At 43.2% G+C, this 288,358-nt stretch overlaps 2 protein-coding genes across 29 annotated transcripts; both read left to right on the top strand.

Annotated features, from left to right (window-relative positions):
• The first annotated feature begins 70,166 nt into the window (after nt 1–70,166).
• On the top strand, nt 70,167–146,616 carry IL1R1 (interleukin 1 receptor type 1). 16 transcript variants are annotated; one of them, XM_014730873.3, is made up of 12 exons: nt 70,167–70,624; nt 116,949–117,151; nt 122,409–122,475; nt 131,334–131,568; nt 131,676–131,865; nt 132,703–132,871; nt 135,248–135,313; nt 139,178–139,295; nt 140,053–140,204; nt 142,287–142,430; nt 143,211–143,378; nt 143,940–146,616. In XM_014730873.3, exons 3-12 carry the CDS (start codon nt 122,415–122,417, stop codon nt 144,356–144,358), a joined length of 1,722 nt encoding a protein of 573 aa, XP_014586359.3. In that variant the 5' UTR covers nt 70,167–70,624; nt 116,949–117,151; nt 122,409–122,414; the 3' UTR covers nt 144,359–146,616. The 16 variants fall into 16 exon arrangements, with proteins under 16 accessions (XP_014586359.3, XP_014586357.3, XP_014586355.3 ...); XM_014730871.3 differs by having other exon boundaries at nt 70,274–70,624; nt 116,953–117,101; XM_014730869.3 differs by having other exon boundaries at nt 70,274–70,624; nt 116,949–117,101.
• A 9,152-nt stretch (nt 146,617–155,768) lies between these two features.
• On the top strand, nt 155,769–206,398 carry IL1RL2 (interleukin 1 receptor like 2). 13 transcript variants are annotated; one of them, XR_011426272.1, is made up of 13 exons: nt 155,894–156,605; nt 157,444–157,513; nt 158,355–158,589; nt 160,778–160,973; nt 173,522–173,681; nt 177,473–177,547; nt 188,336–188,465; nt 189,388–189,524; nt 193,777–193,920; nt 200,700–200,861; nt 202,862–205,551; nt 205,650–206,173; nt 206,220–206,398. XR_011426272.1 is itself a non-coding variant. In XM_005599786.4 (11 exons), exons 2-11 carry the CDS (start codon nt 157,456–157,458, stop codon nt 203,278–203,280), a joined length of 1,716 nt encoding a protein of 571 aa, XP_005599843.1. In that variant the 5' UTR covers nt 155,894–156,605; nt 157,444–157,455; the 3' UTR covers nt 203,281–206,194. The 13 variants fall into 13 exon arrangements, 5 of the variants coding, with proteins under 5 accessions (XP_023474276.1, XP_023474275.1, XP_005599843.1 ...); XR_011426274.1 differs by having other exon boundaries at nt 156,206–156,605; nt 177,476–177,547; XR_011426271.1 differs by having other exon boundaries at nt 202,862–206,173.
• Nucleotides 206,399–288,358: the final 81,960 nt, after the last annotated feature.

Raw genomic sequence — 288,358 nt, 5'->3', positions numbered from 1 at the left:
ACCTGAGTCCCAGTGAAACAGAAAAAGAAACAAGGTGGTCTCTTTCCTTAATGTGGCTGATCTCATCTATTTTATGTTGATTCTATTGGTCTGATGTTCCAAAGGTGAATTTTTTCACCTTCTCCTATAAAATTGGGAGGGACAGGATAGTAAACAGCATCAGCCTCACTCCTACGGCACTGCTTATAGGAAGACAAGCCCTGTGGAATCAAATATCACCTCCCGCAAGAACTAACTATGAGGGACAGCGGACACCAGGAACAGACACCAACAATACCTTATACACTAAGAAATAAATGTGATGTCTCAAGTACTTCGTATGCTGTGGGACCACATCGGGGCTTTTCAGAGAGGCTAGGACTGTGTGCCTCCTGTCAGAACTTCGGGGGCAGGAGCCATCTTGCTCGTGGATGCATCCCTAGCACCTGGCTGGGGGCCCTGCTCCTAGTAGGCACTAAAACAGTGTCTGCGGAGTGGATAGATAAATTGTGTATTACTCGGGTTTTCCCAGGACTTGCCAGCCCGTGAGAACAAATGGTCCCATCAACGGGACTCTTCCACGTTTCCCTGCTCCTGTCCCTACTCCCAGCCTCGCACGGGTTATTTCTGTGACTCCTGCCAATAGCTCACAAAATGGGCCTCATGTTTTTATGGTTGTTTTCCGGTTCTTGTCTTCCCCACTGATTGGCATCTGCCACCCATGCCATCTCTTCAGGACTCCTCATTACTCTCCCTGGCCTCCAAGAGAGCACTGTCACCCCCCAGAGGGCAGTGTCCTTGGGTGTCCTGAGGACAAGCCTCTGTCAGCCGCCGTGGCAGGAGACCCCGTGCACTCCCAGAAACTCCCCTTCCCGGGCTCTCAGTGGTGAGCCAGACACCGTGGTGGTGGTGCTGGGCCAGCAGCCTCGCCCCCGCAGGGTGCAGCCACGAGCGCCCCCGCCCCCTCCCTCCAGTGCCTGCGGAAACCACTTCCTCGTTCTTCTTCAGACAAGCACAGCAAAGCAAGACCTCCTGCAGAGAAACTCCCGGAGGTCCTGCCCACGGTTTCTTCAGAAACGGCCCAGTGGACAGTAACCAGGCCCCTGAGGGTAGGTCTGGGAGTCAGGCTTCGTGGGCCGGGACCTACTCAGCCAGCTGCAAGGACCAGGGGAGAGAAAGCTGTAGACGTGGGAGGAAAACAGCAAGGATGAAGAAGAGGAAAGCAACATCTAAGCATCTATCATGTGCAAGTTTTTATATGTTTAACCCAATTGAATCCTCAAGAAAAACCCTACGAGGAGAATATTGTAACCCACATTTTAGAGATGAGGAAACTGAGGCTCCCTTAGTTCAAACATTACATCATAGAGAGTGTGGCTAAGATATGCAGCAACAAAGGGCTTCCTAATACTGAATTCCAGAACTCAACACAGCTGGAGAACAGCTGGCCGCAAGCTGGGGCGAGTCCTCTGCAAGAATACAGGAGCAGAGCAAATATTTGCTTTCTTGTGGTTTTCTTTCTTTTTTGTTTTCCTGGCGACCGAGAAGAGCTGGGCTACATACGTCCAGTTCCTTTCCAAACTCACCAAAAATACATCTGGAATCCCTGAGGGGACACGACTGACTCTAGTGGGGGGTCCCTCCACAGGGAAGGAAGCACCGGAAATGAGACCCACGTGTTCCTCTCCTCTACAGTACGTCCCAGGTTTTTGTTGCTCGGCCTGTCGCGCTCCAACTAGCCTGTGGTCGACTAGGGCGCTGCTGTGCCCCACGGGGACGGAGACGAGCAGCCCATCCACACAGTCCTACTCGACCTTTCTGAGGATGCTCGCCCCGTAAATACAGGCGCACTATCTTGGATCTTTTTGAGCCTGAAGGTGGGCAATGTAGACTGAAACTCCAGAAAGCTCAGAAATGATTCAGGACAGTATGTGAATTAAATTGGCTACAAAACTCAAGGCTGAAAACTCACCCTCTTGTATGTCCTATCCCAAATTACTGTTTTAAAATGTGAGTTTTATGATTACTGAGGTATAGTGAAGCCAACAGATGAAGAGATGATTGTTGCTGGAAAGATGGTTTGTTACTCACAGATCCCAAAAGAAGGGCCATGCCATGCCACCCAGGGCCTCATGGGGAAGCAACAGGTGGATCAGGAGGCAGAGGGGGTGAGGGGAAAACATGGGCCTTTATTGTGGTTTCTATCGAAGGAACGGGCAAGGTAGGGGAAGCAGGCTTCGGATTGGCTATTTCAGCGTAGTATATTCAGCATATTTCAGTATGTTCAGAATAATTTCTGGGGGCATGGGGGCTGTCCCTAGTTGTCTGGAGCCTGGCTTAGGGCAGGTGGGTAGTGGCCCAGAGTGTGAGAACCTGGGAAAGGAGGAGGTTGGGGTGTGGGCTCTGGATTGGTTCGTTGGTTTGCATTTGAAAAGCGTGTCCTAGAAAGTGGCTAGCCCTGGGAGGGGAAGTCCCTTCAGGGTCAGCCAGGCCTGGATGTCAAAGCATCAGATACATGTGGCTAATAGAGTTGTGCCCAGCCTTGTCTGGCATGGCTCATCAGAAGTTCTGCAAGGAAATTAAATGGCCAAACGTGAAGAGTGAACAAAATAGATATGCTCCCAGTTTTATTTTTTTCGCGAGGAGAATATCAAATGTCCTTTATTCAGCACAGTCAGGCCAGTAAAGCAGTTACCATGAAGCTAGCGAGCACTAGCAGGAAAAGGCTAGTGGTGCGTGGAAATGCAGCCTTGTATCCGCAGTCTTTGCAAGACCCTAAGGGGATCTAAAATAATATTCTGCATGATTTTAAACCCTTTCCAATTCTCAGGTTCCTAAGGAGATATTAAAGTTCAAAGATTAAATTATTTTGCCCTCGTAAGTTCAAGTATAAAGAAACCAAACCTCAAAAATGTTGAAATAAAGTCTGGGTTTCCTCTGTCACAGTCCGTTCCTGCTCAGCCCCTGCCAGGAGGCTTCTCCTTCTGGGAGGGGCTCTGCAGTCTGGGCAGCCCTCTGTCCTCTGCAGAGCAGGGTGTGGCACCCTAGGCCTTGGACATCGAATTGGCCTCTCATATGGCCCCTTTTAAAACGTCTGAGGTGTTAAGACAAGATTATCACAGCGCCGACACTGCTCACACAGATTTTTATAATAGGCCATTCCCTGGGCTCTGGAGCACATTTCCCAGGCAAACGTTGCTCCCAGAACCCAGTGCTGAGTGTCAGCAGTGAGCACTGCAGAGCCTCAAGGGTACCTGAGGGAAGAAGGGGAGACAGGTGCCCTTGGAGGCTGCTGGTTCTCAGAGTGCAGACCCCAGACCAGTAGCCCTGGCTTTCCTGGGAACTCACTGGACATGACAGAGCGGCTGACGAGACACTCAGGGCGGGCCCAGTGCCAGTGGCTTAACAAGCCCTCCAGGTGATTCTGATGGGTGCTCCAAGTTTGAGCTCCCTGTGTTTGTCTAGAATCTACCACCTAGGAAGGTAAACTCTACTGGGCCATTCCTCCAACAGGCATTAGTGACAGCGCCATGTTGATTACATCTGGGAAATTCCACCTGTGCATTTGGACCCTGCATGCTCTCCTGAGTAATGTGTGCATCTCCAGGAGGATCCCCCACTGTCTCCTAGGCTCTGGGTCTCTTTTGGTGTCTTTGTTCCTCACCCAGCATATTTGGAACTTCTTTCTGAGTCTTTTCCCTGGAGTCCTATGTTTCGGGCCCTGTCTGGTGACAGAACTTCCCCAGTGTGTTGTGATAATTCCTGTTTGGGGAATTCCTCCCGAGTTATACAGTGACTTGGGAATTCGTTTCACCTGACCAGTAATTAAAACTATCCATGACATTTGGCCAATAATGTAGTGATTTCACTGTGCTTATCATCCCCAGTCTGTGGGACTGGAGGAAAGAACTAATGGCACCATCCACACTCAATTGGCGAAAATTTCAGAAGCTTTTAATCTCTCATGGGCAAATGCTCTTCTGCCAGTGCTCCTCAATCTTAGACCTGCGCCTGTGGGTAAACATTGGCTGTCTCCTTTTGAAATGATAAGATGGCCTATGCAGTTAGATGAGGGGCTATCTGAACCAACTTTTCATTATTGTCAGGGTCTCATTGAGGCACTTAAAAGAAGTGAAAGGTTGGGCTGGCCCCGTGGCCGAGTGGTTAAGTTCACGCGCTCCGCTGCAGGCGGCCCAGTGTTTCGTTGGTTCGAATCCTGGGCGCGGACATGGCACTGCTCATCAAACCACACTGAGGCAGCATCCCACATGCCACAACTAGAAGGACCCACAACTAAGGATATACAACTATGTACTGGGGGGCTTTGGAGAGAAAAAAGGAAAAAATAAAATCTTTAAAAAAAAAAAAAAGAAATGAAAGGTTGGTAGCTGATTCTTTTCACAGTGAGCTCCTGGGAGATGAAGACCTTAAGGATCATAGACTGCAACCTAGAGATTTTGTTTGTTGGAAGAGGCATCAGATAAAAGACATTTGCAGCCCCTTTGGAAAGGACCATATCAGGGAATTTTAACCAATCCATGCACTGCAAAATTAAAGAGCATAGACTCATGGATTCACATTTCTCATTTAAAAAATGTCTGCTCCACCTGAGTGAATCTGAACTCCTGTTTCTGACGCCCAACCTTGACTGACCAAGACAAATACCTGCAAACCAAAGGGAGAAGAAGACGGCATCTGTTGTAGACAGATGTCCCAAGACTCGGGACAAGGCCTGTATTTCCAAACTTACATCTCCTCATTTAAACTCTTTGTCATAAAACTGGCACACAGGCTAGAGTGATGATTGCTCAATGACTTGAGTGGCCAATTGGTCTTATAACTCTGGATAAATTTCTTTCCCTGATAAAGACTATACCTAAAATTCATTCTTCTAAACTAATCCTTTCAAGTATTAAATTTATTACCATTGTTACTATATCTGTTATATAATTGTTATAAAAAATGTAATCATAAGAAGTCATGTAAAAGCACACGTACAATGTTTGTGTGATAAGCTAAAAATAATTGACAAATTACATAACTTATGAAATTCTTCCCCTGTTAATATATACCTTTATGTTTTTCCACTATATCTATTTCCCTCCAACGTGGATAACTGGGCAAATCAATGACAGAAAAGCCTAGCACTGAGGAACATGATGGACCCAGGGCAGGCAGCAACTACTCTGGCACCGAGGGACAATATCTTGATCATCAGTGCTTTCTATTGAAAGATTATTAATCAAAAGGGGAAAATGACAAGAAATTTTCACATATTGAGGTAGATGGGGTAGCTATTCTGACTTAAAACTAACTCAGCTTGAACTAAAGAAGGCTGATTTATGGCTTATCAAACACACAAAGAAAATTTGCTTTAACCATTAAAGAAGTCATTAAACATTATCTCAGACTAAAAGAATGCGCTCTTTGAAGATAAGAATGCACACTTCTCCTCCAGTATCAGTAACGCCTGTATCAGTACTCCTGAAGACAAGTTCCCTTTCCCAGACTTCAGCGTTATGTTGACCCGCTAATTTGCAGCTGAATACCTCTTTGAAGCTTTGATGAATATGTATGCCGGGCATGTTTGATGTATGTTTTTTGTTCTAAAAAGGTATAAAATTGTGCTGAAACCATGCTTCCCTGGAATGCTTGCTTTCTTTATGGAGACTGCTTTCCCAGATTTCAGTCCTCAGCCTGGTTCAAATAAAGGTCACTTTATCTCTCTTATCTATAGATTGGTTATTGATTTTTTGCGTGAACATTTCTTCAACAAACAATACTTGCAAGCTCATCTAACAAGAACCATGTCCCACTGAAACTTAGCTAGCAACTCTTTGACCATTTTAAGATTCTTAGATTATGGACAAGCCACATGAATTTAAGATGCTTCCTTCCACAGCATTCTCCTTGGCCCAAACGGAGATGGAAGCTGGGACACGTGATCTGGCTCTGCCAACTCAGGCCCCAGACTGACAATGCAGAGTCAGAGCCTCTCAGAGCCTCTCGGTGCCCTGTGGCAGCACAGGAACTCAGCAGCCTTGCAGTTTAACTGCAGCACCACCCCTGCTAAAAAGGTTTAATCCAGTTTCATTCAGCTTTGCCTGGAATCACACATGCCCACCTGCAGCTAATGTAGTTCAAGGTCAGGCTGCAACAGTAGGCTTCCAGAGGCCCATGTCCTTGCTTTGGTCATCCCGCCACCTGCCTCCCTGTTCAAGCCCTAGCTGGCTTCAAACAGCCCCAATATAAAACCATATGCTAACAAGCCAACCAACCAACCCACCAAACAATCAACCATGAGCCGCAGTGGCGGCCAAGGGAAGATTCCGTGGGACACGATACAGACTGGAAGTGGCCCACCGCCCAGGGTAAAACAACCTGTGCAGCCACATGGCCCCATGTGGGCTGCCACAAGCCACCAAGGAAAGGGTCAGCAGGACCACTATGGCATAAAGCCATCCTCTGAGCCATGTCAGATCTTTTCATCACTTTGTGTGTATATCGCCCACAAATTCCCCTCCTTATCACCCCTGTTTTCCTCAGGCGAGTTCTGAACCAATTCAGACAAAGGACAGAAGAGCAGGCAGAAGTGAAGCCTGAATATTACCCATCTAACTGACAGAGCTGGCGCTGGAGGAGTGTGGCAAAGGAGCTTCCTGACTCTGAATGCCTGAGCTGGACAGGCTTCGGCGCCTGGTCCCAGGAAGTGTGGGGCCCTGTAGGTCTCCCTGAGTGGGGCCCAGCCCTGGAGAATTCAGGACATGGAGGAACCCAGTGGAAGCTTGCTTTCTGTCCACAGCCTGGCCCGTAAAAAGGAGGAACAGGAGCTCGTGCCCGAACAACACACAGCCGGCTCCTCTCTGAAACTCACAGTAGGGTCCCTCGTGCCTCTTCCCCGGGGTGAACTAGCGAGGGGACAAGGGTCTGGGAGTGTCCACATGGAAGAGAACATCAGGGGACTAAGTATTACTTCCTAAAAATAAGCAATTTTTGGTTCTTTCTAGCAACTGTACTGCAACTTTTGTTGTTGCTCTTCCCTGGAAAGAGAACAGGTGGGGTAGTTGGCCTGTGGTCAAAAACTTTGAGTACCACAGGGCTATGTCCATGGAGGCCAGGCCCAGACAGCAGGACCCCAAGGCCATTGTCCAAGCCCTCATTTCATGTGCAATGTGGCCTCACCTTATGTCTGCCATGGACATTTGTACCAAAGCATAATAGCCCAGCAACTGTTCAAAAGACATTCAGCAAAGAGGAGCTTCCTTCAGCCTGATACACAGTTGGTGATCAATTCATGCTCGTTGAATGAATGAATAAATGAATGAATGAATGGCATATGCAGTAAAAGGATGGGGCAAGAGGAAGGGCTTACCCATTTACCACTGGCTTTCCTGTAGCTGGCTTTGCTCAAATTTTTTCTTCCTCTGCAAACCCTGCTCCCACTTTTGGGCTCTGTTCAAATGCCGCCTTCTCCAGACACGGGGATAATCTCTTCCAGTCCAGAGTTCTATAGGAGCCTTTAGAACAGTATTTATTGCTGTCAACTCTCTATGCGTTTTTCTCTTTTCTCTCCTATGAGGCTGTGAGTAATGTGAGAGCTGGTGCAGGGTCTGACTTTGTCTCTCCAAGGCATCCTGCCAAGTGTCATAGAGCAGAAAGCAAGTGGCAGACGTGTGCAAAGGCTCTGAGGAAGAAAGCTCATGACTGAGCGGGCCCTGAAATGCCACATAAGAGCAGCATGGTACAGCAGAGACCAGCTGGACTAACCAGATTCTCTCCTGGGGTCGGAACACGCCACCGAGAGAGTCAGCCACTAGGGGGCGCCAAAGTGGAGGGTGTTTAAAAACCAGCGAGCGCTGGGTAAGAGGCCCTTGGCAGGGCTGCCGCAGGTGCAGCTCCGACATGGGCCACGGTCTCACTGCTTCCTTAGGCCGCAGCTCCACCCAGGTTATATTTAGCCCAGCCTCACAGCCTAGGACGTGATCGCATCCTCACCGGTCCCCTGCCTCCAGGCTGGCCTCCCCCTGTGGGCCCACCTCCCACGGGGCAGCCAGAGTAACCTTTCTGAAGCCCAAACCTGAGTGTGTCCCCCCTCTCTTCAAACTTCTTAATAGCTGCCTATTGCCCGCATGCTAAACTCCAAACTAGGGGCCTTTTCCAGTCTGCTTATATCTCCTTTATGTTGTCTACTTCTGTCTCCTTTTCCTAAAATGTAAGCTCCAAGAGGAAGAGGTTTGTGTCTGTTTTGTTCACTGCTATGTTTGCAGCTTTAGAAGAGTGCCGGGGACATCGCAGAGCCCAGGAGTTATTTATTGAGTGAAAGGACAAATGCTTGGTCCTCTGGCTTCATCTCCTTCCAAGCCCTCCTCCCTCTCAATGCCTGGTGTTGCCATACTGAGCCACTCGCATTTCTGCCCAGGTCTCTGTTCTCTCTGGGGTCGGGCCCTGGCGTGTGCTGTTTCCTGGGTCTAGAAAACTCCTTTCCATCTTATTCAGTTGCCTGACTCCTCTTTCCTGTTCAGGTCTTCCCTGGGAAGCCTGACCCCCACACACCTGGGAAAGATACCTCTCTTATTTGCCCCCGGAGCACCAGGCGGCAATGACAATTGGAATAGTTGTCATTTATTGAGCTGACAGGCCAGGCTCTTTTTAAATAATTTCTCAGACATTATTCATTCTTCCAAACCTATGAGATAGTTACTAACAATACCCCCAACTTACATATGGGGAAGCTGAACAGCTTGAGTAACTTGCCTCAGCTACAATGGCAGTAAGGGGTAGAGGCAGGATTTGAATCCTGTTATCTAGCTCCAGATGCCACATCCAGAACTTGTTCTTCTGAGGGCGTTGAGATTGTCTGTGTTCTTGTCTGTCTTTCCTAATGGACTGTAAGCTCCCTGAAGGCAAGATCTTCACCTCATATACTTGGACTTTGTCCTGGCGACTTATGCTTGGCACACGTTGACTGACTTAGCACACATTAAGTACTCAATAGATACTTGGTGAATGAATGAGTGAATGAGTGAGCAAAGGACAGTGTTAAGGTTCTGGGAACACAAAGTCCCTGTCCCCACCTCTACGTCCATCCAGGAAGCTCACACCTATTCTTGGAGTACCCATATTGACTTTTCCCCTAAGGGCCCATTTATCTGACCATGTGTGTGCCTGGATGCCTCAAACCAATTCATCCTTATGATGTTATTTGGAAACCAGAGGTCTACAGATTGCCCAACGTCAAAGACATCAAATGAGTCAATCAACTAACTATGCTTGGTATTCACGGGAGGTGCGATGTTCCGGGGCTAACAAGGAAGTTTCTCTGGGTAATCAAAGGGGAAGACTGAAGCCTTATTCCAGGAATCCCTCGCCCCGCCCTCAAGATCAGAGTGTCCTCCTCCTTGAAAATCCGATGCCGTGAGGCTCAGGCAGCTGCATCTTCCGCCTTGAGCTCCTTTGTCTCACTGTGAGAAGAACGCTCCAATGCCCCCTTTAGTTTGGATTTAACATATCTTCCAATAAATCAGGAGACACGGGGAGCTGCGTGTGAGCAGGGAGGGTCACTTTACGAGTTCCTGGCAGGGTCCTGAATGTTTTCTGTTCTGCAGACTTAGAGTTTCCTGTTTAAAAGTCTGAGAGACTATCACTGTTGGGCACAGGGTACTTGCTGAGCTCTGACTAATAGAAGCCTATGATTAAATTATTTCAGACTCTAATAAAAACATTTTTAGGGTAAGGTCCTTTGGGAATTATGTCAAGTGCTGAGTATACTTTTCTCGGTAAACATTTAAACCTGGTCTGTCTCTTTGAGTCAGCTTTTACTCAGCAGTGTCCATCCTGAGGAAACTCAGGAGACTTATCTTCAAAGTCAAAAGTCTGGGTTGATTTCAGAAACCTCCTGGAGATCCAGAATCCCGGCGAGCTATCTCATGGTGGTGCTTTTTGTTTGAGCACCATTTTTTCCCTCTCTTGAAAGAAAAAATTCCTGTAACACATTTGAAATCACAGTCTTCTGGGGGAGAATGTTTGTGAAGAGGAGGCTCTCAGTCTCCCTTCTCCATTCCACCATCCCCTAAGCACAGAGCATCTGCTGATAGAGTGGGGGGAAGTTGGGCGGTGTTGAGGGACCACAATCCTCTTGACCTCCCTGTGCTTGCTGACAACGTTGACTCCAATATTTCTTAAATTATCATTTTTCTCCAATAGCCCAAAGCAGATTCTCTATTTCTTCTTGCTTATTTAAAAAAAATCTATCTATTAAATACCTAAACGAGTGAACTGCTGTGCTTGGTGAGGGTTTGGGAAGAGACACATCAGTGGATTATACAGCACTTCCTTGCTCTCCAGAGCTTGGGGAGCAAGCGTGGGTATGACATTTTCATAGGTCGGACATGCTTCTCCAGGCCACACCAGCTTGTGGAAGCCACTGATGCGTGGGGCCACAAGAATGTCAGCCTGGAGTCTTCTGTAGCTCTAGATCTGTATCAATTAGGGGTGCATTTGGCTGCAAGTAACGGAAAAACCAATAGGGTTTAAACAAAAATTCGTGTTTGAGGCTGGCCTGGTGGCGCAGCAGTTAAGTGCGCACATTTCCCTTCGGCGGCGTGGGGTTCGCTAGTTTAGGTCCCTGGTGTGACATGGCACCTCTTGGCAAGCTGTGCTGTGGTAGGCGTCCCACATATAAAGTAGAGGAAGACGGGCGCAGATGTCAGCTCAGGGCCAGTCTTCCTCCAAAAAAAATTGGTGTTTATTTTTTCTCATGTTGGTAGAAGTCTAGAGGCTTGGCAGCTCAATGACATCAGGGTCAGTGATCTTTCCTCATGGTCACAAGATAACTGTGGACATGCTGGACATAATTCAAGGCAGGGAGAGGGGAAAGGGAAACCTTGGTCCTATCTCCACTTTTATCTGGAAATGCTTTCCAGAGCTCCCTGCAGGCTTCTGCTATGTCTCACTGATCAGAACTGCCCCATGGGCTTCCCTGCCCCCAAGGGAGTCTGGGAAGGCCAAATCCCAGCCACAAGCACTCAATTTCTTACTGTGCAGTAGTGCAGCCCTGTCTGCAGGCTTTCTTTTTTCACCTGTTACAGCCCCGGTTTCCTAGGAAGCTCCAAAATGTTTCTCTGGCTGGGTTGGAAGAAGGCCGGAGTGGCAATGCAGCATGTGCCTTCAGGTCTGTCCCTATGCTCGCAGCCTTCAACAGCATCCTGGACCTGGATCCCGTGCCCAACCTCTCTTGCTTTGGGACAACTCCTTTCCCCAGTGGGAACATTATTTTGGAGGGGCAGCCAGTGTCCCTGATTTGGGAGGGAGTGGATCTGGGGTAAGGTCAAATGGTAGCCTCTCCATGCAGGGCAGTGAGCCCATGGAGCCCACGGAGCCCATGTGGCTCACAGGCAGTGCCTGGCTGGACGGACACAGACATGCCCAAGGTGCTGGTGAGCATGTTGTTTAGGCCTTTATGCCGGGACTCTCACGAAAGGAACATGCTATGGGAACAGAGAAGGGGAGAAAGGACTTCTGGAGTGGTGATGTGTGTTGGTTGGTGGGAGGCTAGTAGGAAGGAAGATGAGGCTAGTACATGTGTCACAGAAGAAAGAACATCTAGTTCACTGGTTTGTTTATTCATTCATTCAACAAACATTAATTTTTCCTTCCTTAGCTAGCAAAACAGACATGTCCCTTGCCCCTGGGAGCTTCAGTCTCATGGAGAAGATAGACAAAGATGCCAGAATGAGTCCCGTAAAATGTAAATTTGTGGAAAGTGTGAGGAAGGAGAGAGCTGTGGTGCTAGGAGGGGTGTAATCAGGGGATGTCACCTGCTCAGGCAGGTCAGAGAAGGATGCATAAGGGTGAATGAGATTTCAGCAAGCGGAGGCGGGGAAGGCATCCATTCGAGGAAGCAGACTGAGCAGGGAGGGGGCTGGACAGGGCTGGCGGGTTTGGGGAAAGTTGAGAGGTCTGGGCATCCGAGAAACTATGAGCAGGCGTTGGGACAACTAGGTACCAGGCTCTGTACCAGACGCTTTTCACGTTCTGAACTTAAGTTATGCTTGGAACAATCCTGTAAGGTGAGGATTCCCTTAGTTTTGGTTCCTCTGGAACTGAACTCTGAGACTTGCGTGTAGGTAGTTCCAGGGGAGGTGATTCTAGGAGTAGGATTGAGGGAGCCCAGAGAGGGAGGTAGGAATGGAGGAGACACCAGGCGAAGGCTGATTTATGGAGGTCACCTGCTGTGGCCGGTGGGGCTCTTGTCCACCAGGACCCCCTGAAAGGCATCTAGAAGGTCTTTCACAATGTTTTTCTTGAAGGAATGGACACAGATCCGGGGGGAGGGGTCCTGAGACACCTGCCACAGGTGTTATGTTCATTTTAAAGACGAGGGTCACAAAATGTTAGCCTCTTGCCCGAGTTTCCACTGCTGGTAAATGACAGAGCAGCGATTTGAACCAAGGTAGGTTGTGACTACAAACGCATGCTCTCACCACCTTACTCTGCTGTCCTCGTCACTAGATATTACACCACACAATTGTCAAGAATCTGAGGAGTGGAAATGGATGTTAATGTCAGTGCTGGTGCGATATTTTTCTGACAGTCAATAACTCCTCCAGGTCTAAAAGGGATGCTAAATCTCTGCTTCTGCCAGGGCACCTACCTGAGAGGAATCACCTCCCTGGTGGGGGTGAAGGCCGACATTGCGGGAGCCACAGAGCAGACTAACTGGCCGGGGAGGATTTAACCCAAACACAACATAGTGAAAGGGACTTCAATAGGGTCTGTGGTGAATTGACAGTGGTTGCAGGTTCTTTGCTGTTTCTTCCACCAAGATTTAAATCTCTTCCCCCTAAAACCCAGTCTGGTCTTAGTGACTTGCTTGCCCATTAGGATGAGGCAGAAGTGGCTTTGTGGGACTCCCAAGTTTGTACACAGGAATCTCTGTAGCCTGCAGCTGAGCGGCTGGAACGGAGCACGGGCTCCCGGAGCCCCGAGCTGCCATATCATGTCTGACTGCTCTGAGGCTGCCACGTGGGGAGGCCAGGTCAGCCTTCCACTGGAGATGATCAGCTGAGCGAGCCTTCTGACTGTCCTGCCACGGTGCCAGACATAGTGGAGGCTCTCCACACCAGGTCATCTTCCAGCCAAGTGCCACCAAGGACCCTCTGCTGATGCCCTACGGAACAGACGAATCACCCAGCTGCCTGTATTCCTGACCTACAAAACTGTGCCACAAAGTAGCATACTTGTCATTTTAAGTTTCTACGTTTTGGAGTAATTTGTTCCTCAGCACCAGATAACTGGAGCACCCCCACGACTTTCTATTTCCTGTTGTCACCGCACTCTACCCTTCTTAGAAGGACGTGTGCCGGCTTCACATTTAGGCCAAAACGTTAGGTTACTGTCAGAGGCGTGGACTGAGTTCTAATATGCACACATTTAGAAATCACTGGGAAGTTTGGACCTGTCTTTCTTTCTGTGATTCATGGCTGGAACTTTGAGTCAGCATCTGAGGAGACTGCCCCTCAGAGGTGAAAACACTCCATTCTCAGCGTTGAAGTTTAAGCGGTGGATGTGAGTCTTGAGAGTCGATCTATGAACACAGGCACACAAAGCAGTAGAAACTACACATGCTGCGAGGAGGGTTCCCTGAGGGGGTGTAAGTAAAGCAACGACTATGGATGTGCTTTCTGAGAGGAGGTAAAGCAGAAAGTAGAACAAAGACTCGGCGGGCAATGCCGACAGTCAAAGAGACCAGGAGTCAGAGGAGACCCAGCTGGGTGCTCCGAGGTGAGCAGATGGTGTGCAGAGTCCACGTCAAGGCTAGCGGATGGATTCGAGCAGGAGCCAGAGAGACGTGCAGACGCTGGCAGCTCGGGTAAAGCTACCAGCTTCCTCGCCTTGCTGGTGGCCTCGTCACAGTTACTTGTGACCTCAGTCACAAAGACATTGTTGGAAAAAAGGCACCTCCTTTCACTAATTGTGTAGCTAATTTAGTGAGGCGCCTCACCTCTTGGGGGGCAAGGATGTGACATGGTTTTATTTATTTTTTCAATAACCGCAGCCGGCTGTGCCCTGCCGAGCCCCTTTTGGCTGGCTGGGGATCCTCTCAATGACTCTGCAGTCCATTTCCCTAATTTTTCAATAATGCTGGGTTATTGGAACAGTCTAGTTGTGATTTTTCAGACTTAGTCTTGTTCATTTTAAAATTTTAGTCTCACAATCTGTTTCTTTCTTTTACCTACTGTTGTGAGTATGTGTGTGTTGTGTGCTTGTGTGTATGGCGGCGTCTGTCATCTCACACACTCTTCGTTTCCCCTGAAGTCACACCCTGGGTTGGTTGGGCTGGTAGGAGGAAGAGGAAAGCCCTCGACGGCTCCGTGCGTGGCTGCCTCTGGCCAGGCTACTGTCCTTTTCTGCGGGCCGCCACTGCTTTTCCATCTTGCCCTGAACTGGCCTGGTCCTTTTGATGCTTTCCGCCGAATGCTGGCTCTCTGGAGGTGGGAGAGGGCACTGGTCGGTTTCTCAAGGGTCCTGGGGAGGATGGTCTCATTGTGCACACTCCCCTGGTTTTTGTGATAGTGTTAATGGCCCCATTATTTCTGGGTGAAGAACCTCAACATGGCGGACTACCTTCCCATAGCAGGCCTCCCATATAAAGGAAAATAAGGCTTTTTCCGAGCCCTTGGTAAGTTCCAGCCATCTTGAAAAGCCCTTTCACGAATGTTACCTGACGAAGTCCTCTGGCCTCGGGAGGGAACAGAGGCTGAGAAGGGGAGACTTTCCCGGCCACACCCGTGGTCAGAGGCCTCGCTGGGATTTTCACCCCTGTCCTCTGTCCTGTCTGGTGTTTATTCCCCACACCATATCCACATGTCCACAATTGATCATTTGTGCTTCCGAGAACTTCCTTGAGCCTCATTCTGTCTTTTTAAAGATGTGGCAACCCAAAGTTCACGCAATTTTCCAAATACGGCTGAAACTCGGTCCTGTGTAAACACAGGATGACAGTTGTTTTGACAGCAGTGACTTTGTTGCCCTTCGGCTCAGGGGGACAATGGGTGAAGGCTGCCAGAAATGGTCACAGTGAGTGGACACATTTCTTCTCAGGGTTATAATGAACAGATCGGGTGTCTTTATCTTATAACAACAGTATAGGTGACTTTTCTGAGGTCATTTTAAGGAAAAGCATAATCATGAAATTCTCCCAGAGAGGTACATCTACAGTTTCCTGCTGACTACTCATTACTTTGTCAGATCTTCTTGAAGTTTATCAGCTTGCCATTTTATTATCTGGAAAAGTTGAGAGTCATCACAAAGTTGCAGATTTCTCTGTGTACTCCCTCATTTTAGACCACGCGGAAGCATTCGTTTATCTTGAAAGTTGGTTTTGGTCCCCAGGTTTCCTGTCTAGACTTGCTAAATGCCTGCTCTTCTGCTGGCTGTATTTTCAAGTCATCAGATTAGAACTGGGGCAGGTCTGCAGAAGGACCAGAATCCAGGGGAGATGATGACTTCCAGACGAGGCGGATTATCAAAATCTGGGATTTCACCCAGGCAAGTCAAGAATGGGCACAATAAGCATGCACAATCATGAGGAATTTAAGTCAGATTTACTGAACATGCTAGAACATTCTAGAGGGTGCCACTTCAGGTTTGACAGGGGATGTGCGTTTCAAGGGCTTTAAGTAAAATTTCCTCAGAGAAGTGCTACATATTTACTTTCCCACCAGCAGCAATGCAGGTGCCCAGTTCTCCATATTCTTGTCATTGTGTGGTAGACATTTTTCTTCTAGAGAAATTCAAAGTCAGTGAGCAACTAAGCCCAGGAAATGGAATTCTCTCAGGAAGTGCTCTTTGGAATGCCCACCTGGGCAGAGAAGTGGATAACATCCTTGTTTCTCCCCAGTTTATGGTGTTTGCTTTCTCACAGCAAACACGTCGAAGGAATATGTCCAATGTTTGGAATCGGCTGTTTAATGGCTGTGGCTATGAGGCCATTTGGTGCTGCCGAGCCCTGGGGAACCCTCAGCCTGTGAGTTTAGAACGGGGCTCCTCTTGACTGAGGGGGGCCTTGCAACATGGCTCTGAGGGGATGCTGCCCCAGGGGTCTGTGAGCCTTGACTGTCCAGGATGGCTAGCGTTCAGGCAGACAGGTCGTTCCTGATGCAACTTTTCAGGTTCTTAACAACAAAGGGGCAGCTAAGCCATGTGTTCTCACCTGACCAAGGACCTCCCTCAAACCCTGGAAAAACCCGAGTTCACATTATTGATTTTAATTGAAATATTAATTTAAAAAGTATTCTTGGAAGCAATTTCCATACCAAACATTTTCCAAGAGTGGTTGACCAGAGTGTCTGCGAGAAGACGTGTTAAAGATATTAAAGATGAAAGATTTTATTCACGTCTCCACAACACCTTTTGCTCTGGGATCTGTTTTCCCTGCTCGTAAGAGCACTTTCTCCTCCTTTAATTCATTTTATATTTTAAAAAATCTGGCAACAATTTTAGTTTCAAAATTGTCCTTTACCTCCAGCTGTCCCGTCTCCTTCTGGCACCTCTCTAGAATGCGTCAGATCAGGGAGAGGATGCAGTAATGTGATGGCTAATTAAGTACCAGCCTAACCTGGGTTCGAATCCCAGCTCAGCCGCTCGCTCACTGTGTGTCAACAGACAGCTTCCTTAAAATCTCTGTAAACTAGGAGATAAGGCCTATCTCATAAGGTTGCTTTGAGGATTAAATTAAGTGAGGTAATGAGTGGCAAGTGTCTGTCACAGAATAAATGCTCCTTAAAGTATAGTTATTATTAGATGAATGATATCGACAATTTCCAACTCTAGGTTGAGTTGCTTCCGGGAGTTTTCGGATTACAGTGATTTCTCGGTTTGCTGGTTGATTTCCCAGCTTTCTGGGGAGTTATCCTTCCCCTTCAACCTGTTATCTCCCCCGCATCCTGCCCAGCCTGAATTCCCCTTTTAGACACAGTACCCCTCACAGCAGACGCTGATATGTACTTCCCAGACCCAAGCCTTGCTTGCGATCTGAAAGGATGCATAAAGAATGTTGAGTGTGGGGGCTGGCCCTGTGGCTGAGTGGTTAAGTTCGTGCGCTCCGCTGCAGGCGGCCCAGTGTTTCGTTGGTTCGAATCCTGGGCGCGGACATGGCACTGCTCATCAAACCACGCTGAGGCGGCGTCCCACATGCCACAACTAGAAGGACCCACAACGAAGAATATACAACTATGTACCGGGGGGCTTTGGGGAGAAAAAGGAAAAAAATAAAATCTTAAAAAAAAAAAAAAAAAAGAATGTTGAGTGTGGCTGTCTCTGGGGAGGAGGATGGCATTCTGGGATGGGAATGATGCTACTTTTCAAAGCATTGTTTTACCAAATGCCCATATTCTTCTTCCATTTAGTTCACCATACTGATTTTCTCTAGCTATATTAGGGATAACTGTGTGATCTTAGCCACATATCAGTGAATGTTGCTGAATTTTGGGTTTCCTATTTGCAAAACAAACGATTTGAGTTGGAGACCTTTAACATCTTTTGTAATTCCTCCTAAGGACTCATTTTAAGACTAAAGCATTTTAGGAAGCCGGTTGCACGTAAAAGCAATTTCCCATCTAAGATATTTAAGTTGGCCACGACACCGGCACAGTGTTCTGTATCCCAGTAATCCATGTCTTACGGAGAGCCAAGACAGCGGGGATGTCTCAGGTCAGGCACGCGTGCAGCCTGTCTCCTCTTGTAGCCTGAAAGGGACAGTGTGCATCACTTCTGGCAGACCCAATAGATGCAGCAGGTCCTCCTGTTTGTGTGGGTGACTTCAATCCTTTTAAGTCAAGCCAAAAACTGGGATTCAGGTCAACAGCGGAAGGAAGCCAGTAGCCTACTTGATCAGCATGTGTGAAGTCTTCTGGGATCTCCCATCAAATGGCCTTGTTTTCAGAAGCTCTCCTCCTACTGGCCAGTGATACCACCCAGTGCTTTGAAAGCCACTGTTGAGCAATGGCTGGCTGGCATTCTTCAGAAAACACTTCCGGAATAGAAATATTTACGCTTTACCAAAGCCAAGGAGCTTAAATAAATTGATTGTCATTTCTTCCCTCCGTGGAGACTTTAACAGGCTGGAGGTTATTGTTAACATGCCTTTGAAGCAAACTGACAAAACAGGGCCATTTATGGGAGAGCAGCAAATGTGCTCACTGAGGCAAAGCTTGGTCTTCCCAGGATTGTGGTTTCAAGAGCCCCAGGGCGAGTGAGTCAGTACATGCTGGAGGGCCTGGCTGGTGGCTCAGGAAACACTTCACTGAGGGCCATTGATTGCCCTTGTGTGGGTGAAGCCACTGGAGTCTACAGGGAGGCTCACGCCGAGGCCAGCAACTCCATTTTGTTGATGCCCAGAGATGTTCAGACTCCCAGGGATAGGCTCTAACCAAACTTAAGAGGCTGCTGAATTCCAGAAGGTCAATTTGTTAAGTATAGTCTTGCCTTCCCGGTGCCTTATGGAGGTAAATGGGGGCTGAATTTGGGGTCTGAAGGCAGCTTGGGAAGCATGACATCAATGCCACTGGGAATGCAAAGGCCTAATGGAATTTTCAGATGGTACAGTGCAGCCATTAAGAGCTGGTTCCCGGGCCCAGACTGCCCAGGACTGAGTCCCAGCCCCTATTATATTGGTGACATTGGAGAAGTTTCGTTAAGCTTTCTTCCTCTGTCTCTGTTTCCTTATCTGTGAAATTGGTATAATTTCACCAGATAATTTCAAAGTTTGGTGTGAGGGTTAAATGAGATATTACATGTTAAGCATGGACAATGCATGGCACAGAGCGAGCGCCAGAAGCACTAGCTACCACCCTCATCATCTAGTGCAAAGGTCAGCAGTCTTTTTCTGTAAGGGTCAGATAGCAAATATTTCAGGCTTTTCTGACCACACGGTCTCTATTGCAACTACTCAATTCTGCCATTACAGCACAAAAGCAGCCAGAGACAATATGTAAGCAAGTGGATATATGTGTTCCAGTAAAACTTTATTTATAAAAACAGATAGTGGGCAGGATTGTGTCCTTGGAGTGTGGTCTGCTGACCCTTCATCTCTAGAGTCCCTGTGAAACTGGAACCCCAGGTGGAATTACCAAGCAAGGCCCAGGGGCTAACACGAGGAATGGTTAGTCTTTCTCTTTAACATAACAACTCTCCCACCCTTTGGGAGGATGGAGTGGGCAGATAGGGAGACTGAGGCACTCATTGTCAGTGTGAAGTTGGCAGAATTTGATTCTCTTGACCCTTATTTTGGTGCCTTTTCCCCAACCCTGGGCAGCTCAGTGCTCACACGGGTGGAAAGGATCCAGTATGCTCATTTGCAGAGGATTGAGAGACATAAATTCCTAGTCAGCTGCCAGTAGGGATATCAAGGGATCAGGAAGGGTGGAGTCTCCATTAGAAGGGGTCTTGGTGGTCAACTGTCAGATGCTTCCGTCCCCTCAGCTGCATCCTGTCCAAGGAGAAGTGCGGTGAATCCACAGCCAGCCTTGACCGAGAGCATCCTCCAGGCACGGCATCCATGATGGCTGGAGTCAGATCTGTAATAAGGCCTCTGCCCCGGGCCCCACACTTTAGAGAAATAAGCAACAAAACCTAATGACTTCTTTTTAAATTTAATTTCAGTCTCATAAGAAAGGTTTTTGAAAGATAGGCCAACAATTGAGCAAAAAGGAATTATGGAAGAAAGTTGCTTAAACCAAACTGGACCCCTCCAAGCCAGAGGATGCTGGATGGAGAGCACCGAGTTTGTGTGGGGAGAGGAGAAAAGTCACATGCCTGCTCTCAGGATCCAGAGAAAGCTGCTGCTTTTGTATAAAGCTGACTGCCCAAATCACTCAAAATGGTATCTAGGCAGGAGCTGGGGTCCTGAATGACTGGACTTTCTCCCTCCCCTTTGCTGGGAGGGTGTGGTTTTGGAACTGCCTAAAAATCCTGAGTCAGAAAAGCGAGGTGTAGGGGTGGGTGAATCCCTCTAGTTTCAGGGTCAGAGAATCAGGCCTGGATGCTGGCCCTAGGCCCTGAACTCAAACAGGTAGGAATTCAGACTTAGCGATCCTAGGTGTATATTAAATACCTTAGAAATATCCACACACATGGTATGTGGGCTTCTGTTTGTAGTCTAATTTCAAGTCTCAGAAATGTTAGGAGTGAGCCTGGCTGAGCTCGTGGACAACTTGTGTTTCTGGACAACTTGATTTTCCTGGTTCATCTTCTGAACATGTCCCTTCTAGATATGTAATCAACACCCACTTGGCTTTCGTCAAAGCTGTGCTGGCTGGGGTACAGCTTTCCCTTACAAATGACCTTTCATGCATCAAATTTTACCAATTTTGTGTAGGTCAAAGTAAACCCAAAATTCCCAGAGTTCGTTACTGTTATAATCATTGTGTGTGTGTATGTGTGTGTATGCATTTGTGTTATGTATATGTATGTGTATACATATGTGTGTGTGTATACATGTGTACACACACATATATATTATTTGATTTTTTGGTTTTGTTCTCCAAAATTGTCCCCTGTATTTTCTAAATATGAACAGGGCTGGGGGAATGGGTGCATGGGCCATTTATTTGCCACCCTCAACTATTCAGAATAGAGTTAAGAGTCTAGAATGGAGTAAAAAAATACCCTCTAAATGGCTAAAATAGTGCTGTATTTGTTATCTGTTGCTGTTTGACAAATTTGCAGAAAATGGTGTTGCTTGAACAATGATAATCATTTATCAGCTCACAGTTTCTGAGGGCCAGCAGTTCGGGGGTGGCTTGGCTGTGCTCTGGCTCAGCTCTTTCATGAAGTTGCAGTCAAGATGTCGGCCAGGGTGCTGTCATCTGAAGGCTTGACTGGGGCTGGAGGACTGGCTTCCCAGATGACTCATGGTTGGCAAACTGTGACAGGGGACCTCAGCTGCCGCATACCCCCCCCACAGAATAGCTCGTCTTCATGACTTGGCAGCTGACCTCCTCCAGAGAGTGTGATCCCAAAGGCCACAGTGGAAGCTGCAACGCCCATTATGCCCAGCCTTAGGAGTCACCTACCTACTGTCATTTCTGCAGGTCAGTCCTGAGTTAATAGTTCCGATACAAGAGCATGAGTCCTGGAAGGTGAGGATCATTCAGGAGGGAGGGTCATCTTGGAGGCTGACTCCTGCCGGTGTTATAATATTTCTGTGTGAGATGTGGTACCCGCAGACTTGAATCAGCCCTGTTCAGGCCCCCTTTCTGAGGACACCACCTTCTTGGACTGCCCTCTATGTGCTCTGGACCTACAGATGTTGCCACCACCTGGTTCAGCTACACCTCCTCATGAGTACGTAAGGAATTCCTTGGACCCAGGACTTAAAAATAACCACAAAAAGATTATTTGAGAACCAAATCCAGATGGTCAAAAGTACACATGAACATGTGTATATCCAATTAGTACTAATGTACAAGTGTATGCACAGTATCATCTTGACATTGCTCCTGATACTTCCTTGTTGGAGAACTGGTGACATTTGTTGCCCTAGGGAGCTATGGCAGTGTGTCTGTCCTACCCCAGCCCTCTTCTTTGGTTGACCTTTGACGGCTTCTGCATCCCACGTGATCCATTCTATTTCACACTTTTAACTCGCACTTTTTAACAATAGTTAAAAAGAGTCCCCCTTTCTCTGTGTTGCTCAAAGATCATCTTTAAAGGACTAAGTCTTATCTGCAGAATCCCATAAGCTCCATTAACTGTATTGGAGTTAATACAGTGCTCTAGATACTTGCATTCTCATTCGTTCACTCACTTACTCTCTCATTCATTCAGCTGTGACCGTGTACCCACTACGTGCAGGGTATGGGCTGGGCATGGAGCCCTTTGCTCTCCTGTTGCTTGCTGCACGATGTGTCAAACACTGCAGGGCATGGAGCCCTTTGCTCTCCTGTTGCTTGCTGCACGATGTGTCAAACACTGCAGGGCTTGAGCTGAGTTCTCCTCCATTAGAATAGGCTATTCTAATGGCTTCTGCAAAACATCCTTCTACAAAGTGCCCATGAAAGCTGCCTGTAGTACAGGGGGACAAGTCTCGTTGTAGGTGGAGAACAATGCTTTCTGGGCTGATGATACTGAGTGGCCCCTGCAAAGGTCTTTTTTACTGTTGTGTAGCTCTCTTCTCTATTGTTTCCTATGTTCCAACATGCCCCAGATGCAGATGCTCAAAGGGCGTGAGCCCTTTGGTCCTCTCCAAGAGTGTATTCATCCTCTGACACTTGTATATCTGGCCTCCTGATAGAGATAGGATTCAAATCAGCTCTTCTAAAAGGTGGAGTGACTGCTTGAAGCAGGTGGCAGTAATGTCAAGAGTCCATTGAAAGAGACTGAGGAAATAGCAAAACTACACAAAGCAGAAATCAATACTCAGAGAGTCCCTCTGGGGACATTCAGAGGTAGGCTGCCCACACGGCTCGGTTTAGGGATGCAAGACAGCACACACATTCCCTGGAATGTTCATCACCCTGCATTTGAGGCTGGGCACAAAAAGTCTGGGCTACCAGGGAGGGGCCTCACACTCATAAAGTTCTGCACACGGTCTGGGGATAGGGACTATGCGACTATGTTACAATGGATGCTGTCTGCTCAAGAGAGTGACCTAGATGGAGATGGGAGGCCTCCAGAACTCAGGGGTGACAGCAGCTTTTCTTCTGTTGCGCTAGCTCCGACCTGTGAAGTCGGCTCTCAGCCGAGCTAGTAGCATGAGGAGGAAATGAGCCTCCACAGCCGTCCCGATTCGCTGTCCACCAATGCCGTCATCTCTTGGGTGGTTATTAGGGTCTGCTTTGATGTGGACTCTGGGAAGTCACCGTGAATTGATAGGTCTATAGTCTTCTCGTGGAAGGGATGGTTTGGTGAGTGTGGGTGTGCATGTCTGGGCAGTGGTGACCTGCATGTCTAGAACCAAGAGCTCCCTCCCCAGTTTGAAACTTGTGAACATGTGAGAACGTCTGAGCACTGACCTTGCTCCTCCCCCTGCCAATGGAAGGAGCATTTTCTAGGCTTTCCCCACCTAGCACCCAAGGCTATCTTTATGCCAAGCACCAGAACAATTTTTAAATATGCTAATTACCCGAGGGGAGCTCTTTCAAGGGGAAAACAAATAAAGTCTTCAATGAATACGTCTAATTCTATGTTTGCGATGCGTCCAAAAGCATTATGAGCACAAGCCACAGGTCCCACTGTTGACTGCAGGCTCAGGTGTGTTAGGTCTTGGACAGCACACCGCTCCCCGTGTCCCTCTCAGTTCAGCCGTGCAGGCTTTCAAATCAGAGAAGCTGGGGTGAACCTAAAAGACAGTTGGTTACCCAGCCACTAACTTGTGGACTTTATGATGGGGGCAAGGAAACCTACAGTTTTTGGCTGGCTACTCTGATGCAGGCATCTGCCAACGCTGTTCATTGTAACAGGTCCTCTGAACCGCCCCACAGTTGGTATCAAGACTCCTATTTTAATAGACAAGCAGCCAGTTTGACTTAGGGCTTGGGGACAGGCTACTGCCACACTTTCGAGAGCCAGGTGAGGGAAGAGTCCTGTACCCTCACGTGCACAAGTCTCCCACATGGCCCCAAACCACTTTAGGATTGATCCCCCCCTTCATCTTCCTTCAAGTCCCCGTGACCCACTACGATTGACGATCCATCTGTTCTTTCTCCTGAGCGCCCGACAAGGAGAGCCGTCTTGCATGGCGCTTATCTCCTGTTCCTACAGTGATGAATTCCTCGTGCCAGTCGGATCCTCCAACCCTCTCCCCTCTACCTTTGCACCCACAGCCTTGATGTGACTCCTGCTTCCCCCTCTTGTTCGCTCCTCTCAATTGTTATAAGCTGGTAATCATTGGAAAGAATTCAGCTAACTCCCGGAAGACCAGAAAGCCATCCTACCGGTCTGGCTGGTTTGGACTCACCTGCTGAGAGCGAAGCCCGCTGGCTGTCACCGGCCTGAGAGTTGGCCGGAGCTGGGGGAGGGCTGGGCTGGGGTGGAAAGGGACGTCGTCTAACTACTATTTTATAGGACACGATCCATTTTGCCTCCTCCCGTCCTTTCTCTGTCTAAATGTATTTGTGTGTATGTATATGTATGCATGTGTGCATATGTACGTGTATATCTATCTCTGGACGCATGTATTTATAAATACACACGCAAATGAATTAAAATCGAGTAATTCAAGCCCTGCTTTCAAAATGACGTTTTAAGAATTGTTTATCAAAACATAAAGTCAATTTTTGAAACAAAAGGAAAATGAAAAGTAATCCCTATTTTGCAAGTGCAACAAACGTCTCCAGAGCTTTGCGGAGTCGGATTCAGGCAAAGCCCCGCCTCTCGACTACCGTGGAGTCTGCGCATCTGTCCCCCTGCAAGAAGGACCCTGAGCGGCGGTCCTGGCATCCCTGGGCCCCAGGCTGAAGGCAAGCCCGTGGGAAGATAGAAAGTTCGAGAGGCAGAGTGCTCTGCCTCGAGCGAGATCTGGGCTGGGGCCTGAGCTCTGTCACCACGCAGTGCCTGTGCAGATTCGGACATGTCACTTCCTCTCTTGGGCCTCAGTTTTCCTCTTCTGTAAAATGAGAGCGTCCCTAAGTGACCCACAGGTTCCTAGGAGAGCCAGCATTCCGTGACTTATAATCACGGGGCAGTAGACTCTGAGAGATGCTGTCGCAGGCCCATCGACATCCCAAAGGCCCAAATCTCACCTCACTGGGGAGGGGGAACACGTGGCCCTGACTCTGTTCCGATTTGCAGAGGCCGTGATTCAGAGCCAAGACGGTGGCCCCAGAGATCTTCTTCACCATTTCCACAGGAGACCGAGAGTAAACTGGGCTGGGAACCCCCACAGGAAGTCTAATGCCAGCTTCTTCATTGACTAGCTCTGCGATCTTGGGCATATTTACCCTCCTGGGGTTTCTCTACGGAAACATGTGCCTTGCCAGGTCATAGTTAGAACTGTGCTGATGGCAGCGGCTGCCTCCAGTGCTGCGGGCTCCCCAGCAGCTGGTGATCATGACACAGTTTAGCAGCTCCACGGTGACCTGAGGCTGGCTGAGATTCCTGGCCCCTGCAGCAAAGGACTAGAACTTAAAGCCAAGGTCTAACGAGGTTTTTATTTGTAAAAGTGTCTTAGTGAGTGGAAAGCAGCAATTAGATTTTCCAGAAAGCACTTGACTTTAGTTTCTGGGAACTGTTTTTATGGCTTCACAGCAGTAAAGCCTTTTCTCTCTTGAGCTGCAGGGTCAAGTGGGCGCTGAGCATTCTCTCCTTGGGAAGCGTTTCCCTTGGATGGCGTTCAAAACAGCAAATCCTATTACACATCTCAATTTGGAAAATCCCTGTTTTGACTATATTTGACCAAGGATTAACTTCAAATTTAGATTGAATGAGCAGGTAACTTCTCTTGTTCACATATTTATAACGGTAATATTTCAATATTTCTAATTTTTATGTTTTTTATTTAGGTCAGTTTTGGGTCTTTTTTCTGAATCATGGTCAAAATATCCAGATGAATATAAATATAAGACTTTTTACACATAATCTCACTTCTTGTAACTAAGCACTTGTATAAGTAAATTTTTTTTATTTGCAAGTGACAATCCATCTTACAGTAGCATATGAGAGAGAGAGAGAATCTATTGGCTCCTAAGACAGTAAAGTTAAGTAAAACCCAGGAACGGAAGAGCTTCAGGCATGGCTGGATCCAGGGTCCATCAGGGTGCCTTATCTTTGTGTCTCTTGGATGGGTTCTCTTCATATGTAGGTATATCAACCACTAGTAGCTCAAGGTGTACCTTATACGTGCACAGTAACCCACATGAAAAAAGATCATCTTCTCCAATATTTCTGGCTGAAAGAGCCCAAGGAAGTCTGACTTGTCCAGCTGGTGTCCTGTGTTCCTCTCTGGACTAGTCACTGTGGCCATGAGCAGGGTATAACTTCATTGGTCAGGCCTGGGTGGCATGTCCTCAACCATTCTACAACTCAGATCGTGTGCCTGTTTTCATATCACTATTTCCTCATTTCTAAAAATAGTGAGAAGAATATTCTGGCTTATTACTTAAGGCGACATTGTTTGGTGATTGCTTGTCATCACGTGCTTGACTTTCTGGGACTGCAGCATTGCATTACACAGATGCCTACAGACATAGGCAGTGTAAACAGATGTTGGCTGCTCAAAACTCAGGCTGGCCTTCTCTCCACGGGATGACTGGAGGGAGGGGATCCGGTCCCTCCTCCCTTCTCCTCTTGGGATTTATGAAGGGCTTTCTCATCTCCCGAGTTGTTTAGTCTCTGCTATTGCACCCAGAGCCAAGAGTGGAAAACTAAGTTGAAATGAAAACCTTGGAATTTATTCTTGAAAAATCCCAAAGCCTTTGCAATGTGTCTCTCATTGCTCGAAATCAAGGGCTGGTGCTGTCAAGTGACACGTGGCCATCATTTGCATTATTTGACCTAAGCTCAGTGTCATGCTATATCGACGAATGGTTTGTCTAATAAGGAGACCATGATGGTAAATGATTCTGAGTCCTCCTCAGAAATGAGAGGGTGGCATCACCAGGGTCACCTCCCTTGCTAGGAAAGCCCCTTGAGATCCAAAATGAGTCATGACTGTTTCAGGGCTGTGCTGAGAGCGCAGTGCTTTCGTGTTAATTGAAATTCCCCTTTTCATGAGATTTCCTTAAAGAACAGGAAAAAAATGATCAGGGGAAAATGAATAGCATGATGCCTTAGCTCCTGAAAGGCTTGAAATGATTCCCTCTGTGTCATTTCACCCGGAGAGGAGACAGGTTCGTGCTGTTGGTAGATAGGGGAGCTGAGGTGCCACGTGAGCCACTTGGCCAATGTCACATGCTAGTTGGGGCCCAACTGGAGCCCTGACTCCTTCTCCGGGTGCACACAGCCTCAGATACATTTGCACACAGCTTCAGATGTGAAGTGGGGGTAATTTATTTTCACATCTTCCTTAGGAAACCAGGCCGTCCATAATCATCAGAACCTCGTACCACACATCCTAAAATTTAAAACTCATCTCCCCAAAAAGATCTTATAGTCTTACCCCCTTGGACAGTCTTCACAATCTCTCTACCAATCTTCTAGGTCATGCTCCTGCTGTGTACTTCTGAACAAATAGTCCCTCCCCTGTGATCAAATGTTTTTGACCTCTTTTCAAATGCACATGATCAGTTTTCCCTTTCAGGTAGCCCTTTGAAGTCTGTTTGCATGTGCGTGCCCTCCACCATGGGTCGTTGAGCAATTACTGGAAGGTGGGTGGGAGGTGGTTCTTGGCTTTGTGAACACATGAATGCCCCCCTGTGACCCGGAGGGCTGAGACCCGCAGTGGGGGCTTCTCGCGGGAGGGCGCGTCCTAATTTCTTCCTGCCTGAGGATCCCTAGGAAACAACCAAAGCCATGTTCCAAAATTCCAAGCGTCTGATGTTTCCCACCACCAGCCAAGCCCCCTCTTCCTTGACCCCTTCCCTCCCAGTGGTTCCCCTCCTCTGAGTTGAATGCTAGCTGAATGTTGGGCTCCTGACCTTCCACTGGCCTGAGTGGGGCACCGGGAGCCTGTCCCAGGACCTGCTGGAGTGACGACGACGTGTGCATTCCTTGCTCCAAGGGCTCTTCTCACTGTAATTTCAAGACCAGGAGTTTTCCCTGAGTAGGCACGGTCTGCCTGCCCCACAGTTAATTGACTTCACTAAGCTTCCTGTTCCTTATCTGTAAAATGGGGATAGTATGTCCTACTCACCCACGGGGTTGCTGAGAGGGTCAAATGAGAGAAAACCCAGAGAATTTTAGAGGGACTGCCATCCTGACCTCCAGTCTCTCCATTAGGCAAGGCTGGAAGTTCCATCAGCTTGATAGGATGAACCAAATAGGCACAGAACCAAATTCACTCCTGTACAGGGACTTCTGAGATGCAGCCGCATCACTTTGTTTGATCCTCATGCTGATCCTGTGCGGAAGGTATGGTGGGTATCCCATTTTTGCCCATGAAAATCAAAGGTTCAGAGGTACAGGGACTTCTCATTTCTAAACTTGTCCTTTTCTCACTATGATGGAACCACTTGTAAATAATCTTATTCGGAAGATGTTATAGCTCTGCAGAAATAATTCAAAGTTGCAAAGAGTTTGCGAAAATATGAAGGGCTATCTGCATCTTTAAGCTATTTGGGGCAAAGTGTTGGGGACTGAATTATAGCCCTCTAATAAGAAATTTTCGCCTATTGATGTGTATGGGGTAGCTATTCTGTTTAAACCCAATTCGGGCTGAACTAAAGAAGCCTGGCTTACGGGCTGTCAAACGCACAATGTGCGGCTGCCTTAACCGTTAAAGACAAGGATGCATTAAACATTATCTCAGAGTAAGAGGACGCCCTCTGAAGACAAGAACGCACACTTCCCTTCCTAGACACCAATATCAGTAGCACCCGTATCAGTACTCCTGAAGATAAGTTACCTGTCCTGACCCTTAGGGTCATGTTGACCCGCTAATCTGCAACTGAATATCTCTTTGAAACTTTGGTGAATACGTATCCTGGGTGTGTTTGATGTATGTTCTTTGTTCTGAAAAGATATAGACTGTACTGAAAACTGTGCTTCTCCAGAGCGCTTTCTTTCTTTGTGAAGGCTGCTCTCCCGGGTTATAATCCTCAGTTTGCCTCAAGGAAAATTCACCTTCTTTCTCCTGTCTATAGAATGGTTATTGGCTATGCGTTGACATCCGTCTCTACTGTGTCTGGTATGGGGAAACCAGACTTGTCAAGATTTGGGTGCATCTGATGACAAGATGCTGGACCGGTAGATTAGAGGTTCTCCAGGTGGTCACTTTCTTGCTGGAGGCGATGACGTTCCAGTGGAGATTGAACATTTGCTTTTCTCAAGGTGCATTTTCACTTTAAGTGGCGAAGATGACCACTTTCTCCTCTGGCCTGTCCTTACACAACGTTGAGTGGGGAATATTCTGGGCATATCAAAAGCTTGGCCCTCAGACATCATGAGAGGTGGGAAGATCAAGGAGTTGAGAATCAGAAAAACCAAATTAGAAGACCAGAGCTGTCATTTAATAGCTGTGTGACTGGAATCACTTCTTTCACCTCTCTGAGTCTCACTCTTTTCTTTTATAAAATGGGTTTATTATAGCTTCATCGCACAGTTATTGTGAGGATTAAATGAGATAAAGTTGAAACTGGGGGCCAACTTAGTCATCTGTTTGCAAAAGTAGTTCGATAACACATTACTAAACCCACCCTACAGATAACATCCCTGATGCTTCATCCCTCTGGTAACAGAGGCTGAAGTTTTTCAGGAACTGAGAGTCGACTCCTTGACCAGGTCAGGCTGGTTAAGACCACTGACTCATCAACTGGGCATGCTTGGATGACCAATAGGTGACTGTTTGATGTCAGGGGGTAGGGGGTGGATCTCCACCCTCAGATCATGCTAAGGCAGCCCCTTTGTGCATATGAGTCCTCTGAAGAGCCATGAAGCTTGACCTCCCTTCAGACCACCCTGCCCCTCTATTCCAGAAATACCCCAATTGCCAATTTTTGGGGAGACTTGTTCTCCCCTCTCCTCCCTTGGCTGCCTTGTGAATAAACCTTTCTTTTTCAAACTCATTGTCTCAGTGATTGGCATTTTGTGCAATGGGCAAAGACAGACCTGTTGGTAATAAAATATGGAAAATTCCTGTTACAGAAGACAGTCGATAACAGATAATTGAATCTCCATGCCTCAGACTTTAAGCTGTCTCTCTCTCTCTCCCTCCCTGCCCCACTCCCTCCTTCTCTTTCTCCCTGTCTCTCTTTCTCCACCATCCCAATTCCACACCCCTTGGACAATCATGTGACATCTCTGAGCCTCAGTCTTCTCAACTATAAGAGAAAACAACAGAGTTCCTTTAACCATCAGGACAACTAAATCAACGCTATCAACCCCAAACATGGTTTTCCTCGTGTTCTCTGCAGGGTGGAGCTGAGAGCCGAGTCACCCCCTCCGTCTCCATGGCTTCTCAAAGAGCCTTTGTCCTGCTGCCGAGACTGACTGCAGCTGGCGATTGCCACCACCTCCCAAGGGCATGTCATAGTGGTGGCGTTCAATAATCGTCACCTGGGGATCAGGCCTGAGATCCCCCTTTCCCTCTAGTGAAGACTCAGATCGGAGAGCCAGAGAGGACTTAGGGAACCAAAGTTCAGAGAGTTGAAGTGACTTGTCTGAGATCCCAAAGCTAGTCTGTGCCTGAACCGTGATAAATAATGTGAGGGGACAAACGGCAGCAACCTCTCAATGAGTATTTGAAACGACGCCTGTTCTCCTCTCATTTTCCCTTGATTTTGAACTCAGTGTTATAACACTGTCTGGCTGGACTGCGACGTGACCACTGGGAGTCACTCCCAGAGCAGGGTCGGACTTTCCCCGGGTTGCATCTCCATCAGGTAGAAGGACCGCTAAGCGGGTGGGAGCAGAGAGCTCAAGGCCAGTCTTTCTTCTAAGCTGCTGTCTTTTCTTGAGTACCTTGGGTTTTCCCAGGTATAAAATGAATTAGACAAAATAGATGGTTCTCATGCCTTTAGGTTGTTCAATGTTCTAGAATTGGACCCCTTTGGTCAAAAGAAATTTACGTGTCACTTCAGAAGAGAAAATAGAAAACGCAAGGGTACTCTGGTTGAAATCAGGGAGGGAAGGCAAGAACCTGCCTGCACCCCCCCGACCCGGCACCTCCAAGGCACATCAAGGAACCCTACGGTTCCTCGGAGCACGGTTTGAAAACTGCTGGATTGAAGGCTCTGTAAGATGTTCTGGTTGTATGAGTGCGTGAGACCCATGGGGTGGGGTGGGCTGGGGCTGTTAGCAAAGACCTGCCCCCGCCAGGGTCCTCCCCGGAATGCTCCTTGCCCCATATGCCACGCGCAGACTCCCTTTCTCCCTTCCTTTCCTGCCCATGAGCTCAGATGGCAGGTTTCAGGGAAACCCGAAGGTTCTGATCTGCCCCCTTTCCTGGAGGAACTTATCCCTAAACTTTCACGGTAGGCGCTCTATGAGGAGAAAGCCTCTCCAGAGGTGCATGGGAGCCAAAACGCGTGCCTGGAGCCCCTGCTGGTGAGAGAGACAGTGACCCACTGAAGAGCTGCCAGAAGCATTAAGAGGTCGCGCCCTGGAGGAAGTGAGGAGGGGTACTCCCTGGTCATTGCCCCACCTGCACTGGCATTACATTAGCCTCTCCTGCTACATCGGGGGTCAGCAAACTACTGCCCACAGGCCGAGTACGCCCGTTGCCTGTTTTTGTATGGCCTGGGGGCACCAGGCAAGCATGTGAGCTCGAGCCGGGGTGTCTCCATGCACCCCTTTGCCCCACTCTCCTCCCAGCACCTGCAGAGCACTGAGCGGTGGGCTTCCGGCCTGCGAATTGGAGACTCAGTAATCTCTCTTCCTGTCAGCTGTCCGAGGGGAGACGGCCACGTCTCCAGGAGGAGACTATCTGCTTGTCATTGCGTCAAGAGAAATTGATGGTGGGGACTGAATCCCCTTCTACCCCTCACCCCACCGATCTGGCCCGCCAGGCCTCGTCCCTCCACAGGTCACTCTTCTTCCTGATACTGTTTCCAGCAGATGCATCTGGGCCCAAAGTGTGCCCACCACCAAGGCAAATACATATTTTCTTCTTGGCCCACAATGTCTAAAATATTTACTCTCTGGAATTTTATAGAAAAAGTGTGCCCACTTCAGTGCTATATGATGATGGGCTGTGCATTTCATAATTATATAACAATAAACAATACTATTAGCTACCATTTATTCAGGCTCAGAAAGGTTAAGTAACTTGCCTAAGGTCACACAGCTAGTAAGTGGCAGAGTGGGATTTTGCAGTGACGGTTTGGCAGGAGAAGAGAATAAATGATGGACTGCCATGCTGACAGTATGTGCCCCCCCCCCCCCACCTTCAGCTTCTTCATGGGCCACCCTCACTCCAGAAATGCTAGGTGGCTCTATGCCCTGGCCCTCCTCGTGAGCTCGCTCTGGGGCGGCTGCCAATGCTTCTTTGTAAAAGCTTCCTTTTAATTACCATGGTTGCATGTCAGGACACTGTAGCCAGAAGCTTCTATCTTTCTGGCATTTTCTTTCCTGTGTGGCTGCCCAGGTTCAGAGGTTCCTTTGTGACTCGGCTAACTCTCCTCCGGAAACTTAGATTTCCTCCTAAACTTCACCCTGTGGTTCGGGAAAGAGACCCTTGTTTTTAAGCGCTGCCAAGTTCAGTTTCCGGTGCGTCGGAGTTGACAAGCCCCCTGCCTCTTGCCCGCCCCGACTCATCCTTATGGAGCAGACTCATCCCACTTACTGGGCATCGTTCAGAAATATGCTGTTAAGCAGATTTTCCAGATATCAGAGTTCACGGCTCCGAACACCCAACTTTGGAAACTAAGTAACTATTTTGCATTTTAATCTTTGTAAAATAAGTTCTTACGCAGAACTCGTTCTGCACATTTAATCTTTTCCTGGTGACTTAGAAGCCCCATTAAAAACGTTAGTTATCATCGGGGCTGTGGCAGAAGGCTGCGTGAGGGGGTGACGAACTGTGTGACTTTGAGAGGTGTACGAACACAAAACCTCGAAGTTTCCGCTTCCTCATCTCTGAAATGAGATGATGGTGTTACCGACCTTTAGAATCGGGTGAGAGGGATGTGAAGTGATCGCACAGCCGTTGGCACAGCGAGTGGTGCACAGGATGCTCCCTCTAGGTCACTGATGTTACACTCGCGCATAACCCCACCCTGGGGCAGTAGTTCCCAGCCTTGACTCTGCCCTGCACTCCCCTGGGGCTTTTAACAGCCCGAGCCGGGGCCCCACCCAAGTTCAATTGACTGGAAATCTCTGGGGTGGCTCCTGCTCCAGCATTAATGCCCTTGTTTTGATTTGTTCTTGCCTGCCCTCTCCACCCTTACCCCGGCCCTAGCCTTTCTCAGATGCAGCTGAGCCAGGAGCCAGGGCTTCTATGCTGTGTGCAGTCTCTGTTCCAACACCAACTGGCCCCTTTCTGTTGAAACTTTAGTGAATTTATATTTTAATTTTAGAGTTTTTTCTGACTCCTCTGCCTATCGCTCTTAAGAGCAGCTGATACTTATTAAGGGCTTGTCTAACCCCTTCTCCTGCCTTCATCAGCCCTTCCACCTGCACCCACACCTGGTCCCCGGCGCCCAGGGAGCCCAGTCTAAGGAGGCACTTGCTCTCAGGGCCCGGCGAGAGTCCACGGTGTGCACACCGCCTTCAGTTCTGGGCTCTTGGCGCCTGTTGGTCTCTCCCTAGTCTCGGCACCCCCACCTGCCACCCTTCTCTGATTTTTCCCTTCATTCTCCACCAGGACTGGAATCTGCGTCTGTTTCCTCACTGACACGGCACAGTCACCAGAACGGCGACTGTGCATCGTAGGTGTTCAGGAATGCGTGAGCAATGGTCCCCACAGGAACCCTGGGCCTTCGCTTCCACCATTATTCATCATTCCTCTTTTACAGATGAGGACATGGAGGCACAGAAAGGCTAAATGATTCGCCCGAGGTCCCCAGGAAGTGGCAGCTCCGGCCTGGGCTGAGGTCTGGTGCCTTGCAGACCACCTCCGCATTCCATCCCTCCCACTGCCCGGAGCAGCTCTGGCTCCCAACGGGCTCCTCAGTCCAGGAAACCAGTAATCACGTTTCTAAAAAGAATTGTGTGATAAGTAAATAAGCCCTGAAATAACCTAAGACATGTTATTTCCTTCCCTCTTCCTGACAGTATAAACCCAGCTATTATTTTTCAACAGATAAAACCATTAGCTCAGAAAGTTTGAAGTTTCCTTTTCTTCTCTTAATTCACACCCCAATTCCCGACCCCGCTGCTGTCACCGACCACCGCAGCAGAGATGCCTGTCCCCAGGGGCGCTGAGGAGCCCATCTTGGGTGCCTGTGGCCACTTCTTATTCGGCCACAGGGAAAGATGAAAGGAAGTACAAGCATACCAGAGGGAGAGTTAGGCCTCCAGAGAGGGCGCTACCCTTCCCTCCTCACAGGAGCCTGGCCAGGGTGGGTGCCCGACAAGCTGTGGGCACGCTCAGTGGGCACTGGGGGCCTCCCCGCCAGCCGGCAGGGCCTGAGGTCCTGGGGAGGAGGGTGTCTGAAGACAGCGGGGTGAGGAGGACTCCGTGTGACAGCTTCCTCGGGGCTGGAGGCTCAGTGCTGCTCAGCAGAGGGGAGAGGTGCGTCAGCCTCTTCTTCCTGAGAAGCTGGGGAACTCTGAGCCACAGCATCTCCGGCCCTGTCCAACACACCCCGCCAGACCCAGGTTTCAGGGCGGGCTCCCCACCCACCTGGGAGCTCCTCACTCCCACACCCATCTCTTCTTCGGGAATTATTTACCAGACGCAGTGCTTGCGATCCATTCCCCAACTAAAAACACTATGCTCACCTTAGACTTCTCTAGACCATGACTTTGACCTGTGGGTTTCTGTTACTGCCTCTCTTTCGCTCTCAGAGAAAGACCTTTATTTTATTGTAAATACACCCATAAAATCATATATGATCAACGTCCCAGAATTTTGTATCAGTTCGTAACATCTCCACGAGGAAGCCTGGCTAATGATGACGTAGAAACAGTGGCAGGACTGCTTGGACTCTGAGCTGGCTTCCAGTAAGCTCTGTGCTGGGAGAGTCTGATTACATAACTCTGCCATGTGCTAGATTTTATTTATATGCGCCCCGAGGCAGGAGCCACATGGTTTAGTGTCCTACAGAGCTGCTGGTTTCTAATTGTTAGGACCCATCGCCTGTCACCGAGGGGGGACTTTTTATTGGATTGCTTAAGAGGCGTTAGGCTAGTTCTGTGCAGCACAGGGTGAATCAAGTCACTTAGGGCCAACTATGTAAGTGCAGAGAGTAGGGATGTGACTGTGGGATGGTGAGAGGTGACGGGCGCCTCTCTCACCGGTTCTGATGCTCTAATTTCTGGTCAGAGGTGGGTGATGGAGGTAGGGAAAGGGGTGAACTTAGGAAGAGGTTAGGCTTCTAGGAAGACTGCTAGAACATATGTGTTCTACAGAGAGCCCCGTGAACACTTTGTGTGACTTTGGTAAAGAGCAGAGAAGATGATGAACGCGGGCTACAGTTGGTAGCATCACTGGACGGAAGACCGCTCACTTCCTGACCATCCTCCTCTTCTCCATCCCGCCCTGAGTGATGGTGTGGCCACTCACCAAGTCAACACTCCGTGGTTTATCCAACTCCCTGGTGCTCTCAATCTTGCAGAGTGCTGTTGCATCTGCTCCTAAAGCATACATTAAATTTGCCTTCCTCCCTGTGTCTCCCCTGCCTCCACCCAGAATCCTGTTATGCCTTGGGGGGACCATTGTCCCAGCCTAGTAACTCGTCTCTCTGCTTCTAGTTTCACTCCACTCCAGTTCTCTTCTGACCACGTAGCCAGAGCCTCCTTCTGAAGCACGGCTCTCTTCCCAACCATTCTTGACAGCGGTGGTCCTTGATCCTTTCTTGGTTACCCTGTGGCACGGTAGGGTCCCACTCAGAGGGAATACCCTCCCATGATGCTCCTGGCTGTTCATCCCTCCTCCTCCTCCACCTTCTCCTCCTGCCTCTCTGCCATAAGAACACACAACAGCCTGCACGTGAGGGATGGGGACATTGCAGGGATCACCTCGACGGAGTCTAATTAGTAACACACTACTTGCGCCATACTTCCTGGTTGACCTTGTGATGAATCAGGACATCGTGATTGAGCAACACTAGCCCAGAAGTAGAGGCCAACGTCCTTTGCAGGGAACACGAGGCCTTTCCCAAAGCCTCCCAGACCTACCCTTCAATTCTCATTTTTCTTATGGTGGCCTCCACCCTCTGCCTCTTCTTGTGCCATTCCTGGAGCCCACTGTCCACTGTCTTCCTTGCACGTCTTGCACACACTGGTGGTCTCTGCTGCGGGTGCGCTTCCTGCTCTCCATTAGAGCAGTTCCTTCTCACTTTCCAGCCCCAGCCCAGCAGCGAAGCCTTCCTTCATCCCCTCGGCACTTGGTGTGCATGTTTGTCACAGTGTTTATCGCATTGAATTATATTTCTTCTTCTGATTTCTTGAAATCAACTTCTTTGGGTATAATTTACAAACAAGAAAATGCACTCATTTTAGGTGTGCAGTTTGACGAGTTTTGACAAATGTATAAACCCCTGTAACTACCAGCATAGGCAAGATACAGGATATTTCCAACATCTCAAAGTTTCCGTCGTGCCCCTGCCTGGTCAACACCCATCATCCCAGCCCTATGAAACTGCTGATGCGCTTCCTATCATTACAGGTTCCTTTAGTCTCTCCTCGAGTCTCATAGAAACGGAGCCTCGAGTATGTGCTCGTTTGTGTCTAGCTTCTTTCACTCAGCGTAAGGTTTTGGGGCTTCATGCACGTGCATGCACAAGTAGGTCACTCCTTTCTTCAGGGAGCGCTATTCCCTTATATAAAGAAGCCACCATTTGTTTACCAATTTTCCTACATCTGGGCTTTTCCCAGTTTTTGACTGTTAACACTGAGGCTGCTGTGAAGTACAGGTCTTTTGTGGACATATGTTTTTATTTCTCTTGAGAAAACAGCTAGGATTGGAATTGCTGGGTCAAAGAGTAGGCATATATTTAATTTTATAAGAAAATGTCAGTATTTTCCCCAAAGTAGTCTCACCATTCTACATTCTCACCTGAGCGTAGGAGAGTTACAGGTACTCTCTGTCTTTGTCAACATGGTTATTGTTGATCTTTTACATTTTAGTCACTCTGGCAGATGTGTAGTGCTATCTCATTGCATTAATTTACATTTCGCCTCATCACACTGTATTTTAAATGTTCGTTTAAGAGTCATTTTCTCCCATCTGACTTCAATGCAGGGGAAGAGGTATTTACCTTTGCTGTTGAATGAACACAGTCTGAACATCAACACAGTCCCTGCCCTCACTCACTTAAAATCGAACTGGGACATCCTGGGAAGATGCTACATCAGTACTGGGTAGGATGACCAACTGTCCCTGTTTGCTGGAGACTGAGGAAGTTCTTGGGCCAGGGGACTTTCAGTGTTAAACCAGGGGTAGTCTTGGGGAAACCAGGATAGTTGGTCACGCAGGGCATGTGGGTAGCTGGCAGATTGCAGATGTGACATTTAGTCACAATTACACGAACCTGGAATTTTCTTTCTCTGTAACGGATCTTAACGTAGTTCATGAATCCCTACTTCTGCAGATGGTGGAAAAATCCAGTCTTTCCAGTTCAAGGTAACTCAGGTGCTTTCAGTCTTACGTATGTTTACACAAAGACTTACTAGTTCCAGATGTTCTGCCTGCTCCTTCTCCCCTCTTCTCCCAGCACCGCCCACCCCAGGAGCTGCCCAGTGAGCCTGTTGACCTGGTCATTGGCATTGTGCTCTTGATTTGCACATGTCCTGCCTTGTCCCTGGTCACAGGAGGCTTGTGCTTTGTGGGGTGGCCCAGGAGCTCTTCAGAGCCCTTCTGTAGCTCACTGGGGCTACTGGCTTCCCTCAGGCCATCTTCCCAGCATCCTTCCCCCTTCACCTCAGCTGCCTTGCTGCCCCGTCCACAGGCTCCAGGTTGGACACGGGGCTTCAGTATAAGGCTTGCTTGGAAATCAAAACGCAGATGCCTTCTTGTCTTGGGTCTCTCCCACCGCCACCTCCACTGCAGCCCCAAGCCCAGTCATAGTCCCTCGACGCTTCTTGTGTTATGTGCTGGTTCAAGTGGGTGCTTCGCCTGAGCAGGAGCTCTCTGATTTATGGCATAAACTCTATGCTTCAGGCTTCTACACTTTTGACTCTTGATATATAAGGATATGTTTCTTGAATTTCAACAAATAAAGCAAAAATAAACACAAAACTCTTTCGTCTCTCGAGGACCAGACTTAAAAGTCAAGGCTTTTAAAGTGAGCATTTTGATAATCAACCTGATGGCCATGTCTGCTTCTGATTCAGTCCTGCCCCTGCCCGCTCTGTTAGAGTGACATCCAGCGGGCGTTGCCTGCTGCTTGACGGGGAGGGTGGTGGGCACAGGGGAGGATGGGAGAGACGGGCAGCTCTGGAGGATGGTTTGAAGGCTTCTTGGAGAGATGAGACTAAAGACTGAACTCTAAAGAAAGGGTGAACTCTGGCTAAAGGGGAGGAGGGCCTGGAAACTCATTCCAGAAAAGGAGCCTGGTGTGAACCAGAGCGCAGAGCTGTCTGAGCCTGCCCTGTGGGAATGCTGATAAGGCAGCCTGCCTGCAGGGGAGGATGTGCGTTCCCAAGGAGATAAGAGTGGAGGGAGTTTGTGCCATTCCTTCAAAGTTCACCTCAAATCACCCGCTCGTTTCTGATAGGCACAGCTGGGCGCCTCGGTTGGCCACCCGCCCATTCCTAGTGTCTTATGTTCACAGCATGCCTTTCCCTGACACAGCATTTCACCTCAACCTGAGGTGAAGGTGTGATTGTCTCCATTCGTAGAGAGGAAGCCGGACCCGGCAAGGGCAAACCATTCGTGTCAGGTCCCAGAGCAGTCATTCCATCATCCCACAGGTATCTGCTGTGTGTCCCCTGTGTATCAGGTATGAGCACCACGAATTTTTATTTCTTTTGTACTTTATAAAATTTTCAAATCACACAATAGGACACTGCCTTCTAAAGTGTGAATGTGCAAGGAGTTTGATATCTTCCCTAAGTCTGTGTAGCACACTTAGAATATGCATAGGACTAGTTCTCAAATTACATATACAGGCACAGATATACACAGGTCTGGGCAGGGTAGCTCCAAGGCCCAGGCTTGTTCAACACTCCATTTAGGAGAATTGCTAGCCTGATAACCATCAGTAATTGACAGTAACTTAAAACTTTATTGAACGCCCTTTAAAAACATCAAAGTGTGCCTGTGTGTATGTGTGTGTGTGTAGCGTGCATCACTTCGAAGTGAAACAGAGCTGTGAACCGGGATGGAAGGAGGCCCCAGAGCAGGACTCAGAGCCAGAGCTGCTGACCTCTGGGGAGACGGCCGTTGGCTGGCTCGGCTGCCGTCCTCTCCCACCCTGGAGGAGGGAAGCCTGGCCCAGAGGGTCCTGGGAACGAGGCCCAAGACTCCACTCGTTGGCAGCTCTTCACTTGTATTTTTCATATCGAAAATGGGAGGTGACCTCCAGTTTAAGGAAAATTCCAAGAGATTTGTCTTGACTAATCATCTGAAAAATGAGTAGGGCAGCCAGATGATTTTTCCAAGGCTCCTTTTCAGCTGGCTGGGTCAATGAGTCCAAGGTTCCCTTAAAGGGCCCTTCCCGGTTTCCCACGTTTGTGACCCTGTTGTTTCCAGGGTCAGGAGGCCCAGCTTGGCCCCTGAGCTGGACTCAGGGAACTGTTGATGCTTCTAGGGTGTTTGAAGGGATGAAATGTCAGAGTGAGGATCACTGAGCTCCCAGCAAAAATACATTTCCTGAAGGGCTCCCTTTCCCCTAAGAAAATTGAAGAACAAGAACCCCCATTGACTAGCCATTTTGTCCCAGGCCTCCTGAGGGAGTTTTCATTTATTTTTATTACTTTTAGAGATCAAAACAGACAAGCAACTGGAGAAAGTGATCAAAAGCTAAATAATCATAAGATTATACAAATTGATCTTATGTAGAAAATTAAGATTTTGGAGACTATGCCATTAACATCTATTACATTGTAATTTTTAAAAATGATATTACCTAGAGCTCTTCTGAGTTCCAAAACTAAAATATATATATTTATGCATATACATATATGTTTAAAGTAGCGCACACTTACTGCTAATCACAAATATATATAGGTAGAAATAAAATCTCACTCTTCCCCTATGTTCTAATTTATACCTTAAGGAAAGATAGGCATGACACTGTTTATACAGCTACCCGTACGTTTTATCCCCTGCAGGGTATTTTATTATATGGTTGTATCATAATTTATTTAATCAATTCCCTGCTGATGGCTTTATCACAAGGCTTTTGGCTGCAAGTGTCAGAAAGCGACTCAAACTGGCTTAGACAATAAAGAAATTTATTCTATGAACTGAAGTTCACAGAAAGGGGGGCTTCAAACTGGGCTTAATTCAGTGGTTCTAGCTCCGTTGGTTGTCATTATTGTCTTTGGTATTTCCCTGTGATGTGTCCTCTGCGTGTTGGTTTTTTCAAAGGTTGTTTCCCCTCATGGTGGCAAAGCGGTAGTCGTAGCAGCCCCACATCAGGGTCACAGAGGAAGACAGAGACGTGCTGCTGCCTCCTCTGCCAAGCAGGGGTCGTGTGATTCTCCCTGGCTGGACCCCTTGGCAGACATGGCCCCTCCTTGACCAATGAGTGGTCAAGGGTCATCTTCGAAGGAAGCGTCTGGGCTATACGTTCTCCACAATGGGCCCTTAGAGTCAGTCCAAATTTTTCGAAATTGCACATACTGTCAAAAAAAAACAACCTTGTACAGTACACATAAAGCTGAGTTTAGGATAAATGCCTAGAAACAAGTTTGCTGGGTCAAACAGAATGAAAGTTTTAAATTTGGCTCGATATTGACATTTTATCCTCCAAAAAAGATTTTAACAATTTACACTTACAACAGCTGTGCCTAGTTCCTACGACCTCACTTACTCAGATACTGGAATCTTCTAGTCTCTGCCAAAACAAATTAAGTTCCAGTTATATTTATATTTATGTTTCTTTGGTTATTAGTAACCTTGAACATATTTTTCATATTTATTGGCTGCTTTTCTTCTTCTGTAGAGTGTTTATTCACGTCCTTTGCCCAGTTTTTTCTTGGATTTGTGGGAATTGTTAATTTATTGTGAGCATTAACCCTTTGTTGGTAATATGTATTACGAACATTTTCCCTAAGTTTTCATTTGTTTGTCAAATTTTATTTTTTTCCGCACATTGTCTTTTCTATACAAAAGCTTTCACTTTCATGTAGCTGAAATTATAAGTTATTTTCCTTCACAGTCTCCAAGTTTTATGGCTTGTTGAGAAGTCCTTCCTCTGCTGAGAATGATTAAAACATCCTCCTATAGTCTCTCCTTTATTTTTTATTTCAACCTCCGATCTGTCTAAAGTGTGTTTGTTGTGAAGAGTGAGATGAGAAGTCAGGTTGGCATCCTCGTCTGTCTGGCCCCCAGGCTGTGGTTTCCTTACCGTTCTGCATGGCTCAGACCAGCCGTTCTCCTGTTTCTCCCTTCGCGGGCCTTGCCTCCTGTGGGAGGAATCCCAGAGCCACACACACACTCACCCCATTGCTTTATGTGCAGGACAAAGTGGGAGCTAGTCATCCAGCCCTGGAAGTGCCTGGAAACCATGTCAAGAGCTGTTGGGAGGATGTTTTCACAGTTCAGGGACTCAAGGAGCTCCCTTCCCGGCCAGCTCTGAACTGACTGGGGTCAAATGAGCTGATCGGTCTGTTTGGAAACAGCTGCTGGCATGGTGGGTATAAACCTCCCTTTCTCCTTGAGCCTGGAACATCAAGATACCTTTTCTCTGTCCTTGTTTGTTCGAAGTGTTCTTGTTTGACCCAGGCACGAGGTCTAGCGATTCTTCATCTTAAGAATATGTGAAGATCACCCGCTTAGAAAACTCAGAAAGAGAGATTCCCAAGGCCCCAATCCTGGTGCAGAAGGTCTGGGGCCAAAGTGTGAGAGATTCTGCATTTATTCATTGCTCTGGTCTGGATATTTGTATCTCCCCCAAATTCATATGTTGAAATCCTAACTCCCAAAGAAGATGATATTAGGAGGTGAGGCCTTTAGGAAATGATTGGGTCATAAGAGTGGAGCCCTCGTGAACGGGATTAGCGGCCTCGTAAAAGAGACTCCAGAGAGCTCCCTGTTCCTTCCACCATGCGAGGACGCAATAAGTCTGCAACCCAGACGAGAGTGCTCACCTGACCATGCCGGCACCCTGACCTCAGACCTTCAGCCTCCAGAAGTGTGAGAAATAAATGGCTGTTGTTTGTAAGCTATCTAGTCCATGGTATCTTGTTGCAGCAGCCCAAGTGGACCAAGACATTCATTCCACAGAGATTTCATGACTGTTCAGGGCACTGTCTAGGGTCCATGGGTAAAATACAGTGAAAATTGTAGACAGGTTCCTGTTCTTGTGTAGCTTACATCCTAGTCGGGGACAGAGTTATAAGCAAACAAACAAACAAACAAACGTACTAGGTACCGAAAGAATCCATTAGGCAAGGTGATGATTCTGGTAAACGCTGGGACGGAAGGATGAGCCATGGCCCCCACAATTTGGAACACAAACAAAGATTCAATCTCTGAAAAATGTCTGCTTTTGGTTCCTTCCCTCCCTTCCGTCCTCTACCCACCGATGTTGACACACTATAGAGGAGACTGATGATGATATAAAGGGAGATGTGGCGGCTTTCTCAGAAGTTCACCATGTGACTTCTCCATGGCCCTTGTTACCACTTGTTTTGAGTTTTCACAGAACCTCAGTGAAATGGTTTAAAACTGAGCACAGGAGAAGCACCCTCGGGGCTCTTTCTTGGATGTCAAATAGATAAAATATTGCCTCTTAAATAGCCTAGACCTCATATCCTCTTATTTTTCCAAGGTAGGAGGCAACAAAGTGCTCTTTAGAAAAGCCGTGGTTCATGGTCAACAAATCTCTAAGCTCAAAGAAAAGAGAAGAGGCAAAGAGCATCCCTGCTTTACCCAGTAAAAAGCATCTTCTCTTACACAGTTTCTTCCGCCTTTCGACATCAACAACTCCCCTGTGTTATGATGAGAGGATGGAGGAGCACAGGTCAAGTGACTTATCCGAGGCCACACAGCTCTGGAGTGGCGCAGTCAGTTCTCGACCCAGTCGCATCACTTCAAACCCAATGTTCTTTTCATTTCATCAGTGACGGCCGCACATGGTCTCCAGCTTCACAATATAACTTGAGATTTAGCTTTTTTGGATTTAATTTTGATACTTCTCAAACAAGCTCAAATGTTAAGATTTTTGCTAGCTGTCTTAGTTACCTATTGCTGAGTAACAGCCACCCCCACCCCCTGGCCAAATCCAGTAAAACAACAGGTGTTTTCTTTTCTTTCATGATTTTGTGAGTGGGCCAGCACCGGCCTGGCAGTTCTGCTCCACACGATGCCAGCTGGGGCTGCAGTCAAGTGGGAGCTTACTCGGGCTGGTGAGGTTCCATATGGTTCTCTCACATGGCTGGCGTCTTGGTGAGGACAGCTGCAAGGCAGGGCTCAGGTGGCATGCTGCGATGACAGGGCCTCTCTCTCTCCTGTAGTCTCAGGGCCACTCTACATGGTGTTGCCATGTGTTCCCTCCATCAGGGCAGCATATTTCTTACACAGTAATTCAGAACTCTCAAAAGCACAGAAGCGGAAGCTACTGGACAGTTGTGAAGTGTTGGCCTGGAGCTGGCACAACATCCCTTCCTCTGCCTCCTATTGGTAAAGCGGTCACACCAGGTTCAAGAGAAAAGAAAACAAACCACCCCTTTCAAAGGGGAAAGTGACAAAGAATTTGCAGCCTTCTTTCATGCACTGTAATGTCCAACAAGGAGTGCTTGTTTTCTCACTGACATTCTGTAAGGTGAAAAGGTAGGGATATTTTTCACAATGGCATTTGATAAAGTAAAGCAATGAAGGAAGTTGTTTGAAACATGACCTGCTCAAGATGGTGAAATTTTTAGTGATTTTTGTTTTCTTCTTTACTAAACATTTCTGTGTTTCATGAATTTTTTCAATACATCATTTTTCTAATCAGAAGAACAATGCCATTTGCTATTATATACGTATATACATGATCATATATATATACATACACACACATATATCCTGCAAACATTTTTCACTTGTTTTCTGACTTGGACCTTGGCAAAGTTGGTGATCAACCTGGATCACCTGCTCTGCCCTTAACCAGTCATGTGACCTTGCACAGGCCCCTGACTTTCCCAGGACTTGCAAGTAAGACAGGTTGTTGGTACTGGGAGTTTGATAAGATGACCTCTAAAGACCCTCCCAGCTGATGCACTTTCAACTCTTTGACTGCATCCAATTCAGAGAAAAAATTCTTTACTAAATCTTTTCTGTTAATCAGTTTGTGCAAGAAATATATATTCATTCAATGTTGGCTCTGTGCCAGACATGGCAGGCACTAAGGGAGTCTTGGTCCACGGATCCTACCCTTAGGAGCCTGAGAACTGGTGAGGGAGATGCAGTGATGGACAAAATTGTAACAAATGTTAAAAAGCATACCTACAAAGGGAAATACAAATTGAAGCGTTCCAAAAATGGAGAGGTGAGCACCATTTGTTTGAAAAGAAAAAAGAAATTCTACTGCTTTCCAAGGAGATTAGATTTCCACTTGTAGAGCTCTTCATTTAATATGTACGTATGTATCATTTGAATGTGTGTATCTATCTATCTGTCTATCTATCTGTCTATCTAATTTCTGAGTCCTTGATTTCAGAGCACCATTAAAGCACACACACACACAAACACACATATTTACGTGCAACTAGTTTGCAGAAATCAGAGAATTCCAGGATTTCCTTGTAAAAAGAACGATTTAATACATACATTAAAAAAATGACTACTCACTGTTAAACAGTTTAACTTGGATCCTTTTCTTTCTAGTAAGCTTTTCAGGGGATGCACTGACAGAATATTCCCTGAAAAGGCTGCTAGGAAGGAAAAGTCAGAGTTTGTTGTTGGGATTGTTTTTAAGCTTGATTATTATTCCTTCTCCCTATTCCCAGATCTGCCATCTGTTTATTCTCTTGCCTTGAGATCTGCTACCACTCACTTCTACAAGGCCAGTAGGCTCAGTGTGAGTTTGAGCACTGCGCTGCTCTTCTGCCCCCAAACCCCAGCCCAACATGTATTCCAAAGCTGGCAGCCATGCAGTGTCTGCGTAGAAGGCTGCTGACTGCCAGTGTGATGGAGGCTGCAGGGATTCCTTGGGTCTGCTGCCATCACCAACATTACCATTCTCAATGTCTTCATTCTAGACGTTAGATTCCAGTCTCATCCTTCCAGTCTCACCCTTTTCAGCTGGATTTCTGTTCGGGTTATGGAAAGTCTCATTTCTCCTTTCTGCCTTGGCTATTGCCTGTAGAAACAACCAGGGAACTATAAATTAGCTATCTGGGTTTGTAACTTCTTTTCAGCCCAGTGTGCTAAAGTGCTTGGAACCAAGAGAACGAGCGGACATTCTCTAGTGAAATGATTCTTTCCTCACTACAAACTTTTGTGATCCTAAGCCAAGAAAGGCTCATCTGTCATCCAGACATTCTGGGTATAAACCCTTTACCTGCAGTTTTCCTACGTCTTTCCCAAATCAACTTAGCCAACAGAGTTTGGACTCAAACCTTCTTAGGACTCAGTAGGTGTAGTACCCATAACGATAGGAAAGATATCAACACACTCAGAGACTGTAAAGTTCCTTCAGTGGAAAAGGATATGGAAATTGAAGGGGAGAATTCCACAAAGCAGGAACTGACACAGATGACTCCAAGTATGGTTCTCAAGTCCTCAACTTGCCCAAGGAGGTGTACAGCGGAGGGTTTTGTTCAAGGGTAATGTGAGGATTCTGCTAGATGTAAGAAGCTCTTTGCCATTCACAAAAGAGATTATACCTTCCTGAATCTCTGCCTACTTGACCATTGGAGACTCAGTGCATGCCTGCTCTCTCACCAGATACAAACTTATGATGCAAAATCACCCTGTACATTTCTGATTGCCTACTGCAGTTCCCAGAAGTGTCCCAAGGAGGCCCAGAGGCCAGAGGTTCATTTCTTCACAGGGTGTATAATGGGTATCTTGATAGATAAGAATGGAAAGACAAGCTAAAGACTTCAGATTTTATTGGGGGAGGCTATCAGGAGCCACTTAAATTTCAAGCAGCAAAAGGTGGCACAATTGGCTTTAAGCAGATTGTTCTCTTGGCACTGGTGGCAGTGTATGATAGAGGTTCCCAACCATGTCAACCATGATCTGTGCCATGAAGGGATTTATCATGCATGTCTTAAACTTATTACAGTTTAATTCCAAGTGACATTATACTACTTTATGTGTAGTATAAGAACCTTGTAATACTTTTATTTCTCCTTCTTGGCCTTTGTGCTAATATTGTCCACATTTTTCCTCTACATGTCATAATACATTGTTATCATTTTGGCTACAAGCAATTATCTTTTCATGAGATTTAAATAATAAAAACAATCTTATCTATGTATCCATGTAGTTGTCATTTCTGTTGCTTTTCATTCTTTTGTGTAAATCCCGGTTTCTATTTGGTATAATTTTTCTTTTGCCTGCAGGATTTCCTTTAACATTTTATGTATTGTAGGTTTGCTGATAATGAATTCTTTCAGCTTTTGTTAGTCTGACGTCATTTCCCTTTAATTTTCAAAAGATATTTTTGCTGGATAAAGAATTGTAGGTTGACAGTTGTTATTTCATTAGTACTTTAAAGATATTGGTGCAAAGTCTTCTAGCTTGCATAATTTCTGATGAGAAATCCTCATCTTTGCTCTCTGGCAGCTTTTAAGATTTTCTCTTTATCACAGGTTTTAAACAATTTGAGTATGATGTATCTTGGTGAGATCTTTCTTATGTTTCTTGTGCTAGGGGTTTGTTGCACTTCTTGGATCTGTGGGCTTGTAGTTTCCATCATATCTGAGAAATTTTCAGCCATTATTTCTTCAAATATTTCTTTCTACCACTGCTCACCACCCCCATCCCCCCCTCACACTTTGGGGACTATGATTACATGCATATTTGGATCATTTAAGTTATTCCACAATTCATCAATGCTCTGTTCATTTTTTACCATCTTTTTTCTCCCTGTTAATTTTGGATAGTTTCTATTGCTATGTCTTAAAGTTTACTAAACTTTTTTCTTCAACGTCGCATCTGCCATTAATCCCACCCAATGTATTTTTTTTTAAAAAACTCAGAGTAGTTTTCATCTCAATAAGTTTGATTTGGATCTTTAAAAAAAATCTCTTTCATATTTCTATTCGATACGTTTGATCTTTTCTCTAGCATTTTGAACATAGGGAATACAGTCAGAATAAATGTTTTAATATCTTTGTTTATTAATTCTGTATTTCTGGGTTAGCTTTGATTGATTGATTTTTCTGCATGTTATTTATGCTCCCCTGCTTCTTTGCATGCTTGGTAGTTTTTGATCGGATGGCAGACATAGTGAATTTTACATTGCTGTGCTAGACCTAACAGACACATACAGAACACTCCACCCAACAACAGCAAAATACACATTCTTCTCAGTTGCACATGGAATATTCTCCAGGATAGATTGTATGTTAGGTTATAAAACAATCCTCAATACATTTAAAAGGAATGAAATCACACAAAGTATGTTTTTTGACCACAATAGGATGAAACTGGAAATTGGTAAGAGAAAGAAATTTAGGAAATTCACAAATGTGTGGAAATTAAACAACATTTTCATAAAAACAAATGGATCAATGAAGAAATTAAAAGAGAAATTAGAAAATACTTTAAGATGAAAGAAAATGAAAACACAATATACCAAACTTACAGGATGCAGCTAAAGCAGTATGTAGAGAGAAATCTAGAGATGTAAATTACTATTTTTTAAGATGATCCCAAATATATAACCTATTTTTCCACCCTAAGAAACTAGACAAAGAAGAGAAAACTAGACCCAAAGCAAGCAAAAGGAAGTATATAATAAAAATTGGAATGGAAATGATGAAATGTGAAATAGAAAATAAAACAGAGAAAATCAACAAAAGCAAAAGTTGGTTCTCTGAAAAGATAAAACAGAATGGGCAAACCTTTAGCTAGACTGACCAAGAAAAAAAGGAGAGAAGATTCAAATTACTAAAGTCAGGAATAAAAGAGAGGACTTTACTAGTGACCTCACAGAAATAAAAAAGACTCCAGGGAATACTATGAAAAATTGTATGCCAACAAATTAAATAGTCGAGATCAAATGGATAAATTCCTAGAAAGACATTACCAAAACTGACTCATCAAGAAACAGATAATCTGAATAGACCTAAAACAAGTAAAGAAATGGACTTAGTAAAACAAAACAAAACAAAACAAAACATTTCCTACAAAGAAAAGCCCAGGCCCAGATGGTTTCACTGGTGAATTCTACCAGTTAAAGAAGAACTAACACAAACCCTTCAAAAAACTCTCCTCAAAACAGAGAAGGAAGGAACACTTGCAAGCTCATTTTATGAATCCAATATTACCCTGATACCAAAACCAAAGACATCATAAGAAGGGTAAAATAAAAAACAATATTCCTTCTAAATATAGACATAAACATCCACAGCAAAATAAGAGGAAACCAAACAAAGCAACATATAAAAGGCTTATATGCCATGACCAAGCGGGATTTATCCTAAGGATGCAAAGTTGTTTCAACAATATCCAAAAATCAACGAATGTATTAATAGAATAAAAGACAAACTCCATGATCATCTCAATAGATGTGAACAAAACATTTGACAAAACCCAACACCCTTCCATGATAAACAGAGCAACCAACGGACTAAGAATAGAAGGAAACTTCTTTAACTTGATAACGTGCATCCATGAGAAACTCACAACTAACATTACACTTAATGGTGAAAGACAAGTGATTTTCCCTCTAAGATGGGGAACAGGAGAAGGATATCTGCTCTTACCACTTCTTTTTTTTTTTTCAAAGATTGACACTTGAGCTAACAACCGTGGCCAATCTTTTTTTTTCCTGCTTTTTCTCCCCTAACCCTCCCCCAGCATATAGTTGTGTATTTTAGTTGTGGGTCCTTCCAGTTGTGGCATGTGGGATGCTGCCTCAACATGGCCTGATGAGAGGTGCCATGTCTGCGCCCAGGATCCGAACTGACAAACCCCGGGCCGCTGAAGCGGAGTGTGAGAACTTAACCACTCGGCCACGGGGCCGGCCCCTGCTCTTACCACTTCTATTCAACATTGTACTAGAGGTGCTAGCCAGAAAAATTAGGCCAGAAATAAAGGCATCTACACTGGAAAGGAAGAAATAAAACTATCTCTCTTCGCAAATAACATGATTCTGTATATAGAAAAGTTGAAAAAATCCACAAAAAAATTTAGAACTAATAAAAAGTTCAGCAAGGTTGCAAGATACGAGATCAATATACAAAAATCAATTGTATTTTTAGACATTAGTAATAAAAACATGAAAGTGAAATTAAGTAAAAAATTCCATTTACAATAGCATCAAAAAGAGTAAAACGCTTAGTAACACTTAACAAAAGAAGTGAAAGATTTGTACACTAAAAATATAAAATATTGTTGAAGGAAATGAAAGAAGACTGAGATAAACTGAAAGATATTTCATATTCATGGATCAGAATACTTAATATTTTTAGGATGCCAATACTCCCCAAATCGATCTACAGATTAATCACAATTCCTACGAAAATTCAAGTTGCCTTTATTGCAGAAATTGAAAAGCTGATCATAAAACCCACAGGGAAGTGAAAGGGATCCAGAATACCCGAAACAATCTTGAAAAACAAAAGTTCAATGACTCACACTTCTCAATTTCAGAACTTATTATGAAGCTACAATATTCAAGACAGTGTGGTGTTGTCATAAGTCTCAACATAAAAATTAATGAAATAGAATTGACAGTCCAGAGAGAAACAGAAGTTACACCTCTACCTCACATCATATACAAAAATTAACTCAAAAGGGATCATAGACCTAAATATATGAGCTAGAACAATAAAACTCTTAGAAGAAAATAAAGGTGTAAATCATTGTGACCTTGGATTAGGCAATGGTTTCTTAGATTTGACAACAAAAACACTAGCAGCAAAAGAAAGGTAGATGAATTGCACTTCATCAAAATTTAAACCTTTTGTGTTTTGAAGCACACGCTTGAGAATGTTAAAATATAGCCCACAGAATGGAATAAAATATTTGCAAATTATATATCTGATAAGGAATTTTTATCCATAATATATTAAAAACTCTTATAAGTTTACAGAAAAAAACAAATAGCCCAATTAAACAATAGACATAGGATTTGAATAGCCCTTTTTCCAAAGAAGATATACAGTGACCAACAAGTGTGTGAGAAGGTGCTCGACATTATTAGACATTAGGGAATGTAAACCAAAATACAAAGAGATACCCCCTCACATCCACTAGGATGACTACCACAAGAAAGACAAGTAATAATAAATGTTGATGAGAATGTGAAGAAACCGGAGCACTCATTCATTATTGGCAGGAATGTAAAATGGTACAGCTACTTTGTAAAATAGTTTGGGAGTTCTTCAAAATGTTCAACATAGAGAGTTACCACATGATCCAGTAATTCTACTCCTAGATATATATCTAAGGTAATTAACAACACAATCACCTGTACACAATGTTCATAGCAACAATATTCATAATAGCTAAGAAGTGGAAACAATTCAGATGTCCATTAACTGATGAATGGACAAATAAAATGTGGTACATCCACACAATGGAATGTTTTTTGGCCATGAAAAGAAGTACTACCAACAGCATGAGTGAACTTTTAAATCATTATGCTAAGTGAAAGAAGCCAGTCACAAAAGGCCATATATTGTATGATTCCATTTATATAGAGTGTTTAAAATAAGCAAATCCTTGGAAACAGAAAGTGGTTGAGTGGTTGCCAGGGGCTAGGGGAAAGAGGGATGGGGAATGAATGCTAATAGGGTATGACTTTCTTTTTGGGGTGATGAAAATGTTCTGAAATTGGATGGCGGTGATGGAGGCACAACTCTATAAATATACCAAAACCCACTGAATTGTGCAGTTTTAAAAGGGAGAATTTTATGGTATATGAATTATATCTCAATAAAGCTGTACTAAAAATAAGAATATATGAGAGTACCTATTTATAAATGCAGAGGTTTTAAATAACCCTGTAGAAACACGTTGAACTGGTTGAAACCAGCTGAGGTTGGGAGTGTTGGAATCACAGCCAATGGCCTATCTGGTGCCCTCCCAAGAACCAACAACAAAATCTAACTTGCAGCATACCAGAGCATCTACCAGACTGGCTCCACAATGGTTTCAGCCATTGCCCTACAAATGATCAGGTTTTCATGATAGAATAAGAATGAGGATTGAATTAGATGAGTTGTGCCCAGGGACGGGAAATAACAGCTCCCTCCCCATCCTCAGGTCAGGGGTTTGAGAAGCACCTTAGCCTCCAGTGAGTAATCCAGCTTCCTGCCAAGAAGAAGGCTAGAGATATTATTGCCACCTCCGATCAGAAGCCCAGGGCTAACTGGACACAAATGGCAGCCGGATCCTCATGTGACAAATCACAGCGAGTGTGCTGGAACACTTGTATGGCAGGTTACTGCTACCCTGGAAGTTGTAACGGCCTCAGGTTGCTGGTGGGTTTGGGCTCGCTAGCTAGGGGCAATTTCAGAGGCTTCCCCTTTTGGCCATCTCAGTGGCTGTAGTATGAACAGCCCAGTCAGTCACTCATTATTATTAATAGCCCATTTGCCTGCGACACTGGGGAGTGTATGAAACAGAGAAAATGCAGTCCCACCTTTAAAGAAGCTAAAATGTGGGTCACATTTCAGGGTCTGTGTTTCTCAAATTTCAGCCTTCCTCAGAATCACTGGAGGGCACAGATGGCTGGGTCCCCCCTCCAGAGTTTCTGAACCAGAATATGTGGGCCAGACACCCCCACCTTGCCATTCACTCACGTATTTTCTTCTTTCTATCTCCTTCTTTTTCTTCTCCAAATTTTCTTCCATTTCTTTTTGGCTTTGTGATTATCTTTGTCTTTATTTCCCCATCCTGTACACTGTCTTCACTACATTTTAAATCTAATCTTTTAGTTTAAATGCTATTTCTGGAAAATTTCCTTTCACGTGGTCCATTTTGCTAGAAAACACAGGTGAAAAAACATATTAATTATATCTCCTCAAAAATGTTTATCTCGTTTGACCCTGAAGCCAAGGATGTGTAGTGCATCTTGGAAGGCTTTGGATCAAAGTTCACTCTTTGAGTTTGTAGATATCGTCGATTTACTTGATATAGAAACTTCAGAATCAGAGTAGACTTGGAAACGGTGCCATGATTGCTCCATACTCAGCTAAGGGTGCCTGATGGCAGAGATCTTGGTTCTCCTGTGTTCTCCTATTCAGCCTGCTCTGAGGAAAGGGCCGCTGGAGACAGAGTCCCACCCTTCCTTGTGAGGTCGTGCAGCACTATTTCCCTCTCCCTTTAGATGCTTCAAGTGAGCATGCCGTCAACGGGGCTATCTTCGGAGAGAGATTTTGTGCTGGCAGATGTTGAAGATAGTTTGGTCAGTGCAAGTAAGAGCTGATAGTCCAGGCTGTAAGATTGTCTGGCTGGGTCCCTTCAGAGATGGTTAGAGTTTTTCAGTGTTTTCTAATAACCAGCCATGTGATAAAAGTGAAGCTTAGTGTATGAAAAATGACTTCCTCCCAGGAACTGTACTCAAGGCTGAGCTTTGGACCTGTGCCAGTTTTATTAGAGAACAGGAATGATGTCAGAAGCATTATGAGGCCTTATGGGGGCTTCTCCTATGGGACTATAAGCTTCTAAAGGGCAGGCACGTGACTTAGCACCTATGGCAAATGCTGACTGGTTTCTGGGTACATCTAGTCCTGCTCTGGACTCCAAGAAGTTCTGCTGCTGCATCAGAGAGTAAGCTGCATGTGATGACTCATTTCCACACTTTAGAAAACACTTTCTTTGAGTAGGTGTTTGGAAAGAAAATGCAAAATAGGTGTAACTTTCCTACGAGTCAGCTGCTGACTTGTACTGATGGTACCTAGAATAAAATCTTTTTTTTTTCTTTTTGGAAGCTACCTTCTCCCCAGATGAATGCTTTGTTCCTGAAAGTGGAACTGGGATATACCTGGGTGGAGCGATATCATCTCCTTGTGTGTAATCTTACTCGTTCCCTTTTTATAAACTAGCTAGAGGATCTGGGTAGTCAAGAGTAACCCCTGAGCTACTCTTGACACAAGAAGATATGGGGAAAGCATGTATAGAGCTGTTATGAATATTCCTATCTTTCAGTGAACATTTCTACACTTTTCCATCGGTCATAAACCTGGGAGTGAAATTCCTGTGTCATAGGATACGCATACGTTCCTTGATAGTGGATACTGCCACAGAGTTTCTCAAGGAGATTTTACTCACATGTACTCCCAGCAGGACTGTTGGAGAGTTCTAATTGCTTGAAATCTTTACCAACATTTGATATTTTTCTCCCTTTTTCACCATTCTAATAGACGTTCCTTGTATCTCATTATGGCTTTACTTGTGTTTTCTTGATGGCTAATGAAGTTGAACACTTAAATATTTGTTGGCCATTTAGATATTCTCTTTTGTTAAGTATCTGCTTAATTTTTTGTTCATATTTCTACTGAGTCATTTGTATTTTTCTTGTTGACTTGCAAGAGTCTTTAATGTGTTCTGGATGAGAATACCTTGTCAGATGTGTCTATTGCAAATACTTTCTTCAGCAATGTGTATTGCCTTCTCTTTCTCTTAATGGTGTCTTTGGATGAAAAGATCTTCATTTATCAATATTGTTTCTTTTATGGTTAGAATATTTCCTGTTCCATTTAATAAATCTTTGCCTACTCCTAAGTTATGAAGATTTTCTTCCATGTTTTCCTTAAAATGCTCTATTGTTTTACCTTTCACTTTAAGGTCAGTGGTCCATCTACAATTGATTTCTCCATATGCTGTTAGGTTGTGGTTCAAGACTCAATTTTAATTTTTCCACTTGTCTATTGAAATGACTCATTTACAGAAAAGAGTACCCTTTCCCCACTTCACTTTGGTGACGTGTTTGGCATAATTCAGATAACTGTGTGTGTAGGAGTCTCTTTCTGGACTATTCATTCTGTGGCACTGGTCAGTTTGTCCATCCCTGCACTGGCATTATCCTGTCCTAATCACTATAACATTAAAATAAGATGATATCTGGTAATTAAAGTCCTCCTTCCAGGTTTTATTCTTCTTCAAGGTTTCCATGGCTACTGTTTGTACTTCATATTTCCATATGAAATTTAGAATCATCTGTCAATTCCTGAAAAAAACCCTACAGTAATTTTGATTGGGGTTGCATTGAATTCATAAATCAATTTGGGAAGAACTGACATCTTTATAAAAGTGAATCTTTCAATTATTGAACATGGTGTATATCTCCGCTTATATATGTATTCTTTAATTTCTCTTGGCAATTTTTATGATTTTTCAGTGTAGAGAACTGCATATTTATTAAATTTGTTTTTAGGTGATTGCTATTTTTAATGAGATTATACATGGTGTCATTTAAAAAATTTGCTTTACTACCTACGCATTGATAGAAGTAAAATTGACTTTTTAATTGACATTTTATCCAGTGACCTTGCTAAATTGACTCACTAGTTCTTTTACTTTGTAGATTATTTTGAATATTCTAGGCATAAAATAATGTTATCTGCAAGTAATGGCATTTATTTCTGAAGGGTGGTTTCACTGGGCTTAGAATTCTTAGTCAACAGTTTAGTTTTCTTTTGGCACTTAGAATATATATTGTTCCAATGTCCTTTTGCCTCCATACTTTCTGATGAAAAGTCAGTTGTTAATCAAGTCATTGTTTTCCCTGTACGCAATGTGTCATTTTTCTCTGGTTGCTTTCAAGATCTTCTCCTTATAATTGATTTTTAATAGGTTGACTATGATGTGCATAGGTCTGGTTTTCTGTGTTTATTTTGTGTTGAATTGTTGAATCTGTAAATTAATATTTCTCACTAAGTTTGAGAAGTTGCTGGTTATTATTTCTCAAAATATTTTTCTGCTCTCCTTTCCCCCTCCTTTCCTGGGATGTTATTACATGTATCTTGGCAGCTTGATGTTATCTGATGGGTCTCTGGGGCTCTGCCCATTTTTCGACAATCTGTTTTCTCTATGTTTTTCCTATTGTGTAATTTCTGTTAATCTATTTAAAGCTCACAGATTCTTTCCTCTCCCATTGCTAATCTGCTCTGGAGGCCACCTGGTACAATTTAAAATTTCAGTTATTGTCCCTTCCACCTGTTTTTTAAAACTTTTCATGTCTTCTGCTTCTCTGCCAAGATTCTATATCTGTTCATTCATCAATAACTTTAAAAAAATTACTTGAACATATTTGTCTTTATTTCTTCGAATATATTTATAATAGTTGCTTGGGTTTCTTGTTATATTCAACATCTGGACCCACTCTTGAATAATATATTTTCAGGGTGTAGAATTCCAGTTTTGCAATTATTTTCCTTTGATACTTTAAATACATTGTTCCATTGTCTTCTAGTTTTCACTCCTCCTAAGACAGCTGTAAATTTTCCCTTGAAAGTCATATGTCTTTTTTCTTTTGCTGCTTTTAAGTTGTTTTTTTTTTTTTTTGGTATTTGATTCTCAACAATTTTATTTTGATGGATCTAGGCGTAGTTGTCTTTGGTTTATGCTTTTTAAACAAATTTGGTCCTCTCCTTCCTCCTCCCTGCCTTCACCACCATCACTACCTACCATGAGCAGTTTTGGCCACAGGAACCTAAATCCTCACAGAGGTTCTTCTTTGAGATACTTAGTAACAAACAAGTCCATTAGATCAAATATTATTTTCCCCTCAACTTGGGGTTTGCTAAGCTCCCTGAATATGTGGTTCATCAGTTTTGGAAAATTTTTGGGCGTTATCTCTTCAAATATTGCTTCTGACTTACTCTTTCTCTCTTTTCCTTCTCAGATTAGTTATAAATATGTTAAAGTTTTTGAATATGCCTCACATATCTTTTATGCTCCTTTTTATTATTCTTTTTTCGACCTGTGCATTATTTTAGACATTTTCTGTTAAATTGTCTCCCAATTCAGTAACTCTGTGCTCTGCTCTGTTTAATCAGTCGTTAAGTCACCAACTGAATTTTTATTTCACATGTTATAGTTTTTATAATGCTTGATTCTATTAGATTCTATTGTCTTGAGTCTATTGGATTCTTTTTTTGTAGATGCCCATTCTTTGTTAATATTCTTTATCCTTTTACCTGTTTGGTTTTTCCTAGAAAGCCTTGTGAGTCTCTGTTTCCTTGGTGCTGAGAGACTGTGGGAGACCCAGATATGCCCTGCAGAGATTCACAGCCCAGCTCCCCAGTGTTCAGTCCCATATAAATTAAAAATCTTGCAAATGTCTTGAGGGGAAAATATTATGTGCTTGAGGCAGCCTTGTCCTTCTAGGAGATTTTGGATTTGTGATTACTTCATGACTTCAGGAGATTTCTCTCTATGTTTGAAAAGCTTTCCATCTCTTTCCTAGTTATCTGCCCTACCCAGGGCCTCAGCAAATGTCCCATTTTACAAACTAGTCATATGTTTGAAGTCCCTCAAGTTTCTAATGTGTCAGAGGAGACCCACACAAGCTGTCAATGCAAAGTAACCAATAACCATTCTACAGATAAGAGAGATAAGGGGAGTTTTACTTGAATCAAACTGTGGATTATAATCTAGGAAGGCCTTTTCCAGAACAGAAGAAGGCACTTCAGAGAAAACATGGTTTTCAGCAGAGTCTTTTACCTTTTTAGGTTAAAGTGTACACATTAAACACACCTAGGATACATATTCATCAAAGTGTCAAAGAAGTATTCAGTTGTAAATTAGCAGGTCAACATGACCCTGATGTCAGGAAGGGGAATTTATTTTAGGAGTACTAATATGGGCAGGTGGGCGGGCATTACCAATAGGGTGTTATCAGCTTTGTTGGGTGGGGGGGGGGAAGTGTGCATTCTTATTTTAATGGCTAAAGCAGATGTACAAGGTATGTTCAACAGGCCGCAATCAGCTTTTTTAAAACTCAAGCTGAATTAGTTTTGAATCTCAATAGTTACCCATATACCTCAAAATGTGCAAATCTCTTGTTAAACCACTGAAAACTTTGCTGGTTTCTCTTTTTCTCAGCAGGGTTCTCTGCCTGGGCCAACTTCAATTCTCAGCCTGCAGCCAGGATCGGTAAATGTCTTTAGAGGAAAAACAGCCTGGCAATCATCAGCTCGTGTTCTAATTGTTCTCTCTTACCTGAAATTTTTTTCCCTGCTCCTTATTTCTTTCACAGCAGTCTCATGCTTTTCAAAATACGACTTTTTAAATTTATCTATATTGTCCGATTATTATGGGAAGATCTAGTGTATTTCTTGTCCAGTATTTCACTCCCAGAAGTAGAAGTTCTTGACCACCTTATCTTGATATTTATTTCTCAACTGATAACATGAACTCATGTTTCTCAGTGCTCTTTCAACTAACTTACTTTGTCTTCCTTATTCATTTTCTCATTAATGAGTTACATAACATTTGGGCTGTGTTAAACATAGTGTTGAAAATTCTGCCTTGCATATCACCTGTGAACTCAGAAAACAAAGAAGCATGTTTGCAATCCTGGGTCCTGAGAAGTGGAGCTCTTGCTGATTAGACCTGAGGTCCATCTGCACAAAGCGTGGGTGGGAGGGAAGCAAGAGGAGGCTGAAGCCAGAGCTAATGCCCCAGAGAACAGAAGTGGAATGGTGGCCAAGGCAAGGTATTTTTCTGCTCTCCAGTTCCAGGACTATGAGTTCTTTGCAGGCAAAGAGTAGAGTGTCTTGTCACTAGGAATTTATTCAGGATCAAGCGAGATTTTGCTGAGATGCACTTGGAAAAGAAAACTTGTAGGCCAGAAAGGGAGGTAACCTACACCTGAGCTAAAACTACATATAAATTTCTCTATATGAGACTCTCAGGATGAGAACATTTTAAAATGAGAGGCTGAATATTAATCAGTTTCCACCTTTTGTTCACTAAGAGGTTGATGAGAAAGTAACGTTTGGTATGATGGACTTCTTTGTGATACAAATAATTCAATGTAGAACATTTGTGAGGATTTAGGCTCCTGTGGCTCAAACTGCGCAAGGTAGGTGACAGTTAAAGGTGATAAAGGAGGGGAGGAGGGAGCGGAAGATTAAATTATAAAAAGAAAGGAGCAGTCATTTTAAGGGAAAGAAAAAAAACTCTACCTATCTAACTCATCTTTTTGAGAAAGGTGGCAAAGGTTTATTCTGGAAAACCCTTGTGGAGGATAATGTATGCTCTATGGCTAGAGCAATGGATCCACTAGGTCTCCTGGTTTGCCACACAGTTACCTAGAAAAAGCTATTCACCAATCTCTACCAGTTTTAGAAAGCTCCTGTTACTAGGTATTGAATCTAGGAAATGACTGCATGCATTACTACATTCAGAGATAAGAATACCTGGCTTGGCCACATGAATGTGGGTCATCGTGTATGTCTGTGAGGAGATGCTGCATTTATACTTAACAAAATGAAGGTGATGCAATTTTTATACTTGATTGATTTTCAAGGAAACAGTTATGAAGGCCTAACAGTGGAGATGTGTAGAAGGATTTTTCCTAGGAGAAATATTTTATTTAGCAAAGTGATAGTACTCAATTTTCTGATATCCTTGTTGAGGCAAAATAACCAATAACCATTCTATAGATAAGAGAGATAAGGTGACCTTTACTTGAGCCAGGCTTGAGGAGTATAATCTGGGGAGGCAGTCTCCACAAAGGAAGAAAGCGTTCTGGAGAAGCATGGTCTTCAGTACTGTCCTGTATCTTTTTAGAGCAAAGAGCATACGTCAAACACACCCAGGATACACATTTATGAAAATTTCAAAGATGTATTCAGTTTCAAATTAGCAGGTCAATATGATTCTGATGTCCAGGAAAGGGAACTTGTCTTCAGGAGTATTGACATAAGCATTACCGATACTGGTGGGCATAGGAGGGGAAGCATGCATTCTTATCTTAAAATACTGCATCCTTTCATTTCAAGATAATATTTAATGCACTCTTTACTTTAATGGTTAAAGCAGACACACAGTGTATATTTGATAGACCATAAGTTAGGCTTCTTTAGTTCAAGCTGAATCAGTTTTGAACCAGAATAGCTACCTCATACCCCTCAATATGTGCAAATCTCTTGTTATCCTGATACATGGACACGTACACACACACAGGCTAGGAGGAGGACCAAAACCGAGTTGTTTCCCAAGAGCATAGCCTTTGAACTTCATCTCTCGTCCCCCTCACCAGGGCCTTTTTTTATTGCCCTATCAAAAATTGCCTGTTTTAAAGATTTATTATAAAACTACAGTAATCAAGACAGTGTCACATTGGTATTGTTGGGGAGGAAGACAAATCCTCTACTCTCTAGGTCCTTCTAGCTTGTCTATGAATTAAATTGACATGAGACAGAATAACAAGAGAAAGTCAAACAAAGCTTTATAACATGTATACATGGGAGAGACCCAGGAAAACTGAGCAACTCAACAAAATGGCCGAGCTGCCAGCTTAAATATTATCTGCAGCTAAAGACAAAGAAGGATGTTGGGGGTGGAGGAGTCAGTCCTGGGAGATTACCGGAAAAGCACAGTAAACAAGATGAAGGTTATTATTCAGATTTAAGTCCTTGTTTTCCACATTGATAAGAGTTTCTAGAGATAAGGTCATCCCCCCCTTTTTCCTGGTACAGAGGGGGAGATGCCTTTACAGATGGAGATTTCCCTTACAAATGTAAATATCTCTTACAAAGTGTAATTTCTACTTCTACTTGGTTCTCAGAGCTTTTCCCATGTCTGTGGTTTTAAAAAGTAACCAGCCCCAAATAATCCTCATGCCAAAGAGACACATTTTGGGGTGGCCAATTCTGATCTCCCACAGTATAAAGACAAATAGATCAATGGAACAGAATAGACAGTCCAAAAATATAGGTACACATATATGGACAATTGATTTCTAACAAAGGTTCAAAAGGTAATGGAGACAGGGTGGTTTTTTCAACAAATGGTACTGAAATAATTGGACATCTATCTGCGAAATAAAAGCACATACACTAAAAAGCTTTGATCCGTATTTCACACCATCTACAAAAATTGTCTTAAAATGGATTATAGAACTAAAAGTAAAACTTAAAACCATAAAACTTTTAGAAGAAAACTTCAGAGAAACCATTGATGATAGTCTGAGATTAGGCAGATATATCTTATATATAACCAAAAGCACAATTCATAAAAGAAAAAAAGTGATAAATTGGGCTTCATCAAAATGAAAAATCTTCTGCTTTTCTAAAGACACTCAAGCAGTGGAAAGACAAGCCACAGAAAACATTTACGAATCTCATACCTGAGAAAAGACTTGTATCCAGAATATATGAAGATCTTTCCAGATGCAATAAGAAAATAAACAATCCAATTTGAAAATGGGCAAGAGATTTAACAGATGTTTCATCTAGGAAGGTACATGGATGAGAAATAAGCACATAAAAGGATATTGAACATCATTAGTTCTTAGGGAAATAGCTGTTAGAACAACTAAAATTTAAAAGACTAAGCATATTGGTGCTGGCCCTGATATCAGTTCCCCTACATTAAACCCAGCATATATGGGGTTAAAACCAAAGCACCTTTTCCCTGCTTACTCCCTGGCTCCCTGGCTCCAGAATCCACTATCTGCCATGGAGACAAACAGTCAAGGTTGCCCACCTTTAAATTCCCTTATCATCTCCTCTTCCCTGCAAACAGTGTCCCAAGGCTGGACGCAGGCTGGTGGGAAAGCTCTGACCAGCAAGGCCACTGACACCCCCCACCCCCATATACAAGCAGCCACATTCCTCACAAAGCTTTAAAACCCCTCACCTCCCCTCTTTCTGGGAGACAAGAGGAAACAAGACAAATTTGAGGTCTCACTCTCATCTCCCGGCTGGTATCACCCAAAATTAAAACACTTTCCTTGCCATAAGCCTGGCGTCCAGTTTTTATTTGGCTCCTTTTGCGTGGTGGGTAAAGAGCCTACGTCTGCAGGCGGTAACAATATGAAGGATTGGCGAGCAGGTGGGGGGAATGGAACTCTCAGGTACTGCTCGTGGGCATGTGAAAGGGTGCAGCCACTTGGGGAAACAATTTGGTAGTTTCCCCAAAAGGTCAAAATATACCTACTATCTGATTCAGATATTTCATTCCAGAGGATTTACCCAAGAGAAATAAAAGCCCACAAAGACTTATATACAAATATTCACAGCGGCTTCACCTGGAATAGCTCCAAACTGGGAACTATCAAACGTCCACCAACAATTGAATTGATGAGCAAATGGGGGTATATCCATACAATGGAATACTACTCAGCAATAACACGGAAGCAGCTATTGATGCGTACTATAATATAGATGAATCTTAAAATAATTATGCAAGGTGCAAAAAGCAGGCAAAAGGAGCATATACCATATGATTCCATTCATATACATTTCTAGAAAATGCAGGCTAATCAATAGTAACAGAATGGCTGATCAGCAGTGGCCTGGGGAGAGGCAGGAGGGATGAATTATAAAGGGGCATGAGAGAATTTTTGGGATGATGAATATATTCATTATCTTGATTGATTGTGGTTTACATAACCTGTGAAATACGTCAAAACTCAAATTTTCTACTTCATAGCTTTTCCCCAAGAGTTTAACTTTAGAACTTACCCTCTCCCTCCACCACAGTGTCTTTTCTTTTTTTTTCTTTTTCCCCAAGGAGCTGACACCTTAATTGGTGATAAAAGACAAATACACGTATAAAAGAATAATCCATTCAAAAATAAATAAATACTATGATGCACTATAGCAAATCATCGTAGTAGCAGCTATCTACAAGCAGGAGAACAGTGGCATAGAACTGGCTTGAAGACATCATGATTATGTACCAGTCCCACCTAACCAAGTGGTTTCTCATTTTTTTCTAGTTTTGTTGAGAAATAATTGACACGCGTGACTGTATGAGTTTAAGGCGTACAGCATGATGGTTTGGTTTACATATGTTGTGAAATGATTACCATCATAGCTTCAGGCAGCATCCATCTTCTCATGTAGATACAACAAAAAGAGAAGAAAGAAAAAAAGAAAAACGGAAGATAATTATCTCCTTTTGATGAGAACTCTTAGGATTTACTCTCTTGACAACTTTCCCGTAGATGATACAGCAGCGTCAGCTACGGTCATCATGTTGTACGTCACATCCCCAGCTGGTACCTTTTGACCACCTTCCTCCAATTCCCCGTCCTCCTCCTCTGCCTCTGGTAACCACGAGTCTGATCTCTTTTTCCACGCGTTTGTTTTGTTTTTTAGATTCCATGTGTAAGTGAGATCACACAGTGTTTGTCTTCCTCTGTCCGAGCTCTCGTCTCTCCAGAGAGTGAAGGCTGAGGCTCTGAGGCCGGTGAAGAGCTGGATTCGGCTGCTGTGGTTCTTGGGGTGTCTCGGTGGCTTGAAGTTAGGGGGAGGAAGAGGACCCAGTGTACAGAAGCAGGAGTGCTCTGAGAGGAAGGAAAACCAGGCTAGAAGGTAATTGTTGATTGAATCAAATGCTCTCAAAGGAAAATTTTGTTTTGTGTTTATATTGTGCATGGTTTTTTTTAAAAAGAACAGAGAAAGTTACAGACAACAACTAGTGTTAATTGTATATACCAGGCACTGTTGTAAATGCTTTACAAGTTATTTTCTCACTTAAAAATGTCCATACTACAATGAAGTAAATACAAACATAGTTGCAATTTTACAGATGAAAAATAAAGGCATAGAGTGGTTAAGAAACTTGCTCAGTGTCACACAACTTTACCAGCTGGGCTGTTTGACTGTAGAGACCAGCCTCGGGACAGTGAGCTCAATCCTATGCATAGGCCTAAAAAGCCAATGAATCTCAGTCCCGATTTTGCCACTGTTTCTCAGCTTGGAACCTCTTACGGACTATATCACTTGGTGCCTCGCTTTACAGAAGAGGCTGGTGAGGTGGGGAGGGAAGACTTGTTGAGGTCTCGGGACTGTGGGCTGGCCTGCAGTGAGGACCTGGATCCCTCCTTCCAGGTGTAGGCCTTTTCCCTCTCGCCATGTACAGGGTAGGAAATGATGAGGACATCTCGTTCAGAATCATCCCTTTAGACAACGAGGACTCAGATTTCTCAGAGAGGCAGTTTGAGGGGAATCCAAAAGAACCATTTTAAAGTCAGATTACTTCGAATAACGTCATGGATCATGATTGCTTAGGGTTCCTGCACATGGAGGGAAGACGAGGGGAAGTAATGCCATTGAGCTGATTTTTAAGGAGAACAACAGAGTTTGAAATTGAGTGAGGAACAGAGCAGACTTGCAGTCTCACAAGCTTTTTGTGAACCAGTAGGTACATTTAGACCTTTATATTTTTGTGATTTCTGTAACTGAAACCACATTTGCAGTGAGCTGGAAATTAAGTGGCTTTTTTGCTCGTGAAATCTTCACCTATGAGGATATAGGCATAATACACATGGAAAATGACCTTTTCTGCCTACACACACACACCCCTCCCAAGGTACTTGATGATAATGGCTCTTGAAGTGCCTTGAATAGGATCCAGCTACTACAGGATCTATTGGTTTCCTTGTACTGGATATAATAGTGTTTGTGGTCCCTTTGAGTATCAGCTACAGAAGGGACAGGAGCACATGAGTGTTTGGTTTGTAGGGACTGAGTTTTTACTTCATATTCTATAGATTTTTAAAGTTTCTATTCGAAGTAATACGTACTTTTGGTAAAATATCTACAACATATGGAAAAATATAAAGAGGATGAAAAGAAGTTTGTGTTATCAACAATTTCTTCCTTCCCAAATAACCACTGTGAATGCCACGGAGGTGTCTCTCCTTCAAGATTTTTTAAATGTAGTGTGTGGATAAAACCCTTTTTCTTTTTAAACGTAAAACAAAATCATAAGAGAGTGAAGACTGCAAAGAGAGGAAAATGTGTCAGTATAGGAGGGGACGCATACTGTGTGGCACTGAAAATGATAATTATGGAGGCCACGTAATAGCATAAAAAGCACTTGCCAAGTAGTGTCAAGTCAAAGAGATTACAAAGGTACATGTGCATAGAAAAGAAAGAGTAGATGGAAATATTCCCAAATGCTGAAAGTGACGGGAATTAGGCGCCAAGATCATGAAGGACGTTTTCATCTTTTCTTTCTTTTCCCTATCTTTTGTATTGTAGTTATATTTTTATTTTTACTTATAAAAATATTAAAAAATCTGTTCTAATCAGAATTTTTTGAACATTCCTACAGATTTAGTGACATCAGTTAAACTGTGTAAAGGACAAATGAAGACAATACGCTTCACCTAATGTTTAATGGCACGATAAATTGAAAACATTTTTTGAGCTGTGACTCATATTTAGAAGTTGGCACATAAGTGAAGACAAATAATATATCATCTTACCTGACTAAAAACAGTGACTTCCTTATTCACTGGAAGAACTGAAGACTGCACCCAAAATTCACAGAAATATACAGCTAGGCACTGTGACAGGGTAAATAAGAAAAGGAGCTGAAGTGTAGATCTAAATTCTAGTCTTGGATTTGTCCCTACTAGCCCCAGTTTCCTATTTCAAAATGTGAATAATAAGAAAATGTCCTGCCCGGGCATTGGTTTGTCATAAGGGCAAAACAAAACAAAAGAACCCACAGAGTGAATGGAACATCAGAGGGCCAAGAAGAGATGGTAGAAGGGGTTCCTGTTAGATGCTCATGCCCACCTCAAGTGGCCTTTGAGTACTTCCGGGATGCAGCAAACACACCATCTTTGGATTTGGTCCATTTCACTCCTGAGAGCTCTGTTGTTACAAAGGTCTTTCTTAAATCGGCCTCCAGAACTTTCTATACCATTGTCCTAGTTCCATCTCTGGAGTAGGGTACCAAGGTCTTTAGCATGGTCCGATGGCTTCCAGGTGTGCAGATATCAATCCCCTTGGCCTCTGTGCCAATGAGAGAACCTGGCTGGTCTTTTCTGGCCATGAGCAGCCCTTGTTATCGTTTCCTCTTAGTGCCATGATGGGAGAACATTTGGAAAACACTGGTCAGGAGGACAGTCTTGAGAGTGACCACCCTCACTTGTGTTAGAAGTTACACCTCTACCGGGGAAGCTTAGCATGCAATCTCCTACCACATTTAGGATTCACAGAGGACGTCTTAGTCAATCAAGACCCTGATACTTGTTTGGTTTTGTTTCCCACCAGTGCTTTCGTTTTTCATGTGGCCTGTCCTATACTTACAAAATTATCTTTGGGAAGTAAGAATAGGATTTTAGATTTGTCTGTGTTTAATTTCATGTCATTAGATTTGGCCTATGGTTCCATCCTAATGAGATCTTTTGGGATCCTGATTTGTTCACTCAGTGAATTCACAGTCCATTTTAACTCCATCACATGACAAGCTTGCCAGCTCTGTCCTCAGCTGTAGGAACCTGTTCTGTACCTCCCAGCTCCTTCACCAATCCCTGGCTTGACTTTGTGGCCCTCTCTTCCCCTGCATTCATGGCCTTATGGAATATTACCAGGATCCACCTTCCAACCCCTTCCAACCTTCCAGTTCTTTTGGCCAATGCTCACTTGATAATTCTTTTGACTTCAGATTCCAGTTCTGCTTTCTAACATTGAATTGACTTTTTTTGGGGGAAATGTATTCCTTCCAATCTCCCTTCCTTCCCCTACTCTTCAGTTGCTACAGCTGGAGGGTGACCATGACCATGTCCACACTCAACTGGGCTGCCAACTTTGCTGGGAGAGATCAATCATGGAGTCTGAGGTTTTTCTACTGTGGACCACTCTTTAAACTGATCCATTTGTCATGGTATATAGGTGTTTATAGAAGTATCCAACTCTACTAACTGCGTTCTTAATCTTGCTCATAAAAAAGAGGTTTGCAAATGCTTTCATGGACTCCTGATTCATTAAATTCACAGTATTCCACCTAATCTCCCCATCTACAGCCCCATCAAACAGAAGATTGAGTGAACTTCACCAGACTTGGCTCATTCTTAGTCAATTCATACTTTCTCTTAGTGATCATGACTTCATTAAGTGCTACAAGACTATCGCTGTAATAATTCATCTAGAATCTTTCCTGTTCACTAACATGTGCTTGTGAAATCCCTCAAGCCCAGGAATAGACGTGGAAGCTGTCTGTAGGTATGAAGCATTAAGGGATGGCATTCTCCTAGGAGGTTTGGTAGGAAGCTGGAAGACACGACGGGGCTGTCTGGGAGAGTCATGGAGATGATCTGATTTGTTTATGTCATTTCCTGGAATAGGAGTGAAATCAGCAGGCAAGGATCCAGCCTGATACTCCCAGGGCCTAACCACAAAGGTCACAAGGCAGCCATTGGACTCAGCATGTTCACTTTTCCAGCGGAAGGGGACAAAGTTTAAACTAACAGAATGTGTCACTGGAAGGCACTTCAGAGATCATTTAGACCGGTGCTCCTCAGACTTAAATGTGCACGTGAGTCGCCTGCGGAATCTTATTGAAACGTAGATTCTGATGCCGCAGTTCTGGGATGGGGCCTGAGAGTCTGCACTTCTAATGTGCTTGCTGTTGATGCTCCTGCCTGTGGCCACACTCCATGTAGCAAGGATTTAGACTATACTGTGGGTTTTCTTTTTCAGGTGTGGAAACTGAAGTCCAGAGAGGTGAAGTGATTTCTCCAAAGCCGCACAGATCAAGTTAAAGGAGTCTTTGGGGGCCCAGACCAGTGTTTGTTTAATTATAAAATGGCTGGGCTTAGTAAAACAGAGGTATACCCCCCTTTCTTAAAGTCTCATGGCACGAGGAGGGAGAGCCGAGGTTAGATTCCAGGTATGTACATGCTTGCACGCAGGCACACATACACGCACATTCCTGCACACACATGTTGTCTGTGCTTCTTCGTATTCTCCTTTCTCATCAATTGTGATGTGTAGGAGATACATGACGTACACATGGATTACCGGGAACACACGGTTACAACCATAAAGATATTCTTAAATGCAAATCAATTCTGAATATGTAAATTCTTCCATAAATATATTCCAGGGAAACACATGAGTTATTTTTGACCTCTTAAGTATATACAGATATTCTGGAGTTTTGCCAAGACCATGTTACTGATAAAATTGTGTCATAATGACATTTTCCGATACTTTTAATAGTAAAAGCCCTGGGCTTGGCTGGGTGAGTTCTGTGCTCCAGCATTCATGAAGCTCCCTGGGGATTTAGAGATTTTCCATTAACTTCCAGTATTGAATTTTTCTTGCCAACTATATTTATCTGTTTTCCCCGAACTCTGTTGGGGGGAACCAAGCAACTGAGAAAACCCAGGCAGCAGAGTGTGTATGTGTGTGTGTCTGTTCATACGTTCACTAAACAGTGCAGGTTTCCGTCATTTTTCTCCTTGCTGAGAAGTGAGAAGGAGGATGGGAGAAGAAATTGTCTGGAATGGAAAACAGGGTCAGAAAAGTCCTCAAAATGAAATCTCTCCTCTCCAGTAGAAGTTCAGGAAAGATAATAAGCTAAACTGATTAGAGCAAAATGGGGGCCACAAACTCCTACTTGGGGAGGCAAATCCCCGTGGTGCGTTAGACCCAATGGTGTCTCATCCAGCGCCTGCATATCGACTGGGTAGTGGGCTTCCTGGGGCCAAGGCCTGGGTCTTCCCGGAGTTTTTCTTCTTCCAAAATGCCTAGAAGAGGGCGTTGCACCCAGGGGGAGGCCGGAAGCATCTCTCACATCAGTCGCTGGTGGCCAGCAGCCCTGGAAGGCTAGCGTGCTTCTACGAGCGCAGAGGGCCCATCAAGGAGCCCACGAGGAGGCGTTCGTCTGAAAGCTGCAGACCACCACTGCCTGCAGCTTGTCTTCTCTCCTCACTGGCCTCTTCTTGTCTACTCAGAGGCTCCCTGTTGGCTGTGGGAGGAAAGATCAAAAGAGGCAAAAGAAAAGGAAAGAAAACAGCTGGAGGAGATGGAAGAGGGGAGAGAGGAGGGAACATGAAGAGAAGGTGGAAGAGGAACAGGGGGAGGAGACTGAGGCAGACAACATGGGGAAGAAAGGAGGAGGAGAGGAGTGGGGAGGAGTGGAGGAAGGAGGAGGAGAGGGAGGAGCGGGAGGCAGAAATATGGTGAGCTGCTTGTGCAGAGGACACGGAGCTCGGGCTCCTTCCCCAGGCTGTCCCCCCCAGCCCCAGTGGCCGCTGACTTCCTGCTGGAGCTGCGTTAATGAGGACACTTTGGGTTGCAGGTAATTGAGAATCCGACTCCAGTGACCTGGCTTAAGAACACGGAAAGGATGTGTTGGCTCCCGTCAGGGAACAGTGCAGAGATAGTATGGGTTGGGTCAGTTTCCAGCACTTCCTCTGTAGCTCTCTGGAAACCCCTCTCTCGTGTGTGGGCTTCATCCTCGTGCTCACTTCCCTCTTTGTCTTAAGAAGTGTGCCCACAGCAGCCATCTGAAGAGGGTGCTTGCCACCACTGTCGAGCAGAAGCCTTAAGTCTTGCTGGTTGGACCATCCCTGAGGCCTTGCTGTGGCTAGAAGGATACTGTGTGCTGCCCGGCTGGGTGTGCCCATCCTTGACTTCTTTGGAAGGAAGGGTGGGACGATGCTGGCTGGCTGAGACCGGGGCTGCCAACCCTGGAGTTGGGGGTGGAGTTAGTCCCCCAAGCCTCATGGCTACTCCACTCAGAGCAAGGTGGACAGTTCCCCTCGAACTTTGAGGTCTTCTCAGCTGTTTTAGTGAGGTTACATCTTTAGAAATTTGTTGATTCCCCAGATGGCCTAAACCAGAACATCGCAGTATAGATGGGTTAAAAATCTGAGCAAAACCACTGCAAGAATGTTGCGTTAAACCCCGAGACCATTCTGCTCATTCTTAATGTTGAAATCCCGGTCCATGGCCAGAGTGGAACATTTGTTTTCACAATTAAAGCTCATTAACTTGCCAATTAATCAGGGCTACGTGGTAATCACCTAGAATGGGAAGGAGTTCTGGGACACCCTCTGGAAAGAACATCAAGAAGGGCGAGGAAATTGCTCTGTTCCCAAATAAAGAGCACTGATCCCAGGTGAGCTCAAAGAGTGATGCCAGACCGGCCTCCACCTCACTTGGCTAAGGGATCTGGCGGAAAGTACTCATTTTTTCTATGTCTCAGTTACCTTATCTGGAATGGACAGAATCTAAAGCATTTATATTTCCTAGAAAAATGCCCGATGTCTACTAAGTGCCCATTCTTGCTGTCTCTGTTATTGTCACGGAGAGAAGACACTGGTTCAGAGCAGGGAGACCCCCCCTGCAGGGTGCCTCGGGGTGTGGGGGGGCGCTGCTTGAGCGAGCAGTAGGGAAGACCAGAAGCAGGGGGAGGGGGCAAAGCGGGGGAAGTGTTGCGTGTGTGGGTGGCGTCACATCCAAGAGGATCAGGAGAGATTGTGGCAGGATGATGGCTGCACAGCATGTGCATGCAGTGCTTCGAACAGTGTTTTCTAGAGTCGGTGGGTGGCCCATCGAGACTGGCACAAAGGGTTCTTGTGAAAGGCAGCGGGAACAAGGTGGAGAGGTATGTTGAGGCGCACTGGTGGAGGGCCTTGAATGTCAGGATAGGAGATTTGGCCCTTTCCCTCCCTTGCTGCAGAATTTTGAGTAGCACTGTGATAAGCTGGACCCTGTGTGATGTTGAGAACGTCAATCTGAATGCTGGGCACAGGAGGGGCCAAAGAAGAGAAATAACAGAGGCAATCAAACAGCACCGTCTCTCCTGAACGGACCAGGCCACCCCTCAGGGAAGCCAGAGGCTCTGACTACAGCCCACATTCCCCGGCACCCTCCCTGCCCTGCCACGGCCCCCCTTCCCCGACACCCTCCCCAACCTGCCGTACCCTAAGCATCACCTTGCACCAAGGGATGATCAGTGGGTCTCCTCGTCTCCAGGATGTTGAGAAGAGAGCCTTGCAGTGTTCCCAGGGCCCATGGCAACGGTGATGGGCAGATCATGAAGACGCTTTGGGTCTGAAACCTGGAAAGAACTGAATTCAAGGTCCTGCAGCATCACTGGGGCTCGTGTCTGTGGACATGGTCAAAGAAGGGTTGGAAGATGGGTAGATGGGGAGAGGGTACCAGACTCCACTCCTGGCCCTGACTTATCAAGACTCGGATGACAGGAACCCATGACAGGCTGGACATGCTGGCAAGCCTTGTCCAGGTTTAATGCGAAGTCATATGAGGAGAGAGACACTGGCTTCTGAAAAATTAGAAGAGAACAGTGAAGAGTGTGGTGTTTCGTAAGGGTTTGGCACGTTTTCTGAGTGATTCTGGCTGTCTGCCTGGCGCTGAGTTTCCTGTTCATAGTTCCCCACATGTGTCACTGCCGAGGATTAAAGCCCTAACAGCCTCTGACACAGGCGTCACCCAGAGCCCGCTTTCTTCTTTCTTTTAGCCTCGGCACAGTTGGGTCGTCTGACAAGATGTGAGGTGTCACTCTCGTGCTGCAGGACCAGACCCAAAGCTCTTTTGGAAAAAGTAAAAGGGAATTAGCAACTCTATCCAGGCTTCAAAATGCACTTTTGTTTTTAATAACCGACATCAGCTCAGCTGGCCTCATTTGGGGGAAGAAACCCTGCGGGCTTCTCTGAGAGTTCCCACCACCCGGGGGGCCAGCGCTCGCACACGGCCCAGCGATGAGGAGGGGACGGTAAGACGACTGATCGCACTTCGGGGTTTTGTTTCTGTATTTTTTCCTCCCTATCTTTTTGCTTACTTACACAAGGATGAAGTATTTAGGAGGGGAAATGGAATCCGATACAACTGATAATGTTATGCTGTTTGTTGAAACAAGATTTTCAGGATTTCTCAGAGTTACATGGTTCTGCAGGCATATTTAACCTTAAGATGTGTCCGTGAGCCGTATTAAAAGATCACCTATGATTATGCATGCTATATTCTATGGAAGACTAACTATGAAATATATGGGAAATGTATAAACTACATACTACCTCTAAGCCATAAATACTGATGTGACTTTTGGTAAATTGTGAGGTTTAATTGAAGGGTATTGTAAACAAACTCCTTGTAAAATGCAGTTGCTGATGTTAGAATTAAGACATTTTATCACTCTCTGTTGAGCTTCTGCAGTTTTCGAGAGGCGTAATCTGGCCCAATATTTGGCTGAAAGCATTGCATTATTATTAACACAACCAGTGGTTGTTTTTAAGTTATATGTATTGTAGTAGCAAGACTTGTACATATTTCCTTCAGCATGGGCTTAACATGTCATCTAATACTCATGAGTATGTTTTTTCGGAGCTTGCAGGTGTGACGCCTATAGCTGAGAGGAGGACGGTGCTCTCAGGGGGGTGATGCACACTGCCTTGCATTCCTTATTCAACACCCTTGACCTCCATAATTCCTAACACTAGTGTTGTTGTGGGAAATAAGAAAATAGGACAGAATCTGAAAGATTAAAGCAAGGAAAGAAGAAAATAAAAAGGAGAACAAAATGAGGTTTACCGTTCAATTCAATTCAACTTAAAACTCCTCGCTCTTATGCAAAATGCTGGTTTGCACTGCGGCTATGAGGGTGTGAAAGCTGGATGGTGGGAAGGATGTTTCAAGAGATGCGGCTAGTGACCAGTTTGGTAAATCACAGTGTCAGCCTCAGGCGACTGGAGACCACGATGTGTGTGTTGGAGGCCGAGGCAGGATTTGCATTCACTGTAGATGCGTGGATCCGATGGGAAAGGCAAGAAGGCAATGCTGCCAGAAGGAGTGGGGAGCCTTCCTGAGATGACTTTGGCCTTCTGACAGTGGTGGTGAATTTAAAAAGACACTGTGGCCTTTCTCAATTCAGCAGGCAGCTGTTAATCTCTTCACCCACAAACCCTTTTGGGCACACATCTATTAGTTTACTTAGGAGAAAAACTTGACAGGCATGGTCGAGGAGTGGCTAAGATCCACTTCTAAAATATCTCCTTTAAAATGTACACAAGCAGCACATGCTCACTGTCAAAAAGAAAATTTAAAAAGAATACCTAGACATAAGTAAAAAAGATGAAAAAGAGAAACCTAACGTTGTGAGATAAACACTGTTAACATTTTGGTGGGTATATTTTTCTCTGAACACATTTACATTTTGAAAACACATACGTGTACTGTCCATGCTGTTTTATTACCTGCTTGAGCAATATATTGTGAGCCCCGCTAGTGAATTTCTTTCTGAAAAAGCTTTTTTATTTTTTGAGGAAGATTAGCCCTGAGCTAACATCTGCTGCAAATTCTCCTCCTTTTGCTGAGGAAGACTGGCCCTGAGCTAACATCCATGCCCATCTTCCTCTACTTTATATGAGGGTTGCCTGACACAGCATGGCTTGACTAGCAGTACTGCAGGTCCGCACTGGTGAACCCTGGGCCGCTAAAGTGGAGCATGCGAGCTTAACCGCTGCGCCACGGGCCGGCCCCTCTACAAAAGATTTTTTAATCATATTACACAGATAATTTACCAAATCATGTTGGTAGATATTTGCTTGTTTTCTTTTCTATTATTGACATTACCTAAATCAACCTCCTTGTAGCGAAAGCTTTGCTTCTCTTCCTCATTATTTCCTTGGGATAAATTTCCAGAACAGGAATTGTGGGGTCAAAGGTGTGAGCAGTTTTGAAGCTCTTGATCCTGCTGCTAAATTAATCTAGGAAAGAGCTAATAATTCATACTCTCTCCAGCATGTAGGAATACCATTTTCCTACACTTTTACCAGCATTGAATTTTACCTTTTTTTTTTTTTTAAGTGTGCTAGTCTGATAACTGGCAAAAGGTATTTTGTTGTCTTAATTTGCTTTAAAGAAACCCTTTGTAGGGTCTGGCCGCATGGCTTAATGGTTAAGTTCGCGCTCTCTGCTTCGACGGCCCAGGGTTTCACCGGTTCGGATCCTGGGCACAGACATGGGTCAGCTCATCAGGCCACGCTGAGGCGGTGTCCCACATACCACCACTAGAAGGACCCACAACTGAAATATACAACTATGTACTGGGGGCATTTGGGGAGAAAAAGCAGGAAAAAAACCCGAAGATTGGCAACAGTTGTTAGCTCACATGCCAATCTTTAAAAAAAAAAAAAGCCTATCTATTAAAAAAAACAGAAACCCTTTGTAAAGCCTTCTGGCTTCCTATTCTGCCCCTTTGGGTTCAGTTTCTTGTCTTTTTGGGTCACTCATTACCAAAGGCAATAGTTTCCTACAGTAACTTACGCCAACCTAAATTCTGAGGCCTTTGACCTCGTTTCACGTCTGTTAGCGAGTCGGCTGAGAGTGGGACTGAATCAGATACTTTTGCTGAGGCTTTGTACGTTTTGAACAACCTAGGGCAAATCTCAGTCTTGATTATTTTATCTCCTCTGTATCTCTAAAATCTAGAGATAAGGACTACCCTTCCGCTCCACCACGCATCATGCTAGGAACATAAAGGGCAGAGATGGAGGAAAGTCCTTGGAATAGAAAAGAAGTAAAAATACAAAATGGTGCTATTAATATTGTTGTTACTAAGAAGTTTATTTATATTCTCAGCTTATAAAGTACATAGTTTTTGGAGAGCTGCATGCTGAAATTTTGACGATGTCTTCTAATTCTAAACTCGGAAGGGCTGGGTGTGTGTTGCAACATTTTTCTTGGTTCTTCAGCAGCAGTGTTTGCTGGTTCCAGTAGCACGTGAACATACTTTAAAAACAGATTTTATTTTGTTGCTTATGTATCTCACTTGCATACAGGGCAACACGCCTTTCCTCTCACATTGCATTGTCATCCTCCACCTGCTTTGCTCTGATCCCCAGTGTGAGCTTCTTAAAAGTGGGGACTGATTTTACGTGTGTTTCTCTCTCCAGGACCTGGTCTGGGGTCTGACACCCTGTGGGGACTCAATAATGTTTCTTGAATGAGTCAATGGAAGGGAGCTAGGAACATTTTTATCCAACTCTGCGAGGAAAGGAATATCCCAAAAAGGAATCGCAAAGAATTTTAAAAATGGAGCTTTTCTGGGGCAAACTGATTATATTCTTTGTTTAGTTTAATTTGGGTTGGTTTCAGTTTCCACTGAGTAAATCTTTAAAGCTCTCAGTGGATATTGAGCAAATGAATACAAGCCAAGGGCAGAACCAGAAAAGTCGAGACCACAGCTTTTGCAAGTGCGAGTCTCTTGGATTTGGCGTGGGTGTGAAAAGCTTTACCGGGAGTACAGAGTTTCACTCTTACCTCCAACTCGGTGCCAGGCTGTTAAAAGCAAGACCAAACTGACATTTAGCGATGGTTAAAACTTGGAACTAAGTAAATAATGATGATGGCTAATACTTAATAGAGCGCTTACCATGTGTGAGATTTGGTTTCAAGTGCCTCGTCAACGAGGTAGTCAGTATTATTATCTTATTTTGCAGATTAAGAAACTGAAGCACAGAGAAATGATTTGCCTGAAGTCAAACCAGTAGTTAGTGCACAACTGGGATTCGTGATGCAAACCATCTTCCTCTAGAGTCCATGAGTTGGGGAGGGCAGGAGTGACTGAACTTTAGAGGCAATGACACATGGTTTTTGGACAGCTGATGGTGTTTGTGCTGTTCATTTGGGTCGCCTTTCATTGTGTTCTCACCAAGGAGCATACACTGTTCTGGGTTCTTTGCATTGAACACCTCTAATCTTTCTCACAACCTTGCAAGATTGGTATCATGATTCCAGCTCCAGGGCCAAATGCAATGAGACTCTGAGAAGCTCAGCAAGTGGCCCTGAGGTGCCAGGTAGGGATGAGCGAGCCATCAATCTACGTCAAGTCTATCGCTTTCTAGCCCATGAGTCACACTGCGCTGGACAATTGAGTGCTGATGTGCTTGGTTCTTCCCTCCAAATGTGATGAGTCCAGTTCTGCTGCATTTGGAGGTGTTGGTCCTGGAAACTCAGCCAAGCCATCCCCTCACTTGGGGGTTCAGTGGGGGCTGCTCAGCCTCAGTCTCCCTGAATTATGTGGGTCAATATGAAGTGGCACCTGGAGCTGATTTTCAGGCTGGATGCTCCCTGGCAGGACCATCCAATTCTGCATGTCAACCTAGACATGATGGGGGTTTGGAATATGTAGGGACACTTTCTTTACACTTCCTGTCCATTGAGCCCTCCATTCTGCACCAAGGACGTCTCCGAGGAGGCTGGGATGGAGCATGGTGAGTACAGTGTGGGAGCAGAGGCCCTCTCTGCTTCCCCTGGGCAACTTATTTTTCTTTGCTTAGTTGTCCCAGTTACAAAATGGAGATAAGAGTATAAATTAAAACGGTATTTTACTTGTTTTTCTGTTAAACTTCTTGGTAAGATTTTGGGATTTTTAATTTTTTAAACAGCTAACACATGATTGATTTACTTTTGAACAGATTACACAATTTAAAAGGCTGTTTAGTGAAGTCTCTCTCGTTCTTCCCTTTTCCCAGCCATCTGTTTCCCTCCTTCTCACCAATAGGTAACTGTTGTTAATAGTTTCTCATATTTTCTTCTACTTCTTTCACACTGTTGTAGAGTTCTCCGGTGAAACGGAGTCAATAGGACATACAGCTCTCTCTCAGAGGAGACTGATTGTAAGGTATTGGCTCATGTGGTTACGGAGCTGAGAAGTCCCACAGTCTGCCGTCTGCAAGCTGGAGCCCCAGGAAGGCCGCTGGTGTAGTTCCAAGGCTTGAGAGCCAGATAGCCAGTGGTGGAGATTCTAGTTCAGATCGAAGCTTGAGGACCAGGAGCACCAAGGGCAGGGAAAGGATGATAGGTCAGCTCAGGCGGGGTCAGACAGAGTTAGTTCAGCCTTTTTTGATCTACTTAGGCCCTCAACATATTGGACGATGCCCACCTACATTGGAGAGGATCATCTGCTTTACTCGGTCCACCAGTTCAAAGGCTAATCTCTTCCAGAAACACCCTCAAAGACACACCCAGAAATATTGTTTAACTAGGTGTCTGGGCACCCCATGGCCCAGTCAAGCTGACACATCAAATCAACTGTCGTACACACTAACAGCATACACTCTTCTGTCCCCTGTTCCGTAACTGTATCTAATCAGCTAGATAATCTTTTGGTGGACTTTTAAGTTGTTTGCAATCTTTTGCTATTACAACCAATATTGCAATGTGTAACAGCCTTGCCTGGGTCATTTGGCAGAAGCGCAAGCAAGTGTATTTGTTGGCTAAATTCCTAGAAGCGGAATTGCTGGATCAAAGGCTATGTGCATCTGTGATTTTGAAATATATATTTCAAAATTGCCCGCCCACCTCCCACCAGGTTAGAACAATTAACAGCTCCACCGGGAAGGTCTGAGAGAATGTTCCCCTACATGCTTGTCAACACAGTATGCTGGCAAACTGGTTTTTATTAAACTTTGATGGTCTTATAGGGGGAAGAGTTTAACTCACTGTGTTTTTAAAATTTTCATATCTCGTATCATGACGGAGGGTTTTTCTGGAGGGAGACAATTTTTTTTAGAGTAGTTTTAGGTTCACAGCAAAATTGTATAAATTACAACTGATGAATCTGCCTTGACTCATCATGATCCCCCAGAGTCCATAGTTTACATTAGGGTTCTCTCCCAGTGGGGTGCATTCTATAGGTTTGGACAAGTGTATGATGACATGCATCCACCATTATAGGATCATACAGGGTAGTCTCACTGCCCTAAAGATCCTCTGGGTTCCACATATTCACCCTCCCCTCAACCCCTGTCAACCCCTGGCAACCCCTGGTATTCTTACTGTCTGCACAGTTTTGTCTGGATGGACCACAGTTTATCCATGCACCTACTGAAGGACATCTGGGTTGCTCCCAAGTTTTGGCAATTATAATTGAAGCTTCTATAAATATCCATGTGCATGTAAGTTTTCAACTCCTTTGTGTAAATACCAAGGAACGAAGTTGTGGAATCGTATGGCAAGAGTGTGCTTGGTTTTGTAAAAAACTGCCAAACTGTCTCTAAAGTAGCTGTACCTTTTTGCATTCCCCCCAGCGACGAATGAGAGTCTTTATCGCTCCATGTTCTTATTGGTATTTGATGTTGTCAGTGTTCTGGGTTTTGGCCCTTCTAATTGGTGTGTAGTAGTATCAGTATTATTTTAAAACCATTTGTGATCATAGCTTCTGGTTTGTTCAATGATTATTTTTTAAGGCTTGGCTGTGTGTACAGCCACAGGATGCCACAGTGGGGGAGAGAGATCTGCCTGCTGCCTGCAGGGGTCACAGAAAACAGCCAGGCAGCCGCAGGAGTTGCGTACATGGCGATCAACATTATGAAAGAGACACATGGCTGCTGAGACACTGACTGATGAGCCAAGATCTGCGTTAGCCTGGTGACGGGGAGCTCTGGTGGGGGAGGCCTGAGGTCTGAGGCTTAAGGCGACAGCAGAGGGACAGCAGCCTTAGAGCCCTGTTGCAGGAGCAGCAAGAAGGTCTGTGCATGGCTGTCTGAGTGAGGGGGAGGGAGGTTCGAGGTGAGCTTGGAGACAGACACACGGCCTCATCACTGTGGGCAACTGGGTCCATGGCAAGGAGTCTGGACTTGCTTCCGAATTTCTGGTAGCCTTCAGTCACAGGCTGGGGAGATGGTGCCAGGCTGTAAAGGCTTACCTCATAGACCCTACATGCTCACCTGTATGATATTGTGGAGGGGCAGTTCCTATGCACAAGCACTATGGGTGTCATTTTGTATTTGTCACAAAAGGTTGTGGCAGGGGTGACATTCAGCATAGGGCTGGCATCCAGGACATTGGACTCTCTTGCCCAGCCCTGAATTCTTGTGTGTGTGACAAGTGGCAAGAGCTTTGCCTAAATATGGCCATGGAGACATTCTACCTGTTGCAGAAATAAAACTCAGTTTACACAGGGCTTTCTTGTTCATTATCTCACGTATTACTAAATGAACTGATCATTTCGACAAACTATTATCAAGTGTCCAGTCTGGGCTAAGCTCTGCATGAGCTGCTGATAGGGTGGGAGAGGAAGAGGAGGTGGGAGGGAAAACACAAAGATGAAGAAAATGCACAGCAGCTTACAGCCTCGTTTCAAGACAGAATCAAATGTCAGCAGTCAAAGAGAAGGCAGGAAGGGGACAGTGAAGAGGGCCCAGGCACTTCCAGGGGCCTGACGAGAACTCTGGCCCTGCAGTGTGGGCCACTTGCAGAGCTGCCCCAGGGGCCTGCCTGGGGACCCTCCGGGGAGGGAGCTTCTCTTAACATCCTTCTCTGGAGGTGTAGGCAGGGTTATCATTCTAACTGCAGAGGTGAAGAAATGAGAGCTTTCCTCAAGACCACTGAGTGGGCAACAGGGGAGCTGGGCCCGTCCCCTGAACTCTGAGCTCTCTGTGCTTCAGAACAGAGCAGAATTCCTGTTTAACATCTGGAAAAGGCCCTAAAGAAAGGATCTCTCTCAACGACCCCTCTGGCCCTCTGCTTCCATTATCATGAGTCTGTAGCATTGGCAGAGCCCTGCAGAAGGGGTGTGGACTGGACACAACCTCAGGCGGCTGAGGGTAAGGCTCCAAGCTGAGAGAGGCTTCCATCTTTGAAGAAACATAGGGCATCGAGACAAAGTATTGTTGTTCAGTCTCTCAGGCCCATCTCTGTGGCACAACTGGTCATTTGTGGCCATAGCAGAGTGGGGTTAATGTGTGTATGGGTATGTGTGTGGCAGCTGGGGTGAAGGCCTCAGGAGCTGCCGGCCCTGACCATGTGCTAAGGGTGCACGTTTCCACAGATGTGGGAACATCTAGGCAGGAAGCGGGAAGGCTCTGAGATCAGTTACAACCTCAGGGAGCTCCAGCTCCTGGTCCGGGGAAAAGAGGACACGGTTCATTTCTGAGAAGAAGGGACTCCATGGGTAAATTCTAGGTGCTCAATCTGGACAGAAAAGCCCAGGCGAATGCAAGATGGGTTGGGGCTGGCGTTTGTTGAGTGATGATCATAGGTAAAAGAGGCAGCTGAAGGAATATTTACAAAAGAAAATTCCAGAGACATATTTATAAGCCTTGATATGTATCTGTGCTAATCACAATTGAAATGAATATTTCAGGATTCATGGATTTTTAGGCTTTTGGTTTTCCGATATCTGTTCTTAATCTGTCCACAACAATGGTATGACTAGCTCTAAAGACTAAAATTTTAGTGAGGATTTTAGCGAATTTGCTGTCTGAAGCATTCAGACTTTCCCCAAACCCACGAAGAGATGAGTGATGACGTTGGTACAGAACTAGGCAATGGCATGTTTGTGTCTCTTGTAGATGTTTGCCTTTGAGTCCTTTGACGGGAAATTATTGGAAGTGAAAACACTTCTAAATTATCCCCTGTCTTTTTTCTAAACATGCTGAACCTCTTGACAGTGAGTCCTTTCTGGGGTGAGGTAAGCAGTGTTGCTTTTGATGACTGTAGCTACTCAGTCATTTATGCCAACAACATAGTCCAACATGGGCCACAAAACCAACACATTCCAAAGCCATGAGTGTGCTCCCCAAAGCTTGGTGTTGCTTCCCTAATTCTATTCCTGGAGTTAGCAAGAGGGTAGAACTTGACTGAAAATCCTGGGGTAACTTTACTTGGACCATTTATTACCTGTGATTTCATTTGCTGGCCCTTTGATCTCTTTGTTCTGGGATGATTAGCAGCCGTCCTATCCTGGAGATGCCGGTGGTGCTGGGCCTCCCTACCCAGGTACCAGCCTTGCCTGGCAGTTCTTGAATGAACCAGAATCGGCAGTCTTTCATCTGTCTCCTCATGACAATGTCTAGGTGCTTTTCAGACATCATCTGTGTTCCTTACGCAGGTTTTATTGTTTTTAATTTGTCTGGAAGGGAACTGAGGCCCAGAGATACGCAGTTTCTTGAGACTGTAGCAAATGAATAACAGAGACAGTATTTGAACACAGATCTGTGCCCCTCAAGCCTCTTTACATCTCATTGTGCTGAAATGATAAGGGGGCTTGACAAAGAGAAATAGTAGTTCATGAAATGGTTCCTTTTAAGACATGGTTGAAGTAGTCAAACTTGTATGAGTGATGAAGTTCTTCAGAGCTCACTCACATGGAACACTTGAATAAGGCTGCCGTCTACCGCCTCTGATAGGAATTTAGCATCCAAACTGACACATGTGATCTGTAAGCTAGCTTTTTAAAAAGGTATTACGTACAAAGTTTATTTTCTAGACTCTGAAATGATCAGTAGATAATATTTAAGCCAAAATCAATACAAAGAAAGTACATGTAATAATAAAGTACAAATTCAACTATAATAGGGACTTGATAGATATTTCTCTGGAATGATGAAGCAGACCCTGTCTGAAGTAGGTGGGGAAACCTGGTTCACAAAGAGTCTCACCCGTCTGTTAAAGGATAATCTACACGTTAATAAGGTGAGAGATAAGTGCTGGCAAAGGTGTGGAGCAAAGGGGGCCCCTGTACACTATGGGCGGGAATGTCAACTGGGATAGCGACTATGGAAAACGGTATAGAGTTTCCTTGAAAATTAAAAGTAGAACTACTATATGAGCCAGCAATCCCACTTTTGAGTATATATCCAAAGGAAGTGAAAATAGGATCTAAAAAAGATAGCTGTACTCCCATGGGCATTGCAGCATTATTCCCAACAGCCAAGATATGGAAACAATCTAAGTGTCCATGAAGGGATGAATGGATAAAGAAATGTGGTATGTGTGTATACAGACAATGGAATATTAGTCAGCCATGAGAAAGAAGGAAATTCTGCTGTTTCTGACAATATGGATGGAACTTGAGAACATTATGCTAAGTGAAATAAGAGAAAGACAAATACTTTATATCACTTACATGTGAAATCCAAAAAAGATGAACACAGAGAAACGAAGAGTAGGGTGGTGTTACCAGGGGTTGAGGGGTGGGGGAAATGGGGAGATGTTGGTCAAAGGGTACAAACTTCCAGTGTAAGATGAACAAGTTTGGGGATCTAATGTACAGCACAGTGATTATAGCCAACACACTGTACTATATACTTGAAAGTTGCTAAGAGAGTAGATCTGAAATGTTCTCGCCACAACAAAGCAGTGGTAATTATGTGACAGAATGGAGGTGTGAGCTAACTCCATGGTGGTAATCATTTTGCAGTGTACAAATGTATCAAATCAACACGTTGAACATTAAACTTACACAAAGTTATACGTCAATTATATCTCAATACAGCTGGAAAAGAAAAGCAACAAAAAGCATAATCTGTAAAATCATATGCAAAGATTCACAGGGTTTCTTTCCTGGATGGAAAATACATGATTATAGTCGGTGATAGAACGCGTACTTGGTCTTAGTTGATTAAAAAATCTCCTGTGAACTTGCCGTGACTACCTCTGTGAATGAATTTCCCTCAAGGTTTAAGCATTTCTCCAGATTAACACCATGGGTTACTGAGATGACTCAGAGAGAGAAGGGGAGGTTACATTTTTTCTTTTGTAATAATGTGGGAAATTACACCCACCATCACATACTGTACTTGAATATTTATCATCAACCTCAAATTCTGAGATTTATTTAACTGCGAGATCAGAGTTCTAAACTCTTTTTCCCAGTTGAAATTTTTAAGAAATTTGGTAAGGTAATGTGACGTAGCGTCCAGAAACTAGGTTCATAGGAAAGTGAACAATGCTGGTGGGGGTGCGGGGGGCGGTGGCGGGGACAGGTCCTTCCCTTCGTCTGGCACTAATATCCAGATCCTAAATGACTGTTCTAGGGAAACCTGCTGTTTGTGAGTCAGCCCCTGAAGCACAGCTCTCTTCTTTCGCCCGGCCCTGTCTGTGGGGTCGGTGTAGAAAACAAGTGTTGTTGTGTTAGTGGACCCACTCAGTTACATACGTATAGAACACACGTCTCTGAATCTGATCATCCGCCATGGTCTAGGCCAGTGGTTGTCCATCCCGGCTGCACATTGGAATCACCTGGGGAGCCTCAAAAAATGCTGAGGCCTGGGCCCCACCCCAAGAGGGTCTGATGTGTTGGTCTGGGACACAGCATCGGCACAGGGATTTTCAAATTCTCGCCAGGTGATTATACCGTGCAGCTGGTATAATGTGGTTTGAGAATCACTGACCCGGGAACTAGACAGCCATAAATTCAGTAAATTACCCAAGCAAACAGGAAGCTGGCTAGAAAAAGGCTGTCTGGAGTGATTGCCAAATCCTGCCTGCTGGGAGAATTTGGGTCCACTTCCCAGAAACCCTTGTCCCTGGAAGTTATCAAAGGCTCTCTATCCTGTAAGTGTGCTTTGAATTTTCTAAGGCTTGGCGGGCATAAGTAGTGTAAATGTAGCCACTTTCCTTCATTGGCAAAGATTCCAACATCTGCTCTGTTCAGGATAGAGTCCGTCAGAGAAGGAGCCTACCTTTAAGCATTTGATGAGTATCAGAGTAGGGAAGAACTCAAGCCCCACAAAGTCGGGGTTGCCAGTGCCATCAGAGGGGGGAGGGGAAGCCAAGGGGTAGGGATAGGGGCGATGGTCACCCTGTTCCCCTGGTTGGAGGGGTGGGAAAACGGTGTTTAGGACGGTCCTGGAAGGGTGAGGAGGAGGAGGGCATGAGCTGGAGGAGGAAGAAAGTTAACATTCTGGGCAGAGGGAATGAGTAGCCACTGGGGAAGCTGGCAAGGAGACTGTGTTTGACTCAAGCCTAGAAGCATGAAGGGCAAGGAGAAAAGTGTGTTCAAAAAGGTAGAATCAGGGGAGACCGAGGCGGGTCTGGAATGTGAGCCCAGAATGTGAGCCCTGGTGGTCTGGGCTTTCTCCTGGAGGCGGTGGAGCCCTGCGTGAGTGGTTTTAACTGCCAAGGTTGAAGCAAAGGGCAAATAGGGACTTGCCTAGCACTATTTATCCCGCTAATCTGGATTGTTTAGAGGAAAACAGTCAGTTTGACAAGATGGAAAAGAAGCCCATGTAGGTCACGCGTCAGTTTTGTACTGACAAGGTGGGTGTATCGCATGAGGGGGTTCGCACTTTTCCTAATTGCTGCCTTATTTCTCTCGCTTCTCTTCTCTAACTTCTAACAATTCCTTTGTTCCTCCCAGTCCTTCTTGTGAGGAAGAAATTTAAGAGATTTCCCCTCTTCCCGCACATGTAATCTTGTCATCTCAAGTAGTCACAAGGAAACTCTGAATATAAAAAGATTAAGTGTGCCATTAGGAGGTTTGATGGTTAGCATGTTACTTATGTAACAATTTTGGGTCATACCGACTCTTAAGTAAATAAAACCGTAACTGCTTTCTTTTTCTTCTTCTTCTTCAAAATAGAAAAATAAAATTTAAAGGTCAGCCAGATTTTGGCGTAAATGGCCAACATACTTCTGCAAATGATGTTTCTCGATTAATCTTATTGCATCTAAATGCTCGTCAGTGTATTCGGGGAATTTTACGTGTAAGAAAGTCTGTAAGCGCTGCTAGTGATTCAGCCTAAACAGGGGTAGAGAGAGCAGTTTCCCTGGAGTTGAGATCACTTTGTCTAAGTCTGATTTTAAAGTACCGAAAAATTCTTATTGAGTGCTTTGTTCTGTGTTAAACTTTTTAGAGGATACAAAAAAAGAAAAAGGTGGGTGGGGAGGATGGCCAATGTCCTGAAAACCTCTTGGGCTTGCTTTTTCTCCACTGGAAGAAATGAGTGAAACCCTGTTAGCAGACTCTATCCTTGGTCCTAGTATTTTCTTTATGACCAGGTTACATTTTTCTAGATAAACTTTTCATATCTATAGTTCCTCAGTTCTGCTTCTTACTGTTCTCATGTTAATTCATGGTCTCATTGCCATGGGTTTGACCCAGTTTGAAAGAATCTAATGATACACGAGGAAGGAAAAAAATCACTTTAAAAAGATAATCTTATTTACATATGAATCTCAGATACATGACAAAGTTTAAGGAAATAAAATATCAGAAGTCTTAGTTTTAATGTCTTAGTTCTAAATATTGGGCAGTATTGTCCCATATCTACACCCTTTCTCATCAAACCTCAAGTCCAATTTTGGATTGGGAAGACATCCTTACTCCACACTTGAGCGTCTTGCACACCTATCTTTGGGGGGCCAAAAATAACAACACGAAGCACCTGCCAGGTGTGACTACAGCAATAAACACTTTCTCTGTATTTTCACCAGCCTGCCAGGCTGGGCTCTACTATCCCCGTGTGACAGATGGGAGACCTGAGGCTGATGAAGCACAACCAGAAAGAGCAGAGCTGGAGGCATCGTGGGCCTCTCCTCTCTGACTTCACGCTGTTTGTGGCATCCCCACGGACCGACGTTTGTTGCTTGGCTCTCCTGTCGGCATCACAAAATAGAGTGGTTGCCCATATTACTGTTAGTCACCGCCAACTTCTCAGATCGTTCAACAGCTGCCAGCATTTCTCTTCAGTCACTTCTGTATTCAAAAAGCCATCTTTCAGCCTCCATCCTAACTTTCTTCTGGAAAGTTCTCTGCTTATTTATTTAGGTGAATCTCATCTTGTTATGAAGGGGACTTGAGGCAGCTTGTTGCCTGTTTAGATGTGTTTCCAAGTCTGTACGACCCCTTGGGGAATGTAACAAGGGTTTCTCCGGAAGGGCTTGGAGATGGGGGCCGGGGAGGAGCCCTGCCAGGCAGTAAACTCTTCCTGTGTCCGGAGCACTTGAGTTTCGAGAGTTACTCCCATTAAGACCTTGGGAAAGTGTCGAAGCTGCTACCTCCTGGAATTTTCCCATCAAAATCAGTCCTCTGGCGTGGTAAAGAATGTGTTTGTAAAGTATCAAGAAAAGAAATACATGCGTATATCTATATTTAAATTGCTCAAAATAAGCATACAACCCTGGGAGCTGGACGGTAATGGTGAAAATTGTAACTTCATGCTGAGGTTAGGCCGGAACTTTCTTTTGATAATTCGAGCATAAAGTTAAAACATGAGCTCCTTACTGCACTTCAAAAATATGCCTTTGTCCACAGAGAGTTTTCCCATTCAAAACTCTTTGTACTCCCACGCGAAGTCGGAATATTTTCTATGGAAACCAAATTGTACTTCCTTTGATCTGCTGAAAATTAAATTTCATGCAGTCAGTAGGTTATTGTTTTAAACTCAACTGCACGAGATTAAATTCTGGAACTGAAACACCAATGACACAATTTCACAATGCAGTTGTGACACTCATTGAAGCCTCAGGTGTTGAGGTGGATGGAAGGTGCATCTGGCACCAGATGGCCTTCTTAGCCCAGTGGGGACAGAGTTTGAGAGTCTGAATGGAAATTACTAACAAGTGCAGAGCACTAGCTCTTGGTTGTTCACGCAGGTGGCTTTTAGTTGTAAATCATTCTCACGGTCATAAATCCCTTCTCAGAACTCCGTAACCCTCCTTTGCGAACCCAGGTGGACAGATGGTGTTCTCCTGAAATGGCTGGATCGGAAAGCCTGCGCTGAGGCCTTGGGCTCTCAGTCACCACCTCAGCATCATTACCTTTCCCGTGCTTATTTGGGTAGATCGACCCATGTCTCTGTCATGTGGTCTTAAATGTTAAAATATTTCAGCATGGAGACTTCGATGTGTGTGTTGTGCGAGTGTAGATATTGTGTGTGTGTGTGCTGTGTTTGTTGTGTGTATGCTTTCTGTGTGTGTTGTGTGAATGTGTGTGTTTTGCGTGTGTGTTGATACTGTATGTTGTGTGACTGTGTGTATGTTGTGTAACTGTTGCACGTGTTGTGTTTGTGGTATGTGTATATTTTGTGTGTGTGTTGTGTGCGTTTTGTGAATGTTTTATGTGTGTGAGTGTGTGTTATATGTGTTATGTGAGTGCCCAGTGCCTGGCATATGTTTTACTAGGGTCTTGGTAAATATTTATTAAATGAAGGCAAGGTCATGAGTCCTGCCCCCGTGAAGCTCATTGTACGAACTCACAGGCTGGACTGGCAATTCCTTGAGGGTAGGGCCTATCTTGGGTTCATTTTTCTGTCGTTCAGTGTTACTCAGAGGGAGGCAACACTGGCATAAAGTAAGTATAGGGGCTCAGATAGGAAATATATATTGTGTAACTAAGCACAATTTTGTTCTCAAGCTCAGTCTTCTTGAGGCAGACACTTATCTTCCACATTCACCTTTTCACATGCTATGCAGTTCTCTTTTTTATTATGTTTACAGTTTATTTTATGTCCACATACCGTAGAACGTAAGCTCCAGGTGCATAGGGATTTTGTCTGATTTGTTCCTAGATACATCCCAAATACTGAGAACACTGCCTGGTATGGAGTATGTGCTCAATGAATATTTATTGAATGAATAAATGTAAGAATAAATGAGTTGCAGCATGTCAAGGTTTTTAGCCAAATACAGGTGTTGTTATCTCTGTCACAGCTTATTTGAAACCTCAGTAACTCTTGGTAAAGAGCCTTCCAGGCTTTCTCCCTCTTGGTCCTCTCCCTAAGGTTGATCTAGCATCCTGCAGGGACTGCCTCCCATGCTGGCATTGTGGAGGGGACCCCAACCCAAGCTGTCCCTGGTGAGATGTTTCATCCTCTTAGTCAATGGTGGTAGTCCCTGCCTTTGGGTCCTTGTTGCATCCTGTGCACTGTGTGTCTACTGTGGTGTGAAAGGTCTCGCCCAGGGTGTGGGGCATCAAGCCACCCAGTGTCCATAGCTGTGGGCCTCGCCATTGTCACAGATGTGAGGCCCCTGGATTCCAGCCTGCTGCTCCCAGAAACTCCCTGTGGCTCCTCCCACTCTACTGGTGGCAGCTCCCTGGGCTCTGTGATTCTCCTGTGCCCAGCTCCAAGCCGAGTCTCACTCTGCACCCAGCTTCTCTGGGGGAATCGCCACCTCCCAGGCTACCCCAGGAGGAAGAGGCCACCAGCCCAATAACCATAGGTTTCTACTCCCGCTTCCAGACTTGACTGTAAGAGCTAAGCTCTTGCTTTCTCCTTTTTCTCTTTCCATGGCCTCTTCCCATTACCTACAGGACATTCCTCTGTGGCTATGTGGTAGAAGGTCCCCACTGTCCTGGTCTAGACCAGCTTACTCTTCAGTTTGTGGGTCCACTTTTCCTCCCTGACTCTTGAAATGTAAAGCCTAGTTTGAGGTGTTTCAAATAAATGCCTTTTGTCCCTCAAAAAAGCCTGGCACAGTTTTTCACCACATTTTAAGACACATCTTGCAACAGGTGATAGGTCATAGTTACTTGGGAGCATTTCTTTTCTTTCCTATTGCACATATTACAATTAATGACATTTTAGCTTAGACTATTATCTGGCCATGGCCTTAAACTCTAATCTGGGGTTCAAAGATGAGCAATTTCTTTTTTATTCTAGTCTCCATCTTCCTCTCTCTAAGGTCAGGAATGCCTCTCCTTCAAAGGTATAAAGCAACCAGAAACAATTAAAGAGTGACCCAGAAAGAATATACATTGTTTTATATTTTGGAGAAATATGACTTCCATTACATAAGGTCACCCTCTGAATCAATACAAATGAGGTTGGACCCCCTCAATGCAATAGACTGGTTTCCATGCTATACCCTGGAATACGGCTAAAGGAAAAAATGTGTCCTTCTCAAAGAGGCACGGCCTGTCATGGAGCAAGGCATGAGGTCTCTTAGACAAATGGGACAGTGCTCACCCAGGCCACGGACCAGTCACAGCATCTGAGAGACCCTGGCGCAGGCTAGGATGCAGGCTCCCACGACTAATGCCATTAAACCTGGAATCACCCTCCTGTCTGATTCCTTAATTGTTAAGAACACTCTGATGCTATCTTGGTTTCCCAGTGTGTTCTTCCTGGAAGAAGAAAACATGCTGCCAGCAGATAATAATAACTTGTCCCTTTGGCAGTTGTAGGTTTTATTTTAAGCTAAAAAGCCAGAATTCCGTTCTAAACTTAGGCGTCTGTCTCATAAGAACATTACAAGTGCAAGACACAGAGAAACCTGAATTCCCAAGTCTGTGTGATGAGAGCCAGGCCCCATGGACAAGGGAGTCCACAGACGTAGGCCACCCTGCAGGACACTTTGGGGTTAGCTAGATGCCCTTTTTGGGAACAATTTGGCCTCAAAGAATGTCTTTATTTTAAAACTTCTATATTTAGGTCAGAGTTTTCTATGTCAGTTCCCTCTCTGTCTCTGTCTCTCTGTCTGTCTCTCTCTCACACACAAAGACATGTAACTAGAAACACACAATAATGAATGTGGATGTGAAATAGAGAAGGGCTAAATCTTGTAATAATAACCAAATCTAAAAAAAAAATCACTAAGAAGAGCAAGGGGCACTCAGATGTTGGTGATTACAAGATATAGGACTCAGCAGTTACAAGAACCATGGGCTTGTTTAAATGAGTTAACTTTGCTCAAGCAAAAAGAGAGAAATAGTAGTCAACATTCAGGAGTGCCTCCTGGAACCCAAGGGCAGGGATGCAGCCCGGCTTCCAGAAGGGCTGGAACCAGCCTCGGAGGTTGCCTCTTAAAGTCTGAAGGAGTCTCTTTCATTTCCTGTTTCCACTTCCTGCTTTTCTCTTTCTCTGAAAACTGGCTTTCTTTGCCACTCTGGTTCAAATGGGGAAAAACACACCACGCTGCATCTCCCAAATGGAATTCAAAGCAGAACAACACCTTCTTTTTTTGACTCCATCCATGACACATAGAAATTAGCTCTGAGTATTTCAGACTTGATGCAAAATTCTTAGGAGAGAGAATGTGAATGCTGTAGCTTGGGGTCTAGTGAATACTCTTGGCCGGATCAGCCATGGCTAAGAGCATCCTCCTGGGCCCATACCTATAGACTGAAGGTGGGGGTCAGGGAAATTGCGTTACTTTCCTGAGAAATAGGAGTATGTTACACGCTAAGTAGACACCAACCCAAAGGCATCTATACAAACGGAGAAAGATGGAGTGCAGCCTTGAGTTAAACATTCAAATATATTCAGTCTATTTCCTTAAGGTGACACTGCATTCCAACCCAAGGCATGTTGCTTCAAAGGATGATAAAATATAATGCCAAAGTTTCACCAGTCAAAGACATTTAACCACAGATATACCAATGTCATGCTATCCTTATTACATGTGAAGGTGTGTCTATATCTTACCCGGAAAAGCATTATGAAGCCCAATTTGAGAAGCAAGCTGAGTTTTCTTGGAACTACATTTAGCCTTTTTGGAATGAAGTATTCCAAGAATTCTATGCTTAAAACAAATTTGAGAAAATCAAAGCAAAATTTACCATAAATGTTGGTGGTAAATGAAAGGGGGAAATAGTTCTGAACTATATCAATACTTGACCCATATATGACAATAAAATGTTACAGTTTAAAATAACGTACACTAATATAATTTGAAGAAAACATAGAAATAGAGGTAGAGTGTCTCATATGGGTCTTTCTTGGTTGATAGAGAGCAAGGAATGGGTCTTGGAAGAGATCGTAGAGGAAGACAGAGAAGAAGATGGAGGGAAAGGATGTAAAGGGAAGAGGGAGAGGAAAGGCGGTCTAATGGGTGAGAGCATCTAAGTAAAGCACTCAGATGTTACCCCACTACTGAGACAGGGGAAGCCTAGATAAGGATGGTGCGGGAGATGGCAGAGCAGCCACCCTCACAGCTCTCAAGGCTGCTGGCTGGGAGGATCTCCTGCAGGCTCTTTTCAGCTACTACCCATCTACCTAGAACCCATTGATCATATAGCAGGTGCGTCTTTTCTCTGCAGAACAACTTGTCAGGAAAACCACAGTAGAGGGTTTACTCTTGCAACTTCCTTCATGGTCTCTGCAAGAAGAATAATTCTTAGCTGGGATTTAGGCTGGCACAAACAATGTCTCCTTTTCCCCCTGGTAATAACTCTTGGGAACCTTATTATTGTTTCTTAGGCTGAGGGCTTCCAGAGGAAGTGAAGGGAAGAGTTTCTGACATGGGGTGGGGGCAGTCACCAAAGGGACTTCAGAATTAAGTCACATTTAGCAGCCAGAATTTACACTGTGGCACGCAGGTGAGGGATGGGAATAAGGGAGAAGCACAAAATGTTAAGAACTTTCAGCCCCACTGTGGCACTTATTATTCAGGAATGTCAGCCAACATGGTGGAGTCAAGGCCTTCTTGAGGTCTTGGGTATAATATTTCAAAACAGGGCTCACATTAATAAAAACGAGTTCTAAAGAGAAGGCTCAAGTCGTCTGTGCTTCAAAAGGAAAGCTGAGCAAAGCTGAGAGGGTCTTCCAGGGGGCCGGTCCATGAAAAAAGACCACTTTTGTGATGCTTGGGATGCTACCAGACTTGGAATTTGAAGTGGTTCTCCTAGAAGACTTATTACTGAATAGGTCACGAACTGTGGTGGAGGAATGGGATAAAGTCAAGGGTGACCAAGGAGACCACAAGGACAAGTCAAAGAAAACAGCGTCTTCATCTCCGACCAGTAGCTTTGTTTTGAGGATGAATTAGAAGGTTTAGATTGGTGGCTCTTAACTTCAACAGACTTAATGCTCTTTTTCTTAATAAATATTTTATAACATCCCCTTTACTATCCTATAGTAAATTCATTGATAACATAACCTACTTACACATGATATTAAAACTTAACTATATTACCTTAATCAGAATGGGGAGGAGAAATGAAAGTTATTCCATATGCATTTCCACCTGTCTGTACATGGGCCTACTGAACTGGAAGACACAAGGAGACCATCAGAGGCTTGCAGCTTCACACCGAGGAGTCTGTAACGTGGCAGCTGCAAATGCAGATGGAAACAGTGCGTGTCTCACTGGAGACTCAAACAACATGAGTGGCGTTGCCTTGACAATGTGATTTTCCCCTGTGGTGAAAAAACTTCTTTAAAGTTCCAGAAAAAATTAAGCTCTATTTTCCCTCAATTTTCATGGTAGCTCCATTTCTGGAAAATTCAATACATATTAAAACCGTACAAAAAATACTTTTTGTTTCTATGAAAAAGAGAGTTAGGCTGCAGGCTCAGATTTCACCTATATTCCCATCTGGTGGGATATTTGCAAGTTTTGTAGGATGGGGAGCAATTTGCTGTGCAGCACGGTCCTGGGTATTGCAGACCCCCAACTTCTGCCTACCACATAGAGCACCTTCCCAAACAGACGACCCAATATACTTCCGCTATCCTTAAAACTCCCTTAGGGCAAGCCCCACTCACTGTCCCACAGTCATGGGGCGGAAGTGCCCTTAGGGGTCTTCTCGGCGTGTTGGTTACCAAGTGTTGGTCTGAGGAGCGGCTGGTAGCTCTTTAAACATACAGATTCCCGGGCACCATCTGCATAGATTCCACTCATGAGGTAGGGCTTTAGAATGTCCAGGAGACTCTGGTGTGCAGCCAGGCGTGAGGCCCACTGACTCAGCCATCCCTCCATCTGACTCACAAGGTCCCTTTCGCAGATCTGGGGCCAGTGGCTGTCCAGCCTGGGTTTGAAGGAGGAGGATTTTGGCATCAGTTCTCTTCCCAGCCCATTTATTAGCCCTAAAGGCAAGCCGTGAATTGGAGCACGTGGTCTGAGCTCCTATGTAAATCCTCTTCTGGGTCCTTGGGTGTGGCGGCCGGGGAGGCGGCTGATGGCTGATTTGGACTTCAGCTTTCTCTGCCCTGCTCATTCTCATGTTCAGGCCCCGCACTTTGTCAAAGGTGAGAAACACTTTGCTCTTGGTCTCCATATTTTATTTTATTTATTCATTTTTTTAAGATTTTATCTTTTCTTTTTCTCCCAAAGCCCCCTGGTACAGAGTTGTATATTTTTAGTTGTGGGTCCTTCTAGTTGTGGCGTGTGGGATGCCGCCTCAGCATGGGTTGATGAGCGGTGCCATGTCCGCGCCCATGATTCGAACTGGTGAAATCCCGGGCCGCCACAGCAGAGCGCACAAACTCAACCACCTGGCCACGAGGCCGGCCCCTGGTCTCCATATGTTAAAGTCCCATTGCCTGAGTCAGCTCCCCACCTGCGTTTAGAAGGATCTAGGAGAGATAAGTTGTCCTAAAGTGAAAGACCTGCATATCCATGGATAGTGCATGGTGAGACAAAACAGAGATGGCTGAGAGAACTCTAGCTGGTTGTGGGAAAGAGTTGGGGCAAAATACTGAAATCAAGTACAAGCGCTTTCAATGTACAGAGGTAGGTGATTCATTTATTCATTCAATGAATAATTTAAAACGCACCTACCACATGCCAGGCTTTCTTCTAGACAATGATAATACAACAGTGAACAAACTGGACCCAAACTCTACCCTCCCAGGGCTTACATTCTAGTAGAAATTTGCTGTTAGTGCCACGGAGTGGATTCTGACTCTCAGTGCCCCTGTGGACCCAGCCCTTTGCACCACGCTCTCACCTTCGGGCACTCTAGCAGACAATACGTTGCTGCTATTTGCAGGGTTTTCATGGCCAATTTCTTGGGAAGTGGGTGGCCAGATCCTTCTTCGGAGCCCGTCTTAGTCTGGAAGCTCTGCTGAAGCCTGTCCACCAAGGGTGACCCTTCTGGCATTTGAAGTACCCGTGGCATAGCTTTCTGCATCACAGCAACATTCAGCCACCACAGAATGACAACCCACAGAGGGATGATCTGGTTCCCTGACCGGGAGTGAACCCGGGCTGCAGTGGTGAGAGTCCTGAATCTTCACCACTAGACCCCCAGCGCTTCTAGTTGAGATAAACGGTTAACAAGCAAGATCACAAACTGATATGCAAAGGAAGTTAGATGGTGACATGTGCTATGAAGCACCAGCAGGGATTTATGACAGGGTAGGGATGTGTGTGCATGTGCATGTGTGTGTACATGTGCGTGTGACGTCTAACGGCTTGAGATTATTTGGCGACGAGGAGGACGATTTCTTTGGCAACAGTGATTTGCAGTTTAGTACGTAGGAGGAACGGGAAAGAGGTCTTGCAGTTAGGACAGGAAATGATTCAAGTTTGGTTAAAACTTTTTTAACAATGAAAAACGAAGAGAAGCAGAACCACTTTGTCATGGCAATAATTAAATTTCTGAGTTTACGTAAGGAATGTTGAGAAACTTCTGGTTGCAAACGGCCCTTTTGTTTCCTTTAAGTGCTTCTTTATCTCTGAGTGCTGCTTGGATCGCAGTGCCCGAGATTTCTTCACCGGCCCCTCACGAAGACTGAGTTATGTACACATCTCACACCCACTTACTTTAGCCTGGGGTGCTGGTGCAGAAATACCCTGCTTTCTGAATGTGGTTTTGGCTGTGTTTTTGGAATGAGGAATTTATCAATTGTGGTGACTAGTGTATTCTCTTTTAGCCAGAAATACCGACCCACTCTTTACCAGAAAACTCTGTATTCCAAAAGTGATATCACGTTAGGAGTTTATGCCTAACAAACCTTCTGTAATATTTGCTTATTTGCATAATATTATTCAGTTACAAATGTTGTCAGGTACTTTAGTTATCTGTAATTTTCTCAGTAACTCTGTGGTGCAACTGAGCAGATATTTTTATACCTATTTCATAGGTTCAAAAAGCCTAAGTTACCCAGACACAACTAATATATGGCAAATAACCATCGCCTCTACCATTGACTATGTGTCAGACAATGTTTAACTGCTTTTTACACATTAACTTATTCAGCCTTTACTTAACTTATTATTATTAACTTATTATTAACTTATTTAGTACACCAAACCAGTAAAGTAGAAACTACTAATAACACTATTTTACTGTCAAGAAAACTGAGACACAGAGAAGTCACAGCAAGTCTCAGGTGACTTGCTCAGCACCACACAGCTAGTACACGGTAGAGTTGAGATGTAACTTACGGCAGTAAGGCTCCATTGTCTACACTCCTAACCACTAGGCTAGAGGCTATACGCCTTCTAGTTCTAGAAAGCAGACTTCCCAGCTCCTACCTGTTTTAGGGTGTTTTTCACTTTATAAACAGTGACACTAAGATAAATGGTGAAACTGGAAAAGGCAACAATAGGCACAGGAAAGATCATCAGCTTTGGAGCATGAGCTGAGTCCCAATTTGGTATTTCACTCCCTGAGTAATCTTAGGCGAGTTCCTTAAGCTCTGCAGAACTTCTGTTTCTGTCTGTAAGAGGAGGAGACAGTGATATGGTTCATAGCGTGCTGAGCATGAAATACGATGTCCTCCTAAAGCATCTAACTCACTGTCAGACACACAATAGTGCTTGATATTTACACATTTCCTTCTTACATAAATGATCAATTATTAGGCATGGGCCAGAAGAACCGTTAGGAACGTGGTGGTGAAGGAAATTGGAAACGGCACTGGCGATTTCGCAGAGCCTTCGAGAAATTCAAGGTAGACCTGTGTTACCTCAAAGTGCAGTTAAGATCTCAGTGAAGAGTTAGAACCCAGTTCCTTACGGGTGAGGCTTGTAGGGCTGCTGTTCTGTGAATGTCATTTCAAACTCTGGGTAATAGGGGAAGCAGTTGGTCTTGGGGTTGATTCTCCCTTCTGGCTTCTTGACCTGCCCGTTGTCCTTGCTCCTGAGAAGATGCTTCCAGGAACCACGCAGTGGTCTCCACAGGGCTGCAAAAGCTTTAGGTGGAACTGAAGTTCTCAGACTTGTGGTCTAAGGACCCCTTTACATACTTATAAATATTATTGAGAACTTTAAAGAGATTTGTTTATACGGTTAACTATTGATATCAACTGTATTAAACATTAAAATAAGCTTAAAAATAAATTTTTATTGATCATTTAAAAATAATGATAAATTCATTACCTGTTAACCTAAATGACATCTCTTTTATAAAAATAATTATCTTTTGAAAAAAATAAATTAGAAAAGTAGCATTGTTTTACATGGTTTACGCTGTCCTCTATATCTCTCTAATATTTGGCTCAACAGAAGACAGGTGAACGCTCCTGTCTGCTTCCACACTCAGTCCTCTTTGAGAGGGACAACGTGTAGATTCTGGAGAAGCCCTGTAGGCTTGTGAGAGAGCGTGTGTGAAGAAGGCACACACTGTCTTTGAATTATTATCAAAGTAGTTTTGACTTTGTGGACCCCTGAAAGGTTCTCCAGGAAATTTGAGAGCCACTAACGCAGAATATCTTTTTCCCTAACAATTTTTTTGAACATGCTTAGAATCTCCTTTCAAATTTCTCCCTCCTGATGCCTGTACTCAACTAATCCTAAGTGTTAATAATTCTTCCTTCCAAACCTTTAGAGTTGGCAATCCTGGAGATGGAGGATCGCGTTCCTTGGACTGCATACGTCTCCCTCCCTCCCTCCCTTGTCCTTTCCTTCCTTCCCTCCCTTCTTCACAACTGTTCTTTCCTTTCCACCCCCAGGGATACAACCCTGGGACTTTTCCAGTCAGGCTCGTGCTTCACAGCTGGTCTCTCTGGATCTGACAGTTGCCAGGCTGTCCTTTACCCGACATCATCCACAATTTACTTCATTCCTCAAAAGTCTTGCTCTTGGCTAACATTTACTAATTCTAGGTTATGTTGTATAGATAATTTCTAACCAAAATTAAAATAAAAATTTTTTGAGCTGCATAAAGAATTTTAGACACGTTCACGGTAAACTATTATATCTATGAATTTTGGAAACTATGTAGCTGAATTCTGCTGCCAGCCAAGATTGAGTAATAGGGCCTGGATTTACTTTCTCACCAGAGACAACCAAAAGAACTGTATAAAATACATGAAGCCAGGGTTTTTAAGATACTGGACATCAGCCAATGAAGGACAGTGATTCCTGAGAGAAAGGAAAGAAATGAGGTGAGCCCTACAATTGCCCCTGCTTACTGACTTGAGAGAGTTTCCAGGCCATGGAAGAATGCCCAGCCATTTTCTCAGAAAAGGAGGACCCAGGCAGGACTCTCCAAACTTCCTGGACTGACGGGACAGAGCTGAGAGCCAAGGGGGACCACGGTGGCTGCAGTTCACAGGAAGAATGCCACAGAGGAGAAAGCTCCGTCAGAGAGAACTTCAGATTTGCAGAGGGGCCCCTTTAAGAATTCAGCAGAGTATCGATCATCACGTGCATGTGAGGAAACTACTTGAGGCCAGAAAAAGAACTATCCTAACGATTAGATGAAATAGTAGACAGTATACATGGCCAGGAACAATTTCTGTTCCCACCAGCCAGAATGGAAAACCTTACAATTTGCAGGCATTCAGTAGAGGAATAAGAAAGATCATGCTCCAGCAAAACTGAATGTTGCTGTGATCCTGCCTAATAAGTCACAAAAGCAAGACCCAAAATAGTCAAAGTATTTCCAAGAACTAAAATGCATCCCAGGACTCAAAAATATCCCACATCCAACAAGTTAAAATCCACAGTGTTTGGCATCCAATAAAAAGTTACCACGTATGCAAACAAGTAGGAAAATAAGGAGGTGAAAAATTAATCAATCAAAACCAAATAAAAGGCAATGCAGATGTGAGAATCAGACAAGGGCATTCAAGCAGCGATTATAATTGTATTCCATCTGTTCAAAGAAGCAAGTTGAGAAACGGAAGATGTGAAAAAAAGAAAAAAAAAGAAGACCCACCTCTAATGTCTAGAGACGAAAACTCTGTCTGAGAGAAAAAATGTCTGAGAGAAGAAATACACTGGATGAGATTAACAGCAGATTAGACATTGCAGAAGAATAGATTAATGAATTTAAAGACACAGCAACAGAAACCATCAAAATGAAACACAGGGGAAAACAAACTAACAAATAGAAGGACAGAGCATCAGTGAACTGTAGGACAATTTCAAGCACCCAAACACTTGTAATTGAAGTCCCCAAGAGGAAGGGAGGGAGTGACAGAAGAAATATTTGAAAATAATGGCCAGAACTTTTCCAAATTGGATGAAAACTATAAACCCACAGGTCCAAGAAGCTCAATGAACCCCAAGAAACACAAAGAAAAGTACACTAAGTTTCAGCATAATCAAATTGCTTAAAACCAGTGAAAAAGAAAAATCTTAAAAGCAGTCAGTGAAAAAAACACACCCACAGAGAAATAAGGGTGACAAGATGGCAGACTTCTCACAGAAATAATGTAAGTTAGAAGATTTTGGAGAATCATCTCTAAAGAACTGGAAGAAAAAAACCTGTCAGGCTAGAATTCTATACACAGTAAAAATATCTTTCAAAAACAAAGGAAAAATTAAACCATTTTAAACATACAAAAGCTGAATTCATCCACAGCAGGCTTATACTACAAAAACGTTAAAGGCAATTCTTTAGGCAGAAGGAAAATGATGATAGATAAGATCTGGATCTATCCAAAGGAATAATGAGAACTAGGAATTGCAATGAAATTATTGCTTAAATTTCTTTAAAAGAAAATTGACTGTTCAAACAGAAGTGCAATGTAAAAGTAAAATAAATGACACAACACAAAAGGGCAGGCGGGGAGAAATGAAACTATAGTATTGTAAGGTTCTTATATATGGAAGGATAAATCATTTATGGAGAAATTTATAGCACTAAATGCCTATTTTAAAAAGCAGAAAAGTGTCAAATCAATGACCTCAGCCTTCACTGTAATTAGAAAAAGAAGAACAAATTACACCCACAGCAAGCAAAAGATAAGAAATAATAAAGATGAAAGCAGAAAGCAATTAAATAGAAAACAGAAACTTAATTTAATTTCTCTATTGTGAGAAATCTATAACACCAAAAGCTGATTTGATCTGACCTTCTTTGAGACGATCAATAAAGTTGATAAACCTCTAGCCAGAATGATCGACAATAAAAAAGAGAAGACAGAAATATAACAGCAGGACTTAGATGATATCACTGCACTACATTACAAATACTAAAAGGATAATAACAGAATATTAGGAACAAAATTATGCAAGAAACATCGACACAGATGAAATGGACAAATTCTTTGAAAGACACAAACTACCAACTTCATTCAAGAAGAAACAGATAACTTGACTAGCTCTTTATCTATTAAAGATATTGAATTTGTAGTTAAAAATCTTCCCACAAAGAAAACTTCAGGCCCAAATAACTTTCCTGGTGGATGCTACCAAACACTTAAGAAAGAAATCATATCAGTTCTGCACAAACTCTTCCAGAGAATTGAAGAGGAATAAACACTTCCCAGCTCATGAGTTCTCCTATCTCTAGGCTAGCACCAATCAGACAGCAAAACCAGACAGCACCTGACAAGAAAAGGTAACTATAGACCAATATTCCGTATTAAGATAGATATAATTCTAAATAAAATACTAGTAAATCCAATTCAATAATATATAAAAAGGCTAATACATCATGGCCAGCTACGCTTTATCCCAGGAACGCAAGCATTGGCTTAACATTGGAAACTCCATAAATATAATTCACCATATTAATAAAATATGTGAGAGAGAAAAACTGTATAATCATCTCAACAGATGCAGAAAAAGCTCTTGACAAAATCCGACATCTATCCCTGACAAAAATTCTCAGAAAATTGAGAATAGAAGTCACTTCCTCAACCTGATAAGAGGCGTCTATGAAAGACCATGAGCTAACATCATACTTGATGGTGAAAGGCTGAAAGCATTCCTCGCTTCTATTCAGCATCGTACTAAAGGATTTAGTTGGTGTAAAAAGTCAAGAAATGAAATAAAAGTCATCCAGATTGGAAAAGAGGAAGTAAAACTATTTTGCAGACAACATGGTGGTTTGTGTAGAAAATCCTCTGAAATCTATAAAACAGCTACTAGAACTAAGTGAGTTTTGCGGGTCACAAGATCAATATACAAAGGTCAGCTGTATTTCTATATACTAGCAATGAACATTCAGGAATTGAAATTTATAAGCAATACCCATTACAATAGTATCAATAATATGAACAACTAAGGGATAAACCAGACAAAAGGTGTAGCAGACCCGCACGTGAGATGGTAGCGCTGGGGGCGCCATGCTGCCCCTGAGCCCACGGTGTGCTGGCACTGTTTTTGTCTGTGGGCTACACTCCCTCCCCTCCCTGGCTTGGACTGGTCTCTCTGCAGAGACTGTGTCAGGGTCTTTCCCAAACTGCTGGTTTTTACCGGTCTTCCAGGTACCTACCTCACTACTTCCACACTGGGAGCAGGGAAAGCAGAAAGAGTGCTCAATACTTTCTTAGCCATCACCATTTTATTCCCAAGATTCTCTCCTTTTTTTTTTTTTGAGGAAGATTAGCCCTGAGCTAACTACTGCCAATCTTCCTCTTTTTGCTGAGGAAGACCGACCCTGAGCTAACATCCATGCCCATCTTCCTCTACTTTATATGTGGGACGCCTACCACAGCATGGCTTCTGCCAAGCAGTGCCATGTCTGCACCCGGGATCGGAACCGGCGAACCTCAGGTCGCTAAAGCGGAACGTGCGCACTTAACTGCTGCGCCACTGGCCAGCCCCTCTCTCTTTTTCTTGAGACAGCATAGGGAAAAGACTCTCCTCTCAGGAAATGTATTTGAATGCAGGCTTTCCTCTGCATTCAAATCTTCTGTACCAGGACCCTCGCCTTGTGTTCTTAGGAAAGCCTGGGTTCTGGGTACACACCTACCCCTCTTCTCCTTGGGCACTTGCTCTCTGAGAGTGGTTATGTTGTCATTATTTTCAAGCCAGGGAGTAGTTGGGAAATCTCCAAGTTACTTGACAAGCACACAGTTAATATGTCAAAGCAACAGCACGATAAATGATTTTTTTCTTAGACAATAACAAAAAGGAATGACAAAACTGTAGCGTGTGGTAAGATTTTACAGTTTAATTTGCTAACGTAATTGTATTTTAAATCTTTGGTCATTTTTTAATTTTAATTGAAAGGTAACAAATATTCTGCTGCTGATTTTATGACACTATGACTGGGGACCACAGTATTGTCTCTGCTAGAAATCATTGCGGGGGAGCAGAAGTTTGGGGTGATACCTACCATACAAAACCCTCCACACCCTCCTCCTTAGCTGGTCAGTTGACTACTTCTGACGTTCAGGGTTTCATATGAGTATTTTGGGACAAGGAATGGAGGGATTCCCCACCCCTCCAAAAATACATGGTTCCCATCCCTGAAGATCTTACATTTATTTTTACTAGAAAAATAAAAATATTCATATGAGACAATTACGGACAAAGCATTACGTTGATGAACGCAAGGTCATTATAATAATATACAAACTGAGTACATAAAATATAGAGGAACGTGTAAGCAGGTATGATTTAGCTGAGCAACGACAGACTGAATGATGACACAGTTCATCAAAAGGAAAGGGAAAGGCATGAAGAAGATTCTTGCTCAGATGTAGATATAAAATGAGCAAGTTGTCCATTTTGGATGAAAACTAGCTTGCTGGAGAAGGCCCCAGTGCCAGAGGCCCTGAAGTGTCTAGACTTTAGAGCCGTACTGAGTAATAGAATATTTCACAGTGATGGAAATGTTCTATGGCTGTTCAATATGGTAGCCACTAGTGACAAATTTGCAGACACTCAACTCCTTAAACGTGGCTAGAACAAATGAGAAATTGTTTTTTAATTTTATTTAATTTTAAATAATTTAAATAGCTACATATTCCTAGATCCGTCACGTATTAGAGCACAGATCTAGAGAAATGAGAAAGGGAATCCTCGTAGCCACCTTCTGGGAGCTGCTGCATAAGTCACACACAGGGGACTCTCTTTGTCTCCTGCCCAAAGTCTGGTCCAGTCTGGATCCTGAATCTTTTATGCCATTACTGGGGAATTGAGGTCAGAGGCTTCTCCCAACATCGCTCTGAAGAGTACTCCAGGCCCCGCGGCGTTGGCCTCTGAGGACAATACCAGCTACATTTTAGACCGTAAGCTGAGCTCATCAGTCAGTCTAACTATCCCAGAGAAGGAACAGCTCAGTACCCACCATCAAGGCTCTTTATTTAGTGATTTACTTGTGAGGAGGCAAGAGGCAAAGAAGGAATCAGCGGGACTATGGCCTCTTCTCCCAACTCTTGGGCTCACGGCAGAGAAGTTTCCTAGGTCCCACCCTCCGTCAGGGCAGACATGGATGACAGGAATTGCTATTGGGCAGCACTTCACCTGCTGCTGAGTTGTTGCCAAGTTGTTTGTTCTGGGGAAAGTCGAGAGAAAGGAACAGTTGAGTGTTAACATAATCTTTGGATTAAGGAAATGATTCAACAAATATGGCCCTTCTGAGTCTGACCAGATTTTTCTTCTGCTTCAGTTGTCAGAAGCAGTGGCCTGCTGTTTACCCTTCAAAGTACCTCTGAGGGTGGAGGCTTATTTCTCATGGGTTGCACTATTTCTTGGAAAATCATTGAATACCAACACTAGAAACTAAATCCTTCTTGCTGATTTAGTTAGTGTTTGCTGAAAAGGATAAGATTATAGTTATTTCTTTGACTCAAAATAGCATAATTACTGCTAAACCTATTTGACCACCTCATAACTCTCATTTTTCCTTTGCTTGCTGGTGAGATAGTCATAATAACAATCTTAAGGAAGTCCTCTGAACCTGGGCAGTGTTCAGAGGTGATGCTGGAGAAGGGAGGATAGGTGTCATTTTAATTCTGAGAGACCCTGCACGCTAGGCTGACTCTATATGGTACAGGACGGGCCACAGAGAATCATGACACTTTCTTGAGTATGGTCATTGTTTTTCCTATTTATTATTGTGCTACAAACTCAGTGACTTAGAACAACAATGCATTATTATCTCTCAAGTTTCTGTGGGTTGATGGAACCCAGCTGGGTGGTTCTCCTTTGGGACCTGTCCTGTGGATATAGTCAGATAGTGGCTGACTAGGGTTGACTGGCTTAACATCCAAGATGGCACACTCCCAAGCCTGGAGTTGGTTCTGGCTGTCAGCTGGGGCTATGGACTGCAGTGCCTCCATGTGGCTTAGGCTTTCTAACAGTATAGCAGTCTCAGGATAGTAGTAATACTTCTTACCTGGCAGCTTTGGGTACCAAGAGTAAATGTTCCAAGAGGCCCAGGAAGAAGCTGAAAGGTTTTTGATGATCTGGCCTCAGAAGTCCCAGAAAGTCAATTCTACCTCATTCTGCTAGTTGAAATTGGTTAAGTCACCGAGGCCTGCCCAGAATCAATGAGAGATTATTAGACTTCACCTCTTAATTGGAGGAGGAGTGAAGAATTTGCAGCCATCTTTACCTACTACAGTGATCATATCGAAAGAAAACTACTTAGAGAAAATAAGTTGGCAGTTATATTCAGAAAGGATCAAAGAGTTGAAAGGCTGCAACATGAAAGTCTGGATTTTGGAAGGTGCTTGTGGAAAAGGGAAAGTGACAAAACTTAGAGATGAATTATAGAAACTTGCAGAGAACCAAAGATGGTGGGACCATGTAGAAACACAAGGGAAAGAATATTAGATTTAAAAATGAGTTTAAGGAAGGCAGTACCCTTGTTATGTGTCGTGCATGTGACTAAGCACAAACATTTCAATAGGCCCTTCTTGGCTGACGTGGAGAAGCCGGTAATGGCTGCCTTGTGGGTAGTGATGGATGGTTTGGTTCTTGGGGTTAAGTTTCATGTGTTGAAGCAATCATCGAATCGGACAGCTGGCATAAGAGAAAGGCACCACCAGTCTGGTTCTGTTAAGTGCAGTAATTCCTAGAAGTTACTAAGTCTATCGGCCTCTGGAATTTGCAGTGTGTTTCTGTGTTAGCACAGGGAAAACCAGCGCAAGAAGCCACTTTCAGTGATTTGCCTTCATTGAGCAAGATTAAATCTGCAATTAGAACAAGGGGTTGGCAGGACTGTCTGCCATACCCATCTTTCCTTCCTCTTGTTATAGAGTAGGTTAAGAAATAGTTTATTGCTGTGGCAGTCTTATGATATTTTACACTTTATCATCAGCTCTCATCTGTAGTTCACATGTGGCTTTCTGATTGGTAAAAATCTTGCAAAATCAGAATAGAAAGACGATCACAGAAGCCCACGCAAATTTGCTTAGAGAAGGGGCGAGTGTCGAGTCAAGTAAAACCAAGAACTTGCAGTGATGGGAGGTAATGAGAGATGCACATTTAAAAAGCATTTATTTGGAGGTCAGTGGATGGAAAATGTGTGAAAGGAGCAAAACTAGGCTGTAGAAGGAAGTCCATCTGGGACAGTGGTTTCTAAAGGTATCTCAGAGAACGCTGTGGTTCTGAGTGGTTACTGGCAGTTCCATCAATAATAAGAAATTGGCGTAGCAAGAATCACGGAGGCTCTGTGTGCAAAAACTTAATTTTCTTTCTTTTTCATAACTGAAGCCAACTTTGCTCATGAATCCTCATTTACATCTGATGCCAGAAAAAATCTTGCCAATTCAGGGTTGTTTAGTCTCCACTGGTTCAAGACTCAGTCTCTTTGGGGTAACAGCACAAGCTGTTCAGAATTCTTCCCTCTTCAAACCCCTTTTTTTCTCTGGATGGTAACTGGAGTTCTTTGGGGGTGAAGGACATGGACTGCTTAAGGCTTGTCCTGGCATCTGGGGAGGGGTTCTGGTCCATAGATCATCCTCTGGTCTTACCGACCTCAGCTGAGTTCGTGCTTGCCCGGCAGTCCCCAGCTGCAAGGGCTTTTCTAGGTGGTGGCCTTCTCAGCCGCTCTGCAGCCTCTAGAGGGTTTGGGGACTCTGAACACTCTGAGACGCACGAGACTTTGTGAGGCAGCCTGTCCTCAGGCCCAGGCATCCTGCTGTCAGGGCTGCCCCATGGATGGGCCATGCTGGACACAGGGCTTTGCTATGATGCTGCTGGTGTCCTAGGCTAAACCCTGGGGAGCCCAGCAGTGCTCCTCTCTTCCAGGATTCCCATCAATCTCCTCTCTTGGGAGGAGGCCAGGCTTTCTCTCGTTTGGTGGTGGTGGAGAGTGGGGGGCGCTGGGCCACCTCTCAGAGACCTTCCAGGGCCAATAAATACCAGTCACCTCCCCTCTGCTTTTCTTCCTGTCTGCTGATCAACTCTGCTCCTTTGGGTGGGGAAAAAAACCTTTACGTTACCATACATCTTTCTGAACTCAATGGTTTATGATGTAAACTCTATGCTCAAAGTTCTCCAACACTTTGGCTTTGAGGATTCAAGGAAAGAAGAACAAAAAGGCTTCTTTAAAGCTTTCAAGCCCAGTGTAACTGTTTATAATGAACAATCCTTCAAAATGTCTTGCCACACAGGCCATGGGAGATGTTTTATTTTTCAGAGCATCGGATGATGCTGTGCGGGTCAAGGTGAGTTTGTTTCACGTGAACTATTAGATAGCCCTCCAGGAGAGGGTCCCACGATCTGAGCAGCTTGCCAGGTGGGGCCAGACTGGAATCCTCAGGGGATTCCATCTCTCTTAAGGAAGGTGGTCCTGGGGCCGGGGAGGGGGGCTAGGGGGGGCGAGGATGGGTGAGGGGTGAGGGGGAGACAGACAAGTCTCCCAAATGATAAGAGTTTTGGAGGTGGGAGGGTGGTGACGGAGATGCATTCCAGCAGGCGTCCCAAGGCTGTGGATGTTATTTCTGTTTCTCCTAAGTTTTTGTTAAACACATCTGCCACCGTCTTCAGGAAGCATGTGCCTCACAGTGAAGCACACACTCGCCTGCAGAGCCTTTGTATGTGCTGAGACCAGAGCAGAGCGTGATACGGTCTCCACCTCACGAAGCCTCCAACCCAGGGCATGGAGCAAGGCAGGTGGTCACACGGGTTGCCTGGGAAAGGAAACAAAGGGAGGAGTCAGGGAAAGTGTCAGCACGGCTGAGTGAGGGAGGAGGTGACCTCAAGGCCCCAGATAGAAGAGTGGGTACAGGTGAGAAGGGGAAGTCTTCCAATCCTATCTCCACAGTGGGGGGTGTTTGAGAGTCCCACCTGGGTCTAGGGGCTGTGTGTCTAGCAGGACGGCTGGTGGAGGGGTGGGTTGGAGGAGTCAGAATATAAAGAAAAATAAAAGGAAAGTGTAATTTTTATTTCTACATTATTTGCTCAAATCAAGTTTACTTTCCACTTGTAAACTGTTGAAAAACCTTCATTACATAAGCAGTAAGATGAATTTACATCCACCAACACGTGGCTTCTGGACTGGTCATGCAGTGGGAGTGCAGATGAGCCAGGCGCGCCTGTTTCAGCTTTCGTTCACTGCGCTTGGATGCACAGGCTGAAGCAGCTCCAAGTGGGGGCTCAGAGTGAGGGCAGCACTGAGGGAGCTCGGGACAGCTGTTTGCAACCCTGGCTGCACACTGGAAGCATCCGGGAGCTTTAAAAACACTGACATTTGGGCCTTAGCCCCAGAAATTCTGACATAACTGATCCAGGCGGCGGTGTGCAGGCACTCCCCCTTAATTCTAACGTGTAGTCAAGGTTTCGAGAACCGCCAGCTAAAAAGGAATTCTAAGAGATGTGACAGCTGATCAGTTCTCATAATACGATGTCACTGGCCCCAGATCTGAGCCTGTTCCCAGAGAAAGGGGAACCATACAAGCTCCGGAAGGAGATAAAATGAAAAAACAAGAAACTCTCATCATGCCAGCCACAAGGCAGTATTAGGACTGGTGAGTTATTGCTGCCCGTTCCTTTATGCTTTTCTCCAGACTAGGGTGATCTGGGGCGGCTGAGGCCCAGTTACCTCAATTCTTGAGTTCCTGAAGGGGATGTCAAGGGATGGGTTAGGGAAACAAGAGCCTGCGCAGCCTGGAAGGGATACCGGAAGGGCTGGTGTGTTCTGTTAGAGAGGAAGCAATCATCATTTACTCAATGTCACCCCAGAGGATGGCCCATTAAGTCCTCAGAACAAGCTGGCATTGTCACTTACGGGAGGCAGGAGTGGAAAGGGAACAGCCCGCTTCAAGCTCCTGGCTGTTGGGCCTGCAACCCAAGCCAGCGGCTGCCAGAACCCCTGCGTGCTTCCCTCCCCTCATCGAGGTCTAGGTGTGACCCTGGCCATCACTGCATTTCTCTGAGTGTGAATTCCCAATTGCAACCTGAGCCCGTGGGTTTTAACCTTAAAAGATACCCATTCTGGCCAAAAAGTCTGATATCAAGACTGTTCCACTCGCACGCTGCTGCTTCATCCCAGCGCTTACCAACAACAATAAAACTAGCCGGGGACGCTCGTGTGGTATCGACTCTCTGCCTGGCGCTGGTGCACAGTTAGCTCATTTACTGTCCCCAACCACTCGGTGAGATGGGTGCTGTTATGTTCCCTTTTCACAGAAGAGGGAACGGAGGTACAAAGAAGTTGGCGACTCCTCCAGGTTCCCAAAGCCCGGGTGAGAGAGCCGGGCCGGCCCCAGGTCCGCAGGCTGGCCGGCACTCCGTCGCTCGCGCTCCGGGCACCAAAGTGTGAGCGTTGGCCTTGCGGCCGCGAGCTCACTCCCCGAGCTCAGGCCCCGGGCCCGCATTGGTGGCAGCCGGGTGGCGAGGTCCAGGAGCGTCTCAACTCCCTTCGGGGGGACCGCGCGTGGCAGGACGGCCCGGCGATGCCCAAGCCGCAGCGTCCGGAAGGGGCGGGCGACCTCCCCGGCTCCTCGGGAGGCGGCACTGGGCCAGCTCCTGCCTCCTGCTCTCCGGCCCGGCCCGGCCCGCCGTCCCCGCCCCGCCCGCGAGTCCCGAACCGACCCGGGCCGCGCCCGCACTTCCCGCTCCAGGGCGGCCGCCGCTCGTGCCCGCGGCCCGGAGCCCGCTCGGAGCGCGCGGCGGCGGGCGCAGGGGCCGAGCGCCAGCATGTGACCGCCCGCGGCAGGCCGGCCCCCGGGGTCGCCCAGGTAGGCGGCGGGGGCGGGGGTTGGGGACCGCCTGTGGCTGGGACACCTTCGCGGGGGCAGCGCTCCCTGCGGGGGGGCGCGGAAAGCCGCCTCCTGAGCTCGCCGTGATTGATGGCTAGTTTGTTGTGGAAGAAGGTGATGGCGCTTAATGCCGGGAGCCGGGGGATTGTTTGTTCCTGTGTGAAGCAAGAGTACACGTTGTTCAGATCCCTTCTGGGGGAAGCTGCCGTGGTTCTGGAGGATCGTTCTGGGGGTGTGTGTGTGTGTGTTTGTGTATGTGAGTCTGTGTAAATTGCTTCCAGGCATTTTAATCCGCCCAAATTCAGCTGGTTCAGGAGTGTCCCGGTTAGGGGTTTAGGCCCAGAAGGGTCAGCCTGGTTAACAAGATGAGGGATGAATGCCCTAAGCACAGTGGGAGGCTATAACTTGCGGCCCCTCCGGGGAAACGACGATGCTGGGTGGTGTCGCTACAAGCAGACGCCAAGAAGACACTCATCAGTCACAGCCAGAAGGTAAGGCACTTTACAGTTTATAAGGCCCTTTATGCTTACTGCCCTTTTATCCTCCCGACAGTCTTGTGAGAAACATGCTATTAGCACCCTCCCTTTACAGGAGGAATCAGAAGCTCAGACAGGGCGACTAGCTTGTTGAAGGACTGGCAGCCCCAAGGAGAGCAACACCTTAGACACCAAACTCTATGCCTCTATTGTACCACATTCTGGCTCCCAGCAGCCCCTGCCTACCGGGGCTTTCCCCTCTGCACAGCCAGGAGGGAGGAAGGCTGCCAGGAGGGTGTGCAGATTTCTGCCTCGGCGGGGGGGTCCAGGGGGTTTCCTGGGGTCAGGGGATGCTCATCAGCTGGACACACGCCAGTGGTTTTAGCTGCACAGCTTAGGGCCGTCTCTGGGCCACTGATGCCATGGAGAAAACGCAAGCTGAGTGAGATCCATCCATCACTGGAATGTGATGCTGGGTCACCCTGGCTCAGTGCCAAGCTTCTGAAGGTGAATGTAGGAACTGAAGCTCCGTGACCATTGATGAGCTGAGGAGAGCTGAGAGGGGTGCTGAGGAAGTTTGCCATCTCTTTCCCCACCCATTTCCATGCAGTCAGGGACATCTTCTCTCTTGATGCCTTTTACTTTCTTATTTAATAACCTATTTAATATTTCATTTAATATTCTGTTCATATACTATGTTTTGTGCTAGATAAAAACATGGGGGCTCTGGGATGAAGTTTGATGGGAGAAGGGCTGTGGAACCCCTAATTTATTTTCAGTCTTACTTGGCTAGCTGCCATTCTGCTGCATGTGGCGTGTCGCTTGTACCCGTCCACTCTCGGGTGACCTCCGTGTAGTTCTGGAAAGGATATTTGACCTGAATTCTCACATGACCTTGGTGGGGCAGAACCATACCCTCCTTTCTAACAGGCTCTACTGAACCCCGTGTGGCATAATGTGGCAACAAGGCTTTCTTTATGGCTTTGGGAAACGTAGCATCTTTTGAGTAATTCCTTTACTGTTAGTGAAACACTGCTTAATATTAGATTCACTTATTTATTTAACAAAGTTTTACTGAATGTGTGCTGTATGCCAGGCACTGTTCCAAATACTGAGGATAGAGCAGCAAACAAGATACATGAAAATCCCTCCCTCTAATGCACGGAAGTCCTCTTGGCGAAGTCACAGCATGTCTGCGGTCTCTCTGCATAAGGGGATTGGGGGGTCTTTGAAATTTGCCCCTTTGAACAGGATGTGGGCACACTGGCTGCCCACAGGCGGGACACCCCTCAGTGTCTCCAGTGGAGAGGACAAGAAGACACGGGACACAGACGCAGCTCCCTGGTTCCCTAAAGAAGAGCAGGGGTGCGGAGATAGACTTCGTGGCTCGGCTGAGCACTCGGCCCAGGGCAGATGGAAAACGTGTGACTGGGATGCCTCAGAGGGAGGTGCGTGTCCACCTGGAAGCAGGTGGTGGTGTTGTGGAAAGAGTGTCTCAGTGATCAAAGTGGCAAAGCTGAACAATTGCAATGAAACTGCCATAGCATAGGGGGTAGGGAAGTACAGAGGTGATGATTATTGTGCTACATACTGGACCCTCTGTCAACTTGCCAGTTGGTAGGACAGAAGTCGTCAGGGGCACTGTGACTCACCGGCCATGGCCCAGCCCCTCGAGGTGCCCCATCTGCTGCTGTCAGCAGATGCTTGGTTTGTGTTTTCCTCCCTTCGAGGTTGTCAGGTGGGCTGACAGGATCTGCATGGTCAGCAGCTTTGTTCCTCCCCGCTGGTTGCCTGCTTGGCCCCAGGAAACGCTGCTGCTGCAGCCTCCTGGCCATGCCCGGCATGTGGGAGCATGCACAGGGGCCCTGGCACCAGAGTGGTCTCCCCAAGGGTTGGAAGGGCCTGGAGTTCCTCAAGGCCCCTGGTCAGCTGCGTACTTTTGCATTCTGCGCTGTCTCCTCTTTTCATGCACGGCGTAGAGTAATGACGACCTGTTCTGGAAAGGATTTATAAGATGCCATAAATTAAAAAAAGGATGAAAGAAAAACAAGAGTGGAGACAGAGTAGAGCCTGACGTGAGTCTAGAAATGTATCAGATGTTAACCTTGATGGACTGTATATTTGTAAAGTTGCCAGTGGAGCTGCAGATGCAGAGGAAGCCCGGGCCCCAGCCCTGCCTGCACCTTGGCATTGCCTGAGGTGCTCTGAGAAAGGCCAGTGCTGGACCGCCGAGCGAGCGAACCAGCATCTCCGGGGTGTGCCCACGCGCTGGTATTTTTAAAGCCCCCAGGTGGGTCTAACGTGTACCCAAGGTTGACCCCACCGACATACCTTCTTGCAGGCTGTGTGGGAGGAAACCGGGCAGGGCACAATCATCTGTGTCTTTAAGATGAAAAAGAAGTACTCAGGAGAAGCAAAGGCTTCTTGGTCCTGAGAGAAGCAGGGACTTTGTCCTGAGGGTCCCTGGTTAAGAGGTGCAAAGAGCAAGTTTTAGGCTGTCTCTTGAAATGACCCCCGTTGAAAGTGCAGTTTGGTGGCTGCATTTCAGCTGGACCCAGGGTGCTAAGTGGGGCAGGAGGTCTAGGCATCCTGGGCTCTGCACCTCCAGCTTCCCGAGCCGGAGAACTTATGGACCCCTGGAAATACAGCCCAAGAGTTCAATTGTGAGTTAGATGCTGTCACTTTAGATCAGTGCGTCTCCCCTCGTTCAAAACCCAGTACTCCCTTTTAGTGCAAATATTTTAAACACCCCTTTTAAAATTTTGAAATAATAAAACTTACCTACAATGTAATTTCCAAATAATGAATATAATAGCCAGATGTAAAGAATAAATAAAAGTAATTTGTATCAGAATTATGTATTTCAGTGTGTGGATGCTTTGGCAGAGCCAGCTAGAACCAGATGAGGCCACCCGATGTGTTATGTAGACTGCCCGTAGGACAGCATGGGACAGCTGCCAGTCAGCCTGGAACAGATGAGTCCTGGTGTAGGCCCAGATACCACTGACTGAGGAGTGACTCTTGGTCAAGGTCTAAATGCTGGTCAAAGGCCAGCCCTCCCTCCCTTTTCACAATAGTTGCATTCCTGGAAAATTCAGTATGTTTGAAAAGTGTGCTGAAAATATATATTTTATGTAAGTGTAGGATGGAGTTAGACACTAGGCTCCAAAATGAAAAATGATGTTCTCCATTGGCCTGAACGTCTGTGTGATGCCTGGAAGTCATGCGGGATGAGGACAAGTTTTTCTGGGCAGAATTGCCCTGTGTTGTTCCGGAAGTCTGGCACCCCTGGCCTCCACCACCGCATGCATCGTTGTGATCACCCAAATTGTCACCTTCCCCACACTTTTCAAAATGCTCCCTCAGGGGCCGTACTGGCCCCTTTGACAACCACTGTGTTCCTTACATCACTTGGTAATAAGTGATTACAGCACTGATGCTGATGTGCACCCTGAAATAGCAGGGCCCTGAGAGGGATGAGCCAGCATCCGGAGTGCACGCATGTGAATTGTTAAAGGATCGTAGAGGTGCTGATAGAAAGCAGAACAGTGTGGCCGGATGCAGTGAGGGGTGACTACTGGGGGACACAAGGGAATGTTAGGGGGGTTGGAAATGGTCACTGTCTTGATGGGGTATTCCTGGTGTATACAGTTGTCACAGTGAATGGAATTGTAACTTAAGATTTGTTGTGTGCTTCACTGTATGCATATTTTACCTTAATAAAAACCCCCACAGAAGTGAAAACAATTAAAAATTCTTATGGAGAAAGTCTAGTCCTCTGAGACTCGAGCTGTAGATCCCACTTTGAGAAACAGAACTGTTCTCTCCCGACTGAAAGGCAGTACTCGGGGACATTCTCTTTCTCGCAGTCACCCTTCTGGCAAGTCGAGTGTGGCTGCACTCAATATCACGGCCTTTGGCCAGTGTCTCGATTGGAGCTGCGCTGGAGGCATGAAAGAGGCTGCGAAGGGCAAGGCTGGGCATTTAAAAGGGGTTGAGGGACGGGAAACCAGAGCCATTCCCATCTCTGGGTCTGGTTCCTGCTGTCCGGGAGCCCTAACTCATTCCTGGGGGTGAAGTGGAGACCTTGTCCACTCACCCTAGCGGTCAGAGGCTGGAGTCCAGCCCATTCTGTTTGTAGCAGTCCTCTTGTGACAGCGGTCATGTCCCTCTGTGTCTCATTTTCCCCTTTGCCCTTAAAACCCATGTGAAACCACCAGTCAAACCACCAATCTGGTGGCTTTGTGCCCTGTAAGAGCTGAGTAACTTTCATTTCGTAGCAACACCTCAAACCTCCCTGGCTATTTTTACTTTGTCTTCGTATCCTTCTGCATGATACCCTTTGATGATTAAGTAGCTTTCCTTGCCTCGTGGATATGGGTAAGTAAGCCAGGTAACTACTGTGAGCTAGGCTGTTGGATCCATCCGCTGATAGGAAGGTGGCCAAAGTGTCCGTGTGTCTTGGACTTTCTGAAATGATGAGTATTGCCTCTGCTGTGGAGGTGGTTTTGTTTGCCCATAGTTCTGTAAAGCTCTTTCCCTGGGGGAGGATCGGTGTAGCCATGCTGAGCGCACAGTGGGCTTTGTTCATCTCTGCAGGACGGAATCAGTCATGTCACATTTGGAGCACACTGTGGTGACCCCAGACTCCTCTGTGGTCACTTCCACGTTTTCCTTCCCTGTCTCGAGTGTGGAACCATCCTCGGGGCTCCTCAGTAGTTAGAGTTAGTAGGGTAGTTGCTCTGTCTGTCTGGACCCATAGGTGGGAGTTTGTGGGGCCCTGGTGCTTCTGTTTCTCCTCAGTGGGCCTGAAGAGAGATGACTGTGGGTGTTTACGTAGGGCAGCGCCTTGCAGATTTCACCGTCAAAAGACTCCTTTTGGGAAATGAGAAGTAAATGCTCCACCCGGCGCTCCAAAGGAGCTCACCTTAGGGTCTGTGTCTTCAATGCCTCACGTTTTATCTCTGGGAGATTTTTCTTTCTGTTTCATAATACAGCCGTGTTTTCTCTAATATAACTCCCCCAGAAAATCTTTGAGTAAAATCAGTACCCCAGGAAGATAGACGCTGAGTTCCCTGGCTGTCTACAGCTTCTTCTTAGGGATTTGTGGATTCTAGTTTAAGAAGCAGATTGGTGGTGCCGGCCCAGTGGTGCAGAGCTTAAGTTTGCACGCTCCACTTCGGCAGCCCGGGATTCGCCGGTGTGGACCTGTGCATCACTTATCAAGCCATGCTGTGGCAGGCGTCCCACATATAAAGTAGAGCAAGATGGGCACGGATGTTAGCTCAGGGCTAATCTTCCTCAAAAAAAAAAAGAAACAAAGACTTGGGTAAGTACAGATTCTAAAATGTTTTCCACAATCATGTGCTTCTATGGCATTATAAGTAAATTCCTTCATGCCTTGTCTTTACAACTGACATTTTTGGTCTTAACAATATTTGAATCCTTGTAACAGGTGAAGATGATAATTATGGGTTTTGTTTTAATACCATAACCCATTCTTTACATGTTTCCACTGGTTTTGCATAGAACTTGGAGGCTGTGATATTTGATGACCTAAAGAACCCGCTTTAGTCCTTGCTTTTTACAAGGACTCGTCCACCGACCGCTCTCAATTACGGTCCATGAGTTGGAGCTTAATTCTCTGAAGCTCTCTCCATTATGTCAGATACACCTTTAGACACATATTGATTAATGTTTGGGATGAGAAGTTGTATTAAATGATGCTGTGCATGTATTTACGAGGCACTCAGTGTGAAGAGCGAGTTGGTATGAGATGGAGAAGTGGAAAGTACCGTTAGGATTTCCTTTTAAGTTTCGGATCTGGGCCTCTGCTACTTCAGGTTCCTGAAAGAAGGAGGAGTCACCTAGTGCTGTCTTCTCTCTCTTCTTGGGTTCCTGCAGATGTTTGGCTGCTGTACAACTTCTCTTAGACCCAGGCAGGAGAGGTCTCTCCAGGCCCCGTACTTTGAAGGGTTCTGCTCGCTTCTCAGCCAGCCACATGCCCGAGCCACATTCCACGTGCCTTGGTCTGGAGGGCCAAGAGCTTGTGCACGTTTGGAACCTGTGCCAACCAGCCCCTCCCTCTTGGCCATGACCCAGGTACCCGGGACCCTCGGAATTCCCTGCCCAAATAGGCTCAACTCTGATTCCAGGACCTAGGCAGGCCTCTCTCCTGGGTTGTCCCCTGTGAACTCCACTGCTAGTTTGCCTCCCTGGTCTCTGGAATGGCCAGGGCTGTATGGAGGGTAATGTCTACCTGTGTGCACATTCAGGGCCCTTCTTAATATGGGATGGGGCTGGGGGCAGGCTGGGGAGTCAGGCTTGGAGGTTAATTTAGATAGAAACAAATTTGGAAACTAGCCACATTGGGGCACTGCTCTGTGCAGATGCTGTGTGGGACAGTGCAGCCTGTGCTCAGACACTGCCCCCGGTACCAGGTGCTGCCACTCTCCCCAGAAGTGGACCCACATGGCACATGCATCTTCATGATGTCTGGGTTGTGTCTGGTGCCTGGCTTCCGTCCTGGAAGGTAAGGTTCACAATGTGGGGGAATTCCTCAGGAACAAGAAGGAAATTCCTCAAGATTGTGGGAAATTCCTCAAGAATAAGAAGGCGTTAATAGATGTGATGTGGCCACAAAGTAGGAACACATGCCCTTTCCCCCTACACCGGGGCCCTGGGCCTTGACGAAGCCACCTGGGTTCTCACAACAGCCCCTGTGTCCCCTAGCTGTCACTTTCCCTGTGTCTGCACTGAGTGTGGAATCCCCTGCAGAGTGACAGGACGGCGCTGGGAGGGGAAGTCAGTTCTCCCTGGAAGAGGGGCTTCTGTTGGGGCCTGTATGTTCCTTGGAAATTCTTATATTTAATCTCTGCTTCTGTAACTTAATTCACCTTGAAGTCTCTCATTCTGGGTCTAGTAGGAAATTGCTTCGTGCCTCCAGTGTGCATTTTCATTTTCTCTTTAACAAACAAGTAGCTTTGTGTGTAAGTCCCTTGTGCTACATAGTTGTGTTGTGATATACCCATGTTTCCAGATATCCTGTGATCACTAAAAAGCACTGGGCATTCTACTCCAGAAGTTCACAGTATCTAGCTTTTTCATATGAATGTCATAGAAAGCTGTTCTTCCTGTTTTCACACCACTGCACCGCAGTGACCGGACCAGGCCGCTGGGTGACCCGCCATGCCCCGGCTGACTGCCCCAGGCTGGGCGTCAGTTCCTCAGTGCACCGCCTGCCTCTGCACATCAGGTGGGAGCTGCTATGGGGAGGGCGGTAGCAAGTCCCGGGACTTCGTATGGAATACAGGTGTCGCTGCAGCTGCGGGTAGAAGGGGCGCAGTATGTGAGGGCTTGTTAATTTATCTGGGGAGTTAATCCTTCCCCTTAACTTAATTGATTTATCTTATGTGGAAAAGTCATCTGAAAAATAACCGGGTGGAATAACTCTGTGACTTTTCATTGTTGCTATTTTCTAAAAGCACATTTTGAATTTTACTGTAAGTCAATTTTAAAATCTCAGCGGACTTTGCTGGGTAGCCTCTGAGGCAGGAGGCTTATTTGCCGGGTTCTTCTTCTGGCATTAACGGGTCTCCACCTCCATCCTGCTCCTGGGGCCCCCTCCGCAGGGCCCTCCCCACCTCTGGGTGGGAGCTCTCTGTCTGACCCCTCAAGGAGCATCCTGCTTTCCCCAGGAGGATTCCTGGTCATCGCCAGAGCCCCGTACTAGTTCCCCTTGCATTTCCATTCTCTGACCCACTCACAGTACCCATATTCCATCCTCTGCCGTCATTGATTCTTGGCCAGGTCTTTGTTCCTAGGCAATGACAGGCAAAGGTGGTGGGAGGGTGGATTCCTTCCTTCTTTCCTTCCTTGCTCCCTCCCTCCCTCCCTCCGATCCTCCCTCCCTCTCTTCCTTCCTCTGTCCCTCTCTCTCACTACATGCAAGAAGTGTGGATGGGGCCTGCCTCACAGGACTGTGGGAGCAGGGAGGGTCTACTCTGTGCTGCCCTCTCCCCTGGCCCAGATCAGAAAGGCCAGCAAGCAAGGGAGCCACCCATTGCTGCCAGAGCCCTGGTCCCAGAGCCAGACGTCTGAGGCAGCCGGTGCACTGTGCCAGGAAGACCCTGTGTGACTTGGCGCTCCTGCCTGTGGAGGACGAGGTGTCTGCAGGGGCCCCTGGGAAGGGCTTCTGATCAGGATTCGCTCAGAGCTGGCCGACTAGGAAGGGTCGAATTGAATGACAGTCCCGGGAAGCACCACAGAGGCATCACGGAGGCAGAAGGCTATGGTGCTGACCGTGTGCGTGTGCGAGGAGCCTGTGCAGGGAGTGGCAAGCCCGGAGGTGAAGGCAGGAGAGTGGGTGCTGTCGCCCTTGTCCCAGGAGCAGCCAGGAGGGCTGATGGGCGGCCCGGTGCTGCAGAGCTGACCAGGAAGAGCAAGACCCTGCGGCCCTTGGCGCTGAGGAGCTAGGCGCTCTGGTGGCGCAGGCAGTGCCTTCAGAGGAGCAGTGGGCGTCGGAGGCAGCGGGGGGCTGGGCACTAGGGATGGGGACGAGGCAGTGAACAGAAAAGCCTTTAAGAATAAAAAGTGAACTCTTTTAAGAAGTTTCTGGGGCAAGAGGAAGAGGGGAGGGGAAGGAGTTAAGGGGCACGTGGGGAGTCAACTCCTCTGCAAAAGGCTTCCTGGGCCTGCCAACTAAGTTCACCCTCTCGCCGGCCTCCTCCCCTGCCCCGCCCGCTCTGTTACTTTCTCCGATGTTCTCCAGTGATTGCCCTCAGCTGCGGTCAGTTTTGGCCACACTCACCGAGATGGGGAAGGACCATGCTGGGGCCGGAACAGGAAGATCAGCGGGTCCCCTCTGATTCCGGGCTGTGTCACGATTCACGGAGTTGAGCCGCTGTGCTCTGACACCTTAATGACGTGCTGTGTGCTGAAGTCTAAAGTGAATAATAAGGTGGCATTTAGAACATTTAGTCCGAGCAAAACGCTTGGCATTCAATTAGTCAGGCTGTTTTATTGACTGGGCATTGAAAGCCCTTATGCTTGGGCCTTACAAGCTTTTCAGAGGCCTAAGGGAGTGATTCAGAGCTGAAAAAAAGAATTAGACTTCAAAATACTAAAAGTAAAGTGCAACACCAGGGAAGGAATGGTGAGATGTCGACGAGGCATAACGGCAGGGCAGTCACAGCTCAGCTTTTTGAAGTTATTTCAAATTATGTAATTTGGAAGGCAGGTATCTTAATATGCTTGGTCTAAGAAAGAGCAAGGACTCAGCGAGTGTGCCTTTTCTTAAAAAGGAGCTGTTCGGGGACCGGCCTGGTGGTGTAGTGGTTAGGTTCACATGCTCCACTTCAGCGGCCGAGGTTTACAGGTTCGGATCCTGGGTGTGGACCTACACACCACTCATCAAGCCATGCTGTAGTGGCGTCCCATATACAAAATAGAGGAAGATTGGCAACAGATGTTAGCTCAGGGCAAATCTTCCTCACCAAAAATAATAAATAAATAAAAAAGGGCTGTTCATTTTTTTCTGGCATGTGATGCATTTCTCTGAGCTGTGTTCTCCAGGCGCATTAAGCCATGAGATCCCCATAGGTGATCTGATCCACTGTTGCATCCCCATGTCTTGCAAAGTGGCAGCTGTGACTATTCCATCGAGAAGAGCTGGTGACATCAACCTCTTTGTATTCCTCGCTCCCCTGACTTCATTTTCTGAAACCATTGTCTCAAAGGACCGTGGGACATATGCTCTTTAAACTTATGACTCATTTTTGTAAGCTTGTTTTGGCCTTTTTTTTGGCCACCTCTTGAGATGTGTGTGGCTGTCGGTGACTTTAAGCTTCTTCATTTAAGCTTATGCTCATGTGTGCTCTTCTCTCCCCAGGTAGACACGCCCCCTTAAAGACGGTGATTCCCTCCTGAGGAGCAGGACCACTTGTACGAGAAAAGGCCTCCTCCACGGTAACAGGGCTTGTTGGCTCCAGGGGCCCGCGACCTTTTCTCCTCAGCAGCGGAAGTCCTCCAACGTCAGTTTCAGGTGGTCTTGGGGTCTCTCCCCTTGTATACAAAAGTACTTTATTTTTGTCGGTACGTTTTTCTTTGGGGCAGCTCTATGGTTTTATCAGATTTCTGAAGGGGTCTGCGACCTCAGTAAGAGCTCCTGCTCACCCACTCTCAGGGTCACTTTAGCTACGGTTGTGACCTGGGTGATGATGGCTCCCAGTTCAGTGTCTGAGCTCTCTGTGGTTCCAGCACATTCCGAGCCTCGCTGTCCATGTCACTTAACTTTCCCCTCACCCTCCAAGTCTCCATTTCAGTTGGAAGCAACACTGCTCACCTAGTGCCAGCAGACCCAGGTCCAGTGGTGCTATGAGCGACCTCTGGGCATCTCCTTGGGCTCTCTGTGGCCGCTGGAACCCGCCCTCCTTACGCTGGTCCCCACCTTAGTGAGTCAGCGCTGGGGCAGCCCAGACTTCCTCAGTCACTCCTCTCTTATTGCCTCTGAGGGGGTCTCAGCTATGCCCCCTTCTGTCTGTCCCCCACTGCTGCCTGGCTCAGCCCGCATCCTCTCTCATCTGGACATCCCATCCGCGACAGCCTGTTCTCCCTGCCTCCCCTCTTGTCTCCAGTTTATATTCCATACAGGTGCCAAAATTTCTATAAAAAGTGAACATCTGATCATATGCCACCCCGTGGCTTAAAACCTTTAAGTGGTGTTTTTGCCACCTGCAAATTGTAGTCCCCACTCCTTGCAAGACTGTTTGTGTTCTGGGCACTTTCAGCCTCCCCACCTGTGCCTCTTGGTACCCTACCTTTGGTTTATGCTCCGAACATGCTGATCCCCTCCTCCCGCCCCTTCCACCCCGTGAGCCTCAGGTACACCTCATCCAGGAGCCTGCCTCCAGGCTGAATTAGGGCCCTGTTTTGCCTTGTGCCCTGGGCATTTCTCTACCCATCGACACTCCCCATCACTGTATAACTGTGGACATGCCCACTTCCCCTGCTGGCTGATGAGCTCTTTGAGCCAGACCCTGGGTCATTATTCCTATGTTTGTTTCCAGAGCCAAGTGTGAATGCAGACAGGTAGTAGATATCCCATATACAGTTGTTGAATTTGGCAGTGAATGAATAAATAAATGAATGGATATCTGAAAACCTTTTATCAAAACTTATATTTGTCATCCGAGCATGGGGTGATTTATAATAGCTAACATTTGAGTATGACCATTAGCCCGGCAATGTTCTAAGCCCTTCACATGTGACAACTCGTTCAATCCTCACCCCAGCCGTCAACAACAAATACTGTCACTGTCATCCCCATTTGTCAAATGGGGAACTGAGGCACCAAGGCTGAGTCCTTGATGGGGTTGTGGGCTGTATCTTGTGATCACGTGAGGCTAATGCCTCAATTGTGGCCATCTTGAGGAGCAGGTTCTTGTTGTATTTTATTACTTTTGTCTCTGGCACTAGCACTCTGCCTGGCGTGCAGTAGAACACACATGTTGCTGAGGGACTTCCTGGCTTGGCCAGCCTTTCCGCTACTGGCACTATGAAGGCTAGTCAGGTTTGGCTTCACCCTCAGAATTTCTGTGTTGTTTCGGGCATAATGAAGTTTGTGCTGATTTCGTCAGGAGCATGTTTAGTTTTAGTCTTGGGTGCATCTTTACCTCCTTCCTTTGCACTATCCTCTCTCCCTTAGGTCATGTGACCCTCGACCCCCATCTCATGGCCTGAGGCTGACCCCCTTGCCCTGGGGTTCTGAGAAAGCCGCCTGCTGAGGAGAAGGGGCCACTCCCCCTCTGAGGCTTTTTCCCAGAGCAGTCCTGGGGCAGGCGAAGTCAAACCTGGACCCGTGGGGCTCGGCGCCTGTGTTTTATAGACTATCAGAGCAGGAGGGGTCTGAGATCACCTGAGTCATCGCCCACCTGTACAGATGAGGAAACTGAGGCCCAAGGAGGAGTCATGTCCAAGGTCACACTGCCCTTTGGTGGCAGGCCACCAGCCCTGGACTTGGAATGATTAAATGTTGTTTCCCCATGATTAATTTGGAATTATGTCTCGAGGTGTACTCTGTACAAAATTCAGTCTGGCATCTTCTTTCTCCCCTGCCTAGTAATCAAATAAGCCAGATCTTGTAACTCATGAACTAACAGCTGGCAGCGTTCACTTGTTCAGTTGGTTTCATGGTGCCTTTATTTTGCTGTTGATAAATTAACGTGAGTCACCGATTGTCCTGAAAGTGGTAATTGGGAAACATTTTAACTCTTTACTTTCCTCCTCTTTAACATAGAGACTTAAAGCACTTTCACAGTTACAGGAAGAGGTAATAAGCCAGGCCGTAAGACTCCACAGCCTTCAAGCTGGTTTTAATAATTTGAATATAGGTTAAAGGCAAATATGATAATCTATTAATCTAGGGTAATTTGGGAGGCCAAGTTAGGTGAATAAAATGTCAGCATTACAGGATATTTAAGGAATGCGGTCTTACTGCTCTGAGGGAGGTTTCAAGGTTTGAACCAGGCTTAGCAATCATTGTCCTCATGCCGGGGGTAAGCTGACGAGATTATGGACGGGGGTGTCTCTCATGATTAGAAAGTCTTTTTTCCCCTGCATTTATTTAAAAATCACATTGTGGTGTTTTTTATACATTTTAATACCATTTCTTTTTTCTTTTTTTTTTGAGGAAGATTAGCCCTGAGCTAACTGCTGCCAATGCTCCTCTTTTTGCTGAGGAAGACTGGCCCTGAGCTAACATCTGTGCCCATCTTCCTCTACTTTATATGTGGGACGCCTGCTACAGCATGGCTTGCCAAGCGGTGCCATGTCCACACCTGGGATCCAAACCAGCGAACCCCGGGCCGCTGAAGCGGAACGTGTGCACTTAACTGCTGTGCCACCGGGCCAGCCCCTTAATACCACTTCTTGAAGCGAACATTTTTCAGCTAATATTCAAATGATTGCATGTCATTACAGTCTGAATTAGTGATGTCTTAGTTGAAATATTTCTTTTTGAAGAAGAAGATTAGCTCTGAGCTACTCCTCCTCTTTTTGCTGAGGAAGGCCGACCCTGAGCTAACATCCGTGCCCATCTTCCTCTACTTTATATGTGGGATGCCTGCCACAGCATGGCTTGAGAAGCAGTGAATAGGTCCACATCTGAGATCTGAAACTGTGAACGCCAGGTCACCAAAGCAGAATGTGTAAACTTAACCGCTGTGCCACCGTGCTGGCCCCTTACTTGAAATATGTTATGTTTGTAGTTATAGCTTCAGATAAGAGTATAGGCAAATTTCATCGCCTATAAAAATTAATGGACAGAAGTTCTCAAAGTATGAAATTACATGGTCTACCCTGGATGTTGCCCCTGAGGTCAGGTAGAGGGGCTAGCCACTTCTTTTGTTCATTTTTTCATTTGTTCCACGAGAATTTGTTAAGTGCCTCCAAGTTCCCCGCACAGTGATGGATGCTGTGGGTACAGTGATAAGAAGGTCCTGGTGCCTGCCCTCAGGAGGCTTCCTGTCCTGCTGAAACTGCAGTAAAGTCTGCTAAGGCCTGTGATCGGCATACACACAGATTGCTGGGGGGCCCAGAGGAGGAAGGCTGAGCCAGGCAAGGGGGCTGGGGGCTCCCTGCGCAGGGTGGGAGGAGGGAGACACGGCTGAGAGCTGATGGATGTGGGAGGTGGCCAGGTGAAGGGAGGAGGGCATGGTGAAGACAGAGGCCCTGAGGCTGGAGAACAGGGCAGGGTGACGGCTGACTGGGGACTGGGCTGGGGAGGGAGGTGGGGATTGAGTCTGGAGAGGTGAGGCGGGGCCTCAGCACAAGGACCCGCATGTGTTTGCTAAGGAGTTTGGGCTTTTTCGGGGCACTGGGGAGCCAATGAGGTGTTTTGAAACGATCATTCGGTAACTGTGAGTTCATAGGTTCTCTGGATAGAGTGGAAGCAATAAATCCATAGGCAGAGAGACCAAAAAGGAGCCGTTGGTGGCCGTAATTAATCCACGCAGGAGATGGTGATTGCTTGAGCTAAAGAGGCTTCGGCAGTGGCCTTGAGTGACAGGGCCACTTGGTGATCTAAGGAGGTGGACTGGTTAGGGCTGGGTGGGAGATCCGCTGGGGTGGCGTCAGGATCCTTGAGCCCACGTCTCTCGTTGAGCGGGTGTGCAGTGCTCGGCCTGTCACTGAGGAGGGGAGCAAGTTTGGTGGGAGAGAATGAGTTGGGTTTGGGGCCTATTGAGTTTGAGGTGCTCATGGGCCTGTGAATAGATTAGTGCAGAAGTTCACTGGAGGTGCGGGGCTGGAAATTGTTGCACGTAATTGTAGGGTCCCCACTCAGGAGCAGCTAACAGGGACATTCCAAAAGGAGAAGAGGCTGCAATGAACATTAACTTCACTTGGGCTTGAGAAGTTTAGAAAAGCAGCCAAAACTGAGGTTGTTCACATTCAATTGATCCTATGTCAGTGACGTTGTTTTATAGATAAGGCAATGGGCATGATTTCCTTCCAGCATCAATCAATCAAGTGCTTAATTTGATGATGTCCCCTGCCATGTGTATGGACAAAGTGCTATTAATGAAAACCGTATGTGACTAGGACCTCAGTTACTATGCAGCCGGATCACTGACCGATCCCTGTCGTAGCTGATGCCCTGTCGGTTGGGCCTTTAAACCACTCAGAGGGGCTGTGGAGGTGTTGTTTTCGTATTTTTCTTTGTGATAAGCTTAATACATCCTTATTGTAGAAATTTTAGATAGAAAGCCACGGAGAAGGGGAAAACCACCCAACCACAAAAACTAACCTAATTTTAGTTTGTTATCATTTCTTATAGTCTTTTTTGGGTGTATTTCTATGTAGCTGTATCATTTCGTACAAATGGTTTAGTGTTTTACCTTATAAAGTGCAGGTGTAGCTTTAAGCTGGATCTGAAAGTGTGGGGAGACTTTTGCAAGTGGGTCCTGGTAGTGGGGTGCATTCCAGGTGGGAACAAACCCCCATTAAGTAGAGGCGACATGGTTTAGGGTTTAGAGAATAGTCTATTTTGGATATAGCATAGATTAGGTTTTGGGGAAATTTAAATGGGATTCAAGACTAGAGATGAATATTGGGGCAAATGATGGAAGTTTTATTAATCTTGAGTTTGAGTTTGTCCCCATTTCCATTGAAAATCTCCATCCCCTTGTGCCCTCTTCTCATGACGCGTGAGCACGTTAATGACGTGGGGAGACTAACCCATCAGTATGACTTGGGGGGAGGGTGGGGCAGGTGGGCAGTCAGTGTATGTAGTTTTAGAGATTTTCTGGAATAGTAACATTTTTCTGTTTTTCTTCCATTCCTGTTTTTCCAGGAGAATATGAAAGTGTTACCCAGGCTTGTTTGTTTCATAGCTCTGCTGATTTCTTCTCTGGAGGCCGGTGAGTTAAGCATTTCCTTGGGTTCTTGTCTGCTAAGAAAATCTATTTAGAATACATGAAGTACCTTCCCTAACAGAGGCGTTTTTCTTACCTTTGTCTGTTGAATCCCAGGACACAGAGCCTCCTGGTCACAGAACGGTACTGTTGGATGTTCCTTTCAGCACCTTCACTTCTCATTCTCTCATTTACAGATTGGGAAACTGAGGCTCAGTGAGATTAAGAGCCCAGGTCATGTAGCTAGTTTCAGAGCAAGAGCGAACATCCGGGTCTCTGGTGTCTAGTCGGGCCTCTTCCCGATTTGTTGCTGATGGAAGAGTGTGATACGGGAAGTCCTGGCTTTCATTCGAAACAGATGTTGAGGGCAGGCTTGATGAATACACAGCTGAAAACCATCAAGAGACAGTTCTTTGTTCTCTCTGTTTATTCATTTTCTCTTCCTCTGTACCTCCCTTACTGCAAATGCATGGAGCCCCTACTGTGTGGCAAGCACTAAGTTCTGGGGATACAGCAGTGAATAATCAAGACAGAAATATCTGCCTGCATGGGGTTAACATTTAAGTAGGCGAGAGAGACAATACATTAGATAAATAAATATATATTAGGTCGTATGGTGGTAAGCAGACAGAGAGAAAAAAAGCAGGAAAGGAAGGGATAAACTTTTGGGATTTGGATGGACAGAAGGTTAAATTTTTTGATAGTGTGGCCAGAAAAGGCCTCACTGAGTTGACTTTTGAGTCAAACCTGAAGGAGGAGGAGGCAGCTATACAGATATCAGGTTGGGGGTGAGGAAATGTTCTAGGTGGCATGTGCCAAGGCCCTGAGGCCAAGAGTACTGGTATGTTCCAGGAACTAAAATACCAGTCTGGTTAGACCAGAGTGAAAGGTGAAGGATGTGATCATTTGCATAGTAGGGGGATGGTGGAGGGTTGATTGTGTAGAACCTTGTAGACATTCCTAAGGATCTTGGCTTGTACTCTGAGTGAGATGGGCAGACTGCAGGGTTCTATGTTCAACACTAGAGATGTGATCTAACTTACATATTAACAGGCTCATTCTGGTTCTCATATTGTGAACAGATCATAGGGAGGCAAAGGTAGAAACAGAGAGGCCATGTAGAAGGCTATTGCAATAATCCAGGCAAACTGTGGTGGTAGCTTGTTCTAGAGCAGCAAGGAGAAGTGAGCAATAGTCAGAATTTGGATATATTTTAGGATAGAGCCAACAGGGATTGCAGATAGATTGGATGTGGGTGTGAGAGAGAGAGAAGAATCAAGGATGACTCTGAGGGTTTTGGCCTGAGCAAATGCAAGCTGGAGTTGCCATTGATGGGATGGGGAAGCTCAACTGTTTAGACTGGACATGTTAAGTTTAGCTGTTCATTAGATGTCTAAATAGTGATGTTGACTAAGCAGGCTGAAGCCTGGGGAGAGGTCTGGCTTGGAGACCTCAACAAGAAGCTGGCATTAGACCCAGGAGACTGGATGGGGTCACCTGGGGAATGGGTGTGGTTAGAAAAGATAAGAACTTTAAGGACCGAATCCCATAGTCCTCCAGGGATTGGTGGTCAGGCTTCCACTCATCAGAGAGCCGGTGAAGGACTGGCCTGAAATGGAGGAGAGCTAGACAAGTGCCAAGGGAAGAAAGTGTTTCAACGATGAGCAAATAATACGTGTCAAATGCAGGTGTTAAATAAGATGACGTTGTTTTTTTGATTTAGGGAACTTAAAAGTGATAGGTGACCTTGATCAGAACGATTTTGGTGGAGTGGTGGAGCAAACGCCAGAGAAATAGAAGAGTGTGTCTGAGACCTTACTTAAGGTTTGCTCTTTTCATCACTGTGATTGCTGTTGCTCCTCCTAGTAGCTAAATACTTAGCAGCTCTCACTGGGCAGGTACTATGCTAAGTTCTTAGCCACTTTTATTTCAAGTCTATGTTTTTAAACAGATTTATATATATAGGTTATAATTGACATACAATAAACAACACGTTTAAAGTATACAATTTGATGTGTTGGCGTAGATATCTACCCCGAAACCATCATCACAATCAAGATAATGAATATATATCCATCATTCTCTAAAGCCTCCTTTTGATCTTTTCTAATTCCTCTTTCCCATCCCTCCCCGCTCCCTCACAGCCAGGAAACCATTGATCTGCTTTCTATCACTGTAAATTAATTTGGATTCTCTAGAGTTTTAAATAAATGGGATTATAAGGTATGCACTCTTCTTTTTTTTGTTTCTTTGGTCTGGCTTCTTTCGCTCAGCATAATTATTTTGAGACCCATTCATATTGTTGCATATATTAATAGTTATTGTTTTATTACTTCGTAGTAATCTTTTGTATAGATATATCACAACTTATTTATCCATTCACATGTTGATGCCCATTTCAGCTATTTCCAGTTTTTGACTATTAAAAATAAAGGTGCTGTGAACATTAGTGTACTTTGAATGGACACATACTTTCATTTCTCTTAGGTAAATACCTTGGTCATATGTTAGGCTTAGGCTTACGTGAAACATTTTAAGAAAGTGCCACAGTGTCTTTCAGTGTAGTTGTACCACTTTATACCCTCACCAGAGGTGCATGAGCATTCTAGCTCCTCCACATCCTCACAAACACTTGATACTGTCAACCTTTGAAGTTTTAATCCTAAAAGTAATAGTATCTGATTGTTGTTTTAATTTGATTTTGCTAATTATAATGAACATCTTTTTGTATGCTTTTTGCCATCCATATATCTTCTATGGTGAAATTTCCAAACCTCTTTCCAATTTTGCGTTGGGTTATCTGGCTTCTTATTATTGAGTTTTGAGAATTCTTTATTGTGTTCTGAATACAAGACCTTTATCATATATGTGATTTGTAAGTATTTTCTCCCAGTCTGTGGTTTGTCTTTTCATTTGCTTAAAGATGTCTTTCAAAAAGTAGAAGTTCTTAATTTTGATGAAGTCCAGTTTATCTTTTTTATTTCTTTTATGAGTTGTGCTTTTGGTATTATATCTAAAAAATCTTTGTCTGACCTTGGGTCACAAAAATATTTTCCTATATTTCTTTCTAGATGTTTTATACTGTTAGATTTTACGTTTAAGTCTGCTCTCTTTTGATTGATTTATAAGTCATTGTTTTATGCAGTTATTCTTTAAAATCATATAGGAAATAGAGGAAGTTATAAGCCCAAAGACATTCATACTGACTTGTGTATTCACCTGTGTAGTTACTCTTACTGATATTATTTATTTCTTCCTGTGGATTTGTTACTGTCTAGTGTAATTTCATTTCAGCCTTAGGGACTCTCTTTACCGTTTCTTGATGGATGAGTCTATTCACAGTGAACTCTCTCAGTTTTTGTTTATCTGGGAATGTCTTCATTTCTCCTTCATTTTTGAAGGATAGTTTTGCCAGATAGAGAATTCTTGGTTGGCGGTCTTTTTCTTTCAGCACTTTGAATACGTCACCCGCTGCTTTCTGGCCTATGTAGTTTCTGAGGATCAAGCTGTGATCTGACTGAAGCTCCCTTGTATGTGAGGAGGGGATTTTCTCTTACTGCTTTCAAGACTCTCTGTCTTTTAACAGTTTGGCTATGATGCATCTCAGAGTATATCTCTTTTAGCTTGTACTACTTGGAATTCTTTGAGATTCTTGGACATATAGATTAATGGTTTTCATCAAATTTGGGAAATTTTGGCCATTATTTCTTCAAATATTTTTGCTGACGCTTTCTCTCCTTTCCTTCTGGGACTTCTGTTATGCATATATTGGTGGTATTGATGACGCCCTACAGGCCTCTGAGGCTCTGTTTGGTTTTCTTGATTCTTTTTCAGACTGGATCATCTTCCAGGAATCAGATGACTTATCTTCAAGTTTACCAATTCTTTCTTCTGCCACTTCAAATCTGATGTTGAGCCCCTGAAGTGAATCTTTCATTTCAGTTATTGGACTTTTCTACGCATAATTTCTCCTTGGTTCTCTTTGATAATTTCTTTTTATTGACATTTTTTCACTTGGTAAGACATTTCTGTTATAGTTTCTCTTAATTCTTTAGACGTGGTTTTCTTTAGTTCTTGGAACATATTTATAATAGCTGATTTAAAGTCTTTGTTTAGTAAGTCTAATATCTGAATCCCTCTGGGAATTTCTGTTGGCTTCTTTTTCCCCTGTGTGTGGGGAATACTTTCCTGTTTCTTTGCGTGTTTTGTTGAAAATTGGACATTTTAGGTGGTATAATGTGGCAACTCCAGAAATCAGATGCCCTGCCCACCATATGCAATGTTTGTGGTGGTTGTTGTTGCTGCTGCTGCTGCTGTTCATTTGTTTAATAACTTTCTTGGGCTAATTCCATAAAGTCTGTGTTTCCTGTATGGCCACTGAAGTCTCTGTGTGGAAAGCTAATGATTGATGAGATTTCCTGAGATTATTTGGACCAATAAGTCTTTTCCCTTTGCTGAGGGGGCTCTATGTGTGTGAGGCATGCCTTCAGGGGTTAGGCTGTTCACAGCTCTGTCTTAGCCTTTTCTTCATGCTTGTGCCTGACCTTGAGTCATCCAGATTTGAGGGATTGGTCCTTCTTTGGTCTTGTCTGGGCGTGTACACAGCCCTGCACACATGGGCACTCTTCTAGATTCCCCAGGAATACATTAGAGCTTTTCAAAGTGTGGACATTTAGTTCCCCATGTCTTCCTTTTGGCTGGACTCTTGTTTGTCTCAACTGGTATTAATTTTCAGGAAGCTGGAATTTTAAACAATTGCCACTGATTGACCTTTCCTTTTTTTACTGGACGTACTGAGGATAGGGCTTTTCCTGTGGAACTCTGAGCAGATCAATAACAACACCAATCTGTGAGTGTGACTTTTCCGGGAAGCTGCCAGTCAGGTTAAAGTGTGGCAGTGCTCTGAGAATGGGACTTTTTGAGGAGCTCCAAACCTGGTGTGCTCTTGCAAGGCTGCTGGTCTTCGCAGCTGCTCTGTTTGCAAGGCTGCTGGCTTTCAAGGTTATAGGAGAGCTGGGAAGAGGATAGAATGAGAGTAAGTTATAAAGCCGCAAACCCTGCTATTCTACTGAGAGTAAGCTGGTATTGTTGTTGTTTAATAAATGTTCTGAATGTTGCAAGCCTTTGATTTTGAAAAACTTTTTCCATCTTTTTGTTGTTTTTATGGAGCAATGGATTAATGGATACCCCTACTCTGCCATACTGGAAATCCTGCCTCAGACGTTCTTTTTTTTTGCATAAAGGTATCCAATTTCTTGGAAAGACTATCCTTTCACCACTGAATTTCCTTTGTGCCTTTGTAAGAAATCAATTGGATGTGTTTGTGTAGTTTATTTATGGGATCTCTATTCTGTTCCAGTGGCCTATTTATCTTTATGCCAATACTGCACTGTCTTTATTCCTGTGGCTTTATAATAAAGGTTGAAATAAGGCAGTGTAGCTCCCTCAACTTTGTTCTTTTTGAAATCAAGTTTATTTTGACTAATTCTATATGAAGTTTAGAATCAGCTTGTCAGTTTTATGAAAAACCCTGTTGAGATTTTATTGGGATTGAATTGGATATAAATCAACTTGGAGACAACTGGCACTTGAACAATGTCAAGTCTTCTGAGCCATGAACAGAATATATATGTCTTCATTTATTTAGATCTTTTAAAGTCTATTTAAGCAATACTTTGTAATTTTCATTGGAGAGGTCTGATGCATTTTTGTCAGATTATTCTTAATTATTCATATCTTTTGATGCTATTGTAAGTGGTATTTAAAAAATTAAGTTTTTAATTGTTCTTTGCTAGTATATGCAAACATTCAATTTTGCATATTCATACGTATCCTACAATTTACTAATCCTTCTAGGTCTTTTGTATATTTCATAGCATATTGTACATAAATGATCACGTTGTCTGCAAATAAAGGCATTTTACTTTCCCCTTCAATCTGGATGCCATTTATTTCTTCTTGCCTTAATGCGCTAACTGGATCTTCCAGTGCAATGTTGGATAGGAGTGGATAGAGTGGACATCCTAGCCTTGTTCCTGATCGTAATGGCTATGATAGCTGTAGGTTTTTCATAGCTGTCCTTTATTAAGTTCAGGAAGTTCTCCTCTATTCCTAGTTTGCTGAGGGTTTTTATCATGAATGGATACTTTTTATGCATCTATTGAGATGATTATGTAGTTTTTCTTTGAAAATCTATTAATATATTGGAATTTCATCAATTTTTTTATATGAATCCAACTTTGCATTCCTGGGATGTTATGTACATGATAATGCATTATCTTTTTTTGATATATTACAGGGTTCAATTTGCTAAAATATTTTGAGGAAATTTCAAACTGTCTATTTGATTAGGGTTAACATAGTATGTTCTTTCTTTTTTTTACTTTTAATGTGTTTGTGTCTTTACACTTAAAGTGTGTGTATGTGTGACAGCGTGTCTGTTTTAGGCAGCATGTAGTTGGAGCCTTCTTTCTTTATCCAGTCTGACCATCTCTGCCTTTCAATTGGGGTGTTTAGACAATTAAAAATTTTTAATATGGTTATTAATATGTTTGGGTTTAACTTTAGGATCTTGTTATTGTGTTTCCTATCTGTCCCACCAATTCTTTTTTCTTTCTTGCTGCTTTTTGGATTAATTGAGAATTTTCATGATTTATTTTATCTCCTGCATTGGCTTATATTAATAAATGGATTCTCTTTTAATAACTACTCTAGGGTTTATAGTATGCATCTTTAACTTATCACTGTTTACCATCAAGTAATACTACACCATTTCACATATAGTATAAAAAACTTAAAACGGTGTACATCCACTTCTCTTTTCTTAAACTTTGGCCTGTTGTTCCCACACATTTTACTTCTTTGTATGTTATACATCTCACAATATATTACTATTCTTTCTTTAAACATTCGATTATATTTAAAGAAATTTAATTAATAAAAAAATATTATCCATGTAATAAACATTGCTGGTGTTATCTATTCCTTTGTGTAGATTTGTTTTTCATTTGATAGTATTTTCCTTCCTTCTGAAGGACTTCGTTGTGTTTTTCTGGTAATAGTGCAGGTCTACTGGTGATGAATTTTTACAGCTCTTATAAATAATGAAAAAAGTCTTTGTTTTACCTTCATTTTTCAAGGATATTTTCACTGGATATAGAATTCTAGGTTGTTGATATTTTTCTTTCAGTACTTGTCTTTATTCCCCTTTCTTCTGGCTTGTATTGTTTCTGGCAAGAAGGCTGCATCATTTTATCTTTGGTGTGGTTTTCTTCATGCTTCTTTTGTTAGGGATCATTGTGACTTTGGAGTCTGTGGGTATATCATTTTCATCAAATCTTGAAAAATTTCCACGTGTGTTTCTCCAAATACTTTTCCTGCTTCACCCACCTCTCCTCCTCTTCAGAGATTCATATTACATGGATTGAAGTTGTCCTGCTGCTAATTAATACCCTGTTTATTTTGTTCTGTTATTTTTCTCTCTGTGTTTAATTTTGAATAGTTTCTAATGCTATGACTTGAAGTTTACTAATCCTTTCTTCTGCAAAGTCAAATCTGCCACTAATCACATCCAATGTATTGGGTACAACACTGTAGTTTTTTCATCTCTAGAAGTTTGATTTAGGTTTTTAAAAAAATCTCTTTCATGTCTCAATGTGTTGCTCTAGCATCTTGAACAAATGGAACACAATAGTAATAACTATTTTAATTTTTCCATCTACTAATTCTATCATCTGTGTCATTTGTGGGTCAGTTTTGATTGATGGTTGTTTTTCTTCTTATTATTGGTTATGTTATCCTGCATCATGGTATGCCTAGTAATTTTTGATTGAATACTGAGTATTATCGATTATACCATTTTGGGTGCTGGATATTTTTGCATTACTGAAAATATTCCTGAGCTTTGTTCTGCCACAAGGTTGTTACTTGGAAACAATTGATCCTTTCAGGTCTTGCTTTTAAGCTTTATTAGTCAGGATCAGACCAAGGTTTATTCTAGGCCTAAGTTGCTCCATCTACTGAGGCAGAACCCTTCTGGGTCCTCTGCCTGATGCCCCATGATTAAAGAGGTTTTCCATTTGGGCTGTTGAGAATAGCAAACTATTCCCAGCATTGTGCATGCTCCAGGTGTTACTCACTCTGATGCTTTGGGCAGTTCTCACTCTGGCTCTGGGTAGTTTTCTTCTGTGCTTACACTAATTGAATCTCAGCTGGAAACTTGAGGGAGGCTCTCTGTAGATCTCCAAAGCTCTTTCTCCCTCTGTCTGCACCTCTGAATCTCTTTGATACTCTGCCCTGCAAACCTGGTTTCCCAGCTGCATCTCCACAACTTGGAGAGATCACTGGGCTTTGCCTCCGTTTCCTCCCTGCAGTATCAGGGCCTGGGATCTTTCTCTAGGCAGTAATTTGGGGAAAATTACAGGGCTCACCTCCTTTGTTTCCCATCTTTCTAGGATTTCCATCCTTTGTTCCCTGATGTTCAGTGTCTTGAACATTGTTGTTTCAGATACTTTGTCCATTTTTTAGTTGTTCAGGTGGGAGAGTAAATCCAGTTCCTGTTACTCCATCTTTCTACAGAAGCAGATATCTCTCCGGCTAGGTTATCGCCAATCTTTAGATGAATAAAGAGGGGATGAGAGAGGTTAAACCACTTGCTCAAGGACACACGGGTAGTAAGTGACACACTGGATTTGAATATAAATCTTTCAGACTCTCAAGATAATACTCTTACTCATAAGACTGTTAAAATTCTAATATAAAATATGAATTGATTTATTTAATAATTAATGTGTTTATATGTAGATATTACATTAAAAATGAACAGATTTCTTATAGAAATTGCTTTCCTTGTCTCCCTTTTAAAGATAAATGTGAGGAACGTGAAGAACCAATAGTTTTAGTTTCATCTGCATATGAAATTGACGTTCGGTCATGTCCTCTTAACCCAAATGAAAGCAATGGCACTATAATTTGGTATAAAAATGACAGCGAGACACCTGTGTCTATGGAACGAGACTCTAGGATTCATCAGTACAAAGATAAACTTTGGTTTGTTCCTGCTAAAATAGAGGATTCAGGACATTACTATTGTGCAGTAAGGTAAGAAAGGAATTAATATGTTACAAACGTGTTCTATGTACCTGCAATAGTTAAGGACAGAAAAATGTTTTCATAGTGCTTAATTCACCTATTTTGATTTATTTTAGAAATTCAACTTACTGCCTCAAAGTTAAAATAACTGCAAGGTTTGTACAGCATGAGCCTGACTTGTGTTACAATGCACAAGCTATATTTACACAGAAACTACCCCTTGGAGAAGATGGACTTCTAGTGTGTCCTTATTTGGAAGTTTTTAGAGATGAAAACAATGAGTTACCCGAAATACAGTGGTATAAGGTAATTTTATATTAAATATGGTATTTTACTTTTCCAGCAAATAAAATAGCTTTTTGTCATAGACAATAGAATGAAGCTGCAAAGTACTTTTTCCTTTGGCATATCGTTTGCTTTAGAGTGGTGAAACAAGAGGAAAGTTTTAAAAAGATGTAAGACTGCATACATTTAATTTGCAGCTAAACTAGAATGTTACTTTCTGTTATTTTGATTTAATAAGATACAGTTGAGAAAAGTATAGTAGGAATGAGAGGTGTTTAAAGAGAAGGCTTATTAGAAATTTAAGGTTTTTAAAGGATAACTATTTATTAAAAATATATTATTTTGTGTTTTATTAAAAACATTGTGGTCCTTAAATAACTTAGTGGTTTTTGTCTTAGTGGTTCTGTCTTAAAAGTGGATTGGCTAGCACTCCATGGGACACATTATGCATTGGCATCTTTGATCTACCTAGTCTGTTGGGGTTTCCAAGGGGAGTCATCTTGTCGAGGTTGAGAAATACAAAATAAATATCAATGAAGAAAGGAAGTACAGCCTTACTAAGAAACTATGGTGTTAGCATTCTTTCCTCAAACCTCTTTTCCTTGCAAAATAAATTTGTCTTCTCTTGTCTTCAAAGTGCAAGGCTCATAGGCATAAAGATTTAATATCCTAGGAATAAAATTATGACTTTTGCACAAAAAATACAATATTAGAACTTTTATGTAAGTATTTTCTATTCACATATATATGGATTTTATATAACATTTGCCAATGTGAAAAAATGCAGTTTCTTTTGCCAGTAGACTGGGGAAAGCGGTTAATCAGTTGTCAATCCTTCCTTCCTCTCTCTCTGTCTAGGATTGCCAACCTCTACTTCTCGACAATATAAACTTTATTGGAAAAACAGATAAACTCATTGTGGCGAATGTGACAGAAGCGCATAAAGGGCACTATACTTGTCATATATCCTACACACACTTGGGAAAACAATATCCTATTACCCGGGTTATAGGACTTATTACTCTAGGTGAGTCATAGCTCCAGTCCTAGGAGTTTAAATCTGGAAGAGCCCAGAGAGCATGATTCTAATATGACCTTCATTGTCCATGGAGGAACTGAATCCAAGAGAAACTTGATGATTTTCCAAAAGTCACTTGGCCTTAGTTTAGTTTTTGTTGCTAAATACCATGTAAATATTTTTCATTCCTGCTTTGGATGCAGTGCTAATTAAACAGACAGCATGTGCTATGTTTTCCAACTGAACTAGGAAGATTGTTCTTTGGCATGGCTACAGATGGTTCTTCCAGAGAGCTCTGGGGCTGTCTTCAGCTGGTGTATGAGGACAAGTCTGAGAACCTTCACTTGGGGAATCTGAGTGTCTAGCAGTGAGGATCATTTGCTTGATGGGGTGGATGCTAATGGGTTTTGGAATAAGTTACACTCCCAGAATCTACCTCTGGTTACTTCTCTGTCAGCCCAGTTACTTAACCTCTCTAAGCTTGTTTCCTCCTCTTTAAGAAGATGATACAACCTTCCAAAATTGTTGGGAAGGTTGGAGGTCGAGTGTGCTCAGCTTGTGGTCATCTGCCTGGTGCAATGCAGTGCCTGGTGCATAACGGATGAGCAATCAATAGGTATACGATGATTATTGTTAATTTTCCTGAGGCTTTCAATTCTCCATTAACCATATTTCATATTAAGAACGGTTTTACAACAAAATGCACTCCTATGAATTACTCAGGGATGGACAGAATGTTCAATCTTTCTGTAAATAACAGGTTTTATAAGTTTTTAGTAATATAAGAAGAGTTACTCTAACCAGGATTTGAGTTAAAGGAGTCTCTATTAATAATTATGCTGGAGGCTGGCCTGGTGGTTTAGTGGTTAAGTTCACACTCTCCGCTTTGACCGCCAGGGCTTCATGGGTTCAGATCCTAGGCGTGGACCTGCACTACTCATCAAGCCATGCTGTGGTGGCAACCCACATACAAAATAGAGGAAGATGGGCATGGATGTTAGCTCAGGGTTAATCTTCCTCACCAAAAAAAGAAAAAAATTATGCTGGGATAGCAGGTGTAAATAGGAAATATCCCAGCAACACCCAGAATATGATCACTCTACGCATAGCTAAGTTTTCTCAATTCTATAATAATTTGTTTTTTTCAAAGATTAATTTTATTAAATAAATGTTAATCTCTGCCTTGGTCCCCAAAACATCAGTGAATCGTAATTTTTTTTTTTAAGATTTTATTTTTTTCCTTTTTCTCCCCAAAGCCCCCAGGTACATAGCTGTGTATTCTTCGTTGTGGGTCCTTCTAGTTGTGGCATGTAGGACGCTGCCTCAGCATGGTTTGATGAGCAGTGCCATGTCCGCATCCAGGATTCGAACCAATGAAACACTGGGCCGCCTGCAGCGGAGCGCGCGAACTTAACCACTCAGCCACAGCGCCAGCCCCAGTGAATTGTAATTTTTAATAGTCCTTGTATCACGACCATCCTGAGTTCTTAGCAGCCTCTCTCTGGTCAGTGTGTAGCTCTTGAGATACAGCAACCAGACCAGCAGACAGAATTTTAGGAAAAACTGGACACTAGGGAACTTTTAAATAGGTCAAATATGTGTTAAATATTCTCCATTTCCTTTTCTGATCCCTTATGTAGAAATAATATACTTAATCAGGAGTGGGGCCATATTTTGTTTTCTTCTAAAGGCAGATTCAGAAGAATTTATTGAGCATCTACTCTGTGCCAGGCACTATTCCAGGAATTCATTAGGGAACGAAAGAGACGATATCCTGCCCTAATGGAGCGTCCTTTTCTTTGACTGTGGTAGAATACTTGGCATTTAAGTTCATAGTTTCTCAGACTTGGCTGCAGATCAACCCTTGAAGCCAATCTTTTTGTTAATAAAAGTCAGATTGATTTCTGGAGCTCCTTAATATTTTTCTGCTTATTTTAATAAATTACGCCAAATTGCTTGGCATTCCACTCTTGCGTCATTACGAACATTACTAAATACGAGTGTGTCTGTCACTGGATGGCTCTTCTGGTTAGTAATGCTCCATCCAGAGAAGTCCCTTTCCATGGAGACTTATTTTTCCTGATTGGCTTTAAGAGAGGCACTTGTCTGGAGACCCAGGCCCTGGGCTCATCTGTGTGTTTTTGTAGCTTCTGTGGGCTCAGAAGGGCCCGGCTGTGTAGTGGGTGTTCACGGTTCACTGTGGCCTCTGTGTCCGCTTCCTTCCTTCACCTCTTACCTCTCTTTCCTGCCATATCTCTGGGCACCCGGGGGAGCGTCTAGCCACATGCCATTTACTATATTTTGGTGTATTTTGCCAAGTGTTGTCATCATTTGAGATTCTGATCTATAAGCAACTGAGAAGCCCTGTGGATGTTTTTCTTTCAGATGAAATCAGGCCCACGAAGCCTCTGATCGTGAGTCCAGTTAATGAGACGATGGAAGTGGACTTGGGTAAGTGGACTCCAATCAAGATATGCTGAAATTGTTGTTTTGAACTAAAGATTAAGGTAAACTCTATGTTTACTACACGTAGCCTAAGTCGTTCACTGGATATATCTATAGTTAGAGGGGAAGTGGCACAGATTGTGTCTTAAATGTTTCTTTGGATTTCTTGTCTCTTATGGCAAAAATCTAGCCATGTTTGATTTACCCATCTTACTTTCCTGTGGACACTTATGACTCCTGAAAACATCAGCCAAAGGCCGAGTTTAACAGGCCTAGGAATGAGAAATGTAATTTATTTGGCACAAGATGGATTTCTTATAGCCAGAGCTAAGCTTTTAGGCAGAAGAGTAAGCCTACAGGCCAAATAGATAGTCATTGTAGAAAAATACTTTTCCAAGTTGGTGAGAATTTTTTATTTCAAAAATAAAGATGTAAACCTATAAGTGTCCAGACCTATGCTAACCAATACAGTGGCCACTGGTCACATGTGGCTATGTACATGTAAATTTGAATTAAGTAAATTAATTTAGTTCAATTAAAAATTAGTCCCTCAGTCAAGGGCTTAATAGCCATGTGTGACCAGTGACTACCCTATCAGACAGCACAAGCATAGAACATTCCTGCCATCACTGGGCGTTCTCTCGGAAGTCACTGGTCCAAACATAAAAACAGATTTTTGTATCAGAGGATCAAAAATCAGCCTGGTATAGAGAATTCTCATCTGTAGCAGCATTTGCATGAAGACAGTGAACAGTTGTACAGAGATTAGAAGGTAAAAGTTTGTGACCTATGAATTCTGTACTTGGCCAAGTTATTATTCATGGTGGAAGGTAAAGACATTCTTACATGTAAACAAACAAATATATGAAAATTTAAAATTAAACAGAAGCCAATAGGATCTAGAACAGTGTTTCCAACCTTTTTTTCCCCCATGATTGCTCCCCTTTAGAGCCTAAAAGGGCATTTTTTCCCCCTAATCCCCCTCCTCTTCTTGGAATTTTAATACCACAGCTATATTGTCATTTGTTGATGTGCTGTGGTACTTCAGAGAGCCACAAATCATTGCAATGGCTAAGATTTTCTTTCTCCCTCTCACCAAGAACCACTTTTTGCCCCATTGGCCATTGCTCCTCATGAGAATACACACTCTAGAGGCGTAGACCTTAGAGCTCTAAAGCCTGGGTTGCACTGATCTCCAAATCTAAAAGTAGCTTCATATCAGGAAACAATTATGTTAATATATCACATCGATCAGAGGCACACATCACTGTCATATGATAATCCTAGAGTGTCAAACAGGCGTTTGATAAGATTCAATACCAGTTACCAATAGAATGACTTAGAAAAAGAGGAATTGAGGGATGCGTCCTTAACTTAATAAATAACATCATTTCAAACCAATAGTCGCCAACATTTTTAATGGTGAAACATTGTAGTGTTAGGCTTTCTACATGCATGGACTTTCTCACTGAAGTCAAGAGCATGACAAAGATACCCACATAATCAGCATTACTTAACATGTTCTAGAAGTGTCCACTATCGCAATCAAAGATAACCAAGGCATGCTTACTGTAAGGAAGAAAATAAACTTCTTTATTATTTTCAGATCATATAATTATGTACCTACAAATCTCAAGAGAATTACTGGGAAAAAATTAGAATTAATTGACCAGATATAAAATTAATATTCTAAAATATTAGAATTGCTTAGCAATAACTAACTAGACAACATAATGGCAAGAGAGATCCTATTTGCAAGAGTAAACATCATAGAGAGGTCTATAAAATATCTTAGCACAATCTTTTAAAAATATATGGGATTGGGGCCTGTGGTTAAGTTTGCACACTCCACTTTGGCACTAGGGTTTCGCCGCTTCAGATGCTGGGCACGGACCTAGCACAGCTCATCCAGCCATGCTAAGGCTGCATTCCACATAGCAGAACTAGAAGGACCTGCAGCTAGAATATACAACTATGTATGGGGGTGTGTTGGGGAGAAGAAGAAGAGAAAAATATTGGCAATGGATGTTAGCTCAGGGCCAATCTTCAAGAAAAAAAACAAATATGGGATTTATAAGGGAGAAAAAACCAAACAAAAACCCCAAACCCTGACATATAAACCTCAGAAAAATAGATTTAAAGCATTTATTCTCCAGGCAGTGGTATGAAGGGGGTGTTGGTGTCTCCAGTGGGGAGAAAACTGGTTCTTGTAAGAAATCTTGTAAGAAATGTAAGAAAAAAACTGAAATCAACAGATACATTGTATATCTGTGGTATTAAAACTTCATGGAGAGGGAGGCAATTAGGATAAAATGCCTTGAAAGGCTCCAAAAGGAGCAATAATGAAAATTGTCTTGAGAAAGGCCAGTTTAAGGAAAACTGTAATAGAAATGTGTATGTTTTTCTTATAAGAAAAACTGGAAATTGTAAAGATATCAACTCAAAATTACAGATTTCATGGAATTCCGGTAAAACATAAATGGGCTAAAAAATTGACAAGTGATTCTAAAATTCACCTGGGAGAATAAAATAAGATTATTAAGACAATATTGGGAAGAAGAGCTCTAAATAATATTAATATTTACCCTAAAACTGTAGCAATTAAGAGTGTAGTACCCTTGGCATCAGTATACACATTCAGATCAACCAAGACAGTCCCAAATAAATAAGAATTTATTTTATGATAAAGGCGGCATTACAAATGAGTGAGGAAGAGATTTATTATTCAATAAGTGTTTCTGAAATGATCCATCAGCTGTTTGGATAAAAACATTAAGTTAGAGCACCCTCTCATACCAAAGCCAATTATATTCTGGACAGATTAAAGAGCTAAAACAATCAAAACAATAAAACAGTGAACACATTGTATAGAGAACATATGTGGATATCTTCCTGATTTGCTGGTAGAGAGGGCTTTAGAAAAAAATAGTGAAAACAGATACAATAAAGAAAACTGTTATAAATTTGAGCAAATAAAAAAAAATTTACACCAAAGAATTTCCACAAACAAAAATAAAGTGAAAGCAACAAACTGAAATATTTGGATATTTGGAATAGTTTTCACATGTGATAAAGACCTAATACCCTGATCAACACATCAATAAGGTTACTATGAGAATGCAATTAAATAATGGACAGTAGGCATAACAAGCAGTTCCTAAAAGAAAGGCAAATGAATGCTAAGCTTATGAAAAACATGTTAATTCACCATGAATTCCAGAAATGCAGTTGAAAGTTTAAATGGAATTGTTTTCTTCTCTCAATTGGCAATGACTAACCAAAAATATTTGGTATCTAGGGGTCTTAGGGGTAAATGGCACTCACATACGCTGCTGGGCAGAGTAGGGGGGCACCGTCTCACTTGGGAGGGGGAGTTGGCTTTTAAAATATGTCTCTCTTTTAACTCAACCCTACTTCCTGATTTTTATTCAAAGTAATACTTTAGGGTATGTACAATAATGATGTACAAGAATGTTCATTGGAATATTAATCATAATAGAAACAAATTGTGTTTAGCAATAGGAACATAACTAATCATAGTATGTCCGTATTCTGGAATAGTAGGCAGCCATGAAACAGCCTGTTTTGGAAGGCTATTCATGAGAGCCGAAATTCCCAGAGCACAGTAATTACAAATAGTAGACAGGAACACCTCATTTTAAAGATTGCATATGTGCACAGAGAGGATAAGGAATGAGGTACATAAAGTTACTAGTAGTGGCTTTCTCTGGGTTTAAGGACAATTTTCTTTTTCTTTGTGCTTTTCGATAATTTAAAATTTTTATTCAGTAGCCATTTGTTAATCTAGTGAGATAGAAAGATCAGATAAAAATCTGTTGATGCCGTGATTAAAAATACATTGCTTTGCAGGATCGCAGGTACAACTGATCTGCAATGTCACTGGCATGTTTACTGACTTTGTGTACTGGAGGTGGAATGGCTCATTAATTGATGACAGTGACCCAGTGCTGGTGGAAGAGTATAAACCGTAAGTATGCTAAGAGCCAGACATGCAATAGAGAAGTTTTGGTATTAAATTCCATGTCATACTTGTTATAACTCTGATAATTTAATCTTATGGCAAGGGTTAGTTGACAATTGACTAGTCCTTAACCTTTCGCTCCCCATATTGAGTTTTGCTAAGCTAAAAAGGATGTAAATATATATACCTCGTACATTTAAGGTAAAAATACATGTCACTCTGGTGCAAATTCTGGACCACTTGGAAGGGAAACCTTAAATTCAGTTATATATGTTGCCACGTTCTAGTAAAGCAATTTTTCTGAATTACCTCCCTGTTATTCCATTTTTTAAGCAGTTTGACTCATTAAATGGGGCCAGGAATCAGCCACTCACTGCTCAAGTGTCTAATGGCTCCCTATTACCTCTCTAGAGGTAAACTCCTGACTCCTTAGCGTCACCTGCAGACCCTTTGTCATCTGCCCCAATCTACTCTTGTTTCATATATTCTCCTCTGTGCCTCATGGAGAACAGAATGCATATGTCTGCATTTTTCTTCCTGGAAGCTGGTAATTTTAATTTGATTTCTCTGCTACTGAGTCTTTTACTGACAAGGGTCTTAGGGCTGTAAAATATCAGATCAGTGTTGCTAACAGCCTGATCGTTATACCTGTGCTTGGGGCTGGTGATTCTTTCTGCTACGGTTTATGCAACAAAGAGACAAATTATTTGGAGTTGATGCCATTGACTTTAACAACTTTATTTATGCTCTCTCTTTTGAACAGAGTGGAAAACCCTTCCCTCAAAAGAAGGCATACACTTATCACAGTGCTTAATATTTCGGCAGTGGAAAGTAGATTTTACCTATATCCATTTACCTGTTTAGCCAAGAATTCATATGGTAGAAGTGCAGCATATGTCCAATTAAGACAACCAGGTAAACAACAGAACTATTTATTTGAAATGCAATTTTGTTTGACGGTGGTGAGATGCCATGGCGTTGAGGTTTGCGAAGCTCTTTCCTCTGCCCGGAGCTCTCTTGGATTCCTCTTAACCTGGGTAACTTCTATTCCTCTTTCACTACTCACCTCAAGTATTTCTTCTTCTAGGAAGCTTTTCTGTCCTGCTGTCTGCCCTCAACCCAGCTCTCTGCCCAAACAGATGAGGTTAGGCCTCTGTTAAGTACTTCCCTGGCACCATATGTCCCTGTCACAGGATCTATCATATTTAGTTTTATTTAACTAACTGTAAATTCCCTGATGGCACAGACCACTTATCTTACTAATCATTCTATTTCCAGAGCTAGTAGCAACTTAAGTCTGGTACGTCATAGGTACCTAACGAATATTTTTAGGTAGTTGATTACATGATGGATGCACAGGGAAAGCCTAAATATTCACTTTCCAAGGAGGATGTCAGAAGTTTTGGTTTTCTTGAATTGTCTAGTCAAGCATAGTACTGAAAGTATTTTTGAAATATTTTAAGATTATTTATAGTTGAATTAAAAATAGGGTATTTATGAATGTGTACATGGAAGAAAATCTAAAAGAACCTACACACTATTAGAATTAGTAAATGAGTTTAGCAAGATCGCTAGTCTATATATATATTATATTTCTATGTATGTCTATAAATACCAAAACAAACAAATAGAAATTAAATTTAAAATATAACATTTACAATAGCATCAAGAATTATCAAATACTTAGGAAGAAATCTAGCAAAGGTTATTCAAGATCTCTGTAAACAAACTAAAAAAAATTATTGAGATAAATTAGAGAGGACCTTAGTCGTGTGCCACATAATGATATTTCTGTCAACAATGGACTGTGTATACAACCGAGGTCCCATAAGATAGTACCGTATAGCCGAGGTGTGTGGCAGGCTGTACCATCTAGGTTTGTGTAAGTGCACTCTATGATGTTCACACAATGATGAGACTGCCTAATGACGCATTTCTCAGAACGTATCCCTGTCATTAATCCATGAATGACTGGAATGTAGATGGAAGGATATACAATGTTCATAGATCAAAAGACTCAATATTATAAAGCTGTCTGTTCTCCCCAAATGAATGTACAGGTTGAAAATAATTCCAATCAAAATCTCAGCAGTATTTGTGCAAGTGTGGGTGTGTGTTTGTGTGGGTGTGTTGTTGTGGGCAGGCTTATTCTAAAAGTCATATAGAAATGTAAAGGGCCGAGAATAGTCAAGGTGGTCTTGAATAGAAACAATAAATCTGGAAGATTTACATTATAGATGTCATGATCTTGCATGAAGCTACGATAATTAAAACTGTAAATGTCAACTATCAGTTGGGCCAATTGGATATGAGTCTGGAAAATGGTATATCTTGTTTTCTACTTCATACTTGAGTTAATTACAGATGGATCAAACATCTAAATTGGAAAAGTCAAATAGAGCTTTTAGATTCTTTTCTGGATGCCTACATGGCCCCTGACATTTAGAAGTCACTTTCTTCTTTCTTCTTTTTCACCCTCCTTACTTCCCCTTCCACTTCCTCCTCTGCCACTCCTCCTCTGTAATCACTGGATGAATAACTAGTTGGGGAGCCAGGAGAATGAGGAAGTGTGAAGCGTTCTGTATGGCGGCACTCAACCCCTCCTTTCCTGTCCCCCAGCCTTCAGCTTTCCCACCTGACTCTTCTGCCTCCAGGAACCTTTATAGGATTTTGAGGGTCTTTGACTTGTACTTGTTTTACTACAGAGTGTTCTGGCCTATAGTCTTTGATATTTTTTCTATGTTATTGTATATTATACTTCTTAGGTGGAAATTTAATACGATGCACCTTAGTTTTATATAGTATTCATTCTAAATAGCTTTGTACATTAGTACCCATTATTAAATGATAGTAATAAATGAGTTAATACTGTCTGGGATTTGAGATTGCACGCCAATCCCAAATATAGTTTCTCTGGGATGATAATGTTTAATTTGCTATGCTCAAATTTTTAGCTCTTTTGGTTCTAATATTTTTTTCCCCTCTTTTCTGCTGTAGTCCCTGATTTCCAGAAGCACGTGATTGGCATATTTGTCCTGTTAACAGTAGCAATTACATGCTCTGTTTTCATCTATAAGCTCTTCAAGGTTGACCTGGTGCTTTGGTACAGGGATTCTTGCTATGATTTTCGCTCCCCAAAAGGTACAATTTTGTATTCTATGCAGTATTTTCTTATTGGAGAGACGGGATAGTTAAGAGTTGTAGAAGATAACTCAGAGGGTTTTTACTTAAATTTTAAAACAAAGTGTGGCATATACAAGAATAGTAGTTACTGTTGTGCATAATTATAATTTCATGACCTGACAGCATTGTTTTCCAAGTTACTGCATTAGTGTTCATAATGGTGGGATAAACAGGCATTTAGAGCATGTGTTTATAAATCCACTATTCAGAGGCCATTGCTGAGGACCTACTCTGTGCTGGGTAGGATATAGGTCACCCCATAATCTGCCTTCAGATGAGAGAAATGACTTGATTTTCATGCATCAGGGAAGTGTTCTCTGTTTTGTTTAAACCTCACAAAAAACTAATATGATAATATATAGAAGGAAGAGTGGATAGAATTCAGTGCTGAGACATTTGGGGAAAAAGATAAGGCCGGGGAGATAAGGAGAGTTCCATCCTGAGGGGTAAGAGTCTCTATATGTGGGGCAGCCGTCAAGGAATACAAGAACGACTTTGCAGTAAAACACGATAAACAGGAACTTGTAAAGATGAACACTTGAAAAAGGTATTATAGTTTTGGTATTGCTACTTTATTCATGCCATCATACGAAAAAATGAACAGTTCATTCTGAAATGCCTGTTTGTGATCTTGAAATGCTTTGTGATATTGATATTCTGAAATGCATGTTTGTGATTTGCTTTATCAAATCTCTTATTTTTCCTTTTGGTTCTAAATATATTACATTTTCCCTTTAGCTTCAGATGGAAAGACCTATGATGCATACATACTGTATCCAAAGATCCTTGGGGAAGGGTCCACCTCTAACTCAGATATTTTTGTGTTTAAAGTCTTGCCTGAGGTCTTGGAAAAACAGTGTGGCTACAAGCTGTTCATTTATGGAAGAGATGACTATGTTGGGGAAGGTATGTATGGGGAAAAAAGTAAAAGTCTTGTTGTAAAAATGATTTAAGTACTAAATTAATTGGGTTAATTCAGTTGAGTCTCATCTTTCTAGAAGAGTGTGGCATAGGTACACATACTTGACAATTTTAAGAACCTCTTAAGTGGTACGTGATAATGAGTTTCACATTTATTAAATACCAGGTATTTGCTTTTCTCATATTTTGTTGGCGTGACAATTAACTAAGTTTCATTTAGTTCTGGAAAACTTAACAACTAGTTAGATCAATAGTTACTTCACAACTGATAGAATAAATTTGAGGGGTATAGATCAGATGGTATAACAAGAAAGTTTTAAAATGTCTACTGAAAGTATTTGAGTCCTAAATGAAATATCCAACTTATGTGGGTCAACTTTTGAGCTAGTCTGAAATGAGAAACTCCTTTAATCTTAAGTAAGGTAAGAAAAAGAGTATTAGGAGATGCAGGGTGTGGGGTGGGAGGAACCTTGTGGGGTTTGGGTTCTGGAGAGAATGGTTATAAATCGAAACTTTACTTACTATGCTGTTCTTCATGTTTTTCAGACATTGTTGAGGTCACTAATGAAAACATAAAGAAAAGCAGAAGACTGATTATCATTTTGGTCCGAGAAACCTCAGGATTGAGCTGGCTGGGGAGCTCCTCTGAGGAGCAAATAGCAATGTACAATGCTCTCGTTCAGGATGGAATTAAAATTATCCTGCTTGAGCTGGAGAAGATCCAAGACTATGAGAAAATGCCGGAGTCCATTAAGTTCATTAAGCGGAAACATGGGGCCCTACGCTGGTCCGGCGACTCTAGGAAGGGACCACAGTCTGCAAAGACGAGATTCTGGAAGAATGTCAGGTACCGCATGCCGGTTCAGCGGCAGCTGCCTTCATCCAAGTGCCAGTTACTATCCCCGGCCACTAGGCCAGACTCAAAGGAGAAACTGCAAGGGGAGGTCCACGTGCCGCTCGGGTAGCTGGGAGCCGCGCAGCCAAGAGTTGCTTGGGTGCCTCCTGTCTTAGGGCCTTGCAGGCTGGGCTGTGCCTCCACTGACTGGACAGTCATAAGATGCACCTGCATAGTCCCTTATCCCCAAGGTCACCTGGAATCAGATTGTTAAGGGAGCAGGATGTGACAATAGCAGGCCAGGGCACTTCAGAGCAGAGGGCTCGGGAAGTCCTTTAAAAAGGCAACAAATGCCCTGTCTGAAGGTTTGAACTTGCTGAGAGAAGACACTGGGACAACAAACGAGAGGAAAGAACGTGCAGGAGATAGTTCCATCTCCAGACGGTTTTATGAAGTTGTCTGCAATCGGAGGGTGGGGCTGAGACCCAGTCTGGGGACGGCAGGGTGAGTGGCCCTCCAGTGGCTCTCATGGGCAGTTCTGCTGGTGAGTGAGACTCATGTTTCAGGAAAGCACAAATATTCTTGGAGAACTTTCCGTTTGCCTTGCATTTTCCATGCACGTCAACAGCTAGCAGTCAGTTTCCAAAGACTGAATTCCATTTTCACAGACCTTTCAAACTGTCACTTCAGTGAACAAAGGGAGCCTCTAGGATTCCAAGGTTTTGAAATAACCTTAGCTTTCCACTGGAGAGAGAGAATTTCAAAAGCACGAGTAGCAGAGAATTGGTCCCCTCTTAGTGCTCTCTGCCCCCAGTGGCCATTCTGTTCTACCTTACTCTTCTGCCCTTTTCTTGACTCGTTACTTCTTTGGAAGGACAACTTCCAAGTCACTTCCTGCCTCTGTTCTGTCACACGCATGGCCCACAGATTTATCATCCCTCATCAAACGCTGTTCTCATCTTCCCCCAGTCTTGCCAAAACACCTCCGAGGGGCTGCTCCTGGCTCAGGAGCTAAAGCCCAGATCTCCCACTAGCATTTCACCACCACCCCAAACCCCCAATCTGTCCACACAGCTGTCCCCTCCTGTCCTGCTGTGTGAATGCCCAGGTCAGCCTCCTGTGCCTTCGCACCCTAAGGGTAAATATTTCTTAGAATTTAAAAATTCTAAATCTAAAATTATATTTTAAATGAAAGCAAATTGGGTTTTTAGGTATAGAAAATTATTTTTAAAGCTTGGTGATAGTCCTCAGAATAATTAGAGAAATCCTGGAAAACCTCAAAGCCAAGTTTATGGGCCACTTACTGAAGGACATGCCCAGTTTTAAAAGTTGTGTGAACATGGACAGACCTTCTGGTTTTTGTATTTTTAGTATATAGTATTATGGATGAACAAAAGCTTTTATTTGGTATATTTTTTCCCCCCAAAGTAGTCAGAACTAGACAACAGAGTTTAATACTTTGACTCTTCTCTTTCCATCTGTTTCTCTTGGATCCAGTCGGATGGCCCTGGTTAACACTGCTATTCTGGAGCTGCTGATATAAAGGAAAGTGCCTTATTTTCGTTTGGCAGCACACACAGACTGCAGCCAGAGTCTGCAGGGTTGGGATGCAGGGCTGTCATGTCCCAGAAAGCCTATGAGATGCTTTAAACGTAATGTTGCTGATCAGTTTTAGTCTGTCATCTATAAAATATATTTGCATGTGTAATACCCCAAAAGCCAATTCTGAAACAGAATTAACGGCACAATTGGCCAGGAAGTGAGGAGGGGGGAAAACAAGCAAGAATTACCAGTGGCAGTGCTCCTGGAATTTGGGGAGGGACAGGGATCCAGGGATGTGCCTGGTGGAGGAGGCGCCCAGCAGGAAAGTGCGATGTCACGGTGTCACGGTGTGACTGCTGTGCCCACGGGAGGATTCCGGAGGAAGGAGCCGCATTCCTAGTTCCCTGGGAACTTCCTTTGTTTTATTGTTTTCCCCGAAGCCTCTCTTAAGCTCTTCCTTTCAGGCCCTCCCCATTAATTAAATTTTACTGCATTATCTGATGGTAATTTTTTTTTTGGTCAGCCTAAGTGTTTAGGAAAAGTTTGTAAATGTACCAAGGTGTTTCATTTCCAGTTGTCTAACCTGGCTTAGCAGAATGTATATGTTCATTCTCCTGCCTCTTTATTTTACTTGCAATAAGAGAAAAGGTATTGAGCCATTTTTTAAAGACATTTTTGATAAATTATATTTGTACTGGTTAATGATGAAGGGTTTTTAAAGACTTGTTTGTATAATTCTGCAGCAGATACAAATATTTTTATATAGTAAAACACCAGATTCATGTACAGCATGTATCATTGATCAATGGACTTGACTTGTTTTCCAATAAAATTGTGAAAACCTGGTGTTGAGTATTCATATGCAAGTCCGTGTCTTTGCCCGCCCTCTCATGGGTTTACCACGCACACCCTCCCAGGTCATGTGGGGCCAGGACACCTGCCTGGGAGGTCAGAGGCTTTTAGCCAAATGATGAACCTTAACTCGCGTTTGTCGCCTCCGCTGTACTCCATCCGTTTGCTTGCTTCTACATGGATTACAATGTGAGTCTTACTGTTGTTAACCCTTGACCTTTCCAGAGAATCTGTGCAAGATTTGTATAGATTTTTACATTTTACAAGAGGTTTCCTTTTATTTTCTCCTTTGACCCAGGAGGTAAACAAAATTGGCCAAGTTGGCATCCAAAGTACTAACTCTAATGCTCACAAACTCTAATGATCAGAGCTCCCCTCACACCCAGTCAGTACCTCTTTATTCCAACCTCACAGCAATTCTAACAAGCAGACAACTCTGTCACCACTTACGCAGAAGGGCGGAGGTGGCAGGTCACCTTAGAGTCTGAGATTCCACTATGAATCCTGCCTCCACTGTCTACTCGGTGTGAAAACTATTTGAGCCCTAGTTTCCTCACCTATAAAATGGGTATAATACAGAATTCGTAGAGTTGTGTAAGGATTAAGAAGATGAAATTGACTCTGACATGCGCCGTGCCTAGCATATGGCAGGTCCTCAGAGAGCAGTAGCTTTGTTAGTAGCCATTCTGTGAATAAACTTGGTTATCTGAAGTCATGTTAGAGTCTGCAAATAGAGCGGATAGAGAGGAGATGTAAACCCCAAGTGGCAACTGACACCAAGGGAGGGAGCAAAATCCTAAATCCTAAAAATAAGGACAAAGTTCAAGACAGCCAGATGAAAGTGTGCAACACAGGGTCCAGGAGCCCCACGTCCCCCTGTTCCAGGCATTTCTGCGTCACTGAGGGCCAACAATCCACATTCATGGTGACCCTCTGCCAGCCCCAAACTGTAAAGGATGTTTAGCGGTCTAAGTAAAGAAAAGGATTTGTTTAACACATTCCTGAAGGGTTTTTCAATTTAAAAAATGCAAGAACTTATAAAAATTTAAGAATCAGCTACCCTGAAAACTTGCCTATACAGAATTTCTCCCTGGAAGAATTCAGAGAGCTTTTTACCATATTTTGGTTATTTTACCAGTTAATGTATTTTTTAGCAAACAGAAAAATCAATACCAACATTTAAAAGTCATTTCCTTTTTTTGGATCTTTGGGATTATTTCTCAGTTGGGCTGCCATCTGGTGGGAAGAGACCTGAGTATAAATTGCTGCACTGTCACAATTTGGGAACCAGAGTGAAACACTTGGTTTCAAATCTCTGTTTTCTTATCTGAATAACAGGACTTCCTCTGTTTCGAGGTTTTTATGTGTGGAAACCCTCTGTCCAGTATCCGAGAGAGAATCTCAAAATATATTTTCTTAATTTTACCTCTCAATTAGTACAGAGAAAATAAATTCATTTACCCAAAATGTATCTTTTTCAAATTCTTCGGTTTTGGGTGTGAGGGAGATGGGGGCATGTAATCCTGGTGTTACCTTCTAAAAATAATAATATCTTAAAGCAATTTTAGCAAGTCAAGATCTGGCTTGGTATTTTTGATATAGTAAGTTTCCCAAATATTAATTGAAAGACTTTTAGGAATAAGTATCATACAGTTATAAAGTCAGAGATTTCTTCAAATGAATTTGTCAGAAGAAAATCTTTTCCACTGTGAGGCAAGAATCTGTGCGTGTGGTGAGTCTGGTTTGCTGTGGACGCTGCAGAGAGGGTAGCAGGTGGGGAAGCGAACGATCTGGGCTTGGAACAGGAAAGTTGTTCCTTTTTTATTAAAATAAATGCACAAGTGAATCACAACACTTGCAAGAATTCATAAGATAGGAAAAATAGATTACACGTGGAAAAACATACATGGGGAGACAGGTGGGAGGGACATTTTTTTGGTGTACTAAGTAAGATTTATTTTGCAACCAAAATATGAAGGCCTGTGTGTGTGTGTGTGTATGTTAGATTTAGGGAGAGGAGCAGCTACAGGAAATAGATAACACTATTCAAAATGAATACTAACATTTCAAAACAAAAACATGCTCATCTTAACACATATTGCTCAGGCTTCTTGGGAGGAAGGCTTGGCTGATTAAAGTGTGTAAATCCTGTGTGTTCGCCTGAAATCCGGTGTCCAAATGTTAACGCAGCAGCGGTCATTAAAATCTGCAGCTGTCAGACCAGTTGAGCCTGCACCACCTGAATCTAGGCTCAGGAGGCTGTTGACTTCTCTAGCACTGTGCTCAACTAGTTACGAGGTTAATTTACTCCGTCAAAGTCAGTGACGCTTGTTTTTCTCAGAACCTTTGAACTGGAATTGATCCCGAGGGTCGTTCAGTTTACGGTCCTGGGGCTGGGACAAACAGCACTGCTGTCATTCCCGTGTTCATCGGTTTTCCTTTCATTAAACACTTCCTGAGTGAGATTCCTCACACTTCTTTAGTGAGAGGGTAGTGTGTGTTTCACAGCCCCTGTGGGAACTGCTTCTGCTTTTGCCTGTGTGGTAATCCTGCCTGCCAATGGCTCCTTTTTCTCTCCTCGGCCCTCTTACGTCACTCATCCTGCTGAACCTGAGCCAGATTCCAGCTTCTCATTCGCCTTCACGGCTGTGGATGGTGGCCATCTGTTTGAACACTTGATTGTCAGCGACATTCCATAATCCTGCCTTGCACGCTATACTTCATTGCTCCTGAATTCTTACATTTCCTGAAACTGGACCCCAAGTCCTACCTGGAATTCCAAAACATAGGGGAAATATTTTTGCTCTCAAGTTTACTATGGGCTTGTATTAAAAGTGCTAAGCATGTGCCTAACATTATACTGGACACTGAGAAGATGATAAAGTGAGCAAATGCTTAAATCTAGCCATAGAGAATAGTGCTAAGAGGAGGTAGTTTGGGAAATGAACTCATATGGTAGAAGTTCTTAAGTCTCTGAGTGAAATACATGGACTTTATCATGTGGAGTCCGGATATGCGAGTTATTGGAGGTTTGGGGTTGGGACAACATTAGACATAAAGAAAGAGTTGACTGAAGGGCACTGTTATGCAGGGGAATTAGGAGGGAGTAAAAAGCGAGACACGGAGGCCGTTAGCAAGTTTCTATAGTAATCCTTTTGTGCACAGTTTGTATTAGAAACATTTTTCTTAAATACACTTCAGAAACCCTTTTTGTATTATGGAAGCAATATTGGTTTGAGAGAATGCAGAAATTTCTGAAAAGTGCAAGGAAGAAAAAAGTCACCCATAACCTCACAACTTAAAGATAATTATTAACATTGTATTGTCTTTCCGTGGATATAACTGGGATCATATAACATACGCAGTTTAATACCCTAACTTTCTTTTAACTTAGTAAAATTATTTGCTCACACTACTATTGATCAAATATAATCCATGAGTGATTGATCAGTCTATCAAATGAATGGTCCATGATTTAGCCTTTCTGCTTTGGTTTGATGTCTAGATTATTTCCAGTTTTTAGCCATCGTGGTCAAAATGAAACAGTTGTCCCTGCGCAAATATCTTTATCCACTTCCTGGATTGTTCGCCGAGTGTAGATTCCTAGAATCGGGGGCTATGGGCAGTGGACCTTTTCTGGTCTTCACTAATTTTTTTCGGTAGTCACTTTGTTCTGCTTTCCTGTAGGAAGCGTGTGGCACTGAAAATACTCATTTTTAGATCCTTGTCAATTTGATAGAGAAAAGGGATATCCTTTGTGATAAAGATTTCTTTGCAAGTTAAATAATGTGGTTGCAAATTCCACTTAACATTGATAGTTCCTGGGGGGCAGCCTGTGCCTCCAAATTCATTACGACTCTTAGCTAGTTAGCAAGAAGGCTGAGAATGGAGCCCGGATGTTCCAACTTTCAGATCAATGACCTTTTTAACCAACCACTGCTATCAGATGACATTGACTAGGGGTAAATGAACGACCCTTCGCTTGCAGTAAGGAAAGTGTGTAAGCACAGGTGGAGAAAATATGGCTTAGCAGCAACAAAAGTGAAAAAAACAATTTAGGATGTGAGTGTACAGTAATCCCAGAATGAAGGAATGAGCAATGTGGGGGCAAAAAGAAAACAAAACAAATACATCCAAGCCTGACCAGACCATAGCTTATATCCACACAAGTCTAACATGTAGAATTGCAGGAATGGAGGCCCATCCCCTCTCTGGTTGAGAGGCCAGGAGACAAGCCAGCAGCTGAGTGGCCTTGAGGCCTGTTGGAGCCTCTGACTGCAGGGACTCGGTCTGGAGAGAAGGGCCACTGCAGCAACTTCAGCAACGTTAGATGCATGGCAGCGTGGGAGACTGGGTTCCTCTTTCTACGACCCAAAGGGTATAGCAAACATGTGACTGGATGAGATTTCCTCTTCCCTTTAGGAAGGATTGATTTGCTAGTAGGCCTACCACTTGGAATGGAAGAACGAGTTCTCTTTGGCAGGGATATGAAGAGATCCAAACACTGGACATGTCATCAAACTAGGTCACTTATGGCAGGAACGTCTCTAGAGGGGTGCTGTGCCTGAGCCAAATCAACCAGTGCTGGAGTGGATGTGGGGGTGCTGTTATAGCTCTGTGTGTGTGTGTGTGTGTGTGTGTGTGTATGTACCACAGAAGTCCTTAAATTGTGAGGGCTTAAACATGTTGATTATCGCACCATGTGGTGTCCCATGTACAGGAGGGTGCTTGTTACTCTATTCAACAGAGAGCCAAGCCTTAGTTTCTGTTATGACCCTGTGATTTTGTGATCCTCTGAATCTGATTTAAGATAGATTGAAATTGAGAAAGATCAGAGAGACATTCAAATGGGTCCCAAATGGGTCTCCACATGTTCATCTCCACTGTCATTGCTGTGGGCCTGGCCACATCACCTCTTCCTTGGTCTCTTCCATTAGCCTCCTTCACTGGGGCCGTGTTTCTCCTCTTGCCACTGCACCCCTCATAACCAATTCTTCACGCAGCATCCAGAGTGGATTTTCTTTGACTTTTTCTTGGAGTAGAATCTACATTTAGAAAAGAGCACATAAGTGAACAGTTTCAGGAAGTTTCACAGACAGAAGACAACTATGCTGCCAGCACCCAGATCAAGAAAGGAAGGTGAGTAGCATTGGAGCGTCCCCATCCTGTCCCCCCAAGTCACATATTGTCCTTGTGTCAAGGGAAACAACTGTCCTGACTTTCAACTGCATAGATTAATTTTGCCTGTTTTTGAAATTTATGTAAGCAGAATCAAACAGTATGATCTTTTTTTTTTGTCTATTTTCTTGGGCTCGACATTCTATCTGTGAGATTCATCTATATTGTTGCCTGTATTTATACAGTTCTTCCTCATGGCTCTGTAGTATTCTGTTGGTGATCTACCACATCTGTTTTATCTATTCTATTGTCAATGGGCATTTGTGTAATTTCTAGTTTTTGACTATTATGAGTACTACTCCCATGAATATTGTATCAAATGTCTCCCTTGGTGGCTATATGTTTGCGTTTCCATTTGGTGTATCTCTCAAAGTGGATTAGCTGAGTTAGCCTTAGCAGATCCTACCACATGGTTTTCCTAAGAGGTCGTGCCAGTTTGTTCTCTCGTCAGCAGTATATGGCAGCTCCAGTTGTTCAATATCCTCATCAACACTTGGTATTGTCAATCTTTGTAATTTTGGCCATTTTGGTGGGTTTTCAATGGTCACTGTGGCATTTAAAAAATGTAAATAAGATTATATCTTTTTTCTGCTTTAAATTTTTTAATAGCTTTTAATTTTACCTAGAATAAAACCCAACCTTCTTGTTATTGCCTACAGGCCCCTGGATAGTCTAGCTCCCATCTGCCCTATGACTTCATTTACTCAATGCCACTGCTCATTCACTCAGTTCTGGTCACACTGACTTCATTTCTGTTATCTTGAAATTTCCCAACTCTTTCCTCCTTCAGAGATATCGTTCTAGCTGTTCCCTTTCTGAGGACGATTCTTCCCCCGCTGTCTACCTGGTGGGCTCCTTGCTATTACTCAGGCCTCAGTTATACTGTCACCTCTTAAGTGACATCTTCCCCACACCCTCTCTATCCCTTCATCATAGGTCATATGTTTCATGGGTCTCACCAACCTCAAAGCATCTCTTTCTATTCTTATTCAGCGTTTTCCCCCACATCTCTTGTCCCCTATGCCTCACACTAGACACTAGATCGTAAGCTGAGAGAGTCTGTCTTCCAGCAGACTCTCAACACGTCGCCTGGCACATAGCGGGAACCATATAGACATTGGAGGAGTGGGTGGATGAACCGAGGAATGGGCTCGAGGGGGAGATTAGGCCTAGGACCTCAGGAAACTGAGTGCTGTTAGCACCACCCTCCTGTCACCCCTGCTGCTTCTTCCGTCTCCAGAAGCTCCTCTCATTCCAGCAACAAAAGTCGACCACAGAACTCTGTTCTGGATCCTCAAGTCACCTAGAGAGGAACAACGCGAGAACTGAAGAGCCTTAAAGGTATAAAAATTTTCCTAGAGCGCCAACCCCTACCCAAGCCGAATAGCGGGCTTTGGAATGTTTGACCGTGACATGTGAACATATTTCTGCTTCATTCTCACTGGGAAACTTTATCTGTGGGTTACGTTCAATGAGAAATCATCGTATGTTTAGTTAGAACAAATGAAAGCTACTGTGCACTATATAAAATATACATTCTGAATATGCATCACATCCTGGTCTGAGGATCAAATCCATTGAAAGTAAAATTCAGCCAGTCTGAACTCAGCGATGCCCCCATCACACACACATTGTTGCTTCACGCCAGCTCTCGGGATGCGGTGACGAATCTTCAGAGGAAGGTGCTTCACTTCATAAAGAACCTAACCCAATTGAAAGAGTCCATCACCCATGGCTTGTGACTACTGGCATAAACTAAGAATATTTCCATTGCAAAAATACCTGCAATTGGGAAAGACTGACAAGGAAGGGCTGGTGGGAGGAGGATGATAAAGAAGTCTGTGCTCATCAAGTATCTATTACCATCAGGCACTCTGCTAAGGAGGTTTACAAATGTCACCCCTGAAAAGTAGCTCCAAGCACACCCATCTTCTAATAAAGGGTGCTGCTGGGGTTTGACTCCCTGTCAGGGAGAGGGCGGTGAGGTGCAAGTGTGCCTTCCTTTGAAGGGGACCACAGGAGACATCAGCGGGAGAGCTTATTGTGTTCTCTACCAATTGGTGAGAGGAAGATACACATTAGGTGCACAAAAGGGCAAAACCTATGAGAAGGAATTTCACACAGAAGACACACGCATGGCCAATGAGCACAGGCAAAGATGTCCCATCTGACTAGTGATTAGGGAAATATGAAATAAAATCACAAGATAACTCTTACATCTTTGGACTCCCCAAACCAGCAAAGTGTAAAAGTCTGACGTTACCAAACATTAGCAAGAACGTGAAGTGATGAAACTCGTATCTGCTAAAGGATACTAATGGAGAGAAAATTGGGGACTTTCTAAGACAGTCGAAGATGCACCTACCCAGTGATCCTGCGATTTCACTCGTGAGACAACTTCTCAAAACCACACAAGAGGACATCACAAAAATCTTCACCACGGCAGTATTTTTAAGAGCAAAATATAAATTTGAAACAACCTAAATGTCCAAAGGAGATGGATACATAAATTAAAGTATATTCATACAATGGAATGCTGTACAGTAGTGGCCTTGAATGAACTAGAGCTACTCAAAATATGTGAATCTCACAAATATAACATTAAGTGAAAAACAGCAAGTTACATAAGTATACACTGTAGTATTTTTATATAAAGACTAAAAAGTCCTATACAAGAATACTTTATATTGCTTAAGGAATACACACACACACACACACATCAGAATGATAAGCACTGAGATTAGGACAGTGACTTTGGGGGGTGGAAAAGATGCATACAGGAAACTAGGTAATTATTATTTCTGAGGCTGGGTCTTGCTTATATGATTTATGACTTGTTTTGAATTATTTAGCTGTTAACTATTACATGATGCACGTTTCAAAAGAAAATTTAAAAAGTGAAAATCAGATAGGAAAAATAAAGTGATTGAATTCAGGAAATTTCAGTCTAAACGCTATCCAGTTTCCCCGATTTTTCAAGGTAATCGAGACCCTGCAGCAAAGGGTTTGGTTTTCTGTTGTTTTTAATTGCAAACTTTACAATCCCCAAATTAGTTCTCTCTTCAAAGCCAGTGGTTTATTCTCCATGTTTCAGGAAACACATCTGGCCTGGAAAGTCTCTGGAAGTGTAAGTTTCAGGTCCGTAGCCAATGAGCACAGTGAAGGTCAGAGGGGTCCAGCAAGACCGGGGCGCTGTTGCCGCGGGGCTGGGATGGCCTGGCTTCACTGAGAAAGCTTTGGGGCAACTATACCGACTAGACTGGGCATGCATGCCAATCCTCAAACTATGAAAAACGTGATAGGACACAAATTCCTCTGTTTGTAAGGTAGAAAGTGAAAAAGACAACAAAAATAAAAAGATTTAGAGATAACTTTCAACAGTGCTTGTAATAATAGTTCTGCAAGTGAGTCACTTGATATTTTTTATAGTAAGACCTTTCCGCTGTTTTGGGTGGGGGCATAAACCTTGCAAAATGCATGTGTACAGAGAACCTCACCGAACGCTGATGTCAGGGGGAAGTAATGAAGATCTCCTCTGATAGCTTAGCAGAGGAGTCCTAAAGCGTGAGCACCTGAGGGAGCCTCGGATCCTTTAAAAAGATCTGTGAAATCAAAGCTATTTTCATAATGATATTAAGACCTTATTTGTCTTTTTGCTTCTCCTTATCTCCCCAATGTGTAGTGGGCTTTTGCAGAGGCTAACTGACGTGTTACATCATAGGAGAGTAGATGCAGACGTGCATGTGAGCGCCCAGCTGTCTCCTATTTAGTCAGACGGTAAAGACGTTGTGTCCAGACACGGAGTGTGGGTCTGTAGTAAGGGTATGTAGAACAACACCACTGTTCTCAATAAGTCTGGTTGTTTTGGAAAGTGTAGTTATTTTTCATAATATGTATGATATTTAATGGAATGAATTTATTGTAAACTCACTATCTAAAATAAATAAGAAAACCAATGTTTAAAACACTCCCCATTTTAATTTCAATACACGTAGTAAACATTGACAGACAACTCACAGAAACAAAAGCACTTTGGAATCCTCACTAATCTCCAAGAGTGTAGAAATTTGCACCCCGCTGCCCTCCAACCTCTCTCTTTAGCAAGCTTGGCTGGTGAGGCACGCACTGCGTTCTTCTCCCTGCTCATATGGCGGCTTCCGACTCGCCGTCTCTAATCCAAAACGACTGCCAGCAACAGCTCTGCCGGGAGTCTGTAGAATGGAGATTTCACTTTATATTTTTCTGAGTCTCAGTGCTCTGAGGGATCTCTCTGGGGTGTTTCCTGATGGCTCGAGCGACAGGTCCTTGTTGATAAGCTGTTTGGAAGTTGCAGACAAGAGCAGGGCTCCTTCTGGGGTGTTTGAGGATCGCCACGGGACTTCTGCTTTACAAGCTTGACTCAGGCAGACGAATGGTATTTCTTAGAAGCCATTTGGGAAGCTTCCACGGTCGGAGCGCCTTCCACCTTTGGGGCGTTCTACACAGGCCAGCGCCGGGCCGTAGTAACTGCTCGCGTGGGGTTTGGAAAGGAACGAATAATTCATTTACAGGGACAATTCGGAATGGATTTAAGCAGATTTTCCTGGTGATGAAAGACTCGTTAGCTTCCAGAAAATCAGGCCCAAAGCCTTCGTACCCACTTCCTAGTGTGAAGCCGCATTCCTGCCTACACTCCCACTGGGGAGGTAGGCGCGCCCCGCCCACGGCGGCGAGGAACGACCTGGAATGGAGATGCCCTGACACTCAGACCTGCTGTCAGCTTTTCCGCGCTCCGCAGGACCCCGCGCTCCGAGCCCGCCAGCCAGGTAGACGGGCCGGGAGGCTGCGGCTGAGCCAGGGGCCGGTGGCGCACTGGCGGAGGAAGGGTGTGGAGGGAGAGAGGGGGCAAAAATGTGCGCGACCGGGAGGCCAGAGATCGGGACTCCCAGGTGGCTCCGAACAGGCTGTGCGACCCTAGGGGAGCGGACTCCGTTTCTGGACGCTCAATGTTCCGCCCCCTTTTCCTGCCCGCCTTTGCCTGGGAGGCCTGAACTGGCTTCTCCCCAGGGAGCCGGTGTTCAGGGTTTCGGTTTAGACCGCCCGGCCCAGGTGGATCCGGAGGCCAAGGACGCGCAGGGCAGGCTAGCGCGACGCACCGGTGGGGACCCGGGACGCCACGGCGGGGACCTGGTGGCGCGGGCTGAGTTGGAGGGCGCGGGGCTTGGAATGGGCCCTGACCCTCGCATCGGGCTCAGGAAGCCGACCATTCCTCGCTGCTAGATGGCAGAAGGGGATGTCACCGCGTCCCCAAGAAGAGGCGAAGGTGCATCCTGCAGGAGGGGACCTCGGTCCTGCAGTCACCCTACCTAGACTTCCCCCACCGCGCCTCCCCACCTCTCCCACGCATCCCTCTCCACCCCGGATTGTGGAGGTAGGGCGCTGAGAGTAAGAGGCGGGGTGGGGAGGGAGCAGTCGTTAGGTGCACGTCAGGATAAATGTGGGGCCAAAGTTGGAGGGCTCCTCCTGAAGAAGGGATGGTCAGCGGCCTAGGCTGGGATCTCTGAGATTCAGAGGTCGCAGAAGCCGGCGCCTTGAGCCTGGGAGACGGCGGCCTCCGCCCGGCGCTGCGCCTTCCCCTCCCACCCTGTTCTTTCCTCCTCCTAGCCCAACGTGGGGATGCTGCTCTTGCTGCTCTGCGGCATGTCCATCGCTCTTCCACCTTTTATCAGAGCAGGTACGTTCGTTTTGTCCTCGAGTCTCAGAGGCCGTCCTCCCCACGTGCCTCTCTGCGCCTCTGTGTGAGGTCCCCGTGCCGACCTCCTGCGGGATCGCATGAGACCCCGAGCCTTGCTGATGGCACTTTCCCCAGGGGGGCAGGCAGAAATCCGCGGAATGGGGAAACAGCAAGTTTCAGTTCCAGGTATCTGATGCCCAGCCCCAAACGTCCTCCTGAGCTTTGAGGCCACTTTGAAAGGGAGAGGAGTCAGGCAAATTTGCGAGAAATGCTTGAGTTAAAATAGTCAAATGGATAGAGTACTATTTTATATGACAGGGGGTCATTTTATGACCCATGGTAAAAGCAAAGAAACCATCAACAGAACAAATTTCTTCCAGGAAAAGGTGAGCACTCTGGTAGATGCGGACTTTAAAGTGAGCGGGTTTTTAGCAATCCTTTTCGGGATGAGATACTTAGACCTTTCATTCAAGAGGGAGTGACATAACTGGGTGGCAGAACAGAAAGAAAACAGGCCAAGGAGGGCTGAGAATAGGAGCGTTTGCTCTGAAGGAGGAGGATGAAAGAACTAAGGGTCTTAGAATAGAAGGCAGGGAGGGAGATCGTTTCAAACAGGGACGGTGACTTGTGAAGGGGACTGAGTTCTGTCCCATGGACACATTTGAAGGGACTTCCAGTTATGCTTTCAAATCCGCAGGCTGTTTTTAGGAAACTCCCACACTGAGAAAACTCTCAAATAAAATGTCAAATTGGCTAGGAAATTAAAGAGGAGTTTGTTAAAACTAATAACGAATAATGCTAGAGTTCTCTTACACAATGATTTTCCCCCTTCTTTCCCTAGATGCATGCAGGAACATCAGTATGCTACACGAGACGCCTTCAGCAGGCCAGCCTTTTGCTTTTAACTGTACATACCCTCCACTAACATTCAGGAATGTGTATGTAACATGGTACAAACATCCTAGTAAGATCCCAATATCCAAAAACATACAGTCTAGGATTCACCAGGACCAAAACTGGATTTTGTTTCTCCCCCTGACGTGGGAGGACTCTGGGATCTACCACTGTGTTATCAAGTAAGTTCCCCATTTAAAATGGAACTAATTTTCTTTCTCTCATGTATATATACATATATGATATATTATAATTATATGTATACTTCTTTTAGGAAAATTCTTAGTAAATATTTAATAAATGTAGAGGACTCAATGAGAAGAATAAAATATAGTTTTACATTGTTACAAGACAGTTTCCAATGAACACATTTGAAAACAGAACAGATCTGGCAGTCAGTTGTTGGAACATGAAATGCATCTTTTCTCATTAAAATGGTGCCAGAAACCAGGCCAGCTTACAAAACCTATTTCTCCCGATATTATTGCTGCCTTCTTTCTTGGAATTCCGGAAGGTTTTGTGACAGGTGGCACATCCAGAAAAGAACAAGCCTCCTTCCAGCACCTTTTCGTAAGGAACCTGCTATAGGAATTTAAGAGTGATTAGGAATCAATTATGTTCCAGACGCCTTGCTAAGTCCTATGCCAGGAAGTAATGGAAATGAGTGACACAGGTCTGCTGGGAGACCATTGAGCCGGGTGGGGACTGCGGTGAACCAGAAAGCGTATGCCCCACCAAAGGCAGCAGTCTATTCAGTTCAAGTCCATTTTGCCAATTTTTCAAGCGAACCTGGAAACTAGAATGTGTGCGTGTGTGTGTGTGTGTGCAACTTTTCAATAAGCTTTATGTGTATGGCTTAAATAAAACACATCTGTAGACCAAATTTTGCTTCAGGGACCCAATTTTGTTACCTACCCTCCATTACTAACATGTACGACCTTAAGCAAATTATTTGAGCCTTGGTTTTCTTATCTGGTTGGGTTGGCGCTGAGATCCTGTGTGAAGCGCGTACTCCAGAACTGTAGTTGCCTTCTCCCTCTCTCGTGTTGTTTCCGTGGTATTTGCCTGCCCCTTTCTGTTTCCCAGAATGGCCTGTGGCAGATTCCTCGTTTCCGTCTGTCAGATTGACTTGAGGTACAAAATTACTTAGTGGCTCCCAAGTGGAAGTGGCCGTTAGCCTTGTTGGCCTGGCCCTTTCCACAAAGTCGCTCACTATGTAGATGAAGCTACGGATGTTGGTGGATGTCTGCTGTCCTGTTTACTCTGGGTTATGAGTTAACTAGAGTTGGAGATCATATGTCACACAAATTCATTTGGATGTCTAGGCTGGATGTAAAATATTTCACTCTGCAAACTGTGAAATGGGGGAAAATAATCTTTCTTAGAAAGTAGGCATAGATTGTCATGGAAGAAAGTAAACATGAATTCTCACAAATCTTTAACATACAGATATGATACATATTTAGTAAACAGTATATTTTTACTTTGAAATTTCAAATACACGTGAAATTTGCAAGAATAGTATAAAGAACTCCCATCTACCCTTTATCTAGATTCCCCGCCATTTAACATTTTGCCACATTTACCTTGTCATTCTCTCTCCCTCTCTCTCCATATGTATATTACACACTTCTTTTCCTAAACCGTTTTTTCCAAATGATTTGATTGTTTGCGTCATGTCCCTGTTTACCTCTTAGTATTTCAGCGTGCATTTCCTGTCAGCAAGAACGTTCTCTTACATAATCACAGAATAGTTATCACATTCAGGAAATTTAACTGTCATACAATACTTTTATCTAATCCCCCATCCATAGTATAATTTTATCAATTGTCTCAATGATGACCTTTATAGATTTTTTTTTCCTTTCCAGTAGAGGATTCAATCCGAGATCATGCATTGCATCTGGTTGTCACGCATTTTTAATCTCTTTTCATCTGGAACAATTCCTGAGTCTGTTTTTTCATGACATAGACATTTTCAAGGAGCACAGGAAATATTTTATATTCTATCCCTTAATTTGGGTTTGCCAGATATTTCTTCATGAGTAGATTCAGGTGCACCTTCTTGGCTGGAATACAACGTAAGCGGTGTGTGGCTCTTCAGATGACACCCTCAGAGGCACACGGTGCCCATTTGACCCTCATTGGTGATGTTCATTTTGATCACCTGGTTAAGGTGTTGTCCAGCGTTTCTACTATGTAAATACTTTTGTTCCTTTTGTAGCGAATGGTTTGTGAGATGCGTATTGTCGTGTTTGAGGCAGAGGGTTTGCATAGTACCTTAAAAATGCTTTGGAGATATTTGAAGATGAACGGGATCACTTGATTTTGTGATTGTTTATGAGGTTTCAATCTACTGTTTTCTTACAGTGATACCAACACCTGTCACAGCATACATGTAAACCTAACTGTGTTTAAAAAGTATTGGTGCAGTGCTTCCAGGAACAGTCAGCCGAATTTACTGGACGAGTACAAGCAAATATTACATGCTGGGAACGATGACAGTCTTACATGTCATCTGAACTTCCCGAGGAGTTGTGTTTTGGATTCAATAAAGTGGTATAAGGTAAAAAAATAATTTTCCTATTGATATTTTTTCTCCTCTTCTTTAAAACTCACTTTTTAAAATTTTATTTTATCTTTTTAAAGATATAATTTTTTTCCTTTTTCTCCCTAAAGCCCCCCGGTACATAGTTGTATATTCTTCGTTGTGGGTCCTTCTAGTTGTGGCCTGTGGGACGCTGCCTCAGCGGGGTTTGATGAGCAGTGCCATGTCCGTGCTCAGGATTCGAACCAACGAAACACTGGGCCGCCTGCAGTGGAGCGCATGAACTTAACCACTCGGCCAGGGGGCCAGTCCCAAACTCACTTTTTTTTTAAAAAAGGTTTGAGTTGTATCTTTTAAGGCATAACTGGCAGAGATTTGTGTGCTTAAGATGGATTTGTTAGCTAATTGCTGCTGGTAATTTTACCTTGCTAATTACTTATTTTTAATTTGATTATAGCTTTGTAATATTTTCTTATTTGTATCTGCCACCTTCCCCCAACAATCCTTGTTTTTCAGCCTGTCCGTGGTTATTGCTTTTTTCTAACAGATTAGTTAATTAGTTTGTTTGTTCGAATGGGTACTACAGGCACATGACTCATTAGTCACGAAGTTTGAGAAGTCACCTCCTAGAAGGTCTCCTTTCCACTCCTCATCGTCTTTGCCCCGGGCCCATCACACCTTCCCTGACGTGTGGCTGCCAGTGTTTGTTCCTTGCGTCCTTTGCCTTATCCTTGCATAATGCTATACAAGCAAATAAAACTATGTATCTTAGCCCATCCTTTTTTATGCAAACAGGACACCTGTACTCATCTTTCTGCACCTTCTGTTTTCACCCTCAAACATTCTCTTTTCTTGACGGGACTGGCAGATGATAATGTATAAGACACGGTTCTGGGCATTCAGGAGCACAGGCTAGTTATTTAAGACTGGAATTAGTTTCCCCCTAACACTGCTTGTTAGCACTTGCCAGTACAAGCGTCTGGGTCATGAGTTTCCTTGGTGGGAAGGTTTTCATTTACTGATTCAATTTCTTTGATGGTGATAGGATTATACAAATTTCTTCTAGAATGAGTTTTGGTAAGATTTTGTTTTCTAGGAAATTGCCCATTTCAGTAAACATTTCAAATACTCCAGCATGAAAGTATTTATCATCTCTTCTCTTTTAATGTCTGCTTCTGCAGTAAATTTCATCTTTTAATTCCTATTACAACGCATTTGTTCTCTCTCTCTCTCTCTCTCTTAGACACACACACACACACACACACACACACACATACTCTTACTTGATTGGCCTCATAAGAGCTTAGTCAGTTCTATTACTCCTTTCAAAGAATCAGTTTTTGGCTTTGTTGATCCTCTCTGGTATATGTTTCACATTCATTTAGTTGTTTCCATTTTTCTTTCTTACAAGGAATGTGGCAATGAGTGTGCTTACCCCTGTCTTTTAAAGTACATTTGCCAGTGTGTGAGTTGTTTCAGGGTACATGATGGCTAGCCTTAGAATTGTTGGATTATAGAGTATGCATATGAATAAAGTTTTCAGCTTTATTGATGTTGCCAAATTGCTCTGCAAAATATTATATCAGTTTATGCTCTTGCCAGCAATATTCTGGATTCCCTAAAACCTTGTGTAGGACTTTGTATTGTAAGACTTAAAATTCTTTTATATCACTTTGATGGGTATAAAATGTTACTTTATTGTTGTTTTAGTTTGCTTTTCCTTAATTATTGGTGAGATTGACCAATGTTTCATACGTTTATTGGCCATTTCTGAATTCTCTTCTGAACTGCTTACTCATATCTTTTGCCATACTTCTTTTTTCATTTTTCTTACCATTTTCTTACTGACTTGTAGGAGATTTTATATATCATATATCCTGGGTACCAATGTTTGAAATGCATTACAATTTTTTTCATTGAAGTATAGCACATATGTAAAAAATGCATAAATCATAAGTGGACGAGCTTGATGGATTATCAGAAAGTGAACACACCATTTAATTGCCTCTTCCACCAAAGACAAGAACTAAGAAATTGGGGCCGGCCCCTTGGCTGGGTGGTTGGGTTGGCGCACTCCGCTTCGGTGGCCCAGGGTTTCGTGGCTCGGATCCTGGGCACAGACACGGCACCGCTCATCAGGCCATGTTAAGGCAGCAGCCCACATGCCACAACTAGAAGGACCCACAACTAAAAGTGCACAGCTATGAACCGGGGGGCTTTGGGGAGAAAGAGGAAAAATAAAATCTTTTAAAAAAAAAAAAAGAACTAAGACATCACCAACATCTCAGAAGGCCCACTTTTGCCATCCTCCAAAAGTGTGCCTCTGTAATCGCCAGGATAACCACTCTCCTGACTTACAATATCATAGATAGTTTTGCCAGTTCATGAGCTTTATTGAAATTGAATCAATTTGTGTGTAGTATTTTGTGTCTGGCTTCTTTGGCTCCGTGGTAACCTTGTGAGAATAATCCATGCTGTTGCAGGCAGCTCGCTTTCATGCATTTTCGTTGCTGAATAGTGTTGCATTATTATTATCAGACTTTTGAACTGTTTCCAATTTTTGACTATTAGAAATAAAGCTGCCATGAAATTTCTTGTCTATATCTTTTGGTTCACATATGCATGCATTTCAGTGGACATTGACATGAGTGAAATTAGGTTACAGGGAACATGGTTAAAGTTAGTAGAGAATGCCAAACTGTTTTCCAAAGTGGTTGTGCCAATTTACAACCCCAGCAGCAGTGTATCCGAGTTATCTTTGCTCCACATATCTGACATCCATTGATAAATTTAGCAAAGATTGATATCTTTACAATTTTGAGTCTTCTAAACTATAAACATTGTATATCCCTACATTTGGTTTTCTCTAATGTCTCACATCCTATGTTGTATAATTTTTTGTATAGACATGTCTTCTGCTAGATTGATTCTTGGGAAATTGACATTTACTAATGTTGTTGCAATAGTATGGTTTTTATATTTTTAGATTCTGTTTGTTGCTGGTTTATGGAAGTAGAATTTGTTCTTTTATCTTGTTCTTGTTTCTAGCACCCTTGGTCATTTCACTTGTTTATTCTAGTAGTTGCTCTATAGGTTCTTTTGGACTTCCTACATGCACAATCATGTTATTTGCAGATTAATGACAGTGTTATTTCTTGCTTTCCTCTCTTTGTAACTTTTACATTTTCTTCCTTATGACACTGGCTAGAATCTCTGGATCACTCTAGGAATTGTTACCACTCCTGTATTATTACCGCTTTCTGTATTATAACAGCATCTCTGTGTCATTATGTCAGAGGGAAAGCTTTCCACATTATCTGATTAAATATGATATTTCTTTTAGAATTTTAATAAATGATTTTCATCAGATTAGGGAAGTTTGCCTAGTTTTTTCGGATTTTTATTATGAATTGATGTTAAATATTATCAAATTCTTTTTGAGGAAGATTAGCCCTGAGCTAACATCTGCCACCAATCCTCCTCTTTTTGCTGAGGAAGACTGGCCCTGAGCTAACATCCATGCCCATCTTCCTCTACTTTCTATGTGGGACGCCTACCACAGCATGGCCTGACAAGCAGTGCCATGTCCATACCCGGGATCCAAACTGTTGAATCCCGGGCCGCTGAAGCAGAACATGCGAACTTAACGGTTGCGCCACTGGGCTGGCCCCTCAAATTCATTTTTTACTTACCACAGGACTTTTCTTTTTATTCTGTTAATGTTGTGAATAACAAGGACTGGTTTTTGAATGTTATACCAACTTTGCATTCCTGGAATGAACCACATTGGCGTGTAACCCTTTTTATACATTGCCAGGTTTGGTTCGCTAATACTTTGTCTAGGATTTTTTTCTTCTATATCATGAGAGATTAGTCTGTATCTTGCTTTGTCCCTGTCCGATTTTGGTATGAAGGATATGCATGCTGGCCTTATAAAATAAGTTGGGAAGTAATACTTACTTTTCTCTTTTCTAGAAATGCTTAAGATTAGTTTTATTTCTTCCTTTACATGATTTTAGAGTTCGGTAGTGAAGTTATGACTGGAACTTACTCTGAGGGAAGGTTTTTAAATTACAGATTCAATGTCCTTAACAATTATAGGATTACTTGGATCCTCTACTGCTTCTTGTGGCAGATTTAGCACATTGTGCTTGTTTAGAAATCTCCATTTGATCCATATAATTTTTAAATTATTGAGATAAAATTGTTCAAAATACACTCTTATTATCTTTTTAACGTTGGTGGGATTTGTGTTGCTGTTTCCTCTCTTACTTCTGGTGTCATATATTTGCATTTTCTCTCTCTTTTTGTTGATTTCTCTTGCCAGGGGTTTATCAACTTGATTTGTCTGTTCAAAGTGCTGATTTTGTCAATCCTGTCTTTTATTAGTTTGTTTTCTGTTTCATTAATTTCTGCTCTCATCTAGTTTGGTTTCTCTGGTTTTAATTTGCTATTATTTTACTCATGTTATGAGATGGATTCTTTGATCATTAATTATAAGCCTTTCTTCTTTTCTAATATACGCATTTAAATTTGTAGTTTCCCTTTAACTTCAATTTTGGCTGCTTTCTCCGGGTTTTGTATATTATGTTCTCGTCATTCAGTTCAAAGTATTTTCTGATTTCTCATCTTATTTCTTCTTTGAACTCTGGATTGTTTTGAATGGTTGCTTAATTTGCAAATATAGCAGTGTTTTTCTTTTTGAAGTTACTTTTCTGTGTGTGATATTAAGCTTAATTGCACTATGACAGAGAACACACTCTACATGATTTAAATACTTTGAAATTTGGTGAGACTGGCTTTATGGCCCAGCATACGTTCAGCTTTTGTAAAGGCCCCACATATATTCAAAAGAATGCAAACATTGCAATATAGGTTGGTTAATTGTGTTATTCAAGCATATGTATATACCCTTCTCCTTTTTCGTTTTAGTTACTTAGAAAAACACGTTAAAATAACCCAGTGTGATTGTGCCTTTTTCTATTTCTTGTTTTGAGTCTACCAATGTTTGAGATTATATTAGTTCCAAAAATATTTAGAATTCTTATATCTTGCTGTTGAATTGAATCTTTTAGTATAATAAAGCTTTCATCTCTGTATCTCAAGGCTTTCTTTCTTAAAGTTTACCCTTTTTTGGTACTAATATAGCTACGTTAGTTTTTTTGTGGTAGATGCTTGCATGCTGAATCTTTTTCTTTATCATTCCTTTTTGTATTTCTATACTTTGGGGTATGTCTTTCATAAGTAGCATATATTTGGATTTAAAAAATTTTGGGCTGCCAGTTTTTATTCTTCACTTGCAGCATTTAGTCAATTTATGTTTAATGTGATTATCAATATGTTTGGGTATAAATCTATTATTTTAATATTTATTTTCTATTTATCATGCCTGTCTTATGTTCTTTCTTTCTTCCCTTATTTTGAATCAACTAATTATTTATTTTTTTTCTTCTATTAACTTGATAGTAGGCATTTAAAACAATTATTTTACTGGTTGCTTTAGACATAACATTTATCTTTGACTTATTAAAGTCCGCTACAAACTAATACCTTTAACATTTCGTAACAAAGTAAGAATCTTAGAATTCTTTAACTCTGTTTAGCAACCTTTTGGCTTACATGTTATTATAGTTATTGATTTATGTATTTTAGACACCATAAGAATTATTATTATTCTCAGTTAATAGTCTACATTTATTCACATGTTTAACCTTTGCCTTGCTCTTCACCCCATCCTGTGGCTCTGAGCATCTGTCTGGAATAATTTATTCTGTCTGACTAATATCCCTTGAAAATTCCCTTAGTATGAATTTTCTTATTATGAATTATCTCATCTTGTTTGTCTGAGTCTGTTTCTTCTTACATTTTGCAAGATATTTTTGACGGGTTGGCATTTATTTTCTTTCAGCACTTTGAGCGTGCTATGCTGTTGTCTTATAGATCCCATTATTTCTCACAAGATGTGAACAGGATCCTCTCTCTTATGATCTTGAAAAGAGCTCTTTTGTTCTTTTCAAGGTAATAGGTCTTTTCCTCTGAGTACTTTTAAAATGCTTCCCTTGTCTTTGGATTTTAGTAGTTTTACTACATTGAGTTTTGAATTATGGATTCCTTGCATACTGTGCAAGTGCTCTGTAGGGCTTTTTGAAATTGTGGCTTGATGTCCTTTTTTTCCTATCATTATTATTCTCTCAGTCGTTACTTCTTCCAATATTGCTTTAACCTTATTTTCTTTTTCATCTTCTTTTGGGACTCCAAAAGAATATACATTTAGTCTTTTTCAAAAAATCGTATTTCCTGTATCTCTTATGCGTTTTTCTTATTTTCAGTTATTTTGTGTGAATATGCTCTGATGGAATATTTCTTTCCGACATGTTTTCCATTTCACTATTTTTATCTTCAGCTTTGTCAAACCTTCTATTAAACTCATCAGTTTATTCCTTAATTTTAGTAATTAGAGTTTTCAATCCTATAATTTTTATTTGTTAGTCTTTATAGTTTATATATATTGTTGATCTTTTAAAGCTTATTTTTTAATTTCTTGACCAAATTAACACAATTATTATAGAGTCCATGTCTGATAACTCTATTACCTGGCTTCCCTGCGTGTCTGCCATTTCTTTGAGGTTTAGATCACATTGTCTTCTCTTCTCATAGGATTGGTTATTTTTGCTTGAGTGCCAGACATTGAATATGGACAAATTGTAGAGTTCACTTGAGGCTCTGAGTACCGTAATATTCCTGAAGAGAGGGTTTACCTTTGCTTCTGAGTAGTTGTGTCCTTGATTACTTTAATTCATTCAGTGATCAAAGGAAAATTGGAAATTAGGAGTGATAAAATCTCTTTTTGGCCTGTTCTTTGAGTGGTTCAGCCAAACTCTGTGGCCACTTAAGATCCCAACTGAAGGCCTGAGAGTTCCCTGGGGCTCTTCCTCATGGGCAGGTCCTGACTCTAACTTTTGTCCCCTGAGCCTATAAATCTGTTGAAAGTACTTTCTTATCAGCCTATCATGTGTCACCTTCAGAATCATTTAGGATAGTTAGTTCTAAACACTTAGTTTTCTGTTAATGAAATCTCATTTTGATGAAATTTTCAGAGACAACTTTATAGACCTTGTAGCCACCACCTGTGCCTTCTCCACTTGCAAGGATAATACCTGGCACTTAGGAATGTTCAGTAAATATTACTGAGTAGGTGAATGGCCTCCAAGTTCTTTCTACCTCCCAATATTTTTCATTTTCTTGTCAAGTATTGGGCCAATGAAAAGACTTGCAGAGATGACTATTCGTTTAATACTTGCTGTGTGTCAGGACATATAATAAGCACTTTGCCTGCTCTATCTCATTTTCCTCTTCTCAGCATTGGCTCTGGCTATAATTTAATTATTAATGATATTCCTGTTTTGTTAGGAGAGTATTGATTGTCAGGGCACAGTCTGCTCAATCTCAGTTGGCTTCGACGGTGGCATCACGCGTTTTTCAAGTCCAGCTTTGGGCTTCTCAGGATGTAGCATCACACACAGCTCTAGGTAGCTTCTTTAGACTCCATTCCTCAAGCACCCTGTCTTCCACCTTGCAGCGTTGCTATGATCACCTCTCGGCCCTAGTGTTATGATTCTTTAGAGTCTGGACAGTAGGACTCTCCTGGCATTTTTTTCCTCCTGACCGGGACCTGTTGTGGTCACAGATGCGAAAGCACTTGACGTTTGTGGAGAGGTTAGACTTTTAGAATCAACTCTGCCACTACCTCAATATCAAGTTACAGATGTGTTGAGCCTTTTTTCTCACTTATTAAATGAGGGTTTAGACTACATTATTTTGGAAGGCTTTCCAAGCCTTAAGATTACTAGCCTGAGGATAAGACCCATTCTTTTCTATTCCAGTAAGATCTGACTTTGAGGAAATGAGTAGCAATGTAGGGAGTGTTTTAATCATTTATCATCATTTAACATAAATTTAAGTTTCTGTTAAGATTTGGAGATGGACTCAGAGCTGTGATTATTGATCCTAAGTGGGCATCAAATTTGATCCTATGGACTTTTTAAAAAAGCAGATGCTTGGCATCACTGTCTACTAACTGAGTCAGGTTTTCCATGGATGGGGTTCAGGCATCTTTATTTTTAAAATAACCACTCAGCTTGAAAAGGTGGGAGGAGGCAAAGCGCCAAGAGGCATCCAAGGAGGAGGGATGATTCTGAAACTGTCCCACCTGCTCAGATTCGGTGGCCTTGGTTATGGCTTTGTTTTACCACTGATGGTTCTCAGATCTTGGGTCGCTCTTTGGGCCTCACTCTTCTCATCTGTAAAATGAGATGGTTGGGATCAATTCTCCAATTATTTAGAACATGTTATCTGCCTGGTGCTTTGCCAGGCACTGAAGCTGCAGTGATGAAAGAGAGACTTTGCCTTAAAAAAGTTGTAATTTACCAGAGGAGGCAGGCAAGTAATCTAAAAATTTTATTGTAGTGTGAGGTGAGCATAACGAAAGCAGAATTAGAGCTGGCAATGTCTGAGGAAATGCTTCCTGGAGGAGGTGACAGCTGAACTGTGCTTAAAGAATGAGTAGCAGTTAACCTGGTGGGGAAGTGAAGGAAGGATGGTAATTCGAGGAAACAGTGTGTGCAAAGGTATTAGGTGAGAAAGAGAATGGAGTTTGGGGGCATTGGTCAGAGTTTAGGGTACATGTAAGAGTGGAGTAAGGTGATGCTAGACAGTAGAAGACCTTGTGTGCTAACCTACACCTAGCCTTTCCCTCACTTATAGTATTTTAACAGCTAATTACACCATCAGGATAAAGACATGATCAACTTTACATTCTAGTAAAGTCCTCACGTACGCACTGTAGGGAGTAAACTGAAAGGGCTTGAAAATGGTGGCGTGTTGATCATTCAGGCTACTTTAGAAATTTAGTGAAGAAATGGGGATCATTTAACAAAGTGTATGAAATAGACCTTATAGATAGAATGAGAGAAAAGGAGGAGGAATGTGAGTGGAAGGAACTCATTCCTATTTTCGCTGTTAATTGGAAGGAGATGTTTGTGGAAACTTTGAAAGAGCAACATAGGTGAATAGGTGGAAGAAAGAGTTGAAGGAGAAGCAAAGAATTTCTGAGGTGAAGATGATGAGCTGGTAGTGGTGCCAAGACTCCTGTTCCTGTGATTATCTCCTATGCTGCTCATCTGGCTGTCGGAGAGGGATGACAGGATCGACCCAGGATGGGAGTTTTGCAGGCTATATACTGGAAGGCTTAAGGGCTACGGGGTTGAGGTATTGGAAGGCGGTGATTAGACTAATGGCCACATGAGTCTAGGTTGGATAGGAAAGGAAATGACACCTGAAGAAAACTGGAAATTAGGAGAAGATATAGGTTTAAGGGGACTGATTCAAGTTAAGATAGAAAAACAGGTTGGATGGATAGAAATTTCAGGTAGAAAAACATGACAGATGTGGTAGGTAGACACTCATTATCCACGATGAGCCACTTTATGCTATAGAGGCTCTAAAGCTAAAAAATACGAACAAAACAACCAAAACCACATCCTACATTTTCTAGTGTTGCTTGTAGCTAAGGCTCTGGATCTGATTCAATTTCTCCCGGTGGCTTCACTGAAAGGCTAAAGTGAAGATGGTAGATCCTGCTTTTTCTACAGGACACGGAAATTTTCTGCAGTGGTGTTCCAGAGTCCAGTCCCTAGGTTTGTGGCAGCTGAGAAGCAGTGCATATGTCTTCTGATTTATTTGTTGGTGTGGCTCTACCAGATGTGGCATGACTTCATACCCTATAGCTGCATCACTGGTAACTCCTGGTCTTTGACTTGCAGGTGGTGTATTTCCGAGTCTTGATTCTCACTGTCCTGACTGTGGCAGAGGTAGCAGCTGTCCTGTGAGCTAGTTCTGTGGTGGAGTTCTGGCCCAGATCTCCTTGAGATCTTTAACAAGATCTCCTTGTGGCACTCTGTCACTGCTGGACATTCCCATCAACTATGAACTGCTTCTTCTCTTCCTTCTGAGATTTACTCCTTCTCTCTCTCTCTCTTTTTTATCCTGGCCTTTCCTTAGTAATCATCAATAGATTCTCATCCTTTAATTTGGGTCTTAGATTTTGGGGTGTCCAATTTCAGTCACAGTCATCTGTTCTTGCTTTGATTACATTCAAAGTGATGGTTCAGAACCGTTCATGTACAGATGGCTCCCAACTCTCTTTCTCCTGTCTTGGCTTTTCTCTCAACCTCCACTCACTTTGTACAACAGCTTAGTATACATTCTACTGAGACATTCCCATCCCCAACTCTCCAGAGCCACCACATGTAGAGTCACTTTTTTTCTTACCCCAAATCTAATCAGTCTTCTGTATTTTCTTTGCAATCTCTCTTTTGTCTAACGGCATCTTTGCATACCCAAGCTGGGACCATAGAAGTCCTATCCCTTCTCCATATTCCAAATTTGGCACTAAATTCTATAGATTGGAACTGCTTAAAATCATTGTTTTTTGTTCCCTTCTTGCTATCTCCACTGTACTGCCTTAGTTCCTGTTTTATTTGGCCTTAGTTTATGGACAGAGCTTCCTAAAGTGTTTCCCAGTCTTTAGGGTTGTCGCATCTTTAATCTCTTCCCACAGAGCAACCAGATAGATCATTCTCAAAGCAAATATGATCGTCTTATTACCCTTGCTCAGAAAGCCTCGGATGTTCATCCTCTTTTCATGGTTTTCCATGATTGGGCTCTGACTGCCTCATTAGTTTCATCTCCATCACTCTCCCACAGCTGTGACATCTTAGCCAGAATGCTCTGGCTATTTTATGCCTCAGAACCATTGTTTATGCTGGCCCAGGAGTGTTCTTCTTGGCGCTTGGAATATAAAACACATTCAAAGGTTCGCTGCTATTATTGTTAATATTTTAATTTTGAATCTTTTTAGTGAGATATCACCCAAGAATTTTTAAACAAAAATCAAAGCATTCTGACAATTGAAGCTCTAAAATAATGCCCCAGTGGATTACAGTAGAGGTGGGTCTAGTGGTTGTAAAAGAATAGAATGGCTCTTAAGCTAGCAAGGCTGAACTTTAATATGATTAAATATTGGTACATGTTGAAAGAAAGAATGAGTCAATCAGAAAGGGGACTGGTCCACAATGGAGATGTAGAAAGGGCAGCTCAGAGATCGTGCCTATCCGAGCCCTATCCAGGGAAGAGGTTTCCATAGTCCAAAGACTCAAGTTTTCTGTTTATTCCTGCTCTAAAGAAGGCAACACAACGTTGTCAGAGTCTAATGTCTTCACTCATCTGCCTCGTGGGAGTTATTCCCATTCTACTTGATAAGCAATTGTCCAATTATAATTTAGTTTCCCATATAGAGTGTTTATAGAGAAATAATGTAAGACTTCTACAAAGTTGTGGTTAACATTGTAAATTAGCAAATGCTCATTCAGGCATTACTGAGTTCCACCTTTTGAGATGAATCCATTTACACTGCTCCAATGGTAGAGAATGAAGTCTGATCTTGAAGTGAAGCTGACTCAGTGAGGAGAGAACTCAAACCTCGGGCAATTCAATCTTTATTTATAAATCAAGGGTTTATATGTTTTTCTTCTCTATTATTATGATTGTGAGCTTTCTGAGGACAGGGACTGCGTCTTATTCCTGCATGAGCAGGGCCTCTCACAGTGCTAGCAAAGAGCAGGAACTTGAATGTTTGAATGAATAGATTCAGTGATCCAAGAAGTCACTCTGTAGAGTGGAGCTTGTTGAAGAAAGGGGAAAATATTTGAGAGTTCAGAGGTGGTCCTGTGGGATGGAAGAAGTGGCAATTAGCGTGAGAATGTGAGCTTATGACAGGACAGATGAATGGTGAGGCTTGCCCTCTGGGTGGTTACCGAGGATGACAAGTGAGAAAGGCATTCCTGAGACTAACCAGTCTTCGAGTTGGTTTGGTGTGGCTGCGGCGGAAGCATCATGTGAGCTAGGGAGACGTAAGGAGTTACATAACATCTGCTCCCCTTAAGCTTAGCCAGCAGGCTTTGACTATTGCTCAGGCCTCCAAATAGAATGTTGGTGAGGCATTGTGTTCGACCTCTGTAAGGTCCAAACCCCGATTGGTGGAGAAGGTGGAATTGGGCCGGTAAACAGCAGAAGGAATAATTGTTCACCTGGGCTTGGAGTCTTGGCAAAGGGGCTTGGTGCCATTCGATGGTGGTCCATTGAGAGAGATGGGATCCTCTAGGTGGAGGACATTCTGCCTGTTCACATCTTCCTACCAAACTCCTTTATGGACCAACCCCAATCCCCCTTCATGAAGTCTCCCTTCCAGCCTACATAGGCCAAAGGCCTCTCTTCTTAACTCCCATTAGACTTAATATTTAGAGCACTCATTGTAGCCTATAAAATATCCTTCGTCAAATCTTCTGGAGATACATAAATAGTCTTCAGTTATATTATAAATTACCTAAGGTCTAGGGATCACTAGGTTGCTTGTTATTTCCCCATACTTCACAGGACGGCGCTAACTAGGAATGTAACTGATACCCCAAAATATTCTTTGAATTAAGTTTTTTTTGTTTTGTATTTAGGACTGTAAAGAGATTAAAGGAGAGCGGTTTACTTCTGTGGGAAAAAAGCTTTCAGTGAACAATGTCTCGGCAGAGGACAGAGGGAACTATGCGTGTCAAGCCACACTGACACACACAGGGAGACAGTACACTGTTTTAAACAGAATTACTGTAAATATCAGTAAGTATGCTCGTATCCACTGTCTTCACTTCCTCTTGGCTTTGCCTGAGATGGCTGGCTTCAGGCAGAAGTGATTCTTGATCTTGATTTTCCTGAAAGTCAGCAGGCTCTCCAAGAGTAGAAAGAGTGAAGTAAAAGGGCGTGAACAGTTTAGTTTTCTTATCTGAAAAACCAGAATACTCAAAACTCTTGGTTTATTTATGAAAATTAAATGAGTTCAAGCATATAGGGTAGCTATGGGGTGCCTGGCAAAGTATATTCAGTAAATGGCAGATATTATTAATATTACTCTTATTTCTCTCAGCCTTCCCTGGGGTGACTATTTTGGTGGGCCATCCCAGCTTTGGCCTCTCCTGCCTCAGGCGCTGTGGAGTTAAAGATCTCTGGACTTGGTTCCAGGAAACTTAATGCTCGAAGAGTTTCAGTTTTTGACCCAGAGCAGCCACTTTTCTTGAACATATGACCCGGAGATTTGAAAGCAAAATCTTAGGGGTAGAAGAAACCCTAAAAATAATTTAGCTCAAGCCATTAGCTTTATATAGGCCTAGGAGGGAAGCAACTTAGAGAGCTGGTTAGTGACAGAAACAGGGCCAGGACTCAGGCTTCAGTGTCCAGACAAGCGTTTTTTCTTCTAGACACATTCACCGAGGAACTCTTGCCTTGTTGCCTTTTGCTCTTTCTTCAGTGGAGAGTGGTTTTCTAGATTTACTCATCTAAATGGAGAGAACAAAAGGCTGAATATTTCTTTGACTTGGACCTTTGCGTTGGTCACTAATTTCTGTCCGACTTCATGATACTGGGGGATACTTAGCGATTTCCATGGTGTGGCTCTCTGGGGGGATGTGTTCAGCGTGTGTGGCTTGGTGCTTCCCACTTGGGGCCCCTCAGTTAGGAAAATTGATTGTATTAGATTTTATGATTTTTATGCTCCTGGGTTTACGCTAACTGATAATCTGTCCAGAAGTAGGCACCTTCTTCGTCTTGTTCACGGTTGAATCCCCAAAACCTCGCCCAGTGCCTGGCCTGGCCTCGGTGCAGATCTGTTCATTAACTGAATGGTTGACTACTCTCATGCTTTAGTTTTACATTGATGGCTGAGGGAATTCTTTGAAAGGTGAAATTTCAAAGGCAAAATGAAGAATACCTCAAGAGGTCATGTCGGTGCAATAAACATTTATTTATGATCTATTATATGCCCCACATTGTTGGAATCTACTAATTTAAAAAAATAAAAAAACACTGTTTCTTCTATTAGGAAGCTCTCAGCCTGCGGTAGTGGAGCCAGAGATCCAAACGGATCATTTTAACCTTAGGTGGTGAGGATAGAGTTACAGACAGCATCTGGGGAGCAGGAAAAGAATCAGAAGTAGCCACAGGGGTGGCAAGTAAATTCTGGGAAGGCTTCCGAGAGGAAATGTTGAATTTTGAACGATGAATAGGATTTACAGAAGTACAAAAGAATGAGGAGCGGCAGAAGGAAGAATGTAAGGCAAAGCACAGAAGTGTCTGCCATTATAGTTTATGTTGGATCTAAAACTAGTTTTGTTAGAGCGTGTGAGATGAGGAGGAGTGGGAGCTGAGGTCCCAAAGTTAAACAGGGACAAGGTCAAGGGGGCCGGTTGTACGCAGGCTCTACCGTGCAGCCACTGAAGAGCACTTGGATGGGTGTGGGTGCAGAGCGCCGAGCTGCAGCTGAGATGGGTGAGATCAGTCTTGAGGTGATTTGAGCAGGAATTGAAGAGGGTCTTGAGGCCTGGAGACCACGAGGGCGGCTGCTGCAATATCCAGAAGAGCGCTGGGAATCTGAACCTGGGTGGAGGTGAAGGGGGTTCTTCTTCGGGCAGTCATTTAGTGACTCTTCACTGAGCGCTAGATAGAGAGAACGTGATGGGGAGGAAAGCAGCCGTGACCGTGGCTCTGATGGAGCTCTGAAGTCTGAGCAGGGAGGAGAGGAACAGATGAATCAGATGATCCACTAATGAGGTGTGTAACTACCAAGGAGATTAATGCAATGAAGGAAAGGAAAATACAGGATCAGTCAAGGACTTGTTAAGAAGGCAGTGGGTCAGGGAAAGCTTCCTGATAATGGTGATGCCGATGGTCAGGAAGCACTGAGTGGTGGAATGGGCAAGGGAGCAGCCGAGTAAGGCCCTATGACAGGGTAGACCATGCTATGTCTGAAGGGTGGGAAGTAGACGGTTGGCTAGAGTGATGCTGATGAGGATCGTGGTTGGCAATGAGGTTGGAGAAGTAGTCAGGGGCCAAGATTAGGTAGGAACATGCAATCCAAAGCAGGGAGTACAGATTTTGTTCTAAGAACAATGGTGAGCAGCCAGAGGGGTTGAGTGCAGGAGAGTAGCATGGTGTGGCTTACATTTCTGAAATCCCAGTGTGGCTGCTATGCACAGAACAATCCCTACTGAGAGAGGAGGGGCAGTTAGAAGACAGGTGCAGAAACACAGGTGTGACATCAGGTAGGCACAGGCAACATGGTGGTGCTGAAGATGGAGAGATGTGTGTGGATTTGAGGCATTTTAGGAGGTAAAACCCACAGGGCTTAGTGTTGGACTGAATATGGGTGAGGGATGTGGTGAGGTCAGAAAGCTAGGTCTTCTGGTATATGCAACTGACCGGATGGTGCTACTATTTAATGAAATAAGATAACTCTGGAGGAAAACTGGATTTAGGAATGAGATCGTGAGTTTGGTCCTGAGTAAGCTGAGTACTTTGTGCTTTTGAGATGCCCAAATGGAGATGTCAATTGGGCCATGGCCTAGGTGGATCTGGAGCTTCGAGAAAGGTCTGGAGATCCAGCTTTCAAAGTCATTGGCCTCTAGAGGGTAATTGAAGAGGTGGGTGTGAATGAGGGTGTCTAGAGAAAGAGCAGAGAATAAAACACAGAAAGTTTAGGAGTGGAGGAAGGGGCACAGACTGAGAAGTGTTAAGAGGCAAAATTAGCTTGACTTGGTGATTGATAATTTGAAGAGGGTGAGGAAAAGCTGTTGCCTGGAATGACCTCCGGATTTTCGATGCGTGTGATCTACTGGAAGGTGGTACATCAACTAGCCGGTGGTGACTTCTTTTTGGGACATCCAGAATTTGAATAGTTTGTTGAATGTGCAAATATTCTTGTTATCATAAAGAACGTATGTCTTTGCATTTTCCTAGCTTCCCTCTTTTAACTTTTCCTTGTCCCGCCCCAAATATATAGGAGGCATGTGGGGCTTAATATGACTGCTAAATTTTAGTGGACAAAGGGGGAAGGGAAGAAATGGAGAAAGACTAAGGAATGAGGATTCAATACAAGGGAGATGATTGTAAAGTGGGGTGGAGGAATGGAAGAGCTGAAGAGTAACGTAAGATGTAGAGAACACGGAAAAGCAAGGGTGGAGGATGGAGGAGCGGAAGGGAAGATAGAATATTAGGGTCATTATTTCTCTCCATCTGGGACCTAGGTCAGGACTTTGCTTATAGCCACTGTTTAAGAAGTGTATTTGGATTATTAAGTAATGAGATTTTATTATACAGCCTCATCAGTTCATATTTATAGCAAATATATACTAGCAAAGTGAACGCTCTTGGTAGCCCAGCTTTTAGGTTTTTTCCTTAGCGATTCTTTCTGCATTTAATGAATGATATTTCGTCACCTCATGAGTTTTGTTTTCTCCTGAGCAGTGTTTATTGAAGGTCTGTTCTGTGTCATATTTTCTTTACGCTGGCATTGCATTAAAGTGGTTGCAAATGTATTGTATACGACTCTAACGCAATTTTTTGTGGATATGATTTCTTAGCAGAAAAAGTTGGAAATGGAAGAAGAATCCCCAAGATCATTTATCCAAAAAACAATTCAATTGAAGTACAACTCGGTGAGTAAAGTCATTGAAGGCTTTGGAATCACTGAGGGCAGGAATCAATATGTCCACATGTCCTAGTGAAGGTTTTGAATTTCAGGAATGGACACGAGTCCCGTACACATCTGGAGAAAAGGGGGCTCAAATTATTTTTTTAAATTTAAAGGCAATCACCAGTAAACTAAAAACATGTTGAATACCTTCTGAAGATGTACCAAGCGCATTAGGAGAGGCATCAAAACAAAAAATCAAGAGAGCTGAAGCCCGGGGGAGTTGTGGTTGGAAAGGTTTGCCAGTGAGCACAGTGGTCTAAATGATTACTGTAAATCTGTTTATGCAAAGGCAATGAAAATGTAAAAATAACTTCTCAAAGAGATGATCCATAAAGCACAACTACTATTAAGTAATGTTGATCAAGAATTGTGGACTAGGAGCCAGCCCTGTGGCCAAGTGGTTAAGATCACACACTCTGCTTCGGTGGCCCAGGGTTTCTCGAGTTTGGATCCTGGACATGGACCTAGCACCACTCATCAGGCCATGCTGAGGCGGCGTCCCACATAGCACAACCAGAAGGACCTACAGCTAGAGTGTAGAAACATGTCCTGGGGGGCTTTTGGGAGGGAAAAACAAAAGAGGAAGATTGGTAACAGATGTTAGCTCAGGGCCAATCTTCCTCACACACACACGCAAAAAGATGTTGGCTTTTGGCAAAAAAAAACACAACAAAACAGCCCCTTAATCTAAGATTAAAAAGAAAGAATTCTGGATGATATTACCTGAGACTGGAAAGTATATTAAAGGTGTAGCGGAAGTTATCATGCTATATTTCTTGTTTTACACAGGAAGGGGTGGATAAACATTACCTCAGGTTGTGATGCAGGTGGAGAAAAGGGGGCTCAAATTATTTTTTTAAATTTAAAGGCAATCACCAGTAAACTAAAAACATGTTGAATACCTTCTGAAGAGAAAAAAAGTAAATCAAACAAAGTCCTTATCAAAAGACAAATGCTCAGGTTGAGTCAAATAGTAAAATCCAATTACATGCTCTTCTCAAAAGACAGAGATCTAAAAGTACACGACCTAGAAGATTAAAAATAAACATAAGCAAGATATATCTTGCAGAAATTAACGCAAATAAATCAGATTGGCAATATTAATCATTCTATCTGATAATATATTTCAATGCAAAAAATTAAATGACAAATTGAATCATTTTATACTAATAAAAATTACACCACCTCTCAAAATAAAAATATTTTATGTGCCAAATAGCAGTGTATCAAAATACATAAAACTAAAACTCTCAGAAATAGAAGGACAATACAACAAGACAATACAATTGTTTCAATTATAGTGAGACATTTTAACATACTCTGGCTTTGACAAATGTGCTAGTCGAATAAAGATCCAAAAGATTCTAGTGATGTAATAAGAATAATGTGTTTAATAAATCACGCTCATAAACATCCATGAAAAACTCCGAGTCCCAAAAGAGGAAATTATACAGACCACAGGGTCCAATCACAATGTGGTCGATCTAGAAATCTACAACTAAAGTCAAAACAATGATAAATCTCACAAAAATAAAATTCACTAATTTTAAAAATTAAGCAACACCAAATTCATCGTCTAGTTCTTTGCTTTCTTGATTATGTTTAATCCAAAGCCGTGGGTAGAGGCTATTTAGGAAGTAGTGGCAGGGAAAACATGTTAAACTTCACCGAAGGTGACTCATGCTGCACTCTGAACAAGTTTATATCTTTAAATATCGTTATTACTAATAACAAGTGGGGAAATAATTAAAATATGTAAACTAACCATTTAACTCCGTAAAAAAGAGCAACTGAATCACCCCACGGGAGGAAATAAAGACAAAATTAGAAAATAATGAATTTATTAAATGAAAAAAAAAAGCAAGTAGAATTGCTAGGTCCTGGAGTTGGTTCTGGATACAGGGGTTGGGGGAGGGAGAATGAAAAAAGAAGACAGAGACACCTCAGCCAATCCAGACGGCAAATGCAGAGAAACGTGAGTGTCCAAGAGAGACGTGAGGAAGCTTGTAAAGCGATGCACGGGGAGGAAATGGAATCTGTTTAAAAGGCTCTGGACCCACAAATTTTAAGGAGAGTGCTTTTAAACCTTCAAGGAAATAGTAATGCCCATAATGAAGGACCTTGTCTCCACATCTCTCACCCTGTGAATGCTCCAGTGGATTTCATAAACACCTAGAAAAGACAAGCGTGCCTGTGACTAACTCTCTGAATTAACTTTGTCCACTCTCCTGTCTTTGAAAATCCTAGCCAAATTGAGAGAATTAAGAGACAAGAGATGCAAGACTTGGAGGAGGGAGATAAACACACAATTATTTTAAATGATCTGTGGCTATCCAGACATTTTAAGAAAATTCTCAAAAAAGCTATAATCACTAGCAATTGTTCAGTAAAGTTGTTCCAATACAAAGCAAACTTTCAAAGCTAATAGCATTTTTATTTGCCTGAAATAATTGTATGTTATGTAATTAGGAAAAATGATATTTATAATTGCAACAAAAATAACAAAATACCAAGGAATGAACTGAATGAGAAATTTGAAAGAACTGCTTGTATGAAAAAATTGCAACATTTAAGCTAAGACATAAAAAAAGACATGTTTTAAAGAAATTCCTTACCATATTCCTAAATGGGAATACTCGACATCAAAAATATTTCTCTCAAATTAATATAAAAGTTTAATATAATACCAGTTAAATTTCACTGAATGTCTTGAAACTTGACAAAGCATTTCTAAAATCCATGTCAAAAAAATGCTGCAGTCAGGGCTGGCCCGGTGGCGCAGCACTTAAGTCCGAATGTTTCACTTTGGCGACCTGGGGTTCGCCAGTTCAGATCCTGGGTATGGACCTATGCATGGCTTGTCAAGCCACGCTGTGGCTGGCGTCCCACATATAAAGTATAGGAAGATGGGCACGGATCTTAGCTCAGGGCGAGTCTTCCTCAGCAAAAAGAGGAGGACTGGCAGCAGATGTTAGCTCAGGGCTAATCTTCCTCAAAAAAAAAAAAAAAAAAAAGAAAGAAGGAAAAAACATGCTAGAGGGGCCAGCCTGATGGCGTAGTGGTTGGTTAAGTCTGCATGCTCTGCTTCAGTGGCCTGGGGTTTACAGGTTTGGATCCTGGGCGTGGACCATCACTGCTCATCAAACAATGCTGTGGTGGCATCCCTGCAAAATAGAGGATGATGGGCACCAATGTTGACTCAGGGCTAATCTTCCTCAGCAAAAAGAGGAAGATTGGCAATAGGTGTTAGCTTGGGGCCAATCTTCCTCACCCGCCCCCTCCAAAATACTGGAAAGAGCAAGAAATAATTGAGTAGAAGAAATAAAGAGAAACCTTTTCCAGTAAATATCAAAGCTACAATAAGTAAATACTGGTATTTGTATATAAATAGATTAAAGCAACACAACGAAAAACAATAAACAGATGGTAGAATATACAGGAATTTAGTAAAGAGATTTTTGGCATTTAAAAATGTGTAGGGGGCCAGTCCAGTGGCCTAGTGGTTAAATTCTGTATGCTCCACTTCAGCAGCCCAGGTTCAGTTCCCAGGCACAGACGTACACCACTTGTCAGCCATGCTGTGGCAGTAACTCACATACAAAATAGAGGAAGATTGGAGACAGATATTAGCTCAGGGCGAATCTTCCACAGCAAAGGAAAAAAAGTGTAGGGAAAGAGAGGTGTAGTAAATATGTGATGTTAGCATAACTTGTTAAATTTGATGACTATGTAGTTCATCGTTTACCTTCTATCAGACAAAAAGATACATTTTTGATGAATTAAAGAAATACATATAAAAATGAAACCACAAAAGTTTCAGTAAAATAAAGAAAATTTTTTATCTAACCTCAGAATGATGTGCTTTCTAAATATAAAATCAGTGGAAGGAATCCAAAAAGGTCCAAGAATTAGAGTAGGATAAAAAAATGTAAATGTCTGTATATCTGAAAAATGGTAAAGTTAAAATGTGAATGATGAACTAGGAGAGAATGTTTGGATCAAAGATAGCAGAAAATAAGTAATATCATTTCTATATAAAAATATCAACAAATTGAAGAAAATAAATAATCCAAACAAGGCAAATAAATAATGCACAGAGGAAAAAAAATAACAAAATATGAAATATATTCATCTGCAATAAAGGAAATGTACACCAAAACAATGATATTTATCTATGACATTGGTAAAGATTAAGATATGTATAATATTCTTATATTCAAATATTAGCAAGGGTAATGTAAAGGGTGTTCTGATGTATTACTGGTAACGAATATGAGCAATCTTTTTCAAATATGTATGTTTACAACTCTTGAAAGCTTTCCCATCTCACTCCGAGTAAAATTCCAAGTCCTCACGCCCAGCGTGGCCCTGCGGGCTCTGCCTCTCCACTGCCAGCGCTCACGGAGAGCTCGGACCCCATTTACTGTGCCTTTCCCTTCAGCCCTTCTGCTCTGATCACACTGGTCTGCTTGCTATTTCTTGAACATGGCAAGCACACCGGGACCTCAGGGTCTTTGCACTTGTGGTCCCCTCTGCTTGGAATGCTCTTCCCAGATATCCTCATGGTTTGTTCCCTCACTTCCATCTGGTCTCTGATGGATGTCATCTCACCTGACCAGCGTGTTAAAACGGCACACCTCACTCTCACCGTCACACTCCATCTGCTGAACTTTTCTGTTTTTCACAAAAGAACTCATCACGACGTCACAGATTTTGAACTCCTTTTCGGTCTCTCTAATTCTGTTTGCATCTGTGCTCCTTAAGAGCAGGCTTTTTGTCTGTTTCTCCCTGTATCATCAGTGCTCAGAACAATGCCTAGAAGATAGCAAATGCTGAAGAAACAGTGGCTAAATAGATAAATAAATGAATAATTGGTATAAACATTGTAGTGGGAAATGCCAATATCTATTTAGAGCCTTCAGGAATGTGTGTAACTTTTGACTCAGTAAATTTTAGACGGTGACAGAAACAGATTCTCAGTGCTCCTGATATGGAAATATCAGGTACGTTTTTTTTTTCAAGTGTGCTTACTATGCTCAAGGAATGAAAAGACATGATTGAAATTTTCAAAAGACAACTGGAAAATATAAAAAAGTAGCATATCAGATTTGAGGAAGAACAAATAAAAACTTCAGAACTGATAAATACAATAACCAAAACCAAAACCTCCATGAAGGGTTTATAGTATGTAAGACATATTTGAAAAAAGAATTAATGAGTTAAAAATAGGTCAGCAGAAAATATCTAGAACTAAGCACAGAGAGACAAATGAACAGGAAATATGAAGTGAGATGAAAAGGAGGAGAATACAGAGACCTAGTGTATATGTAATTGTAGTCCCAGAAGAGAAGAATGGAGCAGAGGCAATATTATTTAAGAGATGATGCTGAGGCCGGCCTGGTGGCACAGCAGTTAAGTTTGCGCGCTCTGCTTTGGCGGCCCAGGGTTCGCCAGTTCAGATTCTGGGCGCAGACCTACCCGTTGCTTATCAAGCCAAACTGTGGCAGATGTAAAAAAAAAAAAAAAAAGAAAAAGATAATGCTGAGAATGGGCCAAACTCATAGAAGACATTAAACCCAGAGACTCAGGAAGCTAAAGAAACTCAGCAGAATAAATTAAGATAAACCTACACCTCGACATACCATAGTGAAACTGCAGAAACCCCAAAACAGAGGACAAACATCTTAAAAGTAAAGGAAAAAAAAATGCCTTCTGTGTGTGCCAGTACGACTATCGTTTGAATTCTTAACAGAAACAATGGAGGTTGTGTACTGAAAAAAACCTGCTAATTTTATAATCGGTGAAAATATAACAAGCTAAAAATGGTAAAATTTGCTACGCACAATCCTACATTAAGGGAACTGTTAGAGTGTTCCTCAGCCGGAAGGAGAATGTTCCCAGAGGGTAAACCAGCTATGTAGGAGGGAATGAAGGAGCAAATATTGCTGTAAATATGTGAGTGAATCTAAATGAATCTTGACTGCCTAAAGGAATCATAATCATGGTTGTTTATGGAATTAAAAAATGTATGAAATTAGAATTCACGACAGAATTCGCCTGTATATAGGGAGAAGGGTAAATGGAATTGCATTCTAAGACTTTACATTGCTTTAAAATGGACAAAAATATCAATAATATCAGATTGGTAAGTCCAAGGATATATATTTTAATATCTAGAGTAACCCTAAAAGAATAATAATTTTTAAAATATAGGGTTACATGGAATAATAAAAAATAATCAAAAAGAAGGTAAGAGGGAATCCAAAAGAAGGCAAGAAGGAAAAGACAAATGTAGGATAGAAGCAACAAACAGAAAATATATGATATATGTATATATTAAAGATGTATGATATATAAGATATATATACATAAGATAGTTGACTTACCCTGACAAATATCACAAAATGGACTAATTGCTCCAAATAAAAAGATTGTCATACTGAATTTGAAACAAATCAAAACTCTGTGCTGTTTACAAGATGCTTGAAGATAAAAGGATAGAAAATGATATAAACACTAACCAAAATAATGTTGGTATAATTATACCAATGTCAAGGTAGATCTCAAGGCAAAAGTATTATTAGAGGTAAACTGAGATACTTCATAAAGATGAAAAGTTCAATCTTGAACCTGTAGATATGTAATAACATAACCTTAAAAATGTAAAAATACAGACAGAGAGAGAATTACAGGGAGAAATTGATAAATCTACAATGATAGTGGAAGATGTTGACAATTTTCACAGTAGCTGAGAGAACAAGCAAACAAAACATCCTATCATAATTAACAAACTGTGCCTAACAAATGGCCTAATGTTCATAAATTTCGCCGTCACCAACTGCTATAGATTATACATTGTTTCTAAGCGCAAATGAGATGTTTGATAAAATTGACCATACACTGGCCATAGAGTTAGTCTCAACAAAATCCAACAGACTGAAATCATATAACGTGTCTCAGATGACAATCCAGTAAAGTTCGAGATACATAGTAGAAAGACAACCAGAATAACCACATGGTTTGAAAACAATCAAATAAAAAAAACTTCTGAGTAGCTCATAGATCAAAATAGAAATTGCAATAGAAATCAGAAAATAATTTGAAAGTGAATGTTAATGAAAAGATATCAAAATTGATGGGATGCAAAGATTTTCTTCGAGCAAAATTTATAGCCTCGATTATAAAAAGGAAATGATTGAAACATCCATGAGCTAAGTGCTCCCCTCTAGAGACAGGAAAAGAGAAGCAAAATATACCCGGAAAATAGAGAAATGATGTGATTGTAATAGCAGAAAATAGTGAAATAGGAAATAAACATACTATTGAGTGATTAACAAAGAAAGAAGTTGGTTTTTTGAAAAATGAAATAAAATTGATAAAGCCCTGCATGACTGATTAAGAGAAGAGAGATGGCACAATCTGAAGGAAAAAGAGGCCATCAGCAAAGATCATATAGGCATTAAAAAATCAGAAAAGAATATTCGGAAAAACTTAGTGTCAAACAATTTGAAAAATTTTGTAAAACCAGCAAATTTCTATAAAAATCAACACGTAGGATCAGACGCAAGAAGATAGAGAGTTCTGAACAGTCATAACCATTAAACAAATCTGAAATCTTCCCCAAAACAAAATTCTAGATCCAAGTGGCTTTACTGGTGAATCGTACAAAACATTCCATAAAGAAATAACATCAATTTTAAACAAATTGTTTCAGAGTGTAGAAAAAGAGAAAACAATCCTTAAGTCATTTTATTCGGTCAGGAAAACCTTGACACCCAAACCCAACGAGGACATTATCACAAAGGAAAATTTCAGGCCAGTCTCACTTGTAAACACAGATGAGAACTTCTAAGACAAGTATCAGCAAATTGATGCAACGATACCTGTGGGGGATGCTACAGTGTGACTAAACTGGGCTCAAATGAAAAATGCAAATTTGTTTCACACTAGCCAATTCATCGTTTTATTTTGCATTATCAAACTAAAGGAGAAAAATTAATGCACTTACTTCAATAGATACTGAAAGGTCATTTAGAAAACTTGAACCAAGAATTCGTTATTTTAAAAATATAAGCTCTTTTAAAACTAGGAATGGAAGGGAACTTCCTGAATCTGATTTTTAAAATCTATTTTTAGAAACTTACAGAAACAGCACACTCAAGACTAAACTATTGAACACTTTTCCTTTGTTTTGAGGAAGAAGACAATCAAAATCTAACAGATTTTAGTTTTTGCAGAATTTAATGTTGATTATAACATGAATGAAAAATGCAAAGATCAAATAGTAGTCAAGACACTTTTAATGAAGAGGAACTGGATGGGAGGGCTTACGCTACCCGATTTCAATATTTATTAAAAAGTTACGGTAATTTAGACAGTCTTGTACCGGTACAAGGATAGACAATGGAGCGGAATTGAAGGCCCAGAAACAAATCTGCACATCCAAGGCACTTGATTTTGGTGAAGTCGACACTACGGAGAAGTAGGACAAATACAGCCTCTTCAATAACTGGCCCTGGGCAGTGGGATGCAATATAGGATAAAGGGCAACTTGACCCCTGTCTCACACTGTTTATAAAACATAATTTCAAGTGAATTGTAGACCTAAATATGACAAAACAATAAATTTCTAGAAAAACATCTTCATGATTGGGCTAAGTAAAGATGAAAAAAATGACATTTAAGTTACTAGTCTTGAAGGAAAAATTGACAAGTAGGACTACGTCAAAAATAAGAATTTCTGATTATTAAAAGACATTAAAAGAATGAAAAGACAAGCCTCAGACTGGAAAAAGACACTGGCGGTAAGTGAACAGAGGCCTCATATCCGGAACTATGAAGAACTCCTCCAAGGTCATAAGGAAAAGACAGCTTGGTAGAAGGAAAGACACAGCAGTTGGACAGAAAGTTTACAGCAGAGGAGCTCCACGTGGCCAATGAAGGTATAAAAACGTACTCGGCCAGGTGAAATTAAGGGAAATGCAAATTAAAGTCACAATGTGATACCAGGACACATACATCAAGATGGCCAAAATAAAATAGGCTGGCAATACCACGTATTGTGGAGCATGCAAAGCAACAGGAACTCTCATACGCTGTTGGGCAAAGGGTAAGCTGGTGCAGCCACTTTAGAAAACAGTTTGTGCATATCTTCAACTTCAAAAGAGATGCCAGTCTATGATCTATCAATTTGATTGGTAGAAGAGAATGCATACCCAACATGTACGTGGGTGTGTATATATGAAATATGCACACGGTGCCTCAGAAGGCATGCAGAGAGTTCGGAGCAACCGTAGGCACCCGAGGCAAACACTGGAAACAACATAAATGTATATATAGCAACAGCAGAGGAAATAAGTAAGTACTAGTATATTCCCTTGTCTGAGTGGAGTATAGCCACATGCAACAGCATGGATGAACACCACAAATAAAATGAAGCTAGTGGTCAGGAATGAATACATAAGTGATAAAACACAAAGTAGGGAAGGGGCACGTGTCGGGTGTCTGGGTTCTGGCAATATACTGTTTGCTTGATGGGGTGGAGTGGTGTGAATATTTGCTTTACAATAAGTCAGTAACTTCACATTAATATTCTATATTTATCACTATGTGTGTGTTATATTTCACAAAAACCTTTTTAAAAAACTTAATACCACCTAGAACAAAGAGACTTGAAGTAGACAGTTTAGAAGTAAAGTAATTTTTTTTGGTGAAGAAGATTGGCCCTGAGCGAACATCTGTTAGCAATCATAAGAATAGTTTATACTTTGAAATTCTTCATCTTCAACTCAATTCTTAACCTACCCAAATGCAGTTTCCTCTCCAACCTCTATGCAAAAATGCTTTGAGAAAGGGTGCCAATGACCTAATTATCACATCCAATTCACAGCTCCTTTTGCTTGAAGAAGATTTTCGCTGAGCTAACATCTGTGCCAATCTTCCTTTGTTTTATATGTGGGTTTCTGCCACAGGGTGGCTTGATGAGTGGTATGTAGGTCCAGGCCTGGGATCCGAACCTGTGAACTACGGGCCGCCAAAGCGGAGCATGTGAACTTAACCACCAGGCTGGTCCATACAGTAATGTTTTTTTATGTGCAGTAACTGGATGGAATTTATCAGGCTCATGGCGCAAAATAAAGTGGAAATATAAATGTATTAAATATAATTTGTGAATGTGTATGGAGGCAGGATAAGGGAATGAGGGGAAAGGGTAGGGGTCAAAACTGGTGAAGGAGATTTGTCACTGGATTTGGAATTAGAAACCCAGAGTTCACATTGCATTTCTTCCTCTAACGTGGGACTTTGGGCAAGTCACTCCATCTATCTGAACTTCTGTATTCCCATCCGTAAAATCAGGATAAAAGCACCTCCCCTTTTCTGCCTTGTAGGGTTGTTTTGGAGATATAAACTCTGAAGGGGAAAGTGTGGGTGAAATGCTTTGTAAACTGTAAAGTCCTTTGCTAAGTTTGCTAAGAGCAGAAGTCGTGTTTGTGCCCCTGATGTTGTGGAGGACATGGGGCAGAAGCTGCTGGCGTTTGGCAGCAGGTGGGTAGCTCTTTACAGTGGACATGATGGAAGCTTGCTTATCCCCATGATCCCTCTCCTGGGAGAGGATAAAGTCGATTAACCTTGTCCTCGGGAGTATTTCTGGTAATGAAAAGATATCAAGGCTCAAAAGCAAGGTGCCTTTGTTAACCAGCTTGTTTTTTATAGAATTTTCATTTCATATTTATAAATTTGCTTTTTATAGGCTCCACCCTTATTGTAGACTGCAATATAACAGACACGAAGGACAATACCAATCTACGATGCTGGAGAGTCAATAACACTTCAGTGGATATTTACTACAGTGCTTCCAGACGAATCCAAGAAGGAATTGAGTAGGTGTTTTGTTTCTCTGGCTTCCCTAACAGCTAGCAAGGATTTCTTCGTGCAAATTATTGTGGTGCGAGTACTACTCTTTTTAGATGGTTCTCACTACCCCCTCATCACTCCTTTTGGCTTTGTCTTTCAAAGACCTTCTCAGTGCTGTGTCTGGCCAAGCATCTGGTCTGAAGGAGTGTGAGGTGCTCATGTTATCAATCCCGCTTCCGTCCTAGTTGCAGAGATGAGGCAGAACATGAAGTATGGACTTCAAGCAACCAGGTCAATTTCTCTCAGTTACTGTGTAAAATCAGCCTCATTTCTATTTAGGTACGTTATGAGCTCTAGGCCTTCAAGGCTTAAAGAGCAAAGCAGCAGCAACACGGGACTTTTAGGGGAGACAGTACATAATCATTAGCTAGTTGAGTGGTATAAACATTATTTATGGTGGTAAAAATTGAGTGTTGTAAAACAAGACTAATGAAGTCAGAGGCAGAAGAACTTGTCTTGGGCTTTGCAGCCTAGTAAGTTAGGATAAGTGGAGAGAAACAGGGGGAGGCCCTTTAGGTGAGCATGGTGTCTGTAGTTAACAGCACCATGCCCGCATCACTGTCCAGAAGAAATGGCCCGGAGTGCTCTAGAGTTTCGAACTTTATTCTTCAGCCGAAAGATTATAACACAATCACGTGTTGCTTTACAATGCGGACACATTCTGAGAAATGTATCATTAAGCAATTTGTCATGTCAACATCATAGAGTGTCCTCACACAAACCTACATGGTATAGCCTACTCTACACCTAGGTTGTATGGTACTAATCTTATGGGACCTCCGTCGTATATGGGGTCCGTCATTGACCGAAATGTCATTATGTAGCACAAAACTGTATGTTGGGTAAAATAGAACTCATGTATTAATGACTGGCTCTTTTATTTTGTAGAAATGAAACTTCTTTTCAGGACCATAAGTTTTACACAGTGAACATAACCTTCTTAGAAGTGAAAATGGAAGATTATGGCCATCCTTTCACATGCCATGCTGGAGTGTCGGCAGCATACTTCGTGTTAAAACTCCCAGGTAATGTTCCAGTGGGTAACATACTGCTCAGAGTGTTCAAAATGATGGCAAGGAAATACGTTTGAAAGATGTGACATTAAACGCTCAGTGTAAGGTTACAGAGTGGTATTAAATAGAGATGCTCAATGTGAAACCTGGGGAAATTGATGCCATTTCTGACAGTGTTCTTGGACGAAGGCTGTGACTTTGTTGCAGTACACTTTGAAAGTGCCGTATTAATATATGTTGAGATTTTATGTATCAAAATTCTAGAAAAGAGTTTTCCTTTATTAAACCTGATTGTTCAACTTTTATAATCATGTGCTTGTGATTTTCAGCTTTTAATTCACTTATTATAAATAATTTGGTGTGAAAATAAAATGCCTATGTATATTTTTATCATATGACTTTGTAAAATTATCTGTAGAGGCTGAATTCTGATATTTGAGCAGGAGAGCTCCAAGCGCCATATATGTACACAAATTGCGCTCTTAACGCTGTCCAGAGTGTGGATTACCCATTGGAGGTAACTGTCTTGGCAGAGGATAGATAGCGAAACACGAAATCACAATCTTGAGAACAACTTTAAATTCTTAATGTATCAGGGGACGTGGATGAAGGACTTTGTAAGATGTTGATGTGTGGTTTACCAAGACGGCTTCTTTTTTAAATTCTATTAATATCAACTCTTTTTTTTTTGGCTAGCTACATGCACAAGAGAGGGCTTGAATTTGCCAGTGTCCCTTAAGGATCAGTCAAACCCACGTTTGCTTGCCTCTGGCTCAAGTCCTACCAGAAATGTTTTTCGATAACTTAACGTAAAGCTTTAGTTTGGTGGCTGCTGTGTGGAGCCAGCAAATGTGTCTTTGCCCCGCCAGGATCCTGGACTCGTGAGTGTCCGTCACCTGCCTTTGAATAGCAGTGCTCAGGGGTATGTCCACAGCAGCTTGCAGTCCTGAGGTGGGCTCATTCTAGACCTCATTTTCGTGACCTTCAGGTCAGGTCATTTCCAAGACCTCTGTCCCAGCTGCCTTCACTGGGAGTGAGTACGCAGCACCTCCTCTCCTCACTCTGGACCCATGGGGAACCCTCTTAGGTTGCATCGGGCAGAAGCAGCCTTGGACTCATCAGCCACCACTGTCCCTTTTTCCTCTTCTCAGGGCTTTTCCTTGTCATAGGAAGTCACTTTTGATCGCTTTTCCCCTAATCAATCTTGTGCCTCCCATCTCTTTCTGGGGCACATCTGGGTGATTCTTGAGGTTTTATCATCAGTGCTGCTCTTTCTGCATTCTCGTCCCTGATGATCTCTCTTACTCTCATGGCTTCAGCTGTCAACCCTGTGCAGGTGCAGACAGATTCTGCATCTCCAACTGTATTCTTCCTTCCCGTAGGACAGGCCTGCATTTCCGACTGCCTACTGGACTGATTCTGAACTTTATGTAAAGAGAATTATACAGTATGTTTTCTTTTATGTCTTGCTTCTTAGTTTTATGGGGTTCATCGATGTGTCAGTGATGTAAAATGTGGCTGTAGTTAATTTATGGTCTTTGCTGAATCCTATTCCGTTGAATCAGTCAGTCACAATTCATCCATTCTGCTATAAATATGTCGTCATTTGAGTTGTCTCCAGTTTGAGATAGTTAACAAATGATGCTGTGCTGGATATTCCTGTGTGTGTGTCCTGGTACTCATGCAGAAGCATGCATCTGTCATTAAAAGTAGAATTTCTAGAAAGAGTACCTCAGGGTCCACCCCAAAGAAAACAGAGAGAGCTGATTGTGGCATGACTGGGAGATTGCAGGAGACCTGAAGTGGCTAGGACTGAAATCTGTCTCAATCTAGAAGTTTGAGATCTTTGTTTAGTAGCCTAGACTGAAGATGACCAATATGGGTTTCCATGTCAGTACTGACTACCTGGAAGCACTGTGCTCAGAAGCACTCTGCTCAGAAGGATTCACCAGGCTCAGGGTAACTAATACCGTAATCCATTAACACTTGCTGATCACGCAGGAGGAGGCGGAGTGGATGGTCTCCTTTGTTTTAAGTCAGTTAGGAAACCTGTGCTTGCTAAATTCGTCTTTGTTCCTATCAACACTTACTTTGTATCTCACATTCAATGTATTTTTAGACATGTGCACTGTTTTGTTTCCCATAACTTCTTAGGAACATTACCCCCTTAAATCCAAGTCTCGTGTTTGGTTTACTTGTGGCCAGAAGTAAGGTTACAGCTTCTCCATTTGACTTCCTTATTTTTGTTGAAGACACCTCCAGAGTTGAATCTTTTTTGCTTTGTCTGAGCAGGGTCACTAGAAAGTTGTTTAGATCGGGTGTGCTCTTCCGTGAATTCCTGTTAATCACTGTTCTCAGCTACCATCTCAGTTTAAGGCTGATGGTAGCCATATGGACCCAAATGGTGAAGACCAGCTTTAACAGGACCTTCAACATGGCCCCTGGGGGCTCATCAGTGAGTTTCCCACTTGTTTCAATTCCAAAACTCATACTCCCTTTGAACTTATTCATTAATTTCCTGTTTCCAATTTCCTCGACTTTGAGCTCCTTTAAAGAGCGGAGGGTGTCAACATTCCTGAATATGATGCATGATCAGCTCAAGAATTTCAAGCCGTCACTCCAGGCTACAGGGCCTTCTGGGATCTAATAGCTGCGTGGGCATGGTCTTCTTTCACAATGTTTACAGTACCAAGATCCCTGAAGCATACATTAAAGTCTACCAGACCCAAGGGGAGAGGTGGCACTCTTGCTCCAAGAGCCAGGAAAGGGCAGAGAGAAGTAGAGAATGGGAGGGAAGGGAGAATCCATCTAATATTTAGAAGCCAGAGGTTCAAAGCAGTGGTCAGGGTCCGTCTCGGCACCAGTGTGCAGGCAGATCCACTCAGCTGCGCTGGGACTTAATCAATGGATTGATTTTTCTTCAGCACGGAATGTGTTTTTAGTTATTGTGCTTTCTTATGCCGTGTATTTAAAGACAAGCAATAGTACATAAGCATGTCCTTGCCCTCAAAATGTTTGCAACAAGGTGTGGCCTAGGGCCAGTTGTGACAAGCTCTTCGATAAGCATTTAAAAAAATGAAAGTACTCTGGGGGTTCAAAGTAAGAGAATTTCCCCTTCCTCCTGTCCCCAACACTTTCTGGTGGGGCGGAGGATCAGAGGGAGCTGATGAAAGAAGTGGCGTGTGTGGTGGCTTCTAAGAACAGGTTCCCCTTTTCTCCTGCTCTCCTTCCTAGAGGCTCCGTCTTGGGCAGCACAGGTTTGGGCTGCGGTAAGGGAGAGAGCAGTGCTGTTCCTCTTCTCAGACATGTGGGAGCCTGTTCTCGGGGACTTGGAGTTCCAGAGGAGCTGGTTCTGCTCCTTGGCCACCTCCTGCCCACTGCTTTTGCCATAATTGCTCTGCAGCGTGCTCACAAAGCAGAGCAGGGTGTCAACGCCCTTCCTGAGCTGTGTCTCTGACAGGCGCTCAGCCAGGAGTCTGCTGGCACAGAGAGGATGAAGGGGGAGTCTGGCTGTTGACCAGTGTAGTAGAGGCAGCAGAGATGGCTTCCAGGGGAGGCAACTGATGGCTCTTTATTTATGACTCGAGTCCTGCTGCTGGGTTTTGAGTAAGTGGGAAAGCAGTTATAACAGTGTTACAATCAAGAATGTGCCACTGGGCCGGCCCCGTGGCCGAGTGGTTAAGTTCGCATGCTCAGCTTCTGCAACCCGGGGTTTCACTGGTTTGGATCCTGGGCGCAGACATGGCACTGCTCATCAGGCCACGTTGAGGCAGTGTCTCACATGCCACAACTAGAAGGACCCACAACTAAAATATACAACTATGTACTGGGGGCATTCGGGGAGAAAAAGCAGAAAAAAAAAAAAGAAAGAATGTGCCACAGAACCACCTGGAGAACTTTCCCAATGAACGTGCTCAGACTCCCTCTCTGGAGAGTCTACTGTGGACCAATAGGACCTGACCAGGAGTGTTTCGACAGCATTCCTCGTGCAATCGGAGTCGTGCTGCATGGACTTTTGGGTGCTAGGGTTCTGCAGAATTTCCCTCCCCAGGTTCCCAAGAGCACTCGTTTCCTAAAACTCGTGGTCCAGACCAGGTTGTTCTACTCCCATACCTGTTATTTATCTGTAAAGAAATATTTAAGCAGTATCCTCATTGACATCGAATACGTTTCCATTTGTCATTTGTACCGTGATCTGTAGTAAAGTGTATAATTGACTCTTTGTATTATTATTATATTATTTTTCTTTTGCTGTCATTTGTAGTTCCAGATTTTCGAGCTTACCTTATAGGAGGGCTTGTCGCCTTGACAGGGGTGGTGGTGTCTGTCTTGTGCATCTACAACATTTTTAAGATCGACATTGTACTTTGGTATCGAAGTGCCTTCCATTCCACTGGGACCATAGAAGGTAAGTGTGGGTGACCACTGAAAAATGCCTCATAATTGGTATCTGCCCACCCGTATAAGCTTTGTAAATATACTTTATCATATAAGGCAGGAGGGAAGGAAGGAAGAAAGGAAGGAAGGAAAGAAGGGAAAATGATGAGAGCTGGCCTCACGGAGTGCTGTAGGAGCAACTGAGTCAAAGTCAGGAAAGCACTGAGCGGGGACCTGGGGCACAGGGGGGCTTCTTTGCCATCTGAAGATCCAAGCAAGCTGCCCCTGCCGCTGTGCCCCGGGGTTTCCGTCTGGTCCGTGGAGCCGTGTCTTGCCGGCGCTGTTCAGCACAGAATCACCCCAGTGTGAGCTGGGAACTGTGAGGAGCAGGCATTTCCCACCGCTGGGGTTTAACTCTCTGTACTGTTCTCTTTTTGTCTCAGAATGATATGCTCTATTAAGGCCTTGAAAAAAGTAACAAATCTACTTTAAAGTCCCCTAATTGGATGAAAAAGTTAGCACTAAGCTGGGAGAAGTCTGTGCAGCTTACACGTGTGGAGACACACAAGTGTATGTATGCCTTTCAAGCCCAGAGACCTGCAGCGTTAACCAGAGCGGAACTCGGGGAAGAGGACGTTCGTGCACGTGTCACGAGTCCCTATTCCAGGGAAGGGCATGATTCTCAATAGGGGCCTGCTTGCTCATAAAAAAAGCAGAGTACACATTGTTGTCCACAGGTTTGATCAACATAGATGTCCTAACTTGGATTTTATCCTCAGTTAAAGCTCGGAATCCCAAACAGGCAACCCTTGAGCAATGTGGGAAGCAAGGAGGTCTTTTTTGATGACAAAATTCAGTTGTGGAAATCTGGCTTTGCGAGTGCAATGCAACCAAAAGCTCCTCCAGTGCTGCAGACAGTCAGATCGGACGTGGTGTTTCTATTTTGGGCTGTGGTCCCTGCAGAGGGCGCTTTGCATCAGCCACGCTGTGACTGTGCTCTGACTGCGTCTGTTCTAGAAGAGACTTTATTCACCATCACTTGTCTCTTCTGACATGTGGGAGTGAGTGGCTCGGCTGCAGACTGACAGGGGTGTGCAGGACTTAGGGGCTGTCCTGGAACTCTGGCCCGTGGGTTTCTCACTCCCTGACTCACTGCGACTCCCAGGATCGTGAGTACTGAGAGTGTGGGGAAGTGCCTGACAGTGAGGTCAAGTTTAGCAGGAAGAGAAAAAAGGAGTAGTGACTCACCCTGAGCAGAGTGAGCTGAGCCCACGAGAGAGTCAGGGAGCCCCACCCTCTGCCGAGACTGGGCTGCAGCCCGAACGCGGAACCAGTGGGCTGAGGATCCAGAGATCAGAGCTCACAGTCAGGCTCCCTCTTTTTCATCCTTCAGAAAAGTACGTGTGCGCTTCCTGAGTAAATTCTCTACCGCTCGATCTGTGAGAACTATCCTGTAATTCTCCTTTGAGTATTGACTTTCACAATGAGCTACAGATGAGTCCCGGACGCTCTTTCCGGTTTGTCCCCTTGAGGATATTTTCTGAGTTATCTGGGAACAGTGGAGTGATGGACGGCAAAGACAAATGAGGAGAGAGACATGGCGTCCTTATGAGAAGTTGTTTACTCCAACTAGATTAGTCAAGCTGTATAACATGACTAATAATTAGGTGTATATATTCACAGTTTTAAGGATCATCGACAGGCCTGGCTAAAGTCCATGAGTTCTGTATGTTCTCTATTAAAGTCATAGGAGGTAATTTAAAACTTCTCCTGCCAGGTGTGCCCGCATGTACAAAATATAAGGATCAGTTTACGATTCTACTAGAGAGGTGTGTATATGCCTCACTTGATTCCAAACAGGTTTGTGAAGAATGTACATGTAGAACAGAGCGACTAAAACAAAAACAAAACAGGTACAGTGAGCAAGGGTAGAATGGGAAAATACAGCCAGGATAGATGTAATGAGAAATCTTGGACAGTTTTTAAAGGTGAGCTCACTTTAGAAGTAAAAGCAACAGCAGTTATAACATTCATTGCATACCGTTCACAAATACCTTTCAGCACAGGGCTTTTTTTGGGACAATTTTCCAAGGAAATCTTTTTTCGGGAGTCCTCATTTTTAAAGGGTGTGATGTAATGAACCTTGCATTTGCAACAACATTCCTATGGCAAATGTAACAGATTTTATGTGGCTTTTCTTCTAGCGTCTTCTAAGCATGTTAGGGCTAAAACACCAAACCTCAGGCAATTCAGTAAAAGCACTTACCCGAAGGCCTAATTGAGTCTGTCTGATATTTCCACTCGTCCAGTTTGATCAGGTTTAAAATTTAGCAATATCATATGGAAAGAAAGTAGGGAATTTAGAAAAATCTTTAGGCAACTTTTCGTAAATAAATGCAAATAAACTTTTGTATTTTTGCTAACAGCCAGTAAAGTCATATGTAGATGCTTTAACATCAAAAGTAGGGCTGAATCTCTTTAGAAAATGAGAAGAGCTTAGTCAGAACCTGGGTAAACAGTCACCCTGCACTATGAAGAGGTGGGCTGTGTGAGTATCTGCCAGCAGGACCCACCTTCCTCAGAAAACTCACTAGCGGGTCTACAGTTTTGCAATTTTCTTGATGAAACAGACAGTTGGGGGGTGTCCAACTCATCGTTATTTGTTGCTATTCATTGTTATTTCTTCAATGGCTGAGAAGCAAATTACCTCAAAACTTCATGGCATAAAACAACCGTTTATTTTGCTTGTGGATTCTGTGACTCAAGAATGCAGACAGGCAGAGTGAGGATGCCTGTCTGGGGCCTCAGCTGGAGGGCTGGCAGCTAGGGGCCTCAGCTCCCCTCCCTGGGGGGCTTCTCCAGGCAGCCTGTGTGGGCTACTTAGGCTTCCTCACAGCATAGTGACTGGCTTCCAAGGGCTAGTGTTTCAAGAGCAACAGAGCCAGGTAAAAGCCATATTGTCTTTTATGACTCAGACTCTGAATTTCTGATATTAATTCTACCACATTCTGTTTGTGAAGGCAGCTGCGGAGTCCTGCCCAAATTTAAAGAAGTGGAGAGAGATTCCACCTCTTTCTGGGGATGTGGCAAAGTTCTGAAAGACCATGTGAGACTGGAAGTGTTCCTAGGGCTATTTTTGGAAAATACAGTCTGACACAGATGCCCAGGACGACTCAGGGAGAGGCTGTGTGAAGTGTCCTGCTCCCAGTTCTGTCTCAGCCACCCCAGAGGGAGTGGGGGACTTGAGTTTGAATCAAGACTGCACCTGCCAGCTGGGAGACTTTGGAGAAATCATGTGGCCTCGTTGGTCCCAACCTCCTTGCTTGTCATCTGAGGATATGAGTCAACTGTGAGGGGCAAAGCCATGAAGTCCCGGCATGCAGTTGCCTGAGAGTACCCTTCAAACCAGCAGCTGAAGCAAAAAGTAAAATGGCTACATCTTGATCTTCTGCTATGTTGGTCAGTGAATCACGAACTGGTCATTTGAAAGTGACAAGAACCCATGCATTTTGAGAACAAGTCAGGAACGAGTCATATTTTTACCCAAAAAGCTTAGTCAGAAAGAAAAAAAAAGATGGCCAAAAGATTTCTATATCTTCAGTTGTTCAAAGGTGTGAGATTCTCTGGCTGCCAAGTCTCATCAGTCTCTGCGTTTTCACTTTGCGCAGCAGGAGAGCCTGTATCCTCAGATGCCTGGCTGAGCATCAGGAAGCATGGAATGCTGCCAAAGAGGGAATTCACTCAGCAAAAATGTGGTTTTTTTTTAAATCAGTGGGAATAAAAGGGAAACAGATTAAGAGAAGAAAGACACCAGTGGCAGGGCCTGGGACAGAGGTGGCCATGGACCCGGACGTTCACTGTAGTTTAGAGACCAGGAAATACTGCATTTACCAGGGAGGATCCATGAGGTGACAAATACAGTGTCAACCCAACCAGTCCTTTATCATAAAAGGATAAATATTTTATTTTTAGATGCAGAAATTTAATTTCTTCCTATAAAGTTTAGAAACATAAGGACTTTATGAAATTTTTCCATTTTATATACATATATATTTTACATATTTACATATATCTCTATATATATAGATCCATCCTCTGACTTTAGAAAGTTAAGTATATGACATTAAATTTTAAACAGGAAAATATCCACTTATAGGGTGGCAGTACAGACTAGTGACATTTAAGACATTCCGCAAGGAGTTTCAGCTGGGTTAGGTTTTTGCCAACTCTAGACACAATTAGCCATCCCTTTAGTACCTGCCCTATAGCCCTAATTTAATTAAACGCTGAATCTGTTCATGATCCAGAACTTCTCTGTCCCCCACATAGACACAAGATCTTTGAGCCGCTGTAAAATCAAGCTCCGTGCAGACATTTGGCGGGAACTGATGGAGGTCCCTCTGCACCAGAGCCTGCTCCAGGCGCTGAGGGTGGAACAGGAGCCAGACAAAGGCCCCCTCTCACACAGCCTCGCGTTATGATGGGGGCGTGGGTAGACAGAGAAGGAGTTCGCATGCGTGTTCATGTGTGTGTGCTTGCATGTTGCCATTTTCCACAGGATGGCCAGGGATGGTGAGCAGAGACCTGAAGGCTGGCAGTGCTTGGTGTGAGAATCAAGGGGATGAGGAAAGGCTCCATGTAAACTCTGAAGTTCCGTTCACATTTTAGCTACTGCTATTTAGATGAAAACTAGAAGAATACAAGATTTCCTTCATTAGGCTTAGAACCACCTGTCTCTTCAAGTCTGTCCATCACACAAACTTCCAGAGAGGAAATAGAAAAGGATGGCTTGCCTCCCCAGTTCCCACTCGGTTGGCTTTGAATTTCCAGACAGCCCGAGTGTGAGGATCACGGTTTCGGATGAGACGCCCCGTGAAGCCCGGAGCCCTGCTAAAGCTCCATGCTCGTCCCTATGCCCCCTGAGTAGGGCGTAAATATCCCCCGTTCATCCCTTCTCAAGCTGTCCCCCTTCGCGTCCTGTTTACCCGCCAGTTCCGGCTTCTCATTTTTTTCCTAGACCCTCCCCACCCTTTAAAATCCAGGAGCTGTGCCTCGTCCTCTGTGAATTTTTTTCCAGAACTCCTACTGTAGGGAATTTTCCTTTCTTTCTGTCTCTCTGTTCATGCAGCCTTTTGTGACCGTTTAGGGCCTTATGTTGTTTTTATTTCTAAGTCTATGGCCGGTCTGCATGGTTAGATCTTGCGTCTTGTTCGTCTGCACACTAGCGAGCACGGTGACTGTTATTTGTGGTTGTGCCATAAGCACGTGCTCGTTCTGGTGATGATGTCGTGTGCTCCTGCACTTGACGTCTCAGTACCCCCAATGTGAGAATGAGACCCTACGGGGTAGGAAATCTGAACTGTTGTTGACAAGTTGCTGGAGGCTCCCTGTGGACAAGTCTGAAACTTGAAAACTCCGGGGGAACCCAGTCATGGGGGGCCCACACTTTTGTGAGCTTTACCTCCAGGAGCCGGACCAGGTTCTGACAGTAAATATTGGAGAAAAATCTCTTTGTGCTTCTGGCAGGCGGAGGGGAAAAAGAACCACTTTGAAATAGGAAAGAGCACTCTGGTCGTCTTAACAAGGCCTGCCCTCGGGAGAACTAGTTAAGGAGAGCCTGGCTTGCTGAGGTCTTATCAGAGTCTAACGGACCTGGGGGAAGGCAAGTACTCAACTGCAGCCGGCTCTGGCCATCCTGCTCCACTTAAGGGGGGAGGAAAACTGAGAAACACGTGTGAAGTTCACGGTCCAGAGGCTGAGGCTCCCTGAGAGCCTGCGAGCTGATCGTGGGGCTCCCCACCCCCCCCGCTCCCCTCCCCCCCCACATTACTAACAGCTCGTCTACTGCAGGTCCTTTTACCTGGTACCTCAGGTTTGGCTCTCCAGAACTACTTACAAGGCATATTAAAAGGAAAAAAAACACAATTTGAAGAGACAGAGCAAGCATCAGAACCAGACATGGCAGGGATGTTGGAATTGTCAGACTGGGAATTTAAAACAACTATGACTAATGTGCTAAGGGCTCTGATCAACGACATAGGCAGCAGGCAAGAACAGATGGGCAGTGTAAGCAGAGAGACAAAAGTCCTGAGAAAGAACCAAAAAGAAGTGAGAGAAATTTTAAAAACCACTGTAAGAGAAATGAAGGATGCCTCTGATGGGCTTGTTAGTAGACTGGCGATGGCTGAGGAACGAATCTCTGAGCTTAAAGATATCTCAGTAGAAACCTCCAAACTGAGAAGCAAAGAGACCACAGATTGAAATAAACAAAACACACAAACAGAATAAAACATCCGCGGACTGTGGGACAGCTGCAAAACGTGTGATATGATGTGTAATGGGAATACCAGAAGGAGAAGACAGCAAGGAAGAGAAATGTTGGAAACACTAATGACTGAGAATTTTCCCCAGATTAACGGCAAACACCAATGCACAGATCCAGGAAGCTCAGAGAAGAGCGAGCAGGATAAATACCAAAGATACGACACCCAAAGAAAACCAAAGACAAAGAAAACAGTCCTAAAAGAAACCAGAGGGAAAAACCCACCTTGCCTGTATAGAAACAAAGGTCAGAATTACATCCAGCTTAGAAACCGTGTAGCAAGAAGAGAGTGGAGAGAAATATTTTAAGTGCCGAGAGAATGCGATGCTTAGTGTGTCAGTGCTTGGTGCCAAGTCAGCCGACTGGGCGCCCTGAAGTCCTTGAACCCAAGCAGAAACGACATCACGGTAGCAACTCAGGTTTTCACTTTGTGACCATAAGAGAATTTGGCCGGAATAATTCCATAAGCTGCCCCATTTCCTTTTCAGATGGGAAGCTGTATGATGCCTATGTCTTATACCCCAGGCCTCAAGGAGAAAGCCAGAGCCATGATGTGGACACGCTGGTGTTGAAGATCCTGCCCGAGGTGCTGGAGAGGCAGTGTGGATATAAGTTGTTTATATTTGGCAGGGATGAATTTCCTGGACAAGGTATGTGTTAAGTGAGGCATAAAAATAGCAAATGAATAAAAAAGAAAGGAATCTCTTCTTTCCTTTATTATTTATTTATCCAAAAATTTTTTTCCAGCTTTATTGAGATATAGTTGACACATGACATTGTGTAAGTTTAAAGTGTACGTGTGGATTTGATACAGATAAATTGCAAAATGATGCCACCATACTATTAGCTACCCCCTTCACCCCATCAACATCGTTAGCATTTTACCATTTCTTTTCGTGGTAAGAACATCTGAGATCCACTCTCGGCAACATTCAAGTGTGTGAGACAGTATTATTAGCTGTATCTCTGGGGTCTTCCTTAGCTCCTTCCTTCGCTGGACAAATGCTGGGGACTCTGCTTGCCTTCCCACGAAACCGGGGAGCCCTTTACCAGGGCCTCCCTCCCGGCCAGCCCCGGGCCCAGGGGTTTAGGATCTGCATCTCTTCTCTCATTAGGCTCCTTCCTGCAACAGAGTAACTGGGACTCGTGGTTGAAATAATGTGAGTCTCACTTTGGAGGAAGGGTATGGCTAACCGATTCACGTGAACAGGGGCCAATGACACAGCCTCGGCAGAGAGACCAAGGGGAGACAAGTGGTCATCCGCCCTCATGTCCTTGAGACTAACTGTGGAATATTTTCAGTCTGAATATGTAAATCAGCTCATGTTTAAAGCTAATTTTATAAACCTCAAGCTCCTTCCCCCCATACCCCCCTACCTAAATAAAATAGAAGTTCTTTATTTACTGTTCCCACTTAGTAGTAATGTGGCCCTGGGCAATGCAGTTAACATCTCTGAGCCTCAATTGTCTCGTCTGTCGAATGGGGATGAGAATGCTTCCTTGCCTCAGATGAGAGAATTAAATGAGGAAAAACCTGAGCAGGCACTGGTATGGAGCGTTAGTGCATGCTAGATCCCCTAGAGAGGGAAGTTTCCTTCTTGTCCTGGATTTTCTCTGTCTTTGAAGACAACATAGCAAATGGCTGAAATTTGAAATAAACATCCTTTTCTAGTCACCAGGAAACCAAGATTACTAGCACTGGGTAGCGGCCTATTCTGAGTCATTTTAAGAAGTTTCCAAGTACTTTGATTCGTAGGCTGTTCACATCCACAGCGAGACCACAGCTCTGTCCAGGCCCACACCTTTCGAGTTATGACATCATCCTCCTGGAGGAGGCGAAAATGTGATCAGTGCTTGCCATAAACACATGGAGGAGCCCTTATTTTATCAGTATATTGATATCGATTCATTCTCTAATGCAACAAATACTTTTTGAGCACCTGCCATGGGCTAGGAAATGTTCTGGGCACTAGAAATAGAAAAATAAACCAAAGAGAAGAAGCTCCTCTTGGGGAGGTTACAGTTCATTCTTATATCCTAACAAGAAGGAGGATATGACACTTGGTCTTTATTTCTAAAAAAAGACCAGGTTTTATCCACAGCTGGATATTTCAAGACCCCTCCTTTCCCCAAGAAATCATCGGGGTGTGTTATTTGGTTTTGAGTTAGAATTATAAATCCTGGTCATTTAAATAGCTAGAAAACACAAATCAAGATTAACACAAGACTCGAGCTAGCCACATTTTTCCTATACTTTTAAAATCTATTTATTTTTTTAAAATGTGCTCCTCATCTAAAATATATGAGACTTCAGCTGAGTGTGGGCATACAAAGTTAGGTGTGAAAGAGCCTTGTTCTGAGCTGTTCACATCTGTGGGTGGAGCCAGAGGGCTGGGGATAGCGACATACCAACAACTACCTACCAAAACACATCATTCCTGAATGCAGAGGACCAGTTTTTCAGGGAAAGTCAGGAAGTTTCACAGAGGAGACGATGTGTTAAAAACTTTTGTTAATCCATTCCTGACTGAGCGTGTCTTTTTTAAAGTCTATTTTTGCTGCTTCACACCCATTTCTAATTTCTCAATAGTGTGAAGGTCCAGGCTCTTTTAATCATGAGATATTCTGCGCCTTCTTTCTCTATGTCCAGCTGTGGCCAATGTGATTGATGAAAACATTAAGCTGTGCAGGAGACTCATCATCATCATAGTCCCCGAATCGCTGAGCTTTGACCTACTGAAGAACATGTCAGAAGAACAAATCGCAGTCTACAATGCTCTCCTCCAGGACGGGATGAAGGTCATTCTGATTGAACTGGAGAAAGTCGAGGACTATACATCCATGCCAGAGTCAATTCAGTACATCAAACAGAAGCATGGGGCCATCCAGTGGAGTGGGGCCTTCACAGAGCAGTCACAGTGTGCCAAGACCAAGTTCTGGAAAAAAGTGAGATATCACATGCCACCCAAAAGGTATCGACCACTGTCTCCTGTCCAGCTGCTGAAGCGCACGCCCTGCGACCTCACGGCTGGCACGTGGGAGGCCAGCGTGGGCTTCATCACCCCGTGATGGAGAGTTTGTCATCACAGGGTGGCTCACAGCTGGACAAGGATGCATTGTACTTGGGATGTCTGCGTGAAGCTTGCCGTTGTGTACTTGTGAGAGGGCCTGTGTTGGTTTGCTTGTTATGATCAGAGCTGCTTCTTTAGGGAAAGACATCACCTCCCCAGAAAGCCCTCAGTAACCTGTCGGCTCTGAACACTCATAAACAGTCGCTGAACATGGAGTAGCTTTAGCATGTGGGGCCCTGGAGAAGAGGACACGGAGGGTGTAGAGCTGCAGTCAGATGGCAGGAAATTTAGCACAGGATGTGGCACCCTTTTGGGGGTGGAGATGGGAACCTGGGCGGTCATGGGCTTGGGGAGGGCTGGCGAGGATAATGGCACTTTTCTCATGCCTGACCGGTGTCCACAGGGCCCTGTTCCTCAGGGAATATTTGCTGTGTCTATGACCCCCTCTCACCTCTCTAGTGCAAATAAATAGCTGTGACCACATTCTTAGCACGTCGATACTGGAAGTGACTTAGAGGTCACCTAGACCAGTGGGGACCAACTGTGGTGCCACCCGATTGCCCTTCAGTCACCCTCCCTGGGGGCCTTGGGGTGCCATGCTTTGGAAGACTTCATCTGTCAAATCAAAGTAAGTAACAATTCACTTATTTTCCAGTGGGGCTGTGTCAGCCAGAATTCTGCACAATGTGCTTGACGACATCAAGCCTTAATAGGTGGCCTGCTATGATCTGAGTGTTTGTGTCCCCCAAAATTCCCATGTGGGAATCCTAATGCCCAATGTCATGCTGTTAAGAGGTGGGGCCTTTGGGAGGTGATTAGGTCATGAGGGTGGAGCCCTAATGAACGGGATTAGTGCCCTTATAAAAGAGACCCCACAGAGCTCCCTAGCTCCTTCCACCACGTGAGGATTCAATGAGAAGTCTGCAGGCTGGAAGAGGGCCCTCACCTGACCATGCTGGCACCCTGACCTCAGACTTCAGCCTCCAGAACTGTGAGAAGTAAATGTCTATTGTTTGTAAGCCACCCACTGTGTGGCATCTTGTTATAGCAGCTTGAATGGACTAAGGCGTGGCCCTCATAAAGAGTAGTCACTGGAATGGGTCAGGATGGGCAGGATGGGAGATGGGGGCAGGCAAGGGGGCGCAGGAGGGGTGAGTTGAGAGAACAGTGTCCCTGGTATGGAGGGAGGAGCTCGCTGGGTTGGGAGGAACAGGACCGGGTGGCCGGGGCCCTTCCTTCACAGGCACGGATGGTGTGCAGTGTCTGGTGGGCTTTTTGGTGATAAGGACCCCACTCCAGTCCTTTAGAATTTATGTTCCAAGGTGACCTAGGATCACACATTTGCTGATCATCATACTCAGGTCCTCACTCGACACCAACCTATTCTTTATTTTATCTAACATTTGCTTTTTAAAAAGGTTTTAATTGTGGTGAAATATACATAACACAAGATTTACCATCTCAACCGTTGTTAAGTGTACAGTTCCGTGGCACTGAGTACATTCACGTTGTTGTGCAACCATCAGCACCGTCCGTCTCCAGAACTTTTTCATTTTTCTCAAATGAAACTCTGTCCCCATTAAACACTAACTCCCATTTCCCCTCCCCCAGCCCCTGTCGACTTTCTACTTTCTGACTCTATGAATTGATGACTCTAGGTACCTCACGTAAGGGAATTGTGCAGTGATCGTCTTGCTGTGACATCACTCAGCATAATGTCCTCAAGGCTCACCCATAATTTTTACTTTTCGTTCCATCATTCTTACCCAGCGCCTCCCTCCCTTCATTCTTCCCTCTTGAAGGGTACAGTGAGGGGGGAGCAAATACTCTATTTCATTGCAGGGGCAGGGGACAACCCCCAGAAGTGATTCGCTCATTCAGATCCTTCTAATCAGATGTTTGTAATTTCTTTTCGTCTTGGTTTCTCTCTCCAACGTGGGAATCAAATTCCTCATGGAGTAAAATAAGCTGTTTCTCATGGTCCACTCTAGAGGAAAATGATGGCTCCTAATGTGTGCCTCACTCCGTCCCCGTTGTCCTCGCCTGGTCTTTTCTTCTCTGGGTGAGGACCTGGAGACTGTCTGCGACGCTGGAGAAGGCTCAGTGGTCTCGGATGTCTGAATGGCACTCTGCCCTTTGCTTGTCTTTCATGGAGCTCGTATTACAGTGCCTGGCTCATGGGGTGTGGACACACCAGATGGCCTCCTGAGAGCAGCTGACACCGTCTCTGGCCATTTGACTGACCCCAGGCAGGAAAATCTGGGCTTCAGTAAGTGAGTGGTCCTTGACTGGTGACTTGGTGAGGATTTGGGGAATCACGCCCATTCTGATTTGGGAATATTCCCCAGCCTTCCTCTTCCTTCTCAGCCTTTTCTCTCCAGCGGGTGGAGAGAGACAGAGCAGCCCCAGAGGCAGGAGAGAAGGTGAGCCCCTGGGATGCGTCCTTGCAGGGGCTCTCATCATGCCTGTGAATTTCAGAAAACTGTAGCATCTTCTCCAGCGAAAAGACACTTATAAATGGATGACCTCATCCACAGGACACCAGTGAAGGCTGTCAGAAAAAAGAAAGCCAGCCCAGCAGAAGCAAAGGTATTTTCTGAAAATCTATGACTTACGGGACGTCAGCACTGTTGGTGAATTCTTCGACTGGGTTTTTTTTCTTTTAAGTCAAAAAGCTTCCCTCTGGGGCTGGCCTGTGGTGTAGTGGTTAAGCTCAACGTGCTCTGTTTCAGTGGCCTGTGTTCAGTCAGGGGCGTGGGCCTACACCACTTATCAGCCAAGCTGTGGTGGCGACCCACATACAAAATAGAGAAAGATTAACCACAGATATTAGCTCAGGGCAAATATTCCTCAGCAAAAAGAGGAGGATTGGCAACAGATGTTGGCTCAGGGTGAATCTTCCTCAGCAAAAAGATTAGAGAACAGATGTTAGCTCAGGGCAAATCTTCCTCAGCAAAAAACCAAAAAGAAACAAAAAAACCCTTCCCTTCCTCCCATATGTCTTATGTTTCTTTTTGTTTAAAAGTATGTAAATATGTATTATTAATGCAATAATTTTAATGAATTATATAAAAAAATTGTAATTTTATTGTTATTAAAATCTGTTTTATGTTCTCTGTAAGAAGATTCTTTTCTCAAGGGTACTGGCATTTTGCATGTTTGGATCCTGTGTCTGTGTTTTTGATTTGACCACGCTGTCCTACTGTCAGACGTGCTCTCATCTGGGATTGTAAAACACAGCCACAGGTTTTAAAAGATGGATGAGGCTTGTCCTACAGCAGAAAGCCCTGTCCTTTTCAACAGTGGCCTCTTTTGGTAATTTGAGGAAAGCTATGGATATCTCCCTAGAAAAAATGTACATACACACCACATTTGGGCTACAATTTCAGAAGGTGGATGGAATTTTTCAAGTTCGTCCCTGGGACTTTACAGCAGGTCCACAGGCACAGGGATAAGGACCCTGCCGTAGAGGGTCTTTGGTTTCTGGATTTATAAGATGCGACCCCAGAATTGTACAGGAGTCCACACAGAGCTCCAGTGAGAAGCGTGTCAGTGAGTGAGTTGCTCTGGGCCCTGCGGTGGGGAAGTAACACGGACTTGGAATCCCCGTGGTGTTTTAACACCGTCTAGCCCAGAGCTCCCTCCTGGCCTGCCACAGACGCCTCACAGCTCCCTGAGCATCTTCATTCCTGGGAAATGTCCTCCTCGTGTGGCCAGGGCCTCAGCCTTACCTGGCACCCCAGTGTCCCGGCGTGCTCTGTCCGTTTGTCTGGGTGCCACGATGGGGAAAGACTGGGAAAACGGCTCTAGTCCAGGTGGCCGGTACTACTTACCAAAGGGGAAACTGAGCCGGGGGAGTGAAGCGACCGAACAAGAAACACTCAGTTATCTGTGGCAGAGTGGGATATGCACTGTGGCTCTGATCCCAGCGCCACGTTTTCTGACTCTCCCAGTCGTATGACAGCCACCGCTGGCTGGAACTGAAGAGGTAATAGTGTAGACAGCTGGAAACTGACTTCTGGAAGCACAGAATGCAGGCTCTGAGGAGCTCCCTTGGGAAGCAGGTGCCAGGAGTAACCTTTGGCCGCACCCTTTCCCGCCCAGACTCCAGGCCAGGACATGGGGTGGAGGAAGTGCCTGAAACAAAGGGGTTACGGGGGTGGGGGGTTTGGGGGGTGGGGGTGGGGGGAGACGACCCATGGACCCTGCCTCCCTACCCGGGCCTCCAGAGGGCAGTGCCGTGTTCCCCTCCTCCAGCCTCCAGCCAGTCCTGCCACGTCTGGGACCCTGTTCCATTCAGCCACTCAGCGGCTGTGACTCCGAACCACCTGCGCTGGTCCTGGAGCTTGTCAACTCCTTGCCAGCCACATGTCCCCAGTGCTCCTGAGAGGAAACCCGGCCACTCTCCTGAAGACGCCACCGCTCTGGGAGCCTGCGGGATGCCGTGGCCGGTTGGGCGGCGGGGAGGGCCACGGCAGCATGGTGACATCGAGCCCTGTCCTCGTGAGGGAGACACGTCCATCACGCAGGGAACGCGTGAGGCCTCTGGGAGACCAGGGAAGATTTGCCAGAACGCCTCCCGCCCAACCTCTGGGGTCCTCAATTTCACCCGCAACGCTGTCCTTAAAACGCGGGGCTCCACTCTTTTGTACATGTTCTTTAATATTTTATTGCAGCAACTTAGCCCCTAAGCAATATGCTGAAGATCAAGAAGTGTAAACCTCATGGTAAATATTTGTCATTCTGAACACTTAGGGGTTCTTATCTCAGTCTCGATTTTATTATTGCTAATTTCAACACTTTCATTTTTAATTTCCACTAGTTTTTAACGAAAGAATGGGGATACAGTGTGGTAAAAGTACAAATAATTGAATCAGCCTAGCTTTGCCACTGAAATGTAGATTGGCAAGGGAAGCCTCGAAATGGTCATTTGTCAGCTGATGGGCTTGTGTCCAAATCTGCATAAGAAAGAAGGATTAGGTGTCAGTGGACAATGGACACAAAGGCAGGTTTCTGAAAGCTGAAGGCCGCCTCCAGTTCTCTCCTGTTTCACCAGCTGGGCTTGGTGAGGTAAATGGGGCCTTGTCCCCCATCATTGAGGTGGGCTCCAGTCCTCCTGGGAGGGGACAGTCTCCTGAGGGGACAGGGCCTGACCTGGAGGTCAGGATGAGAGGTGAAAGGGCAAGAGAAAAGATGAAGCGCAGATGTTGAGCCCCTCGGTTACCTTTTGGTTCACCTTCTAATAATGACTGAGTCAGACACAAAACCCACTTCCTTGGGTCTCTCCCCTCAAATACCGTGACTCTGCCCGTGAGAAAGTCCTGGTGAAGGCTGAGTCACCTCAGGCAAAGGGCCCGGGAAGGTCTGGTCTTTTCCCAGAAGATCAACTGAGACGAAGAAGAGACGTATGTGAAAGTGCTTGGCACGCTCCACAGCACTGAAAGGAGCTGTCTGAGTGACGGGGGCCATGGCGAGTGGGGCCACGGCCCCTCCAGGCCTCCCACCCCTGCCTGGCCCCTGCAGTGACTCAGAGGGCTTCCTGCTCTGTCCTGCTCAGTTGACCTTTCCTCAGCTCTTGATCCTGCTTCATATGCATAAACTTTCCACCGACGCATTGTTTGATTGATTTATCCAAGGCTGTGTCTGGAAAATTAAGAAAGTGGAAAATTCCTCCCTGGTTTCCCTTCTAGAATACAGACTATGCCACAAATGACAAATCCATGACGTCTGGAAGAAGCGGCTGGGGGGCCCGGCTCTCAGGGTCACACATCTTTGGTGGAATTCTGGGGCCCTTGGGGGATGGGAACTCTGTGTGCTACATCCTCCTCCCCCCTCCAGACCCGGGCAGCTTCTGAGGGATGCTGCCATTTGCCTTAATAGAGTGAGAGCCTAGTTCTCTAAGAGAGTGAGACTCCACTCGGGAAAGGGAAACGAGACTTTGTGGTTCTGGCTCTCGTCCTGCAAAGTCCCCTTTCCTCGGAGGCTCTCTCGTCAATGACAGTTGCCACTTCCCACCTTGGATGCTCTGACTAATTCCTAGGAGCACAGTTGACATCTGCAAGACCCAGAAGATTGCAGGGAAGAAGGAAGAACGAAAGAGAACGGAATCCACAGGGACATACCGTCAGGTGGTTTGGACTGGAAGAAGGAGGTTTTCTCGTCTCCAGCACGAGGCTGCTCCGCCTCCACCATCCACACCTCAGAAGAAGAGAAAGCACATCTCTTCTGATTTCAGGTCCAGAGCAGGCTCAAGGGAGACAGGCATGCACTCGCACACCTGGTGAGACACGCTGCACTGAAATGTTCTGCTGGAGCATGCTGCGGTCACTCTGTCTCTTTCCCACCCGCTGCAGGGTGGGGCTGGGGTTGGGATTGGGATTCTAGACATCCAGTCGAGCTCAGTCATAGAGGGGAGCTGGATGAGGTGACAGCTGGGGGGCATCACCATGGGCCCTGGTGGTCCGAATCCTACAAGGAAGCTGGGGCTGCCCATTCCATTCTGTCCTCAAGGAGAAATTAAGCTGCAAGTGTCTGAAAGGTCAGAAGTCCCTGAAATAAATTTCATTCTCAGTTTTGAAAATAAATCGCAGTCTCGTTTGTTTAGCACCCATATGAAAATCACAAAAATGTTTTACAAATCTAGAAAATAAAAACCTATTTCTACTACAACCATGTAACCAGTGTGTTACAATTCAATATTTACACTTTTATTACACTAGATTGGTGGTGGTGTCAATTGAAAAATTAGGCAAAACCAAAAGTGTGATTGTAGTTATAGAAAGATATGAGGATAATGTGTGAAAGCATTTTCTTTTTCCTTACTCAGTGGATGTATTGTTTCTCAGTCTGAGTCACCAGCATATACTGTTTTATTGATTTATTCATGTTGATCCTTAACTTAGTTTGGGGACCCCCAGAGACCACAGGTTCCCATTGTGATGGGTGTTGGGGTCCCACAGTCCCTCTGACCCTCATTTCTCCCTGTTTCCTTCCATTTTACTTGTTGTTATCAGCATCTACTTGCTCTCCCCCTAACCACCACCACCCCAGTTAGCATCTTTCTGAAAAAAACATTTATAAGGAGCGAGGCTTGGGCAGGTGCTGGATGATTTTTCAATACGTCTATCAAATGTGGCAGCCTGCAGACCCACGGTCTCATTCTCTCTCCATCCCAGACTGAGCCACGTGTAAGACAGACTGGGTGTGGCCGAATATAGATTCCCGGATTTTAGCTGAAGGGCTGGCATCTGCTCCAAACAGCTTTCACACTTTTTAAACTGAAAACTATAGGATTAAATACACTGCAACTCAGTATACACATACATGCACAGAGAGAATGAAAAAATTCTCTTCTACGTTATTTGTTCCATTTGTTCTAGTTTGATTCAATTTACAAAACGCTGGTCACAGCTCACCAGCTTATGTTTCCAAAACAATTTGCAAAACACAGCTTTCCAGCCTGCTGGTTACCAGATGGATCACGATATTCTGCCTCCTTCAATCAACAAGGCTTTATCAAGAACTTATTATGACTCATTATCTAACTTCCCTGTCAATTAGCTTTGTTTGTTATTTTAAGTGACCACAGGGCAGCAGAAGTCTTTCCAACAGCAGTTTTAAGTGAACCTAGTATCCTGCGTGTGTAAAAGGATGACATCAAAAGGAAAAGAAAGCAGCCCCGTGGGTGAAGAACCTTGAGAAAGACAGCAGCATTTCCTCTCACCAGACACCGGAGAACCTGACTTGCGCGCCTTCCCTTGGCAAAAAATGGACTGGGGTGCCCGTCGCCAGCGCAGTGCGCCCTCTGCTGGCCCCTGAGGCAATGCTCACAATCCCGCCCCTCTCAGAGCCCTTTGTGGCCCGCGGTGGCCCGAGGCTGGAAGCTCCCTGGGCAGAGAAGGGATCTTTCCAGGAACTGACGCAGGGGTGCACGTCAGCCTCCCAGGGGCGCCAACCTAAGGCCAAGAATAGCTAGCTGTCTTCTCTTAGGCTGTGGGGAAGGTCGAGACAGTGCCATCTTCTAAGTTTGTCTCTGTGTTCCTTTTGATGCTGCAGCAATCTGTCCAAAGCTGTGAGTGGGGACCAGGAGGTCCTACTTCTTACGTACGCCTGAGACAGGCGTTTACGCGTGGTTGTTCGAAAAAGGTGGCCCTGATGTCAGACCGCCTGGACTCCAGTCACAGCTCCACCACCGACTAATTGAGTACACCTGCTAAACTGGTGACTTTCTTTCTTTCTTTCTTTTTTAGGATTTAAATATCTGCTCCTTTTGTTGAAAGTAAAACAAAGACAGTTTTATCTTCTATTTTTAAAAATATTTATATATGTAATAAGGAATCTAAATTTATTTCTTTTTCAATACTTTACCAACTATCCTTGAATGTTTTTAAAGCTATTCTTTATTTCTTCATTAATTTTTTAATGAATCTACTTCAATAGTGAATTTTTTTTTTAAGATTTTATTTTTTCCTTTTTCTCCCCAAAGCCCCCAGGTACATAGTTGTATATTCTTCGTTGTGGGTCCTTCTAGTTGTGGCATGTGGGACACTGCCTCAGCGTGGTTTGATGGGGAGTGCCATGTCCGCGCCCAGGATTCGAACCAATGAAACACTGGGCTGCCTGCAGCGGAGCGCGTGAACTTAACCACTCAGCCACGGGGCCAGCCCCAATAATGAAATTTTTTGAGGTTAAATTAATTTTGTTTCTAGTAATTTTACTGAGATCATAATGGTTTATAACATTGTGTAATTTCGGGTGTACATTATTATTTATCAGTTTCTGAGTAGACTTCATTGTGCTCACTCCCAGTAGTCTAATTTTTGTCCATCACCATACTTATGTGCCCCTTTACCCCTTTTGACAACCCCCCACCCCCTTCCCCTCTGGTAACCACTAATCTGTTCTCTTTGTCCATGTGTTTGTTTATCTTCCACATATGAGGGAAAGCATGCAGTATTTGTCTTTCTCTGTCTGGCTTATTTTGCTTGACATAATACCCTCAAGGTCCATCCTTGTTGCCAATGGGACAATTTTGTCTTTTTTATGGCTGAGTAGTGTTCCATTGTATATATATATCACATCTTCTTTATCCATTCACCCATAGCAGGGCACTTGGGTTGCTTCCACATCTTGGCTATTGTGAGTAATGCCGCAGTGAACGTAGGGGAGCATAAATCTCTTTGGATCATTGATTTCAAGTTCTTTGGATCAATATCCAGTAGTGGGATAGCTGGATCATATGGTATTTCTATTGTTAATTTTTTGAGGCATCTCCATACCATTTTCCACAGTGGCTGCACCATTTTACATTCCCGCCAGCAGTGTGTGAGGGTTCTCTTTTCCCCACGACCTCTCCAACATTTGTTGTTTTTTGTCTTGGTGATTATAGCCATTCTAACCGGTGTAAGGTGATATAAACTGGTGATCTCTTAAACCCTCAGGCAACTCAAAAAACTCTATGTCTGTTTCTTAATCTGTCAAAATGGATAATGAAAGTGCCTACCCTGTAGGATAACTAGGAAGTGAAATGCTTATTGGCACTTTGTAAGACCTCAATGAACATTGACTGTTACAATTATACTGTAATAATAATAACTATTTTTACTATACTGTCATTTTTGCTATAATTATTATTTTGCACTTATTTTTATTAGTGCATTAATTATAATGATGATGATAGCTAACATTTACGGAGCACTTGCAGCATTTCCAATATTTTTCTACATGATTTACGTGTATTCATTCATTACCAGTTCTCTGAGGCAGGTGCCCTGAGGATTTCCGCTTTGCAGATGAGGAAAGAGAGGCGTGGAATGGGGCCAGGGCAGGCTTCAGAGGCAGAGAACCTGGGTTCACGGTCTCTAATCTCTGTCCCCTCAGCCGCAGTGCTCTGTCTCTAGAATCCAGGTGAGAATAGTACTTCCTGGATGGGGTGGTCCTAAGTATTAAACGCAACATGTGAAAAGCACTTTAAGCCCTGGACAAAAACTGGGTTGTTGGTATTCCTGTGAGTGTGGTAAGCTCAAGATAACCCTACATAACTGGGTTATTTTATAGAGTAGTTCCACCTTAAGAAAAACCTGATTCTGTAAAAAACAAGCTTGTGAATTTAGACAGTGATTACAATTTTGCTCTTTTAATGAAAGAATAGATTAGCGGGTTCGTTTAAAAAGTGATTCTCAAAGTTTATATGAACGAAAGAAAAAAACCATGAAAACACAAAACACTACAAAATATAGATGTCAATTATTTTGGATCAGAACAAAATAAAGATTGACATATTTTATTATATAATCATAAGTAAAATGGAAAGCTTAGAAGAACTGAAGAAATATGGGCAAAAGTATAAAAGGTAAGGGTTGGGGTTCTTAATGCCCACTAAAAAAGGGCCAAAGAATATGAACAGAAAATTTACAAAACAAAGGCTAATTCACGGGAATGCCTAGTGAATGAGAGAGGCATCCGATGCTGGCTCAGGACGTTTCCAATGTGCCAGCCTCTATGCCGACCTCTTTAAGTGTATTATCTCATTTAATACTCTCAATGATCGTATATTTTCGCCATTTTAAAGATGAAGAAATTAAGGATGTAAGAGATTAGATAACTCCCCCAGGGGTAACGCAGTTGTAAGAAATGGCCCTAGGGAAATTTATCAATGGCTGGGTATTTCATGATATTGTAGCATTACTGTTACATTTTTTGGTATGATAAAGATAGCATTGTTATATTTCCAAAAAGAGTCCTTGTGTTTGAGGGCTGATAGACTGAAACATTTATGGATGAAATGTAATGATGTCTGAGATTTGCCTCAAAATAATCCAGTGTAGGGAGAGGCGGAAGCAGGGGAGAACTGATGAAGTAAGACGGCAGGAATGAGGTTCACGGGGGTCCCTCATACTATTTCCTCTACTTTTGTATTTGTTTGAACTTTTCTCCAGAATAAGTTTGAAAAATAAAGCAGTTAAAAAGAAGCTTTTTTAAAAACTCAACTCTCAACTCTTGAGCAACTTTGCCAGTGATAAAAGACAGACTACATGCTGTGAAGAGTGGGATGAAGCCAGGGAGCAGGTATTTTCTTTTCTTTTCTTTTGTTTTCAAAATACAAACAGCTTTTTCTAATCCTGATTCTTTGCTCATTGGAAAAATTCATGAAAACAGGAAATTATTTAAAAAAAACAGTATTTATCAACCTTTGGTGTTATATGAATGTTTACATAGATTTGATGCTGCAACACACACCTAATTGTTCCCCAGTAAAATACTAATCTATCAACACACCAATATATCATGGCCATAATTATAAGCCAATAAACATAGAATTGTATCTTTCTTTTAAATAGAGATATAATTGACATATAACATTGTATTAGTTTCAGGTGTACAACATAACGATTCAATATTTGTATATATTGTGAAATGATCACCACAATAAATCTAGTTATCTGTCACCATACATAGTTAGAAAATTTTTTTTCTTGTGATGAGAACTTTTAAGATTTGCTGTCTTAGTAACTTTCAGATATGCAATGTAGTATTGTTAACTATGGCCGCCATACATCATTTTTAATGGTTGCATAGCATTCCATTGGAGAGATGTATTATAATTTATTTAACCCATCTTTGCTTTATAGATGTTTTGGTTGTTTCTGATTCATTACTTTTACAAACATGGTGCATTCATCTTATGATTTGCCTTGGATGAATTACTGGAAACAGAATTTCCAGGTTAAGACATCTGATACATGCTTCCACATTCCCTGGCAGAGAGCTGGGACCAGTGGCGACTCACACCATCTTGGTGGAAGATGCTAGAAAGTGAATTCTCATAAGGTGTCCCAGTGAAGAATTTCACCCTCATGTTTGCGTTCTTATTTTGGTAATGACAATGGGAAATTTCTTGTTTTAGATGTTTTGGTACATTTCAAAAGAAATGATCCACAAGATAAGATGGGATGTTTTTGGTCTTGAAGGACCCAGTAACACGCTTCTCCATTCCCGGCACAGCTGTGTATTTCCCAGGCCCGTCTCCCTGTCTTGTGCACCTGTCGGATTGTGCTGCAGGGCGTGGTTTCAAGCGGGCTTCATCATGGTGGCTGGGGCACTCCTCATGTTCAGGCTCTGTTGCTACTCCATCCAGTTGGGTACATCCTGAAAGCTTGGTAGGCTATAATAAATGGGTGAGGAAAAGCCCAGGGCTCCAGACAGAAGGGAAGAAGCATCTAGCCTCCCCACTCACCCTCTGGTAGAGGAGGTTCCTTAAACGGCGGCAAGGACAAAATCTGACTGTTGTCTCCCCACCCTACCCAAGGCAGTGAGGCCCCTGCTGTGTCTTGGGGTCTTTTGTCTTCAGGGCCCTGTGGCTAAGACTAAGGAGGGAAGAGGACAGAGGTGAGATGGAGTCAGGCAGGCTGCAGGGAGAGCTGCTCTCCTTTGGAAGGCTGAGGTCCCCGAAAACTAAGAGAAGTTTGGGAGGTGCATGAGACCTGGAGAAGGCTGTAGGTCTCCTTAGGTGGCACTCAGGAGCTGTTTGCTGGAATAAATCAGCAAAACCAAATACTTTATGGGAGTGGGTGGCTGATAGGAGGTAATTTACTCCTGGCCTCCATGCTTGAAAATCGATTCCCGTCTTAGTTTTCCAACTTTTCTGTTTCAAGCGACACCAGTTACCTTTGAAAATCCCCACAAAAGACTGACTGAATGACAGACAGGCTCTGTCTCTCTTACTCTGGGTAAAAGTAAAGTGTTGGCATCTCCCACTCTTGCGATAGCCGGTGTGTAGCCCAGAGGGTACAGGTGTGGCCTTGTTTGGAGTTGAGCCCCCGGCACGGAGCACACCTCCTGGGCCCTCCGCAGAGGTCTGCCGAGTGCGTGATCCATGGCAGCACGGTGCATGGGAGCGCTGGCGAGATTTGCTCACCATCTCCCTCCCGTCCAAGGTTGCTTTGTGAGTCTGCACGACGGCCTCCAAGCCAACAGTCTGGTCTGATTTTCTTTGTGTCTATAACTTGAGATGGGGCTAGAATTTGCTCCTGTGGGTGGCAGATTGCTGTTTGGTTGCTGCAGTCCCTGGTCTGCCTTCACGATTTTGCCCAAAGCAGTTCCCAGGAGATAGGGTGGGCAGCCCAGCTCTGGGCGGGTGCCCTTCCCAGGGCTTTGCTTGTCCCATGTCTCAAGAGTGTGGCCTGAGTCAGAGGATCCAAGGTGTGTTTTGCCTGGGTTCCTGGAAACCAGCCCCCCCGCCAAAACATGGCTCCACCTTCACCTTGCAAACCAGATGTGAGAGTCCTGTTCTGCGGACGCTTCAGGAGGTGGTGAGAAAGCACTGTGTAGTGATTTAGTGATGCTGTGACGAAAGCTCCATACTGGCCTCTTGGAGCATTATTGTCTTCTACCACTCATTCCTTCAGCAAGTGGGCCTCCTGAGGGGATACAGAGATGAACAAAACAGCAAGGTCTCTGCCCTGATGGCCTGCACAAGCTGGGGGACGGATGAGGCAGCACAAGAAAGGGGATTGAAGATGGGTGGAGGGGATGGGGGGGATGCAGAGCAGAGAGAGGTAAGAAAAAAGAAAATCACAGAAGAGAAAATAAATGGATTGGAGGTCATACATCTATATGTCTGTATCTCTATTTGTGTCTGCATCTATATCTATATCATCTACACATATTTTAAATGCAACAATATAAATAAATACACATATAAATTAAATGCAACACGAGGATGTCGCTGACCAGGGTGTGACCTTGCTAAATGAAGAGGCTGCAGCCACCCAGCTGTTTTTGACCGCGGGCCCCCACTGATGGTCTGGCTCTGCACTGCCATCAGGCATGAGTGTGGCAAAGAGCTGTGGCCAGCGGACACCTGGGGTCTTGGAACAGAGTTGTGGTGTCTGCCGGGCTGGTTGGTTTAAATTCCACCCGAGGCGAAGCCCTCCACCCGGCACGTCCATTTTGGAGGCTGTTTCAGAGAATGTAGAATAAATCATTTAGACTGAGTTCCCCTCAGTACTCAGGCAACTGTCTCCAAGGTGACATCAGCCTCAAATGAACAGAGAGAGCAGATGTGGCGGTCCCTGGGCCACCTGTGGGAGAGGGCTCTGCTTTCCTGCTGATGGAGCAATCTCGAGAAGAACGGCTCATCCCCAGGGCTGCTGCAGCCTCCTCAGTGAGCCCCAGAGCAGCCCAGCCCCTACCCCGCCCAGAATCACCACTGGTGGTTAGCTGTTCTACCCGCCACCACACTAGGTCCTGCTGAGTGTCCCGGGAGGTACCTACTAGGCTAACCTCAATGACAAGAATCGAACTTCATTTCTTTGTCTTTATTATATAAGTGTCAGGTGTACAGCATTATAATTTGACATCTGTCTACACTGCAAAGTGCTCACCACCACCAGTCTATTTACTATCCATCACCATCACCATCCGATCTGCCCCCTTCACCCCTTTCTCCACCCCAACCCCCTTTCCCTCTGGTAACCAATCTGATCTCAGTACCTATGAGTTTGTTTTTTTTATTTTGTTTGTTTGCTTATTTATTTAGCATCCACACGTGAGTGAAATTATACGGTATTTGTCTTTCTCTGTCTGACTTATTTCGCTTAGCATAAGCCCCTCTAGGTCCATCCTGGCAAACAGTATGGAGATTCTTCAAAAAATTAAGAATAGAACTACCATATGACCCTGTTATTCCGCTGCTGGGTGATTATCCTAAGACTATGAAAGCACTGATTTGAAAGATATGCATCCGAATGTTCGTAGCAGCATTATTTACAATAACTAAGATACGGAAACAGCCTAAGTGTCCATTAATGGATGAATGGATTAAAACAGGTGGTATATATATACAATGGAATATTACCCAGCCATAAAAAAAATGAAATCCTGCCATTTGTGATAAGAAGGACATTAAAACTCCTTGCAGATGAGCAGCGGGGATGACGCAAACCCCTATATAGAGTTGCCCAAGCAGCGCCTGCGATTGCTACAGGTGTCCTGCAGGGGGCACCCTGGTATTTTCTTCTATTGCAAAGGGCTTCTGAAAAGATGTGACACAAAGCGATAAAAATGTATGTTGACGAATAATTCAAGGTCAAGAACAGCCTGCACACTGATTCTACATTCCTCCTTCTTGCCTCAGAAATGCAAAAAACGATCCTGAAACACACAACACATCCCCTGAGGCTCTTATGCGATTGGCTCTTACACGGTGACACCTTCGTGTCCCACCGACAAGGAGCTCACGCTCCAGCAGAGACCCCTGCGATGGCGGTCCTAGGAGAGACTGGTTGTCCTTTCAGGCTGAAACGTAGCAGGACCTCATACCACACATCTGAGCTGTCTGTACTTTTAGTCCCTGGGGCTCTCAGCTCAGCGTCCTGCTGCGATCTACCCCCGGGTCTGTAGGTACATGCAGGATGCATCTTTCTTGCTCCTTAGAAACCAGACCCTGTGGTGGTATGTGCACACGTCGGAGAGCCCTCCAGGCCACGTCTTCTCAAGTCTGCTCTTTTCTCGTTCAGAGGCGCGGAGCAGTTGAGTACATCTGCCAGTCGAGCAGATACACAGCAGGAATTGAAAACCAGTCCCTCTATCTTGCTGCCACTCCAAGTTTAGCAATAATTCTCTTGGTGTCCCCCCATCTCAGGAGGGTGGAGAAGCAATGGGTTCTTCTCATGAACCAAACACTCCTCCTTCCAGAGCTGACTCACGACCTCTCCCCAACATGGAGTGGTTTGTTGGCGTGGGTGGGGGCGCTGGTGGCGGTGAGCAGGTGGGACCATTTCCTCTGCAATGTCCCTCTCGGGGGGCCTTCGCTGGAGCTGTCTGCACTGAGGTCATGAGAAACTAAGCACGTTCTCTCCTCAGCCTCAGGCTCAACTGAAAATCAGGGATGAGAGAAAAAGAATCTCGCTTGGATCACTTTTCCACAGATCTTCAGATGACGAACAGGAGGTTTCAGGTCACGTGATCGGCACTCCATGACCTGAGTTTGGCCCTCAAGCTGGTGTTCTTCGTGGTATTACCCAGTGAGGCACCGTGCTGGAGACGCCCTCCTCCCCGCTGTTCACCGAACTCTGACCCTACCTGTAAGAATCAGTGCCGGGGGAAGACGGAAAGGGTGGAGGAAAGGGCCGTGAGAGTAGAAGCCAGATTTGTGGGGGGAGTCCTGCCATGGATTGGAGCAGCCTTCGAGGGGAGTACCTCTTAGGAGACAAAGTGGAAAGGTTATGAATGAAAAGAACCTGACTTTCAAGTTACAGAAACACCTAGACTCAGACCTCCTCCTGGGTCGTCACTCAGCAGCTTTGTGACCTTGGACAAATCATTTAGGGGGACTGAGCGCTGGTTTCCGCATCTGCAACAGGGGCACAAATTACTTACATTCCAGTGTTGCTGTGAAGATTAGATTTAACATACATGAATTATCTGACACAGGATACTCAATAAAAGGTGTTATTAATCTTTATAATGTCATCAAAAGGAAAAGTGGATTTTCATAAAGGATTTCTTAAAGTCCTATTTTCATATTTAAAAAATTTCTAAATGAGATATCTTGATAAATTTAACTATCCTAAAATGTAAAACTTCTTTACTCCAAAGGCAATAGAAAAACTGAAAATCCAGGCCACAGACTGAAAGAAGATACACATAATAACAGAGGATAAATATCGGAAATATGTAAAGAACTTTTAAATATCAAGGAGACAAAAAAACCAAACAGAAAAACGGGCAAATGATATAAACAGGAAAACCAAAACAGGACAGGAAACCAAATGATCCAGGCCCACAGCAAAGTATCGTCTCAAAGCAAAGCGGGCAGTGCCCTTACCTGATAATATATTGTTTTGTGTCTATCAGATTAGCAAAGTTTCAAGAGTCTGACCATGTTGGTGAGGTCCTGGGGCAAGGGGAACTCGGCTTCACTGCTGAAGATGCTGCAAATTGGTGAAATCTCTGTGGAGAGCATGTGGCAATAGCCAGCAAGGAGAAGGATGCTCAGAGCTGACGTGGCGCCTAAAGAAATTCCTGCAGCTGTGAACAAAGACCCCTGTAAGAGTACTTATCAACTCACTGCTTGTAAGAGGGAAAATTTAGAAGCAAACTAAGTATGTCCACGGATAGGAGAACAGATAAGGCACGGTATATCCCCTCAATCAACTATTATTTGCGGTTTAAAAAGAATGAATTCAAGCTACAGGTACTAACATGGGTGAACGTCAAAGTAATGTTGATGAAAAGTTTCAGAAGAATATACGCAATATTTATACTAGTTATATATAGTAAAAATATAATAACATACAAAACAGTACCATATGCTATTTATGGATACCCACAGATGTTATAAAATTATGAACACAGTGGCTACTTTGGGGGGTGGAATACAGGGAAATGGACAATGAATTCTATCAATAAGTGTTTCATTTCTTAAAAAAGAAAAGGAGAGGAAGGCAAGGGAGGCAATTTGAAGCAAACGTTACAAGCTGTAATTGGGGAAGCTGAGTACTAGGGGCATGTGTGTGCACGAGCTCATTCGCTGTACTTCTTTACAAGCATGAACCATTTCATCATTAAACCAAATTTGAGCGGGGACAGTTTCAGCCGGGGAAGATAGACAAGTGCTGGAGATGGACGGTGGTGAGGGCTGCACAATAATGTGAATGGACTTCACACCACAAAGTACACTTAAAAATGGTAAATTTCATGTTATGTTTGTTTTACCATAATTAAAAATACTTGAAATTGATCTGACTCTGTGGCCCTTGAATTCCTATACCATGTTGATGGAGCAAAACAAACGGTCATCCTAATTGTGAGTGCATCATCTTCTTCACCTCCAGCTCTAGGGTAGCATCTTTTGATTGTCACATGTCATTTGTGGGCTCAAGCTTTTGGGAACAGCATGTCACTGAACACCAAACATCTTTGATCCTGTGTCCCAAATAAAAGCTTGTTATCGACTTGGATGGTCTTTGATACCTATTACTTGATCTTGTGTCTCAATTAGATCTGGCTTCCTACACAGCTGATTAGCTAACTAGTAACATTTTAGGGATTCTGGAATGCTATGTTGCTCCAAAAAATTTCCATCATTTGACTACTATGTACGTTTCTAGAATTAAGAAAAAATAGTAAGTGTATGCAATATCAGCAAGAGCAGTTTCTTAAAAGGAAGATGTCCCTCGTTCCCACACTTGCAGCCTCATTCCCACACTTGCAGGGATAAATTTAGTTGATTGTGTTACAGTGTGATTGGCTAGCTGAGATGGAGTGGAGAAATAAAATGGAAGCTTTGTTACAGGAAAGGAACAAAAAACTGACATCCAGTATGGGCTGCTGAGGGGAACGGGTATAAGTAGGTGCCATACCGGGAGCAGTACAGACTCTTTGTAACCAGGAGAAAGTTGCTGAATGAATGTAGGTATTCTGTACAAACACACAAACATGTCTCAGGGAACACACCTGGCATCTTCCCGTGGTGCTTCTGATGACTACGGGAATTAATGGGGTGCCAGGCACTTACCAGACAAACCCTCAGACCACTATTCTGAGGGACATTTTGCAAATATATAAAGCGAGCTTCAGAGAGTTTAAATTATTTTACTGAATACACAATAGTATTTGAAACCACGGTTAGCTGACCCCAAAATTCAATACTCTGTGACGCCCCTAAGTGAGAGTTTTCTTCCTATTTTAGCTTATTTCTAGACAGGGTCCAGGTGTGTGATGGCCTACACTGTGGGTCTGACCCATGTAGGGGAAGAGGGAGGAGCCCCCTGACCCCGGCCCTTTCCCTTAAGGTTCTTAGGGCTGATCAAATAATTAGAAAGGCAGGTTAGCAGGAGAAAATAAAACAAAGTTTAATAACGTGTGTACATGGGAGAAACCCAGGAAAACTGAGCAACTTTGCCACGATGGCCAAAGTTGCCCCCTTAAATATCATCTTAACTAAAGACAAGGGAGGATGTTGGGGCCAGTGTTTTGGGCCTTCAAAGAGGAGAAGGCAATTCATATGGAGATGGCAAAGAAAATGTTTAGTAGGTAACTGTTTACTGGGCCGCCTATATAGAATGTGGCCTGAGAGACAGGATTTCCATAAGATGGGCTTGCTGGTGCCTTTACTATCACACCCATTTTACATTGTACTATGGTTATCTCACGGTATTAGCTCCTTCCTGGATCAGGCCTTCTGCTTTAAATTCTTTTAAGCAATTTGGAAGAAGCTCAAATGTTCTTCCTGAGTCCTCTGAACCTTTATTGTCTTCAGCTCGAAATAATCCGTGTACAAGAGTGGCGCATGTTGGAGCAGCCTACTCTGAATCCCATCACCCACACATTTTCCCACCCTTCTTTTGATTCCATCCATTAGGAAACTTCTTCTTGTATGCAGTTGGATCCTATGGTCCATAACCCAGGCTTGGTCAATCCTAACATGGCGTGGTCTGCACATAGTTTGAAGATAGCCTTGTGACCCAGGATGGGCGAGCCAGAATCCTCCAGGATTCTTTTCAGCTGGAATAAGTGGGAAAAATGTCTGCCTCTCTCTCATTCTCTTTCTCTCTTTCTCTCTTGGAAGTAGATTTGCCAGTAGCAATTTTTCTTCTCACAAGCCTAGAAACTGTCAGAATTAGGAAAGAATCATGCTGAAAACAAAAAGCCATAGAGATAAGCCCAATCAGAGAAGGAGAGAGAGCTGGAAAGAGCAAGCAAGACCCATGATATTGTTGGAGACCCTGAATCCTACCTTGCCTGAATTCCCTTGGAATTTTCAAGTTCAGGAGTAAAATCTTCCTCATTCCCGCTTAAGTTGAGTTTTTGTTTCTTGCAATGTCAAGAATTCTGACAAATATAAGCCTCCTCAGTATTTTAGTATTTCCCTTTAGACTTTCTTTCTGGTTGATTATCAACCATAAACGATGTGAATTTTTCTTCAGAATAATGTTTTAAGTTTCTACCCTTGGCAAAGAGATAAAAGAGCCATATTAGGGTTGAGGCTCCTATGACAAGTGTGTTATGGTTTAAATTATGAAATGGCTCAATGGCTCAGAAGCAACTTTTTATGTATCTATTTGGTGTAACCTAGCCAAATAAATACTTTTGATAGTCAGTAAAATGAAATTAAAGTGGAACCGATAATGGCGTGCTTCCCTACCTCTCTCTCACTCCTCGTCTCCCCCCGCAAGTCTTAGGGAGAAATGAATGCATGAGGGCTGATCCCTGCTTCTAATGAAGCAGCTTGGAGCAGTCGGGCTAGTTATCAATGAGTCTCTGGGGGCCCGGCCAGTGAGTAAGGGAGAGCACATCCACGTAGGGAATAGGGCTGCCAATGGCACATCTGCGTTGTTCAAATGATGCTGTAAGACACAACTTTCTCATAGGAACAAGCCAAGCAGCCACCAAAATGGGGGCTGAGCACAGGCACACTTTCGTGTATGGGGGATGGTTGCATCGCATGCCCCTCCACCTCATCTGGCCTGAAGACAGATACCCGATTGTGAGCACAGCCCATCTTGGTACCAACAGGGGCACCTGGGATGCCTAAAGGTTTCCTGTTTATATCTGACAAGCCAAAATAAGAGGAGAGGTCTCTTTCTTTTTCTCTCTTTTTCCAATGTCTGATGTAAAGACTACTAAAATCATGCCACACAGATGTCTTTAGATAAAGCATTAGGCAACAATGCCTTTCCATAATGAATCAAATTCTGACTATGGTAGTGACTTGGTGTGTTGGGTTTTGCTTTGGTTGCTCGAGGATTAGCTGACTCCAAATTCAATATGCAGTGATGAATTATCAGTGCATGGTGAACTTTTCTTCCTTCCTTTCTTTCCTTCTTTCTTCCTTTCTACCTTCCTGCCTTTTCTTTCTTTCTTTTTCTTTCTTTGTCTCTCTCTCACTCACTCTTTCTCTTTCTCTCTCTCTTTCTCTTTCTTGACATTGCTGCCTAAGATATACTGTAGAAACATGAAAAAAATTCTGCTGATAAAATGGTTGTTTCTTCTGGCCAGGAAGCCCTGATTTGCTTACCACCATTACCATGTGTGAATTCACATGCAAAAAGTCAAGTTTGTTTACTCCTGGTTGTTTCCCAACAGGAGAGTTGATTTTTTTTTTGTTTTTCACTCCCTTGGCTGGGCTCACTAATAGATGCCTTCCTTAAAAAAAGGAAGACAAAAAATAAAACCAACACAAAAATATTATAGAGGAGAAAGAAGAATCATGAGGAACCCATGGGGGGAGTTCAAAAGGAAACCGCTGAAGATCAGAAAAGTCAGAAAGAGATTTGGATCACTGATGCTAGAGATAAGCAGGACAGGCACAGGCCACGAGGACGTCCAAGAACAAAACAAGAAAACTCAGTGAAGGCCACGCTGGGGACCACTCTACGAGGCCTTAGAGATCTCAACAGAAGGCGTACTTATAAAGGCTTTAAAAGCATCTCTGTGTTTTAAATTTCTTTATGCCTACTTTCAAACAGACTACTGAAATCTCACTGAAGAACAGAACTATAAACATCCCTAGTAATATAAACAATTTGTATTTAAAAGGTATTTTGAGTTGGGATCAATAAACTGGTTTTAAGTTGAAGGACTGGAGTCGGGCAGAATACGCCACTGGGAAATATCCCTCTTGCATAAGGATGTTTTGAACTGATAATTTTTAAGAAACAGCAGATGCAGGGGGAGCTCTAAAAGCACACGAGAAGGTACCCTTCAGAGGGGATATTTACATTTATAAGGAAAATCTCCATTTGTAAGTTTCCCTCTTGGTACCAGGAAGAGAAAGATGACTAAATGACAAGAAACTCATGAGTGTGAAGGCAGGGACTTAAATCTGCATAAGAACTTTACCCCTGAGAACTGTGCTTTTTCTGATAACCTCCCACAACTGGCCTCCCCCACCCCCAACATCTTCTTTTTTTCTTTAGCTGAAGATGGTATTTAAAGTGGCGGCTTGGGTCATTTCTAGGAGTTTTACTCAGTTTTCCTGGGCTTCATGGCCAGAAATTTTATTCTTTACCATTCGTAATGTAATGTTCAATAATCCCTTGGCAGCCAGTGTTGTCATCGCACTGCGTAAGAAGCAAGATGAACATTTGCGTTCGACTACTTTAGCGTCTGGCTCGCACATTCTCAAAACACTTTCCTCACCAGCTGTTCAGTCTGCAGTACTGCCTCAGCCGAGCAGAACGGGGACACAGGGCACAGTGCACTCAATACCTGCTGCCAGAGGGCAAATGCAAAGGGGACTCTCACGCTAAACTCTGTCACCCCAGGCCCTTCACTGCTCGGGGACTGGTAAGCATGCTGTCACCTGAGGGGCACAAGATGGTGAAAGTCTGGGCTGTACAAAATCAGCATTTGGGGCTCTGTGTAAGGGCAAGGTGGCTGGGACCACCGGCTGGCTCAGTCTCTTTAGTGGAAGTGACAGGGAGAGGGTTGAGGTGGGTGCGGTGCTGCCTACAGAGGCAAAGTCTGCAGGGTACATCCAGAGCATCACCCAGGAGACCGCACTCACTGTCCTGGCAGCTACAACGGGCGCTGAGTCAGGTGTCCTGCTAGCACATGCCACATCATAGGCCAGAGCCACCATCTGCTCTGGCCTCCCCGGCCATAGCCCATTCTCCTATGCGGGTCAGTCCCCCCGCCCAAGATAATCACTGCTCTTTTCTCCTTTTCCCTGCACCTGCCCTTCTGGGGAGGACGCGGTCAGCGATTCACGGGTGACGTGACTTTCTAAGTCAGGATGGGCTCTCAGGGACTCCCAAGTCATTTCCCTTCTCACTTACATGATGACAGAGCAGAAACTTCCCTCAGGTCAGAGGACCATTCCCCACACATATACCCAAATTTAATTTCTGGTTGCGTGTCCATCTGGTAGAGCCACTCTTTACATAAGAAAAAATAATTATTCCCTGAATTTCTATTTATTCTCTTCTATGCATAGACCACTAACAAAATATCATATTTATTCCTTGAAGCTTCTAACTGGATCATAACTAGTTGTTTTTCTGTTCACTATTCCCCTTGAAGACTGTCTGTGCCTTCTTAATTATCTCAAGATTTTCCTCCTAAAATTTACAGTCTTGGTCTAAGATAATATCCCACTGCCTAAGAAAAGGTGTCCAAAATTAGTAAGAATGTCACTTGCATCTAAAAAGCCAATTTCTCATAGTAGTAATCTAGGCTTTCTAATGTGACCCTATTGCACCTTATTTTGTTCAAATTTCCACTGCTTATCACTAGTTCTCTCGCTTGTTACAGCAATAGAAAGAGCATGGAGGACCTGGGTTCAGATCCTAACCTGGTGACGGAGTATCTGATAACCTCGGGAATATTGCTTAGCCTTTGCTTTCTGATTTGCAAGGTGTAATCGTTCCTACCTGTGGATGCGTTTTAGGATAAAAACCCTGCAGGCTCTCAAACCATAGCTGCTGTTGCTGCTATTACTACCAGGTAGCCTGGGCGCCTGGTGAGGCTGCAGACAATGCGGTCCTTTCTCCTCAGGGCCCCATCTCTGCTGCCTTCCTCACCTCCCTGTGCACGCTCTCCTCCAAAAGAGAGCTCTCCTCTGGAGCAGTAGTTCTCAACTGCGGTCCCCTCTATGCCAGGGGACATTTGGCAATGTCTGGAGACATTTTTCGTTGTTACAGCTGGGGACATTTGGGCGGCTACTGGCATCCAGTGAGTAGAGTTCAGGGATGCTGGTGAACATCCTACCATGTACAGGCAGTGCCCCCAACACAGAATTACCAGGTCCAAACGCCACCGTGCTGAGGTTGAGAAAGCCTGCTCTGCGCAGAGAGGTTAGGAGAGGCCTCGGAATCACCTGGGGAGTTTCCTCTGGGTGTGGCCACCTAATGATGCTGATATGCCCTGTGGAAGCAGGGCAGAATAAACCAGGTTTCGCATGACTGTCCTAGAACAGGGTGAGATCATCTCCTGAATGAGGCTACTCTCTTTTCTCCAGACACTGTTGCTCTTTCCTTCGGCTTGATTGCACCAACCCGCAGGATGGCGTCCAGGAATGTGCTGTTCTTCGACGGGCTCCTGCGCGAAGGCTAAGTGAAGTGAGAAGCTTGCCCGGAGCATGAGTGCTCATGAAGTGAACTACTCTCCCCGCCCGCTCCGTGTTCGAAGCCCTTTGGGATCAAGGCCACGTCTGGCGCAGCCCGCGGCAGCGCAGGACGCTCCCTGACAGTCGCTGGTCCACTGATGAATACGAAAGGAAGAACACTTTTCATTTCCCCCGGGGACTGGTAAGGTGGGTTTGGTGACAGGCAATTCAAACTTTCAAAACCACAAGTGGTGTATCTCCTGAGAGCAGCAAATAACAAAGCAAAAAACTGTTCTTTCCTTTCTGAGAGTTTCCTTTCTCAGAAAAAAGGTGTTATAATCACCTTTTCTTGTAAAGCGGTAACTGGAAGCAACCATCCGTGGCAAGCGCTAATTCAGTTGGTTCGGCCTGATTCCTGGGCTCCTCCGCAGCAAACACACGCACTCACAATTATTCTTGTCTATGTGCTCAACTCTGGAGCAGTGACATGTCACACAATTTACACTTTCTCTTAAACTTGGGACAAATGTAATCTAAAATAAATACAGAATCCAATTGTGTCCTTCTGATATTCACCAAAGACTCTTAGAGTGACAAAATTACAGTATTTTGTGGCTACGGGAAGTATGTTAATTTGCAAGTGCACTTTTTTTTTTACACCATCAGCGTTGATTTTTGTTTAAAAATGTATGTTTGTGTCTTTTATTTTTGTATCGACACAAATTTACTTGGTGTTTTTGTAAAAGTAAACTTTACTTACTTTGTAAAAAGAAACTCATGCATAGTTCATGTATATGAATCCATGCTCCTTTCTCCCCTTCCTTTAAGGACAGACTTTAACAAAATACAAGTTTTAAAATGAACATATAGTTATAAGTTATTTTTCCAAGAACCGTTTTTCCGCAGAATGGAAGAAAGATTAGCATTCTTCCCACTCTGAGTTCTTAAATAGCCTGCAGGCTTAGAATGAGATTTCAAGTGTAAAAACCCAGAACTACCATTTCTCTTATCAACAATTAACTATAAATGATTACTACTTAATTTCCCACCTAAATGCATCATTTTCTTTTTCTTTATCTTTTGGATATATTTTCATTTTTGTTCCTTCCATTGGTCAACTTAAGCAAGTTACATTCCATCTCTGGCCCTCAGTTTCTTCAAATCTAGAATGTGGGGTTTGGACCACGTTAGAGGTTCCCAAACCTGAGGGCACAGGAGAATGACCTGGCGAGCTTAAAGCGCACATCAGGCCTCGCCCCACCCCCAGGGGATGCCCATGGCAGTCTGGTGGGAGTGTCTCCTAGATTATTTCCAGCTTTAAAATCCTCTGGTCTGACAACACCCATTTGGTGAGGGTGGTGAAATTGGCAAGTCATTGATCTCGAACGGGATGGCCAGACTGGTGTGGCGATTCTCAGGACCAGTTTAGATAGAGACAGCAAAAGCCTTAAAAATGTACCGAACCTTTGACCCAGCAGTTCTATTTCTAGGCGTTTATTCTCAAGAGACAATTTATGTTGTACGAAATATTTAGTTACAAGAATGTTGACTTCAGGGTTATATAAAATAGAGAAAAATGAAAATCAACCTAATTGGGGAATGTTTAAATAAATTATGGTACAACAATCCAGTGGAATACTCTACAGACATTAAAAATAATAATTCCATAGAAAAATATTTTATATTACTAGAAAATGCTCATGATACGCTAAGTGAAAAAGTAGGTAATACAGTAATCTCTTTGTTTTGTAAATCATGTAAATAATAACATTTGGAAGGTTATGGAGCAGAATGAAGACAATCTCTGGCTGGAGGGGTTAGGAGTAATTTTGATGCTTTTTCTTATCTGTGTTTTTCTAATTTGCCGATGGCCATGGCGTATTATTGCTTTAATTTAAAAAGCTATTTTAAAATCATTCTCTAACCTGGTCCTTCAGTATACGTATGTTTACTCCTTAAACTCGGTTCTGTCCCTTTGTTTTCCAGATTGCCACCTGGCACTGCTTGGCTACAAATCCAGTTTGCCAGGAACACGGAGCTCAGACCCCAAAGGTGAGGGGGCTCCACTCTGCGTCCTGCCAGCAGACCTCTGGAAACACCTGGAGGGACGGGACGGATTCCTGATGAAAAGCATGGGCCGAATCGGAGGGAGCTAAGGGGTCACTAACTGTGTAACCAGGATGTGGGACCAGAGAGGAAGTTCCGGGCCGGGGGGATGCACAGCGCCTTCTCAGACCAAGGACCGTTGGAGAGCTAGGTGTTCCCCACGTCGAGAAAGGGAAGACCAACTGCTGCAGAGACGTTAGAAACGTATGCACTGGGTTGTTCAAGCATGTGGCATATTTGGGAAAGATGGAAGATTTGGGTCTGAGCGTCAAGCACGGGGAGGAAAATAGGAGCTGAAGAAGAAATCTGGGGAAGTCCCAGTCCTTACTGTACCTCTGGGCAAATTAGGGAAAGGTGCTTCCACCTCTGACCAGACTTAGACTCAGCCCAGGCCAGGGAACTGATTTGGTGACTGGAACATGGGTTAGAGTTTAGTTTTCACTTGCTCTCTCAGTTGGGCACAGTTGTGCAGTGTACAACCTAAGCAACTGTTCCTACAACAACACTATAAAGTAAAGATACAGAAGCTCCAAGAAGGGTAAATAATTTCTCCAAAGTCCCACAGCTCATTTGGGGTAGGGACACGCATCCAGAGGTGAAGATTCTTTTTTCGTTTGTTTATTTGTTTTTTAGCCTTTCTTTCTTTTTATTGAGGTAACGTTGGTTTAGAACATTATATAGATTTCAGGTGTACATGATTATATTTCGATTTCTGTGGAGACTACATCCCATTCACCAGCCAAAGACTAATTACCATCCGTCACCACACACGTGTGCCCTATTACCCCTTTCACCTCCTTCCTCCCGCCTTCTCCTCTGGTAACCACCAATGCAATCTCTGTATTTGTATGTTTGTTTGTTGCTGTTGTCATCTTCCATTTATGAGTGAAATCATATGGGATGATTTTTTCCACCTGACTTATTTCACTTAGTGTAATGTGCAAGGTCCATCCATGTTGCTACAAATAACAAGATTTCATCTTTTTTACGGCTGAGTACTATTCCATTGTGTATATATACCACATCTTCTTTATCCACTTGTCCGTTGATGCGCATTTAATGCTGCAATGAACACAGGGGTGCAAATATCTTTTTGACTTAGTGTTTTCAGGTTCTTTGGATAAATACCCAGAAGTGGAATAGCTGGATCATATGGTATTTCTATTTTTAATTTTTCAAGGAATCTCCATACTGTTTCCATAGTGGCTGCATCAGTTTGCATTCCCACCTGCAGTGTATGAGGGTTCCCGTCCCTCCATATCCTCTCCAACACTTACTTGTTTGTTTTGTTGGGAAAGATTCGCCCTGAGCTAACATCTATTGCCAATCCTCCTCTCTTTCTTTTTCCTCTCCAAAGCCCCAGTAAATAGTTGTATATTCTAGTTTTGAGTCCTTCTAATTCTTCTCCATGAGCCACTGCCACAGCATGGCTACTGATAGACAAGTGGTGTGGTCCTGTGCCCAAGAACCGAACCCAGGTCACTGAAGTGGAGCATGCTGAACTTAAATCACTAGGCAATCAGGGCTGGCTCACTTGTTATTTCTTATCTTGTTAATTATAGCTGTTCTGACAGGAGTGAGTTGATATCTCACTGTAGTTTTTATTTGCGTTTCCCTAATAATTAGTGGCATTGTGCATCTTTTCATATGCCTGTTGGCCACCTGTATATTTTCTTTGGAAAAACGTCTATTCACATCTTTTGCCCATTTTTTAATGGGGTTGTTTGTGTTTTTTTTGTTGTTGAGTTATGAGTTCTTTATATATTTTGGATATTAACTCTTTATCAGAGATATGATTTGCAAATATCTTCTCCCAACTGTTAGGTTGACTTTCATTTTGTTGGTTTCCTTTGCTGTGCAGAAGCTTTTCAGTTTGATGCAGTCCCATTTCTTTATTTTTGTTGTTGAGACGTATGAGTTCTTTATATATTTTGCATATTAATCCTTTATCAGATACATGGTTTGCAAATATCTTCTCCCAAATGTTAGGTTGTCTTTTTGTTTTGTTGATGGCTTCCTTCAACTTGTATAAGATTTTCAGTTTGATGTATTCCCATTTGTTTATTTTTTCTTTTGTTTCCTTTGCCTGGTGAGATATGGTATTCAAAAAGGTGCTGCTAAGATGGATGTCGAAAAGTGTACTGCCTATGTTTTCTTCTGGGAGTTTCATGATTTCGGGTCTTACATTCAAGTCTTTAATCCATTTTGAGTTAATTTTTGTGTAGGGTGAAAGATAATACTCTACTTTCATTCTTTTGCATGTGGCTGTCCAGTTTTTGCAATATGATTTATTGAAGACAGTTTCCTTTCTCCTGTATGTTCTTGGCTCCCTTGTCGAAAATTACCTGGCCATAGATGTGCAGGTTTATTTCTGGGTCCTTGATTCTGTTCCATTGATCTATGTGTCTGTTTTTGTGCCAGCACCACACTGTTTCGATTACTATGGCTTTGTTGTATATTTTTGAATTAGGGAGTGTAATACGTCCAGCTTTGTTCTTTTTTCTCAGGACTGTTTTGGCTATTTGGGGTTTTTTTTTGTTCCATATAAATTTTAGGATTCTTTGTTCTATTTCCCTGAAAAAATGTCATTGAGACTTTGATAGGGATTGCATTGAATCTGTAGATTGCTTTAGGAAGTATGTGCTTTTTGACTATGTTAATTCTTCCAATTCAAGAGTGTGGAATATCTTTCCATTTCTTTCTATCTTCTTTGATTTATTTCAACAGTGTTTTATAGTTTTCAGTATATAGGGCTTTCACCTCTTTGGTGAAATTTATTCCTAGGTATTTTATTCTTTTTGTTGTAACCGTAAATGGGACTGTATTCTTAATTTCTCTTTCTGCTATTTCATTATTAAATGTGTGTAGAAACATAACTGATTTTCAGTTGTTGATTTGGTACTCTGCCGCATTATTGTATTTGTTTATTATTTTTAATAGTTTTTTTGGTGGATTCTTTAGGGTTTTCTATATATAAAATCATGTCATCTGTAAATAGTGACAGTTTCACTTCCTCCTTTCCAATTTGGATCCCTTTTATTTCTTTTTCTTGCCTGGTGGCTCTGGCTAGGACTTCTAATACTGTGCTAAATAAGAGCCATAAAAATGGGCATCCTTATTTTGTTCCTGCTCTTAACAGCTCTTTCAGTTTTTCACTATTGAGTATGATGTTAGCTATAGATTTGTCATATATGGCCTTTATTATGTTGGGAAATTTTCTTTCTATACCTATTTTATTCAGAGTTTTTATCATAAATGGATGCTGTATCTTGTTGAATGGTTTCTCTAATCTATTGAGATGATCATGTGATTTTTATTCTACATTTTTTTAATGTGGTGCATAGCATTGACTGATTTGCAGATGTTGAACCATTTCTGCATCCTTGGAATAAATCCCACGTGATCACAGTGTATGATCACTTTAATGCATCGTTGTATATGATCTGCAAGTATTTTGTTGGGGACTTTTGCGTCTATGTTCATCAGTGACATTGGCCTGTAATGTTGTCTTTTTTGTGTTGCCCTTGTGTGGTTTCAATAGCAGGGTAATGTTGGCTTCATAGAATGAGTTGAGAAGTGTCCCCTCCTCTTCAGTTTTTGGAAGAGTTTGAAGAAGGTGGGTATTAAGTCTTTTAGTGTTTGGTGGAATTCACCAAGGGAACCATCTCGTCCTGAACTTTCGTTTTTTTGGGATGTTTTGATTACTCTTTCAGTCTTCTTACTGGTGATCAGTCTGTTCAGATTCTCTATTTCTTCTTGGTTCAGTTTTGGAAGATTGTATGATTCTAAGAATTTATCCATTTCTTCTATATTATTCAGTTTGTTGGTTTATAACTTGTTGTAGAATTCTCTTATAATCCATTGTATTACTGCGGTGTCTGTTGTAATTTCTCCTTTTCATTTCTGATTTTATTTATTTGAGCCTTTGGTCTTTTTTTCTTGGCAAGTCTAGCTAAAGATTTGTCAATTTTGTTTATCTTTCAAAGAACCAGCTCTTAGTTTCATTGTTTTTTCTATTTGTTTTAGTCTCTATTTCATTTATTTCTGCTCTGATTTTTATTATTTCCTTCCTTCCACTGATTTTGGGCTTCATATGTTCTTCTTGTTTCCAGCTCCTTTTGATGTGCTGTTAGATTGTTTATTTGAGGTTTTTCTCATTTCTTGAGGTAGGCCTGTGATGCTACAAAGTTCCCTCTTAGTGCTGCTTTGCTATGTCCCATAAATTTTGGTATGTTGTATTTTCATTTTCATTTGTCTTCATGTATTTTTTTTTGATTTCTTTATTGACCCAATAGTTGTTCAGGAGATTCTTAAATCTACTAAAATCTAAAAATAGATTTCTAGTTTCTTACTGTTGTGATCAGAAAAGATGCCTGGTATTATTTCAATCTTCTTAAATTTGTTGAGACTGTTTTGTGATCTAATATGTCATCTATTCTGGAGAATGTTCCATGCACATTTGAAAAGAATGTATATTCTGCAGTTTTTGGATGGAATGTTCTGTTTGTATCCACTAAGTCCATCTGTTCTAATATGTCATTTAAGGCCAATGTTTCCTTACTGATCTTCTGTTTGGATGATCTATCCATTGAAGTAAGTGGAGTGTTAAAGTCCCCTACTATTATCGTGTTACTGTCAATTTCTCCTTTTATGTCTGTTAATAATTGCTTTACATATTTAGGTGCTCCTATGTTGGGTGCATAGATATTTACAAGTGTTGTACCCTCTTGTCAGATTGTTCCCTTTGTCATTAGTTTTTGTTTTAAAGTTTATTTTGTTTGATATAGGTATTGCTATCCCAGCTTTCTTTTCATTTCCACTTGCATGGAATAGCTTTTTCCATCCCTTCACTTTCAGTTTGTGAGTGTCTTTAGGTTTGAAGTGCATCTCTTATATGCAGCATATACATGGGTCTTGTTTTGTTATCCATTCAGCACCTTGTATCTTTTGATTGGAGTATTTAGTCCATTGACATTTAAAGTAGCTATTGATAAGTATGTACTATTGCGATTTTGTTATTTTTTCTCTGGATGTTTTAGTAGTTCTTCTCTGTTCCTTTTTTCTTCTCTTGCTTTCTTCCCTTGTGATTTTATGGCTGTCTTTAGTATTGTGTTTGGGTTCCCTTCTCTTAATTTTTTGTGTATTTATTATAGGTTTCTGGTTTGTGATTACCATGAGTTTCGTATATAATAACCTATGTAAATAGTGATCTATATTTAGTTGATGGTCTCTTAAGTTTGACCTCCTATGAAAGCCCTACAATTTTATTCTCCCCTCCATTTTATGTTTTTGATACTACATTTAACTTCTTTTGTTTGTCTGTGTATCCCTTAACCTCTTATCATGGAGATAGATATTTTTAGTACTTTTCTCTTTTGACCGTCATACAAGGTTTATAGGTGGTTAATCCACTCCCTTTACTGTATATTTGCCTTTACCAGTGATATTTTTTCTTCAATAATTTTCAGTGATTTTTTTTCTTTGATAATTTTCTTATTCCTATTTGTGGCCTTTTCTTTTCCTCTTAAATAAGACCCTTTTTAAAATTTCTTGTAAGACCAGTTTAATGGTGATAAACTCTTGTAGTTTTTGCTTATCTGGAAGACTTTTTGTCTCTCCTTCCATTCTGAATGATAACCCTGTCAGGTAGAATATTCTTGGCTGTAGGTTTTTTCTTTTCAGCACTTTGAATATATCATGCCACTCTCTTCTAGCCTATAAGATTTTTGTTGAGAAGTCAGCAGATAGCCTTATGGGGTTTCCTTTGTATGTATCTTGTTGCCTTTCTCTTGCAGCTTTTGGGATTCTCTCTTTCTCTTTAATTCTTGACATTTTAATTATGACATGTCTTGGTGTGACCTCTTTGAGTTCATCTTATTTGGTTCTCTCTGTGCTTCCCGTACCTAGATATCTGTTTCCTACCCCAGGTTAGGGAAGTTTTCAGCTATTATTTCCTCAAATAGGTTTTCTGCCCCTTTGTCTCTCTCTTCTTCTTCTGGGACACCTATAATACAGATATTAATATACTTGATGCTGTCACAGAGGTGCCTTAGACTGTCCTCATTTGTTTAATTCTTTTTTCTTTTTTCTGTTCACCTTGGTTGATTTACTCTGATTCTTTCATCCGGATCACTGATCCATTCTTCTGGGTCATCTACTCTGTTGTTGATTCCCTCTAGTGAGTTTTTCATTTTCATTATTGTATTCTTCGGCTCTGATTGGTTCTTTTCTACATTTTCCAAGTCTTTGTTGAAATTCTCACTGTGTTCATCTATTCTTCTCCTGAGTTCAGTGAGTGTCCTTATGACCATTAGTTTGTATTCTTTTTCAGGTAGATTGTTTATCTCTGTTTTGTTTAGTTCTGTTTCTGAGGATTTGTCCTGTTCCCTTATTTGCAGCATATTCCTTTGTCTCCTCATTTTCCCACTTCACTGTGCTCATGTCTATGTATTAGGTAGATCAGTTACATCTCCAATCTTGGAAATGTGGCCTTATGTAGGAGATGTCTAATGGGTCCCAGCAATGTGCTTCCTTCTTGGCACCTGTTCCACATGCTCCAGGGGTGTTCCCTGTGTGTGCTGTGTGTGCCTTTATGCTGTGATGTGGTTGCTCTTGCTGCAGGTGCATGGGTAGGCTAGGCTGGCCCCTGGTCCAGAGGGTTGTAAGGTTCAGCTGAATGCAGCTGCTATGGTCACTTTTTTGTTTGGGGCATGCCCTGGCATGGCTCACTGCAAGGTCTAACAGCACGCAACTACTGCTGTTTTGCTGTTAAGGCAGTCAGGCTCCCAGTGTGGCTGGTTGCTAGGCTCAGGCTCTCACAATAGCTGCAGGCCTCCATTGTGGCCCCCTGTGGCATGCAGATGGGTGAGGCTAGCCCCAGGAGTGGCAGTGCACAATCGTTTCAGACACTGGAAGGTAGGAAGATCCCGTGTGTGGCTGTTTGAGATGGCCATCAGCATGAGTGCTTTGGCCAACATACCCCATCCCCACAGGCTCATACACACTGCCAATGCAGGCTCACCCAGCACATATGCCTTGCCAAGATGGGCCCATTTGCCCTGCTGCAGAGGTTCCACCCAGCCTGGCTATATGCAGGCCCAAAAGTTCACTGCAGGCCTGCTGGTGGGTGAGGCCAGTCTCTCGGGCAGGTTGCCTGCCCTGGATGCACTTGATTAAATCAGTGCTCTAGGGGGCAGGGAAAACCTCTGTGCTAACTGGCTAGAGGAAGGAATCCAATGGCATTTGCCTCCATCCATGTCAGCATGACTGCACTAGGTCACAATAATGGCTGCTGCCAGTCAGTCCCTGGGGTGGTGGGCCCAGCTGCCTCCTGCCTCTCTGAGATGTGCTCAGAGCTCAGAATGACAGTCTCTTTTACCAATGGACTATGCACATTTCTTTCTGGTGTTTTTGTGCTGGTTTCTGGGATGGGTGAATCTGTGTATAGGCTCCTTTAGAGCAGATTTTTCTTTCTCTGAAGTTGGATAGTTTTTCTGGGAGTATTCCCTGTTGGTTTTAAAAGCCAGCAAAGCTAGGTATTATGGGATCTCATCTCAGTTGTGCTTAATCTAAAGGCTGGGATGCCTACTGTGGAATAGATCCCCCACTTAGAACCCCTCCTCCCCCGGCTCCTCTGGGAAAAGTTCCATACCTTTGAGATCTCTCTCGGCCATGGAGTACCGTGGCTGGGATGTGGTTTTTTCCTCAGAAGAGGGGTATTTCTGCCTCTTCCACCCCTGTCAATGTTGTCCCTTGTTGTGAGGGTTCTTTTAATCCAGTTTCCTGATCTCTCTGAGAGGAAATTGTTCCACAGGTAGTGTAGATTTGTTGTGCCCATGGGAGGAGATGAGTTCAGAGTCCTCCTATGCCACCATCTTCCCAGAATCCTCAGAGTGAAGACTCTTAAGCAAGGAATTTGGACGTTAGTCTGTGGGCTGTGTGAACCATCACTGGTTTGTGAGGAGGAGACTAAATTGAGCGCACTATGACTAGGGCAGACATAGAGAATTATTAGGACACTATTGCAGTAGTCCTGGTGAGAGATGACAAAGGCCTGAATCAGGGCAATCGCAGTGAATAATAAAAGAAGTGGATGAGCACAATGCATATTGTGTAGGCAGCATGAAAGAATTTTCAAGCAGGGTGAAGTGCAGAGAGGTGAGAAAAAGGACCACCTTGACATGGGTCTTGAAGCCATCAGTATTTGCTGATAGTTGAACTTGTGGGAATCCGTGACAGTTCCTAGAGAGAGGAGTAAGGACAGATCTTTAGAGAATGCCTGCATTTAAGCTGTGTGGCTAGAGAGAGAAATCAGTGAAGGAACCAAAAAAAAGCAGTCAGAGTGATGGGAGGGAGACCCCACGGAGGGTGGGTATCTTGGAGACCAAGGGTGGAGTTTTGAAGAGGAAGTGGTCAAGTGTCAAATGGTCCCAGTGGAGAATAGATTAAGAATTGAGAAGATCCACAAGTCAATCGGAAAGTCTTCAGTTACCTTGAAATGAGCGGTATAAATAGTGCTACGGAAATCAGACCCTATGGGTGCCAGGGGTAGGCGTGTAGTGGGGGTGGTGAGGGCTGGAGTGGAGCTGTTTTCTAAGAATTTGGGCAGGGATAGGAAGGAGGGAGGGACGGCGGTAGTTTCACAGGGAAGTGCATATAAAGGAAGGCTTTAGTTATGGTGGAGAGTCCAGAATACCTTTAGAGACGGGGTGGAGGGCGCCTGTAGAGACAGATGGAAGAAGTGAGACGAGGCAGAGTTCTTTAAGAGGTAAGACTGTGTTTGGGGCTGAGGGATTGAGACATCAGATCCAGCACACAAGTGGAGGGGCTAACTGTGGAAAAAGAGGCTTCTTTCTCAGGAAGGAGAAATGGGGAGGAGGGAGAATATGGATGAAGATCCTGGAAAATTTTGAGCTGAGACAGAGAGGTGATGATGGGACATTAGATGGTGTCCATTCTCTCAGTGGCTGGGAAGTGAGACCAGTGGCTCATAGTGAAATATTCAATCCTGGATTTTTGAGCCAAACAGAAGGTCTGAAAAGACGCTTTGGGAGTGGAGGGGAAATAAGCTGTGGGCAAGTAGAAGGGCCAATGAGCAGTATGGCAGACCTCCGATGAATTCGTTGGTTTATCTTGTTGATAAAGAGAAACTTATGTTTATCTTACCATTCCATTTCCATTGCATTTCCATGATATAGCACAGTGCCTGGCCAGAGCGGATGCTCAATAAATATCTGTTTAATGAATAAATTCTCTAATTCTGCTGATCAGTAAGATTAGGCGAAGTGCCACCGGCATTTATCTAGTAACAGTGGAGAAAACAGGATTAGGGAACCCCACCATGGGCCCCCTGCCAAATGCAAAGTTCCCTTTCTCACTCTCGAATGATTATAGAGGGAGATATTGTGCCCCGGGTTCACAGAAATTTTCCACTTTTTCCCTTTGGTCTGTTTCCTCTTCTCAAAACTGTCCACCCAGCACCATGCAACCCGTCACATGCACAGACAATTCCTGGTACTCATGGGGTGCCTGCCCAGTGCAGGTGACCTCGGGCTGGGATGGATGGAGGCACAGGACTGCGTCGAGCTTGTCCATCACCCCAGGCCTGTGATTGCTCCTCATCAGAGGCTGCAGCCACTTCCTCTGGACTCTCCTCTTTGCAGTAAGATTTTCCCTTTTGGTTTTGGGTTCACCTTTGATTACTATCCTCCAATTTCAAACCAATCTATTCTCTTTGACCTCATCACTTCTCCCCCTGCCCCACCCCCATTTCTTTTCTGGTCTGTGAAGCATGAAAACCTTTCCCCTGCCTGGAGTCTCGGTCTTTACCCTCTTTGGCTTCTGGTGGAAACATTTGTCTGGGAACCTGTGGCCTCATCAACGTGGCTGATGTTCCCTGGAGCTCTTCGTACATGGAAATTCGTGAATCTCATTTTCAGTAACGGGTATTCTCACTTTTACTCAATTTCCCTGTGTTGGTTGACACATTTCCAGGACTGCTTTTGGGGTGTTGTCCTCCTCATTGAGTCTCTTGCGTGAACCCCACTAAGACTCTTCGCAATTGCTTGCTTCTCTCTGGCCTTTCTCTGGATAAGGTCTCTGGCTTCCTCCCCAGCTCTCTGGACCCACTCTTCTACCCACAGCCCTTTCGATCCTCCTGAGCTCCTCTCAAGGCCATCAGCTCCCCTGGCCCATCTGGAGGCTGTGTTTTAGAATTGATGATATGTCTCAGAATGGAAAAAAAAATGAAAGAACTTTTCTATTTGTTTTTCTGAAACTCTAAAATTACTCATAAATTATGGCACTAGAAAGTGACAGTTGAAACACAGAATATTGAGAAATACAGCAGAACTACTCTGAATTGGAGGCCAAAGAGCCTTGTACTGTTGATACGGAGGCTGGCGACTTTCCTTCCAGGTGCTGGAGGCCCATTTCTCGGCCCATGTCACTTTCTCTGTGAGCATGTTTCCTCTTCTAGTTATAAAAAGTAGCAGGCTGGAGAGGAGTGATTGACAGTTGGTGAGGTCATGACACCCCTGTGGTGCTGCTGGCCGTCGGAACATGTGCAGCTTGATGAAAATAAGGGGAGCTGTGCCAGTGAGCCCACATCTATGGAGGTCAGCTGCAGGGCTGTCTTAGTGGAAACTCAAAACTTTGAAAGGTTATCCATTGCTGGCCCCCAGGCAGGCTTAGAAACCACATCCCTCTCGGTATGATACACGAACGTAGAATCACGTCACCGCTATCCTCCATGTCCACAAATCAGACTGGGGGAGTCTGCTGCCAGCTGGGAGAAGCCACTATGTGACCTTGGTCCTTTGCATCTAGTAACACAGAGAGTTGTGTCTGTATTAGTCCCCTCAGGCTGCAATAACAAAATACCACCATAGACAGTTCTGGAGGCTGGAAGTCCAAGATCAAGGTATCAGCAGGTTTGGTTTCTCGTGAGGCCTCCCTCCTTGCCTTCAGGTGGCTACCTTCTCACTGTGCCTCACATGGCCTTTCCTCTGTGTGTGCCCGTCCCTGGTGTCTCTCTCCTGACAAGGACACCAGGCGTATTGGATTAGGGCCCAGCCAGATGACCTCATTTAACCTGAATTCCCCCTTTAAAGGACCTGTCTCCAAATACAGTCACATTCCGCAGTGTCCTGGGGGCTAGGACTTCAGCATATACATTTGAGTGGGACACAATTCAGCCACTATACCATTCACAGAAAACTCAGAGCGTGGGTTTAAGTAGCATTGTGGCACAGACAGAAACGCTGGGCCCCTAACCCAAGGCGGTGGGCTTGAAATCCTGCCCTGGCCTGGCTCTGCCTTACCTTGACGATGTTATGCTCAGTGAAGTGAGTCAGTCACAAAAGGGAAAAAACTGCATGATTTCACTTATACGAGGGACCTAGAAAGCAGATGGTGGCTGCCAGGGGCTGGAGGAGGGCGAATGGGGAGCTGGCGTATAATGGGGACAGAATTTCAGTTTTACAAGGTGAAAATTGTTCTGGAGATGGATGGTGGTGATGGCTGCACAGTAATGTGAATGTACTTAGTGCCGCTGAACTGTACACTTAAAAATGGTCACAATGGTAAATTTTACATTATATATATTTTATCACAATAATAAAAAAATGAATGTGGGTTGAGGCATGAGGACTAAGCTTCAGTCCCTTATCGCCCTCCCCCACACACCATTGTTTTACTTTATTCAGATTCAGGTGTTTTTTTTGTTTTGTTTTTTTTTTTTAAGATTGGCACTTGAGCTAACATCTGTTGCCAATCTTCTTTTCTTTTTTTTTTTCCCTTCTTCCCCACTACACGTACATAGTTATATACTCTAGTTGTGAGTGCCTCTAGTTGAGCTATGTGGGACACCGCCTCAGCATGGCCTGATGGGTGGTGCTAGGTCCACGCCCAGGATCTGAACTGGCAAAACCCTGGGCTGCCGAAGCAGAGCATGTGAACTGAACTACTCTGCCATGGGGCTGGCCCTAAGCTTCAGGTTTTTGACCTGCAAAAATGGACATAATGTTTCCTACCACGTGATTAAAGGAGATTAAAAGAGATAAGGTGTTTAGTAAAGCCTTTGTCATATGATGAGCATTTGGCCAATGATAGCTAATAATAGTAATAAGATAGCTAATAATAATGAGAAAAAAAAGTGAATGACACTTGTCAAAGATGGTGAGGCAGACTATATTCAGGACCATGCAATAGGAATCGAGACAATTTCTGTGGGACTCTGCAGTGGGGGAGAAAGAGGGGCTCAACCTCTGATACAGCGTGGGCAAGCGGGGATGATAGTCAAGGAGCAGGTGGGGGTCAGGGGACAGAAATTACTAAGAGGAACATCAGGGTCATGGGGGTTCTGGCTGAAGGGACCTCAGGGGATTCTTGGTGAAGACAGGCCAGGGCAATTGGATGTCACCTGGGGGACGGGGCAGGTGGAGGAGCCTGGTCAGACATGGGGTGGGTCAGATATCGAGGGTGGGGGTCCTTCTAAACTGACTTAGCTGGGTTCCTGCTAACACTGGATTTTTACAAGGAAGTCTGCAATGGGCCTAGAAGATGGTTTGGGAGACTGACTAAAGTTCAGTCAAGCAAAGAATCCTTCTCATCCTCAACAAAACCCCTTGCATCTGAAATTCTCTGAACAGTCCATTACCTTTTTGCTGAGTCTTCCCTGGGACGCTGCTTCTGCTAATGCCCTCTCATGGCCTGGAGCTTTTCTCCCACAGCCCTCATTTCACCAGACCTGGAGGTGTGGTTGGAGCCCTCCTTGCTTATTCTGGTCCCTTGTGTCCCATTCTCTCTCCCTCCTTCCTAAAGTCCATAGCTTTGGCTCTCCTGACATCAGGCAATGCCAGCCCTGCGCCGACTCTGCCCCATTGCTTCCTTGATCTCTTTGCCTCATCTCTCCAAGGTTCTGACTCCTGGGTCACAGCCACTCTGCTTAACTCCGGTCCTGTCTTGTTGATTTCAGGAGCCACACAGATGACCTCCCTCACTGTGGCCTTGCTGTGGTTCTCAAATGACCTCCTCCAGGGATCTCTCCCTCCATGCTGTCTCAGCCACTCACTGGATCTCCACGAGACCAATAACTGTGACTTGTCTGTGATATCAATTTCAAGTCTTGCTCTCTTCTACCTCTGCCCTTTTTCTTCCCTGCTCTTTCCTCTAGTACTTTGACTTCAACCATCAAATAAAATCCATTGACCTGCACAGCTCTTGACTGCCCCTACCCCCTTCATGTCTTCAGCTGAAATTCTGTCTTTCTAAATCCCCCCTTGCACACACACCCCTCCACTCCCTCAACCCTTCCTTCCTTTTTCGCTACCACTTGGCTAGATCTAACCCTGGTTATATCCGAAGCTTGCTTCTGTGTCTGCAGCTTCACTGCAGATGTGCCTGGAGGAGAACACGCCCCCAAGATGAGTGCTTCCCCACCCACGAACCACCAGTGATCCCTAATGTTGCCTCACTGTCTCCTCCATTGCCTGAGTCCTTTCTTTCTCCCACTGTCCGAGAGGATGATTTTACCACCACTCCTTCTTCTCTCTTCAAACCACCTCCTCCAAACCTCACTCAGCTGATGACTTTCTTCCTATCCCTCTGAGAAAATCGAAGCAAGTAGACATGAGCCTCTGCAAACTCCCACCACCACATCTACCCACCTCCTGGCATGTGCACCCCCTTGCTCTGCCTTCCCTTCTGTTACCTCGGAGGGACTTTATATCAAAGGCCGACTCTCCCCTCTTGCAATAGCTCGAATCCCTGTTCACCTGCTCAAGGATATTTCTCCAGCAATTCTCCCCTTGCTGCTGGAGCATCCTCATGAGTATACACATATATTGTTATTTCTTCCATAAAAAACACACTCGTCTTCTGTCTCCATTTCCCTTCCAGTTTTTGCTCCATTTATTTCTTCCTCTTTACAGTACAATTCTCTGAAATAGTTCTATATACTCATCATCTTTAATTCCTTTTCTCCCCCTCTTTCTTGCACTATTCTAAACAGGCTTTCATACCTACTATTCCGCAAAGACCAGATTCTCAGTGTGTCCATGAGGTCTATGTTGCTAAATCTGGAGACTTATTCCCAGTCCTCATCCTATTGGAGCTTCTAGCAGCATTGATGTGGTTAATCAGTCCTTCCTCTTGGAAATATTTTCACTTGGCTTCCGGCCTGTGCACATTCCTGATTTTCTTCCTGTCTAACTGGTCTCTCTTTCTCTCTTTCTTTCCACTGCTGGTTCTTCTTCTATCCAACTTCTTAACATAGGAGGGTCCCAGGGCTCCTTCTGCCTTCTCTATCTTGATGATCTCATCCAGTTTCATGACTCTTTCTTTCTCTCTCTCTCTTTCTTTCTTTCTTTTCATTTTTCCTTCTTTCTTTCTTTCTCTTTCCTTCCTTTCTTCATTCCTTCCTTCCTTCCTTCCCTCCTTCCCTCTTTCTTTCTTCCTTTCTTCCTTACTTTCTCTCTCTCTCTCTCTTTCTCTTTCTTCCTCCTGCAACTCAATAGCAAAACAAACAAACAAATAGCCTGATTAAAATATGGGCAAAGTACTCGAATAAACATTTCTCCGAAGAAGACATACAAAAGGCCAACAGGTATATGGAAATCTCACTAATCATCAGCGAAATGCAAATTAAAACCACTTTGAGATATCTCCTCGCTCCTATTAGGGTGGCTACTATCAAAAACAAAAACAAAACCAAGATAACAGGTGTTGGAAAGATGTGTGGAAATTGGAACGCCGTGTGCTGTTGGTGGGAATGTAAAATGGTGCAGCTGCTATGGAAAATAGTATGGAAATTCCTCAACAAATCAAAAATAGTTTCATGACTTTAAATAAAATAAATATGCTGATAAACTCCTAAATTTATGTCTCTGGCCTGGACCTCCCCCCAAAGCTCCAAATGGCCTCTTTGACCTTGCCACATGGATATTGAATAAACATCTCAGACTCAATATATTTAAAACCGAACCTCCCCCCAAAGCATCTTCCACCTACAGCCTTTCGTCTCTCAGTTGATGCCAGTTCCATCCTTTCAGGAGCTCAGGCTGAAAACTTGGCATCTTCCTTTCCTTCTTTCTTACCTTCACATTCAGATCCAATCCAATGGCAGATTCACTTGGCTTTACTTTCATATTATATCCAGAATGGAACCACTTCGCACCCCACCACTACCACCCTGATCCAAATCTGCTGTTCAGATGACTATGGTAGTCCCCAGTGGCTCCCCCTGCTTCCACTTTTAACCCCCTCCACAATCTGTCAGCCACAGCGACCTTGGTAATCCTGTGTAAGGTTTTAGATCACACTCCTCAAGCCTCTGAAGGTTCCCTCTCTCAACCAGAGCAAAAGCTAAATAAAGTTCTTATAATACAAGTCCAACAAGGCCTCCCCATTGTGTGCCCATCGGTTTATGATGCATTTCCTGCTTTCCTAGCATTCTCCTCCTCCCCCTCTTCCCTCCCTGCTCCAGTCTCACTGGATTCCTCCCTGTGACTTGAACATTCCAGCTACTTTGGCATCAAAGCTTTGCATTACCCTTCCTCCTGTGTGGCGTGCTCTTCCCCCAGCTACTCCCATGGCTTGCTCCTGTACTTTCTTTGGCCTGCTCAAATGTCATCTTCTCAGTGAGGTCTGCTCTAGCTCTTTTCTCTGAAATGTATCCCCTCCCCTGCAGGGTCCACACTCACACACACTCCCCTCACCCTTTTTCACTGCTTAATGGTTCTCCTCAGCACTCATCACCTTCCAATACTCCATTTGTCCTATTATCGCCTTTCCCCCAATCCATGAGGGCAAGAGTTTTGTCTCTTTTGCTCACTAGTTTGCCTCCAGCCCCTAGAATAGTGCCTGGCCCTCAGTAAGTTTTGGTGAATGGATAGGTAGAAAGATGAGTGGATGGATGGATGGATGGATGGATGGATGGGTGGATGGGTGTTTGGATGGATGGATGGGCCTTAGCTTGCTACCCTTTCACCTGAGTCTGAACTTAATCACCAACATTCTGTTTGGAAACCTGAGCAAAGGCTTCGGATGCTGCCCGCATCATGATTAGTGAATATCATCCCACCTTGGACACTGCTCAGAAAGTATCAAAATGGAAATTTCCTACCAAACCAGGTAGAGATCTGTGCATCTCATCCAAGTCCTTCTTCATCACAGACTAAGATCCAAGTCCCTCTGAGTCATCTGCTTCCCCCCACCCACTCACTGTAACACTGCCTTATTTTACCTCCCACTCACTTTTCCTCCCACTGCTGCCCTCTGAGCAACCCATACTCCAAGTCCTCCGGAAGCCCTACAGATTCGTTGATTCATTCATTCATTCATTCCACAAGTTATTTATTGAGTCCCTATTATGTGGGGATACAATAGTGAACACGGTAACTACACCTCTGGCCTCTTGGAGCTCTCAGTCCAGAAGGAAACAGATATTGAACAAATGACGTATATGAGGAGTGACACAATAGGGACATTATCCTGGGCTCTGGGAATGTACGAAAAAGGGAAGTTTGAGCCCAGGATTTCTGAGGAAGTCATTCAAGCTGAACTCAGGGTCTGAGGAAGTAACTTAGGCGTGGGGTGCTGAGGAAGTGGGAGAGAGGGCAGGAAAAATGGCCACTGTTCCATTGTTAGTAGACTCCTTTCACCCCTGCATTCTTCGGAGAACACTCTTTATAGCTCCTGGACTTGACTGAGACTTTATTCTCCTCTGAGGATGCCCTGTCTCCTGTCGGGCTGCTTTGTCTCCCCTTTTTCATGTCTTTGGGAGGAGAAGGTAGTGGTCTTTTGCATTCATTGTCATTTCCAAATGGACACACATTGAACTTAACTTAATGTTCTGAATCCTAGCATTTCTTTCCAGCCTACTGTGTCCTGTCCAGGCCACCCTCAACATCTCTGAAATCACTTTCAATAACGTCTTTAGTGACTGCACTGATTGCTAATGGAAACTTTGCTGTCCTTCTCTACCTTAAGCTTGTGGTAGTGTTTGCCATTACTTACCACCTCCTTCTTATAAAAGCTCTCTCTGCCCTGGCTTCCGTCTGCATGCTCTCCCCTTTCCCTCCTACCATACTTGAAACGCTTTCACTTTCCTATAGGTACCATTCTACCTCTTGCCCATCAGGACTTCATGCTCCACAGGGATCCATCTTTGCTCTGCACTCCTTGCTCTGTTCTCTCTTCTTGAGTGATCTCAATCATCCCCATGACTCGATTACAATTTCTGTACTGACAAATCCAGAATTAATAAGTCTGGTCCATAATTTTGCTGACATATTTCTAATAGCTTGATGTCAAGAAAGCTTCTTAAAATTAGCATATCCAACATTGAACCCACCATTCCTCTCCTACTAACTGTTCCTCCTCCAGCATTTGGTGTCTCTGTGAATGGTTCTCCACCCTCCTAGCTTGCTTCAGAGGCACGTCCCCCAAACTCCTTCCCCTCTTTCCCTGCCAATGCAAAATAGCTTAGTAAATTTAATTAATTCTACCTTTAAACACAGAAATACAATTTGTTCTTCCTTCCTATTCCACGCTAACTTTCAGTTTCTAAATTCAAGCCCTTGGTGGGATTATTGCGGGAGCCTCCCACCTGGCATCCCACCTCTTGTTGGTTACCTCTGATCCTCTATGCTGTTACCCTAAGGATTTAGAAGCTAAACTGACTCTTGCATTTCATTACAATGAAGATTGGGTTTCATAGAGCATGAAATGAGGACCCTTCTCTATTTCTCCTTTCTTCATCTACATCTCTTCTTTCTACACAACTCCTTCTCGTCAACCATAATTCCTTGGATCACTATTCGTCCTCAATCGTTCTTCTGAGTTCTTCCATAAACAAATAATGCCATGGATATGCATTCTCTGAAATAGATTTAAAATCAAATTCAAAGGAAGAAGTTCAAATTTCATTTATATGTTTCTCTTAGTTTTAGATAATCTGCCTTTAAAGAATGGTGAGCCATACTTGAACATGCTAGAATTTGATGTGGGGGATCCTGTCACGTATGAATGCTCAGATTTCCCATTGCACATTTTCAAACATATTGTCTTCTTCATCTATTTTTTAAGTGTAAGATCCATGGATTATATTGCATTCCTTATCATATAACTTCAACATGTAGTTGTGGTATTTTGTTTTTTTTAACAAAAATTTGGCTTGATTCATCTAATTTTTAAATACCATAAAGGAAAAACTATAAATTAATTTTTCAACTTTTTTACAGTAATTAATCCATCTGTAACACGATCTTTACTTTGTATTTTATTCTAAGTATGTAAAATATCTCATAATCTCTGACGGTATTGCGTCAATGTATTATTATTTTAAGGTGTTCTGTGTTCAAGAAAGGTCAGAAAATGCTGGCCTAGAGAACACTGAAGTCTCTGTCATTTCCAGAAAGACGTTGACTTTTTGCTTCCAAAAGCATTTCTTGAATAGTCTGTTCTGTGGGGTACATAATATTTATACTTTTCTAAGCATATGTGTTGATTTTGAGACATCTTATCTGTCTTTGAAAATGCTATCAATATATCTGTCTTGGCACAGAAAGTTCTAAAGAGCAGGAAACTTACATGTGGTCTATTCTCATGACGTCTAGATCTGTGATTTAGTCAGGGCTACTGGGCAACAGTTAAGGCAAAAAGGTGCAAGAATAGCATTTTGTTACTGCTAATGTTACTGATTAGACCACACTCAATTTCCTTACCCTACAGCCAAAGGCACCCACCTAAGAGACTGATGAGACATGGACCACAGACGCAAAGACTTGGTAGACAGTATTACCCAAAGAGCAGGTGTCGGAGTCCACTTCATTGAACCTTGGATCTTAGCTTTCCAACTTAATGACTATGTGACGGCTACCTCTCTGTGCCTCAGTTTCCTATACCATAAGGGTGCTAGTAATACCTTAATCTCAGAGTTGTTTTTAGTGTGCAAATGGGCTAATATACATAAAGAGGTTAGCTCAGGGCCTGACACATAGGAAGGTCTCAATAAACAGCAGCTACTATGATTTAAGCCACAGAACTCCCTGCCAAGTGAAAACGCCCTCCTTCCCCATCAATTTTTTGGTAAGAAGTTGTGGAGCTATCTTTGTATTAAACTAGTGGATGTGGGAATACTGAGTGTGTCAATTTCAGCAGCTGCTCTGATCACAGAAGAAATGTTAGTTCCACCCTTGAGGCTCTGTTGAATCTTCAGGTGTAGCTTAAGAGACAACATCTTTGGTTCTATAGGAGATGCTCCCAATGCTTGTGGATCTTCTCAACTTTCCCTGGAGAGTTCATGTCATAGTTGTCAATGTGCTGATGTCACAGTATATTAGCTGAAAACCTGTCCTCATATGACAGGCTTTCTGACCCTAAAGAAAGTAGCTGGAAGCCACTCATTCAATTCCCCAGCTGAGTTTGAATCAGTTGAAAGATTGACCTATCAATAAATCTCTAGAACTGACTCCTCTTGTTGACTATGAGGCAACATGGTGAAGAGTGAGAAATAGGGACAGTCTTTCTGTGCATTCCCTAAGAGCTTTCTGCTTCAGGGCTTCTGTAGCTGTTTGCCTGATGCTTTCAGCCTGATGGGTCTCTCTGAGGATGATGAGGAAGAGTAACTTGGCTTAAGTCAGATGACTGTCTGTGTGCTCTGTTTGCAAGTGAAGGGCCATTGTCAACAATCCCACTTCAGTAATCTGACCACAGGTGCAAGACTATAACTACTGAGTAAGCATTTGAGTGTGCAATGAGCCATTCTGAGAGGCAATTCTTCTCCTCGATGGACTTCCCATTGAACGGCCCTGCAAAATCAAGATGGATATTTGCTTTTTGGTCAAAATTTGTTCCTTCAATAGTAACACAATTTTTCCCATTAAAAAATCCTTTCCAATTATATAGATACTGCCTGCTCATCAGTTCAGGGGTGTGTGGAGCCTGATGCCACGGTGCTCCTCTGCCACACAGTCATTGTTGGGAATGGCCACTGTTGCCAGGATGTCCTTGCTGGCCTTGGAGGTGCCTTTTCTCTTTTGCACTTCCAGTTCCGGGTGTTCATTGTTTTCCAATGTACAAGTGCTGCGCTGAGGCCTCTGGTCACCAGTCTACACTCATAACTTGAGGGTCTTGTGTAGGACCACCCTACTGTACACCACCATGCCTCTCTAGCTCAGAATCCCTGAGAACAGTCTTTTTCTCCCCCAGAAACCTCCAGGTTTCTGTGCAGCAAAATCTATTTCCCCCAAAGAGGCAGCTTTACTAAGCCCATTGAGACAGAAGGTTCAGTTCTATTCTTCTCTGAAGATAGTGATTGCCAAGTCAGCTATATTGCATACCTAGGAGGGCACTCAAGTGACTTCAGTCGAGAATAAAAGGTCTGTTCCAAGCTAATCAAGAGTGGTGTCTTCCAAGAAGTTTCCCTGGAAACGTCCCTGGATTAAAAAAATTAAAAAAAGGTCACACCCTGTTATATGTAAAAGACTAGCTACTAGCTATTATTTGTACTTTTATTGTTGGCCAAGCACATTTTCTCACGTATCATTACAATAATCTTGGGAAGTTGTAACCTTACCTCCATTTTACAGATAAGGAAACTGAGGTTTAGAGATGCTACGTAACTTGCCCGAGATTACAATTCTGGTAAGCAATGAAACATGTCTAGCCTCAAAGCCTCTGCTCTTAACCACTGTGCTTGTCTGTCTTCTAGATCCTTACACGGCTGGCCAAGGCCTTGATTTCCTTAAGACATTTCCTGGTAGATTCTGTAGGAAGTTCCGTCACTTGAGGTGACTAATGAGATAGGTCAGGTTGTTAAATGTTTATGGGATGTGATGTAATGTAATATAATTTGCATAGGTGATGAGCAGATTAAAAAAAAATCTAAAAAAGAAAAAAGAAGAACGAAAAAGAGAGCTCTAAAAGACGCTTTGATCTGTAGATGTAAAACAAGTACCCTGGAATTCCTTGCTCCCTGAAACAGTAACAGAAGTACCGTTATTGGCCCATGTAGCCAGCACCACCTCTGGCGTCTTGGTACTTTGAGGTACGGGCAGCTCTGGCCTGTAAGAGGACACATCCAGCTGTAGGAGGGCTTCGTGTCCATTCTTATGTTCAGTGACAGAGATTAATCACTTTTAGACAAGGTCAACTCCTCAAACGTCCTTCAAGGCCTCAAGGTCAACGCCCTTCCCTACTAGGAACCGAAAGGCTTCCTTTCATTAAAAAAGACCCCTCCAATAGCCCCAATGAGGTTAGAAGTTCTTGTTCTGTTTTTACAGTGCATGCATCATGGAATTCCTCTACTTGAAAGAGCTGGCAGGGTAGCCTAAGGAATTTCTTCTTCTTTATGCAAATACATATCGTGCTAAGACATACCAGCCTTCCTGGAGTTACTTTGTAGACAGACATTTTCTGGGACAACGATCCTTTCTGTGTGGCATGCTAGGGCCTCTTGCCTGGTGGTTCTGCTTCCTTCTTGGGGATTCATTTCATCTCTGGATCTTCCCATGAAGACTTTGCCCCATAATCCTCTTGTCAAGCACCCTCAGAGTACAAGCCATGACTGTTTTTTGAGTTCTCTGGTACTGTAAAACCCATCCAACAGCATTTAAAAGATCCTACCCTCATCCTCTAGATTTGTCTAAATGTTCGTAAACCACTTCATCTGTCTTTAACTGAGGATTTCCCATAGACACTGTTGTCCCCATCTTGAGTTTAGGAGAGTGCTTCCGTTGGTCCTTAATTCTGGGCTTCCTCCAGGGCAGTCATCCAGTCCTCTCTTAGGTCTTTCATGCCTCCCTTTCTTAGTTATCTCTGGGGGGAGAGCCCTCTCTAATCTTTAGGAATAGTTAGGGCCAATGACTCTCCTTTTCCCTTTTATCAAGGTCTATCTTATCCTTTAAGATGACTACCTTCTTCCTAACAAAATCGTCTCTTCTCCAACTCAATATTCATGCATCCTCCTTAATTCATAAAACAAAAGTTCTAACACTACACTAGGCTACAGGACCAATGCTTGTGTTTTTTTCATCTTTTTTTTTTAAACAGAACACCTTTCTTCTTTAGTGTCCATATCAACAGCACTCCTAGAGATAGTGCAAATCTTGTGCAGTTTCTTTTCAGCTCTTGTTGAGGGTTGGTTTGTTTGTTCTTCTTGTTTTAATTTCAATGCCAGAAGGTAGCTGGCTTACTATGTGATAAAGTCATTCATCCTCTTTGTAAAGACTATTAATAAAAATCACCCGAACCTAGTGGTTGAACCCACAGGCTGGGCCCCTGAAATCCACAAACTTCATCAGAAATTATGCAGTTACTTTGGAGCAGAGAATCTTCTGTGTTTAAGGGCTTGTGTGTAGGTCCCCTGAACCCAAGAGGTATTTTGCCAACACTAACGTCCCTCTTGTATTTTATAAAGAGGAACAGAATGTCGGCAGCTAAGATAGTGCTGCCACATCCCACCACCTGCCCCACCCTGGTAATGATATGAGAGCAAAAAGTCTTATGTACATGTGCCCTGCAGCTGTTGCAACTTATACTCCTAGATGAGAAGTTGAATGAAGGGGATAAAAATAGATGGGTTTCTGCCTAAAATCCCACATACTAGTGATCTCCTTAACTTTGTTTTCCAGCCCCTGGGGATCCTTAAGACACTTAAGGACCCACCTGTCATGTTGGTTTTGAAGTCTGCAGGTGAAGTTTAGAGGTGAGAACTTACTAAATAACTGGATTCCCAGGAATTTACTTGGCGAGAGCACTGGGGGGCAGCTCAGCTGAGTCCTGAAGTCAAGTAGCTTCTTCCAGGATGAGTCAGAGGGTTTGGCTTCTTCATGTCAGACTTTGTCCCTCAGATATCACTAGCCTGGCAGTTTTCCAGATAACAGAGTGTGTTGGACTTTGGGGACTGTCGTCCCACAGCCCTCCACCCAGGTATGTTCTACATGATTGGTAAAAAGACCCAAAGGCCTGAAGCTCCCTGTGCAAGGAGGTAGGGTACAGAGGGAGACTTTTCTTTTGCTCTAAGACATGGTGAGCACAGTGCCACAATTAGTGTGCAGGAAAGCTGTGATGTGCTTTATGGAGAAAACACATTGTTAGATAAGCTTCCTTCAGGCCTGAGATATAGTGCTACTAGGTGTGCTGTTAATGTTAATGACTCAATAATCTATGAAATAAGATATTTAAACACAGACTCACATAAAACAAGGTTATGCATTGACTGGTTGAGAAAAATGTTGCGACGAAGAAAAATGTGCTTGAAGAAACCTAAACTTGCCTGTCCCCTGGGAGCAATGGTTCAGGATTTGCCAATCAGTGTTCAGATGACTTAATAAAACATAGCCTCTGAGAATAACGACAATTAACTGTATCTGATTGGGATACGAGTTGTAAAGGCTGGGATTGGTTTTCTAAATTTTATGGATCTCAATGGTGTTGGTGATATGATAATGCTATGGGCTTGGGGCATTTTCAGTAAAAGAGAATGCATGAAAAATACGATTGGATGAAATAAACTTTGGAGGGGTTTCTAGTAGCAAAGGACCAGATGGATGCTGATGGAATCCAAGGCTGCTCTGACTGAGAGTCAGAATACAAAAGTGAGTTGGAAGTGATTTGGATCTTTGGTCTTTAAGTCGAGGTGAATTGACCTGGGACTTTAATTTCTCCTTAGGTTTTGATAATGGAGGACAATTTATATTGGGGACTTTCTTGGAGTTGGGATATTATTATATTGTCATTTGGATTTATTGTTCCATTTCTGCTAGTCTCTTTAGTTATTGTAATTGGGTACAACTGAAGCCTAGAAGTAGATGAAGCCGTGTATGTTTGGCCTTAGTTGCAGAAATGTATTTAATGTCCTATGCTGTCCCATTGCGCAACTATTTGGGGGCCAAAGCTGAACTTCTCTCTCTTAGAACAGCAGTTGGCGTTTTTTGAGGAATAGCCTCAAAATGTGGGGGCAGGACTTCCCCAATCCACTACTCTTCTGTTCTCCCAGGGGGGATAGTTACACCCGAGTAGGTCACAGGCTTGACTGATAAGCACAATGAGTTAAGAGAATTAACACTTGGGAAATGTTAGAAAGTGTCTGATCTCCCTTCGTTACATTTTTCTGAGGGAGCTTCTGTTACTGATGAGATCAAGTGGGGTCGAACTTTCAAGCAGCACCTAAAAGGGATGGTGGGGTCGTTTCCCTGAAATTCTGGCAGGGTGGGCCACCCCTTATCTCCCTTCTGTCCCCTCCCTCATTTCCCTCATCACTCTCTCCCTCTTTTTATATAGCAGACACAAGTGTACTTTGTTCATATAATCAAGAGGGTAAATCAGAGTCCTATGGTTCTCAGGCTTGTGTTCAAAGAAGGTGCGTTTATTTTCCAATCTAGCTTTACTGTGAAAGTTGGTTACATATTTGGATACATAACAGATGACTTGTATGTGTTCATCAACAAATAGCTAGAAGCCAGAGAAGATTAGTACCCTTGAACCTCCATTAAGAAGGAATCTAGGGTCGAACTGGAACTATAATGGCAGGGGAATGACTATAAAGCTGATGTGAGGAGTCCAATGACTATAAAGCTGATGTGAGGAGTCAAAGGAGTAGAGGGCAAACTCAAGTTCAATTTGCGCATGACTTAATTCACAAAGAATCTGACCTACAGAGGAGGTGGGGCAGCTTCCAAACTTCTAGGTTGCTGCTTTATCTTCTTCAAGTAGGCATCTGATTTTGTGTTTCATAGATATGAGGTACTAGGACACAACATTGGAGAAGGGGGAAGGCAACAAGGAGATGAGGCTCAGATTCATTGGTCTCACAGGTGGGGTTGAGGATTCAATCTGAAGAGGAGACCTGAGGAGGTCAGGCTTCCCCACATTCTGAGGGTGCAGTAAGGTGTGTGGTCTTGTAGGACTGCAGTCTAACATGTGCATACATGAGAAGCATGTGAGTGAGCACTTGTCTTCCCCAGCCATAAAGGATGCTTCCCAAGAAGTCCACTTCTTTTTCCCCTCACCCAGATTACTGAGGTGTGCTGCATGACTGTGAAGCTGGGAGCAGTTAGGAGAACAGTAACCAGGACTCTTGAAAGTCGTCAAAGGGACATGGATCCCACTAACCATTTCACAGATTTCATCAGGAAGCCCATCAAAGAGCTGCTGGGAACTCCTCACCAACAGATTTCCACTAGCTGGCCCAGGAGCACCCTCAGTGCTCTGTGCACCTCACCCACACACAATCCCCCCACTCTCACTGTGTGGCCAGCTCCCTGTGTATGCCCCTGAAGGTGGTGAGTGTGAACCTTTGCAGACAGCTCGTGAGCATTCACAGAAAGCTGGTTTGACTCTGTGGGATTGGGAAAAAACACACAAAGTTAAGCATTCAGGGCCACCCTAGGGAAAGCAAATGGGAGACTCTCAGCACCTAAGTTGGCTTTGGAGGATGAAGAAGGCATACGATCTTAAGGATTCCCCCCTAAGAGGGAAGAAGAAGTGTGGAGCAGGCATATCCACAGAAGGTCTGAGAAAGCCTTAGAATCCCTAATATGGCTGACAGAAGATATTTGTCACCTGAAAGCAGGCAGTAAAGACTGGAGGAGGTGAACACTTCTCCAGAAGCAAAGACAACAATGCAAAACTTCAAGGAACATGGAAAATCAAGGAAACATGACACCACCAAAGAAACACAATAATTTTCTAGTAATTGACGCCAAAGAGATGGAGACCTATAATTTTGCTGATAAATAACTCAAAATTGTTGTTTTAAGGAAGCTCAGTGAGCTATAAGAAAACATGCAAAAAGAGTTCAATGAAATCAGGAAAACAATACATGCACAAATCAAGAAGTTTAACAGAGAGATAGAAATCATAAAAAAGAACGAAACAGAATTTCTGGAGCTGAAGAATACAATGAAGAAAAAAAAAAAGCAACAGAGAGCATTTGACGTCAGACTTGATCAAGCAGAAGAAAGAATCTGTGAAGTAGAAGATAGGTCATTTGAAATTATCCAGTCAGAGAAGAACATAGAAAAAAGGATGAAAAAGAATGAAGAAAGTCTTTGTGAACTATGGAATACCATCAAGAGAAATAATCTACACGTTATTGGAGTCCCTAAAGAGAAGAGTGGGAAAAAGGGGCAGAAAGCTTATTTAAAGAAATAATGGCTGAGAACTCCTCAAATATGAGGAGAGCTTTGGGCATCCAAATTCATGAAATGCATAGGCGCCACAAAATTTTACCCCAATAAGATTTTATCTAAGACACATTATAATAAAACTGTCTAAAATCAAAGACAGAGAATTTTAAAAGTAGCAAAAGGAAAAATTCCTCTCATCCAAGGCTATCAGCATATTTCTCAGCAGAACCCTGGCAGGCCAGGAGAGAGAGAGATAGTGTATTCAAAGTGCTGAAAGGAAAAAACTGCCAACCCAAAATGCTGTACCTGCCAAAGGTGTCTTTCAGAAATGAAGGAGAGAGAAAGACTTTCCCAGACAAACAAAGCTGAGGGAATTCATCATCACAAGATCTGCCTTAAAGAAAATGTTGAAGGAATTCTTCACACTAAAATGAAAAGATGCTAATTAGTAACATGATAAAATAAATAAATATAAAACACACTGGTAAAGGTAAGTATACAGTCAAATTCAGAATATTCTAAAATAGTGGTGTGTTAATCACTTACCTTAGTATAGAGGTGAAAGGACAAAAGTACTAAAAATAGCTAGAGTTACAATAATTTGTTAATGGAATCACAATATAAAAATGTAAATTGTGACATTAAAAACATGAAATGAGTGTGTGTGAGGAATAAAGAGATAGAGTTTTTGAATACAATCAAAGTTAAGTTGTTATCAGCTTAAAGTAGACTATTATATCTATAAGATGTTTTATGTAAGTCTCATGGTAGCCAAAAAGCAAAAATCTACAGTAGATATACAAAGATAACGAAGGGAGTCAAAGCTTACCACTATGGAAAAGAGTCAGTTCACAAAGGGAGACAGCAAGAGAGGAAGAAAAGAACAAGGGAAATACAAAAGAGCTATAAAACAATAAGTCCTTACTTAATAATTAATTTAAAGGTAAATGGATTGAATTCTCCAGTCAAAAGCCGTAGTGGCTGAATGGGTAAAAACACAACTCAACTACATGTTGTCTATGAGAGACTCATTTCGGCTTTAAGGACACAAATAGGCTCAAAGTGAAAGGATAGAAAAAGATAGTCCATACAAATGGAAACCAAAAGTGAGCAGGAGTAGCCAAGCTTATATCAGACAAAATAAACTTAAGTCAGAAACTGTAAAAAGAGACAAAGAAGGTCATTATATAATGATAAAGGGATCAATTCATCAAGAGGATATAACAATTGTAAATATATATGCACCCAACATTGAAGCACCTAAATATGTTAAGTAAAAACACTAACAGATCTGAAGGGAGAAATAGACGATACAATAATAGAGGGGGACTTCAGTACCCCACTTTCAAGAATGGATAGCTCATCCAGACAGGAAGACCAATAAGAAAACACAGGATTTGAACAATACTTTAGACCAAGTGGACCTAACAGACATACACAGAATATTCCATCCAACAGCAGTAAAACTCATATTCTTCTCAAGTGCACATGGAGCCTTCTCCAGGATAGGTCATATGTTAGGTCACAAAACAAGTCTCAGCAAATTTAAGAAAACTGAAATCATGTCAAGTATCTTTCCAACCACAATGGTATGAAACTAGAAACTAGTAACAGGATAAAACTGGAAAATTCATAAATATATGGAAATTAAAGCACATACTCCTGAGCAACCAATGGGTCAAAGAAGAAATCTAAAGGGAAATAAAAAATTGTCTTGAAATAAGTGAAATGGAAACACATATACCAAAACTTACAAGATGCTAGCAAAAGCAATTCTTAGAAGGAAATTTCTAGCAATAAATGCCTACATTAAGAAAAAAGAGGGGCTGGCCCGGTGGCACAGCGGTTAAGTGTGCATGTTCCCCTTTGGCGGCCTGGGGTTCACCTGTTTGGATCCCGGGTGCAGACATGGCACCGCTTGGCAAGCCATGCTGTGGTAGGTGTCCCACGTATAAAGTAGAGGAAGATGGGCATGGATGTTAGCTCAGGGCTAATCTTCCTCAAAAAAAGAAAAAAGAAGAGAAAAAAGAAATATCTCAAAAAGACAACCTAACTTTACACCTCAAGAAACTAGAAAAAGAACAAACTAAGCCCACAGTTAGCAGAAGTAAGGAAATAACAAAGATCAGAGCAGAAATAGAGACCAGAAAAACAATAGAAGTGATCAATGGAACTAAGAGCTAACTTTTTGAAAAGATAAACAAAACTGACAAACCTTTAGCTGGACTAAGAAGGAAAGAGAGAAGACTCGAATAAATGAAACAAGAAGTGAAAGAGGAAACATTACAACAGATAACACAGAAATACAAAGGATCATAAGGGAGTACTATGAACAATTATATGTCAACAAATTGGATAAAGTAGAAGAAATGGATGAATTCATAGAAATATACAACCTACCAAAACTGAATCACGAGAAAATAGAAAATCTGAACAGAGCACTAACAAGACAGGAGATTGAATTAGTAATCAAAAATCTCTCAATAAAAAAAAGCCTGGGACCAGATGGTTTCACTTGTGAATTTTACTAAACGTTAAAAAAAAGAATTAACACCGATCCTTCTTAAACTCTTCCAAAAAATTGAAGAGGAGGTATCACTCCTGAACTCATTTGACAAGGCCAGCATTACTCTGAGACCAAAACCAGAAAAGGACGTTACAAGGAAAGAAAACCATAGGCCAATATCCCTGATGGATATAGATACAAAAATTCTTAAAATATTAGCAAACAATTCATCAGTACATTAAGGGAATCATACACCATGATCAAGTGGGGTTTATCCCTGGGAGACAGGGGTGGTTCAGCACAGACAAATCAATAAATGTGATGCACCACATTAATAGAATGAAACATAAAAATCATATGATCTTCTCAATAGACCCAGATAAAAACATTTGACAAAATTCAACATCCTTTCATGATTAAAAAAACTCATAACAAATGGGATATATAAGGAATGTACCTCAACATAACAAAGGCTATATATGAGAGACCCACAGCAAACGTCATACTCAATGGTGAAAGGCTGACCTCTTTTCCTCTAAGATCAGGAACAAGACAAGGGTGCCCACTTTGCCACTTTTATTCAACATAGTATTGGAGGTCTTAGCCAGAACAATTAAACAAGACAAAGAAATAAAAGGCATCCAAATTGGAAAGGAAGAAGTAAAATTGTCTTTGTTTGAAGATGATATGATCTTATATATAGAAGACCATAGAGATTCCACCAAAACTCTGTTAGAACTAAGAAACTAATTCAGTTAAGTTGCAGTATGAAAATCAACATGCAAAAGTCAGTTGTATTTCTATACACTAACAATGAACTATCTGAAAAAGAAATTTAAAAAAAATCCCATTTACAGTAACACCAAAAACAATAAAATACTTAGGAATAAATTTAACCAAGGAAGGAAAAGATCTCTATGCTGAAAACTATGAGACATTGATGAACAAAATTGAAGAACAAATAAATGCAAAGATTTCCTTCACTCACGGATTAGAAGAATTCATATTGTTAAAATGTCGGTACTACACAAAACCGTCTGTAGATTCAATGTAATATTTATCAAAAATTTTGATGGCATTTTTCACAGAAATAGATAATTCTAAAATTCATATGGAACTATAAAAGACCCAGAATACCAAAGTAATCCCAAAAAAGAAGAACAAAGCTGGAGGCAGCAAACTTCGTGATTTCAAACTATATTACAAAATTATAGTAAGCAAAACAGTATGGTACTGGCATGAAAACAGATACTCACCAACAGGACAGAATCGAGGGCCCAGAAATAAACCCATGCATGTATTGTCAACCAATATTTGGGAAGGGAGCCAGGAATACTCAATAAGGAAAGGACAATCTCTTCAATAAATGTTCTTGGGAAAACTGGATATTCACATGCAAACGAATGAAACTGAACCCCTATCATATGCCACTCACAAAAATTTACTTGAAATGTAAGACCTGAAAATGTAAATCTCCTAGAAGAAAGCACAGGAAAAACTCATTGACCTTGCTCTTGGCAAGGATCTTTTGGATATGACACCAACAGCACAAGCAATAACAGCAAAAATAAACAAATGGGACTACATCAAACTAAAAAACTTCTGCACAGCAAAGGAAACCAGCAACAAAACAAAAAGGCAACCTACTGAATGGAGGAAAGTATTTGCAAATCATATATCTGATAAGGGGCTAATATCCAAAATATTTGATGAACTCATATTACTCAGTAGTAAAAAAAATAATTCAGGGAAAAATGAGCAGAAGACCTGAATAGATGTTTTTAAAGAAGACAAACAAATGGCCAACAGGTACATGAAAAAATGCTCAATATCACTGATCATCAGGAAAATGTCAATCAAAACCACAATGAGACATCACCTCCCACCTGTTAGAATGTCTGCTATGAAAGAGACAAGAGATAACAAGTGTTGGCGAGAATTTAGAGAAAACAGAACCCTTGTGCACTGTTGGTGGGAATGTAAATTGGTACAGCCCCTATGGAAAACAGTATAGAAGTTCTTGAAAAAAGTAAAAATGAAACTACGATATGATTTAGCAATCCCACCTCTGGGTATATGTCTAAAGGAAATGAAATCGCTATCTCGAAGAAATATCTGCACCCCCATGTTCACTGCAGCATTATTCACAATAACCAAGAAATGGAAACAACCTAAAGTATCCATCGATGGATAACTGGATAAAGAAAATGCGACACACACACACACAGACACACACACACACACACACTGAAATATTATTCAGCCACAAAAAGAAGGAAATCCTGCCATTTGCAACAACATGGATATGGACCTTAAGGCATTCTTCTCAGCAAAATAAGTCAGACGGAGAGAGATAAATACTGGATGATCTCACTTATATTACAATCTAAAACACCTGAATTCATAGAAACTGAGAGTAGAATGGTAATTGCCAGGGTTTAGGGGTTGGGGGAAATGATGTTGGCCAAATGGTGCAAACTTCCAGTTATCAGGTGAATAAGTTCTGGGGATGTAATGTACAGCATAGTGACTATAGTAAACAGTGCTGTGCTGTATAATTGAAAGTCGCTAGGGGAGTAAATCTTAATTGTTCTCATCACACACATGCAAAAGAAAAAAGTAATTATGTGAGATGGTGGATGTGTTATTGTGATAGTCTTATTTTGGTTATCATTGCACAAAATATATGTGTAACAGATTATCACATTGTACAACTTAAATTTACACAATGTTACATGTCAACTATATCTCAACAAAGCTATAAAAAAAGAACTTTCCAGAACATTCCAGAAGCCTCTGGCTCACTCATATCCATATGCCATCCCTTTGTTCCCATGCACAACTGGCCTTGGCTGCTTTTGACACGTATCTCTGCTCTCTTCAAACAGAGAGAACACAATTCTGCAGATCCCTCTTTACCTGTCTAAAGAAACATCTGCTTCTACTGTGTCATCCTTAACCTTTTGTTTTTGTCTAGTTCTCTCACTTTCAGTACTTAACTGAGACAATCTGTGCAAGCCACTGGATAGGTGTGACTGTTTTGATGCAGTGATTAAAGTGGTTAAAATGAACCTCTGGAGCTGGGCGGCCTGGGTTCATAACCCCACGCCCCTCTTTACGAGCTTCATGACTTTGGGCAAATCACTTAACGTTTCTATGTTTCAGTTTCCTTGTCCTATAAAGTGCCTCTAGTGCCTACCTCATAGGGTTGGTTTGAAAAAACATATGATGCCCACAAAGTGCTCAGCAAACTGTCGGCCCTACAGCAAGTGCTCATGTATGTTAGCTCTTATTAATATGTTTAGCAAGGACAGAAAACTCTTTTTTAACTCTTGCCTTAGAGAAAAATAATTGATGAATGCCTCTATCTTTAGTAAATGGCAGAGCTTTTTCAAAAACTGTGTGTTTATTTTTCTGCACCTCTACTTTGGCTACCTGCTATGTGCCAGACAACATGTGCTTGATACGGTCCTCAAAGAGCGCTTTGCGGAAGCTGTTGACAGCTCCCATAGGTAAATCACTCCAATAACATTAATGGTCAGTAGGTCAAACCAAGAGGTCACTATATGCTTTCGATGATACCAAGTGTTTTCTCAAAGTAGACGTTGCTCCACTGGCAGCAGCAGTTGAGTTAATCCTTGTACAGTGAAAAACTGCACATTAGGATAATTAACCTTGACTATAAATCTCCAAAATTTTTGTGGAATGTTTTAGAACCAAATCCGGGTCTGTAATATCACTGTGCATTAGCATACATCATGCATTCACAGTGATATTGCAAATATGCCAGTCACCGAAAACACCTTTCCCAGAATCTTCTAGCTGTGGTACCCAATCCTGGACATGAGCAGATCACCTGCTGAAAAGTGTTAGATACTGCTAAGAGAGTTCTTGGATTCCAAAGGATGTATTTTTCTCAAAGTGGTCCTTTTGTTGGACATTGTACATTTTCATATTCCTGAATACACAGGCAAAACACTAGGCTAACTTGTCACATCCTGGGGAGGTATTGGTGCGTCTTAGCTGATCCGTAGATTCAAATTTTCTGGGTCCGGCATTCCTTTTAAGATCTCTCTGTAACAAATAGTTCTCTAAAAGGTAACTGTAGCTGTATGAAGGACACAAAATAACAACTTAAAAGAAGTAAAAGAGCCAAAGTTGAACCATGTCGCCTTCTAATATATGTTAGCAAAATCGCGTTTCATAGAATGTGTGGAATACCCTGACACTTTCATTTGGATTAAAATACAGGCCTACTTATATTTAGTCCAATGTTCTTACCAAGGATTGCAATTAACCTGCAATTTGGGCAGCTAATTCTACCCCCTAACTTACAGTAAATAGCACCAATCAATCATGGACTCTTGTACTGAATCTGGATGGAGTTTCAGAATCCTTCTCAACATAGTGCTCCAGGGAACCACTGTCAAAAGATCAGAGTTGACAACAAGTTGGAATCTATTAGTCATTTTTTGTTCCCTTTAGTCTTCCCCTTTCTATTTCAATCAGCTGACCACATTACAGTGTAGTAACATCTGAAGAAGAGGACTTTGAGAAACTGTTATCAGGGAGCCTGACATGTGGTCCTTAGAGCCCTACATGTGTAACACTGAATCTGGGTGATTCTTGCGAAGAAGGAGATTAATGGAAATCCAGGAGAATTCAGGAGACTGCCCTGGATGTGTGTACATGAGAGGCTGGCGGGTGGGGATGAGTCCAGGAAGCAGGAAGTCAGCAAGAAATAGAAGAAGACATCAGAATTTGAGACATAGGGAACTAGAAGCAGAGAACAATGGCAAGGAGAGTTTACAGGAACAATTTAATTTAACTTTGGATGTGATAAATTGTTTGCTTCAGCAACAAACTTCTCTGCATTTGACCTTCAAATCAGCCAGAAATAAAAGCTTGAGTGGAGGAAGAAACACCTGGGATGGAGATGTGCATCTGGGAAGCCATCTATCAGGCAGGTGTGACATCACAAGGTAATCGAGGCTGTGATTGGGGCCACCGAGGCTGCGAAGGAGAGAACCCAGATGGAGAAAGTAGGTTTGGGACTCTGACGAGTGAGATGGGGTGCCCCCAGGGAAATGGCAGGTAGAGTAAGACAGTCAGCAAAATGAAACACAGAAGAGAGTTTTCTGAGAAGCAGGTGGTTGCTGAGAAATATAAAATGTAAACATGCAGTTACCTTCTTTAATAAAGAGAGATTATAGAGGTGGAGTGATTAAAAGTGCCGACAGCAGCAAAATGAGTAGAAGAGAGAAATTTGACAAATCACTCACTGGATTTGACCACACTGATGTCATTGGCAACTGTAGAACGAAAGCCTTGGGTCTCTCTCCACCTCCCTTTTAGACAAGCTTCTTCCCACTTTCCATCTTGCACCCATAACTCTATGGAAACAAATCTCTTAATTGTCAGTAATCACCTCCCTGCACTAGATCCTCAGACCTCTTCTCATCCAGCCTCTCAGCAGCATTTGACACTGCTGATCACTCTCCTTAATGCCTCTATTCTCTAGGATTTTGATGTACAAGCCACTCAATTTTCTTTCTTTCTTTCTTTCTTTTTTTAAGATTGACACTTGAGCTAACATCTGCTGCTGATTGTTTTTTTTTCTTCCTCTTCTCCACTAAGCACCCCCATACATAGTTGTAGATTCTAGCTGTAAGTGCCTCTGGCTGTGCTATGTGGGACATTGCCTCAGCATGGCTTGATGAGCGGTGCCATGTCCGCGCCCACGATCCGAACTGGTGAAACCCCGGATTGCCAAAGCAGAGTGCGCGAACTTAACCACTCGGCCACAGGGCCAGCCCCCCATTCTTAGTTTTCTATTAACTCCTGACTGCTCTTCCAGGCACCTGTAGCCTCATTCTCCTCTCCATGGCTGTTAAATGTTCAATGGCTCAAATATTTATGTTCATCCTTCTTTTCTTTTCACTTTATATTCTCTCTCCGACCCCATCTACATCTATGATTTAAATGACCACTTAAATAATAACTCTCATGTTTGTATATCCAGGCCCAATTTCTCTTGTTTTTTTAACAATTCTTTTTTTTTTTTCCTAAAGATTGGCACCTGGGCTAACAACTGTTGCCAATCTTCTTTTTTTTTTTTTTCTGCTTTATCTCCCCAAACTCCCGCTGTACACAGTTGTGTATCTTAGTTGCCGGTCCTTCCAGTTGTGGGATGTGGGACACCGCCTCAACGTGGCCTGACGAATGGTGCCACGTCGGCGCCCAGGATCCGAACCCTGGGCCACTGCAGCAGAGCGCGCAAACTTAACCACTCCGCCACGGAGCCGGCCCCCCAATTTCTCTTTTGAGTCTATATTCAGCTGCTTACTTGACTTTCACTCAAATGTCTCAAAGTCTCTCCCAGCTCAATATTTTCAACACCAAATTCAAGTTATCCTCCCCACAAAACCAAGCAAGCGAGCCCTGGTCTTCTGCCTCTGTCCCCAGCGTGGTGAGTGGTACCACCATCCATTCTGCTCCACAATCTGGAAACTTCTCTTTTCTCTCACATCAATTCTATTACCAGGTCCTGCTAATCTTACCTCTTAAATACTTTCTCCACCTCTGCTACCACCACCTTAGGTCAAGCTACCTTTGTCTATCACCATCTCTACCAAAATAACCTTATTACTGATGTTGCTATTTTAAACATTGCCCTAAAGTTCTTTGCTATGTCTCCATTGAGAAGTGAGGTCCATGTTCTGTTCCCTTGAATCTGGTTTCACTTGGGACTGGATCATTAAAGTCTTTGTGGTTAGTGCTGGCAAGTGGATTCCAATTCCCAGTGACCCTGGGGACAGCAGAGCAGGACCCTGCCTGGTCTTTTTGTGCCATCCTCTCACCTTCCACGCTATATTAGACAATGCTCTGCTGTTATTTCATGGCTAATTCTTTCAGATGTGGGTGACTAGGTCCTTCTTCCTAGTCTGTCTGAGTCTGGAAGCTCTGATGAAATCAGTCCATCACGGGTGACTCTGCTGGTATTTGAAATACCTAAGGCATAGCTTCAGTGTCACAGCAACACACAGCCATCACAGTGTGACAACTGATGGATGGGTGTGTGGTTCCCTGACCGGGGAAACGAACTCAGGCCACTGTGGTGAGAGCACCGAATCTTAAGCACTAAACCACCAGGGCTGGCTATCACTAAAGTAGCAGGGTGTAACTTCTGATCTGGGTGGTAAGAGTCAATGCAGCTTTCCCTGGCTTGCTGGAGCACTCATTTTGGAGCCCTGAGAGGCCGAGATCACCCTGCTGTTAGGAAGCCATGCCACATGGAGAGACTGCATGTAGGCATCATGGCTGGCAGTTTCAGTCTCTGTATTATCTCAGCCAAGGCCCAGACAAGCGAGTGATCAAGTCTTTTAGATGATTCCAGCCCCTGGCCGGGAGCTCACGCCCAGTTTTTGTGTCTTCCTAGCTAAAGTCCCAGGCATTGCAGAGCAGCCACAAGCCACGCCCTTTCTCCCTCTACCTTCCATCCCCTTCCACCCTCTTCACTTTCCACCCCCTGTGGCTTGTCCAAGTTCCAGAAACACTGAATCAGTCAGCATCATAAAAAGGTTGTTCCAAGCTGATAAATTGGGGGGTAATTTGTTCTGTAGCAATAGTAACTGAAACATATCTATCCCTCTTATCTCCACACATTTCTAATATTTTCTGGACACTACAGAGCCAGAGTAACCTCCTGCTTAAAACTGTTTAATCGTGTCCCAATGCCCTTAGGCTGAAGAGCAAACTTCTTCACGTGACCTCGAGGGCGCCGCCAGGCATCTCCACCCATCTCTGCTGCCCAGCAGCACGGCCCTTCCTTCTGTCCTCCGTATTTGCCACGCTCGTTCCCACGGTAGTACTTCATACCGTTTCCCTTGTCTGCCGACTCTTCTCTCCTCTCTTCACCCTTTTTAATGGCAGTTCATTCTGCAGGGCACGAATCAATTACGCCTCCTCTGGGAGACCACCCTTGACCGTAAAACTCTCAATCAAATTTTCTTCTCATCTGATTTCATAGATCCCTGACCCACTCAGCATGGCAGTGATCACTGGCAGGAACTTTGAACTTCATTTTGAAGGCAATAGGAAGCCACTGATGATTCTGAGCAGAGGAATTGAAATATTAATCCGGCAACAGAATATAAAATGTATTGAAGTAAGAAGCATGAACACATTTTACATGTTAGGCCTTGTGTGTGTGTAAATATTTGATTGGGATCTTTTTCCTGCATTAGACTGTTGACTCTCCTGGGGCAGTAGAGACCATGCCTGTTTTTGCTCCCAGTAGCATTCTTGCTGCCTTGCATGCGTCTTTGGTCCTTAATTCACGTAAGACTCACTCCATGTCTCCTTGCAGGATGAATGAACAAGCCTTGGGTTTACGTACAAGGCCAATATTTTTAACCATGTGTATAGCTTTAGGTTATGGGAAAGATAGAGAGATGAAAGACTTATAGGTCTGTTTTTGAGGAAATTACAGTCAAGTTGGGGAAATAGGATAGGTATGTTAATACTTCTGATGGTTAGCTTCTATTATGAGACAGGCACTGTACTAGGTGCTTTATACAAACGATTTTGTTTATTCTCCTCACTCCTGTGAGGTAGGTATTATTATTATTCTTATTTTGCAGATGAGAGAACCAAAGCTCAAGCAGGCTTTGAACCAAAGACTCTGGTTCTAGTAACTGGGCTAAAAACATGATATTTTTTTGGTAGAGAATATTTTGGTAAGAACAGAAGTGGGAGATAAAGTAGGTGGGAGCCGATTTTCAGGCTAAGGAGCTTTGAGATTAGTCTGTAAACAGTAAGGATCCACTAAACGATTTTGAGCAGGACGCTGCTGTATTCTAAATTGCTTTTTCAGGACCGTGACAGAGTAGTTGTGTTGGACTAGCCCTCTTGCCACAAACAATTAGAAAAGCGGACAAAACCTACAAAGAAAATTCTTCCCGACTTTGGACGACAGACACTGAGCACCTTGAAAGAAGGAAGACTAGATAACCCCCACGTGACCTGAGCTTTCGCTCGGAGGCACTTTGTGAATGGCAGCGCAGGACTGGGAACACAAACACTACTGTGGTCATGCTTAGCCCAGAGGACGGTGATCCAAGTTTGAAGTGGGCTTGAATTTTGGGGATAGAATACCAGAAAAAAGGAAACTGTACAGAGAAAGAGCCAGGAATTGCATAGGAATGCTTTTGTGGATTCAGCCAAAATTAAGCTGCACAAGCATGGACTGAGCTCCATAGTGCTAGATCAAATCCCACTGTCGAGCACAGAGCAACTGCTAGGAAGCCATGAGCTCAAAGTCAAGTCCAAAGCTCTCAGAGGCAGGAGAACTTCCAGTTCCAATCAGGCAGAGTGGAGAGGCCTTGATAGAGTTCCAAGTATTCAGAGGAGACCCAGAAGGGCCCTCCCGTGGAGTAGAGCTAATCCACCATGAGTAAAGGCTACTCTAGACCCACCTTAGTGGAGCTTTATAATAAGCTTTGAAAGGATCAAGCTGATCCACAAGTAAATTATTTCTTACTAGAAGAAGATTCAAAATTCAAGGAAAATAGCAAAATCCAGATACACAACAGCATAGCATCCAAAATGTCCAACATACAACAACACATTATGAGACACTCAAAAAAGCAGGAAAATATGACCCCCAAACCAAGAGAAAAAATAACTTCAATAGAGATAGAAACAGATAAGAAAGAAATAATGGAATTAGCAGGCAAGGATTTTAAAAATAGCTATTTTAATTACTTTCAAAGCTTTCAACAAAATATGACCACAGTAAGGGGTCAAATGGGACATCTAAGTGGGGAAATGGCAAGTAAAAAAGAAAAAAAGAGCCAAATGGAAATCTTATAACCAAAACAATATAACATCTGCAAAAAAATCAATGGGCTTCACAGCAGATTGAACCATGCAAGAGAAAAATAACCAGTAGACTTGAAGACAGGGGAATAGACTAAGAGACTGTAGCATAGAGAGGGGAAAAAAGGCTGGAAAAAGAAATAAAAGAGATTCAGGGTCCTGTGGGACAATATTAAAGCAGTGGAACACACGTGAAATTCAAGTCCTAGAAGGAAGAAAGAGAGATTTAAGCACAAAAAAATATTTAAAGAAATAATCATGGGAAAATTTCAAAATTTGGTGAAAAGAATAAATCCACAGTTCCAAGAAGTTCAACAAAGACATATAGATTAAATACAACATAATGGAACAGCATAATCAAATTGTTGAAAACCAGTGATATAGAGAAAGTTGAAGCCAGAGGAGAGGAAAATATATAACCTATAACGGAAGAATGATAATAATGATTACTGTATTGTTGTCAGAAACAATGCAAATCAGAAAATAATGGAACAGCATCTTTGAAATGCTAAAAGAAAAAACAAAAATGACAGTTAACCTGGACTTCTGTGTTCACAGAAAATATCTTTTAAAAATGAAGGTCAAATAAAAATGTTTTTGTGCAAATCAAAGCTGAGAAATTTTATGACCAGCAAACCTTCATGAAAGAGAAGTCAAAGGAAGTTCTTCAGAGTAAAGGAAAACGATGCTGGGTAGAAACCCAAATCTACACGAAGGAATGGAGAGTGTAGAATGGTAAATATGTGGGAAAATATAAAATAACTTTTCTTGTTCGATAGTGGATTTAAAACCTAATGGATTGTTTAAAGCAAACAACCAACTAACCATGTATTGTAGGGTCTTCATACAATATGGGAGTAAAACGTGCAAGAACATGGCACAGAGGAGGGGACAAGCTGTACTCTTTCACGTTCCTTCATTTTATTTCGATGTATAAACTATTTGAAGGTTAGATTACGATAAGTTAAAATGCATATTGTAAATCCTAGCAACCAGTAACAATAATACAAATAAAACAAAGAGGTGGAGACAATCAGCCAATAGAGGAAAAAAATGCAATACAAAAATAATTAATCCGAAAGAAGTCAAGAAATGATGAGTAAAGATCAATAAACAGGAGACAAATAGCAAGATGATAGACACAAACACACAATGTCAATTTGTCCATTAAAATAAATGGACTAAACTCCCCAATTAAAGAAGAAAATGTCAGACTGGATAATAAATAATACCAATTCTGGCAATACCAATTTTCTGGAGTTTTTCGGATAATACTTGTCTATCTACTAAATGACTAAAAGACGTGGCTGTGAGTCACATCATGGGTGGCACACACCATCTCTCACAGTGCCTCTCGAGTAAAGAAGTCTCTGTGACAACATAGCTTTTGATTTCTTTCACTGTAAATTGAACTTGCAAATTCAAAACTAGTCTTCCATAACTCATTTCCGCAAACATTTGGAAAAAATTAGGAATGTTTATAATTCCATGTAGCCACCACATCTGTTTTGAAATAATGTTTCAGAGTAATAAGAATGTGTAGAACATAGCATTTGGCTATGGAAAGACTGTGAAAATTAACAGGAATTTAAAAGATGTGAATTCTGGGATTTTACCTGATAAAATTCATCCATTTGAGTGTGACCCGAATAAACACTCACAGCTGATTCAATAATGTGGAGCTAGCAACTGATTAAAGAAAAGGCTTATGGGAATTCAGTTTGATGTGTGCGTGAGCTGAATACAACATGGAAAATGTGAGTCTCTAAGATACCCTTAACATGAGCTCTGAACAGGATCCCAATCTACTCAAGATAAAAATTTTTAAGTTCAGATTAAATTATACTACATAATTATAGAATTTTAGAACATTTAAAAAAGAAAAATGTAATGGACTAAACTCCCCAATTAAATGATACCTCAACACAGTTGTTAAAAATGATTAAAAGCTTCTGTTCCTCAGAAGACAGTGTTTAGAAAATGAATAGGCAAACCATGGAACAGGAAAAATATTCACAAAAACTTGCATTTGACAAAGGCCTTTTATCCAGAATATATAGTTAACTCTTACAACCCAATAATAAAAAGATGAACAACTCTATTAAAAAATAAACAAAACACTTGAAAGATCAGCTAATGGCCAAAAAGCATCATAAAAATGCCAATCATTTGTTGTTAAAAAAATGCAAACCAAAAGCACAATAAGGTCGTTAAATATCCTCCAGAGTGGCTGAAACAAAACCAAAACCTGACAGTGTCAAATGGAGTGTTGATGGGGGGCAACTTCAATTCAATAGCACAAATGGGTCACTTACATTTAATGATACATATATGTCTCCCATGACCCTGCAACTCCATCTCTAAGTATCTACTCAAGAGAAATGACACTATTTTCCCACAAGTAGATTTGTACAAGAATATATTTAGCTGCATTTTTTAAGTAATAACTCTAAATTAGAAACAATTCAAAGTTATCAACAGGAGAACAAATTATAGTAAATCCGTGTAGTGAAATACTACTCAGCAATAAATAAGAATGAACAACTTGAAACCCACAAGAACGCGATTGAACCTCAGAAACATTGTGTTGAACAAAAGAAGCCAGATACAAAAGAATATTTTTATTTATAACAAGTTCTATCAGGCAAATGGAACCCATGGTGGAAGAAATCTGAACAGTGGTTTCCATCTGAGGGTGAAGGGAGTGAGAGTGTCGGACTGTTGGGTAGCCAGCCTCCCAGAGGGCCCCCAGTGAGTCCTGCCTCCTAATTTCACAATTTTGTGTAATTGCTTCTCTGAGTTGGCCTTTGTTATCAACAGAGTAAGGCAAAAGTGATGGCTTGGTATGTCACTTCTGAGATTAGGTTGTCGACACTGTGGCTTCAACGTTGTGTCCTCTCTCTCTCTTTCTCCTTCTCTCTCTCCGCTCACTCTGGGCCCTGTCTTGAACATCTCTATGGAGAGCCCAGTGTCGTGAGGAAGTAGACCTCCTGGCGACATCTGAGTGAGTTTGGAGGTGAAGCCTCCAGTTCTAGTCCAGTCCTTAGAGAATATGGCCCTGGCCACCAGCCTGACTAAAGCTTTGTGAGAGACCCACAGTCAGAAGCACCCAGCGGAGCCACTCGCAGGTTCCTGACCCTCAGAAACCATGGGAGGAAAGAAAGCAGAATGCTCGTTGTTTTAAGTTGCTAAGTTTGGGGGGCAATTTGTTATTCAGTAGATATAATTAATACAGGCGGGCATAGGAGAGCTTTCAGGGGTAACGGAAATGTTCTACATCTTGTTTGAGGCCTCGGCTATACAGGTTTACGTGTTTGTTAAAAATCGTGGTACTGTACACTTAAGATCTGTGAATTTATGGAAATTGTAACTCAAGACAATGTATTCTGTATGTAAAAATACTTAGGTTTAGGAACTTTCTTCCAGTGAAAGAGCATATAAACAGGTGAACATTGGCTTCTTAGATATGAGTTTGTATAAAGTTAGGCGTATTTCAGAACTTTTCCTGAATAATGTGTGAGAGACTTCTCAAAAAATTTAGTTAAGAGACTTGCACATAAATATCCAACAAGAGACACTTGGGGGTGATCCTGGGAAGATCTGATTTTAAATGGACCCTGGAGGTAAAATCTTTGGCAGATTCTGCAACTGGAAGGACCCACAACTAAAAACACGCAACTATGTCCCGGGGGGCTTTGGGGAGAAAAAGGAAAAAAAAAGCCTTTAAAAAAAACAAAAACAAAGAACCTTTGGCAGACATCAGAGACTCCTGAGTAGTAGTTATTGCTTCTCATGCTTTATGTTTTTTTTCCCCATTATAAACAAAAACTGCGACATTTAATTTTTTCCCCCAAACCAAGATACTGACATTAGGCTGATTTCCACTTACAACGTTGTTCCCTACAATAGAAGCTGGGACAGAAATAAAAACACAGCCCACCGAATGGAGGGGGTGGTGGAGGCAACATTCTGTTAGAAAGGAGGGAAATTAAAAAAAAAAAAAGCCTTCCCCTCGCCTCCAGCTCCTGCTCACCTTCCCAAAGAGAGGAAAGCATGCACATTCTCCATCCTGGCAGATTGTGCCATGTGGTCAGTTCGTGGGGTGATCAGAAAGAAAAATAACCTAAATGTATTGTAGATCTTTATTTATTTTCTTTAAATCTCCTAACAAAAATGTCAAACTGTCTTTCAAGAAGATTCCTTCAGTTCTATTCTCTGGCTGGCAGATAGGGTGGTGAGAATGTTTCTGAAATAGGTACCCAGTACGAAAGCATAATTCGCAAATTGTTAAAATCGTAATTCTCATATGAATAGATAGTGTCTGTCAAAGTTTAGTTAATGAAGGAACCAACAGAATGTCGGGACTGATTTCATAAGGTTACGAGAAACTGGAATTCACATAAGAAGCGGGGAAGGAATGTTGAGAGAATATTGTTAAACTGGATGCACAACAACATAAACCGTTTCCACTGTGTTATCTTACAGACCAGAGAAGAACAAAAACTCATTCCACTTATCCGTTTTCTACAAAGTAATCCCTAACTTTACAGAGATGCAAAAGAGTTGAACTCTAATCAGTTTTGGGTCAAAATTACATTTTTTTTTTTTTTTACTAATGTTATGATAGATTACAACCTTGTGAGATTTCAGTTGTACATTATTGTTAGTCATGCTGTGGGTACACCACTTCCCCCTTTGTGCCCTCCCCCCACCCCCCCTTTTCCCTGGTAACCACCAATCAGATCTCCTTGTCAATATGTTAACTTCCACCTATGAGTGGAGTCATATAGAGTTCGTCTTTCTCTGACTGGCTTATTTCGCTTAACATAATACCCTCGAGGTCCATCCACGTTGCTGCGAATGGGCCAATTTTGTCTTTTTTTATGGCTGAGTAGTATTCCATTGTGTATATATACCATATCTTCTTTATCCAATCATCAGTTTCTGGGCATGTAGGTTGGTTCCACATCTTGGCTATTGTAAATAATGCTGCGATGAACATAGGAGTGCAAGGGACTCTTGGGATTTCTGATTTCAGGTTCTTAGGATAGATACCCAGTAATGGGATGGCTGGGTCATAGGGTATTTCTATTTTTAACTTTTTGAGAAATCTCCATACTGTTTTCCATAGTGGCTGTACCAGTTTGCATTCCCACCAACAGTGTATGAGGGTTCCTTTTTCTCCACAAAATTACATTTGTTTGAGAGAACATGATGATTCTTAGACTGGCTTATTAGAAAATGTTCTAGTATTTATTTTTTGCTTTATTTTCAATACTTCTTAAATACCAGTAAACCTTATGCTTATTTCAAATTAGGGATTCCGAACTCATTTTTGTGTTTGGTGCTCCATAGAATGAACATGTTGTGGAAACTGAGTCAGCTGAGCAGAGAGTATACAGGAAGGCAGAGGACGCCCCTGATATGGTCCAGGTTATGGGTGATGAGCGCCTGCATAGGATGTTGGCAACAGAAAATAAATAAAAGAGAAATCTGCAGGAGATACTGTGTTGTGAGAATCAAATAAGATTTGGCACCTGGGGCAAGGGAAAGGATTGCAAGGCGTCGAGTCAGGGGGCCATTAATAAAAGCAGAGATCTGCTAACTTTAGGGGCAGGGATAGGAAGTTGGAGCTGGGAAGAGAAGTCAGTGAGGCAGCAGGAGAGCCAGGAGAAAGAAGCAATTTGACTGGGGTGTCCTTGTCTGATGGCTCAAAGCATGGGCCCTGGAGTCATAAAGCTAAGGGTTTAAATCTTAGCTCAGCTGTGCGCCCTGAGACAAGTTACGTCATCTCTCCCAACCTCAGTTTCCTCTCTTATAAAATGTGAAAGTAATAGCTCCTTCCCTGGGTGGTCATAAAGATGAAGGGTCTGTAAATGTTCAGCACAGTAGGAATAATGTGGGAGATGTTACTGTTCTCACAGACGCCTGCGTGCCTGGCATGAGAAGAGAGGTCCAAAGGACGATGCAGTGAAGTTGGATTAAGGAGGATGGAGACTGAGCAGAGCCCACTGGATCTTGTGTTGAGGGTGTTACGACCTTCACTGAGAACAATTTTAAGAGAACGGCAAGTGGAATAACCGGGTTTCAGGGTTAAGCAGTGAATGGGTTGTGAAAAAGTGGGAACGATGAGCATAAGGACTACTTTTTTGGTGAAGTTGAGAAAGCAAGTGAAGGGGAGCAGAATATGCCACCCCAAAAATATGCCTTTTTGGCGTGTAGATTATTTTGAGCTGAAGGCAGTTAAGACCCAGCTGACTTGGGAAAGATTTTTCCCTCCCCTGCACAAGCCGAGTGATGGGTCAGCGAGTGGCAAGGCTGCCGAACATCCTTCTTTGTTCTGGCTTTTCTGAGAGTGGAGAAGACTGGGAAGTGCTTGCAGACGAGAGGAAGAGTTTACTGAAGGAAAGCGGAAATGACAGGTGGCATAAGATTTTGAGGAGATGTGAACAAGTAGGTTGGGAGAAAATTTTTTTTCCCTAATGCAAGAAGAGAAGAAGGAGAAAATGGGTGAAGATAAAGAGATGTTGAGTTGAAGAAAAGTGCAGTGAAATATATATCTGTTTTATCCTAACAGTAAAATAAGACAAGCGGGTCTGCAGAGACTGGCGGAGGTGTGGGTGCAAACTTGAGGAGCAGTTTTCCTCATCTAGGAAAAGAGAGTAAGACACGAACTTGAAGGAGCGAAGCCAAGCAGTGCAGGTGCAGGTGTGGGAGCAGAGAGAAGGGACACTAAAGATGTCAGGAGGGCAGGGAGGAAAAGATGCACACAGAAACAGAGGTGGGGAGAGGAGAAAGAGAATGGAAGGGAGCCAGGAGAGAGGCGTGGGAGCGAGGCAGGGGAAGCCACAGGACGGCAGATGGAGAGTTTTGAAGCTGGGTGACTCTGAACAGCTTAACTACTTCTTAGGGGAAGGAGTTACATGGGGGCGTGATACGGAAAGGGTCTTGTGCTGCACATTTGCAGTTGTGATACCATCAGAAAGAGGCACTTGTTGTCAAAAGAGCTTTCAAACTCGCCTATGTAGTGACTCTTGGAGAATGCATTGTCAAAGCAGATCCCTGCAGTCTGAACAGAAATAGTATCTACTCAGAACCACAGCCAGGCAAACTTTCCCCAGGGTCAACAATGAAAGATTCATCAGTGGGACTAGCGGCAACTGCTTTAAGGAACAGGGGGGCATTGCTGAGCTCTCAGGGCCAGCAGAGCAGCCGCACTGGTAAATACCTGTGACTTTGGTTTATCTCCGCGTTCTTAGTGATGGGAAGTCGGGGGAAGGCCGAACTCCATGCTTGTCTTTTATGGCTCTGTCAGACGAGTTTTCTCTAAGTGGCTTTCAGGGCAGTTTTATGGACAGAAAAGACTGTTCATGAGTTTATTTAGGTTTTAAAACTAATATTCAATTTGTTAAAGTTAGAAATTTAAAAATCTAGTTAATTATGGGTGGAAGTTCAGCTTAAAAATCACATTATGCCATTTATAAGTCTAGCGCATTTTAATAAACTTTCATACTAGGTTATCCATCCCATTTAAAAATTTAGTAAACTAAGTATCTTCAAATATTTTTAAACTGTATTTATAAATTTAATGTATTTACTTTCTTAAGTACTTTGATTGAAACCTTCCTAAGTAATGAATTAATTCTTCTACTTTTAAGTTCTCTTAGTACTTCCAATGCTACCCATAAACTTACATGCTGTATATGAACTTAGTAAGAATTCGACTTAAAATTGGAAGTCTAAATCAACTGCTCAGTTACACCCTTTAAAATAGAGTTAGAGGACTATCATTATGCTAGGTCAGTTTCTTAGGCATTTACAAGTATGTAATTTCAGATACGCAGATTCCTTTGTTGGATGTGCCGTGCAGTCAGTTCTGACTCCTAGTGCCCCTGTGTACAGCAGAGCGAAACCCTGCGCAGTCCTTTTTGCACCATCTTCTCACCCTCTGGCACTACATCTGACGATCTTCTGCTATGATTTCTAGGGTTTTCACGGTCAATTATTTCAGAAGTGAGTGGCCAGGTCCTTCTTTCTAGTCTGTCTGAGTCTGGAAGCTCTGCTGAAACCTGTCCACCATGAGGGACCCTGCTGATGTTTGACATACTGGGTGGCATAGCTTTCAGCATCACAGCAACAAGCAGCCACCACAGTATGACAACCGGCAGACGGGTGGTGTGGTTCCCTGACCAGGAAACGAACCTGGGCCACAACGTCAAATCTTAACCACTGGGCTACCAGCCAGCAGGTTCCTTAACACACAAAAAATGATTGTATAGTTGTGATTCTCATTACATAGATGCGGACGTATCTTCCGGTCCAGGTCTAAATACCAGTGAGCTCAACATGAGTCCTGCGTTCCTAGCACCTCAAAACTCTTAACGGATGTTAAAAAGTGACCCAGTTACTTATGGATACACCTCATAGATGTGCCTTGATTTTGGTCACAAATCCAAAGTCATTCTACTGACCAAGTGTTTGTATAAAAATATGCATGTACTTCTCACTTCGGCGTGTATGTTCAGACGTGGTTAACACATCCATTTGAATCCTATGTAACGTCCTGAGTTAGAGAAGCCCTAACTGCTGCATAAAGATGCTGAGGCCTGTCATATACATAGTCACCTCTTACAATCAAGATGCTGGTGCCCAGAGCGAGCCACAGGAGGAAAGCAGCCTGGCAGCCTCCCTTGCAAAGTGGCATCTGGGGTGTTACAAGCCAAAGAAGCTTCAGGGTTTTGTGGTGAGGGTTAAATGAGATCATCCTTGAAGTCACCTAGCAGAGGTTCTGGTAAATAACAGGTGTTTAAAACACTAGTTGGAAAAGGAATAGACTGAAGAGAAAATTAGGGATTTAAAAGTCGTTTTATTCCCCGTCATGATCGTCTCTTCTCTCTGTCGTTACCACCTTTCCTCTTGCGCGTGTGCTATGGAAGAGACTGTAGACAGGCCCCGGCAAGCTGCGCTTCAGATTGTTAGTCACGATCAACATGGCTGAGTCACTCTGTATACAGGATGTCTTTTGCATTAGTCAGGGTGTAAAAATAAAGAAAGCACCAAAAATAGAGTGGCAAACAAGATATTTATTCCCCTGTCACGTCACAGCGTGTGGGTAGCCTGGCGCTCTAGGGATGGTTGGCAGATCTGCTTCATGAAGTCATTCCGAATCCCAGATTCCTTCCAGCTGCTGCCACGTCACTCTCCGGAGCGTGGGTCTCATCCTCGTGGTTGGAACTGGCTCACCACTGATTCCATGTTGCAGCCCATCCGCAAGAGAATAGATCCTATTTCTGCCAAACTTGTGATCTAGATACTAGATGCTTATCATAGAGAGGCTAGCCCAAAACCTTGGCATTGCTTTTATAGATAATATAACACCTTTTGTTACAGAAATATTTTATTCTGCTACTGTTTAAGCATCAGGATAAAGTCTTAGCTCGCAGAAGCAGAAATTATCCTATATTAAGGCAAAGCATTTTATCCATGTGTTATGCTTGAAGATGACATTAAAAAGTGATTTCTGGGCCAGCCTCATGGCCGAGTGGTTAAGTTCACGCGCTCTGCTTTGGCGGCCCAGGGTTTCGTGAGTTCGAGTCCTGGGCGCGGACATGGCACCACTTGTCAAGCCATGCTGAGGTGGCATCCCACATGCCACAATTAGAAGGACCCACAACTAAAAATACGCAACTAAGTACCGGGAAGCTTTGAGAGAAAAAGGAAAAATAAAATCTTTGAAAAAAAAAGAAGTGATTTCTTCCTTAAAATATCCCCTCCTTGCAAATTTCCACCATTTACTATGCATTCAAATTCAGCTCTCTCATTCCTGACGTAGTATTTTGGGTCTTCTTTTGTTTCTTTTTCACATTGTGGCTAGAGATTTATAAACTCTATTCACCTTCCCAACAGCCAGTTTTTGGTTTCACTGATTTTTCTCTGTTGATTTTCTGTGTTCTGTCTTACCGTTTTCTGCATTGATTTATATTATTTCCTTTCTTCTGCTTACTTTGTGTTTCCTTTGCTCTTCTTTTTCTAGTTTGTCAAGGCGGTAGCCACGCATATCGATTTGGGGCCTGTGTTCTTTTCCTGTACAGGCATTTAGTGTCGTAAATGTCCAAGTGCTACTTTAATTGCACTCCCCAAATTTGTCTTTTTGCTTCCATTGAGTTCAAAATACTTTCTAATTTCTCCTTTGAAATGACCCGTGGATTTTTTAGAAGTGTGTTATTTGGTTTCTAAATATTTGAGGATTTTCTAGATATCTTTCTGTTGTTGATCTCTAATTTAATTCCGTTGTTGTCAGATAGCAGACTTTGTATGCCTTGAACCCTTTTAAATGCATTGAGACTTGTTTTAGGGACTGGAATATGGTCTACCACAGCAAATGATCTGTGTGCATTTGAGAAGAATGAGTATTCTGCTGCTGTTGGGTGGAGGGTCCTGTAAATGTCAACTAGATCAAGAGAATGTTTTTCAAGTTTCCTATAGCTTTACTGATATTCTGTCAATTACTGAAATAGGGCTACTGAAATCTTTGACTCTAATTCAGGGTTTCTCTATTTCTCCCTGCAGTTTGATCAATTTTTCCCATGTGTTCTGAAGCTCCATTATTAGGAGCATAAACATCTATGGTTGTTATATTCTCCTGATAAACTGTCTCCTTTGTCATTATGAAATAATCTTCTTTATTCCTGCTAACATTTTTTTTGCTCTAAAATCAAGTTTGCCTGATATAAATAATGCCACTTCAGCTATGTTTTGATGGGTATATCTTTTTTCTTCCTTTTACGTTTAACCTGTTTACATATGTGAAGTTGAATTTGTGTACCTAGCCTATTGTTGGGCTTTCTTTTTTTAATTCAACTCATAATTGCTAGCTTTTAGTTTGTGTGTTCAGATCATTTACATTTAATGTGGTTATTGATATGATTGAGTTTAAAACTCTCACCTTGCTATTTGTTTCCTTTTGAGCCAACTGGTCTTTATTCCTCTTTTTCTAACTTCTTTTAGATTAATTGCATGGTTTTTATGATACCAATTTTCCTCCTTTGTAGGCTCATTCACTCTAACTCTGTTGTGTCATTTTAGTGGTTTCTTCAGGGTTTTACCATCCATCTTTAAACAGCACAGTCTCCCCCCGAGTGGGTTTTACCAGTTCACTCCTGGTGGGAGAGATTTAAGCCGTGTGCTTCCAGTTCTCTTCTCCTGGCTTGGGTGTGATGGTTGTCACATATCTTACTTCTGCGCATATTATAAATCCCACATTACTTTGCAATTATTTTTGCTTTAAGCAATCAGTTATCTTTTAAGTGATTTAAATAGTAAGAAATAAAAATCTTTATGTTTACTTACATGGTTAGTGTTGCTGGTGCTCTGCATTTCTTCATGTAGATGCACATTTCTATCTGGTATTTTATTTTCCTGTTTGCAGGACTTTCCTTCAAAATGCCTCAGAGCACTTGTCTGTTGTTGAATTTTTCAGTTGTTTTATGTCTAAAAACATCTTTGTTTCACGTCATTTTTGAACAATATTTTTATGGGTAAAGAATTCTAAGGTGACTTTTTCTTTCAGTACTTTAAAGATTTTGTTCCACTGTCTTCTTGTTTGCATTATTTCTGATGAGAAATCTGATATAATCTTTACCTTTATAGCTTTGAGTAATATTTTTCCCCCCTCTGACTTTTAAGAGTTTCTCTTTATCACTGGTTTTGAGCAATTTAATCATGATATGCATGGGGTAGCTTTCGTCATGATTTTATTTTATTTTTTCACCCTGAGGTAACATCTGTTGCCAATCTTCCTCTCTCTCTTTTTTTTCCTCCCCAAAGCCCCACTACATAGCTGTATATTCTAGTTGGAAGTCCTTCTGGTTCTTCTCTGTGAGCGTGGCTACTGACAGACAGGTGGTGTGGTTCTGCACCTGGGAACCGAACCTGGGCCGCTGAAGCAGAGTAAGCCAAACTTTAAACACTAGGCCGTCAGGGCTGGCTCTCCTCATGATTTTAATGCTTGAATTTCACTGGGCTTCTTGGACCTGAGAATTTTATAATTTTCATCAAATTTGCAACATTTGGGGCCTTTATTTCTTCAAGTGAATTTTTTCTGTCCTCTTTCTAGCTCCTCTGCTTTGGAGTCTCAAATTACACTTATATTAGATGACTTGAAATTTTCCCACAGCTAAGTGATGCTCTATTTTTCTTCTGGTCTCTTTTCTTTCTGTGTTTCATTTTGTATAGTCTCTATTCCCATGCAGTGTATTTTTTCATCTGAAATATTGTAGTTTTTATCTGTAGGAGTTCTCTTTGGGTCATTTTATATCTACCATGTCTCTGCTTAACACATTCACTCTTTCCTGTAGCTTTTTGAACATATGGAATCAGACCATCATAGCTGCTTCGATGTTCTTTTCTCTGAATTCTGTCATCTGTGTCAACTCTGGGTCAGTTTTAACTGACTAACTTTTCTTTTTATTAAGGGTAGTATTTTGCCATTCCTTTCCGTGCTTGATGAGTTTTGTTGGATGCTGAACAATGTTAACTTTAATTTGCTGGGTGCGGGATATTTTTGTATTCCGGGAACTGTTCTTCAGCTGTGCTCTGGATCACTGTCAAGGTGCGTGGAAGCAGTCTGATCCTTTGGCGTCTTCATTTTTAAGTTTTCTCAGGCGTAAGCAGAGCGGCATTTAGCCTCCGGTTAATTTACGTGACTCCTGCGACAGGACTCACTTTCCCTTCTGGACAGGGGAGGAGGCACTTTTCCTGGCCCTGGTGGGCTGTGATGACCATTCCCTCTGATCATTTGGGTGTTTCTCTCCTTGACTGCAGATGATTTCCACAAGCATGAGCTGATCAGTGCTCAGCTGAGTAATTGAGGGGACCCTCCTCAGATTTCCCTATGCAGTGCTTTTCTTGTTGATACTCTGCTCTCTGAACTCTAATTACCTTGGCCTTCTCAGACTCCCAGCTCCAACTCCTCAGCTCAGAGTGACCATTGGGCTTCATCTCTTTCCCCGTCCCAGTGCCACAGTCTAGAAACGCTCCAGACAGTAAGCTGGGGCAATTTCGGGCTTGTCTCATTTGCCTCCCACCTCTCAGAGTTCACAATCATTCATCGCCTGATGTCACCATCTTGAGAGCTGTTGGTTCATATATTTTGCCCAGTTTTTAGTTGTTTTAGGCAGGAGGGTAAATCTAGTCCTTATTACTCCATCTTGGCTGGAAGTGGAAATTATGAAACCTGTTCTTTAAACACTTAAAATATGTCAGAAACATTTCTTATTTCTTTAAATATTATTAGGCAACATCCTTTTTGATGACTATGAAGTATTTTATTAGCTAGACGTACCATAGATTATTTAATCAACTGTCTAATTTGTATGTTTAGTTTTCCCCCCACTGTTATCCACAACGTTGCCAGTGAGAAGCTACATATTTTTGAACATCTATGATTTCCTCAAATTTATGAACATAAGACAAATTATCAAGTTAAAGAGGATTTTGACTTAAATTTCCAAATTACCCTCCAGAAAGGTTATCTAATTTACATAGCCATCATCTCCCCATGCTTTTTGCCAGTCTAGAATATCATAATTTTGTAAAGCTTTTCAAAAATTTAGAAGTAACACTGGTACTTTTGTTGATTTCAATTGGAATTTCCTGATTACCTTTGATGTGTAGTATTTGTAATTAGCTTTTTGAAAAGTTCTATACCCTCTTTTTCTAATTACCTGTTCATAGCCCTTGCCTTTTTAAAAAATTGTCATCTTTGCTGTTATTAATTTACAAAATATTCTGTATAGAAAGTATATATATGTGTGTGTATATATATAAACCATACCTATAAGCTATATATGTACATATATAAAAGCACCTGTATTTTAAATATTTAAATATTTTAAATGTTACCCCCGCCTTTTGCTTGTTCTCTGTTTATAGTATATTCACATGTAATGAAACTGATTTGAACACATATTTCATATATTTCTGGGAAGTGGAGAAGCAGTGAGGACACTGGATAACAGTGCAGGCTTCACTTCATCATACCTGGGCTCAAATCGCAGCTCCCTGGCGACTAGCAGGGTGACCCAGCAAAGGCGCTGGCTTCTCCATGGCCAGGCTTCCTTATCTGGAAAGTGGGAGTGATCACAGTCCCTACCTTAAACGTTTATGACCACGGTGATTATTGTTAGGGTGGATGGAACCCGTGCCCAGCACACGTGAGCACGTAATAAAAAGTTATTTTTGCTATATTTATTTATTCTTCAATTTAACTTTAGAATTATTTTCTCAAATTCTAAAAAAAAATTATTGCTATTTTTATTATTGAATCTTCTCTTCTAGAAACATAACTCCACTTGTTTTCCTTTATGTCTTTTTGTTGGGGAGGGGTGTTTGTGTGTATATATATAATATTTATACATAATTATACATCTCTTGCACAATTATATTCACACACACTCAGAAATAGGGCTGACAGGAAATATGTGGACATGTTTAAAATGATTATCTCTGAGTATTAGGGATAATACTCAGAAATACTCAAAATTTCTTCCCTGACCTCTACTTACACAGCCAGAATTGCATGATTTTAGAATGACTCCACTGCCCTGACATTCTGTTGCTTTGTGTTTCAGATGTAAGGGCAGTACCTGTTGGCTGTCATGTGCTATATATTACACGAGTATCTTGGCAAATAAATTGTTTTTTAAAAAATTGTGTCATCAGTTAGGGAAGTCGATTTCAGGAGAACTGAACAGGATCCTGAAGAAAAACAATTTTAAGTGGATGAGTAAAGTGATTTCCTGAAAACACATGTGTGGTCTCTGTGAAATCACCTTTTGTTTCCTTCCACAATCCTCCTTCCTTCCTAAGGCTAAGTTTTCTTGGAATGCCTCATCATATCTGGACTTGATCTTGGATGATAATCTGTCACGAATATTTATAGGACTGGAAAATTTCAGCAAATAAAGGCCATGTTTAAATTCTTACCAGCCCCAGATGGAAGCGTCTAGATTTCTAGGTTTTAGAAGACCTAGAACCATGAAGGAAAATGTTGACATTTATTTAAATAGGAGGAAAGAATGAGAAGATGACCTACAGATCAGCCTTTCCTCTGATACTCTTACAATATTAGAAGACCAGGGATGTGATTGAGACAATAGAGAATAAAGCCAACCACACGGGGGAAATACTGAGAGTGTAACCTACACATCAGGTTTTCCTCTCACATTCTCACGGTGCTGGAAGCCAAAGCATCTGTTTAAGATCCCAGGGAGCACAGGCCACTACAAGATGAAGGCATCACATCGCAATAAGAGCATTTCTGAAGAAATCTTCCACATGCACAAAAGACTGTCTGCTCAAAGTCATAGATCCCCTGCCAGACCCCACCTCAGCTCTCGCTCACTGCTCTCTCTAATCCTGCCCTTTCCTACTTCAACTTCTGCCACTTGCTTGCTGTGCTCCTGGTCACCACATGTGGGTCATCTCACCGTCTATAGAGACCTGTTCCCATGAGGCCTCCCAGATGCCATTGTTAACCAGTACTGACTTGGGGCAGACCCTAGATTTCGAGGAAAGCATGACGAAATGCTGCTTTCTACGATAAAGTGAATTTGTTTCCTTCTGATACACGGACAAAGATCTGTTGCATATATGGAATTGTAACCGCAGGCCCACCAGGACCCGTTCAACTGACCCCATCTCTTATCAACAGAGTGATGAAGAATTGCCTTTCAGAAAATCTGCAAAGTCATGTAGCCAGAGCATGTGCAAAAGAAGAAATCTTGACCTGAAATGACCACGGAACCAAAGATCCTCCTTCCCATGGAATCCAAGGACTGAGACACGATCAGAACTGGAAACTGGACTCTTATCAGAAGCGATGGGTCCCTCATTCAGGAAGAACCGGTGTTAAAATTACTTCCCTACCTCATCAAAAATGTTTAGAACCCGGTCATAAGAGTTTAGAACCTCATCACGAGTGTTTAGAACCCTGTCAGAAATGTTTAGAACCTTACCATAAATGCTTGAACCTCCCCAATCAAAACCTGTCCCATCAGCATGTCCATGTGCCAGCCTATTCTCCCCAACCTCTTAAATTTCACCCCAAATCCTGAATCAGAAAGACAGACCTGAGGGCACTGGTCCCCTCTTCTCCCTGCAGATTGATCTCACAGAATAAAGCTGATCTCTTTTCCCAAAAGCGGATGCCATAATTAATTGGCTTGTTTATGTGCATTGGGCAAGGGAACCCCAATTTTCTGTGGTAACAGAATGAGCATGTAGGAAAAAAAGATGCTTTATCTGATTAGACTAGGAAAGGAGTGCTTTTAAGAATTGGAACAGTCTCTGAGATAGGAAGTTTCCTCTGATAACAGAAACCCAAGTGATATAACAGAAGCAGCTTCCTGACAACACAGATAACAAAAGGCCTATTAAGTAGGAATAGAAGTTGAATTTTTGACTACTTTGTAAGGAAAATATAATGCAAAAACCCATGGAGATCAAGTCATTTCATACTAGCCAGGACTCCTGACATCTACCTCCTGGTTGATAGATCCACAAGGAAAATAGGTAGAGACATATTATGATTAACTATTGGTTATCCATTGCTGTATAACAAATTACTCTAAAATTTAGTAGCTTAAACAATAAATATTATCTCTTACATTTCATGAGTCAAGAATCTGGGCGTGCCTTAATTGGGTGGTTCTGCTTCAGTCTTTCATGAAGTTGTGGTCAAGCTGTTGGTGATGTTGGCCAGCAGTTGTCATCTCTGAAGACTTGACTGGAGCTGGAAGATTTGCCTCCAAGCTCACTCATGTGGCTGTTGGCGGGGGTTTCTGCGACATTTCCATGTGGCTACTCACCACATGGCTTCTCTCAGAATGAGTGATTCAAGAGAGAGAGGCCTAGACGGCAGCCGCATGTCTTTGTAACCTAATCTTGGAAGTGGCATGTGATGGCTTATTTCATATTTTATTGGTCATATAGATCTACTTGGTGCAGTGTGGAAGAGGATAACACAAGGGTGTGAACAAGAGGCAGCACAGATCATTTGGAGCCATCTTGAAGGCTGGCTGCCACACCTTTAAAGGTGCTTTTTTTTTGGTGAGGAAGATTGGCCCTGAGCTAACATCTGTGCCAATCATCCTCTATGTGCATGTGGGATGCTGCCTTAGCATGACTTGTTGAGCAGTGCATAGGTCTGCGCCTGGGATCCAAACTTGTAAACCTCAGGCTGCTGAAGTGGAGTGTGCAAACTTAACCACTATGCCACCAGGCCGGCCCCTAAAGGTGCTTTTTATTGAGGCTTTGCAATTTCTAGCTACCCAATAGCTCACTCTTTTGTTTAAACTACAGTCTGGCAGGGAACACATGAACCTGTTAAATTGTGGTGAGATCTAAATGTCTTTTATAGAAGTCATTGATTCAACATTTCCTTTCTTTCCTTTTGGAGAAGGAGGGAGTGTGTTTATGTGAGAGAGAGAGAGAGAGAGAGAATATAAAAATCTAATTTTTCAGATCAAAATTATTTTTCTCCTTCAGTTGAACATACGGCTTCAACATAACTCCTATTTCTCAACTCTCAAATCAAGCACCTCTGATGAGCTCTCAGCTAAACAAGGACCTTTTTAAAACTTTGGAATAGGAGAAAGGAGGAAGAGGGGAAAACACTAGCTGTCATGCTTGGTTTTAATTTTTCATTTCTCAGAGAGAGAGGGAAAGAGGACCGCAATTCAGTCTGGCCTATATGGATCATATTCTGATAAGTAGGAGCAATTCTTAAGGCTAACTGCTTCAGAAAAATGAAGAACAGCCAATTAAACTCCTGAAAATAGAAAGATTCTTACCTATTATGGAATCATAAAAGATCTGAATGAACTTGCTGTGGTGTGACTTTAAAATAAAGATGAGTTTTTATTTCCTGTTAAATATGATGAGGAGAACAAGGACCCAGGGTGGAGGGTGAGGCAGAGAAGTACGGGGCTGGTCTTACAAGGATGTAAAGTTTCTGGTTATGTGTTGGATGTGGTTTGAGTTTTCTGGGTTAAAACACTAATCCTACAGTTCCCTTTTTCTCTTAGATGCTGAGATTCCTTTATAAGCCATTCAGATATTTGTATTCATAAAGCTTTTCTCGTTTTCAAGAAACTCTTGACTCCTCGGGAGAGTAAAGCAGCAAGTCTCACTGATCAACATATTTGATGGGTTGGGGCAACCAAGTAAGAGGTGAGAAGGTGTCAGAAGGGGGAAGAGGTGCTCGCGGGAAGGTGAGGGCGCACCCAAGGCAGAGGTGATGGAGGGAAAGGAATTTGCAATCTCTAGCCTCAGCTTCCTTCCAAAAGGGGTGCAGCCTTTCTAGCTGCTTACACCTCAGTGGATTTGGGGTGGGCCCATCTGGGACAGGTACTGGGGAGCAGTGAAAGGCTCCTAAGTACCTCTGGGAAGGAAGAGGTGGTGATGAGCAGGGGGAGAGCCCTGGCCGGGTAGGAGGGCTTGAGCTAGGTGCACATCTTACAACTGTTCAGTGTAAACGAGTTTCTTGTGCAAAGTGGAGAAGGGCTTGGGTTTTGATCTTTCCTCTCGTGTCACTGGAGAGTGAATTGTCACACATGCTGTTCTGCTCTCCCATAGAGAAGAATTGCCTTCTGTCGGTTCTGGGGCACTTTTGTTTAGGAGATTCACCTCCAAGGGGTACAGTCATTTTTAGTATGTGTGACCAGAGGGCAAATCACACTTGGGGTGCACCGTCACAGGTCTTCAGGACTGGGGACAGATCCTCAAAGGGCTGGGCTGCGGCCCCTCCCAGGCTCCCCTAGTCTTTCCCTGACAGTTGGGTACGTCAGCAGGAATCTCTAAATTCCACGTTTTGCAGAGCCCTTACAGATAGAAGGATTATTAAAGAGAAACTTCCTGAAGCTTTGCATGGCTGCTGAGACCTCTGTCTTCCTTCAATGTTACCTTCTTTCTGACTAAACCTGATGGACGTTGAAAGATGTTGGCCTCCCCGGACTTCACTCTCGAACTCTTGAACTCTTGATGGAAACCTTGAAAAAGCCAATAGTCACCTTGATAACCATCAAGTACTTAAGTGCCAACGCTGCAAGACTCTTTGAAAGGTAAATTCCAGAGTCGACTTGGCCCAAGTTTCTAAATATTGCTGTCAGAACACTCATGTGATAATAACGGATGTCAGGAGACCCCGAGTTAGAGCAGAACCATAGCTCAATCATGTCAGAAACATTTTAAACAGTTCACGCTTGAATAAAGGCTACTTTATAGTTTCTCAATAACCTACCCGAATTTTCAAAAACATTCAGATGGTTGCAAATTTCTGTCTAATTCAAGCTCAAAATTTTCAGATTTGTGAAATTCTACATCCATCCCCCTTTTGTCCTCATAAAGCTTAAGTTCCTTGAGGTCACACATGAGTCTCTCGCTTCTCTGGCATCTCTCACAGCACCTGACAGTGTGGGACACGCCAATAAGCACTGTTTGGTTTATCGGTTGTTATTTTCTCCAGTTCTCCAGCAGTGGAGAAGAAATGATGGATGACCTCACGTAAAAGTAAGCCATAGGAAGAGCGTGTAGTCTGGAGCTGGGTTCTGCTGTAGAGTTTCATCTCTTATGTAGGGTGACCACAGGAGAACAGGTGATTTGGCTCCACTGGTGAGACTGAGGTTTTGAAGAAAATATGAAAGAAAATAAATTTTGAAGTTGTTTTTAACATAGCTGGAGTGAGTAGAACTGGTTGAGTATATAATGGGGCAGAAAGCCATCAGTATTCATTAATATGGTTGACTCCTTACATAGATTCTTCTTTAGTATTGATAATTCTACCCTTTGCATGAGAGTTAGAGATATTAGGGAATTTGCCCAAAGTCACACTACCAGTAAGAGGAAAACCAGGTTGCATCTCAAGCTTATGATCTTTCTTGTGTATCAGAGAATTCTTTGGCTGACGGCATATCCTGATTATTCAAGAGTCACCAACATTTTTTGAAAAAATCACATAGATGATTAAAGTTGGTTTGTCCAGGATTCTAATAACTGCAACAAGTGTCCACAGATCTGTATTACAGCCACCTGAGACAGGCACGTGGTGGCACGTGGAAAAAGTCCAGTTGTGGAGGCTTTGGGGGCTGACTTTATCTTGTACTGGCTGTGGCCTCAGGTAAGGTAACAGTGAGCCTCTCTGAGCCTCCCATAGGCCCTGATCTGAGCACGAGAGAGCATGTGCAAAGCCCCTGCACACAGAGCCTGGAGTACACTTAAGCACTCAGTATGTATCCATTTCAAAGCAGTGACACTGAGCTATCAGCAGTAAAACTGGCTGCAGAGAGATGTGCACCATTCCTCTTAGAACTGCAGCTTTCAGGAAGTCAAAGCTGCCAGCCCA

This window comes from Equus caballus, chromosome 15, assembly GCF_041296265.1.
Source record: "Equus caballus isolate H_3958 breed thoroughbred chromosome 15, TB-T2T, whole genome shotgun sequence".
In the NCBI taxonomy this organism is placed as follows: Eukaryota; Metazoa; Chordata; class Mammalia; order Perissodactyla; family Equidae; genus Equus; species Equus caballus.
Note: the sequence above shows the minus strand (reverse complement) of the source record. Positions and strands in the feature narration are given on the sequence as shown.

Excerpts from the sequence above, each read along its gene's own strand:
- IL1RL2 (XM_023618507.2), top strand. The coding sequence starts at position 156,212 with ATGGTATTTCTTAGAAGCCATTTGGGAAGCTTCCACGGTCGGAGCGCC. Across the intron at positions 156,606-158,354 it reads GCTCCGAGCCCGCCAGCCAG|ATGCATGCAGGAACATCAGT; the intron begins GTAGACGGGCCG and ends TTCTTTCCCTAG. Across the intron at positions 189,525-193,776 it reads CTTCGTGTTAAAACTCCCAG|TTCCAGATTTTCGAGCTTAC; the intron begins GTAATGTTCCAG and ends TGTCATTTGTAG.
- IL1R1 (XM_014730873.3), top strand. The coding sequence starts at position 122,415 with ATGAAAGTGTTACCCAGGCTTGTTTGTTTCATAGCTCTGCTGATTTCT. Across the intron at positions 132,872-135,247 it reads TATAGGACTTATTACTCTAG|ATGAAATCAGGCCCACGAAG; the intron begins GTGAGTCATAGC and ends TTTTTCTTTCAG. Across the intron at positions 135,314-139,177 it reads GACGATGGAAGTGGACTTGG|GATCGCAGGTACAACTGATC; the intron begins GTAAGTGGACTC and ends ATTGCTTTGCAG.